General features: G+C 42.2%; 2 protein-coding genes, 1 long non-coding RNA gene and 2 pseudogenes across 12 annotated transcripts; 3 read left to right on the forward strand and 2 right to left on the reverse strand.

Annotated features, from left to right (window-relative positions):
* The first annotated feature begins 5,866 nt into the window (after nt 1-5,866).
* PAGE4 (PAGE family member 4) lies at nt 5,867-159,240 on the forward strand. Of its 10 annotated transcripts, XM_032331261.1 has the most exons (6): nt 6,056-6,123; nt 31,324-31,454; nt 155,395-155,480; nt 155,948-156,053; nt 157,754-157,885; nt 159,110-159,240. In XM_032331261.1, the coding sequence occupies exons 3-6, from the start codon at nt 155,403-155,405 to the stop codon at nt 159,124-159,126; spliced, it is 333 nt and encodes a 110-aa protein (XP_032187152.1). In that variant the 5' UTR covers nt 6,056-6,123; nt 31,324-31,454; nt 155,395-155,402; the 3' UTR covers nt 159,127-159,240. The 10 variants fall into 10 exon arrangements, with proteins under 10 accessions (XP_032187157.1, XP_032187152.1, XP_032187156.1 ...); XM_032331266.1 differs by lacking the exon at nt 31,324-31,454 and having other exon boundaries at nt 5,867-6,123; XM_032331265.1 differs by lacking the exons at nt 6,056-6,123; nt 31,324-31,454 and adding an exon at nt 112,009-112,089.
* On the reverse strand, nt 68,256-73,053 carry LOC116583227. The gene is made up of 3 exons (XR_004282658.1): nt 72,839-73,053; nt 72,218-72,315; nt 68,256-68,396 (listed from the first exon to the last, which is right to left on the reverse strand). It is a non-coding gene; the product is annotated as an uncharacterized LOC116583227 (long non-coding RNA).
* Nucleotides 125,569-127,252, forward strand: LOC116583223 (annotated as a pseudogene).
* A 45,466-nt stretch (nt 159,241-204,706) lies between the features above and the next one.
* Nucleotides 204,707-208,498, forward strand: USP27X (ubiquitin specific peptidase 27 X-linked). Its single transcript, XM_032329692.1, has 2 exons — nt 204,707-204,834; nt 205,340-208,498. The coding sequence occupies exons 1-2, from the start codon at nt 204,707-204,709 to the stop codon at nt 207,687-207,689; spliced, it is 2,478 nt and encodes an 825-aa protein (XP_032185583.1). The 3' UTR covers nt 207,690-208,498.
* Nucleotides 208,499-218,374: 9,876 nt separating this feature from the next.
* LOC116582244 lies at nt 218,375-219,303 on the reverse strand (annotated as a pseudogene).
* Between the last annotated feature and the right edge of the window lie 35,785 nt (nt 219,304-255,088).

The following is a 255,088-nucleotide window of genomic DNA, read 5'->3' on the forward strand; positions in this document are numbered from 1 at the left end:
CTAGAGAGGGAACACAAGCAGGGGGAATGGAAGAGGGAGAAGCAGACTCCCCGCTGAGCAGGGAGCCCAGTGGGGAATTCGATCCCAGGACCCCAGGATCATGACCTGAGCTGAAGGCAGATGCTTAACTAACTGAGCCACCCCAGTGCCCCACGAACTCTCTTTATTTTGTAAAACTGAAACCCTGTACCCATTAAACATTAAGCCCCCCACTTCCCTCTCTATGTCTCTTTCATTTGTAATTGGTAGTTTGTCTTCTCTTTGTGCTTTGCTTGTATTTGTGTCTTTGGTCAGTTTGGCTAGAGTTTGGACAATTTTATTGATCTTTCCAAGGAACTAGCTTTTGGCTTCATTGATTTTTTCCTATTGTTATTCTGTTTTTTAATTTTTCTTGATTTATTTTCTTATTTTTACAGTTTCCTTCCTTTGGCTTGCTTTAAGTTTGATTATATGTCTCTGATTTCATAATGTGGTAGCTTAGATCATTGATTGGTGGCCTTGAGGGGGATCAGGACATGCTACTCTAAAACACAGCACCTTGGCATACTGAATATTTTAAGGTGAAGGAGTGTGAGAAAACAGCAGAAGCAGGAAGGTCACTCCGACCTTCCCCTTGCCTTTTTCCCCTGAAACAGATCATGAGACTCTCATGTGAGAGGTGCCCCCTGCCACCCAATACTCAGAGGAAAAGAGCATCCTTATCTCTGAAGACACAAGGATGCTGAGAAGAATCTGAAAGAAGAGACCTTGTTAAGTTTCCTCCAGCTTTTTAAAAAATATTTTATTGATTTATTTGACAGAGATACAGAGAGCACAAGTAGGCACAGTGGCAGGCAGAGGGAGAGGAGGAAATAGGTTCCCCACTGAGCAGGAAGCACAATTCGGGGCTTGATCCCAGGACTCTGGGATCATGACCCGAGCCAAAGGCAGACGCCCAACTGACTGAGCCGCCCAGATGCCCTTTCCCCAGTTTTAAAATCCTTTTTAAAAGATAAGATTTTCTTTATCTGAGAGAGAGAGAGAGAGAGCACGCTTGGGGTGGGGGGCAGAGGGAGAAGCAGGCTCTCCACTAAGCAGGGAGCCCGAGGTGGGGCTCAATCCCAGGACCTTGGGATCATGACCTGAGCCGAAGGCAGACACTTAACCATCTGAGCCACCCAGGTGCCCCCCAAATATTTTCTAATTTGCTTAGCAGCTTACTTTCATGCCCGTAGGTTATGTATACGTGTCTTTAACTGTCAAACATTTGAGGAGTAGTCTGTTATTTTTCTGTCATCAATTTCTAGTTTAGCTCCATTATGGCTAGAGAACATACTATGCCTTTTTTCAGTTGTTTTAAATTTGTTAAAATTTTGTTATGACCCCAATGATGGTCATATGGACACGGACTCTCTTGCCTCCTTCTTTCACTTAAAAAGACTCTTGTGATTACACTGGGGACCCCCAAATAATCCAGGATAATTTCCCCCACTTTGATGCTTTATTTAATCCCATCTGCAAAGTCCCTTTGGCCATGTGAGATGACGTCTTCACCAGCTTTGGGGATTAGGATGTGAGCATCTTTGGGGGGGGGGTGGTTAGTATTTTGTGTACCACACCTCCTTTCCCTCTAGTAACCCTTACAGTGGCTGTCAGTGTCCCCAGATTGGTCCACAGAGGTGAAGAGATTTGGCTTGCTTCTCAGAGAGTAGCAAGGTCCATGTCTCACAAAGGAGAAAAGTGCAGCAACAGTGGAGGACCCCTAGGAATACTAGTAACACTACTAGTTGATAGTCAGTGTTGATAATTACAGTTGCCATTTACCCTGAGCTTTGTGTGGATTAGAGCTGCCCCCAGCCGCATTTTCCAACTGAGAGTCTGAAACTTAGCAAGGTTCTCGGATTTGCCCAACGGCACGCAGACAGAGAGTAGTGGAGGAGTCAGGGTTAGAAATCAGGCTTTGTCCATCCTCCGTGCATTTAATCACTGCCTCAAGTTAACGACCATGACCCCCGGAAGGATTGGGGGAGGCCTCCTTAAAGTGGATCCTTTACAGGTCTAGAACTGTAGGATGGATTTTAGGGTCCACTAGCGGCCAGACCTCTGTCAATATTGGACCTATAGAGAGGCTATTTGGCGCCATGGCTCCCTTTGTGTCTGACTCTCTCTCTCTCTCTCCTTCCCATACATGTTGGTATGCATGTGTGTGTGCACATGCGTGCACGCACGCACGCACACACACACACACACAGACAAACACAGAATGTGGTGTCTTATATTTGTGGTTTAATCTATATAACTCAGGGCTTATGTATCCACATCATTTAGGAGATTACGACCCTCGACACACATGTGGGATTCCTCACACAAAGCTCTGTAACCAGTGTAGAACCATCCACAGCCCTGTCCACCCCTCTCGCATTAAAATGGCCTCCGTTGTTGAGGGTGAGCAGGAGGCAGCCATGGAGAGTGACAGTTTCCTGTGGGCATCTGGGGTGGGGAGTGAGCAGCAGAGTGTGAATGGTAGAAATGTCTGGACCAGGATTTCTGGGCCCTTTAACGTATCTCTTCCCAAATCACCACTTGCAAGCCACCAGGCGTCCCCTTCTTCCCTTGTCCCTGGAGCCTCTTTACCCCCCTCCTCCAGCCCTAGTCACGGGGCCTCAGGTACACCCCGTGTCTGCCGGCTCCAGACTGGGAGTCCTAGGCAATGAATTCCCCAGGGCTGAGGGTAAAGGGAAGGTTTTCTGAGAGGAGGAGCTGCCGTGAGTGTCCCATCAGGAGACAGGATGACACTGTGCAGGGCTGGGGCAGTGAGCACAGAGAAGGGTTCCTGGGAGGGACTGTGGCCTCATGATCACATTAGTGTTCCTGTGGCTGTCCTTAAGGGCTTTTTAGCCTCTGGCCAGCTGTGCCCCAAGGCAGCCGGACAACCCAAGTCTGTTACCTGCTTTGTCTGGGCCCGAGTGGTCTCATGGGCGACCGGGTTTTCTGCTAAGGGGGCCTAGTGAGGATTAAATGAGCAGGCACCTATGAAGTACTTGAGATAAGCCATAAAAAGAGGGAAATCCTGCCATTTGCAATAACATGGATGGCCCCTGAGGACAATATGCTAGGTGAAGTAAGTCAGACAGAGAAAGACCAGTACTGTATGATCTCATTGATATGTGGATTCTTAAAAAAAAAAAAAAAAAGCAAACTCACAGAAACAGAGAACAAATTGGTGGTTGCCAGAGATGGGGGGCTGGGGAATGGGTAATGAAGGTCAAAATACAAACTTCCAGTTATAAATAAGCTCTGGAGGTCTAACGTACAGCATAGTGATTCTAGTTAATAATACTCTACTGTGTATTTGAAAGTTGTCAAGAGATTAGGTCTTAAAAATGTTCTCATCATAATGGGGCACCTCGGTGACTCAGTCATTAATCGTCGGCCTTCAGCTCAGGTCATAATCCCAGGGTCCTGGGGTTGAGACTCACATCAGGCACCCTGTTCAGCAGGAAGCCTGCTTCTCCCTCTCCCACTCCCCCTGCTTGTGTTCCCTCTCTCGCTGTCTCTCTGTCAACTAAGTGAAAAAATAAAATATTTAAAAAAAAGTTGTCATCATAAGAAAAAATTGTAACTATTTGAGGTGATAGATTTTAACAAATCTTACTGCAGTGATCAGGGTGCCTGGGTGGCTCAGTCAGTTAAGCATCTGCCTTCAGCTCAGGTCATGATCCTGGGATCGAGCCCCACATCAGGCTCCATGCTCAGTGGGGAGCCTGCTTCTTCCTCTCCCCTCTGCTCATGTTCTCTCTCACCAATAAATAGATAATGTCTTTTTTAAAAAAAGTTATTTGAACTTATAGAAACTTTGACCTGACTGTTAGTCCAAATGGGGTCCTGGTCCTTCAGCCTCTCTCAGGGGCCCGGAACATTCTTCCTGGGGTCAAGGTGCGCAGAGGCTCACTCCCCATGGTGCCCACACTGAAGGCACTCTGGATGTCTGCTTCAAGGTGGAAGCAGGAGGGGTTAGCCACCAAGTGAGCATCTGCTCGGGGATGCCCACACAATATCAGGTAGACCCTGACTGCTGGAAATCTGGCAGTACCACAGGCACCCACAAAACCTCAGGTGTCCCAGTCTAGCATAGAAGGCTCACACATATGTACAAGCACAACAAAGAAATGGAAAGGCGCTGCAGTATGTAGGTTTGAGAATGGAACGCTGGATCCAGATGGTCTTGGTTTGAATCCTGGCTCCATGATTTTCCAGCTGTGTGACCTCTGGAAGGTTGCTAAACCTCTCTGTTTCTCAGATGCCTCATTTGTAAAATGGAGAAAACAACACTAGCTACCTCATTAGGTTGTTGTAAGGAGTATAATAGGAGTTAATATGTATAAAGAGTTTAGAACACATCCTGACATATAATAAATGTTCAATAAATGCTTGGTAGTGAAAAAAAAATGAAGTATTGAATTAAAAGTCCAGCCCAAGGACATTTAAGAAGGGACCCAAGGGAAAGGAAGGCAAAGTTGATAATAGCACTACCCTCCAAAGTTATTTCCTTACAGCTTTTTAAAAATGATTTTACTCATTTATTTGACAGAGAGAGATCACAAGTAGGCAGAGAGGCAGGCAGAGAGAGAGATGGAGAAGCAGGCTCCCTGTGGAGCAGAGAGCCCAATGCGGGGCTTGTTCCCAGGACCCTGAGATCATAACCTGAGCCGAAGGCAGAGGCTTAACCCACTGAGCCACCCAGGCGCCCTCCTTACAGCTTTTTAAAAAAGATTATGGTCATTTATTTGCCAGAGAGAGCACAGGCAGAGGGAGAAACAGACTCCCCGCCGAGCAGGGAGCCTGATGAGGATTCTGTCTGGACCTTGGATCATGACCTGAACCAAAGGAAGATGCTTAACCGACTGAGCCACCCAGGCATCCCTCCTTCTGTCTTTCTTAAAGTGTGGTCCTATGGCTAAGTCCCCATCCTTGGGCAGGAAACCTGCCCTGTCCCAGGCCAGAGCTAGTCCTCCCCAAGGCCACTCATCTAGGAGAGCCCTGGGAGCAATGTGGAGACAGAACTGAGGCCAACAAAGCCCAGCCCCCATTCTTCCCACAGGTGTCAGACACTAGCCTCTTGGAGCTGCACACTTCTCTCCGCACGCGTGCACCCATTCTACCTGCTGTTCCCTGTTAACTGCGTGTTCTGTAAAAGGTGCTCCCCCTCATCCCTGCAGGTAAAGGGGCCCATTCATTTTGTATCCTGTCCAGGTCTGGTATAACATGAACCCCAGTCATTAATTCTACTCTGCAAATCATTAGCTATAAATAGTCATTTAGAGTGTTTTCTCCCGGTAGTTTGTTCACCCCAAACTTGGACACGCAGCTGTGTGCATACGTGTGTTTCTTTGGCACACGATCTTATAAGTAGAATTGATGAGTCAAAAGAGTCACTCATTCAACGAGCACCTAAAGAGTGCCTAGTAATTGATGGACACTGCTCTAGGTGCTGGGGAGACATCAAGGAGATAAAAGGCACACGTTCGCGCTTTGGTGGAGCTGACATTCCAGTGGAGGAAGTTTCCGGTTTTTATCTTGACAGATGTTGCCACAATGCTGTCCACAATTACCAACATCCTCAGCCCGCTCCTGGAGTGGGAGCTTTGAGGTGGGTGGTTGGATTCCCTGACCTTTGCCTCTGCAAGATCTTCAGGGTCAGGGCCGGGGCCGGTCCATCTGGGGACGTCCGTGGGCAGTGTGTATGTGTCACGGGGAGACCGGAATAGAAGGGTCCACTGCAGAGCGGGGGGGCTGGGTTGGGGGGGGTGAGGAGGCTTTTTCACGCGATATCTGCAAAGAAGCTTCCTTGATCACACCACTAGGGGGACTACAGGAGGTAGGGAGGAACAGTCCAAGTTGGAACCGTCCTCCCAGGTAATACCCCTTCAGGAGGTAGAGATGGAACAGTCAGATCTGGGAGGTACCACTGGGTAGGGGGCGTCTATTCAGGAACAAACCATTGTGTGGGCTGGAGAGGCCCTAAGGGCTGCTACCACCCCCACACAAGGGGATTGCGCACTAGCCCCCGATGGAGGCAGGAGTGGCACTTCCTTGACCGTCCGCAGCACCCGCTCATTCTCCCGGTTCCCAGCCAAGTCCCAGGTAAGCACCCGTTACACGACCGAGACCCCCACCTTTCCCAGGCTTCCGTCGCAGCTTCTTCGGCCCCGCCCTTCTTGGTTCCTTGACTTTGAATCGGTGGTTTGCGCGTGCAGGGCCTAGCGATTGGATCCCAGGAGAAGGGAGCGGGCCCCAAGGCTCGTTTTGGGATCTCATTGGTCAGCCCGAGCTTTCGCCAATCCCACGGTTCTCCGGTGCGCAGAAGGGACGTCAGCCCCACCCCGGTCGCGCGCCCAGCTCCACTGGGCGCAGGCGCGGTGGATGCTTGACAGGAGTTCGAAGCCTATGGTAGTGGGGCTTTGGTGATGGTGAGCAAGTTCGAATCCCGTCTCCGTGCATCAGTGTGTTAACTTGTCAAAGGGACTGAAGGTGGTACTCCTGAAGCCAAATTCAGAGATTACTGGCTCATAGCTATGCTCTGCCTCTTAGTGCAACGGTGTTGGGAGATGACTTCATGTGTTCCCCGCTCATCCTAAACTCAGTCACAAGCCCAACAGGTGCGCGTCCCGTCGCACTTTTTCTTGCAGAGCTTCCATTCATTCGTTCTCTCCACTGCTAAAATTGCATTCGTTGGATTTGGGATTTAGGGAAATTTCACAGAACTCACTTTATTAAGCAGAAATCCTGCCTGGTTGACTATCCAGGACCACAGAACAGGGCTCCTTAGAGGAGCCCGGGCCCTCAGCAGTTGGTGCTTTCGGGATTGGATATCCCCCCACGTGGGTTTTCCTTTTGCTGTTAATTCCAGAAATACGTTGAGGACCTGAAACCAGGTTTATCTTGAAACCACACTGCAATCCAGTATTATTTTTAAAAAAGATTTTATTTATTTATTTGTCAGAGAGAGAGGGAGAACAAGCAGGGGGAGCAGCAGACAGAGGGAGAAGCAGGCTCCCCGCTGAGCAATGAACCCAGTGGGGGACTTGATCCCAGGACCCTAGGATCATGGCTGGAGCCAAAGGCAGATGTGTAACGACTGAGCCACCCAGGCATCTCTGCAATCTAGTTTTAAAACTAAATATTAATTTTTTTTTGGTGGGCAGCAAAGTTTATTGAGCGATAATATAAAGCTCTGGAAGAAGGAGGGGACCTGAGAGAGTTGCCTACCACATTAATTTTATCTAAAGGCAACGCTTGTGTTCACAACATTATATTTCCAACATTTCCTCTTGTGATGCATAATAAAGTGGGGGAGGCTATATAGTCAGAAATAGAAGTAAAGTGAAAGTATGGGACAAAAAGGCAAACTCTAAAAGTGTACGTGAGCATATGCGAATGAACCGAACTCTTGATCAAATTGATAACTCACAGAGAGAGTATTCTTCCAGATAACTTTCTTTGGTTGTGTTAATATGGGTCATCACACAGAGGAAGGGCTCCATTTGCCCAGCCTTCAGTATACAATTTTGTTTTCTTTCTGTCAAGATTTCTGAATGCTTCCTGTTTGTTTTAATCAGGATGCTGTCGTTTACCAGAAGCTCATTTCTCTAGGACAAGGGCAGACTGGGAAGAGAGTCTGTTTACATCTGTTGTCTGAAATTGCCTAGGAATACAAGAGTCAGAACTCAAAGAACTTGGCAAGAAGTTTGTCTGGAGCTGACTCACTCTCGTCTCAGGTCCCCTCACCATTCCAGCCCTTGAAGTAGACCAGGTCAGGCTAGCTGCTGTGGGCCATGACCCCAGTGTGGTGCTGGTCATTAGCTCTTTCTTAGAATTCCACTCTGATCTCTCTCTTTCTATATCAGAATGACTGCTGAAAAGCCATTATTTATGTAACTGCCTCTACTTAACGACTGTCTTCCCTATGGACTCTAACATGGCTCTAAGACCCCCACGCTGTGGCGCTGGGTGGCTCAGTGGCTAAGCATCTGCTTTCAGCTCAGGTCATGATCTCAGGGTCCTGGAATAGAGACCTGCATTGCATTCCCTGCTCAGTGGGAAGCCTGCTTCTACCTCTCCAACTCCCTCTGCTTGTGTTCCCTGTCTTGCTGTATCTCTCTCTGTCAAATAAATAAATAAAATCTTTAAAAATAAAAAAAGTGAAATCCCCACATTCTCTTCTGGAGAAGGCATAGGAACGGGACTGTTAATAGCTGCCCAGACAAACCCCAAAGCCAAAAGCCAACACACCTGCTGGGATTTTGAGTGGATTGTGTTGAATCTATAGAGCAGTCTGGGTAGAATTAATATCTTAACAATACTGAGCTTCTGATCTATAAACATGGTATACCTGGATACTTATTTATGTCTTTCATTTTTCTCAGCAATGTTTTGTAGTTTTCTGTGTCTAAGTTTTACATATCTTTTGTCAGAGTTATACCTGAGTATTTTCTATTTTTGATGCTACTGTGAGTAGAATTGTTTTCTTAATTTCATTTTCCAATTTGCCAAAATTTTGTTTAGAATTTTTCATTTTGTTAACTTTTTTTTTATAGCTTCTATTGTATTTGCTACATGGATGGTCATATAGGTGATCGTAATAACTTTTTACTTTTTATTTTCCAATATGGATGCCTTTTATTTCTTTTTCTTACCTGACTGCAGTGGCTCCGACTTCTAGTACAGTATTGAATAGAAGTGATGAGAGTGGAAATCCCTGTCCTGTTTCTGAGGTCAGAGAGAAAGCATTCAATCTTTCACCATTAAGTATGGTGTTAGCTGTGATTTTCCACAGACGCCTGTTATCAGGCTGAGTAATGTTTCTTCTGTCCCTTGTTCGCTGAGAGGTTTTATCAGAAATCAATGCTGAAGTTTTTAAAATGCTTTCTTCTACCTCTGTTGAAGTGATCATATCATTTTTTTTTTCCTTTTTGTTTGTTAGCATGGCGAAAGAGCATAGTTTTCAGATGTTAAACCTGCCCTGCACCCCTGGATAAAACCCTAGCTCCATGGTGTGTTATCCTTTTACTATAATGTATTTGGTATGATAAAATTTTTAAATTTTGTGTCTGTGATTACAAAAACATGGGTCTGTAGTTTTCTTGTCTAATGTCTTCGTCTGATTTTTGTGTCAGGCTGTAATGCCAGCCTCATAGAATGAGTTGGGAAGTATTTTCTCCTCTTCGGTTTTAAAGAATCTACGTAGAATTGGTATTTTCCCCCTTAAGTATGTGGTAGAATTTGCCAGTGAAGCCATCTAGTTATTTCTTTTTTAAAGATTTTATTATTTTTTAAAGGATTATTTATTTATTTATTTGACACAGAGAGAGAGAGAGAGAGATCACAAGTGGGCAGAGAGGCAGGCAGAGAGAGAAGGGGAAGCAGGCTCCCCGCTGAGCAGAGAGCCCAATGCGGGGATGGATCCCAGGACCCTGGGATCATGACCTGTGCCGAAGGCAGAGGCTTAACCCACTGAGCCACCTAGGTGCCCCAAGATTTTATTATTTTTAAGTTATCTCTATACCCAAGGTGGACCTTGAACTTATGACCCCAAGATCAAGAGTCCCTTGCTCTTCCCCACTGAGCCAGCCAGCTGCCCCCTCCCCTTAAGTATTTAGTAGGATTCGCCAATGAAGCTATCTAGTTACCTATTCCTTTTTGAGTGAGCTTGGGTAATTTTTTCTTTTGATGAAATTGTCCATTTTATCTAAATTGTCAGATTTATTAGTGCAAAGTTGTTCATATTTCCTTAGTCATCCTTCTAATACCCATAGAACCAATAGTGCTATCACGTTGGTCATTCCTGACAGTGATCATTTGTGCTGTTCTATCTGGTAATTCATCATTGACCTTGGCCTCGTACCTGACTTGCCCCAAAGAAGAGGCTCCACATGCAGTCCTGCAAACTTGCCTGCGGATTAGCTCTCGAGTCACTCTGATCATCTGTCTCTCTGATCATCTTGGCCCTTCGCAGTGTGAATGGAACAGCCTACTCTTCTTATGCTTCCTAAATTCCTAAACTCCTTCATCCTTTCATTCCTGCTAGAGTTTGGGCTCTCTTAAAGCAAGAAAAAGCGTTGACACCCCCCTCTTTTTTTTGGCATCCCTCTGGGTGCAGTGCGACACAGAGCTGGGTACACAGTAGGTACACAATGCGTAAGTGAGGACTGATCATCCCCGCCTATAATAAACATTTGGGGTTTTATTTTGACATAACTTCATTAACATCCAAGCTGGAGCTTTTCCCTCCATAAAAAGCTCCCTGTTTCACAGGAGCTGCAATTATTCACAAAGACTGTTATGGAGTGTGAACTGATTTAACTGAAGTCATCACGGTTGCTGAGTGAGAACCACAGAGTTAAGGAGAATTTCAGAGATGACACTATTTCACTTTGAGGGGTGTGGATACAGGGTCCAGGACTGAGAACCAGACTGCAGCTTTACGTAAGCCCAGCTGAGGAAGTAAAATTTCAGCTTCCCTCCTGACTGTTTGAGCTGGGCATTGGACTGTGTCCCAACCTTCAGAGATCTCTGGTTTCTGAGAAGAGGAGCCTTTTTGAGGTGAGGAGAAGAGACCTCTGTGACACCTGCTCTTGGATTCCATCAGGGACCCTCTAAAGAACCCTCGGGCTGAGGGATGGGCTGCTGTTTCAGAGCCCACAGTAAAGCAGGAACTTCTGGTTCCAGTTGCTCCTTGCCAAAGCCTCAAGACACTTGAAATAGGTGGGAGGCTGGCACGCAAAAGAAAAGAGATTTTGTGTAGCTTAGAGCATAGCATTGAACGAATTGCAGAATTGGCAGCCACACAGGAAGGGGGTGCTGGTATCCCAGTGATGTCCCTAAAGCCTTGACCCACGGGCAACATGCCAGGCACCCATTTGGTATGGTTGTGGGGAGGAAAAGAGGCATCTGTCACCCTCTTCCCCCTCCAGCAGGGATAACCCATCGCAGGCCAGCACTCTGAGGTCACCGTTTGATCATTTCCACAACCAGGGCTCTGGGAGGACAGATTTGGTTGGGGCTTTTGAGCCGGTCCTTGAAATGAGTTTGCGCACAGGGTCTCAGGATGAATAACCAAGCGGTCAAGGGTGGCAGTATTGACTTCCCGGAGGAGGGGTATTGGCGGCTCCGGGAGGCGTTAGCCTAGCTAATTCACCGTGAACCATCTCCCTTTCATTCAGTTATTCTTTTTTTAAAAAGGTTTTATGTATTTATTTGATACACACACACCCACAGAGGGCACAAGCAAGGGGAGTGGCACAGGGAGTGGGAGTAGCAGGCATCCAGCTGAGCAAGGAGCCCAATGCGGGACTCTATCCCAGGACATTGGATCATGACCTGAGCCAAAGGCAGATGCCTAAGTGAGCCACCCAGGTGCCCCTAAAGTATAGGTGATTTGATGAGTTTTGGCATATACATACACCTGTGAAACCAGCTCTACAATCGAGATAGTGAACGTATGCATCTCCCCCAACAGTTTCCTTATCCTCCTTTGGAATTCCTCCCTCCCAGCCTTTGCTCCTACTGTCCTATCCCCATGAAACCACTGTCTGCTCTTTGTTTGTATTTCCTAGAATTTTATATAAATGGGATCATACTGTATATATTCTTTCTCATCTGGCTTCGTTCGCTCAGCATAATTATTTTTAGATTTATCCTTGTTGTTGCTGTGATGTGCTAATTCCATAGCCCTATCTAGCAAGTCTCAAGTTTCCAATTTTACACTCTCATTCCTTTGGCTAAAGGCTCTGATAACATTTATAACACACACACCCTTGGGCTATGTAAAATTTAGACATTATCAGCCATCCAGGTGAAGATATTGTCAGATCTTTGTTTTTGGAGAAGTGGTTGTGTTAGAAGTGTGATAGGGGTAAGGTGAAAAGAACAAGGCTTCTAGGCATATGAGAAGTGTCCCTGACGGAAACCAGTAAAACAGGGAAGGGAGGCTGACTCCTGAAAACAAACGTTTCGTTCCAGCCTCCCAATGTTGTATGTATTTGCAAAACACTGTAAAGTGCAATAGAATAAGGTGTGCCCAGAGGTACCGGGGTGGCTCAGTCGGTTAGGTGTCTGCTTTCAGCTCTGGTCATGATCTCAGGGTCCTGGGATCAAGCCCTGCCACCAGCTCCCTGCTCAGTGGGGAATCTGCTTCTGCCCTCTCTCTGCCCTTCCCCCTACTTGTGTGCTCTCTCCCTCTCTCTCTCACACAAATAAATAAATAAATAAATAAATAAATAAATAAGATCTTTAAAAAACAAACAAACAGGGGCCCCTGGGTGGCTCAGTGGTTAAGCGTCTGCGTTAGGTTCAGGTCCTGATCCCAGTATCCTGGGATCGAGCCCCCACATCAGGCTCTCTGCTCAGCGGGAAGCCTGCTTCTCCTTCTCCAGCTCCCTGCTGCTTGTGTTCCCTCTCTCGCTGTCTTTCTCTCTCTGTCAAATAAATAATTAAATAAAATCTTGAAAAACAATCAAACAAATAAAAAAACAAGGTGTGCCTGTAGAGGGCTGGCCCTGTGGCTTTCCTCAGCTTACTTTAACTTGCCTGTCACAAAATTTTTCCGTAGGCACTGGCCTTCATTTGGTGAATAACTTGCCCGGCCTTGCCACTTCCTCTAGCTTTATAATGCATCTTTTGTATGAATATATATCGCTAAATACACTTGCTGACTCATGCATGCATTTCATGTAAGGTCTCTTTTGAAAGCATAGATTTAACTTCTCTAGACTATAACATAGGGATGTTTCCTTACTTTCTAAATTAGGTACTTTAGTTAGAATGTTAAGATCTCCATTTTGTAGAACCATAACTATCTTGAAAAACTGTTGCATAACTATTTTCAAGAGCTCTGACTAATCCTGAAGAGGTTTCCAACCATTATGAGAGGGGAGAAGCTGATCACTGCTATAACATGAATTCATGCATCCTAATGGCTGCTTTACCCCTGAGAGGCCAGTTGCAAAACATGTAAGGCAACTCCTGAGCCCCGTAGGTATATGGGGGTGAGGGTCGGTAACAAATGCCATAAAAGAGCAACAACAACAAACCCTGATGAGAGTACTAAGAACAGTCATTTTAATTTAATTATATTTTTAAGGATTTTATTTATTTGAGAGCATGCGTGTGCACACACGTGCACACGTGCACAAGTGAAAGAGAGAGAGAGAGAGCACAAGTAGGGTGAAGGTCAGAGGGGGAAGCTGACTCCCTGCTGAGCAGGGAGCCCGATGTGGGACTCGATCTTGGGACTCTGGGATCCTACTCTGAGCCAAAGGCAGATGCTTAATGACCGAGACTCCCAGGTGCCCCCGTTCATTTTTATTTTAAAGCACTTTCACCCTTGATCAGGGTGTCTCAGCCAAGTCTCTATTGACATTTGGGGCCGGATATTTCCTTCTTGTGGGGCCTTGTCCTGTGCTTTGTAGGATGTTAGTAGCATCCCCGACCTCTAGCCACCAGAGTCCAGGAGCACCTCCCCAGGTTGTGAACAATCAAAACTGTCTCTAGATATTGCCGAATGGCACCTGGGGGACAAAATCATCCCCTTGCTGTCCACTGAGAACCACTGCCCTAGAGTAAGAGGTTCTAAAAATTTAAATTGGAAAATAAAAATGACAGCTTTACTAAGATGTAATGCACATACCACACAATTCACCTTTGAAAAGTGGTTTTTAAATGTATTTACAAGGTCAAGCAACTGTTACTGCAATCTAATTTTAGACCAATTTTGTCCCCCCTGAAAGAACTTAATGCCTATTAGAAGTCAGCCCTTATTCCCCACCACCCCAGGCAACCACTAATCTACTTTCTGTCTCTATGGACTTGCCCGTTCTGAACATTTCACATAAATGGGATCATACAACTTGTGATTTTTGTGACCCGTTTCTCTCATAATGCTTTCAAGGTTCACCTACTTTTTAGCATGTATCAGTACTCCATTCTTTTTAAAGGCTGAATAATATTCCCTTGCATAGATAAACCACATTTGGTTTATCCATTTATCAGTTATTGGCCATTTGGTGTGCACCTACCTTTGGGCTATTTTTTTTTTTTAATATTTTTGGATTTTATTTATATTCAAGTTAGTTAACATATAGTGTGTTATTAGTTTCAGGGGTAGAATTTAGTGATTCATCACTTGCATAGAACATCCAGCACTCATTATAACAAGTGCCCATCACCCATTTACCTCATCCCCCCACCGACCTCCCCTCCAGCAACCCAGTTTGTTCCCTAGAGTTAAGGGTCTCTTATGGTTTGCCTCTGTCTTGGTTTTTATCTTATTTTATTTCTTCCTTCCCTTCCCTTGTGTTCATCACTTTTGTTTCTTAAATTCCACATATGAATGAAATCATATGGTATTTGTCTTTCTCTGACTAACATATTTTGCTTAACATAATACACTCTAGTTTCATCTACATCACACAAATGGCAAGATTTCATTCTTTTGATGGCTGAGTAATATTCCATTGTGTGTATTTATATGTATATATATTCCATATACCACCTCTATACATATATACCATATATGTAATGGAATATAATATACACACATACACCCCCCCCCCCACATATCACATCTTCTTTATCCATTCATCAGTCAGTGGACATCTGGGCTCCGTCTATAGTTTGACTATTGTGGACATTGTGCTATAAACATTGGGGTGCTTGTGCCCCTTCAGATCACTCTGTTTGTATCCTTTGGATAAATACCTAGTAGTGTAATTGCTGACTTGTAGGGTAACTCTATTTTTAAATATAAAAAAATTTTTTTGAAAGATTTTATTTATTTGACAGACAGAGATCACAAGCAGGCAGAGAGGCAGTCAGAGAGAGAGGGGGAACAGGCTCCATGCCAAGCAGAGAGCCCTATGAGGGGCTCGATCCCAGGACTCCGGGATCATGACCCGAGCCAAAGGCAGAGGCTTCAACCCACTGAGCCACCCAGGCACCCCTATTTTTAACTTTTTGAGGAACCTCCATACTGTTTTCCAGAGTGGCTGCACCAGCTTGCATTCCCACCAACAGTGGAAGAGGGTTCCCCTTTCTCTGCATCCTGACCAACATCTGTTGCTTCCTGACTGGTTAATTTTAGCCATTCCGACTGCTCTGAGGTGGCATAGCATTGTGGTTTTGATTTGTATTTCCCTGATGATGAGTGATATGGAACATTTTTTCATGTGTCTCTTGGTCATCTGGATGTCTTCTTTGGAAAAGTGTCTCCACAGAACACTGGTGTGGGGAGAGAGGAGGTGCGGGGCAGAGTTCCTGGGGACACAGCCTGCATTTCTGTGCCTCAGAGATTTCTAAGACCTTTCAACAAATTAAAAAAAATGAATGATTATTAGCTAATCTTACAACTTTAATCAAAAAGGAGGAAAGCAGTCTCTTCCTTTGTGCTGCCTGTGGAGATGGCAGCCGTCTCCTACTTGGTATCATGGCTGCCCTCAGAACCCTTGTGAAGCCCAAGATCATTAAAAAGAGGACCAAGCATGATCTCAGGGTTCTGGGATCGAGCCCTGCATTGGGCTCTCTGCTCAATGGGGAGCCTGCTTCCCCCTCACTTCTGCCTCCCTCTCTGCCTACTTGTGATCTCTCTTTCTCTCTGTGTCAAATAAATAAATAAATAAATAAATAAATAAATAAATAAATAAAATCTATTTTTAAAAGATTTTATTTTTAAGTAATCTCTACACTCAACATGGGGCTCAAACTTAAAACAACAACAACAACAACAACAAAAAGAGGACCAAAGAGTTCATCCGGCACCAGTCAGACTGATAGATCAATATTAAGTGCAACTGGTGGAAACCCAGAGGCATTGACAATAGGGCACAGAAGAATCAAGGGCCTGACCTTGATGCCCAACATCAGTTACAGAAGCAACAAGAAAGCAGAGCACACACTGCCCAGTGGCTTCCAGAAGTTCCTAATCTATCTCAGGTGCTGCTGATGTGTAACAAATCTTACTGTGCCGAGGCTGCTCACAATGTCTCCTCCAAGAACGGCTGAGCCACTGTAGAAAGAGCAGCCCAGCTGTCTGTCCATCAGCATCACCAATTCCAACGCCATGCTGCGCAGTGAAGAAATGAATAGATAGCTCATGTGCATCTCATATTTGTGTTAATAAAACCATAAAACTACCAAAAAAATGGAGAAAAGCACGAAACAGTTTGGCAGTTGCTGTCTGCTTATTTGTGTCTAGGGCACCTCCATGTTTTGTCTCCCAAATTAAAACCTTATTCTTTCTCTCTTCCAGGCCTCATGTTTCGACTTGCATGCAATGTGTTTTAGTTTGCTATCTCCTGTCCAGGTCCAGTTCTACCATCTGGATCTCTACTTTTACCTCCTCATTCCATGATAATCACAGTCCCTTAATTGGTTCCTCTGCAGCCTCTTTCTAGTTTCTCCTTCTCTTGCCTATCTAGTCTGTCCCAGCCTGGCTAAACTTTAAAACAGCATTGCTGTGATTTGATCTCCACCTTTTGGTCAACCACAGGAGTTCAAGTTAATTCAGTTCAATTCAATTCAGCTCAATTCATTCATTCATTCATTTATCAGATATCTTTGAGGCCCGGAATTTACCGTGCTGGGAATTCTGGAGGAGTTCCAGATATGCATTAGAGTCCCTGTCTTTCATTAGGACAGATAAGACAGTTAACAAAATACATCTGAGGTACTATGTGGTAAGAGCCATTGGAATGGTACAAGCACAAAGATAGTTAGAGATGACTCACTGGTGGGTGAGACTGTGGATGTCTTTCTGAATGGGATGCACTGAAGAATTGGTACGAATTCTTTGCATGGAGATGGTGGTAGCAGGACATCTGGGGGAAAGGAGGGCATAAGCAAGGGCATGGAAATAGAAAAGCACAGGTGATATAAGAGTCAAATAATTGAAGTAGATGAGTAATGAAAGATCAAGTAGTGCAGTCATGTAGAGCAGAGAGAGCGGAAGGCTTTGAAAGCCAGGCCAAAGGGTTTGAAGTGTATGTGGTAGACATTGGAAAACAAGTGATCTGGGGTTTCTCTGTCATTACAGCATTCCTGGCTTATTGTTAGGAGATGCTATGATGCAGTTGAGAAGGTTCTAAAGAGAGGCTTTGGGAAATCCATGAGCTTCTGCCATGAACTCCCTTCATGATTTCTTCTGGCTGCTTTATCTCTTTGGACCGGGTTTTCCTTGTCAATAAATCCAAGTAGGTGGAACAAAATGATCTTCCCAGCATCTCTGCTCCTGACTGTAAGCATGGACACAGAAGCCCTCATGCTATTTGAAGAATTAGGGATGTTGTGCTAAGGGCTGTGAAAAAATGGCAAGGCTCATTTGTGGGATTTCCATGGAGAAATGAGTCATACTTGGAAACACTGGAAAATAAGAAAATATTTGTTTATAGTCAACCCAACTTTCCTCCTGCACATATTTTTTCCTTTAGTGGATTCCTTCCCAACTTTAATATAGAAGCTTATAAAATTCTTCAGAGATGAAACGTATGTGCTTTGCCTCATCTTCATATCCCTAGTGCATAGCACAGTGCCTGGCTCATAGCCTCTCAGTAAGACTCTGCTATATGAATAATTTCTTCCAATTCCCATCAAAACCTGCTTTCAGGAAGGAAAAATGTAAGCAAATTCATACTAAGGTATAAATGGCTGATAACCATTTAAATTATGACACCTAGGGGCGCCTGGGTGGCTCAGTGGGTTAAGCCGCTGCCTTCGGCTCAGGTCATGATCTCAGGGTCCTGGGATCGAGTCCCGCATCGGGCTTTCTGCTCAGCGGGGAGCCTGCTTCCTCCTCTCTCTCTCTGCCTGCCTCTCTGCCTACTTGTGATCTCTCTCTGTCAAATAAATAAATAAAAATCTTTAAAATAAAAAAAAATAAAAATAAATAAATTATGACACCTATACTAATAGAAAAATTTCTTAAAAGGAATGGAATAGCCCTTTGCTAAAAACAAAATCCAGCTTTAATAGTGGCATACATAGACCTGAGGGAGGTTTCAGGATGGTAACATGATGTTCCTAGCTGGGTTCCCAGTCACTAGTACCCCTTTTTTCCCCAAAAGGGGCCCCTCAATTTCCACCTAGAAGCTAAATCTTGCCTCATTTTCTACAAATGCTATCTGTTCTCAGTGGAAATTGCTTCTTTTCTTTTTTTAAGATTTTATTTATTTATTTGACAGAGTGAGAGAGAGCACAAGCAGGGGGAGCAGCAGGCAGAGGGAGAGGGAGAAGCAGACTCCCCGCTAAGCAGGATCCCAACCTGGGGCCAGGTCCCAGGACCCTGGGATCATGACCTGAGCCGAAGGCAGACACACAACCGACTGAGCCACACAGGCCCCTCTCTGCTTGCTTCTAAGTTGATTTCTGGGTCTTTTTAGCCCATTTCACAGAACTGGGCTTCTGTTCTGTTTCTTTAGCCTGAGTATCTGTCATGATGGTATATCCCTTCCCCTGGATTAATTCAGATTAGAGCTCTGTGCTTATTTCTTTCCAGTATGTCCTAATACCTTTCCCCAACTGACTACCATGGAATCAAGTTTTGGTTACCATAGCCAGTCCAGTACCCATAGTCTTGCCCCCTGTTGTAAGATGCCCCCAAGTCTGACTGACAACCTGCTTAGACTTCCAAGAGTCACATCCATATGTAGCCTGCTCCTTGAACTCCACAACTACACCCTGAGAACTAGGTAGAATGCTTGGCACTTCAAATTGGAGCTTTCTCTGCCACCTCACCCAACTCACCTAACTACTGACCTGGACTGCCCTCTGCCATTTGCTGCCACAACTCTTCGGCATTATATTCACCTGGCCTCCACATCTGAAGGTGAGCCAGCTCCATTGTGAGAAGGGTTTAGTGAGTCTACTTCTAGGCTCTGGCATGTCTTTTTTTTTTTCCGGATTTTATTTATTTATTTGACAGGGAGAGGCAGCGAGAGAGGGAACAAACGCAGGGGGAGTGGGAGAGGAAGAAGCAGCAGGGAGCCTCATGTGGGACTCGATCCCAGGACCCCGGGACCATGACCCAAGCTAAAGGCTGACGCTTAATCACTGAGCCACCCAGGCACCCCTTGGCCCTGGCTTGTCTTAATTGAACTTATGTTGCCATGCCCCGGAAGATGGCAAACAAGGGCCATTTATATGAAGCTCCTGATGTCAGACCCTGGAGATAATAGCTTATCCTGCCAGATTATAAAGAAAGCCACATGGCTAACATCTTCCCGTGGGAGTCACCTAGGCAACTGAGGCTGTCTTGTTGTCACAAGATAATAATCTTCCATATGGATATTTTTCTCTAGTTAAACACCTTTTACTTGATTCAGATCTGTTTTATATTTCTCTAAAATTCTCTTCCTTGACACCTGGGAAAGTTGACTTAACTTCTGACTCTGATCTTCCATCTGCTTCCTTGTGTTATGCGTTTATTGCATTCAACTTAAGCAGAAATGAATTTCATTGGCAGAGGGGCCCATTATCTGCACAGGGTAGGGAGATTTCTTTGTGGTATAATTTCAGGCATTCACAGAAAATTTCTACACTCAAACATTACATGGATGCTAACTGCACCATCATTATTTCCATCTAAGCTCTTTAATGGATGTGGCTCAATTTCTAGCCCATGTTTTCAGAGACTCAGAGTGACTTGATAGAAGGAAACAGAAACAAGGCAAAAACTGTAGTTAGTAATTATTGTGACTGCTGGCCTTTTGGATCCTCCCTATCATACACTGATGTTTTTAGAGGAATTTACTAGCTTGCACAATTGGGAAATGCAGTGTTCTATGCTTTGAGACACAGCTGGATCTAGGGGCTCAAATTGCATTATCAGGGCTCCTCATGTTTTCTTCCTCGGTTGGCAAGAAAGTTGAACTCTGACTGGCTGACTTGTATAATGTGATCTCTCTTTATCCAAATATTGTGCCTAAGAGGGAGGCTGATGCCGACTGGCCAGCTTAGGTCACAGGAAGCCCAGCCTAATGGTCAGAAGGGGCAGACTTTTGGGGAGGGGCAATAGATTTCTTAAAGGTTTTTTTTTTTATTTTGAAAGAAGTATAGACTTGCAGGAAATTACAAAAATAGGATAACCTCAGCCTCATCCAGCTTCTCCCAATGGTGACATCTTACCTAGCTATAGTATACTATCAAAACTGGGAAACTGACATTGGTATATTACTGTTAGAATATAGACCTCATTCAGTTTTTACCATTAAAAAACCCTGCATTTGTGTGTATGTGTGTGTATGTGTGTAGTTTTATGCTACTATCACAGTCAAGATCCAGAACTGGTCCATCACCACCGAAGAACCCCTTCATGTTACCTCTTTGTATTCACTCTATCACTGCCCCTTCTCCAAACTGGCTGTACCATCCTACATTCACACCAGCAATGTGTGGAGATCCAGTTTCTCTGTGTCCTCAGCAGCATTTGGTATTTATCACTATTTTGTTATTTCAACTGTTCTAATAGGTGCCTGGTGATAGCACATGTTGGTCTTTCTTTTTTTAAGATTTTATTTTATTTATTTGACAGACAAAGATCACAAGTAGGCAGAGAGGGAGGCGGAGAGAGAGGAGGAAGCAGGCTCCCCACTGAGAAGAGAGCCCGATGCGGGGCTCGATCCCAGGACCCTGAGATCATGATCTGAGCCGACGGCAGAGGTTTAACCCACTGAGCTACCCAGGCGCCCCACATGTTGGTCTTAATTTACATTTCTCTAATGGCCAGTGATGTTGAACATTTTTCCAGATACTAGCTTACCATCTATATTTCCTTTTTGGTGAAATGTATGTTCATGTCTTTTGCCATTCCTAGGTGGATTGTTTGCTTTTTATTGTTGTGCTCTGAGAGGTTTTTATATATACTAGATAGAAGGCCTTGGTCGGATATGGGGCCGGCACATATTTTCTCCCAGTCTATAACAAGTCTTTTCATCTTTTTAAAAAAAAGATTTTATTTATTTATTTATTCATGAGAGAGAGAGAGAGAGCGAGAGAGCGCACACAGGCAGAGAGAGTAGCAGGCAGAGGCAGAGGGAGAAGCAGGAGCCCGATGTGGGACTCGATCCCAGAATGCTGGGATCATGATGTGAGCTGAAGGCAGCCGCTTAACCAACTGAGCCACCCAGGCATCCCTTTTTTTTTTTTTTTTTTTAAATTATACTAGGTATTTAGGATAGTTATACTTTATTTATTTTAAAAAAGATTTTATTTATTTATTTGACAGAAAGAGACACAGCGAAAGAGGGAACACAAGCAGAAGGAGTGGGAGAAGCAGGCTTCCTGCCAAGTAGGGAGCCCGATGAGGGGCTCCATTGCAGGACCCTAGGATCATGACCTGAGCCAAAGGCAGACATTTAATGACTGAGCCACCTAGGCACCCCATCTTTCATCTTTTTAAAAAAACTTATTTATTTATTTATTTATTTGACAGAGAGAGAGAGAGATCACAAGTAGGCAGAGGGGCAGGCAGAGAGAGAAGGGGAAGCGGGCTCCCCACTGAGCAGAGAGCCCGATGTGGGACTCGATCCCAAGACCCCAGGATTATGACCTGAGCTGAAGGCAGAGGCCCTAACCCACTGAGCCCCCCAGGTGCCCCATCTTTCATCTTTTTAACAGAGTCTTTCAATGGAAACTGTCTTTAATTTTGATAAAGTCCAATCATCAATTTTTCCTTTTAAGGATTGTGCTTTTGGTGTCAAGTTTAAGAACTTTTATTGAGTCTGAGGTCCCAAAGATTTTTTCCTATGTTCTGATTCTAAAAGCTTGTTTCTAAAACAGTTTTACATTTTACATTAACTCCATGATCCATTTTCAGTTAATTGTACAAGGTTTGTGGTTCAGGTTAAGGGTTTTTTTGTTTTGTTTCGTTTTGTTTTGTTTTGCTTGTAGATATCCAGTTGCTCCAGCACCATTTGTTGAAAAGGCTATGGTTGGGGCGCCTGGGTGGTTCAGTGGATTAAGCCTCTGCCCTTGGCTCGGGTCATGATCTCAGGGTCCTGGGATCAAACCCCACATCAGACTCTCTGCTCAGTGGGGAGCCTGCTTCCCCCTCTCTCTCTGCCTGCCTCTCTGCCTCCTTGTGATCTCTCTCTGTCAAATAAATAAGTAAAATATTAAAAAAGAAAAGAAAAGGCTATGGTTCCTCCCTTGGATTGTTTTTGCATCTTTGTCAAAAAACAGTTGGGTGTTATTTGTGTGGGTCTATTTATGGGTTTTTGATTCTGTTCCATTGATTATATCTGTATCTCTGTTAATACAGTAATTACCTTGATTACTATAGCTATGTAGTAAGCACTTCATCAGGTAGAGTGATCCCTCCCAACTTATTCTTTTTAAAAAATCATTTTATTTTTAATTAAATATTTTGAAATTAGCTTAAAACTAAATTTAAATTAAAAATCAAGTATGTTTTATTTAAAATTTTATTTTAATATTGCTATCTTAAGGTTTGTGCCTTCCCATATAAATATTATTTTGTTTTATTTTACTTTTAAGATTTAATTATCTGAGAGAGGAAGAGAGAGCATGAGTAGGGGAGGGGCAAAAGGAGAAGGAGAAGCACACTCCCCACTGAGCAGGGAACCCTACACTACACGGGGCTTCATCCTGGGACCCCGGGATCAGGACCTGAACTGAAGACAGACAGTTAACTGACTTCAGGCACCCCTCCATATAAATTTTAGAATAAGCTTGTCTGTGTCTACAGAACACCTTGATAAGGAATACATTAAACCTATAGATTTGGAGAGAATTGGCAGCTTTATTATTTTGGATCTTTCAATCTATAAACATGGCATATTTCTCCATTTATCTAGGTCTTTGATTTCTTTCATCAGCATTTTGTAATTTTCAGCATACAGGTCCTGTACACACTTGTAGATCTTATAGTTATGTCTTGAACAACATGGGTTTGAACTGCATGGGTCTATTTATATCTGGATATTTTACAGTACAGTATTGTAAATGTATTTCCTTTTATGGTTTGCTTAAAAACATTTTCTTTTCTCTAGCTAACTTTGTTGTAAGAATACAGTATATGATACACATAACATAATACACAAAATATGTGTTAATTGACTGTTTATGCTATTGTAAGGCTTCTGGTCAATGGTAGGTTATTAGTAGTTACATTTTTGGGGAGTCAAAAGTTATACAGAGATTTTCAGCTGCACAGGGGTCAGCACCCCAGCCCCTGCATTGTTCAAGGGTCAACTGTATATCTAAGTATTTCATTTTCTTTGACACAAACGTAAGTGGTACTGTGTTTTAAATTTTGGTTTTCACAAGTTTGTTGTATGTATGTATATATATATAAAACATACATACATACAATTGGTTTTTGAGTGCTGACTTTGTATTCTGAAACCTTGCCAAACTCACTTATTAGTTCTGGGAGGAGGTTTTAGAAGGTTTGTTTGTTTTGTAGATTTCTTGGGATTACTTATACAGAGCTTTACAAATAGGGATACTTTTATTTCTTCATTTAAAAAAAATCTGCATAAGCTGGTGCAGCCTCTCTGGAAAACAGTATGGAGGTTCCTAAAAAAGTTGAAAATACACCTACCCTATGACCCAGCAATTACACTGTATTTACCCCAAAGATACAAATACAGTGATCCGAAGGGGCACCTGCACCCCAGTGTTTATAGTAGCAATGTCCACAATAGCCAAACTATGGGAAGAGCCCAGATGTCCATCGACAGATGAATGGATAAAAAAGATGTGGTATAAAATTAGTATAAACTGAGGCCATTCTTCTTTTTGGAAGAGTGCAGTATTTTCTCAGTAGAATCAAGGAATTTAATTTTTATTTAACTCTGGAAGTCAATTATTGAGTCCTAACATGGGGCTGGGCTCTTTTGGGAATAAGATAATTATATTAGTCCCATTCCCGACCCTCAAATAGCATCATGATCCATTGGCTCGCTCAGACTTAAGTGACAGACTGGAGGATACAAAAGGTGTTATTGGTCTGGCAATGAGAGCTATAGACATTTTTGGGGTTTATCAGTGGGAAAGACATCAGTTAGGGCTACAAGAGGTGTGTGTGTAGGGGGACTAGCAGATAATTTAAAAATTTATATATGAATGAAAATAAGGCCAGAGTTGGGGGGCAACAAGTGTATGGCCACGTAAATATAATAAAATGGCAAACGTGTACCCTAACATATCAATAATTAACTTAAATATAAATAGTTTAATTATACCAATTAAAATAGATATTAGCAGCATAGATTTAAAAAATTAATCTAATCATATACTGTCTGTAAGAAACCCACTTCAGGGACACCTGGGTGTCTCAGGTGGTTAAGCATCTGCCTTTGGCTCAGGTCATGATTCCAGGGTCCTGGGATCGAGCCCCGCATCGGGCTTCCTGCTCAGTGGGGAGCCTGCCTCTCCCTCTCCCTCTGCTGCTCTTCCTGCTTGTGCTCTCTTGCACTCTGTCAAATAAATAAATAAAGTCTTTGAAAAAATAAAAAGGAAAAGAAACCCACTTCAAATACAATCATATAGGTAGGTGAAAAGTAAAAGGATAGAAATATGAATATAATGCAAACATTAATTTTTAAAAAGCAGGAGTGACCGTATTAATATTAAAGCAGACTTCAGGGCGCCTGGGTGGCTCAGTGAGTTAAGCCTTTGCCTTCGGCTCAGGTCATGATCTCGGGGTCCTGGGATCGAGTCCCACATTGGGCTCTCTGCTTGGCAGGGAGCCTGCCTTCTCCTCTCTCTCTCTCTGCCTGTTTGTGATCTCTCTCTCTCTCTCTCTCTCTGTCAAATAAATAAATAAATAAATCTTTAAAAAAATAAAGTAGACTTCAGAGCAAAGATAATTACTAGAAACAAAGGACATCACATAATGGTAAAAGAAGCAGTTCACTAAGAAGAGATACTGAGGCAGAAAAAGCATCTACAAAATCCAGAACCCATCCATGATTGTTAAAAAAAAGAAAACTCATCAAACTAGGAATAGAGAAAAATTTCCTTGACTTGATAAAGAATACAACTGAGCCACCCAGGCGTCCCTGAAGGCAGAGGTTTTAACCCACTGAGCCACCCAGGGACCCCAGACATTGCATTTTTAAAAGCCTTAGAAAGTATCACTAGAACTTTATAGCTATATTGCTTGATAAAAATATATTTAGTAAATCTAAATTTAAAAATAATAAATTATTTTTAAATACAGTTTTCATTAACCCTGTCTGCCCCTTGGAATTGTCTAGGTGAACTTTTAAAAATACCAATTATCAGGCCCACCTTATTACCAATCAAGCTGGGTCTGGGGTTCAGGCATCAACATTCAAAACTCATTTCCCAGATTATCTGAACATGTATCTGGGGTTGAGGATGGCTGGTTTAGAACATATATTATGTTCTATATATTAGACCTTTGGTAAAATGTTAGTGGTAGGGAGAAAGATAAAACATGAAACTCGGGTGCCTGGGTGGCTCAGTGGGTTAAAACCTCTGCCTTCGGCTCCGGTCATTGTCCCAGGGTTCTTGGATTGAGCTGTCTGCTCAGCGGGGAGCCTGCTTACCCCTCTCTCTCTACCTGCCTCTCTGCCTACTTGTGATCTCTGTCTGTCAAATAAATAAATAAATAAATCTTAAAAAAAAAAAAAACCAACCATGAAGGTCTTATCTTAAAATCAAGCAACTTGGGGCGCCTGGGTGGCTCAGTGGGTTAAAGCCTCTGCCTTCAGCTCAGGTCAAGCCCCGCATCCGGCCTTCTGCTCAACAGGGAGCCTGCTTTCCTCCTTTCTCTCTGCCTGCCTCTCTGCCTACTTGTGATCTCTGTCTGCCAAATAAATAAATAGAATCTTTTTTTAAAAAAATCAAGCAACTTATTAGAGATTGGTGGATAAGTCATTTTTGGAAGGCCCTGCTTGAGAGAAATTAAAGACGGGCTAAATATTTGTAGATGGTGAAGCAGAGGGAGCAAAAGGGCATTAGAGCTGCAATTTAGGGCCTTGCAGGTCTGCCTCATGTGATTAAAAGTACAAGAGGCTGGGGAGCCTGGGTGGCTCCGTCGTTTGGCGTCTGCCTTCAGCTCGGATAATGATCACAGGGTCCTGGGATCAAGCCCCACATTGGCCTCTTTGCGGGGAGCCCGCTTCTCCCTCTCCCACTTCCCCTGCTTGTGTTCCCTCTCTCGCTGTGTCTCTCTGTGTCAAACAAATAATTTTTTTAATCTTTAATTAAAAAAAAAAACTACAAGAGGCTATGGCAGTTTATATTTTCCAAGTCCATAGAGAGATAAAAGCAGAAGGGAAAGAAAGAAGAAAACATTAACTCCTAAATCGAGAATATTCTGTGGTTCTTACAGTATCACTTAAAATATTTTATTTTACAAAGTGGCCCTTGGTACCTTCTCACATCCTCTCTTTGGGCCTCCATCAGCATTTGGTGGTCATAACTAATGGACTCATGTACCAAGATAGAAAGTAGTGGAGGTGTGTCTGAAGAAGACGACGAGACAATCAAGAGACCAAAAGAGGGTCTATACTATGCAGGTGTCCAGAAGGATATACATTCAGGAAAGCTGCAAAAGTTAGAAGACACGCCTCTCTCATCCCAAGAGGTAACTACAAAACGTGCCTCTAAAGAGAATCATAGCATTTTTAAAACTGTATAATTCAGTGTGCTTTTTAGTATATTCACAAAAATGTGCAACCATCACTAGTAACTAATTCTAGAACATTTTCATCATCTCCCAAAGAAATCCTGTACCCATAAGCAGTCATTTGGCCCATTCTTCCCTCCTCCCAGGCCCTGGTCGTTGCTAACTTCTTTTCTGTCTCTATGGATTTGCTTATGTTGACCATTTTATTTCAGTGGCATTGTACAAAATGTAGCCTTTTTTGCCTGGCTTCCTCCACTTTGCATAATGTTCTCAAGGTTGGACCATGTTATACCAAGTATTAGTGCTTTACTATGGCTGAATAATATTCTGTTGTATTGGTGCGCCACATTTTGTGTATCTGTTCATCAGCAGATGGACAGTTAGGTGATTTCCATTTTTGGTGACTGTAAATAATGCTGCTGTGAACATTTGTGTACAAATCTTTTGTGTGGACATATGTTTTCATTTCTCTCGGGTGTATACCAAAGAACAGGATGCTGGGTCATATGGCAGTTCAATGTTTAACTTTTTGGGGAACCGCTGACCTGTTTTCTACCCCAGCTGCACCATTTTATACTCCCATCAGCAATGTATGAAGGTTCCCATTTCCCTGCCTGTCAACACTTACTGTCTGTCTTTAAATTATTGCCATCCTAGTGGGTGTGAAGTGGTATCTCACTGTGGTTTTGATACGCATTTTCCCTGATTCCTAAGGACAGCTGGGCATGTCTTCATGTGCTTCGTGGTCATTTGTAGATCTTCTTTAGAGAAATGTCTATTCAGGTCCTTTGCCAGGTTACCTGCATCCTGCATGGCAGGTCAACCCACAACCTTTGTTGCAGTTTGCCCCAAACCATCAGAAATTCATCAACAGGGGCACCTGGGTGGCTCAGTGGGTTAAGCCACTGCCTTCGGCTCAGGTCATGATCTCAGGGTCCTGGGATCGAGTCCTGCATCGGGCTTTCCCCTCGGTGGGGAGCCTGCTTCCCCCCTCTCTCTCTGCCTGCCTCTCTGCCTACTTGTGATCTTTCTCTGTCAAATAAATAAATAAAATCTTAAAAAAAAAATTAAAAAAAAAAAAGAAATTCATCAACAGCTGCCAGCTTCCCTCTTGTTGGCTCCAGCTTTCAACTCAGTACTCAACAGGGAAAGCCAAATCTACTTCCCAAACCAATCACATAAGATCCGGCTTCTTAGTAGCCATGCTCCAGCTTATAAAAAAATAATTTATTTGGGGGTGGGGGAGGGGCAGAGCACGAGAGAGTCCTAAGCAGCCTCTGCACTGAACATGGAGCCCAAGGCAGGACTCTGTCTCAGGACCCTGAGATCACGACCTGAGCTGAAACCAAGAGTAAGACGCTTAACGGACTGTGCCACCCAGGCACCCCACAGCCCACTTCCAGCTTTTCCTACCAACAGCGTCCCATCAGAACCGAGAGACAGCATATACAAATGGGCAGTGATCAGACCACATATAAAAATAGAACTTGGGGACACCTGGGTGTCTCTGCCTTCGGCTCAGGTCATGATCCTAGAGTCCTGGGATTGAGTCCCACATCTGGCTCCCTACTCTGCTGGGAGCCTGCTTCTCCCTCAACCTCTCTTTCTCTCTCTGTCTCATGAATAAATAAATAAAATCTTAAAAAAAAAAAAAGAACTTGGCTCTACAACCTGCAGCAACCTGCCCAGGAAAACAGACCCTTATCAACAATAAACAATACAGGAAGCCAGCCTGCTATAAATCATACACCTTCTGTAACAACCAGCCCTAAATGGCCAGGACTTGATTAGTAACTGACAAGCTTCCTTCATTCTCCGGCTTCTAAATTCGGACCAACGGGAGAAGGCGAAGTATGTACCCCGAACTAATCATCTAGGAAGCCCTGCTTCTAGTTAATCTGCCTACAGCTTCCCCATGCCAATGGCCTCCCATCAGGGCACGCCTGAAGCCTTCTCTCTCTTTTTTACTAGAAAGCTTTACCTTCTCTGTCTGCCTTTGAGTCTCTGCTGAAAGGCAAGTGATGGTGTATGACACCCTTGCTCTCAGAAGCTCAGAATAAATGGCCTTTGCTTTTCTCATTTGGTTTGTCTTCATTTCTTTCCACAGGGCATACCTGACGTCTTTCCTTTTTTTTTTTTTTTTTTTCACTATAAAACTTTCCTAGGGACGCCTGGGTGGCTCAGTTGGTTAAGCAGCTGCCTTCGGCTTAGGTCATGATCCCAGAGTCCTAAGATCGAGTCCCACATCGGGCTCCTTGCTCAGCGAGGAGCCTGCTTCTCCCTCTGCCTCTGCTGCCACTCAGCCTGCCTGTGTGCTCTCTCTCTCTCACAAATAAATAAATAAAATCTTTAAAAAAAAAACCAAACTTTCCCACTCTGCTGCCTGCTTTGCATCTCTGCCAACCGTAATCGATGATGCCTGACTCCCTTGCTACAGCAAGTTCTAAATAAATCGCTTTTTTTTTAGTTGTTGTTCTTATTTGGGTGGTTTTCGTTGATTGTCACAGTGGGACTGCCAGATAAAATATAGGATGCCCTGTGAAATTTGAATTTCAGATAAACAACAAACAATTTTTAGTATGACTATGTCCCAAATACTGCATAATTGTGATTTGCTCAATCTAGAACCCGAAGCATATGTAAAAATGTAACTCCACACAGAATTCTCAGAGAGGAGCATCTTGACACAAGGCAGCCGAATAATTCTGCTTGGCTGAGCCCTCTGGTTTGCTAAATGCCAATTAAATGACACTTCTAGTTTCTGTTGTGTTGTGTTGTGTTTCTGTACCAGAAAAGAGCTTCTCCTCCAATCAGTTCATGTTTTGATTTGTCTCTATCAAGCTGGGAGACTTTTAAGTTACTGTCTGGGCTTTAGTCCCAGAAAATACAAGGCATTTTATTCTAGAAGTCCTTTGCTCCATGTGTGTTAGTTAGAGTGGCTTCCGTGGTCCCTGCTGCTGGTCTCCCCATGCTCTTCTGTGCGAGTCATGTCATTTCAGTTGCCCAAGTCCCTGGAGGTTCACGGATTTATTTTTGTCCCAACCAGATGGCTCCAGGTTCCTGTGACTCCATAGGAGTCTTTCGGATTATCCTGTTTATCTTTTCCAGTGCCCGGGGTAAGGGCAGATCTTCATGAAGCACGTTTGTCAGCAGGATAAGCCGTTCACCACCACTGCTACCTGGAAACCATAACCGAAGTTATTAGATTTCATATACGCGTTCATAATCTCCATAGCAAAAGCTGGAAGGGGATAGTTGGCTTGTTTTTTGATGCCCCCTGTGGAAAGGCAGCCCCTTCCGCAGAGAGGAAGGGGACTCTACAGGGGGCGCCAGACGCCCCCCCCACTGAGCCCTTCTTTGCCTTTAAGGAGGTGGGTGTGAAAAAGAGAAGCAGAATATCTTTAATGAGACTAATAAACCTGAAGGTAGGTGCGGTGTTTAAAGAAACAATAAGTCAAACCTGGCACAGGCACTATTTCACTGTGAAATTAAGGAATTGGTCCACAGGGAACACTTGGCTTTTATTAAAAAAATAATCTCCACACATTCCCACACAATGGAAGCTCTCTTACATGGGCCCAGGATAAAGCTGACTCTGCCCTGGTCAGCGCAGGTTTTGAAAACTTAAAAAACACGCTGGAAGTCACCCAGTACAAGATTCGGGGGGGGCCTTGATACTTACACAGGTGCACCTGTGCTCACTTGCCCAGCCAAACACATAAATCCAGGAGTTATGGATGACTCTTGTCAGGGGGTTCAGTCACCACAAACGTTCAAGATGCCGAAGGACTCACAATGGACACAGATTGTTAGATGACTGGTTCTCATTCCTAGGTCAGTTCCTCTTAGGGCCCTACCCACACAGTGCAGAAGCCAAGTGCACTCAGGAACGGCAGGGGGAGCTACTTGGCCTTTATCCCAGAGAAACCAAATTTCCGACTTTGGGGATCTAGCTGGACGACTCAGCGCCTTGTTCTGGCGGGCCTCAAGAAACTGAAAGGCTACTAAAGTAGTATGCTTGCCTCATAAGCCAATCAGAGGCTTCTGCCTACAAAAGCCATTAGGACATAGTGCTGTCCGCAAAGAGTACTATTATATAAAGGCAAAAACATGCTGGAAATACTGTCCTGATTTAATCTAGACCTCGGAAAGCTAAGCAAGGCAGTGACAGATGAGTTCTGCGTGTGTTTGGGGGTGGGGTGGGGAGGGAGTTAGGGTACAAACAGAGTAAACAAAAGGAGAAGCCAGGAAGAACAAGGAACTTTTATGAAAGGGGGAGCAAAGTGGGTGTTGCAAGAGGGGATGTGAGAGAATGAAGAATAGAAAGGAAATGTCTGGGGCACAGTTGGCTAAACGTCTGACTCTTGGTCTCTGCTCAGGTCGATCTCAGGGTCGTGGGATTTAGCCCCATGTCGGGCTCTGTGCTTGGTGAGGTCGGCTTGGGATTCTCTCTCTCTCCCTCCCTCTGTGCCTCCCCAACCTCTCTCTCCTCTCTCTCTAAAATAAAAATAAATAAATCTTTTAAAAAAGGCAATGTCAATGATAGGAAACTGAAATCGCAATGATAGCAGCTACTATAAATTTCCTGCTTTAAATCTGCTAAGTGCTCTTCACCAAATATCATGAGTAAAGCACACTACTCTGATGTAGGTCTGGTCATTCTTATTTTACAGGTGAGGAAAGTGAGGCCCAAAGTGCTTCTATCACTCAAGGTTTCAATCTAGGCTATTGACCTGTAACACATCATGCTGAGGAATTCGACTGGGCACCAGAAGGAGCTAAGATGCAGGTTTCCGATGACCAGGTCAGTCTGCCTCTGTTCCTCCACACCTTTAAATCTTCCTGCATTGAGCACCCCTCACCCTTCTTTGCCTTCCCACAGTTTATTCATATCGTTAAGCTCCACCATGGCCATATTCATTGTTTTTATTTTAAAAGGTTTCATTTACTTACTTGACAGAGAGAGAGGGAGAGAGCACAAGCAGGGGGAGTGGCAGAGGGAGAGGGAGAAGCAGGACTCTATCCCACGATCCTGGGATCAAGACCCGAGTGGAAGGCAGACGCTTAAGCGACCAAGCCACCCAGGTGCCCCCCATCATGGTCATATTCTTGAAGTATTGGTTCATATGTGTATTTTATCTCCACAACCCTTACTGTTTCCTTAAAGGAAGGGATCTTGTCTTTCTGTATCTTTCCCAGAGCAGTGAGCTTAACACACACAATGATTAATTGATTGATTAGGATTCCACCAAGCATTTCATGTAAGCTCCTTTCTACCTGTTACACTTTTAAAAAAAGATTTTATTTATTGGGGGGCCTGGGCGGCTGAGTGATTATGTGTCTGCCTTGGGCTCGGGTCATGATCTCAGGGTCCTGGGATTGAGCCCCATGTTGGGGGTCCCTCCTCAACAGGGAGCCTGCTTCTCCCTCTCCTGGTTACCCTGCTTGTGTTCTCTCTCTCGGTGTGTCTCTCTGACAAATAAATAAGTAAAATCTTAAGAGGAAAAAAAAAGAGTCTTAAAAAAAAAAAAGATTTTTTTTTTTAATTTGCCAGAGAGAGAGCAAGAGCACAAGCAGGGGGAGCTGTAGGCAGAGGGAGAAGCAGACTCCCCATTGAGCAGGAAGCCCAGTGCAGGGCTTGATGCCACCATCCTGGGATCATGACTTGAGCTGAGGCAGACGCTTAACCCACTGAGCCACCCAGGTGACCCTGTAACACTTCTAGAGTGCCTGATGTGAACACCATCATCATCAACTTCACCTGGGAAGGCAGCTTTTCTGGAAATGTGCAGAATGCAGTGCTGGGCACTGGCACTTTTGTGATCTTTCTTAATTTTCTCTACGTGTATAGTGTACATCCCCATTTTTCAAGATAAAGAAACTGAGGCCCATAGAGGTTAGAATAGCATGTGTCCAAGTGTTAGAGTAAGCAACCATTTTCTTAAGATTTTATTTATTTATGTATTTATTTGTTAGACTGACAGTGAAAAAAAGATCTCCAAGGTATATTGTGAAGTGACATAAGCAAGATTCAGAGTATTATGCAAACTTTATGTAAAGGTGTGTTTGTGTGTACATATCTAGAATACCTCTAGAAAGAGATACAAGACACCAGTAATCTTAGTTGCCTCTATGAAGGGAAGGGAACCAGATGGGATGGGGCATGGTATGGGAGGGGGATGGTTTGGGATAGGGAAAGACAGTGGTGTTTTGTTATAAAAGCCCCTGGTTGGGCACCTGAGTGGCTCACAGTTGGTTAAGCTGCTCACTTTGGCTCCCCTGCTGAGTGTGGGTCTGCTTGTTCCTCTCCCTCTGTTTTCCCCTCCCCACTCCCAGTCTTGTGCTCTCTCTAATTTTATTTATTTATTTATTGGGGTTGGGAGGGAGAGGGAGAAGGAGAGAATCTCAGACTTCACACTGAGCACAGAGCCAGATGCGAGGCTCGATCTCAGGACCCTGAGATCTTGACCTGACCTGAAACCAAGAGTCAGACACGCAAATAACTGAGCTAACCTGGCACCCCAGTTAGTTAGGTTTTAACAGAAAGCCTGGAGGCCAGAGAACATGGTCTTGCCTGCTCTGGGAAAGTTAGAGACCTGCCCTGGCAGCATTCCAAAAACAAAGCCATAAGGAGCTGGATCAAACCAGACAGGCCCATGACAAAGAAAGCCAGACACCCTGACCAAGTAAAGGAGGAAAGGTATGAAACAGGCTCCCAAGAAATCCCATCCCCAAGTAATAAATATTCCACCCCTCTTGAACAACTGTAAGTGAAAGATAGAGACTCAAAACCCCAGGGAGCTCAGCTTTCCCCTGGAGCTCACCTGCTCTCGCATCTTGAGAGTGTACTCTCTCTTTAATAAGCTTTTCCCACTTGTGCTGCTCAACCACCATGTCTGGTCTTTCCTGCAATAAGAAAGCCTTTGGTGACGTGCAGGGATGGGCTGGGTAGAGGCTTCAGGGCCTGGGGATCTCCCCAATCCACCTGGTAACAAAAGAAGGACCCAAAGATATATTGTTGATTATTATTGCACTGATTTGCTTGAACACAAAAAACGAGTAACAGATTGATTTTATCAAACTATGGATTTATCTAGCAGAAAGATGAGAGAGGAAAGAAGGAAAACCACAGCCATATTTGGAAATGGTGAACATTGTTTTCCTCTTGTGGGGTAAGCTGGCAACCAGCAAAAGGTCAACTGGGGGTGTTCTGCCCTTGGGCAGCAGACTGGGTCCTGGGGGGATGGGGAACCAGTGTAGATGTTTATGGATACCCAGGGGACCTTGGGAATTTAATTCCCAGCAATGTGTGATAGGCTGTGTCTGTGCTACATCTGTCACTGTCTTCTCTGTCTCAGCTCTGCTAACCAGATACCAGCAACTTTCCCAGAATTTTTCATCTACACCTCTCAGTCACTCAGCACTCAGCCGGGTTGACCATGAGGGTTGCGGGTTCCTTCTGATGCTGATCATGAGTTAACTTTGGGATCATGGCTATGCAGCAGCATTTGAGAACCTGGACATTAGGGGTGACTGGGTGGCTCAGTTGTTAAGTGTCTGCCTTTGGCTTGGGTCATCATCCCAGGGTCCTGGGATTGAGCCCCACATCGGGCTCCCTGCTTGGCTGGAAACCTGCTTCTCCCTTTCCCACTCCCCTGCTTGTGTTTCCTCTCTTGCTGTCTTTCTGTCAAATAAATAAATAAAATCTTTTTTTAAAAAAAGATTTTATTTATTTGACAGACAGAGATCACAAGTAGGCAGAGAGGCAGGGAGAGAGAGAGGTGGGAGGGAAGCAGGCTCCCTGCTGAGCAGGGAGCCCAATGCTGGGCTCGATCCCAGGACCCTGGGATCATGACCTGAGCCAAAGGCAGAGGCTTTAACCCACTGAGCCACCCAGGCACCCCTAAATAAATAAAATCTTAAAAAAAAAAAAAGAACCTGGATGTTAGGTGGCTAAGGAGAGCAAAAAGCCTAAGGATGATCATCATAACAATAAGAAATGTTGAAATCCACTGTATGTCCAATTTCTTCGTTTGCCTAAGCCCAACCTGGAGAGCAATTCATGAGGATTAATTTCATCAATATTGGTTAAGCAAGCAGCTATTTAGTTAATTGATTGTTCCACTTCTAAGGTATTCATTGAGTGCAATAAAATGTGTTGCCCATTGCCCAGACTCAACTTTGGCTGGTGAGCAAATAAAACTTCTATCTGATAAATTTATGCTCATCTATTATACTTCTAATGCTTGCGCTATTTCCTTTGCTGTTTGAGCCAGAGTCTGATATAAATTATGGATAACATGATCTAGTTCAGGAACTCCTAGCTAGAGCATAAATCCTTGCACTAATCAGTGAAATAATGTCTTGGATACTCCTGGTAAGGGAATATGTCAAAATAGTAATAAAATGAGAGCACAAGGAAGTTCAGCTTTGAATGCCTGGAAAGGCTGAATGAGTATACTCAAAAAGTATAGGCATATTTTAATATGGCAAGCATAGGAAATCCATCTGATTACACCAAAAGAACATCCCAGAGTGCACACCGAAGAGGAACAAATGTATTTTTTATGGTATCACTGACAATGCCTTTCATGTACTCATGAGTGCATACCCTGGAGGTTAAATGCAGTACGTGTAGTTAAGGGCACCTGGGTGGCTCAGTCTGTTAAGTGTCTGCTTTCGGCTCAGGTCATGACCCTGGGTCCTGGGATCAAGAAGCCCTGCTTCTCCCTCTCCCTCTGCCTGCTGCTCCCTCTGCATGTGCTCTCTCTCTCTTTCAAAGGAATAAATGAAATATTTTAAAATGCAGTATTTGCAGTTAAAAGACCTGAAAGGGTCCTTTCTGGTGTAGCTCTAAGGTGTCGTTTTACTGGTGTCTCTTCCCAACAACCCTAGTCACCCAAAGACAAATCATAAGGGTTTATCTGGGAATATTCTCTTTGAGAATGCACTTGCACCTGTTGAGCATACGATGTTGTTTTTGACAATATTTGATAAGCTGGAAGTGTTAATAAGGTGGAGCCTGATAGAGGAGGAATCATCATAATCTCATGGGTCCTTCTGGAATCATTTCATGTGAGGGCTTCTAAGCGTTTTGAGACGAAGATCACATTATCATTAGAACTAATGGCTAGATTTTATGTCAGGGGAAATTAAACTTTTGTGGAAATTGGGATGATTTTGGTTTTAAAAGATCATCAGTCCATTCAGTTCTGTCAAAATTTAATAGGTCAATATGATTAAGGAAGTTTTTATTTTAATGGATGTACCTTACACAATTTCTTAAGTATTTCACCTGTAAAGTGAGATTCCCTATCACTGGAGAGTAATGAATATACTATACAAGTGGAAAAACAAAATCTATTACTGGTTTTTGTTTGTTTGTTTTGGCAATATATATTAGCCTTTTAGTAGGGGAAAACTACAATCCAAACATAAAACTAATAAACCATTACTCAAGTGTTGCAGGGATGGAAAAACTATTCCTGTACTCTTTTATGTTCAGTGCATGGGGCTTGCAAATTAAACTGACAAAAGACAGATGAGCAAGACAAAACACTGTTTTTAAAAAAAAATTTATTTTTTAGACAGGGGGATAGGGGAGGGACAGAGGGAGAGGGAGAAGAAGACTACCTGCTGAACAGGGAGCCTGAAGAACCCCAGGACCCTGGGATCATGACCTGGGCCAAAGGCAGACACTTAACTGACTGAGCCACCTGGGTGCCCTGGAGAGAGAAAATCCAGCATGGAGCCCAACACAGGGCTCTATCTCACAACCCGGAAATCATGACCTGAGCTGAAATGAAGAGCCAGATGCTTAACCGATGGAGCCACCCACGTGCCTCAACCAGTTCTTTTTTTTTTTTTTAAACACACACAGTGTACATACATGCAGAAGTGCTCAGTGATAAGTAACTCAGAAAGGTGGTTAGAATTGGGAGGCTTATATACCTGACTTAGTAGAGAAAAGAGAAGGGGGAAAGGCTCTTATGAAAAGAACAAATAGGTTTCTTAGGAAAGACAAGTTTTAGGAGAACAAATGGGAGCTAAGAAAGTTTGTGATGTTTGTTTATGCAGGTGCAAGTGGTCTTTGCTTTTTCTTCATGGCCATGAAACTTCCCTGGAGAGGGGATTTATGGTAGATTTACTCTGGGTCTCTCTCGGGAATAAATCTGAAGCAGGAATTTATGGAAGCCTCAGTTACCAGAAGTTTCTACTTTGAGTCAGATAATGGAAGCTCTGAGAGAACTTCTTTCTACATCTGTTGATTCTCAATTGCCTTTAGCCAAAAAATAATTTTTATGCCAGAGTTGCAGATTTTGGGGTGGCATATTCTATTCTCCTTCAGTGTTGTTCAAAATTTTGTGATTTGGGCTGAAGGGTAGCAGAATATGGCACCCTAAAATATGCCTCTTTGACATGCAGATTATTTTGAGCTGATTTTTTTTAAAGATTTTATTTATTTATTTGACAGAGAGAAATCACAAGTAGGCAGAGAGGCAGGCAGAGAGAGAGAGAGGAGGAAGCAGACTCCCTGCTGAGCAGAGAGCCCGATGCGGAACTCGATCCCAGGACCCTGAGATCATGACCTGAGCCGAAGGCAGTGGCTTAACCCACTGAGCCACCCAGGCGCCCCTAGCTGATTTTTTTTTTTTTAAAGAGAAAGAAGACACAGGAGAATCTCTGAAAACAGAGCTGAAGGAACTTTTTGTAAGGGAAATCTCCATTTGTAGGGGTGTCTCCCTCTTTGTACCAGGAAGAGAAGGATGATTTATTTTCGAGAAACTCACTTCAATTGAGAATATGCCTGACTTAAATCTGCATAACAACCTTACTGTACTTTTCCTGGGAAGTTTCCATAACTGCTCCTCCCCCTCCAAAATCTTTCTTTTGTCATTAGCTGAAGATGGTATTTAAGCTGGTGGCTTGGGCCATTTGGGGGAGTTTTATTGTTTTTCTGGGTATCTCTCATGTATATGTGAGGTATACATGTTATTAAACTTCTGTTTGTTTTTCTCTTGTTAGTCTGCCTTGTATTACAGGGAGGTCTTGGCCAGGAATCTAGAAGGGTAGAGGGAAAATATTTTCCTCCCCTACAGAGCAATTGAACAAAACCCATTTGAAAATGTTCAGATGTTTTGTTTTGTTTGAAAGTAGGCTCCGCATCCAGCATGGAACCCAGTGCAGGGCTTTTATTCACAACCCTGAGATCAAGACCTGGGTTGAGACCAAGAGTCAGCCGCTTAACTGACTGAGCCACCCAGGCACCCCATTCAAATGGTTTTTGAGGCAGGGTATCTGAGCTCTGCTTTTCTTTATAGCTTTTCCTGGGTTATGATAGTGACAGGGCAAGACTTGGCCATGTTTCTGGAGTAAAATTTCCTCACCAATATTTTTATAAAGTTTGAGCCAATTTATCTTTACCATTGTGAATAATTTCACAGAGAATACATTAAACGTCTGGAGATGGTCTCTGGGGACATTAAGCAGCCATCTTGGCAACACAAATGCCCATTATTGTGATGAAGGATAGAAGCAGAAAAATGCACACTTTTAGCCTGAAAGGTTGACCTATAGTCTGCATAATTTCGATAAGGATCAAATACGTGATGGTTGCTACATTCTTAAAGGGTCTCATGACTGCTTGTAAATCTCACCAATAGTTAATATCGAACTGAATGATAAGCACCAGAGAAATCTTGCAAAAGTAGTTTCACCAGTAGAAATATGAAGAAAACATTTATGATCTAATACTCCCCGCATGTTCCTTTCCCCTTGAGTACAAAGCATACAACCACCAGCTTCATCAGCACAAGTGCAGCTCTTTATGTCCATGGGTCCTGTCCCCATGCTACTTTAATGAATTTACTAAGTTGCACCGTAAGGCATCTCAGGAATTCCTTCTTGACCTTTGAGCTCCATGATCCCACAACAATTCTACGTATGAGTTTTGAGATGGCCACTGCTTCTTCTGAGGGGAGGAGGTTATCAAATTTGAATGAGCCTTTCAGGATTCATGAAATTACATTGGTTGAGCCCCTTCCCCCCAAACTGCAACAGTTGCCTCTGTTTCATTATAATGTTAAAGTCTCTGCCCTAGGAGAATCATAAGCTTCATTAGCATAGGGTGGAGGTGTAGGCGTGTTTTCCAAGTATGCCGGCACACTCTTATGCCCACATTTACGCGCTCCTAGAGCCAGTATAAACTGGAGGTGTTTTGGGCTCCTTCTCTCAGGTAAGGAATGCGGGGTCTTGCTTACTTTTGAAACAGCATCGGCAGTTTTTACCACTGATTTATTGTCTCTGATATAGTTAGACTAGAGACTTGGGAGTTTTCGAATTCTCTTTTTTCCCTTAAAATCCTTAACTACTGAGGTTTTGCATTTCTTTGTAATTCTGACATCTCCTAGGAAGTTCTTCAAGAAGCATGCTTGGACAGATAGGGCATAGATCACGGAAAACAGCTAGGGGCCCCAAAGACTTCTCTAGTGTCACAAAAGCTGTAGCTCATCTTTCTTTTTCTGGAGATCCCTAACTCTTTTTGCTTTCAGCAGTCTTATGATGAGCCCCTGGTTTTTGAGCAGGTTTGCTTTCGTGGGAGGAGATTAGCCCGGTTAGAAATGCCTGAAGGTGAGCTTGCTGTAAGGCCTGCTCATGATGAGGGAGCAGGAGGCACTTAGGTTCTGGGACTTCATCACTCAGAGGAAGGAAAGGACTACTGTCCTATGAAGCCAAAGCCGGGGCTCTGGGACACTGGCCTTAGACAACTAACTCATCAGCAGCTGAGTTCTAGCAATAGTGCCCGGCTGCAAGATAGGTGTTCAGTAGCTGTCTGAAGACCAGTGTTCTGATCATCAGAATGAATGCAAGTAAATGGGCAGGCATTGATATCATGATAATATATACCAAACAAACATTTTGTTGTATTCTTTGTGTTTCAGTAATACTAAATCTATCTGGCATTCTTATAACAAACTATAGAAATGATCCCTAGTCTTTATCTGGCTTTCTTATAAATCGAGGAGATGCCACATATACGAACTACATCTACCAACACTATATTATACGTTGTCCTACATTTAGCGAGAATGTTATACACAGGTCCAGACTCTTTTCTATAGACATCTATTTTTTAAAACTGGCTGGCAATACAGCAGTTCATTTTATTTGATTTACTCCTTTTCAAAAATCTCTTCCCTCAGTGACACTGCAGCTGTTCCTTACCATTCTGTTATCATGCCTGTTTCTAAGAGCCCACTTTCAGGTCATTGCTTCTAATGGGCTGTAGGAAGGAACTAGACAAACAAGTGTTAGTTTGTTAGTAAGTGGTGTGTGTGGGGAGGAATTCCAAATCTGAACCAGGGCCCAGGGCAATGAAACAGTTCAGCTCTCTAGTATGGGCTGTGTTAATGGGTATCTTTGAGTTCCATTGCTTTGCTTGATGTTTCCTGCCTCCCTTTTTTTTTTTTTTTTTTTTGGAAGAGGCTGTCAGACTGACACCTCAGGACAATATCACCACAAACATTATTTCCACCAGTCTTTACAAGGGACTTGTCTGGGAATATCAAAGAAACACAGGACTCTCTGGATTCTTGGGAACTCAGTCTAATTTGGGATAGTAAATCCTCCTGAGAACAAAGTAACACATTACACATCGATCCACTATCAAGTGGTTCAACACTGAAGAAAATCATAAAGATTTCCTGGAAAAGATCTGTGTGGAATCAATTTTCTTTAGGAAAAGTGACAGATACATGTACAAGAGGAAAAATTTCACCTTATTCCTTTCTAGGTTCTTTGCCTGGACTAATAATTAAACCAACATAAGACAGATTAACAGGAAAAAAATTTCATAAGTATAAGAACCCATTAAAAATATGAAACCCAAAGGACAGCCAGGTCACTGAAGCTTATAAAACAGTTTGAGCTGAGGAAACGGGTAGGAATCTGGGATACAGAGGAGAAAAAGGCCATTCACAGAAAGGCAAGAATAGATGGCTGGAGAACAAAGGTTGCCTTGTTATGTAGACAAATTTCTTAGGTTAAAGGTATTGCTGGTAATAGCTCTCTTCCTAGTACAGGCCCACCATCCAATTGTAAATTTAGGCAGTTGAGGAGGAGGTAAAGTGCTTTTCCTGAATCTGCTGGATTTTGATTGCCTTCAACTTAAAATAATCCTTATGCCAAAAAGACATATTTTGGGGTGGCAAAATCTCTCATATGCTTTGGTGAGAGCAGGAGAAGGCTGTTGAAATATAATTTTCAGAGAAAGGTAAAATCATGACTCTCCTACAGATTCAAAAGTCAACACATGTTAAGGAATTAATTTTACTCGTATTAAAGAGAACTAGAGCCTTCCAGTAGTTCAAGCAGTAAAACAGACTTTATTCAGGAACTACTGTATTAGGGAAAAAGAGAGCTCAGTATGGAACTGTGCTCAATTCCAAATACAACAAAGGCAGCTGGGGACTTAGAGCCTAGGAGCAGAATGAGGGGATCAGTGGATGGAAAATTACTGAGAGGAGACATCAAAAGGATAGGGAGACTTACTAAATTGAGTTAATAGGATTCTTGCTAAAAGCAGGACAGGAGGATGGGCCATTAAGGGTGGGGAGATTCTTGCTGAAATTATTTAGGATGTTGGCTCCAACTGGGCTATGCAGGTACCCCCAAGGGGGTAGAGTCAACATCAAGGCCTCACTGAGAAGAGTGCTCAGGGAAACTTGACCAAAGTTCGGCCAAGGAGAGTGTCGGTCACTTCTACGATAAGAGAGAACAGGTGGATATTATAATTGGTTCAAAGGAAAAGTCAAAACGGTACAGATCTATATGAAGTAAAGGAATGTTGAGGCAAGTTGCAAAGGTCCACAAAAATGGTTTTGCCACAGAAGGAAGGAAGTTAATTAGAATTGCTACCAAACAGGACAGATCTTACATATCAGCTACCTACATCTTACAAAGATGTGCAGAGTAGCTCCAAGACAGAGAATAGGGCTAGAATCTGATAGGCTCTAGGCGATACAGAGTTCTCCATTGAAAGGCAAATATTTCTCCTTAAGGAGCTTCTGGCAAGATGAATGGAGGGTTAGGAGCAGGGAAGTTAAAAGGAGGAGTTTAGGAAGAGTAAGGAAGTCACAAAAGGTTAACCCGTTTGGTTGGATTTGAAATGTGATCAGTAGGGGATACAGTGTTTTTTTCAGGGTGAAAGAGAAGATTTAATTTCAGATTCTCTGAATCTTCTTTTTTAAAAAGATTTTATTTATTTATTTGACACAGAGAGAGATCACAGGTAGGCAGAGAGGCGGGCCAGGGGGTGCAGGGGGAACCAGGCTCCCTGCTGAGCAGAGAGCCCAATGAGGGGCTCCATCCCAGGACTCTGGGATCACGACCTGAGCTCAAGACAAAGGCTTTATTTAACCCACTGAGCCACCCAGGCGCCCCAGATTCTCTGAATCTTTAATGCATGAAGATCCCGTGTATGCATATTTGGTTCTAATGGCTTTAGGATTCCTTTCTGCTGATTCTAGCTGCTTCTAGTGCCTGTGGCCTCAGAACTTTTCACTGAGCCGGGTATTCTCTGAAGTTGTTCATTAATGAGGTTTTTGAAAACCTTTGAACAGCTTGGAGACAAAGAAGATGAGAAATTTGGCTTATTTTATTTCTATGTTGGCTTTGATTATTAAAATAACTCTGTACTCCTTGTAAAGTTTCCCCTCAGAACAGTTTTTCCTCTGCACATTCTCTTTTTCTTCATCATGTTAATGGCTGCAGCATTGCTCTGATGAGTCAAAAGGAAGGATTAGATCTTCACACACCACTTGCTGGAATAGAGGGATCAAATTATGGAGTAAGGGCCCCTGGGGGGATAGGAAGGTGAGAGGAGGAATGGGGATACAGGTACTTGTGGTGAGGGGCAGGGAGTGTAGGAGAGACATAAAAGATGAGAGCTACGAAGGGCTTATCACAGCAAATGCTTTGGCCAGGAAATGGGGGTAAAATTCCATTTCTGCTGGAACACGCCCACACTAATTTTGCTTAAAAGGTTTTTGAATGCAGCTTTAAGGGATGAAAAACTTTTCCTTGCTCCTCTTAGGTGTTATGCCCTAATAATGGGTCCGTGATTAAAGGAGTGAGACTGATACAAAGCAAAGGTCAAGCAAAGCTTTATTTCACGCCAAGCATCAAGAACCTAACCGAACATTCGGGGCCGCACCTCTTACAAGGGAGAGCGACCCTTCTCTGTTTCACAGTCTAGCTTTTAAGGGCAAAGGCCATGCAGTTGGGCCTGGCCACGCACAGGTGGCCAATGAGATTGTAACACACACAGGAAACTCCACAGGGATGCTAGGTGACCAGTTGAGTTACAATTTACCCTAGTAGAGGGTATTGAATGAGCCTATTACACCCTGATTGGGATTGGCGCCTATTACACCTTGATTGGGATTGGCGCCAAAAAGGCTCCCAGAGGGCGGGGCCCATACTCCTTGGTAACCAGGGAGACAGTATGCATCCCCTGCCACTGATCGATGTCTCCACCTGGCCTGATCCACCTTTGTATCTGGGCTTTGTTACCTGAAGCTGGTTTCTGGGACTTGTCTCCAAGTAACTTCCCTGGGGGAAGGGGAGCAGGGACAGTTTCTAAATAGGTCCTTACATTCCCCCCTTTTCTTTGGAGACTAATCAAATCTTTGACTTTTTAGCTAGTTCTATACCCTCCTTTTAACGGCGGCTAGATTGTTTTGATGACTCCAGTGTGATTTACCCCAAAACAGTATTTCTCTACTAAGGTTATGCAGAGGCCCCCTCCTCATCAGAAACAGTACGTTAAGCCCCCCCTTTTTATTCATAATTGCTTATACCTCCCGCCAATATCTTAACAGAGCCAACAATGAATTTAATGAACTCGGTTTTTTTTCTTTTTTGAGTCTTAGTTTACTCCATGATTGGCAGGGTCCATTGGCAGTGGCATCCACCTCTTGGGGGGCGTTCTCGTCCTCGGCTCGTTTAACGTGGCCCACATGAATCCAGGTCCTGATGCCGTCTACTTTTATTGCCATGGGGGTGGTCAGGATGACAGTAAATGGTCCCTTCCAGTGAGGCTCCAAGCCTCCCACTTGGCAGCAGCACATCCAAACTAAGTCCCTGGGTTGGAGAGGATGTTGCTCCACCTCCGATTCTGTCCCAGTGTGGGCAGTCCAGATCCCTGTATGGGCTCTTTTAAGACAGACTGTAATGCCTACAGTGACTGGAGTACAGACTGAGCAGCCATTTCTACTATAGCAACCTCTTTCTTTTCCCTCTTCCCATTCTAGTTCTTTCCGCATTTACCGCCTGACATTGAACACATCTATCAACCATATCTTGAGCCATACGCCCTAATTTAGAAACCTAGAACTGCTTGCCTATAAGCTCTTTAAACTTGCGTGTCCCCAAATGAGTGCCCTGATGTATTTGGCTTACTAATTTTCTTCTAGTCTTAGTCTAATCTCCGTTGTAGTCTAATTTAGTCCACTCTACCATAGTGAGTGCTCCCTTAGTCAGTTCATAGAGGTCGCACCATCTCCACCAACAGCGGTATCCACAGCCTGCAGTAGCCCAACGTCCCAAGAAACTCCCTCATGGAGACCAAAGCCTAAGTAAGTGGTGTGGCTCTTACAAAGCTGTGTTTTCATTGCTGACACCCAATACCTTTTTTCTGCAGAGTCTGTAAGAGAGCTCTCATCTCCTGCAAGCAAGACCCATAGTCCTCAGCGGCTATTTCTACTATTCCCACTAACTCAGTCAGATTCTTCCTTTCAAATTCCTCAGTTTTCTGAAGTTTCTTCCTTCTATCTGGGGCCGACTGACTGGCAAAGGCAAGATCATTTACACGAGTTATCGTCCATCTTCTCTGACGTTTACCTTAAGTTGTCTAGCTTAGGTAAACAAACATTTAATAACAATTTAATCTAGAATTTAACACCCATAAAGCCATGTTATTAAAACATAATTTTTCTCTCTAAAATAACCACTTCCAGAGATCACCAAATCAGGACTAACTCGTTTGAAAAACAAGTCCAGTTTTAACAAACTTGGCCTAATTATTTATATAAGCTTAGAAAGAACAGTAAGTAATCATATAGATCTTTTAGAATCTGCTTTGCTGGAACTTTTTATAAGGAATCTTATAGGTTGAACTTTTAGTAGCCTCTCTGGGCCAGAAGCCAAGCCACGTACTTGCCATCGGACATGCCTGCAATACCTGTCAGATTTGGGCGAACTCCTGAGGTGCCCAAAGTAATCTGAGGCTCCTCCTCCTACCAGGGAGTGACATTCTTTACTGACCTGGTGAGGCTGCTGGGAACTCTGTAAGCAAGGTATCAGGCCAACAGTTCCAAAGGGCTTTACGGCTCCAGGTTTTACAAAGTCAACCTTAGTTCCTTTAAACTGGCCATACTGAGTCTTTTCAAATATGATGTTCCAGTCAAAGCCTTGGTAAAATAACCAGTGTCCAATGCTGTCCTGTACTTCTTCCAAGGAGAACAGATTTTTATTGAACTTATGCAAATGACTAATTGCCAAGGAAGAACTTACTGAGCCCTTTTGGTTTCAGAGGGTTCAGATGGAGAGAAAAGTTGAATGCCTTGATTCGTTTACAAATGAACACATTTACATCTCTATAAGTTACAGGTAACTTAAGAAAAAGTTTCCCTAGTCTAGAGGAGCAAACATTACAGAACCAGTAATGTTTAAAACATTAAGAGGCGGGGCGCCTGGGTGGCTCAGTGGGTTGGGCCGCTGCTTTCGGCTCGGGTCATGATCTCGGGGTCCTGGGATCGAGTCCCGCATCGGGCTCTCTGCTCAGCAGGGAGCCTGCTTCCCTCTCTCTCTCTCTTCCTGCCTCTCCGTCTACTTGTGATTTCTCTCTGTCAAATAAATAAATAAAATCTTTACCAAAAAAAAAAAAAACAACACAAAACATTAAGAGGCACAACATTACAACCCTTCAGTTCATCTAGTCCCATGTTACTAATTCTGGTTTAGTCTGAATGTAGCCCTTACTTCTGTAAATCTTTACCCATTTCAGTTCCCAGGACTTTAACATATCAAAGACCTGTATTAGTCCTGAAAGTCTTCCCATATGAATCTCCTTTAAGGCAGAATTCATCTTAGAAGAGAACTAAAACAATTACAAATGAAAAAAAAACTCAGAACAGATATAGTTAAATATCAAGTGATGACCCTTATCAAGACATTAAAATTTTAGGAAATGCATAGAACCTCTAGAATAATTACAGCATTTACCCAAATGCAACCCAAGGTTTATCAGTAACTTAACATATCAAGGAAGCCTTATGAGCCAAAGAGATCTCATTTACAACTCTGGGAAGGCACGCAGAAAACCATTTACATTTCAATTAACCGAAGAAAACTCTGCCTTTTTAAACAGAGAGAAAACCAGCTTTTCTAATCCAGTGTCTTTCCTTTTTTTTAAAGTGTGCATCCTTAAGATAGGAGTTTTCTGGGTTTCCCTCCCATCATAAATGATGTCGCAGACAAAGGGAGGGGGATCTTTCAGATGCTGTCCTGCTCAGTCCCTCGCGGGAACTTAGGAGCGTCTTAGCTCAGGCCTGTCTTTATAAACCCCGGACCAGGCTACTCCATGGAGTAGATGACCATTATGCCATATGACGCCCCGCGAAACTCCGGGTGCAGCCCATTCAGACTCCGTAGCCGAAGCGGTGGAGCCACACAGACACATTCACACAGTCAGGAACTCTTCAGATTCAAACAGGTTGGACACCTCCCCCCACCAGGTCTCCCCTTCCATTCTGTAGGAATGGATCTAGCTCAAACAGTGGCCCCAGGCCTGTTTTTCTTTCTTATTCAAACAGGATCAGGCATTTGGTATTTTTCTCTCCTTTTTACCTATTTCCTACTTTTCTACAGAGTTGTTTCCCTTATTTCCATCAGTCTTAATTACACTTAGCAGAATTTTGTACCCTTAGAAATACCTTAACCTCTACTGAAGATTAAATAGAAACCACTTGTGAACTGTTAAGACAGAATTTAGATGGCAAATTTATCAATTAGTTAAGAACAAAACATGTTTACCAACAGATTTCAAAAGCACAAACTTAGTTCCAGCAACCAGCGCTCTCACATTTTATGCCATTTGGTTGAAGTTTCAGGTTAGCAAAGACTTTGAAAGCTACTTTAACAATTACCCATTGAAACTCTGAGACAGACAAACATCAGTTTAGTCATCTCTTTGCTAACAGATTTCAACAGATTTTAACACAGATTTTTCTGACCTTAAGTAAAAACTCTAAAGTTTCACATTTACTATTATTAACTCAAAAGACATGTTTATCCTAATTAACCCAACAAGCTTAACTTAGTTCCAATAATGATTAACGTTCCACCTGGGCCCACTCCACTTCGAATGTTTACCTGAGATCCGGGAGGGAAGATCCGGAGGGGGGGTGGTTAGGTCCAAGGGTGCTCTTCTTGTTTCCCGACAGTGAAGAACAGAACAAAGTGCCACCAGAAGGCAGAGAAAGGGTTTCCAGTTCTAGGGCTCATCAGCTCCAAGAGAGGAGCACACACCATGCTTTCCCGCCAGCAAGGGGGAGGAGCTAGGCAGTCTCCGTCGGGCCAGAGAGGGCAAGGAATGTCCCCGAAACAAAGTTGTTTCGGCAGCTGCTTGGGAATATTCCTTAAAGTCTCTGTCTCGAGTTAGACTAACCCCAGTTGGCTCCAGTTATAGCCATTTGGAAGTCAGACTTCCCTTACTCTGTTTGCCCCATTCCTTCAAACACAATGAACAGCACAGCAGACAACAAAAAGTCAAGACAAAGACAACTACAGGCCCAGCAGATCTTACCCAGAACCTGCCACTGGTGGGGACCTTTTGATCTTCTGACCGTCCAGGGGGACTCGAACCCCTGGTGACCACCTGGGGGACTCGAACCCCCTGACCGCCTAGGTGACTGCCTAGGGGGATTCGAACCCCCTTGACTGCCTAGGGGGACTCGAACCCCCTGGCGATCTATCAGTGGAGGGAAGGGGCATCCCCGCATCCTCTCCAGCCCTGGGGAGCATTGCCACGTCCGGCTTCACCCCAGTGGGCTATACCTGGAGCTCCACCCAGACAGACCAACCGATCTTACAGAGCACCTGGAAATCGGCAGATCCCACAGAGTAAAATCTGTGAGATCTTACCTTGAGGCTTTTCACAGAAATTCTGATGCTGGCTCAGTTCTCGTCATTTAATCCCGGACGAGCCCCCATGTGTTATGCCCTAATAATGGGTCCGTGATTAAAGGAGCGAGACTGATACAAAGCGAAGGTCAAGCAAAACTTTATTTTGCGCCAAGCATCAAGAACCTAACCAAACGTTTGGGGCCTCACCTCTTACAAGAGAGGGTGACCCTTCTCTGTTTCACAGTCTAGCTTTTAAGGGCAAAGGCCATGCAGTTGGGCCTGGCCACTCACAGGTGGCCAATGAGATTGTAACACACACAGGAAACTCCACAGGGATGCTAGGTGACCAATTGAGTTACAATTTACCCTAGTAGACATTTGAATGAGCCTATTACACCTTGATTGAGATTGGTGCCAAAAAGGCTCCCAAAGGGCGGAGCCCATACTCCTTGGTAACCAGGGAGACAGTATGCATCCCCTGCCACTGATCGATGTCTCCACCTGGCCTGATCCACCTTTGTATCTGGGCTTTGTTACCTGAAGCTGGTTTCTGGGACTTGTCTCCAAGTAAATCCCCTGGGGAAAGGGGAGCAGGGACAGTTTCTAGTATATGTGCTGCCGAAGCGAGCACACAGGGACAGTTTCTAAATAGGTCCTTACATTAGGGTCTCTGGGTAGTTCTGATAATTAACAAAAACAGATGAACAGGAGGAAAGCATACAAATCTGTTTAATATATGTTTTATGTGAAGTGAGAGCTTTTATAAGGCCTGAGTAACAGACCCGAGTATTTTTTAAAAATATTTTATTTATTTATTTGATAGACAGAGATCACTAGTAGGCAGAGAGGCAGGCAGAGAGAGGAGGAAGCAGGCTCCCTGCTGAGCAGAGAGCCTGATGAGGGACTCGATCCCAGGACCCTGAGATCATGACCTGAGCCAAAGGCAGAGGCTTAACCCACTAAGCCACCCAGGTGCCCCCCGAGTATTTTTATGCTGGGTTTGATAAGGAGTAAACAGTTGTTAGAGGAATATGATAGACAAAGGAATATGAGGTACATGTAGTAAACTGAGGGAAAATTAGCAAGGCCTGTTACTTCAGATTCTTCTCAGAATTCCTGTCTCTTCAGACATAAGGATGCTCCTTTCCTCTGGGTGTAGTTGGGGCCCCTCTCACATGAGGGCCTTATGATCTGTTTTAGGAGAGAAAGATGAGGGAAGTTGCCTCTGCTGTTTTTTTCATACTCCTTCAGATTAAAATATTCCATATGCCAAGATACCATATTTTGGGGTAGTATGTCCTGATCTCCATCACAGCCAAGAATCTTTATTCCTTTTTTTATTAAAAAAAAACATTTTTTTAATTATAAAAATGGTCTTATATTTTCTTCTATAGTAGAATTCCCACAGAAACGTTAGGTTTTATGGTATTTGAGGGAATATTTAAGAATATTCATGGAGTCATTTTTCAAATGAGATATAATGGACACAGAACATTGTATATGTTTTAATTGTATAATGTGTTGATTTGATAAATTTATATATAACAGTGTGATTACCACTGTAACATTAGCCCACACTTCTGTCATGTCACATAATTATCTTTATTTTTTGTGGTGAAAACATTTGAGATCCAGTCTCTAGGCAATTTGAAGCATATAATAAGTATTGTTGACTATAATCACTATGCTGTGTATTAGATCTCCAGAACTTATTTATCCTACATAACTGTAGCTTTGTACCCTTTGACCAACTTTTCCCCACTTCCCCCCACCCTGTCAGCTCCAGTAACCACCATTCTACTTTCTGTTCCTATGAGTTTGGCTTTTTATTTTTAATTTTAATTTTTTAAATTTATTTTTTAGTTTTTTAAAGATTCATTTGTTTATTTGAGAGAGAGAGAGAGAAAGAGTGCAAGCACACAGAGGGAGAGGGAGAAGCAGACTCCCTGCTGAGCAGGGAGCCTGAACGGGACTCCATCCCAGGACCCTGGGATCATGACCTGAGCTGAAGGCAGATGCTTAACCAGCTGAGCCACCCAGGTGCCCCGATGCCCCAGCTTTTTAAGATTCTACATATAAGTGACAAAATAGAATATAGTACTTGTTTTTCTCTGATTTATCTCACTTAGCATAATATCCTCAAAGTTCATCTGTGTTGTTGCAAATGACAGGCATTTCTTCTTTCTCATGGCTGAATGATACTCCATTGTATGTATATACCATATCTTTTTAATCCATTCATCTGTTGATGGGCACTTAGGTTGTTTCCATATATTGGTTATTATGAATAACGTTGCAGTGAACATGAAAGTTCAGATACCTTTTCAATATCCTGTTTTTATTTCCTTCAGATATATACCTAGGAGTGGGATTCCTGGATCATACAGTAATTCAATTTTTAATATTCTGAGGACACTCCGTGCTGTTTTTCAGTGTCTGTACCAATTGACATTCCCAATAACAGTGCACAAGTGTTCCCTTTCTGCTACATCCTTGCCAACACTTGTTATCTCTTGTCTTTATGATAGTTATTGTAACAGGTGTAAGGTGTGCCATGAACACACTGTGAAGGCGCACACAAGAGTTGTGTCTTTCCACAATGTCAGCTTTATTCAATAATAAAGCAAAGTTAATCACAATGATAAAGCAGGTTCAAGATTCCAAACTCAATGACATTTCATCATGTGATTCAACTTGGCTTCTTAAACAGAGCAGGATAGAAGACAAACCACACAGCCAGTAAGATAACAGGTGTAGGAAGTTTAATGAACCAAATGCAAAGTCAGTCTGTGGGCACGCAGTTGAGATAAAGAAAACCTCAGTCCCGGTCAGCTCTTGGCACTTACTGCTACTTACATTCAAGCAGTGAAGGATCTTGGTTCTGTTTGGAGATCAGTTGGTGGCACTTGCCTTTTTTCTTAAAATGGTCAGACAGAGAGGGGTCATGTCTAAAGAGTATGACAGTTTGCTGCCAAAATCCTTCCCATTTTAAGGGGATTTCATTGGTTTCGGGTCCCTGCAGACCTCCTCTGGTTCTGCTCATTATCAGTTTTGCTCTCTATTAAGGTGATAGTTCATTGTGGTTTTGATTTGCGTTTCCCTGATGACCAGATGTTGAGCCTCTTTTCATGTACCTATTGGCCATTTGGATAGCTTCCTTGGAAAAACACCTGTTCTGGGGCGCCTGGGTGGCTCAGTGGGTTAAGCTGCTGCCTTCGGCTCAGGTCATGATCTCAGGGTCCTGGGATCGAGTCCCGCATCGGGCTCTCTGCTCAGCAGGGAGCCTGCTTCCTCCTCCCCTCTCTGCCTACTTGTGATCTCTCTCTGTCAAATAAATAAATAAAATCTTAATAAAAAAACAAAAACACCTGTTCTGTTCTTCTGCCCTATTCCACATTGGATTGTTTATTTGTTTTTTGTTATCGAGTTGTATGAGTTCTTTCTATATTTTGGATATTAACCTCTTTTCAGATACATGGTTTACAAATATTTTCTCCCATATCATAGATTGCCTGGGTCATTTTTGGTTAGATGACATTTCTCCTTTCTTTTTTGTGACCAGAGCAGGGAAAGCAGCATGAACCTCAAATATAAAGCCAGAAGGCTCAAAAACCACATTTGTATCTTTGGCTCCATTTAGGCAATGGTCACAGAGTACCCTTGGTATTCAGATGACACCCAACAAAGACTATGGTATCTTCAGTTTGAGCTCACAAGTGACAAAGACTCTCTCCTTGACCAAACTTCAGTCAGGCTCCTCTGAGACCTCTTTTCAACAAGGATTTGTCCTTGGGCCTTGTCTGTCAACCTGGCTAGTCCAGTTGCAGCAAGAATCCTGCTAAGTTGATTTAGAAAGAATCCTCTCTCTCTCTCTCTCTTTTTAAGATTTTACTTATTTATTTAAAGACTTTATTTATTTGAGATAGAGAGAGTGAGAGAGAGAGACAGCATGAGTGTGGGGCAGAGCAAAGGGAGATGGAGAAGCAGGCTCCCTGCTGAGCAGGGAGCCTGACATGGGGCTCGATCCCAGGACCCTGGGACCATGACCTGAGCTGAGGCAGATGCTTAACTTTCTGAGCCACGCAGGTGCCCTTAAAGATTCTAAAGTAATCTCTACACACAATGTAGGGCTCAAACTTAAAACCCTGAGATCAGGAGTGATATGCTCTACTTACTGGGCCAGCCAGGCACCCTGAGAATCCCCACTCTTGGTATTACCCTGGTTGCCTTTGGTAAGAATCCTGCTGAATTCCCCTACCCAAGATGTTTCCTTTTAGTAATTTTCCATTTACCAACCCCTCATTCTGCTCATTGGTTGTAATCTTCCCTTGTCCTTGTTATATTTGGAGTTGAGCCCAATCTCTTCCCTCTATTGTGATAGTCTTGACCCATGAAGGGGTCCAGAATAAGCTACTATGGCATAAAAATTATTTTGAGAAAAAGGCATTTGAGTTCCTGAAATCTCTTATCTGCCTAAAAGCAGAGCCTCCCCAAAGAGCTCAAGTGTCATAAATCCCCTTCCTGGGAGCAACCAGGGATGATTGACTCTTATCACTGGAGAGGAGAAGTCTCCACATAATGCCTGAACAGACATTGTCACAAAACTACTGTATCTTCCATCTGTTCTTGTAAGGGCCTATTTATCTTTCCAACAAGTCATTTGTTTTCCTGTAGTACCCTTATCCCCTACCCCCTCCTCTATTAAGACGGTATATAAGCACCACATTTTAAATCCCTCTTCATGTTGTATATTTCTGCAGTGTACAAACAGGAGTAAAGATCTGTTTTTACTCTTGCTCATCTGCTGTAGGAGAGGAAAACAAGATCTTCTGCTCTTCCTAGGGTTATTGGCTGGGACTCTGCAAATTAGGTTGACAAAAGATTAAAAAGAGAAAAACGAGTAGTTTATTAATGTGTGCACTTTAAATACACATGGGAATAGCTCACTGATGATTAACTGAAGAGAACACATTTTTAAAGAGGTGACAAGATAAAGAAAAAGGTCTTTGGGTTTCTAAGGGTGGTAAATTATGGGAAGGTAAATATATGAAAGAACTAATGGAAGATAAGGGCTAGTTAGAAAACTTTGGTGTGTAGACTTTTCTCATGCTCTCTCTGGGCTGGTAAGTCTAGAGTTGTCTCTGGTGATTAACTTCTGTGCTTCCTGGTGGAGAGGAGAGGGGAAGCATCTTTACAAATTTATGTTCTAATGGTAGGCAAACAGAGGGAGGGCAGAGACCTTTTCTTCTCTCGGCTTCTTCTCAATTGCCTTTAGCTCAAAATAAATCCTATGCCAAAGTTGCATATTTGGGGGGTATATTCTGCTACTATATTCTGCTACTATTCACTGTACTTTGTAAATTTAATTTATCGGATCCCAAACACTGAAAGTAAGAGAGTAGAGGAAGTTTTTCCTCCCTGATGTATCTATTGAAATAGCCCTGAATAAGGTCTTCTGTACCATGTTAACAAGTGCCAGAATAATTTTTTTTAACAGAAGGAATTTTAAGAGTCTATAAGTTATTTCCTGCCTTGGTTTCTCCCTTTTCTTTAAAAATACCCTTGTGTAATCAAAGCTTATTGTCATCTCTCTGGCATTATGCTACCGAGTGCATGAGGTCAGTTATATTGGCTTGCTCATTTTACTGAATGAAATTTTGATAATTTTTTTAAACTGTCATTTTTGGTGGCCTTTTCTTACTAAGCCTTCCCAAGCCAGACACACTGAAGTGTAGAAAAAACACTTTCCACCCATTTTCCTTGCTTTTTCTTTTTTTTTTTTTTTTTTTGAGTCAGCAGCAATGGTTGTGGTACACGTGTGAGGTTCCAAACAAGTAGTATCTAGTGAGAAATTAAGTGCAGGGTTATTTCCATGCTGGCTTTGTGGGGGATTCCACTCTGTGCTCGCATTCAAAGGCTTTTTTTTTTTTAAGATTTATTTACTTATTTGAGAGGAGGGAGAGAGAGAATCTCAAGCAGACTCTCCACTGATCGCAGAGCCTGATGTGGGGCTTGATCTCTTCACCCTGAGATCATGACCTGAGCTGAAATCAAGAGTCAGACGCTTAACCAACTGAGCCCTCCACACATTGCCTCAAGGGCTATTTTTGAGCACCCATTTGCCAGTCCTTGTGTTAGGCACTGGAATTAGAATTGAGGATGAAATCAACATTGCCCTTGCCCTTCATAGTACTTACATCCTGCACTCTATTTATTTATTTCAGAGAGAGAGAGAGAGAGAGAGCAAGCAAGCATGAACGGAGGGAGGTGCAGAGGGAGAAGCAGACTCCCCGCTGAGCAGAGAACCCAGTACTGGTCTTGAACCCAGCACCGTGGGATCATGACCTGAACTAAAAGCAGACCCTTAAGCAACTGAGCCACCCAGTTGCCCCACAGTCTATAATCTAGACAGAAGCCTGGGCCTCTATTCAGGTAATTTCTCTATGAATAAACATGAATAAAGGTTCCTTATGGTCCTTCTGGAGCCTGTAGGGAAGACAGACCAAGGCCCCCAAAGAAACGATTTCATTAGGGTAAAGTATAAAGAAAAAAGGTATGGAGAGAATTTTTAGCCAAAGCTCATAAAGGAGACAACATGCAAGATTGATAGGTTAAAAAAAAACACAAAGGATATTCTATTGGGAAAGTCTTAAGTCTTGGAAGAAAGAAACAGCATGGTGTGTACAGAGAACTACAAAGAATATAGTACAACCATTAAAATAAATCACAGAGCAGGGAGTTCCTGGGGAATGGTTGTGAAAAGCAGGGAAACCAATGTCCTGGAAATTCTGTGTGCCAAACAATGTCCTAGAAATTCTGTGTGCTGGGCTTGGGCTTTTGTATGTAGCCAATAAAAGGTTTTCTGGCTATACTGTGGAGGAGAGATTTAAGGGAGCTGTGCTGGTTATCTGCTGTGTATTCCACTAGATCCACTTTCTGTACTTTTTTTCTGTTTTTCTCTATGCCCAACGGGCTGAGTCCTTAGAGACCACATTGCTTGTGCTCTCAGAGCTCTGGTTATCTGTAACTGCTTAACGAACCACCCCAAACCTAGTGACATAAAGCAAGCAAAATCATTTTACTATTATCTCTCACAATCTAGGGGTTGACTGGGATCAGGGAGGCTGTTCTAAGTTGAGGCTCTTTCAGGAAGTTTAAGTCAGACAGCTGACTGGTGCGGGATTCATCTAGAAGGCTTCCTCACTTACTTGTCTGGTGATTGTGCTGGCTTCTAGTTTGGACCTCTGCAAGGGCCTTTGCCAGAATACAGTCTGTATATGGCCTCTCTATGTGGCTTGGGGTTCCACACAACATGGCTTCATTCCAAGGGCAAGCATCCCAGGAGAGAGAGCAGGGCAGAAGCTGCATTGCCTTTTATGGCCCAGCCTTAGAAATTATGTAGCATTACTTCTACCACATTCTATTTGTTAAGAGATGAATCATTAAGGCCAGCCGTTATTTATATTTAAGTGGAAAAGAAATAGACTCCACCCCTTGATGAGGGGACTGTAAATGAATTTGAAAATGGTTTAAAATCACTTTATTGTCTAACTTCTGTTTGATTTTGGACAATGTGTGTGTGTGGCGAGGGTGGTAGTGGGAAGAAGTTTGAGCTCAATTGAAGAAGTGATAGAAATGGTATTTACCCATGACTCTTCTTGTTCAACTGGAGAGATTAGATAATTTAAGTTCCTCTCTTGGGGTGCCTGGGTGGCTCAGTGGGTTAAGCCTCTGCCTTTGGCTCAGGTCATGATCTCGGGGTCCAGGGATCGAGCCCCGCATCAGACTCTGCTCTGCAGGGAGCCTGCTTCCCCCCCCTCTCTCTTTGCCTGCCTCTCTGTGTACTTGTGATCTCTGTCTGTCATATGAATAAATAAAATTAAATTTAAAAAAAATGATCCTCTCTTTCCCACCAGTGCTTATTCTTGTGTCTCTGTTTACACATTGTCACTACTTACTGTTCTTTGCCTTTGAGGGAGGGAAAAATAACACAGTTGATCCTCCACAATCACATTTGTGTCTTTACAATTTCTAACTCTCATTCTATGGTCCATGAGAGCAATGGTAGCTAAGCAATTTCACAGTGTACTCAGGAGAAGCTACAGGTTGGTCCAAGCTGAGAAGATAATAGAGATGGATAATCCAGTTACTATCCCCAATCCCTGTATTTTTAATGATGGCAAAATACACACAAGATGTATCATCTCAACCATTTTTAAGTGTACAGTTCATTAAGGACATTCACATTGTTAAGCAACAAATCTCCATAACTGTTTCATTTTACTAAATGAAACTTTATAATCATTGAACACTAATTTCTGATTTACCCCTTCCCCAACCCCTGGAAATCACCACTCTACTTTCTATGAATTTGACTACCTCTAAGTGCCTTATATAAGTGGAATCATATAGTATTTGTCTTTTTGTGACTAGCTTATCACACTTAGCATAATGTCCTCAAGATTCATACGTGTCATAGCATATGTGACTTAACTTTTAAGGTAAATAATATTCCATTGTATGTATATACTACATTTTGTTTCTCCACTCATTCTCAATGGATGCTTTCATTGCTTCTGCCTTTTGGCTATTGTGGATAATACTGCTAGTCAGTACTTTCATGGGGTCTCTATTGCAAGGTTTGCATATTATGTATTTTTGGTCTGTATTCAGGTGTGGGGTCTCTGACATATTTGAGGGTTTGTATCCCAAGATATAACTCTGAGGTACTTAGAATCTTTTTCAGTTGGAGTGCCTGGGTTGGCTCAGTTGGTTAAGTGTCTGCCTTCGGCTCAGGTCATGATCCCAGGATCCTAGGATTGAGCCCCTTGTCAGATTCCCTGCTCAGTGGGGAGTCTGCTTGTCCTTCTCCCTACTGCCCCTAGCTTGTGTTCTCACTCTCTCTCTCTCTCAAATAAATAAGTAAAATCGTAAAAAAGGAAATAGAATCTTATTCAGGAAATGAGATTTTAAAATACTTTGATTATCTGTGTTCCAAAATTTAAGTCTGGGGTAGTTAGGTTTTGTATTCAGCATATGTGGTCACTGAAATTCCATAAATCATTCCATAATTTAGGTCTGATTTATTTGGGAGGTCTGGGGTCTTAGAACTTTTAGAGAGTCTGTCCAGATTTGGTTCTGAGGTATTTGGTGTTTGAAGCCAGAGTGTTATGTCCTTGAACTCACTGAGTATCTGTGCTCCGATGTTTGAATCTGAGGTATGTGGGGTTTGTGTTCAGGTTGTACAGTCTCTGAAATCTTTGAAGGTGTGTGTTTCAAGATAGGAGTCTGAGGCAACCAAGCGCCTGTGTTCAGGGCCTCCTCTCTCCAAACTCTTGAGGCTCTGTCTCATCGTAAGGGTTCAGGTATTTGAGCATTTGTGTTCACTGTGTGAAGTCTTTGAATAATTTGAGGGTTTGTGTCACAAGGTTTGAGTCTGAGGTGTCCATGGGTCTTTGCTCAGATTCTCTGTGTTCCAAGTGTGAGTCTTAGGTATTTGGGTCTGCTTTCAGGGAGCCATGTACCTAAACTTTTGGAGCCTCTCTTCCAAGGTTTGATCTGGTGTGTTCAGAATTCTATTTTCAGGGTGGGATGTCTCTAAAGTGTTTTAAGGTCTGTCTTCATGTTTAAGTTGAAGTACTGGGGTGTCTTTGATCAGGGTGTGAGGTCTCTAAACTCTTTGAGGGCCTGTGTCTAGTAAAGCAAGAATGAATCTAGATAGGACCCAGTCTTTACCTAAGGGCTGTCTTGTGTATCTCACATATTTTTCTTTGCTGAATTATGAAAAGCACCTACTAGAAATGGGAGAACACACCAACTGGAGTAGCACAGAGCCACATTGAAGCCCTAGCTGCCACCCGGTGGTACAGTCATAGGGTTCAGTCCATGTGAGAGGCTGCTCTGAGAACTTAAACCACCACTTAATCCTAGAGCCTCTGGCATCTAGGGAGGTTGATTCTTGGGTGGGTCCCAGATAACCAAGAACTCTGCTCTTTAGAAGATTGCGTACTAATGATTCCTAGGGGCATACCCAAACTGAACCAAGAGAAAAATCAACACACTTAATACCTAACTAAAGCCAGAGCCTAAAGTTACACAGAAATGTCTAAATGAATGCAGAGTCTGAGCCCAAGTGCTTGACATCCAGGAGGTACTCAATATATACAGGATAAATGAATGAATCCAAGGGACAGCAGAGTATGGGGGAAGAGCTTTTATTTGCCAGTGCAGTGCTCTGAACTTACAGTATAGGTCTGCCTATTACACCATGTGAGACTTTTCATAGGTTAATTCATGCCCCTGAGTTTCAGTGTCTTTTTACTTGCAAAACAGCACCCTTATACCTTTCAGATAGGTTTATTGAGAAGCTATGGAAATGGCTTACTTAGACAAATGGAGGACCTAACGACAGTGCCTGGGCCAGAGCAAAGCAGTGCCTAAGGTCACTGTTATGAATACATTATCACAACCCATGCCACTAGGCAGTGCTATGCCTTTGGAGGCCATGAATGTGTGGTGCTCACTCAGTCAGTGGTTTGCACTCCTGTGCTCCCGCACTTCCCAGGGCTGGCATTTTCTCTGTTGGCTTTCTTCTCCTGGAGCATCACACCAAACTTGACCACATAGAAACCACTCTTTTCCCAGATCAGCTATCATCATTTCTGCAGTAACTCTCACAGTCAGGACACAGCACCTATATTGTTTCTAATTTATACAATAATAAAACCAGGTAGGGATGTGAGGTCCATTTAGAGATTTGGAAAGTGAGGTGAGAGAGGCTAAGAAGTAACTTGCCCCAAGTTACATAGCCCACAAAGGGCAGCAGTTGGTAAGAGCTGCACGAAAACTTGAGCATGTCCATAGTAGGTGTCATCTCAGAAGGGACCACAAAACATGACACAGGAATAAGTTCATGTTTCAGCTAGTGTGGAGCCCCAGTTTCAGAGCTACCAAGATTGGATGAATTGAGATCAGTGAGAAATAATGCAGTGTCAAGAGAATAGAGTGCATTTATTTTTTTGCTGTTTTCAAGATTTTCTCTTTCGCTTGACTGTCAACATTTTTATTATGCTATGTCTAGGTGTGGATTTCTTTTTTTGTTTTGTTTTGTTTTCGTAAATCTATCCCAGGGCTTCTCAACCTTGGCTGCATATTAGAATGACCTGGGGATCTTTTAATTAATTTATTTATCTTTAGAGAGTGAGGGGAAGAGAGAGAGAGAGAGAGAGAGAATCTTAAGCAGACTCCACACCTAGCATGGAGCCCGATTCGGGGCTTGATCTTACAACCCTGAGATCATGACCTGAGCCAAAAGCAACAGTCAGATGCTCAACTGACTAAGCCACCCAGGTGACCCTAAGTGTGGATTTCTTGGCATTTATTTTATGTGTAGCTTCTTGAGCTTTTTAGATGTGTAGATTAATGGTTTGTAAAATATTTAGGAAATTTTTAGTAGTTATTTCTTCAAATAATTTTTCTGTTTATTTCTCCCTCTCCTCTTCTTCTGGTACTCCCATTATGTACATGTTGGTATACTTTGTTGTGTCCCACAGGTCTTTGAGGCTATGCTCACTTTTCCTCATCCTTTTATCTTTCCTGTTCCTTGGATTATATAATCTTGAATGATCTATCCTTGAGTTCACTAATTCTTTTTTTCTGCCTGCTCAAATCTACTTTGAGCCCCTCTAGTGATTTTTTGAATTTTAGTTGTTATATTTTCAACTCCAGAATTTCCTTTTTTAAAAATAATTTCTGGGGCACCTGAGTGGCTCAGTGGGTTAAAGCCTCTGCCTTCGGCTCAGGTCATGTTCTCAGGGTCCTGGGATTGACCCCCACATCAGGCTCTCTGCTCAGCAGGGAGCCTGCTTCCCCCTCTCTCTCTCTGCCTGCCTCTCTGCCTACTTGTGATCTCTGTCAGATAAATAAATAAAATCTTTAAAAAAATAATAATTTCTATCTCTGTATTGATGTTCTTTATGTGACGAATCATTGTCATAAAACTTTCCTTTAATTATTTATACACGGTTTCTTTTAATTCTGTAAACATACTTATAATAGCTACTTTGAGGTCTTTGTCTGCTAGCTCCCACATCTGGATCCCCTTAATGTAGTTTCTGCTGCCTGATTTTTAAAAACTATACAGCTCTCCTGCTTCTTTACATGTCTTATAACTTTCTGTTGAACACTCGGCATTTCGGATAACATACTGTAGCTACTATAGATTCTAATGAACTTCACACTCCCTCTGAGGCTTTTTCATGGTGCTATTTTCTTTTAGTTTATTTGTTTAATGTCTTGCCTGGACTAATTCTATAAAGTATATTTCCCTTACAGTGTGCAGTCTCTGATATCACTTTCCAGTTTTTTTCCCCTTGTTTATTTTTAAGCCTAGCTTTCTAGAAGTTACCCCAGGTCAGCATAGCTTAATATTCAATCAATGATTAGAGGCTGTGCTTATACTCCTTGAGTGAGGGATGGCACCATGGCATGTTGAATGTCACGTAAAACTTAAATAAATTTGTATGTGTTTCTCCTGTTAATTTGTCCTTGTCAGTCTAATTGTCAGATCCAGTCAGGGACTCTAAGAAAATTGAAGAAGGCTTTTTCCTCCCCTTTGCTTATGGATCTGTGAGTTTTGTGGGGGATGCTTTACATTCTGCCACATGTTCTAGGGGAGACTAGTAGCTCTCAACGGTATGCTGCCGTTGCTTTTTAATGGGTATAGCCTGTCACATGGGCACAGCCTCTTGACCTCTAGGGAGAAGTATGATCTTAACAGGGTGCTTTGGAGCTGTCTGTTTCCCTGTTCCCACTGTTAAACTTCTGGATGATTTGCTGCTTTGTCTTTTGGCTCTGGTTTCATGAAACCATAGCCTTCTCTTAATTGTCTGGCAGTAACATTACTGTTGCTTTTGACTACATCTTAAGACATGAGTTCCTTCTGTGGGGGAGGAAAATATTTTCATTCTACCCTTTTAAATTCTTGGTTAAGGTCTCTATCATGAAAGACAGATAAATAAGAGAAAAACAAACAGAAGTTTAGTAATATGTATGTATACCTCATGTAAACATAGGAGATACCCAGGGAAAAATAACTCCTGGAGATGGCTTAGATTTTAGGCCTAAATCCCATTTTTTTTCTAAATCCCATTTTTAATTAAGACAAAATAATGGTGTAGGGAGGCCAGGAAAAGCATGATAAACATGGATATAGTCTGTTGCGCAGATTTAAGTCAGTGCCTTCTCCGCTGATGGGAATCTCTCATGATTTAGAGCCATCCTCTTCCTCATACAGAGATATACCCTTAAAAGTAGAGATTTCCTTTCTAAATATAAATGTCCCTCACAAAAGGGTAATTTCTACTCTGTTTCCAGACCTTCCATGTGCCTGCTGTTTCTCAAAATAATCAGCTCAAAATATATATACCAAATATACTAAAAGGCGTATTTTGGGGTAGATTTTCTGGTCTCCTGTACTCTACTCTGTTCTAAGTAAAATCAGCCTCTTGGCAGAGCTGTGGAGTTACCGGTCCTCTAGTCTTGCCTCTCCCATTGGGCAGAACTTCTGTGCTCTTGCACTGAAAATAGGGCTGGGGACAGGGATGGTGGCCTGCTTTTCCTAGAGTGACACCTCTGTCCTGAAAGTGGGTGCAGAAAGGGACTGTATCTCCTATCTTTTTCTGATTGTCTCTCCCTGCATAGAGCCACCACCCTATGAGCAGGATCTGAGGGTGGGGTTTGCTATTGGGGCTCCAATATTGCCTTGCTTAGGATACAGCTTCCTCCACACACCATGGGTGGTGGTGGGAGGGGGAAGGGAGCCCTGGTCTTCTCTGCCATGGACTAGAGCTTCTATAATATAGAACTTGTGGGTGGGTGGTGGGAGCAGATGAGAGATGCCTACAACCCGCCCCTCTTGGGGTACAACTGCAGCCCTAATACTGGGAGCTGTGGGTAAATGGAGCCCCCATCTTCTTGGCTGGACTTTCTTGGAGGTAGAGCTTCTGTAACATGGAGCTGGGTAGGGTCAGAGTTTGAGGTAGGAAAGCAGGCTCTAGTTCAAATGCCAGACTCCTGCTGTTCTAAGTGTTTATTAGATTTTCTTGAATAAATGCTTTTCAATTTGCTGTATGATCTTAGGTTATTTGCTTTCCAGAACTTTAAATGGTTGTGTTTTATAATTTTTCCCCATTGTTTTTTTTTTTAATGGGATGAGAGTCCACTGAGCTCTAAACACTGTCCAGAAGTCCCATCTGTCTTACGACTCTTTTTGAAAGTACCACAATCCAAGTAAAAACAGATAAAATGCAGCAAATATAATAAAGGCTTGTATTCAGAAAGACTTTTTCCTATAATGTGTCCATGCCTCAGTGGAACCTGCTGACGAGGATCTCTGTCCCAGAGAGAGCATGGTGACTCATGCTCTCTTTTGTCCTTGGAGGCTTGAAAACCCCTTTTTTAAGTTTATTTATTTTTTTAGTAGTCTCTACACCCATTATGAGGCTCAGACTCACGACACTGAAATCAAGAGTCATACGCCTGCCTTTGTTTAAGGCAAGAGCAGCCTTAGAGTTCTCTTGCCTCTGTCCCTGGGTATATTCCTGCTTCTATAGCAACAGCTACTTACTTGCCCAAGGATAAAGCCATCATAAGCTGCAGTCAGTTGTCAGGGACAAAACACTCATGGCATCTGCCAGGAAGACCCCCCAGCATGCTGTTTTCATCCCTTTCCCTTGCTCATGCCACACCTCCCCTGCTTAGTCACTCAGCAAACATCTGTGGTGCATCCATGAAGGGTGGTCTTGGGGCACAGCAGGGAAACTCACAAAGTTCTCCTCATGTGGGCTGACATGATGTCTCTCTCTTCATTTTTTAAAAGATTTTATTTATTTGAGAGAGAGAGAGAGAGCAAGAGAGAGCACGGATGTGGTGAGGGGCAGAGAGAGAAGCAGACTCTCTGCTGAGCAGGGGGCCTGATGCTATACAGGGCTCCATCAGAGGACTCTGGGACCATGACCTGAGCCAAAGGCAGACGCTTAACCAACTGAGCCAACCAGGCTGACATGCCGTCTCTCTCTCTTTTTTTAAAGATTTTATTTATTTATTTGACAGAGAGAATGAGATCACAAGCAGGCAGAGAGGCAGGCAGAGAGAGAGGGGGGGAGGCAGACTCCCTGCTGAGCAGAGAGCCCGATGCGGGGCTCCATTCCAGGCCCCTGGGATCACGACCTGAGCCAAAGGCAGAGGCTTAACCCACTGAGCCACCCAGGCGCCCCTGACATGCTGTCTCTTAAAAGGAATGTTTTTTTTCTCTACTTTTTGCCTTCCCATTTATCCCTGACCTAAATCACCATTTCCCTTTCCTCTGAAATTCTGCATTTCCTAAAATGGGGACTGAGCATTCCAGCCTTCATCATTGGATGCTCCTGTGGTGAGTGAGCTTGTTTGGTCTTGCTCATTGTTCTCTGCAACTTGATGCCTGTTCTGCAATAAAGGGATCCTATCCTCGTTCTTTACCATTTCTAGAACATCTGTTTATTGTTTGGGAATTTTGTTTGACTATCACATGCGTAATTCTGTCCTAAAACAACTACTACGGGGTCTTAAGAAAATACCTTGCATTTGTATAGCACTTGTGTATAGTATTGGTGTTAACGTGTCGTCCTGATGTTTTCACTATAATTCTGTGATTTCCTGAGGGCAAGAAAGAATCAGTATTTTCCCTCCTTTTACATAATGGAGCATTGATCCTACGAAAGGTAATTTTAGGGACTCATCTAGGGTAAGAATGGATCTGAGGTCTTACTCATCTAGGGTAAGGATGGATCTGAGGTCTCCCACCTCCTAGCCTTCCACAGGACTCTAGAATTCGGAAGTACCCTCCCATCAAAGATCGATCAGTACCTTAGGTTAGAACACAATTTGGTGTGCTGAGAGTTCTCTCAATCATTTGGGATGGGATGAGAGACATTGAGCTGTCGGCTGAACTCTGCAGGTAACTTGCAGACTTCCATTTCCCTCCTGTATCCTCCTCTACAAAATCAGTAGCTAAGATGCACAAATAGAGTTTCTCTCTAATTGTTATATTTATAATTGCTGGCAGACATTCCAGCTCTACTGCCCAGCTGTATGGGTTCCCACCTTCTGGGCCAGACCAAATTTATCTCCTTTGATCTTGGTTTTCCTATATGTAAAATAGGGGCTAATACCTCTTTCTCATTTATACCTCAACAAGTCATAGGTTATAATATAGATGCCCTAGAATAAGACATGATGACCCAAAGTTAAAAGATCAGGCCAGATGGAAGAGCCCACTGTAGCCCCAGCTCTAACAAGGATTATTTTCCAGCTACCAAGGAATGGAGTAATTTTTTTTTTGAGTAATTTTTTGCCCTGCAGCCTCCTGGAGGACTGATGTCTCATCTGTGAATTTGGTGCAGAATACTTCCAACCTTATGCTGATCTCAATCTTGTTTCTCCTTCCTTATTGGATTATGCTAATATATTTGTATAGTCTGCTATTTTTAAAGTAGTGCTTTCTATATTATCGCACACAATTCCTAAAATAACTCTTGTGACTTAGGCAGGCCAAGTATTGTCATTTTCACTTCTCTCCTCTCAGCTTCTTCACCCCGTCAGCACGAGTCCCTTCCTGGAGCCTCCCTGCATTACCTCCTCCAGGAAGCTTGCCTGATTGGAATCTGGGAGAGCACAGCACTCTGTGTAGAGGTGGGGCCCAAGACATTTGAATGAATGCATGAATTCAGGACTGCCCAGTAGAGTCACTGTCACTTGACAATGGAAAACGGAGGTTCTGACCTTTTTTGGGGAGGTTATTTTATCTAAGTACAAAATGCTAAGGTTTTAAAACATGACCATCTCTGACATTTGGGGAATGGGCACCATAAAATTCTTACCATGTGATTATCTTGTTATTACATTAGCACCATTTTTTTTTTACACCAAAGTGGGGAAATGTACAACTGCAAAGCTTTTTATTTCTATATAAAGCCTAGATGCTTTTAGTGGCACTCACTACTTCCTTTAAATGTGCTGAGAGGCTGGAAAGTTTGGAGACCATCTTTCAGCTTTTCTCTGGAGGAACTGTGTGATATTGTCTGAGATTTTGTTTGTTCCCCCCTCACCAGGAGGTTAAAATAATCCTCTTCTGTTTAATGTCTATAGCCACAAAATGAAAGATGTATTTTGTGAAACTTGGGGGCAAAGGTAATTATTCAGATGATTCAGGCCAAAATCCATCATGCCATGAAGGGGGAAAACAAAGTATACAGTTGGAGCTGAGCTATCCAGCTTGCGTGTTGGCATCTCTCAAGTTTATGGAATAAATTATTCCTTTGCTTGTGTTAGTAGAGAATTTGGGGGGGAGATCTATTAGTTTATTAAGACTGATAACTGAATGTTTTCAGGCTACTGACCTTACAACTGAAGGATAACAGAGACCCAGGGAACCTCTAAATCCTGGGAAAATACTAGGATTCTAAAGTTCTTCTACCTTCCAAGGGCACCCCTAAATTACATTCAGAGTGAGGCAGGAGAAAAGGAGTGCTCACTTGGTTGAGTACCCAGTGTGTGCTGGACATTGCACTGGGTGTTTAATATAACTTCTTTCCCCCTTTAAATACTCATGACAACACACTGCGATCAGAATTTATAGATGAGAAAATCAAGGTTCAAAGAAATTCAAGTGCCTCAAACAGCTGGCCAACCTAGGATGAGAACCTCTAAAACTTCGCTAGTTCCTCAAATTCTTGAATCATTTATGACAATTACACCTGCTTCTGGAACATTCTAGGTGTAATTCAAGTTAGTTCATTATCAGTTAGATTCATTATTGAGCACCTACAGTGTGTGGGCATAACGCTGGGAGCTGAACACCCTAAGATGAATAAGTCAAGGCCCAAGCTGTTAAGGAATCTGATACGACACCAGGTGAGTCTGATACACATCTTCGTGACAGTAGTACAATGTGAGCAAACTGCTGTGGGATTGCAAAGGAGGTGTGGCTCAGCAGTCTCCTAGGAAAGTCCTTAAGGGCCACCACAGGAGGGAGAGGTCTAAAACTCCAGGGTCACCTGGATGCAGGATCTGTTCTCCTGCACTAAGCCATGTGGTTAAATGGAGAACCCCATGAAAGTTAGTTCACAGCAGGAAGCAATGGTCATGATCTCGGTGTCCTGGGATCGAGCCCCGCATCGGGCCCTCTGCTCAGCAGGGAGCCTGCTTCCCCCTCTGTCTCTGCCTGCCTCTCTGCCTACTTGTGATCTCTCTCTCTGTCAAATAAAATAAATAAAATCTTAAAAAAAAAAAGAAGCAATGGTACAGATCAAAAAGAGTCTGGCATTTGAGCAGAGGGGTTCTGGGCTCAGATCCCAGCTCTGTCATTTACAATGTGTGTCATGTGGTGTAAGTTATTTAACCTGAGTCTTAGGGCTTGCTTTTCTAAAAATATTAGGATAAAAATGCCAGTTTTGTGGGATTGTTGTGAAGCAGAATCTCAAGATCCTTTACATTTTGGTTCTACTCTGTCTTCACCAATGTGGAAATATATGTAAATTTTTATCTCTTGTCCTCCAGACAGACAGCCCTTTGAGGACACAGTGAGAAGCCAGAGCCAGTACACTCTACAATCTCAGGTGAAAAAAGACCAGACCCAGGAGGAAAGCAGTCAGGCAGGCACCATGAAGTAAGCCAGAAAAAGATCAGCCCCAGGGTCTGGCCAGGACACTCAGATGTAACATCTCAATGATCTGTTGGAAAACAAACCAAACAGGAATTATATTTACCAGTGATATTATCTGGGTGATGACGAAGAGGGGAAAACCATAAATGTTAAGAAGCCAGGGCTGTGGGTGCCTGGGTGGCTCAGTCAGTTAAGCATCTGCCTTCTGCTCAGGTCATGATCCCAGTGTCCTGGGATGGAGCCCCACATTGGGCTCCCTGCTCAGCAGGGAGTCTGCTTCTCCCTCTCCCACTCTCCCCTGCTCTCTCTCTCAAATAAGTAAATAAAAATCCTAAAAAAAAAAAAAGTAGCCAGGGCTGGGAAGACAGGCAGAAAGGATTTAATAGCCAGTCTAGTGAAGAAGAAGGCCAACTCTGGAATGAGGCATGCTCCCCAAAAATCCTGGGCTGTGCTCTAGAAGTTAATGAGACAGATTGTCACTAGGCTGTGCTGCAGCTGGGAAAGGAGCTAATGAGACTGCAGATCACCTGTCCTCAGGCCAACAGTAGCCATGTGTCACCAAGTAGGGAGGCCAGTAACCCTCTTAGAACCATTCATCTGAAACTGTAGGTATGATGCATGTTTGCTTCTCAGCTTCTTATTAGTGACATTGTTTCCCTATCTTGGCCAGGCTGCAATGGGAGACAGTTACCTGATTACCTAGCTACATAGAGATGCCTCTTGGGAAGGCTCAAGAGGGGTTCATGGATAGAAAAGGGAGACATGGGCACATGGGGCACAGTGAGAAGACAGATACTCTCTTGGCTTTGCTGTGTGAACCTTGGGTAACAGGTACATCCTAGATTACTGGATTTGGATGGATGGTGGAGGCAGGAGTGTATGAATACCTGAATTCCTTTAGATGGGGGAATGGGGCAAAGGGAGAGAGAAAATCTTATGTAGCACAAGCCCGATGTAGGGCTCAATCTCATGACCCTAAGATCATAACCTGAGCCAAATTCGAGAGCTGGATGCTTAACCGACTGAGCCACCCAGGTGCCCCTGAATATCTGAATGTTTAACAAGCAAACAAAAGTCTGGCTTTATAAGTGACCTTGGCCATAATCACAGTTGTATTTGGGAATCGGGAAGACCACTCTTAGGTTCAGTGAAGGAATCACAGAACTCAGCAAAGCTATTATGCTCATGGTTATGGATTATTCTAGTGAAAAGATACAGATTAAAATCAGCAATGGAAAAAGGCTCATAGGACAGAGTCTAGAAAAAAGACTAGGTGTGAGCTTCCAGTTGTTTTCTCCCAGTGGAGTCATATGGACAGTGATTAATTGTCTTCAGTAATGACATGTGACAACATATGTGAGGTATTAGTATTATCAACTAGGGAAGCTCACCAGAACCTTGGTGCAGGGTTTTTATAGGGTGCCAATCATGTAGCTGTGGGCGCCCATGTAATTAACCTTAGCTGCTCAGTCTCCAGCTTCCCAGAGGTCAAGCTGATACCATATAATCCAAGGCCCCCACCATAAACCACACTGGTGTCATAAACCATTTGGTGTGACCTCAGATAAACAAAGATACTCTTAACAAGCAGGAAATTCCAAGGGCTTAGTGGCTTTCTCTAAGGAGCTGGGCATGGGTCAAACCTTTCTTTGGGGTTTTCAAGGTTTGCACAACCCAGATCTGCTGAGTTATCCTTTACTGCACAACGGCAGAAACACAGGAGTGCTAGTCCCCTTCGTTCCAGGAGAGCAGCATTGCTTTGGAATGTGGCTCGATGGTCTAAAATATGTGTATGACTCTTCTCTGCCCAGCTGAAATCTGATATGGATGCTGTGTTTGGCGGAGCTTGGTGGTAATGTTCTGAAGAGGGAAATGCACTCGATCAGGAGGAGGAAATATCGGTCAGCATCGGAGCTCTGTGCTAATTGACTATGAAGCCACAGAGAAGTCCCTCAACCTACTTGGTTCTAGCATCATCCCCTATCAGACAAGACTGATCTTACTTAATCTACCTCTTGTAGGTAACAACAACTCTTGCTGGGAGGATCAGATTACACAGTAAATGCAAAGTCAACTTGAAAATCTAACACAATACACAAATGAGATATCTGTGATTAAAAGTGCTTTGCTGTTCAATAGATTTTCAAGTGAAAAAACACAATTCCTGATCCAGAATATTGGTTGGGGCCAGTAGTAATTTAAATAAAAAATTTTTTAGACCTTTTTAAAAAAGATTTTATTTATTTCTTTGAGAGAGAGAGAGAGAGAGAGAGAGAGACAGAGAGACTGAGAATACTAGTGCAGTGAAGGGCAGAGGGCGAAGCAGACTCCCCGCTGAGCAGAGAGCCTGATGCAGGGCTCCATCCTGGGACTCTAGGATCACGACCTGAGCTGAAGGCTGAACCACCCAGGTGCCCTAAGACCTTCTTTTCTTTTTTTAAGATTTTATTTATTTGACAGAGAGAGATCACAAGTAGGCAGAGAGGCAAGCAGAGAGAGAGAGAGAGAGAGAGAGAGAGAGAGAGAGGAGGAAACAGGCTCCCTGCTGAGCAGAGAGCCCGATGTGGGACTCGATCCCAGGACCCTGAGATCATGACCAGAGCTGAAGGCAGAGGCTTAACCCACTGAGCCACCAAGGCGCCCCAAGACCTTATTTTCTTAAAAATATGTTTTATCATTTAACTGAGAGAGAGAGAAAGCAGGAGCAGGGGGAGGGGGAGAGGGAGAAGCAGACTCCTCGCGGAGCAGGGAGCCTGATGCAATACTCTATCCAGGAACCCTGGGATCATGACCTGAGCCCAAGGCAGGTGCTTAACTAAGCCACCCAGGTGACCTCGACCTTATGTTTTGAACAGTTTTAGTCACAGCAAAGTTGAACAGAAGGTACAGAGAGTTCCCATATATTCCCTACTTCTATACATGCACAGCCTCTCTCACTATCAAAATCTGCCACTAGAGTGGCAGAAACTTACATTTGCTATATTGAGGAACCTACATTTACATATTATCACTCAAAGTCCACAGTTCACATTAAGGTTTACTGTTGGTGTTGTACATTCTATGGGTTTGCACAAATGTATCATGACTTGTAGCCACCATTATAGTATCATAAAGAGTAGTGTTGGCAATGGTAGATTTTACTTTGTTTACAACTTTAGGGGGCACTATTCACAAAGACTGCAGCATAATCATACTCTTTTTGGAATTGTGCACTGCAGAAACCATGATCCTGGGAAGGATCTATAAGAATCTGTTTGGAAGTTTTTAGACCCATGTTTAACCAGGCTGTGCTAAAATCACATTCTTGTAGGTAAGGCCATTTTTAGATTCCCCTAAGTATAAAGAGTGTGAAAAGCAGTTTACTACAAATTATTTGCTGTAGATAAGAATTATTGGGGTGCCTGGGTGGCTCAGTCATTGGGCGTTTGTCTTCGGCTCAGGTCATGATCCCAGCATCCTGGGATCAAGCCCCGAATTTGGCTCCTTGCTCAGCGGGGAGCCTGATTCCTCCTCTCCCACTCCCACTCCTTGTGTTCCCTTTCTCACTATCTCTTTCAAATAAATAAAATCTTAAAAAAGATTATTGATCATTTTCCTGTGGAACTGCTTTTTTTTTTTTTTTTAACCAATAGTCTTTCTGACACAGAAGGATGGAAAAACTTTGACTCTTGATGTTTAGGAACTCAAACACTGGCTCAGTTGAGAGATGCATTTGAGTGGGGGGCTCTTGGACCCAAATCATATTATCACAAGTGGCTCCCTATTCCTCCTCCCAGGGTTCTCCTCTCACAGAGTTGACTTAGGGTAAAAAGGCCAAGTCTTTCAGTTTTCAGTTATGAATTCACCTTAGGCTGCATGGGAAGGTTTCATTTTCATGATTCTTCTATCTTGTCGCCAACGGTAGCTGAGAGTTGATGACATTGAACGTATTATGCTACCAAATTTAAAGGACAGTGACATTCATTGTGTCATTAATTAAATTGTACTCATTTAATTGATTAGACAAAATGCAAATGTGAAAAAAATGCTTTTCAATATTTTTTTCCTTCTTATTTATATCAGCCAGTAGAGATTCTTAATTAGGACTTTCACAGAAAGTATTCCATAAGCTGAGTTTTTCCTTCCTCTTGACCACTCACTATGTTAAATATCCTTTCCATTCAAAAGTTAGGGAAGGATAGTTGATTTCAGTCTTACCTGGCCTACACAATCTACATTTCTTAGATCATTGCCATTGCTTTCTCTCTGCTTTATACACAGCTTTTGCCATACTGCTCCTTTCACTAGATGAGGGCTACAGAGACTAACAAAAGTGGTGGCTTTTATTTTCTCCCTCAAGAGGGCATTGTAAAAGAATATTTTTTCACATAATTTGTAAAAAATAAAATATGGCAATTGACTTCATTTGCATTACTTAAAGAACTAATAAGATTTTTAGAATGTTTGGTCATGCATGTAAGTAAAGAAGTTTGATCCCTTGGGGCGCCTGGGTGGCTCAGTCGGTTAAGCATCTGCCTTTTGCTCAGGTCAGGATCCCAGGGTCCTGGGATTGAGTCCCATTGAGTCCCTCTTCAGGGTCCCTGCTTGGCAGGGGAGTCTGCTTCTCCCTCTCCCTCTGTCCCTCGTCCTTGTTCGTGCACTCTCTCCCTCTTGCAAATAAATAAATAAAATCTTTTTAAAAAAAGAAAAAAATGATCCTTTAATTTTGTTTGCGTATTTTGAGTATTTTTTTCATTACTGATTCCTACAAATATCCCTTCCTCATGCTCTTGCTGCTGTTTTTGAAATCACTCCTGCCCCTCTTGCTGGATGTCTTCTTCTTCCCAGTACTGACCTTGCTAATTTCTAAGAGCCTAGAGTTTTCAATGCAGGACTGAAGAGGGCATAAGAGACCACTGAGGGTAGGATCAATTAGCATACCAGTTGGCATGTCTCTTAGAGGGGGTGTTCAGACAGCTGTTCTGGACTCTTGATGATCTTACCTCTACATACATGCCTTTATTTTTCCTTTTAATTAATTAATTATTAAAGACTTTTTTTTATTGATTTTTAGAGAGTGAAAGAGTGAGAGAGGGCATGTGTGAGCATGAAGCAAGCAAGGCAAAGGGGCAGAGGAAGAGACAGAATCCCAAGCAGACTCCATGCTGAGTACAGAACCCAACACAGAGCTTGATCCCACGACCCTGAGATGACCTAAGCCAAAAACAACAGTTGGAAACCTAACCAACTCAACCACCCAGGTACCCCTGTTTTCCCTTTTTAAAAGCATTGCTTGTCTTCTGCCCACCTCCACTGAGCTCTCTCACATTCCTAACAACATCAACTATTTGTTTTTAAATATAAATGTTCACCTTCCCATGGATCAAGAAGAGCCAGGAAAAGCCAAACAGAAGGGGAAGATGCCTGGAAAGGCACTGTAGCCCTAAGGGAGATACTTTTTTTTTTTTTTTCCTTTGGGAGAACTGACCTTCCAGAGAAAACAAATTATCACCCTCATCTTTGTGCTGTGATATCATTAAAGTGACATTATGTACTGATACCCCTCACTTTGTGTTCATGACCTTAAAGCCAAATTAATCTATTGTCACATGGAGTTAGCAAGTTTGTTAATGGCGACTGATCAAAAGCCTGAATTGTTCAAGAAAAGTAGCTTTGGACACACAAACAACAGGAAAAATTACCTGGTGGTGATGGAACATTCCTGCTTGCAAAGGAATGACATTCCCATTGTCTATTTTTGGGAACTTCTGCTCTGCTGTCTGAAGTGACGTTTAAGTGTCTAGAGAGAAGAAAATCCCCAATTAATATGGAGCATGTCCTACACGGTCTCACCAGTGTATTCATTTAGCTAGTGAGCATTCATTAAGTTCTGATTCTGAGTCCAAGCCCTTACCATACATTTTTCCATTCATAGAAATAATATATGACTTGTGAGTATCTGCTGAGGAGTCATTTATGAAGAGTTTGTGATCACTGCCTTTGAATAGCTTTTAGTCATGTCACAGAGAAAACGAATCAATAGCCATGTGTGTGACACAGTGTGACCACATGGGGTACTATTATAGAGAAGGAATCCCAAATGTATCCTTGGGCGATTGAGGAGGGTGAGAAGGTGGCATCTAAGCTGAACTCTGGAGGACTGGACACAAGATATAGGGCTTAGCTTGGTAAAGAAGGTGGTCATTGCCATTCCAAGTGGAGGGAACAGCAGTGCACAGGCCTGGAAAAGCATTACAAGTATAGATGCAATGCAAAGCCATTGAAAAGTTGTAGTTCGGAAGAGTGGATCTGATCATATTCACCTTTTAGAAAGCTGTCTCTAGTTTCAGCATGGAAAGTTGACCATGGAAAGGCAAACATAGAGGCGGAGAAATGAAGTTGATGGTCTTTATTTCTCCTGTGAAGGATGGTGGTAGCTGGCCGGAAGGTAGCGAAGTCAAAGATGGAGAGAAGTGAACATCTTCAATATATGCAGGTGACCCTTAAACAACACAGGGGTTAGGAGTGGCAATCTCTACCCTCCAGCAGTTAAAAATTTACATACAACTTTTGACTCCCCCCAAACTTACCTACTCATGGCTATGAGTGTAGGTTCCAGTGTTGACTGGATGCCTTATCGATAGCATAAACAGTTGATCAACGCATATTTTGTATGTTACATGTATTATATACTGTATTCTTACGATAAAGCAAGCTAGAGAAAGGAAAATGTTAAGAAAATTGTAAGGAGGAGAAAAATACCTTTACAGCACTGTACTGTATTTATCGAACCCGCACAGCTCAAACCTGTGTTTAGGAGGCAGAAGAGTCAACCAGATTGGCTGGATGATTAGATGTGGTGGAGGGCCTGATACTGGAAAGACAGAAGTCAAATGCAGAGCTTCTGGCCTCCAGAAGCTTACAGAATGTTTGAAGGACATAACCTGTAAACGGAAACCTTGACCTACCTGTTTGGTGTAGTGCAAAGAGCCTGGGCTTTGAAATCAGCCAAATTTGCCTTGAATTTCTGTCATACCATCGATTAGCCACATGAACGAGATAGACCGCTTGAACACACTGCATCTCAGTGTCCTTATTACCTTACAAGTGGTTATGAGGTTTCGTATGTGAAAAGCTTGTGTTACCTAAGAAATATTCTATAAATATTAGTAAATATTTCTATAAAATTATAATTGTAATTATTACTCCACACCAGGAAGATAATACCAGTCATTATTATGCAAAAACAGTTTAAAACTTTTATGGGTTAATGTACATATTTTGGGGGGTCAATATATATATATATTAAAGGGTATTTTTGCTCTTAAAGGATTTTGAGGAAGAGAAAACTCATTCTAGTGTGCAATTAGGAAAATAAATATAAATATGTATAACGTTTCTGAATATCTCAGGGCAATGGGTTCCACACCTCCCCTCAATCAACGTTTTATCCCTATAATGGGCAGGAAATCCTTCCACATATCTGACTTCAGTCCCTCTTGCTTTATTTTTAGTCTGTCTGCTTTTGCCTGATTCTATTATGTTTCTTCTTGCCATTCCAAGTGTGGTTATTCTCTTGTCAGGGGGTGGGAGTGGCTTATTAATCTCGTCTCAGACATTATTGTGCTGGGGCTTTAACTGTGTTGTTCTGATTTCTTAGCTCTTCCTGAAGAATATATTGTTTTATTTTCCTGGAATTGATGTTGCCTTCTCTATACAGCTTGCTCACCAATTTTCTATGTAAAAGAAATATTTACAGATTCTTTTTTTGCCCCCTAAATGTTCCCTTCTCTGATGGAAATGTTTTAGAATTAGATAGTAGCAATGGCTGCACAGCATAGTAAATATACCAAATTGTGTACTTTAAAATAGCGAATTTTATGTTTTGTGAATTATATCTCAGTAAAATAAAATAGAAAATAAAATATTTTGGTTGTAAAATAAAATTGTGCTCTTCTTCTGCCATCTTTTGGTGGCTGTCTTTTTGAATGGCTTGGCAAAACATTGCCTAAGCCAGCATCATTGCAGTTCCAAAGAAGCCTTTTTTTTTTTAAAGATTTTTTTTATTCATTTATTTGACAGAGAGAGACCACAAGTAGGCAGAGAGGCAGGCAGAGAGAGAGGGGGAAGCAGGCTCCTTGCCGAGCAGAGATCCCGATGTGGGGCTCAATCCCAGGACCCTGGGATCATGGCCTGAGCCGAAAGGAGAGGCTTAACCCACTGAGCCACCCAGGCGCCCCCAAAGAAGCCATTTTAGATCCTTGATAATGCAGAAATGTTTATCCCCGCTTTATTTTATTTTAAAAAGAGTTTATTTATTTATTTATTTGAGAAAGAGCGAGAGAGAGAGCACAAGCAGGAGGAAGGGCAGAGGGAGAGGAAGAAGTAGACTCCCAGTGGAGGAGGGAGCCCTACGCAGGGCTCGATCCCAGGACCCCAGGATCATGACCTGAGCTGAAGGCAGACACTTAATGTACTAAGCCACCCAGGTGCTGTCATCCCCACTTTATAGATGGGAACCTGAGGCAAAGAAAGGCACCTGACTGACCCAGAGTCACCCAGCTGCTAGACACCTGCAAAGAATGGATCAGACAGCACAATTGGGGGCTCCAGGAAAAGTGGACTTCGTGATTTCTGCTTTTAGAGTTTCCCCGAACCCCTTCTTCAAGGGTACCCACAGTCAGCTCTTGCTCTCTTCTGGTTTTCCTTCTTCTGATCAAATTTGCTTCTGAAAAGGATCTGGCCTACTTTCAGTGTATTTCAGAGCAGGTGCTACCATTCTCTAGGAGATTTTCCCTTAAATCCTTATCTGTATTTAGTAACCAGAAGGTATGGTTCCCTATAGGGAAAAGCAGGCATTAACAAGCTGGTAGGCAGCTCAGGGAGGGAATGTTCTGGGTTCTCCCCAGAGTTCTTCCAGTGCTGCCACATCACTCCATCTATTTTGTCTCTACCTAAAGCCAACTGTTTATCTGAGTAATGACTCTGTTCTTCCCCTCTGCTGTCCATGGTATTGGCTCTGAGGCTTCACTGTATGTGAGGCTGTATGGGGCAGACAGACCCAGTGTCTGACCCAAGCCTGGCCACAGACAGCTGGTAGACCCTGGTTGGGTTATTTGGAGCCTCAGTATCCTTATCTACAGTCTGGCCACAACAATCCTTATTTTATAGGATTGAATGGAAGCAAGTGTAGAGTTTCCAGGCCAGCATAGTGCTCGGATTGCTGAGCCTGGTAATTTCTCCTTTCTAGCTGCTTCTAAGTCAAAACCCCTGAGCTTGGCCCATGTTTTCATTGCAGTTTCTATCTTCGGTGCGAGTCCCTGAGGCATAAAAAAAGAAAAAGGAAGTGCTCTTGGGATGGCTGCAATTTGTAATGAGTCAGCATGCCATAAGAAATCTTGTATATGCTGCCTGTACTGGGTTGAATTGTGTCCCTGCAAAAGATATATCCAAGATCTAGCCCCCCACCCCTGCCTAGTACCTGTGAGGGTGAACTTACGTGGACCTAGGCTGTGAAAAATAATAAAAGGAAATCTTGTTTAGAATGGAGTCTGGCGGGGGGTGCTCCTGGGTGGGTCAGTGGGTTGAGTCTCTGCCTTCGGCTCAGGCCGTGATCTCGGGGTCCTGGGATCGAGCCCCGCATCAGGCTCTCTGCTCAGCGGGGAGCCTGCTTCCTCCCTCTCTCTCTGCCTGCCTCTCTGCCTACTTGTGATCTCTTTCTCTGTCAAGTGAATAAATAAAATCTTGAGAAAAAAAAAAAAAGGAAAAAAAAGAATGGAGTCCAGGAGGTCAGCAGGGGGAGCTCTAACGTCCTGCTACTTGTCAAGTGCAGACCCGACAGGTAGACATGAACCTTGCATGTTACTCCAGCCGAAGGAAGATAGGCTCTCCTCCTCCCTTGCCAACAGCCCAGCAAGTGAGAGACTGTCACAACGTGGCCCGTGAAAGGCCACTACACTTTGAACTCCCAGTTCATTTCAATGACATTTTTGTTTATAACAGCCTATCCAAGTTCCCCCTTTCCTCTATGAAAGAGTGTTCCTCTACTTTGTTCTGCAGACTTGCCTATGGTTTTGCCGTAGCCTGCTTGTTGCAGATGGCAAGTCTGTGCTATTCCTGAATAAACCCATCTTTTTAAAAAAAAAAAAAAACTATTTTGTTTATTTATTTGACAGAGATCACAAGTAGGCAAAGAGGCAGGCAGAGATAGAGAGGGGGAAGCAGGCTCCCTACTGAGCAGAGAGCCGGATGCAGGGCTTGATCTCAAGACCCTGGGATCATGACCTGAGCCGAAGACAGAGGCTTAACCCACTGAGCCACCCAGGCACCCCATGAATAAACCCATCTTTGCTGGTAAGATAACTGGTGGTTTTAACTTTAAGGCTAACAGGGACCTCTCGGAGTTTATTAAAGTGAGATAATCCTGGCTTTAGGGAGAGCCCTAAATCCAATGACTGATGTCCCTTATAAAAGAAAGGAGAAGAAGGTTTGAGACACTGAGACACAGAGGAGAAAGCCTCGTGAATATGGAGGTAGAGACTGGAGTTATGTTGCTACAATCAAAGGAAGCTGGGAGAGGCAAGGAAGGATTCTCCCCTACAGACTTCAGAGGGCGCTTGACCCTGATGACACCTTGATTTCAGACTTCTGGCCTCCAGAATAAATTTCTGTTGTTTCAAGTCACCAAATAACAATTTGTTAATTGGTGACAGCAGCCATAGGAAACTAATACACTGCCTGAAGGAAGGACAATTATTCATTAATGGATATGTCCGGAGAAACTAACATGCATGTTTGCTAGTGCTTTCCCATCTGGGTGCATTTAGGGCATCAGGAGAGGCAGGAAGCCTCCCAGTAGCCATCTGTTCTCTCTCCGCATCTCCGGGCAAAGCTGCCACCTGCACAAGGATGGTCCCAGATTGTGCGTGGTGGGGTTACTAACTGTGATGCATTACATGGGAGGCCCCTGTAGACCTCTTTACATGGAGGCAGAATAAACGCACAGCTCTATAAATATTCTCCCAGAAAGGTCTGGCCTGAAGCATGATTGCAATGGTGGTAATTACATCTCTCCGGGAACGCAAATTGCCAGTAACCATGGTGCTAAGCAGTAGCTGATAATTTTCTTCTTTGACCAAAAATGTCTTGAAATTGCCTTTGATGAAATAGGGTCAACATTATTTTCCTTTTGATGCATTGCATCTATCCATTGAAATGGAAGGAATAAATCCATTACCAGCTTTCCTAGATAGATAGATAGATAGATAGGTGATCTTTATGTTGATCCCTCCGGACTCACAGAAGCCAATGGAAAGGAAAAGTTGTAATACTAAGTTCATATACTTTAAGGGGATGGCAATTAAGAGCAAAGCCCTGTTAGCTTGCAGGGACAGCTTTGTGTCTCTGCCTGTAGGTCTGTGGGTATATGTGTGTGTGGGCCAGAGAGAAGCTGAGGTGGCCAGTCCTTCTCAACTTCTGTCCGATAGACAGCTGCTTACCCCACTCCTCGCCACTGGAATAAAATCTTTTGACATACATAGCATCCAAAAGTGATAAAATGCACAGTAGACCCAAGACATGATTTATGATTATGAGGAATCACAGCTAAAATCAACAAAGAAAGAGCTGGGTGGCTGTTAGTGTCAGCAGAGGTTCATTGTCTAACACACCAAAGACAATGCTACAGATGCAGGGGTTATTCAAGCCCTCTCATTTGCTGGAAGCCACTTTGGTACCTCCTCCCTCACCTCTGAAGATTCTTTGGAGGGAAGAGGGAGTGGAATGTGTGCAAGTTTTGACAATGAATTCAACCTTCTCTCCTTAGCAGAGCTTAAGGGCCTACTTCCCAGAATGATCCCATCTGATATTTACATAACACTGGATTCAGTCCATCCCTCTCAGAGGAATTTACCAGTCAGGTCTCTGTCCAGGAGAGGACAACTGCAGAACAGCTAGCTTGTTTTCTCACACAGGACTCTGAGCACTACTCAGCCTGGACATGCTCCCATTCAACACCTTTTAGTGGAACAAGTTCATGCTAGGTAATAAGCAGTAAATATATCTATTATCCAGTGCCATCTTCCACCAATCCCTGGATGAGTTTTCAAAATCGAACTAAAACGTTTGAATAAGAATTGGGGAGAAGGAACTCAGGATTCTCGTTGAATTCCTACTGGGTAGAATCAAGAAAACCTGAATGCCTTTGGAATTTTAACTTTGTCCGTGAAATATAGGACAATTCAGGGTGTGTGGTGTGTGTGTGTACGCATGTGCACCTATACTGGAGGATACAGTGAGCATTTGAGTATTTATGTCTTGCAGTTGCTGATGCAAGATGACTTGAAGACTTGAAAATTTTCAGCCATGCAAGTAATGGATTTGTTCAAGTTGGACAAAATAGGGACAAGAGCCATTCGAATGATTGGGAGAATGACGTGAAGTTTGAAGAAGTTCGTGTGTGTAGCTCTGGGAAATTGATGCTGAGGAGAGCTGGGAATGTGCCTTTGCTTCAGAGCTGTAAATCACCAAAGAGGAATAAGAGGGCACTAACAGAGAGGGAAATAGGCAGAAAGGAGCTGAGGTGTGTATTAGTCAGCTCAGGTTGGCATCACAAAATACTACCCAGTCTGTGGTATTTTCTTTTCTGTTTTCTGGAGCCTGAGAAGTCCAAGATCAAGGTGTCTGCAGCTTTGGCTTCTGGTGAGACCTCTCCTCCTGGCTTGCAGACAGCCACCTTCCTGCTGTGGGCTCATGTGGTGTCTTCTTTGTGAGTGCAGAGAGAGAGGGAGAGTGCACTCTCTTGTGTCTCTTCTATTTTTTTTTAAATTTAATTTCAGATTTTAAAATTTTCAATCCAATATAGTTAACATATAGTGTTATATTAATTTCAGGTGTACAGTATAGTGATTCAGCAATTCTATATGTTACTCAGTGCTCATCAAGATAAGTGAACTCCTTAATCACATCACCTATTTCATTCATCCTACCCCCCAACCTCCACCCCACTGCCACCTTCCCTGGAGTATCAGTTTGTTTTCAGTTAAGACTCTGTTCTTTGGTTTGTCTTTTTTTTCCCTGTTGTTTATATTGTTTTTTTAGATCCCACATATAAGTGAAATCATATGGTATTTTTCTTTCTCTGACTGACTTATTCTGCTTAACATTATACTGTCTCCATCCATGTTGTTGCACATGGCAAGATTTCATACCTTTTACGGTTGAATAATATTCCATTGTGTATATATACCACTTCTTCATTATCCATTCATCAATCAGTGATCACTTGGGCTGCTTCCATAACTTGGCTATTGTAAATAATGCTTCAGTAAACATAGGGGTGCATATATCTTTTCAAATTAGTGTGTTAGTATTTGTTGGGTAAATACCAGTAGTGTAATTACTGGATCATATAGTAGTTCTATTTTTAATTTTCTGAGGAAACTCCCTACTGTTTTGCAGAGTGGCTGTACCAGTTTGCATTCCCACCAACAGTGCATGAGAGTTCCTTTTTCTCTACATCCTGACAGCACTTGTTTCTTGTATTTTGGATTAGTGTCTCTCCTTTGAAGTGCACTAATCCTATTGGATCAGGGCCCTGTCCTTATGACCTTATTTAACCTTAATGACCTCCTTGAAGGCCTTATCTCCAAATACTCTCACACTGGGGGTTAGGGCTTCAATATATGAGTTTGGGTGGGGCATAGATGGGGGGAGACATGATTCAGTCCATAGCAGAGAGGAAACTATAGGCAGTGGAACAACTTCCCCGAGATAATGTGGGTATGTTGACTCCCTTCCCAGGGGAAATAAAAGCTCATTAGGCTGGTCCAGTTGCATAACATGCTGTAGGGAGAATCAATTTCTGGCCATTTGGTGATGTGAGAAAGGGAAGGGCAGACTAAAAGCTCAGGTTGCTTGGGAAATAACATCATTTGGTGAATGCTTTAATCTGGTAACCTCTCTCTGTTTCATGATGGAATACTAGTGGATTTTTACTGGACAGATAGTACTAGGTTAGGAAGGAAGGAAGGAACAAATGAATGAATGAATGAACAAAGAAGTTAGAGCCAGTAGAACTGTAGAATTGCAGCTATAATCCCCTGTGGGAGGGGATGGTGAATGAGAGGTAGTGCTTTCTCTTGCTCATGAAAGCAGTTACTGGCAATTTGTCCTGGCTAGCGAAACATCTGATATCATGACTCCAGGTGACTGTATAATAACCAATCGAGGAATAGAAATGGAACCATTATTTTTTCTGCCTGAAGAAATTTTTTTTCTGTCCTTTGATGTAAAGGCCAAAGGCTATTCACCATGCCACTGAGAATTATAAAATCTTTATGAAATATTTATCAAAGTTTTGAACTGAATGTGCGCTAGACAGGAAAGCTGGGCTAATTTAAATCCCCACTAGAGCAGTCTTCATGAGGTAAAATGAGATATAAAAATTAGGACTCCTGTGGAAGTCACCACATCCAATGCTGTGAGCTCATAGACAGCCACGGATTTTCATCTCCCTGGTGGCCAAATGAAAATCAGGCAGTGGCCAAAGGGAATGCAAAGAAACGCTCCTCTCTTACTATGATTGTGTAGATCTCATGCGCTCTTTAAAATGGCATGTGGGTCAGTGTTTACTGGAGCCTGGACTAGCACATGTTCTTTCTGGCATCTTAAGAGAAATAATCTCCAGGCTTGATAGAAACCCTTGATCTTGCTTTGAAAACTTGGAGGTCAACGAATATTCACATTCGCATCTCATTTTCACCCTGATTTGTTAACCTGATCCTTGCCAAACCAGGCCCAAAAGAAAGCAGTTAGAACCTTGACCTTCTAATTTTAGATAAATACCAATCTCTACATTAAATACAATACAAATATTTGTGAATTTATCATTGGGACATAGAATTGGTCCAGGTGATCCTCTTCTCTCAGCATTTGTATTTATATATTTATATATAAAGTTTAAAATATTTATAAGGGTGTCTATATCTGTATTGATCAGTTGCTGTAATGGACAGAAGGAGGGAAAAAGAGACAAACTTACAGGCTATGTCATATCATGGTAGAACACAAGGCTCGAACATAGGTTCATCCTTACTGAAACCCAACTGGTCTGACCTTCGGAAGGGCTTCCTCTCATTGAGCCTCAGGGCCTCCATCTGCAAATGCAGAGAATGAATTCATCTTTACTAAAGGCCCATCCAATCTTTTGAATCTATAATCGGAAGTGTGGTGGTCAGATGCTCTTCTATACTCCACCACCTGGAGAGTGCATTCTGCTTTTATTTGCCGTTTTGGTGATGGGGAATTTGAAGCCGGGCAAAGCTATGAGAGGCGCAGAGCAACTGGAGCTCCTCTCCAACTCAAGGCTCTGGCTTCTGGCTGGCTCTCCACTGTATTAACTGCCCTGTAGGTGTGTGTTGACATCATAGCGGCCTATTCAGAATGCCATCCTGAATGACACCACTGACTGGACCAAAATGTTACATTATTAAAACATTGTGCAGAGTCTTCTTAATGAGATTTATCCTCCTAGAAACAGACATAACAGCAAACATATAAAACACATATAGTATCTTTAGTTCCTGACTATTACCAAAAAAGTTTGAAGAAATTTACACTAAGAACAGGAATAACAATCTTAAAAACCCAGGAGGAAAATTCGGGCAGAGAAGGCTCTGAGAAGCATCCCCAAATTAAGGGCTAGGGAAAATAGCCCCCCCTTTTTCTCTCTTCTTTCTTTTTTCCTTCTCTTTCCCCTCTTGACTTGTATTAAGTTTTCTGTATTATGTTTCTCTTTTCTGTTCTTTTCTTCTTTCCCATCTATCTTGTTTAAGGTAAATTGAGTCAGGTTTCTGAAACTTAAAGCCTCCTAGTAGACACATTTAATTCTCGTGGGAGCTCATTAGGTATGAACTATTATTACCCTCATTTTACAAATGAAGAAACTTGGGCACAGAAAGGTTAAAAATTGCCTGAAGTCACACAACTGATAAATATGTGGAGCTGGGATTTTAATCAATAAAGTCTGAATGGTGGGGCACCTGGGTGGCTCAGTTGTTAAGCAGCTGCCTTCAGCTGAGGTCATGATCCCGGGGTCCTGGGATGGAGCCCCGCATTGCGCTCCCTGCTCAGCAGGAAGCCTGCTTCTCCCCCACTCCCCCTGCTTGTGTTTCTTCTCTCGCTGTCACTGTCAAATAAATAAATAAAATCTTTTAAAAATGATTTTAAAAATAATTAAAAAGAAAGTCTGACACAATTAACCATTAATTTATGTGCTCCTAAGTGTGAAGGCAGATTTTAAACCAGGTCTGCTTGATTCAAACCCCAATGATTTGGACTTCCAGACTCTGCTACCTGTGATAAAAATGATGATAAATATCACAACAAGTGCCCTCTTTAATCCCCATCACCCATCTAGCCCAGACCCCCCACCTCCCTACCGCAAGCCTCAGTTTGTATGATAAGAGTCACTTACGGCTTGTTTCCCTCTCTCCTTTTATTGTGATGAGCCCTGGGTGTTGTAGGTAAGCGATGAATCACTGAATTCTACTCTAGAAACCGATATTGCACTGTATGTTAACTAACAAAATTTAAATAAGAAATAAATTTAAAAAACGATGATGAGCATGATAATGACAATAACAGTAATGATTACTGTAGCAGACATTTATTTTTTATTTTATTTATTTTTAAAGATTTTATTTATTTATTTGACAGAGAGAGAGAGAGCATAAGCAGGAGGAGTGGCAGAGAGAGAGGGACAGGGAGAGGGAGAAGCAGGCTCCCCGCTGAGCAGGGAGCCCCATGTGAGGCTCAATCCCACTGACATCATGACCTCAGCTAAAGGCAGATGCTTACCGGACTGAGCCACCCAGGCGCCCCTGCAGGTCACACTTACTGAACTTTTATAGCACATCTGCATTAGTCTAAATATGTCAAATAAATTAACTCATTTAATCCTCACAAAAACCCTGTGGGGTTAGAAATACTATGAGGTGTTTAGAAATACTCAGTTCTAGTCATATTCATATACTGAGAAACAGAAAATTTATTTCTAAAAACTTTTAATTAAGATATAATTCATATACCATAAAATTTACCCTTTTAATGTGTAAAATTTAGTGATTTTTAGTATATTCATTATGTTGCATGACCATCGCCACTGTATAATTGTGGAACATTTTCATCACCCCAAAACGAAGGCCGGTATGAGTTAGCACTCTCTATCCGCCCCTCTCCCGGCTGCCCCATCCCCCGGCCCCTAGCAACCACTCATCTACTTTCTGTCTCTATGGATTTGTCCATTCTGGACATTTCATATAAATGGAATCATACAATATGTGGCCTTTTCTGTCTGGTTTCTTTCACTTGGAATAGAGGAAAAACAGCTACCATTGATTGGTTGCCATGACTACGGTGTCCTAAACACTGTTATCAGGAGCTTTGTGTGCATTATCTCTAATCCTCCCAATAACCTTGTGGCAGAGTAAAACTATTATCTTCATTTTAATGAGAAGACTGAGTCACAGTGCTGCTCAGTAACCTGAATAGAGTGCAACAGCTCATAAATGGCAGAGTTAAAATGCAAACCTAGGTCTCTCTGTATCCAAATCCCACACCCTTGGCACTCCATCCCTCTGCCTCAAGGCCACATGAAAATGTGGGATAGTAATGTGGTGGTCTTGAAGCTAGGGCAAAGGAGTCAAGTCAGCCTGATGGTGGTGAAAAGTACAGTCCCAAGCTCTCCCAGACTGGTGCCTGTCAGTAGGTGGGGAGAGGGAGCATGCCCTCCTGAGCCTGTGCTATAGACCTCAGCAAACCTGTCTGCTGTGGTCCTGCTCGACCTCTTCTCTCTGGAGCTCCCTTGAGGCCCCAGGTATACCCTTTGGTTTTACTCAGTTTGGATGTGTAGGTTGAAGAGCTTGTGTGGTGGAATTTTAGTATTTCTTCATCTGACTTTGGGGTACAGATGGAATCATGATGAAGCAAGTCAACATTTTATGGAGGGAAGAAAAAGAATCGATGAAATTTCTTCAAGCATTCTCCAAAGTATGCAGCTCAAGTACACTTCCTTCTGGGGCTCACTGAATGGGCACCAGCTCCCCTTCTCTGAATGGGCACCCAAGGCTGACAGCTCATATGTGTTTCCATGTGAGGAGGTCTTGGAGTTGCCCATTGGTTTGGTGCACAGAAAGCCATTTATACTGTTGATCTATACAGACACTTTCTCCCAGTGTAAAATTCTTCAAGCTGTGCTCTGGTGGGATCTGGGGTAATGCATTTTGAATAGAGAAGATCATGTCCTATTGATAAAGCTGAGATGTACACCATGCCATGGTGATAAATTATTCTTTTGTTGGCTTTGGAGGACTTCACATAAAAGAAAAAGTGATATTTCACTGAGCAGAATCCTAGAATGTTAGAGCTGGAAGTGACCCCCAAGACTGAGTGTTTAGCCTTTCTTGTTAGAGACAAATAAATATACTAAGTCTCAGAAAGGAGTGTGGCACAGAGCCCAGTTATGTGTGGTATCTGTGGGTACCAATGAAATAGCCCACAGGGATCATGGTGCTCTGGCTGCTTAACTCAATGAGACCTTAATTCAGTGATCCCCAAATTTTAGTGACACACAAACATATCCAATAGTAGCTTGTATCATAGACTTGTATCATAGGTTCTTCTGGTTCTTGGTGCTGCCATTATCACTGGCTTTCTTTTGTTAAAAGGTGCTCTCTGTGGGGTGGACCCTGGTTACTACCCAGAGCACTGATGATGACTATGATGACAATGACAACATCATCTCAGAAAATCCTAAGAGTTGCGGAAATGACTCGTGTTCTAGAGGTTTTCAAGGATGCCTCGGGGTACCAGACCCCCCAGCTGCCACCTCTCATCAAAGTCATTCATCTAATGTGCCCCCTTCTTCTCCTGAAGAACCACTGAGTCAATCTGATGGGTGAGGAAACAGAGCAGGTCAGTCAAGCAGAACAAAAATACCCAACACTACAATTAGCTCTCCCCATGTACCAGCCCCTAGAGTCCTTTAATTTACATACTGCACACAAGCAGATGTTTATACTATTGTTTATGGACAATGAAGAATTCAGTGAAGTTTTCCGTTATACGAAGACACAGAAATGGATACTACCTTTCTAGAAATAGTGCTTTCCAGAAGAGTTTGTTTCAATGATTTGGAAAATAGAGGTCCAAATAGCTCATTTCTTCAGATTGCTGAGCTGATTTGCTGTTGCTGCAACGAGAGGCCTTTAAGAGTCACTGCTGAGTTCTCAGATGAAGTGGGAAGCTGCCAGGAAAGAGGGTGTCTGGAGGGAAATTTTTGTCTTTTTGACATTGAGGACAGTGTGTCTCAGGCTCCCCTTTTTAAGTTTTTATCTTGAGATAATTTTAGACTTACAAAAGGACTTTGAAAATGGTACAGAGTAGTTCCCACGTGCCCTTCACCCAGCTTCCCCTTATGTTAACATCTTATATAATCGTAGAATATTTATCAAAAGGCATTAACCTTGATACAATACTCTTAACTATAGAATTTATTCAGATCTCATCGGTTTTTCCACTGAAGTCTTTCTTCTGTTCCAGAATTCCACATTGCCTTTGTTGCCTTATTCATGTCATGTCTCCTTAGTCTCCTCCTTAGTCTGGGACAGTTCCTCAGTCTTTCCCTGTTGTTCATAACCTTGACATTTGTGAAGATTAGTGGTCAGGTATTTTGTAGAACACCCCCCAACTTGGGTTTGTCTGATGTTTTTCTCCTGATTAGAATAGAAATTTCTCATGATTAGATAGAAATATATTTAAGTTAGGGGAGCATTTTGGGGTTAAATTTAAGAAAGAGAATTACTTTTCTCTGGCTTCCTTCACCCTCCCTCGATGTCCTCTGTCTCCATCTCCAGTCCTCCTCTCTCTATCCTCAGTAGCCAAGACTTTAAAAGTACTTGCTCCGTGTCCAACCTAATGGTAGAGGCATGAGGCATGGCAGAATAAAGGTGCCCCCCCCCACTTTTCTTTCTTTTAAACAAGTGCCCTCAATCTCCAAGAAGGAATTCCAGTCCCTTACATCAAGACTGCAAGGAGGTGGCACAGTGCTCCTTTTGAAATGGTTTGAGAAGAGGGGCAATCCCTTTTGCAGCTGGGATTCATCATTACTTATTGTGTGAAAAACAATGATGTCCCATTAGCAAAATATTAAGTCTGCAGTATTTTCTACTGAAGTCTGAGGGAGCTTCCTGAGCTCTCCACCTGGGTGATGAGATGTTTAATTTCAGAGGTTCTGATATTTCTTTTTTTGGTGGAGGGAGAAACACTAACTCTTAGTTTTCTAGAATTTCTAGAAAGATGAGAAGTGTTATGAAATCATCAACATTGTAGCTCAGAACATGTTTGTTCCAATTTATGCCAATGGCCAAAATTATCTTTTTCTGATCAAAGTTTAGGCCTCTTTTAAAATTTTTATTTTTTATTTAAGTATAATTAACATACAGTATTATATTAGCTCCACATATACAATATAGTGATTTAACAATTATTTCTTTAAAAAGATTTATTTATTTATTTGACAGAGAGAGAGAGAGAGCAGGGGGAGGGGCAGAGGAAGAGAGAGAGAGAGGGGGAATCTCAAGCAGACTCCCTGCTGAGCAGGGAACCCAAGGTGGGTGCCATCTCACAATGTTGAGATCATGACCTGAGCGAAAATCAAGAGTTAAATGCTTAACTGACTGAGCCAGCCAGGCACCCTGGTGATTCAACAATTCTATACATTATTCAATGCTCATCAATTTAAGTTTAGTCTTAATCCCTTCACCTCCCCTTCACCCATCCCTGCGCCTCCCCTCTAGCAGCCACCAGTTTGTTCTCTATATTTAAGAGTCTTTTTTTCTGTTCATTTGTTTTGTTTCTTAAATTCCACATACAAGTGAAATCAGTGGACACTTGGTCTGCTTCCTTATCTTGGCTATTGTAAACAATGCTGCAATAAATATAGGGGTGTATGTATCTATTCAAATTGGTGTTTTCATTTTCTTTGGGTAAATAGCCAGTACTGGAATTACTGGATCATATGGTAATTCTATTTTTAATTTTTTGAGGAGCCTTTATACTGTTTTCCACAGTGGCTGCATCAGATTGCATTCCCACCAATAGCAACAGTATACAAGGGTTCCTTTTCTCCACATCCTCTCCAACACTTATTTCTTGTATTTTTGATTTTAGCTATTCTGACAGGTGTGAGGTGATAGCTCATTGTGGTTTCGATTTGCATTTCCTTGGTGATTAGTGATGTTGAATATCTTTTCATGTTTCTGTTGGCCATCTGTATGCTTTCTTTGGAAAAGTGTTAATTTCCTCTGCCCATTTTTATTTATTTTTTAAAAGATTTTTAAAATTTATTTGACAGATAGAGGTCACAGAGAGAGGAGGACGGAGGCTCCCTGCTGAGCAGAGAGCCCAGTGCGGGGCTCGATCCCAGAACCCTGGGATCATGACCTGAGCCAAAGGCAGAGGCTTAACCCACTGAGCCATCCAGGCGCCCCTCCTCTGCCCATTTTTAAATTGGATTATTTGTTTTTTGGGTGTTGAGTTGTGTAAGTTCTTTGTTTATTTTGGACATTAATCCTTCTCAGATATATCATTTGCATATATCTTCTCCCATTCAGAGGGCTGTCTTTTTGTTTTGTTGATGGTTTCCTTCACTGTCCAAACCCTTTTTATTTTGGTATAACCCCAGTAGTTTAATTTTGCTTTTGTTTCTCTTGCAAAAGGAGACATATCTAGAAAAATATTTCTACAGCTCATATTAAAGAAATTACTGCCTATGTTTTCTTCTAGCAGTTTTATGGTTTCAGTTCTCACATTTAAGTAAAAGTTTAGGGCTTTTTAAAAATGCTCTATTGAAGGGGTGCCTGGGTGGCTCAGTCCATTGAGCATCTGCCTTCAGCTTAGGTCATGATCGCAGGGTGCAGGATAGAGCCCTATGTTGAGCTCCATGCTCAGCAGGGAGTCTGCTTCTCCTTCTCCCTCTGCTCCACTTGTGCTCTCTCTTTCTCAAGTAAGTAAATAAAAACCTTAAAAAACTAAAATGCTCTATTGAGCATTAAAGTTAGACAAGATGTTGTTCACAGTGCTGCTATTTTACAGATGATATCGTTGAGGCCAGAGAGGGGAAAACAACCAATCACTGGACCAATGAATGCTATATTTCCCATTTTCTAGGTGCTCAGTTCTTTACTGGTTAGCATAAGGGCATATAGATTTATAAGACATGGTCCCTATCCTTAAGAAGTTTAAAAATCTAGAATGGGAGTGATTACTATTCTGTTTAGAGTGACAATGATGGGGTGCCTGGGTAGCTCAGTCCGTTAAGCATCTATCTTTGGCTTAGGTCGTGATCCCAGGGTCCTGGGATTAAGCCCCTCATTGGGCAACCTGCTCAGTGGGGGTCTGTTTCTTCTCTCTCTCTCTCTCTTTCTTGTAAATAAAATCTTCTAAAAAAATAAAGTGACAATGACAAAACAGTGTGTTATGATATTGATGCTAAGTGTCATCATAGTTCACAGATAAGTCCAATAAAAGCTCAAAAAAGCTTTAAAAAGGAAGTAAAAACTGAGTTGGATCTTTAACAACTTCTAGAATTTGGTGAGATAAAAAACCAGATCGTAGAAGGCCTGGAATAAAAGGTTGGAGGATTGAGGGCACATGAGTGACATGGGGATAGTAGTGTTTATAGCACTTTAATTAGCCTGAGCTATGCAGTGCCATCAATTGTTGAAGGCTGGAGAGTCATTCATTGCCAGGCAAGAGTGATATTTATTCTGGGCCTTCTGGAGGTAGCACCAAAGCACTGTGGTTCATTGGTGAGACCAGGAATCAGATAGGAAAGGACAATTGCTGTCTGGATCACATGGGAGATCCTCTCTGGAGCAAATGTATCCCTGTGTGTTTCTTAAATTAATTTAAAAAGTATATTGATTAACATTTTAAAAGTGCTTATTATATACTAGCCATTGGTTTATGTGCAGTACTTCATGTAATCTCTCTTCTACAGAGTTGGAAACTGAAGCTTGGAAAATAAATAACTTCTTTCAAAATCACAGAGCCAGCAAATAGCACAGTAAAGTTTTCCAAATAGACCTGATTTCAGAGTCCCTATCTGTCTTGATGCCCAATACGTGGCTGCAATATATCTTCTATGTTAGAGTTGGAGGAACCTTTGAATTCTAGTCCAAGGTCTTGTCTTTTTTTGTTTTTTAAAGATTTTTATTTATTTTATTTATTTGACAGAGAGAGATCACAAGCAGACAGAGAGGCAGGCAGAGAGAGAGAGAGAGAGAGAGAGAGAGAGAGAGAAGCAGGCTCCCTGCTGAGCAGAGAGCCCGATGCAGGACTCAATACCAGCACCCTGAGATCATGACCCAAGCCAAAGGCAGAGGCTCAACCCACTGAGCTACCCAGGCGTCCCCCAAGGTCTTGTCTTAATGGAGAGCCAGCCAAAGCCCAAAATAGGGAGAGTGGTGCACCTAATCCCTGATCAATGAGCTCTTCTACAAAATCTTGGTGCGTCTGATACCAGGTATCCTGGCACTAGGGATGGGAGTGTCTGATCCTGAGTGCTTTGTGACTTGTGGGGGACAATCCCTCTCTAAAGGAACTCAGACTTCAGATTTTGCTGATTAAAATCAGGGTCCCTACATCCTTCAGTGACTCCTCCCTCTCCAGTTGTGACTAGAGATCTGGTTTAGGAAGAAGCTTAAAGGAGGGCTTTCTGGGCAGGAGCCCACATACCCAGGGCTGGGAAGTCAATGGTGGGGATGGTGGACATAGACCTCATCACACCTCTGTATTTTGATTCCCATGATTCTGAAGGCTTTTCTGTTTAGACAAGTGCTTTTTCGAACATGGCCACTGTGTGTCCTTGGGCAAAATCCTTACCCTTTTTGAATGTCAGCATTTCATTTGTAAAGTGAATATACTGATCATTCTTGCTTTTTTAGGGTTGTGGGTATCAGAATGAAATAGCTTTGTGTTAGTGCCGAGAGTAGGTCCTCAATGAACATTAATTCCCTGAAATACCTTGGTAGGATAAGCAGCAGGTGGTAAAGTGGCAAAATCACTTAATCTGGAGCCAGATAACAGTGATGATGCATTTAGGATCTAATTTGGGTATGGTCCTGAGTGAAGGAAATAGGCTCTGGCTATAGTCTCTCACCTGAAAACAAAGGAGTTCATTGTAAATGGAGCGTGTGGTAGTTGTTATGAAGGTACATAGGATGCAAAATCTGTGGAAAACAATAAGCCAATAAAAAAGGGAAGGGAGGGGCACCTGTGTGGCTCAGTGGGTTAAGCCTCTGCCTTTGGCTCAGGTCATGATCTCAGGGTTCTGGGATCGAGCCCCGTGTCGGGCTCTCTGCTCAGCAGGGAGCCTGCTTCCTCCTCTCTCTCTGCCTGCCTCTCTACCTACTTGTGATCTCTATCTGTCAAATAAACAAATAAAATTAAAAAAAAAAAACTAAAAAAAAAAAAAAAAAGGAAGGGAGAAGGGAGCTGTCCAGGAATCTACTTTTTTGCATCTCACGTATTTTCCCAATCTCTTTGTTTTCATGGAGAATGCAAGTGCAATGCAAATCTAGTTGCAAATTACAGGTAGTTTTTAGAGAAATTTAATCATAATAATGGTAATATGCAACATATGTTGAGGGATGCTATGACCAAGAACCGAGCTGGATACTTTATGCAGAGTATGTTAATTTTCCATAAGAATTGTGCAAGGTAAGAATTACTAAACACAGTTTCCCAGTGAGGAAACTGAGTTTCTGATTTATTGAGCTAATATTCCAGGTTCTGCAGCTAGGTCGCAGTGGTGATGGGATTCTAACTAGGGTTTTTTGTAATTCAAATGGCTTATTCTTTGCTAGGCCAGGATATTTCTTATTTTCACTCTGAGCTGGCCTTTCAAGTTGGTCTAATTAAGAGGCTAGATTTATTTTAAAAAACTGTATCCAGACCATTTAGTGTTTCTGGTGTTCCTGTTTTAGAGTTGGTCTTCAGAAATACACAAAGAAATCAATCAGTCATCCCTTCTCCTTTTACAGCCTGTTTAGGGTCCAGTGGTATTTCACCTTTGGATTCCCTACCTTTTTTTTTTTTAAAGATTTTATCTATTTGTCAGAGAGAGAGAGAGCGTGTGCACACAAGCATGGGGAATGGCAGGCAGAGCAAGAAGCAGGGCAAGAAGCCCAATGCAAGGCTTGATGCCAGGACCCCAGGATCATGATCTGAGCTGAAGGTTAGACGCTTAACTGACTGAGCCACCCATCTGACACCACCGACACTACCAATCCGGTGTCCCGGATTCCCCACCTTTTTGACCAGATGTGATCCTAAACATCATCCGAACAGCTCCCCAGATGAAAGTTCATACTCAAAAGATACATTTTCCATAATGTTATAAATATTTGAAATACCTGTGCTTTGGGATTTGAAGGTGGTTTCAAAAAGAGGTGTTCCAGAAATGACAAAACTCATGTGTCAAATGAGTGGGGTGTAAATTGGTATGTGTGTTGGGGGAGGGGTCCTCCAATGTAGTGGACAAAAGGAGACTGAGAGAGAGATGTGCAGTTTTCTCCGAGTCTTCTACTCCCTCAGTCTCTTGGCCTAAAACGATACCAAAGGTTTTTAACCCTTATTGTTTGTTCTGTGAACTCCAATAACCCTCAGCTGCTGTTCTGGTTGATGTGGAAAGGCAAGTGGAGGGGAAGTAGGGCCCCCACGCACACAGGCTCTAGCTGTGGGAAATTGGTCCAGGGGCACCTGAAGGGCCCTCAGAAGCCTTTTGTAGGATGGAGTTTTAAAACAATTGCTGAGGGGCGCCTGGGTGGCTCAGAGGGTTAAGCCTCTGCCTTCGGCTCAGGTCAAGATCTCAGGGTCCTGGTGACAGAGCCCCGCCTCAGGCTCTCTGTTCAGCAGGGAAGCCTGCTTCCTCCCCCCCACCCCGCCTGCCTCTCTGCCTACTTGTGATCTCTCTCTCTCTCTGTCAAATAAAAAAAAAAACAAAAATAAACAAAACCAAAAAACAATTGCTGAGATAATTCATGAGGTTTCTTAGTGGTTTTTTTCTCCGTGAAGGATTCCTTGTATACCAATTCCTACCCTGTTGGACTTCAGTTTCCTCACCAAAAAGTGAAGAATCTCTAAGGTCCCTTCAAATTCTAATAATTTGTATTTCTAGTGTCCTCTGATGACCAGGACTTGGCAGTGAGAGTAAGAAACCATTGCTGACAGACCCTCCCATACAGGTCTTCAACTCATTCCTGGTCGGGGCAGAGGGGACATGATGTGGAACCAAAATGCCCCAGTTTTCATTCTGGGTCCACTCCTCCCTGCTGCTTCCTATGGTAACAAAGCAGATGCCACTATGCACAGGTTCCTTCAGCAAGTCCTCTGCCATGTTTTATTGCTTTGGAATTGCTCAACTGATGTGCACGTTGCTTCTTGCCTTCCCTCATTTCACTCATTCACAACAAAGATGGCAATCCTGCCAGGTCAACAGAACACAGTTTTTACATTGCAAATCATGCAACACATTCAACGAGTGTTTGCCTACCACATATTATATATTCAGAAGGCAATGGCCCCAAGAGGAGTTGAAAAACAAAAGTTCTGCCTGCATCATTGAGACAGAGCTGGGACTGGACTTGGATCCCCTCAACCCTAACCATCAAATCCAACATTCCAGGATAGCTAAAACTCTATACCCTTGAGTAGCATATCTTGCAGAAGTGCAGAGACAGGATGCTTATTGAAAGAGGGACTTGGGACACTTGGGTGGCTCAGTCCCTTAAGCGTCTTCCTTTGCCTCAGGTCATGATCCCCAAGTCTTGGAATTGAGCCCTGCATCGGGATCCCTGCTCAGCGGGGAGCCTGCATCTCCCTCTGCCCCTCACCCTGCTCGCATGGTCTTTTTCTCTCTCAAATAAATGAAATCTTTTAAAAAATAAAAACTAAAAATAAAAACTTTTAAATCGTGATATTCAATGCTACATTATTAAAAACAAAACAAATGCACCTGTGAAAACAGAAGAGGTACAGCTCAAATCTTTTGGAGTCTGCCCAGAATAACTTTCTGATGCATTTCATATTTTTCTCATCCTATTACTCTTTCTTCCTGGGAATTTATTTTTATGTTACCTAAACCTATCTTCAGCAATACTGTCCCGGTCTAAAACCTTCCATAATTCTCCATGGCCATAAGGTAATGTTCAAACATCCTCAGTTGTCCTTTGAGGCCATTCGAAATGTGGCCACAACCTGCCTTTCAGTCCAATTCTCCACCCCTCTTCAGGAACAGAGCTCTGCCTGTTGCTTTTTCTAAGACACATCTTTGTATATACTTCTGTGTTTAATGCAATTGAGAGATCAAGGGAATTTTAGAGCCAGGACTTTGAGGCTCATCCAACTTGGACGTTTTAAAAAGAAATTGGAGGGCACCTGGGTGGCTCAATTGGTTGGATGACTACCTTCAGCTCGGGTCATGATCCAGGAGTCCCGGAATCGAGTCCTGTGTCAGGCTCCCTGCTCGGTGGGGAGTCTGCTTCTGCTGCTGACCTCTCTCCTCTCATGCTCTCTCTCTCAAATAAATAAATAAAATCTTTTTAAAAAAAATAATAAATTGGACATTTTGAGGAAGAAACAGGTGCCAGACAGTATAACATGCTCCAGGTCATAGAGCATGTTAGAGGTCATCATGTTACCAAACTAGACCCTTGGGCTCACTAAAAAATAAAAATGGACAAAAGGCCAAATGGGAGTTTCAGGCAAGGCTTTATTGGGGCTTATGCTGGAGCACAAGGGAAATAGCACAAAGGAAACAATCCTCAGGCTGACTCCCCAGGGAGAGGTCAGGGAGAGTTTTTCAAAGAAACTTAGGTGGGAAAAGGGTGGTCTAAGCATGTAGAGGCTGTGATTTATTTGCACCTGTGTACTTAAAAGATTATGCTTCTTCACACATCACATGTTTAATTAACATGTTAAATCTTCCCCCTGGGGTGTGGTTTTTAGTATAATAATGAGGGGAAAAGTTGGTGAAAGTTTAGCACTGGGGTCCATCTTGGCACAGACTGGTTTGGTCTGGTCTTTGCCAGTCTTTGTACTCAAGTCGCTCCTTTCTTTCTTTTCTTTTTTTTTCAGATTTTATTTATCAGAGAGAGAGAAAGAGACAGCACAAGCACAGAGCAGGCCGAGGGAGAGGCAGACTCCCTGCTGAGCAAGGAGCAGGCTGTGGGACTTGATCCCAGGACTATGGGATCATGACCTGAGCTAAAGGCAGAGCCACCCAGGCACCCCACAATTTACAAGTTTTTAGTTGAAAAAAAAGTACTGATAGAGATGAAGAATTCTATTCCTACTTATTACACTTTGGGGGGATAAATGATGTATTTTTTTAAAAGATTTTATTTATTTGACAGAGATCACAAGTAGGCAGAGAGGCAGGCAGAGAGAGGAGGAAGCAGGCTCCCTGCTGAGCAGAGAGCCCGATGTGGGGCTTAATCCCATGACCCTGGGATCATGACCTGAGCTGAAGGCAGAGGCTTTAACCCACTGAGCCACACAGGTGCCCCTAAATGATGTATTTTACTTATTTATTTTTTTTATATTTAAAGATTCTATTTATTTATTTGTTAGAGAGAGGGAGAGCACAAGCAGAGGAAGCTGTGGGCAGAGCAGGCAGAGGGCTTAGAAGCAAGCAGGGAGCCGCGGTAGGGCTGGACCCCAGGACCTGGGATCATGACCCAAGCCAAGGACAGACACTTAACTGACTGCACCACCCAGTCATCCCTAAATGACGTATTGTAAATGTCTTCCCAGAGAAGAGGATCCATTCAGTACAACACAGCATTGCTATCCCCAAGGAGTAGGGACTCTGGAGATGAATGCTCTAGCTCCTTTATGGGAATCAATTACATTTGAGGGATGAAATAAAGTGAACTGTTTAACATTTATTTAATAGAAATAAGGTTTATTTACTTATTTTTAAGATTTTATTTATTTATTTGACAGAGAGATACACAGCGAGAGAGGGAACACAAGCAGGGGAAGTGGGAGAGGGAGAATCAGACTACCCGCTGAGCAGGGAGCCTGATGTGGGCTTCAATCCCAGGACCTTGGTATCATGACCTGAGCCCAAGGCAGATGGTTAAGGACTGAGCCACCTAGACATGCCAGAAATAAGGTTTACTGACAACCTCTAAAACAAAGTCTGGTTCAACTCCTTGCCAAACTATTCACCTTTTCTATGCTTAATTTTCTTGTCTGCTGGGCTGAGCTAATCACATTATATACCTCAGGGTTACAAGGATCCAACAATGTAATTTTTAAAAAGATTTTATTTATTCATTTGACAGAGAGAAAGAGAGATCACAAGTAGGCAGAGAAGCAGGCAGAGCAGGAGGGGGAAGCAGGTTCCCCGCTGAGCAGAGAGCCTGATGAGGGGCTTGGCTTGGTCCCAGGACCCTGGGATCATGACCTGAGCTGAAGGCAGAGGCTTTAACCCACTGAGCTACCCAGGCACTCCCAACAATGTAATTTTTTAAGGTGAGAGTCTTCATTATTCCATTAATGCTGATAGGAAAACAGTTTCACAGTTTAGAAAAACCGATAATAAATGCAAACTTTCAGGATTATATTCCATGCCTTATACCAGAATACATCCCAGATTAATTAAAAATTAGCATATTTTAAAAAGTTACTTAATATAGATAAAGCATCTTCACCAACAGAGAAGAAAAAGAATAGGAAAATGGGCTAAAGACAAAAATGACAGTTCACCAAGTATAGTTGTTATGTGAAGTACACAGCACTCTGTCTTGGAAGTGTCATTTCTAAGTATATGGAGACGTGTGAGGATGTAGCCATAGGATTTCCTTCTAAAGTATTAACAGTATACATTGTGGAATTATGGAGGAGTTTGTTTATTGATCTGTATCTTCTTTTTTTATAAAATAATAAATTTGTATTACTTGTATAATTATGTTTTTTTTTTTTTAAGAAAAGTGGTCCTGCAAACCATAAGAGACTCTTAATGTCACAAAACAAACTGAGGGTGACCGGGGGGAGGGGGGTAGTGAGAGGGAGGTAGGGTTATGGGCATTGGGGAGGGTATATGCTATGGTGAGTGCTGTGAAGTGTGTAAACCTGGCGACTCACAGACCTGTACCCCTGGGGCTAATAATACATTATATGTTTAAAAAGAAAGAAAAGTGTTCCTGGACGACATGGTGAAAACAAGTTTTCCTTCACTTTGTGAAATCTATTTCCTTTTCTACAGCACTCCATCCCTCCTTCCAATCTAATTCCCCATGTGACTTCAAAGATTCAGTCCTAATTCTTACAAACACCTGGTTCTCAGCCCAAGTCACACAGTTTCACTACCTCTCAGCCACTATGGGACCTCTGAACTTTACTGACTGCTCCCACTACTTACTCATTGCTATTGGCAATGGAGTAGTGAATATAGTTCTACAAAGCAATATCCATTAGTCTAGAGATAAGTTAGAACACAATTTCTGCTGATGAGGGAAAGGGAACCAGTGTTTTCATCTTTGCATGAGAAAATTGGCACTGTGCATTATGATTAAGTGATTCCCATGTCCCGAGTAAAATGGCATGCTGCCAGAGGGATGCACAGTGGGAAATCCCCAGCATTCTTGCCAGCAGCCTCCCTGGCTATTCCCTTGGAGGACATGACAAGTCTATTACAGCAGTCTTTCCAGCTGAGTCCTGGCACAGCCTCAGAATCCCGACCCAGGGCTCCTGAGCACAGTGCTATATCCTAGCTCCTCAAAGCATGGCCTCAAAGATGCAGATGGGCCCCACTCCAAATGTACTGAATCAGGATCTCGGTCTCATTATCAGGGATGCTTACATGGTATACAGCTGTGGCAGAGAATTACCTAAATAGAACCCAATCATCCTATTTCACTGAGTATGGTTTGAAGTCACCTAGGATATTTTAGAAAAGGGTTTTACATACATTATCTCATTCTTCACAACAGTCCTACTAGGGCAATACCATTATCTTCTTCATTTGACAACAAAGGGAATTGAAACATGGGGAGGGATCAAATATTCTGAAAGTCACTAAGCCTAGACTCAAATACTCCAGGTACCATATGGACTTGTAAGGAAAATGATGTATGAGACAAGATCTTGAAATAAAGCTTTTTATAATCTTGAAGAATGCTCACAAATAACTTAGATGAAGAAGTATCTAGAACTTCCAAGGGGGTACAAGAGAATGTCATAAACTTTTGAAGGAAAAAGAGGTCACCTTCAAGTTCAAAGATCAGAACAGCTTTCATGAAACAGGTACATGTATTTATTTTTATTTTAGAGAGAGAGCAAGAAGAGGGGCAGAGGGAGAGAAACTCAAGCAGACTCCCTCCTAAGCAAGGCGCCTGACTCGAGGCTTGATCTCAAGACCCTGAAATCATGGGGCACCTGGGTGGCTCAGTGGGTTAAGCCGCTGCCTTCGGCTCAGGTCATGATCTCAGGGTCCTGGGATCGAGCCCCACATTGGGCTCTCTGCTCAGCAGGGAGCCTGCTTCCTCCTCTCTGCCTGCTTGTGATCTCTGTCTGTCAAATAAATAAATAAAATCTTTAAAAAAAAAAAGACCCTGAAATCATAACCTGAGCTGAAGTCAAGAGTTGGATGCTTAACCTGCTGATTCACCCAGGTGCCCTTCATGAAGGTGCTTTTTTTTTTTTTAAGATTTTATTTGTTTATTTGACAGAGACCACAAGTAGGCAGAGAGGCAGGCAGAGAGAGGAGGAAGCAGGCTCCCTGCTGAGCAGAGAGCCCGATGTGGGGCTCCATCCCAGGACCCTGGGATCATGACCTGAGCCGAAGGCAGCGGCTTAACCCACTGAGCCACCCAGGTGCCCCATGAAGGTGCTTTTTTAAATGTAGCCTTGAAGGATGTAAATAAGGGTGCCGATAGGAAGAGACTGAATGAATTACACTCTTAAACAGGATCTTACATAGAGGAAATGCTCAGTGAATATCAGCTATTGCAATTTATCTCCACTGTGTTATATTAGTTTCAGGTATACAATATGGTGACTCAACAATTCCATACATCTTCCAGTGCTCATCATGACATTCGCCCTCCTTAATCTCCACCACTTATTTTACCTGTCCCCCTATTCCCCACTCTGGTAACCTTCAGTTTGTTCTCAAGAGTTTGTTTCCTGATTTCTCTTTCTCTCTTTTTTCCTTTTGCTTATTTGTTTTGTTTCTTAAGTTGTATGGCAACTAACTGGAATTAAAATAAAAACTTAAATAAAATAAAAAGAAAGTTGTTAAAAGTATAAATTTTCATGACATAATTAATGAATTTGTAAAACTGAGCCAGAAAATAGTTCAATTTAGATATAAGTTTGTTAAAATGGTTATGCATTGCATTATATAAAGAAAAAATATTTGTAATGTGTAAATTTATGCTGTTGCTCATCTGTTTTTTCACTCTCATTATGTTTTATAAGTTATAAAATATTTTAAAGGAAAAAATGTATCTCTACTGTATCCACCTGTGTGTGTGTGTGTGTGTGTATGTGTGTGTGTGCTGTAACAGTTTATAATGTATATGGTGAGGGTCTCTATAGAAGCCAAATGGTGGGTACAAATCCACCAAGCTTACCTAAGCCAGATTTCAAATGTCTCTCCAGGAGGTCATTCTGAGAAATCTAAGACCACATCCCATATATGAATGCCCTCCTCCTGCTAGTCTGGTCACTGTCCAAAAAACCCACGAGAGGTATGTGTGATGTGACTTTTTGTAAACTCATCCACATCTTTCTGCTTAGCCCATGTAGGTGACTACATGGATGTAGAGGGTGACTACTTCCTTCAGTCCATTCCCTGGGATTGAGGGGGTCACACCCACTGTCTAGGGGGAGTCACAATTTAGTCCCCTGAACTGCTTTGTGGAGATCTCATTGCAGGGGATTTCTTCTGTGTCTTCTGACATCAGATATGGAATGGGTACCGTCTTGTAGTGGATGGACACATTTTGTCCTCAGATGTTGGGGCCATCTCACCTCAAGCCTGACACCCAAATATCCAGAACTTGTGGGTTTTGGAAACTGGAAGACTTCATTTCAAAGCCTGTAGCCCTCAAGTCCTGGTTGTGTGACCTTAAGCAAATTACCAATCCTCTCTGTGTCTCAGGAAAATGCCCACCTTGGAGGATATCTGTGTGTTTTAGAAATGTGCGCCAAGTGCCTGGCTTCTAGCCACCTTCAAAAAATTTTCTGAGCACCTGTCATAGACGTGAGTACTGTTCTAGGTGCTGAGGACACAAGAGAGAACAAAACCAACACCCGATTTTATAGATTAGGTCAGTAAATACATATATCAGAGAATGGCAAGTGCTGCATAGAACGATAAGGCCAAGCTGGAGGAAAGGGCATGTTGGGGTATACTGGGAGTGGAGGGATTATATTTAGCGTGGGTGGGAAGGCCTCACTCATAAGGGTCATTAGAGCAAGAGACCAGAGGGAAGTGATGCTAGAGAGAGAGAGAGAGAGACTGGACTTCAAGGTTTTTATCCTCGTGGTTCTCTTCACCTGGGACAGTACCCCCAGATAATCCCATGGCTGATTCCCTTACCCCCTTCAGGTCTCTCTTCTTCTTATTTCCTTCCTGGTGAGGCCTTCTCAGACACATCCTTTGGAAAATAGCTAGAAACCACAGTCAGTCTCTACCTCCTCACCCTATTTAATTTCCATAGCACTCATCACCACCTGAAATACATCTATTATGTATTGGCTTAATGCCAATACATCGCCAATGCCAATGTCTCTATTTTTTAAATATTTTATTTATTTATTGGAGAGAGAGAACAAGCAGGCAGAGCAGCATTGGGGGAGGGAGAAGCAGGCTCCCTGCTGATCAGGGAGCCCAATGCTGGGCTTGATCCCAGGATCCTGGCAGATGCTTAACCACTTAACAGACTGAGCCACCCAGGCACCCTCCTTTTATCCTTTTACAAGCTGTCCCTTTTTAAAAAATTTAAATTCAATTAATTAACATATAACATATTATTTGTTTCAGGGGTATAGATCTGTGATTTGCCTAACTTTAGAAGAGAGAGGTTGGCAAACTATTGCCCAGGGGCCAAAACTTACCCACTATCTGTTTTTGGAGATAAAATTTTATAACAATACAGCCACGCCCATCCCTTTACATATTGTCTATGGCTGCTTTTGCATTTCAATAGCAGAGTTAAGTAGTCGTGAAAGAGATCAGATGACTCTCTTACTTTAAACTATTTGCTATTTGGTCCTATACAAGAAAAAGTTTGCTGACCTCTGTTCCAGCAAGGAACCCCTGCAGAAGCAAGAATTTTGTTTTGTTTATAGCTGTATTCCCAGGCCCCAGGGATGAGGAAGTAGAAGTCTAGCTGGAGACAAAGCACAAGTTGATTGATACACTGAAACCTCCCTCCAGCAAGGAACCCCTGTAGAAGCAAGAATTTTGTTTTGTTTATAGCTGTATTCCCAGGCCCCAGTGATGAGGAAGCAGAAGTCTAGCTGGAGACAAAGCACAAGCTGATTGATACCCTAAAACCTTCGTCCACCCCATTCCTGGGTGATTATATATATATATATATATATATATACACACACACACATACATACATACATACATACATACATACATACCTGATCAGCGGGGAGCCAGCTTCTCCCTCAACCTATGCTGCTCCGCCTGCGCATATATATATATATATACATATATATGTGTATATATATATATGACATTCTTCCAGGAAGCTCCAGACTATCTTAATGTTAATGCCTGGCTAGAGGGAAAAACAACCTTAACCTGACAATGGCAAGGCCTACATATCCTTTGGTCCTCTTTAGCATATGAAAGTTCTTTTGAAAACCTTCCTTTTCCTTACCTTCCCCAACTCCCAAGTATATAAGCAGTCACCCCTCACAACCCTCCTACAGCAGCTCTTCTGCCCACAGGTCCTACCCCCATGCTTTAATAAACCACCATTTTGTGCCAAAGACATTCCAAGAATTCTTTCTTGGTCCTGGGCGCTGGACTCCACCCCACTGAACCTCGCCTACGTTCTAAAACCACATCATAGCACAGTACTTGGCTATATTTGACATATAGCAGGGCCTGAAGAAATGTTAGTTTATTGAATTAATGAATGAATGTAGGAGAAGAGTGATTGGAATAACCAGAAACGTAGTCCAGGCTTAAGTTGGATCATGAGTTATGCTAAAAGGCTTGGCTGTTGTTCTCTAATGATGGTGGGGGTGTCCTGTGAGGGTGAGGGGGAGGGAAACTCGACATTCTGTCAGTGAAGAGGTTAAATGGCTGTTTCTACTATGAGATCACTATTATTCATGGCAACATGATGTTAGAGACGTCCTATAACTGTTACAGAACCTGGACTGGGTCCTGATGGAAGAACCAAGTGGTACTCAGAGACTTTGGAGGATTGGAGGTTTATTTAACACCAGCGGGCTCAGAGGAGAGTGTCCTCCAAAGGTCTGAGCCCAGAGTACAAGCAGGGATGGTAATTTATACCCTTCTACTTCCACATACTTGATACTTTTGACACCCACAGGAAATGGGGTGGGGAGGAAGAACGAGAAGTCCCTTAGAACAATGGGCGGGACCTTTTAGTCAGCTCGGTCAGCCATCTTGGGTACAAATTTTCCCTTATAACAAGTATGGTCATGCAAGTACCATTTGTGGACATCTGGTAATATTGCTCAAGGTAGAAAAGAAGTTTAAGGGAGGACACGTAAGGCCACAAAATGCGGGATGTGAACCCTGCTTCTCCCATAGACTGACTGTGGAGCCTGGAGGGTTGAATAAACTTATCTATACCTTAGTAGTCCTCATCTCCAAAATGGAACATTAAGAGGCCCATCCTCATTGGTTTGCTTGTAAATTTAAGTGGGTTAATTACATAAAATGTTGGGATTAGTGTCTGTTGATGGGGTTTTGTAATACAGATAAGGTTTGGTAGGGTAAGGTCTGGAGCCAATGACCAAGAAAGAATTCTTGAGACATCTGTGGTGCAAAATGCTACATTTAGTAAAGCACTGGCCCAGGGCCTGTGGTCAGAAAGAGCTGCAGCACCAGGGGCTTAAGGAGCAGTGATTATATACTTGGGAGTTAGGGGAAGTAAAGAAAAGGGAGGTTTCAAAAGAACTTTCATATGCTAAAGAGGACCAACCTACAAGATACTTATAAGATATCAGACACCATGCCATTGTCAAATTAAGGTTGTTTTCCCCTCTAGCAAGGTATTAGTATTGAGATAGTTGGGAGATTCTTGAAAGAATGTCGCACATGTCCCACCCGGGAGTTTGCAGGGTGTCAGCTTTTGCTTTGTCTTCAGCTAATCTTATGCTCCCTTGTCATCTGTCACTTAATAAATTCTTAATGAATATTAGCTGATATTAGTGGCTTTCCATTATTTTTTCCTTTTTTTTCTTTCTTTGTTTTTTTCTTAATTAACATATAATGTATTATGTGCCCCAGAGGTACAGGTCTGTGACTCATCAGTCTTACACATTTTGCAGCACTCACCATAGCACATACCCTCCCCAGTGTCCATCACCCAGCCACCCCATCCCTACCCCTACCCCCCTCCCCGCTCCCCAGCAGCCCTTAGTTTGTTTCATGAGATTAAAAGTGTTGTACCACAGTTTTCACATCCGAGAGATCACTAAGGAGCCAACACCGATGCAATCACACGAGGGTTTATTTAACAAGCTTAAGCTTGGGCCCAAGTATACCCGACACAGCGAAGTAGGGACTTGGACCCCGAGCTTAGTTAAGGCAGGGGTATTTATGGGTTCCTGTTACTAAAGCAGGGTGGGGGGCTCTTGGAACTAAAGCAGGGTGGGGGGTTCTAAGAACTAAAGTAAAGTAGAGGAGAGTTCAGCCTTAGGGCACAGGGGTCTGAGATGGCTGCCCGAGCTAAGATGGGTGTACTTATGCTAAGGCTAAACTTGAAGTGGGATGGCCTTAATTTTTCTTGGCCTCCACATTTCCCTCTCTCAGAGAAAACTAAGGAAGGACCCAATTATGGGTCCAGGCTGGTCTCAGCAACAAGGTCTCAGCAATAAGTCTGGAGAAGGCCCTCGATAGCGTGAGTGGTAGTCAAGATGAGATTTTGACCCAAAGTCAATTTACTTGCATCCTTGACCAGGAAGGCCGTGGCAGCAATTATGCGGAGGCAAAGGGGACCTCAGCTGCTACTGGATCTAGTTTCTTGCTAAGATAGGCTACTGGCCTTTGCCAAGACCCCAGAGTCTGAGTCACAACTCCTTTGGCCACCCCTGCCTCTTTATCCACATACAAGTGGGAGGGCTTGGTAATATCTGGGATGGCCAATGCTTTGGCACTCAGTAAGGCTGCTTGTAATTCCCGAAATGCTCCTTATATCTGGGGCTGACTGACTGGCAAAAGCAAGATCGTTTAAACGAGCTATCGTGCAACTTCTCTGAAGTTTACCTCAAGTTGTCTAGTTGAGGTAAACAAGCATTTAAAAACAATTAAATCTAGAATTTAACATCCATAAAGGTGTGTTATTAAAACACAATTTTTCTCTCTAGAATAACCCTCATTTCCAGAGATAGTCAAATCAGGTCTAATTTATTTGAAAAACAAGTCCAGTTTTAACAAACTTGGCCTAATTATTTACATAAGCTCAGCAAGAACAGTGAATAATTATATAGATCTTTTAGAATCTGCTCTGCTGGAACTTCTTATAAGGAATCTCTAGGTTGAACTTATAGTAGCCTCTCCAGGCCAGAAGTCAAGCCAGATACTTGCCATCAGACATGCCTGCAATACCTGACGATTTGGGCGAATTCCTCTTCCTGAGGTTTCCAAAGTATCCTGCCAGGAAGTGACATTCTTTACTCACCTGGTGAGGCTGCTGGGAACTCTGTAAGCAAGGTATCAGGCCAACAGTTCCAAAGGGCTTGACGTGGGATGGCTTAATTTTTCTTGGCCTCCAAAAAAGTCTTTTATGGTTTGTCTCCTTCCAAATCCCATCTTGTTTCATTTTTTCCTTCCAATAGACACAGAAAATGCATTTGACAAAGTACTTCTATTCATGGTTAAAAACCTCCAACAAAGAAAGTTGAAAGGGAACATACTCAACAGCTAATATCATCCTCAATGGGGAAAAACTGAGAATTTTTCTACAGTCAGGAATAAGATGGGGATGTCCACTCTTACTACTTTTCTTCAACATAGTATTGGAAGTCCTAGCCACAGCAATCAGAAAACACAATGAAATAAAAAGGCATCCAAATAGGTGAGGAAGAAGTAAAACTTTCACTATATGTTGATGCCATGATACTATAGATAGAAAACCTAAATCCTCCATGAAAAAACAGCTAAAACTCATGAATGAATTCTCTAAAATTGCAGGATACGGGGTAACTGGGTGGCTCAGTGGGTTAAAGCCTCTGCTTTTGGCTCTGGTCACGATCCCAGGGTCGTGGGATCAAGCCCCATATGGGGTTCTCTGCTCAGCAGGGAGCCTGCTCCTCTCGTGCCACTCCCCCACCGCCTCTCTGCCTACTTGTGATCTCTGTCTGTCAAATAAATAAACAAATAAATCTTTAAAATAATAGAATAATAAAATAAAATTGCAGGATACAAAATTAATGAACAGAAATCTTTTGCATTTCTATAAACCAATAATGAAGCAGCAGAAAGAGAAATTAAGGAAACAATCCTATTTAAAATTGCACCAAAAATATTAAGATACCTAGGAATAACCCTGACCAAAGAGGTGAAAAACCTGTACTCTGAAAATTACAAAACATTGATGAAAGAAATTGAAGACAACACAAAGAAATGACATCCCATGTGGAGAGCCATGCAGCAGGAGCAAGGAGTCATGTACTAAGCAAGGCATGAGAGGCCAAGGCTGTAGATAGTTTGCCTAAGGAATGCGAGCAGATGCAGGGAGTCACGCACTAAGCAAGGCCAGAAGAGTGGGAGGAGTGAGAGATTAACCCAAGGACTGTGAGTGCATTCGCGGGTGACGTTTGATAGATACCAGGAGTCAAGGGAAAGGCGCATGATCTGTAGAACAAAGAAAACCTATGGAGTCACATACGTGCTCACGAGCACGATGCGTGCACATAGATAGTCCTTCTGATTGGTAGTTTTGTTAGTCGTGGTATACTCTGATTGGATATAGTTCGCACTTGGTGGAGATATACTTGGGGGTCTTAGACTGGGGGGGGTCCCCGGCTGAAGATTGTGAATAAAGAAGTTTGCCACTCACCTCGCCTACGGGTCGTTCTTGCGGGTCGAGAGCGACAACTGGTGCCGAAACCCGGGAACCGAGACGCCGGACGTGGAGCGAGGATTGGGGTAAGAGCAACGATAAGGAAAGTGTGCACCCATTTCTGTCTTTGGACAGGGAAGGTTCTCTGGGGACGATCATAGACAAAGCTATTTAGGCTCCTCAGGGACTATAGTAACAAAAGATTTCCGGAATGGGAAACGAACTTGCTAGATATAGGATAGAGGGCCCCTTAAGAGACATCCTTAAGGCAAACGGCACTCCTATGAAGTCAAAGACAGCTCGTGACTTCTTAAAAGAGGTAGGGGAGATTGCCCCCTGGTTTATAGAAGAAGGACTTTTGAATGTCCCTCAGTGGGAACATCTGGGGGAGGATTTAAGACAAAGCTCCACTGTCACTGCCGGAACCCTTGCCCTGTGGTCCCCGGTGAAAGTATGTTTGCAATCCCCCCGAGAGCCCCTGCAGCGAGCAGTACTACAGGGAGGGGAAGTTTTTTTGCAAGTGAAAGAAGAATCCCGTAAGGGCTCCTCCCGAGACTCTGACTCCGAAAGCGAAAGCTCAGAAGGGATGTCAGAAAGCGAGTTGCAGGAGCTAGGAAAGATAGAGGCAAACAACAAGAAGGAGGAATCTCCCGGTCTCCAGACAGACTTGGAAGCCATGAGGCAACGACTTGAGGATAAAGAGGCGGAATTGCAAAAGGTATTAGGAGAGTTAAGAGTGCAGGGAGAAGTAATGGCGCAGCTGAGAGCAGGGGCGGAAGCCGCAGTTGTAGCGCAATCGAAATTAAAAACAGAAGTTGCGCCGCTTTCACATTCCAGCCCCACGGCGCCACCCCATGAGTGGCCCCCGCCTTATAAGCCCAGCTGCACCAAGACGTGCTATTGTTCGGGCTGCGCCGCGGAGAATTGGAGAGAGGTCTTTGGCCCGGGAAAAGGTTTTTTTCCAGTGTTAGAAGATCAGAATCAGCAGAGGTACCACCAGCCACTAGATTTTAAGTTGGTAAAGCAGCTGAAGGAGGCAGTTACCGGCTATGCGCCCCAGGCAGCCTTTACGGTCTCCCTTGTGGAGTCGCTGGGAGCACTCTACCTCGCTCCCGAGGATTGGGCCAACTTGACCAGGGCGATATTAAGTGGAGGACAATATCTAGAATGGAAAATCCAAAATCAGGACAATTGTCTGGACACAGCACGGAGAAATGCAGCCGCGGGTAACCCGCAATGGAATTTGGAAATGCTGACAGGCACGGGGCCATATCTCGGGGCCCAAGTGCAGAGTACATACCCCCCTGCGGTGTATTAACAGATAGCCACGGCGGCCCTCAGGGCTTAAAAGACTCTGAGAGGGGCAGGAGACTTGCAAGGCCAATTATCCAAACCCAACCCGGTGCTTGGGTGGCACCGAGGTTCCCTTTGTGTTTTTCCACAGGATGCGTCTGCTCCACTTTGGGTGCCGGAACGCCTCACTAGGCTGGTGGCTGTGGAACCTGTGAAGGATGCTGCTAATGATGATGACAGCAACGACGACCGTCCTGCAACCTGTCCCCGTGAAGGCGGAGTCAATTCAACTGTGGCCGAGACAAGAGACTGCCCAGCTTCAAGCCCTTCTTCAAATGGCTCAGCATAGAGTGCAATCTTCTCACCCTAACTCATGTTTGTTACTGACGCTTATTTTAATGCAAGCTTGCTAATAGCTTTATGAGCCCTCTTCCTGTCTCATTTCCCCTCTCTGACACATGCATGGTATGTTATAGGATCTATTATAGGTGTGCTAGTAGTGGTTGTTATTTTTATGTGCCTTTTACCGTGTGCGGCTAAAATTATACTTGTAGAAGTTTACAAGTTGAGAGCCATCATGCGTAAACAACAGCAGGTCCATCGTGGGAAGCTCAAACAGCGACCTTAATCGCCACATAGGTGCCCTCTGACCCTGGTATTATAGAAAGTGTTTGACATTATTCCTCCTCAGGCTGGAAAAACAAACAAGCCTAATGAGAGTGACTCTGATGCTCTTAAAGCTGTTGCTGCTAAAACACATGGCAGACTTGGCCATGGTGGCTCCAGAGACTAGCCATTCCCCCTCAAAATTATAGCTGGCAATGCTGGGTCGGTAGCCAAAGACGGGTAAGACTGATCCCTCACCATAGCAACCTAAGACAGGGGCTCCTCGGCTAGGGGGAGTACCCGATGACGGGTAAGCATGTGTGCAGAGGATTGGCGACCTAAGACAGGCACGATCCCTGCCATATAAAAATACAAAAAGGGGGAGCGAGGTGAGTGGATCCCATGCTCATATATTGGAAGAACACATATTGTTAAAGTGTATACTCCTCAAAGCAATCTACACATTCAATGCAACCCCTACCAAAATAGCAACAGCGTTTTTCAGAGAACTAGAACAAACAATCCTAAAATTTGTGGGGAACCACAGGGGACTCCAAAACAATCTTGAAGACGAAAAAGCAAAGCTGGAGTCATCACAATTCTGGACTTCAAGTTATATTCCAAAGCGGTAGTAACCAAAAGAGTATGATACTGGCACAAAAATAGATACCGAGATCAATAGAACAGAGAAGAAACCCCAGAAATAAACCCCCAACTATATGGTTAATGAATCTTTGAAAAAGCAGGAAAGAATATCCAATGGGAAAAAGATAGTCTCTTCAACAGATGTTGTTGGGAAAGCTGGACAGCAACATGCAAAAGAATGAGACTGGTTCACTTTCTAACACCATACACATAAACAAGTTAAAAATGTATTAAGTACCTAAATATGAGATCTGAAAGCATAAAAATCCTAGAAGAGAGCACAGGCATTAACTTCTCAGACATCAGCCACAGCAACTTTCTTCTAGATATGTCTCCTGAGGCAAGGGAAAGAAAAGCAAAAATAAACTATTTGGACTTCTTCAAAATAAAAACCTTCTGCAGAGTGAAGGAAACAATCCATGAAACTAAAAGGCAACCTATAGAATGGGAGAAGATATTTACATATGACTTATCTGGTAAAGGGTTAGTATCCAAAATATATAAAGAACTTATAAAACTGAACACCCCCAAAATAAGTAATATGATGAAAAATGGGCAGAAGGGATGAACAGATATTTCTCTGAAGAAGACATCCAGATGGCCAAAAGACACATGAAAAGAATCTCAACATCGTTTATCATCAGGGAAATGCAAATCAAAACTATAATGCAGGGGCGCCTGGGTGGCTCAGTGGGTTAAAGCCTCTGCCTTCAGCTCAAGTCATGATCCCAGGGTCCTGGGATCGAGCCCCGCATCGGGCTCTCTGCTCAGTGGAGAGCCTGCTTCTGCCTCTCTCTCTCTCTCTCTACCTGCCTCTCAGCCTACTTGTGCTCTCTGTCAAATAAATAAATAAAATCTTAAAAAAAAAACTATAATGCAATATCACCTCACATCTATCAAAATGGCTTAAGTCAACAACACAAGAAACAATAGCTGTTGGTGAAGATGTGGAGAAAAAGGGACCCTCTTGAAGTTGGTGGGAATGCAAATTTGTGCAGCCACTGTGGAAACAGTATGGAGGTTTCCAAAAAATTAAAAATAGAAATACTAGAAGATCCAGCAATTCCACTACTGGGTATTTACCCAAAGGAATACTAAAACACTAATTTGAAAAAATATATGGAAACTTTTATTATTGTAAAGTAATTTATAATAGCCAAAGTATGGAAGCAGCCCAAGTATCTTCAGTAGATGAATGGATAAAGAAGATGTGATAGCTATAGCTATAGCTATAGCTATAGCTATAGATATCTGCAATCGAATATTACTCAGCCATAAAAAAGAATGAAATCTTGGCATTCGTGACAACATGGGTGGAGCTAGATAGTATTATGCTAGAGTCAGAGAAAAACAAATACCATATAATTTCACTTGGAATCTAAAAAACAAAATGCATGAACAAACAAACAAAAAATGAAATGGACTCTTAAGGACAAAGAACAAACTTGTGGTTGCCAGAGTGTAGGTGGATAAAGGGATGGGCAAATTGATAAAGGGGATTAAGAGGTACAAACTTCAGTTTTAAAATAAATATGTCACAGAAATGAAAAGTATAAGAAATATCATCAATAATATTGTGATAACATTATATGGTGACAGATAGTGACTATACTTACTATGGTGAGCACCAAGTAATATTTAGAATTTTTTTTAATTTTTTAAAAATTTTTATATTTAGAATTTTTGAATCAATATGTTGTACACCTGAAACTAATACAACATTATATGTCAATTATACTTCAATAAAAAAAAATTAAGCATAATGTCTCTGAACATTTTAAAAATCAGTGTCCCAGGCTTTGAGTTTTCTAAATTGTGTCCCAGGGTGTTAGGAGATTCTTCACCTGGGTTATGAGGGCTTTGTCCTGCTTATGGGACTATGTGTCCATATGCAAGATGCGAGGTCTTTTAGTTTTGGAGTTCGTTGTTCAGAGCATGAAGTATCTAGCATTTTGAAGGCCTCTGAACAACATGGAGGTGTGTGCACAGGGTGTAAAGTCCATGATTTCTGTAGTCTATATCCCAGAGGATGTTGTTTTGGGACTATTTCAGAGGCCCATGACCACAGTGGGAGTTGTCTAAGCACTTTGAAGAAGTGGCCCCAGGTATGAGGTTCCTGGTTAATTGTGGGCCTGTTTCCCATCATTTACAGTCTTTCACCTCTTTGGGGAATCTATATTCAGGCTCAGAAATCTGCAAATCTATTTTTGGGTCTTTGTACAGGATATTATATCTCTAAACTCTTTGCCTTTTTCCTGATGTGAGGTCTTTCAGCTTTTTGGAGGTTTGTGTTCAGGGTGTGATGTCTCTGAATTCTTTGGGGATCTATGTCCTCAGTTTTGAATTTTCTGAGGTTTTCTGGATCTGCATTCTTGGTGTGAAGTCTCAGAACTCTATAGGAATCCTTGTTCCAGGGTGTAAGGATGCTGAGTTGTTTGGGAGTGTTTGGGGGTATGATTCCTAGGGTGTGAGTTCTGTGGCTTTTAGGAGGTCTGGGTTTAGGGTGTGGCTTCTCTGGGCTCTTTTTGGGAAGGGGAAGAGGTCTGTGTAAAGATTTTTTAAGACTCCAAGCTGTACAGGTGCACTGTGAGATTTCTGAATTATTTGATGTTCTATTTTCAAGTATATGTTTTCTGTGGCTATTTGGGGGTCTGTGCCCCAGAGTATGAGGTATCTGAATTTCTGGTGAGTCTATTAAGCATGTATGGTTTGTATAATTTCTGGAGGTCCATTTCAAGCCTGTTGGGTCCCTGAGTTCTTTGGTGTTCTGTGCCCAGGGTATGAGCTTTCTGAGCTGTTCATGTGTCTGTGTCCAGAGTGAGTTGTGGAGTTGCCTGGATGGACTGGTGCTTGGATAGCTCTCTGAGGTCCTTGGGGGTCTGTGCCCAGGATTTTAGGTCTCTCACCTATTTAGAGGTCTTTGTCTAGGCTCAGAGGTACATGGAGTTTATGTATTATACTGAACTCTTTGGGGATCTATTTTTTAGGTTGTGAGGTCTAGATATTTAGAGGTCTATGTATCCTCAGTATGAAATGGCTCCACTCCCAAGGGGGCTGTTGCCCCAGATGTCAGGTCTCTGAGCTGTTTGTGTATATGTGACCCAATGCATATTAGTGGCTTTTTGAGGGTCTGTGCCAGGGTGTGAAGACTCTTTACTGTTTGGGACTTTCTGTTCTGGGTGTGAAGCCTGTGAGCTGCTTGGGCGGGGGGCGGTCTGTGTTCAGTCCCAGGTGTGTGGTCTCTGTGTTATCTGTGGATCTGTATCCACAGTCTGGCATCTCTGGGGGTCTTCTTCCATACTGTGAAGTCTTTAAGCTGCTTCAGGCTCTTTATCACAAGGTATGAGTTTTAGGAACTGTTTGTGGGTCTGAATCAACTCTGAAGCCTGGGACAGCAAGATGATGGGAGCACATCAGAAAGGTGAGGGAGGCTCTTTGCACTTGGCTGAATACCAGACTGGTCAGGGCAGGGAGAAAAAGCTTTCTGAGGGCTCTGAAGGTGGAGGTGCTTATGCTGTGTTCTTCAGAAGGTGGGATAAGGGAGAAGACCCCAGTAACCAGGACTCCCCCATTCCTGCAGACATTGTTCCTGACCTCTAGATGTGGAAACCCCTGGGCTTGGGACCTCTCTCACCTTGAGTGACACGACCTTACTACTCTCAGAGAAACAGGTGAGGACTCAGGTAAACTAGGATGCCCTTGCTATGCAGACCCCAGGAGATGGCTCTGTGGAGAGGGTCACTCTGTGAGTAAAGCTATGCCACAGGGAACATGCTGATCAGAGAGGGTTTATGTGGGTGTCCACATCTGTCCACACCCTTGGCCATGCCTCCTTTTTTATCCATCTGCCTTGGCCTGAATAAACCTCCAGGTCTAAAGCTCCAGAGTGGCAGTACTCTGAGCCTTTTCTCACAGTCTCCATCCCCAAAGGCTTTAAAAGACCCAGTGTTGCTTTTGGACTGTTGGACTGTGTGCCTGCTAGGGGAGGGAGAGGAGCCCAAGATCCCAATGATGATAACAGAGCTGAATATTCACACTGCTCCAGGGTCTTGAGAGTGGGTGGAGGGGATGTTCCACCTGGGAGGGTCTAACTTTTCACCCACAATGTCCTCCACAGGTGCCCATGGGCCCCCTTCACCTCTTTATAGTGCCTCCTACTATGTAGCAGTCCCCCAAATGGGGCAGGGGTGGGACTGGGGTGAGATCTCACTCCCCACCCACCTTTCCTGGATATTGGGGCCCACATCCTCTGGGCCTCGTTACTCCCATATCTTTAATGGGCAAAAAGGCACTTATGTGTCTCATGCATGTCTGTCCTCCTTCCCCACTCAGGCCTAGGCCCTGGACTTCTGGGTTAATCCCTAAACCCAAGTAATTTCCAATATGATTCACATTCTTGTTGGTAAAAGGCCAGACAAATCCTCCTCTACTGGGCTATTCTGTGGGAATCCAACCTTCCTCAGTTGGCCCCCAAACACCTGGTCCTTACTCCAGGGCTAAGGGTAGAATGGACAGGGGTAAACAAAACATGCTTAAGGGGATAGCAAGGGATAATGTGGGGTATTATACATTTTATTTGGGGTAATATTGAAAAAACTCTCAAATGAGGTGATGTGAACAGAGCCTTAAAAATGAGCCAAGTGCTGGGCTGTGTAATGGGTGGACTAGACATGGCTAGCCAGTGTAAAGGCTCTGAAACCTGACTCCCCTGGGGCAGGAACACTCTGTTCGATTTTTGGACCCCAGGCTTAAGTCCCATGGAAGCGGCTCTGAACCATATGCCATGATGAAGTTTTGGGGCCAGCAACTGGAAACTGAGACTTTGCTTCCTACAAAATATTCAGGGATTGTAGTAATCCATTTCTGGATGTTGGGATGGGTAAATAGGAAGGGACAGTCTAGAGTGCATGAGACTTGATGTGGATAGAAGACTCCTTTGAGTGACTGGGAAAGGAGCTTTGGATGGAGCATTTCACTAATATGACATAGCGGTGGGGGGGGGCGGGATACAAGGATGGAATGGTCTATTGTTGGGCGAGGCTGTGCTAGACCCATGAACTATAGTGCAGGGAGGAGGGGAATCAACACCACTCCTGGTGGAGGCAAGGTTCCGACAATCCTATCCTCCTGGATTTTTTTAAAAATTATGTTATGTTAGTCACCATACAGTACATCATTATCCTGCTGGCTTCTACTTGGGCTCTAAGCAGACACCCACTTTCCCGTTTTGACATTCACCTGTTCTGTGACCTCTATCATTGTTCTTAGTCTACCTCTTCATCTTCTTGTCCACTTTGAATTGGCCTTAAGAGTGAATATCCAGGGGCACCTGAGTGGCTCAGTGGGTTAAAGCCTCTGCTTTTGGTTCGGGTCATGACCGAGCCCGGAATCAGGCTCTCTGCTCAGCAGGGAGCCTGCTTCCTCCTTTCTCTCTGCCTGCCTCTCCACCTACTTGTGATCTCTGTCTGTCAAATAAATAAATAACATCTTTAAAAAAAAAAAGAGTGAATATCCAGGGCAGACACTGGCTCTGGAATGAGGGGAACAGAAATCAAGGATGTTTCTGGGCTCTGATTGGTCCTAGAGAATTTTCATGCCCCAGTTCTGCCTAGTTACATAAGATTTCCAGAAATGCTCATAAGTCTTGCTTCCTCCCTCAGATGCTGTGCTGTTATTGGGTACTGTTCTTCACAGGCACCTCAGTAGCTGGGCTGGTCTTCATGACTTTAGAGGCAGGGATTTGGTGCTGGAGTGTGCATACATTTTGGAGTTTCTCTGACTCCTCCAGACCCCTTACCCCTGGAAGGATCAGCCAACTCACTCAACTGTAGACATGCCCTAGTGATTGGGGCTGACCTCGTGTGAGCTTCTATAGTCATATGTTCCCCCATTCACCCCTAAACTCAGTCACAAGACCAGAAGCATTTCTTCCTTCAGTTAGTCATCCCTGAAGTACATCGAGGCACTCAACCATTGTCTTTACTTGAAACAAAAATTGGATTTGGATTTTAGGTGAACTTCATAGAGGTTATTTCATTAAACAGGAATCTTTCCCTGGTGGAAGAAGCAGAACAGGTGGTGCAGGGTTCCTAACCTCAGGGCACAGAGCCAGGAGGGCTCAGCTTGCAACAGCTGGGTGGGATGAGTGAGAGATGTGAGAATGTGAGGGAGAGGGCAAGAGGGATGAGAAGGTGAGAGGGAGGGAGGAAGAAACAATAAAAGCAAAAAGGAGAAGTCAAGAGACATCAGAATAAAAGTTCACACTTACGGGTGCTTAATATGGGCCAGACATTGCTTTCAGTAATGCATAGCAAAACTCTAGAAGGAAATGAAGAGGATCAGAGTAAGCCACCTCCAAATATGTAGCTATGGCCAAAGAATTTCTTTGAGCTGAAATACTTGGAATTCCTGAAATCTTTTATCTGCTTAAAAGCAGAGCCTTTCTAAAGGACTCAAAAGAACTAAATTATTATAAATATTCTCCCTGGAAGAAACTTTTATCTTCTCTTCTGAAGATAAGTAGGTACTACATCCAAACAGACATTGTCCTAAAGACTCTTATGTGAAAATGAATAAAGGAATCTTAATTCAAAATGGAGTTGGGAAGCAATTAAGGGAAGGTCCCACTCAAGTATGACTTGTTGTAGCTTATTTTATGTATCCCAGCAGGAAGAAGGAAGATTTTTTCCTTGCCCAGCAACAACCCAGCCAATGAGAAAATACCACAACTCAGCCAGTGAGAAGCTGCCACTACCTCAAACTCTCACTCTCCTCCAATGAACTTGCATTCAAAACAACCTTTCCCAACTCCCTCCTTTCTTCCATAAAAAAGCAAGCTCCTTTCCTTCATTCTTGGACCTGCCTATGGTTCATCATGCTTTGCATGCCCTGAATTGCAATTTCCCTGCTATTCCTGAAAAAAAGTCATTTTTGCTAGTTAAATCATTTTTTTTAAGGCTTACAACTAAATCTCCCATATATTCAACCAAGCGCCCATTTAACTTTCCAAAAAGGCATTTGCTTTTCCCTAAGTACCCTTTCTCCACTTCCTTTTCCCTTACTAGATTAAGTATATAGACTCCAAATTCTAGCCATCTCTTTGAGTTACTCATCACTGAAAGCTCCCAAGTATATAGGATGCATGTGTTAAAACTTCTGTTTGTTTTTCTCTTGTTATTCTGCCTTTTATCAGTCTGATTTGCAGGAATCATGGCAAAGAATCTAAAAGGGTAGAGAGAGAAAATTTTTCTTCCTCTTACAGAAACTGTATGATACATTAGGTGGTATTCTTGAGTGTGACATTCTGGGTAATTTTCCACTAAGTAATTTTTCCTTGCTTTATTATTTACTTGCATTTTCCTAGTTTACATTAATCATTTTTTTAAAAGATTTTTATTTATTTATTTGACAGAGAAAGATCACAAGTAGGCAGAGAGGTAGGCAGAGAGAGAGGGGGAAGCAGGCTCTCTACTGAGCAGAGAGCCCAATGCGGAGCTCGATCCCAGGACCCTGAGATAATGACCTGATCCGAAGACAGAGGCTTGACCCACTAAGCCACTCAGGTGGCCCTCATTTTTTTTTTTATTATAATTTTATTTATTTTTAATTTTTGTACATAGCATAGTTATACTGAGTTTAGCGTAAGTCTATTCCCACAGGCTTCCACACATAAGTTTACAAACACTTATATCTTAATGAATGAAGATGTAACTTGAAATATGCATTATACACAGGGTAATTTCAAGGCTTCAACACAGGACTATCCACATATGCTTCCACACTACCCTTTACAAACACTTATCTAAAAGAAGGAAGATGCTTCTTGACTTTTTAGACATAGTGTAATTTCAATGAATTAAGCATATGGCTAATCCCATATGCTTCTACCATTTTGTTTACAATTAAAAAATGATTTTTCTAGGGGCGCCTGGGTGGCTCAGTGGGTTAAGCCGCTGCCTTCGGCTCAGGTCATGATCTCAGGGTCCTGGGATCGAGTCCCACATCGGGCTCTCTGCTCAGCAGGGGGCCTGCTTCCCTTCCTCTCTCTCTGTGATCTCTTCCCTTCCTCTCTCCTACTGTGATCTCTCTCTGTCAAATAAATAAATAAAATCTTTTAAAAAAATGATTTTTCTAAAGGATCCTTTTCCTAGCTCTCTAACTATTCTAGGGTAGTAAATGTTTTGATATCTTTGCCAGGTTAGAGATCAGTCAGTAAGCAGGAGTAGTATTTATAGCAAAAGGAAGATCTGAGCTGCAGTACAATTGCTGGTATGGGGAAGGACTGCAGAGGGGATAGAAGGTCAGCAAGAGTCTTTAAGTGTTCTGGAAAATGCCAAGGCAATACAGGCAAAACACAGGTCCCTAAGAAGAGACCGTGCATTGTCAAGATAAGTTTCTTTATTAAGGCTTCCTAAACAGTCACCCAGTTTTGGTTCTGGTGGCTTGTTTGATTAGGTCACAGTATGCACAGAGAGTACTATTTGTGAGCAACGCCAAGATCATGGGTGTAAGTTTCATCTACAGCACTTTTTACTTTCTGAGCAATTCTGAGGATGGGATCACTTGGATCACTTTTCTTGCTTTCTGGAAGGTTGTAGATAGACAAAGGAAAAAAAATTGGAAATCAATACATAGTGAAATAATTAGATGCAAATTCTCCCCCAACAATATCTGTAAAGCCATAAGTAGAAAGTGAAGAATATACCATTTGTTGTTGCAGTGAGTTCTGAATTACAGGTTTCAGTTTGATCACTCTAAAAAGAAACATGGAAGTGAAAGCAAATTATTAAGGGGAAAATATACTAGAAGAGAGTTAGAAGACTAGAGTTACTATTCTGTTACTAGAGTCACTGAACTATTTTTGTTAGTTACTAGAGTTACTAGACTAATTTGCCAACAGGAGACATGGTTTGGACTAATTGGATATAATAAACATGGAAGGAATTGGGCACATTAGGCAGGTATTTGGGAAGTAAAATGGACTGCACTCAGCAAGAATTTGGACTTGGGGTGAAGATGAGGAAAGTGTAAAATGTTGAAAGCAGGTTTCTGTGTTGGGAAATAAAATGGGTGTTTGTGCTATTGACTGATAGGGATAATATGAGAAGAGGACTATTTTGTAAGGAATTACAAAATAGAAATTTTTCTCAAAAGGCTCATGGTCTAAATAGAAGTTAAGATAAGGGATTTTTCTCATGATCTATAGCTACATGTCCGTATGAGTTTGAGACCCTATTCCTCTAAGCTCCTTGTATCCCTAATCTCATACACCTCTGTAGTGCCAGTATTGTTTTCAGTATATGTCTTTCCTTTAGAAATATGTACACAGAAAATACATGAATATAGTCTAGTGAAGAAGCTTCAAATGATATCTAAATATATGGACTACATTAGGCTATAATCATCTACCCTATTCTTCCCCACCTCACAGGTGACAAGTGGGATCAGTTAAAGGTGTTTTATTCCAGACATTTTTCTCTGCACTCACACATCACACACACACACACACACACACATATAAGGTCCCACTATGAGCATTACCCACTTACACTGCATTAATAATATGTCATGGAGAAATCCTGGCCAGTACAGATCAATCCCCCTCATTCTGTTCTGCAGCTCACCTGTGTTCCATGGTATAACATGAACACTCATCACTCATTTATCTTCCTATGTATGCTGCTGACTATCAATAGACATTTAATGTTTTTACCAGTTGTTTTCTCCTTCTGTCTTGTGCACATAGCTCTCTCTCACTCTCTCTCTCTCTCTCTCTGTGTGTGTGTGTGTGTGTCTGTCTGTCTGTCTGTCTGATTATATATTCTTACAAGAAGGATTGCTTGGTCAAAGAGTTTGGTCATTCAGCAAATCCTTATTAAGCACCCACTATGTGGCTAGGAATTATTCTAGGAGTTAGGGAAACTTTAGTGAACAACACAGACAAATACCTCTAAGGGTGGAGTGACCATTTTTAAACATTTTGATGAATCCTCTAACACTGTTGTCTCTCACGGGGAAGTTAATACCCCGTTTACTGCTATCCTAAATACTATTCCTGGTTTGGGGTTTCACAGCTGACGAAAAATACTCAAATAATCTAAGAGAAGGCAGGAAAGAGGGAAGAGAAAAGATAAACAAGGGGAAAAAACCCAAATAAAACAAAAACCAGAGGGGACAAACAGAACAACCTCTCTTCCCAATAAGCTGATATCCCTGAACACAATCCTGTCACACTTATTACACTAAATGTTAATGATATAAACAATGAAAAATAGAGATGCACAGAGTAGATAAAAAGCAAGGCCCTACTAAATGCTACACACAAGAAACATATACTTTAAATATAAAGATATGAAGGGTTTGAAGTAAATGAATGCATAAAGTTATATTATACACACCAAAAAACATAATAAGGATGGAGTGGATATTATAAACCAGATAAAGCATTCTTGAAGCCAGTAAAAGGAAAATGTCACAATGATGAAGGGTCAGTTCCTTAGAAAGATATAACAACTATAAATACGTACATAACCTAATAATAGAACCTCAATACATGAAGCAGAAGTTGACAGAATCATAGCAGGAAATTTGAACACCCTCTTACGTGGGGATATCAACAGAGACCCTATAGACATTAAAATGGCAATAAGAAAACAAAATGAATAACTTCCTGCCAACAAATTTGACAGTGAAGCCAGGGTGGGTGGAGGGAGAAGCCTGTGATACAGGCCTAAATACAAGCCATGGCTGACCCCTTGGGAAACTCTTTATTTCTTTTTTAAATTTATTTGTTTGGCACAGAGAGACATAGTGAGAGAGGGAACACAAGCAGGGGGAGTGGTAGAGGGAGCAACAAGGAGTCCGATGCAGGGCTGGATCACAAGACCCTGGGATCATGACCTGAGCTTAAGGCAGACACTTAATGACTAAGCCACCCAGATCCCCCCCACCTCCCGCCTTGGGAAACTCTTGAATGTCCTATCAGAATTATACCAGATTAGGGCTAGATGGTCATGCCTTTATATTCCCCTATTGACCAGTCATTAAATATAGGCCACCAAGGAAGGAGTGTGACCTTTATGGAGGCAGCTCTTTGCACCTGAGACAATCCCTGAAGGGGCTCACAGCTGTCTGATGATAGCAGCCCTAGCACATGAAGGACTAGGTGATTCTTGAAGGGGGATCTGGGTGGTGCATCACATGTCCCTTTATGAAAGCTTCTTTTCAAAACCAGATCAACACTGTACATAACATGACAGAATGGATTCAGGTGAAGAGAATTAAAGGCATAAAGATTTATTAGAATAATGGATGAATAAATAACAGCATTAATATCTACCACCCACTGTGGGTCAGGCACTGTGGAAAGAACCAAAAAATACTGAAAGAAGATATAGTCTCCGTCCCTGCTCTCAGTGGAAGGAGGCACAGCAGACAGCGTGAAATGAAATCTCACATAAAATATGTGTTATTATAATGCCACAGGAGTGAAGAAGGGTGAACCATCTACTGTGCCTTTGGCAGGGGTGGGAGGTATGTGTGTGAATGGGCTGGATTTCCAGAAAGGTTTTAGGTAACATTTTAGCATCTATAAGACCAAGAAAGTTTTGCACAGGATGTGGTATTTGAGGCGTACTTTAAACATAGTCCTGATATTTTAATGTGGACTTAGAGTACAATTTGGTTTAGAAAAATATAATATACACAAAGAGTTCTTCTTCTAAAACAACAGCTAATGGAAGACTGTGTTACTATAAACAATATATTTTTCCTGGAAATGTTTTTCCTGCCAATGATGTGCTGCATTTTAAAAACAACCATTATATTTTCAGGACATTTTTCCCCTCAGAAAATATAATGGAAATCTATAACAAGCAAGATTTATTTAGGACATTTGAATTTACAGACACTATTTTGGAAATGTGCTTATGATGTTAAAAAATAATTTCCTACCACCCTTTGGCTATGTATATATAGGAGCTCTCAATAGGAAATGGTACTTTGTTCAGTTACCTCAGATTCCAATTTTGGAGCACAGGTCCCAAAGAATTCAAGACCTCACACCCTGAACATAGACCCCCCCCCAACCTCACACTCATAGGACCATAAAGATTTCAGAGACTTCACACCCCGAAGATCAATAACCAAATACAACATACAACTCTTGGAGCACTGACCCTCTCAAGTTCAGAGACCTCACACCCTGCGCTTAGATGCCAAAAAACAGAACCAAACCAAAAAACGTGGAAGCAAACTTGGGAAACAAGCCCTCAGAAAGGTCAAACTCCTCCATCCTTGAAAAGAGACCCCAAACACTTCAGACTCCAGCTTTGGAATACATGCCATGAGAATATTCTATGTCATAACAATCCAAACACACCTCTGAATATTGGTGATTCAATATCTGGTACTCAGACCTTCAATGAAGGCATAGACCTCATAGCCAGTACAAATCTTACAAGTACCTGATACTTCAACCTTGACGGAAACCTTCAACAAGCTCAATAAACTTACTCCTTTTTAAAAAAAAAAATCCATATAAGTTATATAAGCATTAGAATAAGGCCCTATGGGGCGCCTGGGTGGCTCAGTGGGTTAAGGCCTCTGCCTTCGGCTCAGGTCATGATCCCAGGGTCCTGGGATTGAGCCCCACATTGGGCTCTCGGCTCCGCAGAGAGCCTGCTTCCTCCTCTCTCTCCCTGCCTGCCTCTCTTGCCTACTTGTAATCTCTGTCTGTCAAATAAATAAATAAAATCTTTAAAAAAAAATAAAAGAATAAGGCCCTATAAGACTTGTGAATATTAGGCCCAGAAAACAGACATAAAAGTCCTCACATCTTGGAACAGAGGCCTTAAAGATTTCACAGAACTAAAACTCTAAACACCGATATGCAAATACATCAAATTCATTATCATAGACCCTCAAAGACTTCAAACCCTTACTCTCAAAATATAGATGCACAAATACCTCAAAATCAATCCTAAAAAAAAAAATCTTCAAAGAGTCAGATGTTTCAGGCCCCACCTGGACATGCACCACCAAACACTTAAGACCTTGACCTGCCAACACAGACCTTCAAAGGTCAGAACCCTCACATGCTGAATATAGACTCCAAAAGCTCAGATTCAAAATTCATATAGAAGACTCAGCAATTTCAGAGTCCTCATACTCCAACCACAAATCCCTGCACTCACAAACGCAGATACCCTGCAACATCAGATGGAAACCTGGGAACTCAGTTCATCAAAATGTTTCAGAACCCAGACCTCACAGCCCCGTAGAACACAATCAAAACTTTTGCACCAACATTCTTATAGCGTGGAGCGACCTCACTCTCAGATCACAGACCCAAAATACTTCAGATCAAACTCTGGAGCACAGACAATTAATAAGTTTGGATACTTCTTATGCCTTGATCACAGACTCCCAGAGCCCCTGATCCAAACCTTGGCACAGACGCTCAAAAACTTCAGAGTCCTTATTCCATGAACATAGACCTTCAAATACCTCAGATTTAAACCTCTGAACATAGGTTCTTTTTTTCTTAAGGTTTTTATTTATTTATTTGACAGAGAGAGACACAGCAGGAGAGGGAACACAAGCAGGGGGAGCTGCAGAGAGAGAGGGAGAAGAAGGCTTCCCGAGCAGGTAGCACAATGCAGGGTTTGATCCCAGGACCCTGGGATCATGACCCAAGCTGAAGGCAGATGCTTAACAACTGAGCTACCCAGACGCCCCTGAGCATAGATTCTTAAAGAGTTCAGAGACTTCACTTCCTGAACAGGGATTCTAAACAACTCAGACAAAAAACTTGGAACCTAGAACTTGAAACATTTCAAGAACCTTATTCTTTGAACACAGGGCAAAATACCTCTGAAACTTGGGATCCAAGCTTAAGGTTTCAAATACTTTTTTTTTTAAAGATTTTATTTACTTATTTATTTATTTGACAGAGAGAGAGAGAGAGAGCACAAGCAGGCAGAGAGGCAGGCAGAGGCAGAGAAAGAAGCAGGCTTCCCACTGAGGAAGGAGCCTGATAGGGCTCGATCCCATGACCTGAGCTGAAGGCAGTGGCTTAACCCACTGAGCCACCCAGGTGCCCCGAGGTTTCAAAGACTTTACAGCTTGATCACAAACCCCCAATTACCTCAGGTTTAAACCTTACACTGCAGACCCTGGACAATTTCAGAAGGCCTCATACCCTGAGCACAAACCAGCAGTTACTTCAGATGCAAACCTTTGGACTGACCTGAAAATTTTCAGAGAACATGAGGACACACCTCTAAATATCTGACTCAAATCATGCAATATATGCCCTTAGAGAGATTAGAGACTTCATACCCTAAATGCAGACTTCTAAACACCTGAGGCAAAAAAACTTTGAACAAAAACCTTCAAAGAACTCATGGGCCTCACTTCCTGAACACAGACCCCCAAATACCTCAGACAGAAATGTTGGACTTAGACATTCTAAAAGTTTAAAGACCATACAACCTGAAGGAAAACAAGTCTCTTAATTCCTAAGACTAAACCCTCAGAACAGAAGCTGGAAATCTCAGAGGCTTCAAACTCTGAATACAGACCTATAAAATAACTCAGGCTGAATCTTTGGGACACAGATCCTTGGAAAGTAGAGAGACCTCATGCTATGAATGCAAACCTCCAGACACATGAAACTTAAGCTTTTGGAAACGGACCCCCATTGGTTTTAGAGACCTCTCACCCTGACCAGAGACTTCCCAAACACCTCAGACTCAAACATTAAAAGATAACAAAAGGAATGAGAGGCCTCACACTCTGATCACAGATCCACAATGACCTTAGGTTCAAACCTTACAACACAAATTTTCAAAGACTTCAGAGACCTCACACTATGACCACAGACCACCAAATACTTTACAGTCAAAACCTTGAGCTATAGACCTTAAAGAATTTAGAGAAGTCATATTCTGAATACAGACTTCCAAACCCCTCAGAATCAAACTTTACCACAGAGACTCTTAAAATTTCAGAGACTTTATACACTGACTACGTGCCCCCCTCCAAACAACTCCAGCCAAATCCTTGGGACACAGCGCCTCTAAAATTTCAGACTTCACACTCTGAAAACAGACCCCAAATACCTCATATTCAAAACTTGAGAAAGAGATCCTCTAAAAGTTCAACACATGCTGAACACAGACCTCTGAATACACACATACCTCCCACCTCCAGCCAACTTTGAGGCACAGTCCGAAAAACAGTTAAAGGACCTCGCTCCTAGTACACAGACTTCTAGTTACTTCACATTTAAATGTTGAAACAGACCCTGAAGGAATCCAGTAAATGAGAGCAGAATCCTATGTCAGGCTCAAACTTTCAAACATATACCCTCAAGAGGTAAGAACTTTCAAACACATAGCTTACAACTTAAATTCAGGCATTTAAATAACTCAGACAAAATTTTTGAAAGCATACCCTCAGAGAATTTAAGGATTTCACTCCTTGAACTAAGACTTCAAATACCGGGGCGCCTGGGTGGCTCAGTGGGTTAAAGCCTTTGCCTTCGGCTCAGGTCATGATCCCAGGGTCCTGGGATCCCGCCCTGCATCAGGCTCTCTGCTCAGCAGGGAGCCTGCTTCCTCTCCCTCTGCCTGCCTCTCTGCCTACTTGTGATCTCTGTCAAATAAATAAATAAAATCTTTAAGAAAAAAAAAAAAAGACTTCAAATACCTTAGACCCAAACTTGGGACACAGGCTCTCTAAAATTTCAGACTTCATGCCTTGAATACAGACCCTCAAGGTACTCACAGAACTTACACCCTGAACACTCACTCTGTATTAATCAGATTGAACCTTGGGACACACCTCAAAGACTTCAGAGATCTTGCACTGCAAACACAGACACCCAAATCTCTCCGACTCAGACTTTGAGCCACAGACTCTCAAAGAGTTCAGAAACCTGAAACTCTGGGGGGCACCTGAGTGTCTCAGTTGGCTAAGTGTCTACTTTCAGCTCAGGTCATGATCCCAGGGTCTTGGGATTCAGCCCAGTGCTGGGCTCCCTGCTCTGTGAAGAGCCTGCTTCTCCCTTTCCCTTTGCCTGCCACTCCCCCTGCTTGTGTTTTTTTTTTTTTTTCTCTCTCTCTCTGTTGAATAAACAAAATCTTAAAAAAAAAATCCTAGACTCTGACTGTAGTCCCACAATTACGTCAGACTCAAACCTTGGGGCAGACCTTTAAAGACTTCAGAGAATTCAGCCTTGAGCATAGACCCCCTAAATATCACAGATTTAAATTGTGGAACCTGGCCCCTCAAAGATTTCAGAGACATTACTCTTGAAAAAAGACTTCCAAATACTTCAGATAAAAAACTGGGAAACAAACTCTCAAAAATTCCAAGGCCCCACTTCTTGCTTACAGACTCAGATGCAAATTTGGAACAGAGATCCTCTAAAATTTTAGAGAACTCACACCTTGATCAAAAAGCCCAAGTACCTCAGATTTAACTTACAACACAAATCTTCAGAATTTTAGAGATGTCATACACTGAACTCTGATCCACATAATTCAGATCAAACCTTGGGATACAGTGGGATACAGACTTCAAAGAGTTCAGAGATCTTATACCCTGAACATGAACTCCAAACACCTTACACAAAAATCTTGGAGCATAGCCACTCAAAGTGTTCAAGGACCATACTCAAAGATTTGAGAGACCTCATACCCCACGCAGATAAAGTATTCAGAAGGCTCCCACTCTCCACACCAATACCACATAACTCAGATTCAAACCTTGGGACCCAGAAATGGTAAATATCTGGGTAAATATAATAGATGTTTCTTTTCCTCCTTGGTTCTTTTAAAAAAATAAAGTATTTATTTTTGAGAGAGAGAGCGAGAGCACAAGTGGAGGGAGGAGCAGAGGGAGAAGCAGATTCCTGGCTGAGCAGGGAACCCAATGCAGGACTCGATCCTAAGACGCTGAGATCATCACCTGAGTCGAAAGCGGAGGCTTAACCAACTGAGCCATCCAAGTGCCCTCTCCTCGGTTCTTTAAAGTATGTTTGAGACTTAAAAGTAAAATTTATAACCTTGTTTGGCTTTTTTTTCACAATGGGTTTGCCACCAAAACATAGTTGTCATGAAAACCCTTACTAAATCTAAACCAAAATGGGAAAGGAAAAGACTTGTATCAGCTTCATTGTTATTGGACACATAGATTCGGGCAAGTCTACCACAAATGGCCATCTGATCTACAGATGTGGTGGGATCAACAAAAGAACTATCAAAAAATTGGAGAAGGAGGCTGCTGAGATGGGAAAGGGCTCCTTCAAGTAAGCCTGGGTCTTCGATAAACTGAGAGTTGAACATGAACATGATATCACCGTTGAGATCTACTGGTGGAAATTCGAAACCAGCAAGTATTATGTGACTATCATTGATGCCTCAGGACACAGAGACTTTATAAAAAACAAGATCACAGGCATATCTCAGGATGACTGTGCTGTCCTGATAGTTGTTGCTGGTGTTGGTGAATTTGAAGCAGGCATCTCCAAGAGTGAGCAGACTCGTGAGCATGCCCTTCTGGCTTACACACTGGGTGTGAAACAACTCATTATTGGTATTAACAAAAGGTATTCCACTGAGCCACCTTAGAGCTAGAAGAGATATGAGGAAATCATTAAGCAAGTCACCACCTACATTAAGAAAGTTGGCTACAACCCCAACACAGTAGCGTTTGTGCCAATTTCTGGTTGGAATGGTGACAACATGCTGAAGCCCAGTGCTAACATGCCTTGGTTTAAGGGATTGAAAGTCACCTGTAAAGATGGGAATGCAAGTAGAACCACATTGCTTGAGGCTCTGGATTATATTCTACCACCAACTTGTCCAACTGACAAGCCCTTGTGTCTGCTTCTTGAGGATGTCTACAAAATTAGTGGTATTGGTGCTGTCCCTGTGGGTGGAGTGGAGACTGGTGTTCTTAAACCTGGCATGATGGTCACCTTTGCTCCAGTCAATGTTACAACTGAATTAAAGTTTGTTGAGATGCACCACGAAGCTTTGAGTGGGACAATGTGGACATCAATGTCATGAATGTATCTGTCAACAATGTTCATTGTGGCAATGTGGTTGGTGACAGCAAAAATGACCCACCAATGGAAGCAGCTGGCTTTATGGCTCGGGTGATTATCCTGAATCATCCTGGCTGAATCATTGCTGGATATGCACCTGTGCTGGACTGTCACACAACTCACATTGCTTGCAAGTTTGCTGAGCTGAAGGAGAGGATAGATCATCATTCTGGAAAAAAGCTGGAAGATGGTCCCAAGTTCTTCAAATCTATTGATCTTGTCTTCATTGATATGTTCTTGGCAAGCCTATGTGTGTTGAGAGCTTCTCTGACTATCCTCCTCTGGATCATTTTGCTGTTCATGACATGAGACTGATGGTTGCCATAGGTGTCATCAAAGCAGTGGACAAGAAGGCAGTTGGAGATGGCAAGGTCACCAACTCTGCCCAGAAAGCTCAGAAGCCTAAATGAATATTATCCCCAATACCTGCCACCCCAGTCTTAATCAGTGGTGGAAGAATGGTGTCAGAACTTTTTGTGTTAATTGGCCACTTAAGTTTAATAGTAAGACTGGTTAATTATAACAATGCATTGTGAAATATTCAGAACGAAAGGAGAATGTTTTGTAGACCATCTGGGTTTTTTGTTTTTTGTGTGTGTGTCTGTGTGTATGGCATTTAAGTCATTAGTTTTTAAACTCAGTACTTTTTAATGGAGACAGCTTGACCAAAAACCTGTCACAGAATTTTGAGACCCATTAAAACAAAAGTTTAATGAGAAGAAAATTATAACATTGTCTGTAGTTTTCAACATATATAAATGTAACCAATCAGACAACTATAGCCTAAGGAGGAAATGATAAAATGGCCTATAAGGTGGCAACGTTTCTTCATTTGAACTGAAATGAGAAAATATTGATTCTAAGTGAAATATGAACAGTTAAATATGTACTTTGTAATTCCTACTATAAAACTGTATACAAAGATATAGTCAAACTTACAACAGATATATTGAAATGGAATACTGAAAAGTTTTAAATAACCCAAAACAAGGCAGTAAAGGTAAAACAGGAAGGAAAAACAGAAGGGAAAAACAGAAAACAATAACATGGTAGTTCTAAATCCAAACATCAATAATCCATGAAATTTAAATGGCCTAACTACATCAATTAAAGGACAAAGACTATCAAAATGAAAAACCGTGACCTAACTATTTATAAATGTAATGATACAGGTTGTATGAAAACAAAAGGATGGCTGGTTTCTGTGTAGAGATATAAAGAATTGAAAAGAGCATCACTTCCATCCTCACAAGAAAAAAGCTGTACAAACTGCAGCTTAAATACTTTTCTTGAAACCATCATAGAAATGAGTTTTCTGGGGGAAACAACTAACTTAAAATCTAAAAAGACAGGCACCTATAGGAAGACATAGCACGTAGACATTTGATTATCTGGGACAGATGCCTTCAAATGTCATATAAACCAGTAAGAAAATTCTTATCAAATTGCTAAAGGCTGAGTGTATACTGGTGTGAGAGTGTGAAGGGTCCTAGGGGTTGCAGACCTGGAAGTTTCACACCTGCTTGCACCCTTTTCCTCTAGAACACCACCAGGCGCTGGCAGGGATGTTGAGGAGAATCCTGAAAAGACTGAGGAAATGGGACAGGAGGCACTACCGAAAGTATACAAACCAATCCTGTCAATCTCCCACACAAAACACAAACTTTAATCTGTACGCTGAAAGAAAACTATCAAAATATGTTGCATAAGATCACTGGTAAAAATCCCACTTCAGTTGGGAGAAAAATATGGAAACGGCCACTGAAACTCTTGCCTACCCATTCTCGCTATCTTTCCTAGGTAGCAAAAGCCTTCATCTGTGTGCAGAAGGACATCAAAGCTGGAACCTAAGTGCAGAGGTGGAAACCTACTGCATCTGGGAGAAGGGAAGGCTAGGAGTGGGAGTGGGGAGTGAGGAGTAATCTCTATCCCGGGAGTAATAAGTGCTAGGCTCAGCACTCCATCTGCCAGAGTGGCAGAAACTCTTGTGAAGGCCACATAACCCTGAGACCCAAGTCCACAGTGCCTGCCCAATACTGAGACTTAGTAAGAATATCAGGAAACCTACTCCCTCACTTCCCACCCACCAACAAGCCTCAGAGAAAAAATAAGCATGAAATACAGCTAAGAAAGCTCTAACAGACAAACCTTTTCTAGGGAACAACACAATGGGAAGACCCAAATCCAAGTGTGGAGATCAAAACAAGGCACGAGTGGAAGGACTTTAAGGCTCTTGGTGCACTGAGGGTAACAATAAACTTACTACAACTCCTTGCTAAGTTAATACTATCCTAGCAGAAATACCCCTACTAAAATCCTAGGAGGAGTAACTGTATGCTCTTCTCCTAACATACACAATATTTACTTTAGTATCTAACTGTCCTATACAACATGTCAGATTTTCAACATAAAATTCTTTTGCATACAAAAAGTAGGAAACACACAGTCTGGAGGCAAAGCCAAACTTGGATATGACACAGATGATGAAAGTATCAGAGAATTTAAAGTAATTGTGGTTAATATGTTAAAGCTTCTGATGGAAATGGGAATAAGAGAGAAAGTCTTCTCTGGTGTCTCAATTAAGCCTTATTCTTAGGCAAGCACTGTGGGCATGTGTCTTGGGGGAGTGCCTTCACAATATTCCTGTCCCTTCCTCTGTGGGTAGAGTTTGTTTCCCTTGTTCACTTCTCCCAGCAGCATGAGTATACCCACCTCCCACTTTGATGCCCCAGCTCCTGAAGATGGAAGTTTTTGTTACTTAGGGAAGATAGGAAAGTAGGTCTGGCCAAGTTTCCTTGATGACCTCCATTGCCTTCCCCTAGTTGTAGTGCAGTTTTACCAGTGCCTGCAGATTAAGCGTTTTCATTCTGTAAGGGAGATCAGGGAAATGGGTCTGGGAGGATTTGGGTCATGGCTGTTCTCTTCTTGCTAGCACCATGGGAAACCTTTCTGGATTCTCTGTTTGAGTGTAGTGGTATTCCTGGAGGAAAAGCCTGCAAGAGAGTGGGAACCCGACATGGCTGAGTCCCTTGAGAGCTTCGAGTTCCCAGGCTAGGTCCCCAGGAATTCATCACAATTTTTTGTTTAATGTTCATAATGGCTTCTGCCCCTGGTAAGCAAATGTTCCAGTCCTGTGTCTTCCTGCAGGCACCTGGCTCCCTCCAGATTTTGGGAAGACATTTACTCTATGACCTCAGTTCTTTAATGAGTCCACGAAAACTCATTAATTTGTAATTCGTCCAATTTTTCCTTTGATGGGATAGGCAACATCTTTCCAGCTCTCCATCTCTGAACTGAACTTCCAGGTCATATGGTACGTGTATATTTAACTTTATGGGAACCTGCCAAACCATTTTCTAAGAGTGGCTATACAATTTTGTATTTGTGCCAATAACATATGAGAGATCCAGTTGTTCCACATCCTTGTCAGTACTTAGTATTGTCAGTACTTTATCTTTTTTTTTAATTTTTTATAAACATATATTTTTATCCCCAGGGGTACAGGTCTGTGAATCGCCAGGTTTACACACTTCACAGCACTCACCAAAGCACATACCCTCTCCAATGTCCATAACCCCACCCCCCTTCTTCCATCCCTCCTCCGCCCAGCAACCCTCAGTTTGTTTTGTGAGATTAAGAGTCACTTATGGTTTGTCTCCCTCCCAATCCCATCTTGTTTCATTGATTCTTCTCCTACCCACTTAAGCCCCCATGTTGCATCACCACTTCCTCATATCAGGGAGATCATATGATAGTTGTCTTTCTCTGCTTGACTTACTTCGCTAAGCATGATACGCTCTAGTTCCATCCATGTTGTCGCAAATGGCAAGATTTCATTTATTTTGATGGCTCCAGAGTATTCCATTGTGTATATATACCACATCTTCTTGATCCATTCATCTGTTGATGGACATCTAGGTTCTTTCCATAGTTTGGCTATTGTGGACATTGCTGCTATAAACATTCGGGTGCACGTGCCCCTTTGGATCACTACGTTTGTATCTTTAGGGTAAATACCCAGTAGTGCAATTGCTGGGTCATAGGGCAGTTCTATTTTCAACATTTTGAGGAACCTCCATGCTGTTTTCCAGAGTGGCTGCACCAGCTTGCATTCCCACCAACAGTGTAGGAGGGTTCCCCTTTCTCCGCATCCTCGCCAGCCTCTGTCATTTCCTGACTTGTTGATTTTAGCCATTCTGACTGGTGTGAGGTGATATCTCATTGTGGTTTTGATTTGTATTTCCCTGATGCCGAGTGATATGGAGCACTTTTTCATGTGTCTGTTGGCCATCTGGATGTCTTCTTTGCAGAAATGTCTGTTCATGTCCTCTGCCTATTTCTTGATTGGATTATTTGTTCTTTGGGTGTTGAGTTTGCTAAGTTCTTTATAGATGTGGGGCACTAGTCCAAATTGCAGCCTAATCTTTCCTACTCTTGTATAGTCCCAAGCCAGCCACCTTATCTTGGGCACTTTTAAGATACCTTGAACAAAAAACCAAGTGCTTTGCAGCTCTAAGTTCAGAATATTAGGCTGCAATATGTTTGACCTTGTAAAGAGGAGATTATATGGGTTCAAATTAATTATCTTCTATGATAGAGAGAGAGGCCTTAAAGATAAACTAATAGGTCTTCAATTATTCAGGCCTGAGCTAGGCTTCTATTTCTGTCCTTTAGTCTTATTAATGATTAGTTCTGTGGTTTAGGAATCATACTCCAAGGAATCCGAGAGTTCTATAGAGGATCCCCAGAGGCTGTCTAAGAGATCAGCAAGGCACGGACAGAGATGATGAGCTTCTGGGAGACTCTCCTCTCTGGCTTCAAGCAGAGTAGCTGTTTTTTTATTATTAAGTTTGGCTATATTTTTGTTAATAAACATTTATATTTTGAAATGATTTTAGTTTTACAGAACAGTTGCAAAGATAATATGAAGAGTTCCTATGTACTCTTCAGTCAGATTCACCTAATGTTAATATCTAATATAAACATGTCATAACTAAAAAATTAACATTGGTACTGTGCTTGGAGTACTGCTAACCAAACCACAGACTTTATTTAGATTTTGTTAATTTCTCCAGTAAGATTCTTTTTTTTTTAAACATTTTATTTTTAGGGAATCTCTACATGCAACATGGAACTCGAACCCACCACCCTGAGATCAAGAGTGACATGCTCCAATGACTGAGCCAGCCAGGTGCCCCTCCACTAATATTCTTTAAGTGTTCCAGAATCCAATCCAGGAAATCTCATTGCATTAGGGAAGATTTTCTTTTCATTCTTTTGACAGTGTCTTTAACAAAGCAAAAGGGTTTTTTTCCCCCCTAAAGAGTTTATTTATTTATTTGACAGAGAGAGACACAGAGAGAGGGAATACAAGCAGGGGGAGCAGGAGAGGGAGAAGCAGGCTCCCACTGAGCAGGGAGCCAGATGTGGGCCTTGATCCCAGGACCCTGGGATCATGACCTGAGCCAAAGGCAGCCATCCAATGACTATGCCACCCACACACCCCACAAAGCAAAAGTTTTAAATTATGATGAAGATTGACTTAACATTTTTTTTCTGATACATATTGTGCTTTTTGTGTCATGTCAAAGAATCTGTGGACAAACTCAAGGTCTCCTAAGTTTTTTTCTTTAACTTTTATAGTTTTCTATTTTACATTTGGATACACGCTCCATTTGGTATTAATTTTTGAATATGATGTCACATTTAAGTAGAGATTTATTTTTGTTATATATGACTGTCCAATTGTCCCCATACCATTTATAATAAAAATATAGATTTTCCTTGCCTTACAATGGGATTATGTCCCCCCAAAACCCATCAAAAGTTGGAAATATTTTAAATTAAAAATACATTTAATAAACCTAACTTATCAAACATCATAGCTTAGCCTAGCCTTAAGCAGGCTCAGAACACTTACATTAGCCTGCAGTTGGGCAAAATCATCTAACACAAAGCCCATTTTATTTCATTATTTTTTTGAAGATTTTATTTATTTATCTGACAGAGAGCATGCACAAGCAGATGGAGCGGCAGGTGGAGGGAGAGGGAGATGTAGGCTCTGCACTGAGCAAAGAGCCCAATGTGGGGCTCAATCCCAGGCCCCGGGGATCATGATCTGAGCTGAAGGCAGATGCTTAACTGACTGAGCCCCTTAGGTGTCTCACAAAGCCTATTTTATAATAAAGTGTAGAATAGCTCATGTAATATATTGAATGCTATACTGAAAGTAAAAAACAGAATGGTTGTATGGGTGTAGAATGGTTGTAAGTGTACTGGCTGACTTAACTGCATGGTTGACTGGGAGCTGTGGCTTGCTGCTGCCCAGCATCACGAGTAAGTATTATACTCATATAGTTAGCCTGGGAAAAGATAAAAATTCAACATTCAAGGTACCATTTCTACTGAAAGTGTATTGCTTTTACACCACTGTAAACTTGAAAAATTGTAAGTCAAACCACTCTAAGCCATTGTACTACCCTGTAACTCATTTGTACTACTCTTTCTCTATTGAATTGGTTTTGCACCTTTGTCAAAAATACAATTGGCCATATTTGTGTGCGCCAATTTCTGGACTCTTTTCCATCCCCATTCATCTATGCATCATGATTACTGTCACTTTATAATAATTCTTAAAATCAGGTAGTTTAGTGCCCAGATCTAAGTTTTTAAATACCATTTCTCAATAATAGGAATCAGGAATCCTAAAGAAATGGCTGATTCTAGGGCAGAAGATGAACCTGTATAATTTTGTATTGCCAGAAAGTAAAGAGAAGCTAAAAAACAAAAACAAAACAAAACAACAAAGAACAGGAAGACCATGTCATAAGCACACAGGAGCCAGTGTGGAAGAGGTAGGTCTCAATGGTGGAACTGCAACAGTTGGAGCCACAGAACAAAACAATTGTATTGGAATAGAACCTAAGAGATTAAAAAAAAAATCCAAGTATACATATGTTCCTTACAGAAGAATTCCAGATAATAAATGTAGAAGGAATGAATGAAACAGAAAATCACTAAAACCACGATTAAACAGCAGAGCAATAGTTTTTCTCGGCAAGTTCCCTGGATTCATACTAAAATCAAAGGCCTAAACTTTGAGGAGAAAAAAATATATTTGTATGGCCTCAATGTATTTTTCTCCAAATATTTGCTAGTTACCATAGCGATTTTAACATATATCTGTAAAATCTTTTATATTTGTTTTTCCAGGAGGTGAAGCTTAACTCTCTTCTTCTTGGGTGTGGGCTGGACTTAGTAATGCACTTCTAATGAAGACTATGAAAAGGGAAAAACAGTAATTTTATAGTGGAGAAATCTGATGGATACCACCGAAACCATGTGATCAAGGTTAATATCAACAGTAACACATCATATTTATATAACATACTCACAGATATGATGTAACAAGAAGGGCATGTCACCTGAATGGTATTCTTCCCCCAAAGCCATTATCTTAGTTGAATCACAAGAAAATATCAAGCCCAGGGGCGCCTGGGTGGCTCAGTGGGTTAAAGCCTCTGCCTTCAGCTCAGATCATGATCCCAGGGTCCTGGGATAGAGCCCCGCATCTGGCTCTCTGCTCAGCAGAGAGCCTGCTTCCCTTCCTCTCTCACTTCCTGCCTCTCTGTCTACTTGTGATCTCTGTCAGATAAATAAATAATATCTTAAAAAAAAAGAAAAGAAAATATCAAGCCCAAATTGAGGGAGTCTAAAAATGACAAGTACTCTTCAAAAGGAGGTAGTGTGGATTTCTTCAGCTTTCTTCTTTTTCAAAATTGTTTTCACTATTCCAATTATTTTGCCTTTTATAAAAGGATTTTGTTTATTTGATAGGAAGAGAGAGCACAAGCACAGGGAGCAGGAGAGGGAGAAGCAGGGCCACCGCTAAGCAGGAAACCTGATGAGCGACTTGATCTCAGAGCCCTGGGATCATGACCTCAGCTGAAGGCAGATGGCAAAGCACCTTTTTAAAATAAATTTTAAAACCAGCTTCTCTATATGCTTAGAACATTCTTGCTAGGATTTTGATCAGTATTGTGTTAAATCTATATTTCAATATGGAGATGATTGATATCTTGACTATGTCGGGTTTTCAAATTTATGAACATAGTGTGTATTTCCATTTATTTAGGTCTCTCTTTTTTTTTGGCTTGAAACAAATGTTTATTTGCTTATAGTTTCTGAGGGTCAGAAATTCAGGAACAGTTTTAATTGTGTGGTTCTGGATAAGGGTCTCTCCTGAGATGGCAGTCAAGCTATCAGCTGGGCTGCACCTCCTGAAGTCTTTTTTTTTTTAAATTTTTGTTTTTTAATTACTTTTCAGTGTACTAGAATTCATTATTTATGCACCATACCCAGTGTTTCATGCAATACATGCCCTCCACAACACCCACCACCAGGCTGGCCCAACTTCCCACCCCCACCCCTTCAAAACCCTCAGATTGTTTTTCAGAGTCCATAGTCTCTCATGGTTGATCTCCCCCTCCAATTTCCTTCAACTCCCTTGTCCTCTCCATCTCCCCATGTCCTCTGTGTTATTTCTTATGCTCCAAAACAAGTGAAAGCATATGATAATTGACTCTCTTTGTTTGCCTTATTTCACTCAGCATAATCTCTTCCAGTCCCGTACATGTTGTTACAAAAATTGGGTATTCATCCTTTCTGATGGAGGCATAATACTCCATAGTGTATATGGACCACATCTTCCTTATCCTTTCGTCTGTTTTGGTTCTTTCCACAGTTTGGCGACTGTGGCCATTGCTGCTATGAACATTGGGGTACAGATGGCCCTTCTTTTCACTACATCTGTATCTTTGGGGTGAATACCCAGTAGTACAATGGCAGGGTCATAGGGAAGCTCTATTTTTAATTTCTTAAGGAATCTCCACACTGTTCTCCAAAGTGGCTGCACCAACTTGCATTCCCACCAACAGTGTAAGAGGGTTCCCCTTTCTCCACATCCTCTCCAACACACGTTGTTTCCTGTCTTGTTAATTTTGGCCATTCTAACTGGTGTAAGGTGATATATCGATGTGGTTTTGATTTTTTTTTTTAATCTGACAGACAGAGATCACAAGCAGGCAGAGAGGCAGGCAGAGACAGAGAGAGGAGGAAGCAGGCTCTCCGCAGAGCAGACAGCCCGATGCGGGGCTCGATCCCAGGACCCTGGGATCATGACCTGAGCCGAAGGCACAGGCCTTAACCCACTGAGCCACCCAGGCGCCCCGATGTGGTTTTGATTTGAATCTCCCTGATGGCTAGTGATGATGAACATTTTTTCATGTGTCTGATAGCCATTTGTATGTCTTCATTGGAGAAGTGTCTGTTAATGTCTTCTGCCCACTTTTTGACATGATTATTTGTTTTGTATGTGTTGAGTTTGAGAAGTTCTTTATAGATCCTGGATATCAGCCTTTTGTCTGTACTGTCATTTGCAAATATCTTCTCCCATTCCATGGGTTGCCTCTTTGTTTTGTTGACTGTTTCCTTTGCTGTGCAGAAACTTTTGATTTTGATGAAGTCCCACAAGTTCTTTTTCGCTTTTATTTCCTTTGCCTTTGGAGACATACCTTGAAAGAAGTTGCTGTGGCTGGTATCAAAGAGGTTACTGCCTATGTTCTCCTCTATGATTCTGATGGATTCCTGTCTCACATTGAGGTCTTTTATCCATTTCGAGTTTATCTTTGTGTATGGTGTAAGAGAGTGGTCGAGTTTCATTCTTCTACATATAGCTGTCCAATTTTCCCAGCACTGTTTATTGAAGAGGCTGTCTTTTTTCTACTGTATATTTTTTCCTGCTTTGTCGAAGATTATTTGACCATAGAGTTGAGGGTCCATATCTGGGCTCTCTACTCTGTTCCACTGGTCTATGTGTCTGTTTTTAGGCTAGTCATTTAGGCCTTTTTTGATTGGTTTATTCAGTATCTTACAGTTTTCAATATACAGATCTTGTTTTTTTTTAAGATTATTTATTTATTTATTTGACAGAGAGAGATCACAAGTAGGCAGAGAGTCAGGCAGAGAGAGAGAGAGAGGAGGAAGCAGGCTCCCTAGGGGGCAGAGAGCCCGATGCGGGACTCGATCCCAGGACCCTGAGATCATGACCTGAGCCAAAGGCAGCGGCTTAACCCACTGAGCCATCCAGGCGCCCCAGATCTTGTTTTTTTTTAATTTAAATTCTATTAGCCAACATATAGTACATCATTAGTTCCAGATGTAGTGTTCAATCATTCATCAGTTGTATATAACACCTAGTGCTCATCACATCACTTGCTCTCCTTAACGCCCACTACCCAGTTGCCCCATTCCCCCCAACGTCTCCCCTTCTACAACCTTTAGTTTGTTTCCCAGAGCCAAAAGTCTCTCATGATTTGTCTCCCTCTCTAATTTCCCCCCATTCGGTTTTTACCTCCAACATAGAGATCTAGTATGTATTTTGTGAGATTCAGATCTAAATGTGTTAATATTCTGAATGATTGTAAATATTTAAAAAATAATTAGGTTTCCAATTTACATTGCTCATGTATAAAAATTCAACTGCTTTTTGTATGTTATTCTTGTATATTGTGGCCTAGCTAAACTCACTTCTACTTTTTTTTTTAAACTTACTTATTCTAAGAAGTTTGTTTTGTTTTTGTTTTTTCTTTTTCCCGGATTCCTTGGGATTCCTTTATAGACAATCATGTTGTCTGCAAATAGGGTGATTTTTATTTTTATTTTATTTTACATACAGGTGTAATATTAGTTTTAGATGTATAATACAGTGATTCAACACTTCCATACAACACCCTGTACTCATCATAAGTGAACTCCTAAATCCCTATCACCTGGATCATCTTTGAAGAAATGTCTGTTCATGTCTTCCGTCCATTTTTAATTGGATTATTTGTTTTGGGGATGTTCAGTTTAATAAGTTCCTTATAAATTTTAGGTGTTAAAAATAGATCTACCCTATGACCCAGCAATTGCACTACTAGGTATTTTTGAAAAGAGGGGGCACATGCACCCTAATGTTCATAGCAACCATGTCCACAATAGCCGAACTGTGGAAGGAACTGAGACGTCCTTCAACAGATGAATAGATAAAGAAGATATGAGGTGTGTGTGTATCTATAAACACACACACACATACATACATACATACATACAATGGAATATTACTCAGCTATCAGAAAAGGTGAATATCCACCATTTACATTGACATGGATGGAACTGGAGGTAATCATGCTAAGTGAAGTAAGTCAAGAAGAGAAAGAAAATTATCATATGGTTTCACTTATATGTGGAACATAAGGAATAGCACAGAGGACTTTAAGGGAAGAGAGGGAAATCTGAAGGGGGAGAAATCAGAGGGATAGACAAACCAGGAGAGACTATGGACCTTGGGAAACAAACTGAGGGTTTCAGAGGTGAGGGGGATGAGGGGAGGTGGTAACAGTGTGCTGGGTATTAAGGAGGCATATGTTGTGACAAGCACGGTGTGTTATAAATAACTAATGAATCACTGAACCCTACATCAAAAACTAATGATGTACTATACAGTGGCTAACTGATCATAATAAAAAAGTATCTTCCATATTTTAATGTATTTCTTAACAATATATTTGTTCATAATACATTGCTAGTGTTATTTTTATGTGTTCTTTAAAAATTTTAGTATTCTTAATGATTTAATAAAGTAGCCAGTGATATTCTTCAAGTTGCATCATAGTTGATAAATTTGAAACTTCTTTAAATTTCTCAATATACTATCCTATTTTTAACAAAGAAAATGCTTACTTTACAGGCATCATGTATGTTTGTATGTATGTATATACACACATATACAAATGTCTGTGTTATGTCTAAATCACCTTCAGTTGCAAATAAATTTCCATTTCATTTGTTTCTTTTTTTTTTAATTTTTTAATTTTTATAAACATTTATTTTTATCCCCAGGGGTACAGGTCTGTGAATCACCAGGTTTACACACTTCACAGCACTCACCAAAGCACATATCCTCCCCAATGTCCATAATCCCACCCCCTTCTCCCAAACCCCCTCCCCCCAGCAACCCTCAGTTTGTTTTGTGAGATTAAGAGTCACTTATGGTTTGTCTCCCTCCCAATCCCATCTTGTTTCATTTATTCTTCTTCTACCCACTTAAGCCCCCATGTTGCATCACCACTTCCTCATATCAGGGAGATCATATGATAGTTGTCTTTCTCTGCTTGACTTACTTCGCTAAGCATGATACGCTCTAGTTCCATCCATGTTGTCGCAAATGGCAAGATTTCATTTATTTTGATGGCTCCAGAGTATTCCATTGTGTATATATACCACATCTTCTTGATCCATTCATCTGTTGATGGACATCTAGGTTCTTTCCATAGTTTGGCTATTGTGGACATTGCTGCTATAAACATTTGGGTGCATGTGCCCCTTTGGATCACTACGTTTGTATCTTTAGGGTAAATACCCAGTAGTGCAATTGCTGGGTCATAGGGCAGTTCTATTTTCAACATTTTGAGGAACCTCCATGCTGTTTTCCAGAGTGGCTGCACCAGCTTGCATTCCCACCAACAGTGTAGGAGGGTTCCCCTTTCTCCGCATCCTCGCCAGCCTCTGTCATTTCCTGACTTGTTGATTTTAGCCATTCTGACTGGTGTGAGGTGATATCTCATTGTGGTTTTGATTTGTATTTCCCTGATGCCGAGTGATATGGAGCACTTTTTCATGTGTCTGTTGGCCATCTGGATGTCTTCTTTGCAGAAATATCTGTTCATGTCCTCTGCCTATTTCTTGATTGGATTATTTGTTCTTTGGGTGTTGAGTTTGCTAAGTTCTTTATAGATTCTGGACACTAGTCTTTTATCTGATATGTCGTTTGCAAATATCTTCTCCCATTCTGTCAGTTGTCTTTTGATTTTGTTAACTGTTTCCTTTGCTGTGCAAAAGCTTTTGATCTTGATGAAATCCCAATAGTTCATTTTTGCCCTTTCTTCCCTTGCCTTTGGCGTTGTTCCTAGGAAGATGTTGCTGCGGCTGAGGTCGAAGAGTTGCTGCCTGTGTTCTCCTCAAGGATTTTGATGGATTCCTTTCGCACATTGAGGTCCTTCATCCATTTGGAGTCTATTTTTGTGTGTGGTGTAAGGAAATGGTCCAATTTCATTTTTCTGCATGTGGCTGTCCAATTTTCCCAGCACCATTTATTGAAGAGGCTGTCTTTTTTCCATTGGACATTCTTTCCTGCTTTGTCGAAGATTAGTTGACCGTAGAGTTGAGGGTCTATTTCTGGGCTCTCTATTCTGTTCCATTGATCTATGTGTCTGTTTTTGTGCCAGTACCATGCTGTCTTGATGATGACAGCTTTGTAATAGAGCTTGAAGTCCGGAATTGTGATGCCACCAACGTTGGCTTTCTTTTTCAATATCCCTTTGGCTATTTGAGGTCTTTTCTGGTTCCATATAAATTTTAGAATTATTTGTTCCATTTCTTTGAAAAAGATGGATGGTACTTTGATAAGAATTGCATTAAATGTGTAGATTGCTTTAGGTAGCATAGACATTTTCACAATATTTATTCTTCCAATCCAGGAGCATGGAACATTTTTCCATTTCTTTGTGTCTTCCTCAATTTCTTTCATGAGTACTTTATAGTTTTCTGAGTATAGATTCTGTGCCCCTTTGGTTAGGTTTATTCCTAGGTATCTTATGGTTTTGGGTGCAATTGTAAATGGGATTGACTCCTTAATTTCTCTTTCTTCTGTCTTGCTGTTGGTGTAGAGAAATGCAACTGATTTCTGTGCATTGATTTTATATCCTGACACTTTACTGAATTCCTGTATAAGTTCTAGCAGTTTTGGAGTGGAGTCTTTTGGGTTTTCCACATATAGTATCATATCATCTGCGAAGAGTGATAATTTGACTTCTTCTTTGCCGATTTGGATGCCTTTAATTTCCTTTTGTTGTCTGATTGCTGAGGCTAGGACCTCTAGTACTATGTTGAATAGCAGTGGTGATAATGGACATCCCTGCCGTGTTCCTGACCTTAGCGGAAAAGCTTTCAGTTTTTCTCCATTGAGAATGATATTTGCGGTGGGTTTTTCATAGATGGCTTTGATGATATTGAGGTATGTGCCCTCTATCCCTACACTTTGAAGAGTTTTGATCAGGAAGGGATGCTGTACTTTGTCAAATGCTTTTTCAGCATCTATTGAGAGTATCATATGGTTCTTGTTCTTTCTTTTATTGATGTGTTGTATCACATTGACTGATTTGCGGATGTTGAACCAACCTTGCAGCCCTGGAATAAATCCCACTTGGTCGTGGTGAATAATGCTTTTAATGTACTGTTGAATCCTATTGGCTAGTATTTTGTTGAGTATTTTCGCATCTGTGTTCATCAAGGATATTGGTCTATAGCTCTCTTTTTTGATGGGATCCTTGTCTGGTTTTGGGATCAAGGTGATGCTGGCCTCATAAAATGCGTTTGGAAGTTTTCCTCCCATTTCTATTTTTTGGAACAGTTTCAGGAGAATAGGAATTGGTTCTTCTTTAAATGTTTGGTAGAATTCCCCCGGGAAGCCGTCTGGCCCTGGGCTTTTGTTTGTTTGGAGATTTTTAATGACTGTTTCAATCTCCTTACTGGTTATGGGTCTGTTCAGGCTTTCTATTTCTTCCTGGTTCAGTTGTGGTAGTTTATATGTTTCTAGGAATGCATCCATTTCTTCCAGATTGTCAAATTTATTGGCGTAGAGTTGCTCATAGTATTTTCTTATAATAGTTTGTATTTCTTTGGTGTTAGTTGTGATCTCTCCTCTTTCGTTCATGATTTTATTTATTTGGGTCCTTTCTCTTTTCTTTTTGATAAGTCGGGCCAGGGGTTTATCAATTTTATTAATTCTTTCAAAGAACCAGCTCCTAGTTTCGTTGATTTGTTCTATTGTTTTTTTTGGTTTCTATTTCATTGATTTCTGCTCTGATCTTTATGATTTCTCTTTTCCTGCTGGGCTTAGGGTTTCTTTCTTGTTCTTTCTCCAGCTCCTTTAGGTGTAGGGTTAGGTTGTGTACCTGAGACCTTTCTTGTTTCTTGAGAAAGGCTTGTACCGCTATATATTTTCCTCTCAGGACTGCCTTTGTTGTGTCCCACAGATTTTGAACCGTTGTATTTTCATTATCATTTGTTTCCATGATTTTTTTCAATTCTTCTTTAATTTCCCAGTTGAGCCATTCATTCTTTAGAAGGATGCTGTTTAGTCTCCATGTATTTGGGTTCTTTTCAAACTTCCTTTTGTGGTTGAGTTCTAGCTTTAGAGCATTGTGGTCTGAAAATATGCAGGGAATGATCTCAATCTTTTGATACCGGTTGAGTCCTGATTTAGGACCGAGGATGTGATCTATTCTGGAGAATGTTCCATGTGCACTAGAGAAGAATGTGTATTCTGTTGCTTTGGGATGAAATGTTCTGAATATATCTATGATGTCCATCTAGTCCAGTGTGTCGTTTAAAGCCTTTATTTCCTTGCTGATCTTTTGCTTGGATGATCTGTCCATTTCAGTGAGGGGAGTGTTAAAGTCCCCTACTATTATTGTATTATTGTTGATGTGTTTCTTTGATTTTGTTATTAATTGGTTTATATAGTTGGCTGCTCCGACATTGGGGGCATAGATATTTAAAATTGTTAGATCTTCTTGTTGGACAGACCCTTTGAGTATGATATAGTGTCCTTCCTCATCTCTTATTATAGTCTTTGGCTTAAAATCTAATTGATCTGATATAAGGATTGCCACTCCTGCTTTCTTCTGATGTCCATTAGCATGGTAAATTCTTTTCCACCCCCTCACTTTAAATCTGGAGGTGTCTTCGGACTTAAAATGAGTTTCTTGGAGGCAACATATAGATGGGTTTTGTTTTTTTATCCATTCTGATACCCTGTGTCTTTTGACAGGGGCATTTAGCCCATTAACATTCAGGGTAACTATTGAGAGATATGAATTTAGTGCCATTGTATTGCCTGTAAGGTGATTGTTACTGTATATGGTCTCTGTTCCTGTCTGATCTACCACTTGTAGGCTCTCTCTTTGCTTAGAGGACCCCTTTCAATATTTCCTGTAGAGCTGGTTTGGTGTTTGCAAATTCTTTCAGTTTTTGTTTGTCCTGGAAGCTTTTAATCTCTCCTTCTATTTTTAATGATAGCCTAGCTGGATATAGTATTCTTGGCTGCATGTTTTTCTCGTTTAGTGCTCTGAAAATATCATGCCAGCTCTTTCTGGCCTGCCAGGTCTCTGTGGATAAGTCATCTGCCAATCTAATATTTTTACCATTGTATGTTACAGACTTCTTTTCCCAGGCTGCTTTCAGGATTTTCTCTTTGTCACTGAGACTTGTAAATTTTACTATTAGGTGACGGGGTGTGGGCCTATTCTTATTGATTTTGAGGGGTGTTCTCTGAACCTCCTGAATTTTGATGCTCGTTCCCTTTGCCATATTGGGGAAATTCTCCCCAATAATTCTCTCCAGTATACCTTCTGCTCCCCTCTCTCTTTCTTCTTCTTCTGGAATCCCAATTATTCTAATGTTGTTTCGTCTTATGGTGTCACTTATCTCTCGAATTCTCCCCTCGTGGTCCAGTAGCTGTTTGTCCCTCTTTTGCTCAGCTTCTTTATTCTCTGTCATTTGGTCTTCTATATCACTAATTCTTTCTTCTGCCTCATTTATCCTAGCAGTGAGAGCCTCCATTCTTTATTGCACCTCATTAATAGCTTTTTTGATTTCAACTTGGTTAGATTTTAGTTCTTTTATTTCTCCAGAAAGGGCTTTTATATCTCTCGAGAGGGTTTCTCTAATATCTTCCATGCCTTTTTCGAGCCCGGCTAGAACCTTGAGAATTGTCATTCTGAACTCTAGATCTGACATATTACCAATGTCTGTATTGATTAGGTCCCTAGCCTTCGGTACTGCCTCTTGTTTTTTTTGTGTTGAATTTTTCCTTCTTGTCATTTTGTCCAGATAGGAGTATATGAAGGAGCAAGGAAAATACTAAAAGGGTGGCAACAACCCCAGGAAAATATGCTTTAACCAAATTAGAAGAAATCCCAAATCGTAAGGGGGGAGAAAGGGATAAAAAGAGTTTCAAAAAGGAAGAAAGAAAAAAAAGAAAAAAGAAAAGAATTAAAAAAAAAAGAAAACAAATACGAAAAATATAAAAAAGAAAAAAATATATATATTAGATAAACTGGTTAAAAAACGTTAAAAAAGAAAAAGGTAAAAGTTAAAAAAAAAATTTTACCAGAAGGCGAGAAAAAGAAACAAAAAAACAAAAAAGAAAAAAATTAAATTAACTGCAAGACTAAAAAAAATCACAGGGAAAAAGCCATGAGTTCCGTGCTTTGCTTTCTCCTCCTCTGGAATTCTGCTGCTCTCCTTGGTATTGAAACCGCACTCCTTGGTAGGTGAACTGGTATCGGCTGGATTTCTTGTTGATCTTCTGGGGGAGGGGCCTGTTGTAGTGATTCTCAAGTGTCTTTGCCCCAGTCGGAATTGCACCGCCCTTACCCGGGGCCGGGGTGAGTAATCCGCTCGGGTTTGCTTTCAGGAGCTTTTGTTCCCTGAGCGCTTTCTGTAGAGTTCCGGAGGACGGGAATACAAATGGCGGCCTCCTGGTCTCCGGCCTGGAGGAGCTGAGAGCCCAGGGCCCCACTCCTCAGCGTGCCCTCAGAGAACAGCGCCCAGTTACTCCCGTCTGCCTGACCTCCGGCCGCGCTCCGAGCTCACCGAGCCTGCGACCGGTTCAAGGTAACACCGAGCTGTGAGCTTACTGTCGGCTCTGTCTCTGTAGCCGGCTTTCCCGTTCCAATACCCGCAAGCTCTGCGACACTCAGACACCCCCGATCCTTCTGTGACCCTGCGGGACCTGAGGCCACGCTGACCCCACGTGGGCTTCGCTCCAGTTTAGCCTCTGGAGCGATGTCCGTCGGCGGAACAGACTTTTAAAAGTCCTGATTTTGTGCGCCGCTGCTCCGCCGCTTGCCGGGAGCCGGCCCCTCCCCCCAGGGTCTATCTTCCCGTCGCTTTGGATTCACTTCTCCGCTGGTCCTACCTTTCAGAAAGTGGTTGTTTTTCTGTTTCCAGAATTGCTGTTCTTCTCTTCGATCTGCCAATGGATTTTCAGGTGTTTGCAATCTTTAGATAAGCTATCTAGCTGATCTCCGGCTAGCTGAAGTAGTCTCAGCCTGCTACTTCTCCGCCATCTTGACTCCTCCCATTTGTTTCTTTAAAAAATTAAAAATAGGGGCGCCTGGGTGGCTCAGTGGTAAGCCTCTGCCTTCAGCACAGGTCATGATCTCAGGGTCCTGGGATCAGCCAGCATTGGGCTCTCTGCTCAACAGGGAGCCTGCATCCCACTCTCTCTGTGCCTGCTGCTCTGCCTACTTGTGGTCTCTCTCTCTGTCAAATAAATAAATAAAATCTTTTTAAAAAGATTAAAAAATAAAAAAGATAAATTGTGAATTCTAACCTCTTATCAGATATGTCATTTGCAAATATCTTCTCCCATTCAGTAAGTTGTCTTTTTGTTTTGTTGACTGTCTCCTTTGGTATGAAGAAGCTTTTTTATTTTAATGTAGTCCCAATAGTTTATTTTTGCTTCTATTTCCTTTCCATATCTAGACAAATGTTGCTACAGCCAAAATCAGAGAAATTACTGCCTATGCTCTCTTCTAGGATTTTTATGCTTTCAGGTCTCACATTTAGGTACTTAATTCATTTTGAATTTATTTTTGTATGTGATGTAAGAAAGTGGTCAGAGAAATCCATAGTTATAGTAAGATTTCAATATCTCTTTTTTAAAAAGATTTTATTTATTTATTTGAGAGAGAGAGATCACAAATAGGCAGAGAGGCAGGCAGAGAGAGAGAGAGAGGAGGAAGCAGACTCCCTGCTGAGCAGAGAGCCTGACACGGAACTCGATCCCAGGACCCTGAGATCATGACCTGAGCCGAAGGCAGTGGCTTAACCCACTGAGCCACCCAGGCGCCCTCAATATCTCTTTTTAAAAAATATTTTATTTATCCATTTGACACAGAGACAGAGAGAGAGAGAGTACACAAGCAGGGGGAGCAGCAGAGGGAGAGGGAGAAGCATACTCCTCATTGAGCAGGGAGCCCACTATGGGGCTCAATCCCAGGACCCTGGGATCAAGACCTGAGCTGAAGGCAGATAACCAACTGAGCCACCAAGGTGTCTCAATATCTTTTTCTTAATAATTGACAGAATATATAGGCAGAAAATCAGCAAGGATACAATAGACAATTTGAAAGATGCAGAACACCAAGACTCACTTAGGAAGAAATAGACAACCTGAATAATCCTTCATATATTAAGGCAATTGCAATTTTAGTGAAAAAATGTTCCCACAAAGAAAACTCCAAGCCCAAATGACATCACTGGAGAAGTATAACAAATATTTGAGAAATAAATAATAGTAATTCTATACAAGCTCTTCCAAAATATTGAAGAGGAAAGAATACTTTTCTGCTCATTCTTTGAGGCCGGAATTTCCTTGATACCAAAACTGGATAAAGATAATAGAAAACTACATATCAATATGCCTCATAAATATAGATACAAAAATTCTATGCAAGATTTTAATATATTAAAATCAACAATATGGTGAAAAGATAATACATGAATGGAATTTATCTCAATAATACAGGGCTGGTTTAGTATTTGAAAATCGATCAATGAAATTCACCATAGTAATAAACCAAAAGAGAAAAGCCCATATGATTGTTTTAACAGATGCAGAATATTGAACGCTTTTGCCCTAATATCAGGAACAAGACAAAGATGTCTACTCTCACCACCTGTATTCAATATTGTACTCAACGTTCTAGGTAGTATAACCAGGTAAAATAAGGAAATAAAATGCATACAGATTGGAAATGAATAAGTAAAATTGTCTATTCACAGATGACATGATCATTTTCATTAAAAATATGATGGAATCTATTTTAACAGTTTATTTTTTTAATTAAAAAATGTTATGATTTATTTGTCAGAGAGAAAGAGAGAGACAGAGTGCCAGCCAGAGGGAGAAACAGGCTCCCCGCTGAGGAGGGAGACTGATGCGGGACTTGATCCCAGGACCTTGGGATCATGATCTGAGCCGAAGGCAGATGCTTAACTGACTGAGTCACCCAGGCACCCAGAAAATATGATAGAATCTAATTAAAAGCTACTAAAATCAACAAGTGAGTCTAACAAAGTTGCAGGATTCGAGGTCAATGGAAAGAAATCAGTTTTATTTCCATATACTAACAAGAATAAAAACTGAAATAAAATCCAATACAATTTACAACGCCATAAAACATATGAAATACATAGGGATAAATATGACAAAAAAAGTGATAGATATGTACACTGAAAAGTACAAAACACCACTGACAGAAATCAAAACTTAAGTATATAGAGAGGTATATCTTGTTCATGGGTCTGAAGACTCCAAATGATTAAGGTGTCAATTCTCCCCAAATTAATCTATGAATTTAACACATTCTCAATCAAAATCCGAGCAGTACTTTTTGTAGAAATTAACAAGCTGATTCTGAAATTCATATGGAAAAGCAAAGGACCTATATTAACTAGAATAAGATTTCAAGAATTATCATAAAACTATATCACAATAGTATGGTACTGACATAAAGGTAGATAAATGGAACAAAGCAGAGAGTTCAGAAATAAATCCATGCACATATGACAACTGATTTTTGGCAAAGGCATATACAGGCATAAGAGCCAGTAAAGGCCAGCATGACGAAGGTAACTTCACCAGTTGTCTAACTACCAAGAAATATGTACATAAGTAGAAACTCAACCAAGAGAGAAAAGTCCACAGCTGGATGAGCACAGGTGAGAAGCCTGAATACCATCAATGAAGACTGAAAGCGCAATTATAAATTGGGGATTGGTTGGCACAGAAAGGGAACTCAGGAAGCTTCTGTATAAGGAGGAGAGAAGAAGGGGGCATTTTCTCCAGGTGATGGAGCTGCCAAGAGGGATAAAACCTTCCTAGGATCCTCTCCATTGCTTCCAGTGAACCACCCCAAAATGCCAACACTAAGTAATAGCTATCTGAATACATGTGAATGTGTGTGTGACAACTAAATGTGCATGAGTAATATCTGGAATTTATAGATTGTTGGAGTCAAAGTTTAAAATGACATGCTTTGTCAATCAGATTATAGGAACTCTCCTTTGCAATCAGGAAAACTTCTTTCATGATTAGCATGCAGTTGATTTAAAAAAATTACCCACAGGCTATTTATATTCTCAATCTATTCATGCCCGTACTGTACTCTACTGTTGGTCAAGGACACAAAAGAAAAGATCCCTCTCTCACCCATAGCCCGGATCTCTAGGCAGTGGTCTCTGCAGTTTTCAAGCATATTATGACCTACCAGCATCTATGACTTAGCTCATGATGTTCCTCGTGCCAGTGCTGCTTCCAGCGCATATGGTACTTAACACCACATCACCTCTTGTGGATGATGGTCATGGGGTTGCTAAACTCCTTGAGCTAAAGGGTTCAAGGGAACTTGATCCACCAGGCAACACAATGTAAAGAAACAACCAAATGCAGTGGGATCAGACAGGTTTAATTCCTGGAATACCTTGTCAGAGGATGTGATGTCAGGCAAGTTGTAAATACTCTTAAGCTGCTATTTCTTCATGTAGAATTTTTTTTCAAATCATTAAAGAAGTAGGCAGGCAATGATTCATGAGGATGTTTGCTGCAGCATGGATGATAATCTAGAATGAATGTGTAAGACATATATATATATAGATAGAGCTATCTATCTTTCTATCTATACACATACATACATACATATATATGGAAATATATGCATTAAAATGACAAAGAGAAGAGAGCATTTTTTTTTAATGAGGAGGAGAAGAGGGGAAAAGGTGGAGGGAAAGGGAGAGACAATCTTAAGCAGGCTCCACGCCCAGTGTGGAGCTGACATGGGGCTTGATCTCACAATCTTGAGTTCACAACCTGAGCCAAAATTAAGAGTCGGATACTTGGGCACCTGGGTGGCTCAGTGGGTTAAGTTGCTGCCTTCGGCTTGGGTCAGGATCTCAAGGTCCTGGGATAGAGTCCCGCATCGGGCTCTCTGCTCAGTGGGGAGCCTGCTTCCCTCTCTCTCTCTCTGCCTGCCTCTCCGTCTACTTGTGATTTCTCTCTGTCAAATAAATAAATAAAATCTTTAAAAAAAAAAAAAAGAGTCAGATACTTAACTGACTGAGCCACCCAGACGCCGCAGAAGAAAGGTTTTTAAGGAATGCTGGAATCCCAGGGTTGTTTCTCAATTCTCCCCTTTCTGACTTCATATATTTTTTTACTATGAGCATGAATTACTTGAGAAATAATGTTCACCTTTATTATTTATCAAGAGTGCAAATTCAGATACTAGCATGGGACCATTTTTTCCCATCAAAATAGCAGAAAAAGAACTAATGTTATACCCAACAATTGCAAGGGTGGAAGATTTTTATTTATTTATTCGACAGAGAGAGAGAGAGAGAGAGAGAGATCACAAGTAGGCAGAGAGAGAGGGAAAGCAGGCTCCCTGCCGAGCAGAGAGCCTGATGTGGGGCTCGATCACAGGACCCTGAGATCATGACATGAGCCGAAGGCAGAGGCTGAGCCGGCTGAGCCACCCAGGTGCCCCATAAATAAAATCTTTAAAAATAAAAGAAAACGGGTCTTTTTATACACAAGCTGGAGTGTGAAATGGTTTCTCCTATCTTTGAGTCATCTAGCAAGACAAATTAAAAGCATTTAAAGCCCCCACTTTCCTTTCATTCAGCAATTCAGTTTCCAGGAATACATTCTAATATGAGAAAAGCATGCTACAGCAGAAGAATGTGATGTTCATTCTAATTTTTCTTATAATAGCAAAAAGATGAGGAATAATCAACATAAAACACACACATAGATGCACATGTATCTGTTTAAAATAAACAATATTGGGGCGCCTGGGTGGCTCAGTGGGTTAAGCCACTGCCTTCGGCTCAGGTCATGATCTCAGGGTCCTGGGATCGAGTCCCGCATCGGGCTCTCTGCTCAGCAGGGAGCCTGCTTCCCTCTCTCTCTCTCTGCCTGCCTCTCCATCTACTTGTGGTTTCTCTCTGTCAAATAAATAAATAAAATCTTTAAAAAAATAAAATAAAATAAAATAAAATAAACAATATTATACTATAGTGCTCTATGCCTTTTTGGTATTATTTAACCTTATTTAATGGACATCAGTATATACCGATATGTGTTAATTTATCTAATTCTTCAATGGCTGCAAAATTTCCATTGTCTAGTTTTCCTGCAACTCCTATGAGCAAATACATTACTGAACACACAGGCAGTTTTTGCATTCTTAGAATTGTTGTGTATATACCGCAGTCTACTTGGATGGATATACCTTTAGAATGAATCCCAAAAGGGAGATGGCTGGGAAAGAATGCTTAGTGCATTACTAATTGAGAGATAATGAGAGTGTCAGGAGTTTCTCATGAACCTCTAAACCTGCTTCCTCTCCTTCATGTAAAGGATTGGGGATTGGTTATACGAGCTGTTGGGGCTCAACACAGACACAACCCGTAACACCTCAACACAGACACAACCCATAATACCCTCTATTGCTCTCTCTCCAAGGCTAGCTGTTGGGATTTCTCCCAAATACACATGAAAGTGGTGGTTATGAGCAGTAACTCCCAGGTCTGGTCTATACGCAGACCCACAGGGGCAGTACCTAGGCCAAAAGAACCTGAGACAGGGAAGAACAGAGCACTCCCCACCTCCATCATTTCCTGAAGCACACACTTTTAGTATGTGACCCTACTCTTTCCCTCCTCCGGGTATTGGAAACAGGTTGGGTCATTACCCGCTCACAGTATAGTCACAGCTGCCACCTCACCATGGCTGCGGCATGGCCTTGTGTCTATACATCCTTCTCATAACTGACCCAGGTACATATATCACATTTCTCCCGCTGGTTTTTTGGACAGTCTGAAAAGAGCTTACCTTTGGCCCATGTACCACCTGGGCCTTGGCCTAGGGTTGGACCTTGATACGTGTTCCACTTCAGACTGGGCACAGTCACTAGTCCCTATTCTTGATTATCACCTCCAACAATAGTAAATGGGTGGACAAAAAGTCTGTTTTCCTTCTGCTATGGTGAGGAAGGGGAGGGACAGGAATGGCAGAAAGGGATGCCTTTTGGCTCCCCTCAATGGTCCTAACAACAACACTATTACTTCCAGGTGTTAATTTTGCCCAGAATGAGATGACCTCATGCTGGGATTTAAATAATAATGACATGAGAGTGGAACTGAGCAATTCTCAGTGAATGAATTATTTGTGAGGGGCAGATTTTACTTGTGCCATAAAACAAATAAAATGGAATGCTATCTACCATCTTCACAATGATACAAACAAGGTCTTGGGAGTACCTGAGTGTCCTTGGTCAGAGTGGTTGCTCTGCCCTGAAGTTGTCCGAGTATGAGGTTACTTGGAAGGCTTGAAGCACAGGGCAAATTGGATTTTTTTTTTCTTCAGTTTAGACTCCAAGCTCTCACACAGACTGGACCCCATCTTCCCAGTGTCCTGAAGAAACTTGATCCTACCCAGAGAGCGCAGCTGCTGCCAACAGACAAAGCACCAAGGTCAGGGAGACAGCTGGGCAGCAGATAGTCTTTCCAAGAGATAACAGGAAATGACTAAGAGCCAGTAAAACAGCTCACCCAAGGAGAAACATGAGACTGAGGCCCGATCCCACAGTTTATGCTGATTAAAGAGTATGAGACCTCAATCCTTCCCAGTAAATCTTTATTTCATACACAAGAAGATCTGAATTGTAGGAACAGCTCCTGATTAGATATTAAAAGTGGTTATCCCTAATTAGTGAAATTAAGGAAAAATTATATATTCTTTACCCTTGGCTCTAAATTGACTCTAGATCTCATCTGTATGAGACGGGGAGGGTGAGAGGAAGGCAGAGAGGGAGGGATGTGGCAATCCTACTTCTGCCACAGGGGATCTTTCTAACTCTCAAAGAATGTGTGCTTCTCTAAAGGCGACCTGCAGAGTTTGGGAATGAAAGAAAGAAAGGGTTTTGGGTTGGGGGTGGAGATAGGCAAGGGCAGGGCAAATTCCTTTCTGTCCACCTACCTTTGCCAAAAGCAGCAACAGTGGGCTGCCTGTTCTTCTCCCCTCCCCTCCCCTCCCTCTTTCCTCGACAGTGGAGGACCAGACCACCTAGGTCATGGTGAAGCCTTTGGAGGTTTACCAGATGCAGGAGACCTACAATCCTGAGGACTGCATTTTACCTCCTGTGTTACCTGTGGAGTACCATGTGTCTTTGGAGCCCTGGAACATGCTGGCTTCAGGAAAACAAATTATATTTATTGTCTGAGAGGAGTAGGAAGTAAACTTTACCAAATCCTCTCCTTTTGGGATCATGCGGCACATACACAATGCTACATAACCAGCTGTTTCAAGTTAATAACTCAATGTAAGCAGCACCAATATGACAGCAGACATTAGTCAGTATTGCTTTTGATGGGTGGCCACATTCCATTTTCAAATGTGCCAGTTTAGTTATATAGCAAATCCATGACCATTATTCTATAAATTAAGCTCCTTTGGAAAACCCATGTATCTAAATCTTTATTCACATCCAAGACAGTTTCCTTAACATAAAATTTTATTATTTTTAAAAGATTGTTTTCATTTACTTGAAAGAGACACAGAGTGAAAAAGATAGATCATGGGCAAGGGGGAGTGGGTAGAGAGAGAAAGAGACTCTCCACTGAGCCAGGAGCCCAATGTGGGACTTGATCCCAGGACCTGAGTGGAAGACAGATGCGTAACCAACTGAACCACCCAGATGCCCTAACACAAAGTTTTAGAAGTAGAAGTGCTGGGTTACAGGATATGTACAAGTTTTAAAGCTCATATATTCGAATTTAGCAATACTTTTCTTTACATTTTCTGGATTCCTCTTATGCTTAAAATGGCTTTGCACACTTCCAGAGCCTAAAAGCTTTCACACATCTCTGGGGGAGCCTAAGATTCTCTTGAGGGCCCTGGGACAGTTGCACTGAGGAGAAAATTTGGAGGGCCAATTGGCAGGTGAAATGCAGGACTGGGAACAGTCCTAGACGCACTGGCATATTTTGGGGGTGGAGAAGGGAAGGACAAGTATTCCAGGATTCAGAAACAATGCCTTGTTCCAGGCAGGGCAGAGTCTGCTTGGTTGGGGAAGGCTGGATCCACAGCCTATGTGACACACACATCACTGCCTATACCCACAGGTGTTATTACACGTACCCCCAAAGCTTGGGATTGGCTGGTGAAGTTGACTCCTCAGGGGCTGTGTTTAGGTGGCGACGGAAGATAGATGCCATTTTTCTTTCCCTTTCTAATTCTCCCACAGGCTCTCTGCTGTCTCTTCGCAAGTGTTAAAGCGAATAGGATGAATGCATGAGTGTGATGGGGAGCCAGCAAGACTCAGATGGGTCGGGGCAGAGAGATCTGTAATCTCTGAGAAGGAAGTTCCTCCGAGTCGTCATCTTTCTCCTCAAAGGTCCTCTGGCTGCCATGGCCCATGTTACGGCGGGGCCAGGACAAGGGAGGATGGTGGGCTGCAAAGGGGTCAGATGAAGTTAGCGGGAGTCTTGGGGGATGTTATTTGAGGCGTCTGGGTGCCAGAGGTATCACATACTGCCGACAAAGGGCAGATGCAGGAATCCTCGGTGGGTTCCCGGATGAAGGGTTGAGGAAAGCCCCGCCCATGCAGCACATGCGGGATGCAGTGCGCATGCCCAGTGCCCAGCACTTTCCCATCAGCCACTAGTGTGAGGACGTGTGCAAAGCGGTCCCGGTGAAGTTCCGTGCAGGTCGCATCGTACTGTCTGACTTCTTTCTCACTGTCTTCAAGACTCAATAGGTAGGTCTCTAGATCAGTCTGTGTAGAAGTTTAAATGCGACTGTGAGGAGGGAGCCAGTGGGCTTTGGCTGGGTCAGGACCATGTAGTTCTGGTCTCTGAGGCGGAAAGCCTTGGAGGTCTTTATTCTTCTCATAGGCGTTGCAGCTACCATGGCTTTTGTCACGGTGGAGAACAAGTGGAGGGGAGGGGGCCATATGAAGATGGGGCAGAGTTTGGGGCATCATTTGATATATCTGGGTCTTGAAGAAACCAGGAGCTGAAAGAGGGCAGATTTGGGAATTTTCGGTGCAGCCCTGGGTGGGGGGATGGGGAAAGCCATACCGCGTGGCATATGCTGTAGCAGTGCGCATGCCCAGTGCTGCACGCCTTCCCATCAGCCACTGGTGTGGGACGTGTGCAAAAAGCCCTGTGTGCAGAGCTGTGCCAGTCGCGTCTTTCTGTCTGGATTCTTTCTCTCAGAGACTCGATCGTTTTCCCAGGAGCGTAAGTGTGAGTGAGTGAGGAAAGAACGAGCGGACTAAAGGCAGGTCGGGGTGGTATAGTTTTTTTGTCTCAGAGGAGGGAGGTTCCTGAGGTAATCACGTTTCTCTTCGTGGGTCTTGCAGTTGCCATGGGTTTTGTCTTTGTTGGGGGGCTCTGAGGCGGGGGAGGATGGTGGGTGGGTGAGGAAGGGGGTATCAGATAAAGATGCGGCAAATCTTGGTGATGTTATTTGAGATATCTGGGTCTTGGCAGCACCGGGAACTGCCAATAGAGAGCAGATTCGGGAGTTTTTCGTGAGGCCTCCGTGAGGGGGGCAGGGAAGCCCTTCCCCTAAAGCACTTGCAGTGCACATGCGCAGTGCCTAGCTGTGGTGAGGCCCTGGGTGGGGGGCAGGGAAAGCCTTACCACGTGGCATGTGCTATAGCAGTGCGCATGCCCAGTGCTACAGGCCTTCCCATCAGCCACTGGTGTGGGACGTGTGCAAAAAGCTTTTTGTGGAGAGCTGCGCCGGTCGCGTCTTTCGGTCTGGGTTCTTTGTCCTGGAGACTCAATCATTCTCCCAGGAGTGTAAGTGTGAGTGAGTTGTGGTGGTTGATGAGGGGGCATGTGCAAAGCCTTCTGGGTGCTCAGCCTAGCGGGTCCAGTCTTAACGTGTGGATTTTTTCTCACTGAGACTCAATCAGTAGGTCCGCAGATTAGTCCAACCAGGAGTTCAAGTTTGAGTGTGAGGAGGGTACTGGCTTTCGGTGGGTGGGGGCAGTGTGGTTCCTGGTCTCTGGGGAGCAAGTTCTTTGAGGTTGTTATCCTCCTCACAGGTATGGCCACCATGACCCCTGTGGTGGTGGGCCTGGGAAAGGGGAGATGATGGGCTGTGGAGGGGAGGGTGCCAGATGAAGATGGGGAGTCTTAGGGGTGCTATTGGAGGCATCTGAGTTCTGGAGGCACCTGAAACTGCTGACAGAGCACAGAATTGGGAACGGTAGTGGAGAAGTGGACAGGGCTATATATAACAAAATCTCTCATAGTCGGGAGTCCAATTGTGAAACTAAATCTTTTTGGGAAAGTCGTATGTCTTTTTTCAGGTACTTGAAGGTCCCTTGTCTGCCAAATTCCTGTGAAACAGAGGTTTTGTAGACAGCCTAATTTGATGCGATTGGAAAATAAGCAGTGGTTATTAATTCAAGATTAATAAAAATTATTAATTTTTTAAAGAGTAATAAAATATTTTTATAAGATTAGTATATTATTAAATTAATGAAAACTAATCTTTTTTGTTTTGGAAATCCCTACAAATGTAAAGAATTTATAAGCAGCAGTTGGCTGTGAAGATAGTCCAGTATAATTATTGTTTTATTACAATCTTCAGTTAATGATTTTCTACTTTCAGTGAGAAATATGAGTGCTCGAGTAAGATCAAAATCTAGAGGAAAGGGAGATGGAAAAAAATCTTCTAAGCTGGATGAACCTGGAGTTGTGAGTGCTTTAACATCTTCCTTCCATTGCCAGAAATAATTTTTTATGAAAAGCCATTGAAAAAGTTGTTGAACCAATATAGATCTGTTGTTTAAAGGACTTCCTTGTTGAAAATGGGTGAAAAATTAATCCCATGAGAGAGACTGAGCAAAAAGACTTATTTTCTGTTGTTGCTTGGATATGTAAATTGGGCTGGAAATTATCTCTATGGCTTTCTTATTGTACTTTTTAATAAACAAATACCGCATCTCAGAAAAGATTAGAAAGGTTTCCCGAAATACTGGTCCTTGCAGATAATTCCTTTCTCAGAATATTTTCTATATAGAAAGAATAATTTTACTGAATACTTAGAAGAGCATAAGAAAGATTCATATTTATAATTATTTCCATGTAGTATGTATATTTGTGTCTTCTCTTATGATAGTATTAATGTCAATACTCTTTATTTGCACCTACCCTCCCCCAAGGCTAAGCAACCAGGTAAAAAAACACCTCAAAAAAAGGAACCACCTACTGAGGATCCAGATATTGAGCCTGGACAAGAGAGAGAAGAAGGAGCATGTGGGGTTCAAGGTGATGAGAGGATGGAGAAACATGTTGTATTTCATCTACTAGGCTCTATTAGTAATAGAAATAGATAAAAGGTTCCCTGAAAATTGGCTGGAAACCTGTTTGGGAAGGGAAAGGTATAGTTGCAGCTGACTATAGCCCCTCTCTGATAAGTTTTCCTTCTTTGAGCACTTTACCATCCCAAATTTTAAATTATTTGGCATGCTTGGGGAATGGAATTCTTGCCAAGGCTCTAAATTAACAAACTAAGGGAAATGACTTTAAATTTAGATAGAATTTATACTATATCACTAGTTAAATTTGGCTTTTTTAGAATGCTGTTTTCTGGGTTTAAGTCATTGCATCAAACATTTAAGCAAACCTAGATATATTTTGATTAGCTCTTAGATTGTAATTTTTGAAATAATAGAGAAACAAAAATGTGAAATCCTTTCCTAGTTGCTGTTGAAGTCTTCAATATTTTTGTTTTCCTGAACCATAATCTAGTTGTCACATACATTTTTTTAAGATTGATTTACTTTAGAGAGAGAGGGGTGCATGTGTGAGTGGGAAGAGGGGCAGAAGGGGAAAAGAGAGAATCTCAAGCAGACTCCCTGCTGAGTGCAGAGCATGATGTGGGGCTTGATCCCAAAGTCCTGAGATCATGACCCAACCTGAAACCAGGAGTTGGACGCTCAATTGATTGAGCCACCCAGGTGCCCCTAGTTGTCACATACTCGTTTTTTTTTTTAAACTTTTTACTTTAAAAATAATTAAAACTTACAGAAAAGTTGTAAGAAAGTACAGTGTATTCTTGTATCTTCTATGTCAATTCACTAATTGCTAACCTGTGCCACATACCACCTTTTCATTCGATAATAATACACATTATTATTGCTAAACCATCTGAGAGTAAATTACAAATATAAGCTATCTGAGCAGAAGTTTCAAATATAACCCTTTATTCTCAAGGTAATTCAGTATCTGTTTCCTAAAAAAGGGGGATATTCTTTTACATAACCCCAGTACAATGATCAAATTTAGGAACTTCAGCATTAAGAAAACCTTATCTAATATGTAGTCTGTTAGCCTAGTAATAACCCAGTTTTGTCAGTTGGCTTAATAATATCTTTTATACCATTATTTTTTCCTGATCCAGGATCCAACCCAAAACCACCCATTGTATTTAGTTGTCATCTCTCTTTTTCTTAGAAGAGTACTTCAGTCTTTCTTTTGTCTTTCATGACTGACATTTTTTGGAGTCAAAAACAAATGTTTTGTAAAACGTTTTTCAGCTTGGGTTTGTCTAATCTTACTATTGGTAATGACTTTTTCAGTCATTTTTGGGGGCCTGCTTGGTGGCAGGTAATGTACTAGCTGCTGAAGATAAAAATATAAACGAGAGAATGATTTCTGTTTTGAGCTCACCATCTTGCCAAAAATTCATGTAAACAAATGGCTGATCTAGTAAGTATAATAATATAAATGTATATAGGTTGCAAAGGTGACAGCTAAGTTGTCTTAAAACAGTTTTAGAAAAGGAAACGCTTCATAGAGGAGATAATGTATGAGAAAGGCAACTCCACTTTCTAGCAGAAAACTTTTTAATGCTCAATGTATTTTTATACATCACATTTTTTACAGTACTAACCTACAGAGCTGTATTTAGTAAGATTAATTTATGGTTTACTGCTTACATTAATAATTCTGTTTATTTATGTAAGAACCTGAACTGGAAGCTGAAAGCCAGGAAAAGGAAAAGGGTCTGGAAAAGACTGGAGGTGAGAGTGGAGATGGCCCTGATGTGAAAGGGAAGACTACACCTGATCTAGCATTTGCTAAAGTTCAAGAAGCAGGTAAGTTATCCATTAAGAATACAAGTCATGGGGTTGGTTTTTCCTGCAGTATTATCATACTTTTGTAATAAATCACAAATACAAAGTTTATTTGAAAGGTAGTACAGACATCAAATGTTTGATTCAAAGATGGTGTCAGAGCAAAAAATATGTATCAAAGCCATGTTGTTGAATTATAAAATATGGAAGTGTTACTTTGGAATAGAAGTTCTTTGAAACCCAATGCAAGTGGTCACATACTTTTTATTTTTTATTTTTATTGTTTTTGTCAAATACTTTTTAAAGTATAGAAATTGTTTAACATAGCCAAGTGCCAATTGGATATCTAAACAACACAGTATTATTGATTTTCTTTTTATTTGCCTAAGCTACTTCTAAAAAATAACTATTTTTTATTTCTTTTAGACACCAAAAAAATAATATGGCTCTCTTTGTTTTGGCTTTTATAGGTTAGTTTGTTGATTTTTTTTAACTGTGAGCTCTACCAGTGAGAAATTATAATATTTTCCTTCACATTTTAATGTCATCTATGATGGTAGTGTTGTATAATTAGTGTGATCTGTAATTTTTTTTTTTGGTGACTATGTAATTATCATCATCTAAACCAGGCCACTCTTGAGAGTTAAAGGGAGTACTGTTGACTGCTTACACCAGGACAATAGATGCAAATGAACAAGATGGCCACCATACTATAAATAGACCATATAAAGATTGAGCTAGATCAACGAAATAATTTTGCACAAAAGAGACAAACCAAATGGAATAATGTCCTTTGTCCTCTGTAGTTAAAACAATTCCAAGTATGACATTATTATTTTAGCTGAAATGGATGATTAGGAGATTATTTCAAGTGAATGAATTTGAATGACACTGGGTTTACTTGTTTTGTTTTGCTCTTGGAGTTTCTACTTGGTTGATTTTCTTTTAACTGAAATCACTGGCATATTTTGCTTACTACTTAAAATTATCTTTAAATAAGCTCTTGGAATTTAATCTGTTCTGGGTTTGAGAAATCTTTTCTTAATGCCACCAAAAGGAGTGATGCATTTAAAAAGTTAGTGCTTATATGCTGAAAGTGTACATTTGCATAGAAATCTATCTGCTGGTTAGGGTTCTGGTTTTAGTTCCATCTTATAAAACCAATGCTGTAGTGTCCTCCGTGTACTTTTATTATTGTCTAAGTTCTGCTAAGTGATGTACCCAACTGTTACGTTTATGTTTTAGGTGATGGACAGTCGTAAGTTAAAAAGAAGAGAAGATGAAGCCACACATACAGTTTGTTATATTGATAATTTGGCTTAAATTCTCTCAATAAAGATTTAAAGTTTGCTCTGAAGTTGTCATGCGTATCTTCTGTTAAATCTGTTCCTAGGAACCTGATATTATTATAAATGGTATCTTTAAAAAACTCTTTGTGTTCTGCTTACAGCTGCTCTATGAAGTCTATTTATTTTTGTGTCATGATTTTGTCTGGCAACTTGGCTAAGTTTATTCTAATAGTGTATCTCTTTGTCCTTTTGGATTTTCTATATACATAATCGTACTATATGCAGATAATAACAGTATTCTTTCCTCCTTTTGAATCTTTCTACCTTGTAGTTCTTGTCCTTTACAACACTGGCCACATCCTTTTGAGTACAATGTTGGATAAAAGCAAAGATAGTAGACATCCTTGTATATTCCTGATTTCTCTTTCAACATTTTCACTATAATGTATACTATAAATTTTAAAAAATTAGATATCTTCTATTAGATTAAGGAAGTTCCTTTTTATTCCTAGTTTGCTAAGGGTATTTACCATGAATATTTGTTGAATGTTACCATATACTTATGCCCATGGACTGAGATGATCTTAAGAGTTTTTTTCATTAATCTGTTAATGTGGATTCCTAGATAAACCCAATTTAAGTCATGATATAGTGTCCTTTCTATGTATTATTGGATTCCCCTCTCTAATGTTTTGTTCAGGATATTTATGTCTTTGTTCATGAGTGAGATTGGCCCATACTTTATGTACTCCATCTTGGGCTTTGATCTCAAGGTTATTCTGGCTTCAGAAATACAGGGATGTATGTATCTTCTTTTTCTGTTTTCTGGTAGAGTTCATCTAACTTTGGGATTATTTCTTAAGTGTTTGAAAGAATTAATTGGTGAAGCCATCTGGACCTGGTTTTTAGGAAAGTTTGAAATTAATGATTTAATATTTTCTATTCTTTGGTTAGTTTGGCTTTTATTTTTATAGGGCTTTGTCCGTGTTGTCCAAATTTTCATTACAGAGTTTTCCATAATATCCTCTCATTATTTTCTTAATGTCTGCAGGATCTGTAGTGATACTGCCATTTTAATTCTTAGCACTGATAATTTGTGCCTTCTCAATTGTGTTCTTAACCAGTCTCACCAGAGGCTTACCAGCATTACTAGGTTTTTCAAAATAAGCCATCCTTTGGCTGTGCTGATCCTTTTCTATTTTTGTTCTTTATTTTATTAACTTTGTCTCTCACACTTACTATTTTTGTTCTTTCTCTGTTTAATTTGCTGTTCTTCTTATTCCTTGAAAAAATGTTCAGCTTACAGATTTTCAGCCTTTATAATGTACACTTTTAAATTACAGCATTCTTGGGGCACCTGGGTGGCTCAGTTGTTAAGTGTCTGCCTTTGGCTCAGGTCATGATCCTAGGGTTCTGGAATCGAGCCCCGCATCAGGCTCCCTGCTCTGCTCTGCTCTGCTTCTCCCTCTCCCACTCCCTCTGCTGTGTTCCCTCTCTCCCTGTGTCTCTCTCTTACAAATAAAGTCGTTGAAAAATACTAAATTAAAACATTTTTCCTAAATAGAGCTTTAGCTTCATCTTACGAGTTTTGGTATATAGTATACTTGTTCTTTAACTCAGAATATTTTCTAATTCTCATTCTGATTTCTTTGAACTATGGACTACTTCTCATTGTATTCCTTAACTTTTAAACATTTGAGGGGCGGTTGGGTGGCTCAGTGGGTTAAACCTCTGCCTTCGGCTCAGGTCATGATTTCAGGGTCCTGGGATCCAGCCCCGCATTGGGCTCTTTGCTCAGCAGGGAGCCTGCTTCCCCCTCTCTCTCTGCCTGCCTTTGCCCAACTTGTGAGCTCTCGCTCTGTCAAATAAATAAGTAAAATCTTTAGAAAAAAAAAAGAGAGACACGGCTAAAACATAAGAATTCAGAAAATTTGAAAGTAAAAAGACGGGCAGAAGATAATCTGCACAAAATAGCTAAAATAAGCTTTCAGATAAATAAGCATTACTAGAGAATAAAGGATATTTCATGTAGAAAAATTCAATTTGTCAGGAATATTTAACAATTTTAAATATGAACCTAATGTGGCTTCAAAACATAATGGAAAAAATGGCAGAACACAAGGAGAAAACAGTAAGCAGACAAAAATCAGTGAGGAAGGATGTATAAGATTTGCACATTGTGATTAATAAATGGAATAAATAAATAATAAATAATGGAAGTAGAGCTGTGTATTCACCAACTAAATACATAATCTTTTCAGTGTAATTATTCTGTCAGAGGACCTATGCTGTATATTTCAATTGTCTGAAATTTTTTTGTATTTTTATGGCCCAGCATATGGTCAATTTTTATAAAAATTCCATATGTGTTTGAAAAGAATGTGTATTCCCTTGTTGAATGTAGGTTACCTACGCTGCCTAACTTAGTGTTCCTACCCTGTACTTAATTTTAATGCTGTGGTCCCTTTGCCCTGACAAGGCAAGGACCCTTGGACAGTGGCTCAATTCCTGTGACGTTTCTCAGCATCCACTTGACCTTTAGGAAACGAGTTCATTCTTGCCATGTCAGAAAGTGATAATAGAGCAAGTTCCTGTGTTGCGGTTACTTTTCTCCCAGCTGTCCTAGGTTGCTGCTCTACAAGCCTTTCTCTTTGAAATTTCTCCATGCAAAAACCACGCATCTGTCTCCAGGGGATACACTTTACGCTCTATAAAAACTTGGTCATCACACTCCATTCTCACTGCAGCACTAGAATGGGTTTCTGATTTTCTATAGCACAGAGCATGTGGCCGGTGAAATGCCAGTCTTCCTTTCTTAACATGTTTTAGGTGTCTTTTAGTGGCTCTCTCAGATCTCCATTCAATTGATTTTAATTGAGGTGGGTAACATAACTTCCTGTTCAACTCAGGGTAGGGACGATTTCTTTCACACCAGCCTCCACTAAGTTGATAACCCACAACTTAGGTATTGTATTTTCCGTAGACTCTTCTTTAAGGGGTTTTCCAACTTCTAACCGTCTTTATGTAGACTGCTTAGGCTAGCAGAATCAGGAAATGTGTTTTCCTATCTCTGTCAAACGTGAGGTTACTTACTGCCTATTCTGCTGTCAGCATTTGGATATAATGAATTTAGGAGAGAGGTATAAATTTGAAATTCATTAGAAATGTAGAAAGCATTAGAAGTCCTAGTGGATCGACAGGAGCTCACCTAGGGAGAGATCATATAGAGAAGAGAGCCACAGGCAGAGTCCTGGAGCCCTCTACATAGGAAGAATTTAGGATTGAGAAAAAGGACTACCAAAAAGTAGGAAGAAACTAGGTGAATGTGTTACCAGGAAAATCTAAAGGAAATAAATTGTTGAAAGAAGTAATAAGTGGTCAACAATTTAAAATGGTGAGAGGTCATGCAAAAAGGGTATAGGAAACTGTTAATCTGGTAAGATGGATGTCAGCAGAGACCTTCATAAGAGCTACTTTCGGGGGAGGAGGAAAGCCTGACTGAAGAGGATTAAGTTGAAATGGGAGATGAGTAAATTGATATAGTGATTATAGAAAATGTATTTTGGTGAGGCACCTGGGTGGCTCATTGGGTTAAAGCCTCTGCCTTCGGCTCAGGTCATGATCTCAGGGTCCTGGGATCGAGCCCTGCATCCGGCTCTCTGCTCAGTGGGGAGCCTGCTTCCTCCTCTCTCTCTCTGCCTGCCTCTCTGCCTGCTTGTGATCTCTGTCTGCCAAATAAATAAAAATATTTAAAAAATGTATTTTGAGTTTTGATGTGAGGAAGAAGGAAGTGGAAATTGAGCTAGGAGGCTGACATGAGGCAAGGAGGGGGAATTATTCTTCGCCTGAGTGATAATTAAGGCATGTTTGTGTGCTGGTGAGAATGGTACAGGAGAGGATGGAAGACCTTGATAAGGCCATAGGGATGGGATCCAGGCACAAATGGAGGAGGTGGCCTTGGATAGGACTAGGGATACCTTTCCACAGTAATGTGGGAAGGCTAATATTGGAGGACCGAAGGAGGAATTTCTGTCTAAGTAGAAGAAAGATTAGAAAGCAGCCTGGGGACTTATACTTTTCCTTTTATACCTTTCTATGATTTTTGAATTTTTAAAAAAGATTTTATTTATTTATTAGCACAAGCAATGGGGAGGGGCAGAGGGAGAAGGAGAAGCAGACTCACCACTGAGCAGGGAGCCTGATGTGGGAATGGATCCCAGGACTCCAGGATCATGATCTGAGCTGAAGACAGTTGCTTAACTGACTGAGCCTACCCAGGGACCCCAGTTTTTTTGAATTTTGATGGTGACTGTATCTGTTTTTCTAAAATGATAAAGATCTGCTATTAGATTGGAAGAGTATTTTTGTTTTATTTTATTTTTCTTTAAGTAGGCCCCCATGCCCAGCGTGGAGCTCATTGCAGGGCTTGCACTCAAGACCTGAGCTGAGATCAAGAGTTGGACAGTTAATTGACTGAGCCACCCAGGTGCCCCAGAAAAGTATTTTTATTTTTTTATTTTTTTGATTTTATTTATTTGAGAGGAAAAATGAGAGAAGAGGAGAAAGAGAGCATGGGGCGGGGGAGGGTCAGAGGGAGAAGCAGACTCCCTGCTGAGAAGGGAGCCCAATGTGGGACTGGATCCTGGGAGTCCAAGATCATGACCTGATCTGAAGGCTGTCGCCTAACCAATTGAGCCACTCAGGCGCCCCGAGAAGTATTTTTAAAGATAAGCTTATAGTCATTTACTTTGGAGCCATCTTGTGCTCCAAAGTGTACACACGAACCCCTAATGGGAAAAACCACAACTCTTATCGGCTTCCTTTCCTTGGCCAAGGTTCGGCCAGGCCTGATGAGCAGATAACGGGGTCACATTAAGATCCTTAGAGGCTCTGAGCCTTGAAAAGATATTGGAATGCCCTCCTTCCCATTTACCATATGTATTTCATGATAAAATATTGATGGTAGGGACACCGGGGTGGCTCAGTCGGTTAAGCATCTGCCTTCAGCTCAGGTCATGATCCTAGGGTTCTGGGATTGAGTCCGGCATTGGGCTCCTTGCTCTGCGGGGAGCCTTCTTCTCCCTCTGCCTACCACTCCCCCTGCTTGCGTGTGTGCTCTCTCCCTCCTCTTTCTCTCAGGCAAGTAAATAATCTTTAAAAAAAAAATTGATGGTACAATGGGGCGCTTGGGTGGTGCAGTTGGTTAAGCATCCGACTGTTGATTTTGGCTCAGGTTGTGTGTTGTGAGTTGTGGGATCGAGCCCAGGGCCACACTCTGTGCTCAGCAAAGAGTCTGCTCTAGGACTCTTTCTCTCCCTTTGCCCCTCCTCTGTGTGTGTGCTCTCTTTCTCCGTCTCTCCTTCTCTACCCCTCTCTTCCTTCTCCCTGCTTAAATAAATATTGATGGTAAAATTTCTGTATTTTTCCATGATGTTGATTTTGCTCTTTCCTTGAATAGCAAATTCACTTATCAAAATGTTCCTAATGATCTCTTCCTCCTTGCCAGAGGTCCCTTATTTGGCCATCAGGGTGACCTAGCACTGACTCCAGTCCTTCCTTCAGACATTTATCCTTCCCGGTCAATCACCTGGTCCTGGATTTTTATAGATGCAAGGAAATCTAGTACAACCTGGACAGTATACTCCATTTTCATGTCTGTCATGTTGAGCACAGGAGAGAAGTGCCAGCTGGGTGGGAAAGGTGTCCTAAACTAAGTACCTCATGACCACAGGAAACCAATTTGAGGGTTTAATTGCAGACCTAAAGGGCAGGGATTTACGGCAAGGATGCTGGGATGCTTCAGGGAATTGAAGCAAGAGTTGGCTTAGGAAGGTGAGGCAGCAGGGCAGCTCTGGGGTCCTTAGCTTGAGTCATTCTGCCCCTCCTACCATCATCTGTGGTGTGTAGCACAAAACCCCAGAGCATGGAGCATATGGCACCCCCTGTCTGTCTACTTTATCTGAGGGGGTTTAACTCTCTCTGTACCCTGGCAGAACCAACACAGAGGCAACCTGATGGCAAGCAGGTGTCCTATCCTCCTTCAGGGCTCCTGATTATTTTTTTTTAAAGATTTTACTTATTTATTTGACAGAGACACAATGAGAGAGGGAACACAAGCAGGGGGAGAGAGAGAGGGAGAAGCAGGCTCCCCGTGGAGCAGGGACCCTGATGTGGGGTTTGATCCCAGGACCCTGGGATCATGACCTGAGCCGAAGGCAGACGCTTAACTGATTGAGCCACCCAGGAGCCCAGGGCTCCTAATTCTTGACAACCAACCCCTGACACTAACCCTAGGCCCAGGCACCATCTCCTCCCTTTTATGAAGGGGCCAGGCTGCAGGGCCATGTCCAGTGCTAAGCAAGCAGAAGTCCACTAGGGTATACTCACTCAGCTAGCACAGCCCCACGAGCCAGGCCTTGTGTACCGGGCCAAGGCCAGCCATCCCAGTACTCAGGGAACGGACTCTTCCTAGAACACCCTCTTCTGGATCTTTGAACACTGGCTATCTCCTTTCCAGCTCTGTCCTGACTCCCTGGGACCAGCACCTGTGGCCACTTTGGCCAAGTGCCAGCAGCTCTGCGGGCAGGAGCTCTCCGAGGCCCCCAGACCCAGGCCCACCCCCTCCCCCTGCCAGCAGCTCCACTACCGCCCCCGCCCCTCCCCAACTCCCACCTGCAGCCCACCCGCCCTGCCCCGGGGCTCTGCCAGCCTCAAGGGGCCTGGGGCGGTGTCTTCCCCTTTCTCAGCTGTAGGGGAGGTGCGGCAGTAGGCATGGCCTCGTGGCGCCTTGTCCCTCCCGCTGCCCCCGGGCTGCTCAGCGTTCCCTGGGCCAGAAGGCCGACTGCCAAATCCTCCTCATGCCCGCCCCCGCCCCCCGCCCCCCGCCCGCGGCCTTGGGAGCCCGAGGAGGAGGTGAGGGGCAGGCACAGATTCCGCAGAGCACCGATAAGATGGGCAAAGGGACGTGCCTCCTCGGACCCAGCGGCCTTGGGAGCTCGGCCCCTCGGGATCTGGGGTCCAGGCCTGTCCCCAGATTGGCCCTGGGGCTTCGTCCTTCTCGGGAGGGGCAGAACCCGGGGTGGGAGGGGAGCCTGGCACGGGGCTGGGGGCAGGCTCAGCTGTGGAGATGATGGCCTATCACGGTCTCTGACTGCTCCTCAGGACCTGGCTTCTGAGGGGCCATTTCGCAGCCCCAGAGACGTTTCTGGACTTGGCGATTCCTCAGTCCCTGGCCCCGCAGTGCTGGGGGAAGCTGCATGGAGGAGGGGAAGGATGGGGGAGGAAGATCAGGGTTGTACAAGGGGATGCAAAGCCTGTTCTCCAGGAATAGTGTTGGTGTACAAGGTAATCTCTCCCCAGCAGCCTTTGCTGAAGTGCAGTGTGGACAGTGCTCTGGAAGAGAATCAAAGAACAGATTTGGGGGACGCCTGGGTGGCTCAGTTGGTTAAGCGGCTGCCTTTTGCTCAGGTCATGATCCCAGCGTCCTGGGATCGAGTCCCACATCGGGCTCCTTGCTCCGCAGGGAGCCTGCTTCTCCCTCTGCCATTCTGTCTGCCTGTGCTCTCTCTCCCCCTCTCTCTGACAAATAATTAAATAAAATCTTAAAAAAAAAAAAAAACAGATTTGGGCCTTGGTTCTACTTCTTAAAACCATGGGTCTACCTTTGAAATGTAGATGCTCCTGTTTGAGTCTCAGCCTTTTTGCTTGTAAAATGGAGAGAATTCCTACCTTAAACAGGGATTCCACACCGACTAAGTGAGATCTAAAAAAAATGCAATGTGCGGGGCACCTGGGTGGCTCAGTGGGTTAAAGCCTCTGCCTTCGGCTCAGGTCATGATCCCAGGGTCCTGGGATCGAGCCCCACATCGGGTTCTCTGCCCGGCGGGGAGCCTGCTTCCCCCTCTCTCTCTGCCTGCCTCTCTGCCTACATGTGATCTCTATCTGTCCAATAAATAAATAAAATCTTAAAAAAAATGCAATGTGCAAAGGCTAGAACTAGGCCTGTTGTTCCAAAGACCCTGTGAGTGTTGGCTGTATCCAAGTCTGAATTTTCTCGAGGACCAGGGCTAGAGGCCAAGATCCACCAGAGGTATGGGCCAACCTGCCTGAGAACCACCCACGGGCTTCCCTCACCCTGGGTCACATGTCCCCATTCCCTGCAGCTGATAAACAGCCTTTCTCCCCAGAGCTCACTGTCACCTGGGGCTCCAGTGTGGCCCACTTGCTCTTTCGTGCACATGGGATGCAGCCACTGCCGCATCCAGGGTGCATAAATGAGCTCCTCAGCTCAAAGCAGCCCTGGCCTGCATCTGGAAGGCCAAGATGAAATGCTAAGCAAAGATTCATGCTGTAGAACACTGTGTGGGATATGATGCTGTGTGTGTGTGTGTGCGTGTGTCTAGAATATATGTATAAAATATGCTTGCATATTCATTTTCTATCAATATCAAGAGTAGTCAATTTTCATATCTATGAGAATTTACGGGTGGGTACCCAAGAAACTAACAGTCGTTATGCCCAGGCAGTGGAACTAGGATCATGGGCAGGGAGGAGAGAGGACTTTAAAATTCTTTGCCAGTCATTACCATTTTTACCATGTACTTGTATTACTTTTATAATGAAGAAAACTTGAACTTGAAAGATAGAGATGAGGGGCACCTGGCTGGCTCAGATAGTGGACTGTGTGACTCTTGATCTCGGGGTTAGGAGTTTGAGCCTCCCGTTGAGCACAGGGCCTACTTGAAAAGAAAATCTTATAAAAACAAGGTCTAGATGATAAATTGATATTTAGATACAGATGATAGAAAATGGTATATTGGATAGAAAATGCTATCTTGGACGGTATAATGGAGAAACGATATGTCAATATGAGCCAGAGACAGGTGAGCAGATCCCTCCGTGTCTCCGTTTCCTCACATATGAAGTGGTACCCATTTCATAGGATTATTGTGATGATTAAGTGATAACCCATTAGAGCCCTTGGAACAGTTCCTGACATACAGTAGGTGCTCAATAAATGTTCTCTTCAGTGTAAAAATGGTGTGGAGGGTGACAGGTTGGCTTGATGTGATAATCTCTTTCGCCATCTTGTGGTCAGTGTATGACATGCAGGAGTATGCATACCGGTAAGGCCTGTCCTCAAGGGTCTCTGTAGGTGAGTAAGTGAGTTCAGGCCCCAGTGGGGTGGTGAACCTATGACTTTTATCATTTTTTTATTTTTGGGGGGAGCAGGGAACCTATGGCTTTTAAAATAGAAAAAGAGTTTATGTGAATAAATAACTGTATAAACAGGCAGGTGAGACTTTATAAATAGCTAGATGAGTCTTACAGTCCTCTACTCTGCTCATCTTTGCTCTCAGATCCAGATCCCCAGCCGTGACAGTGTCAAGGAGAAATGGTACATCGACTGCTTCTTGTTTGTTTTGGGACCTCTCTTTATCCATCAGACTTCTTAGTTGCAAACAAGAGAAACTGTTCTAGCTTCTTCAAGCAGAAAAGGGATTTTGGGGGGTGCCTGGTGGCTCCGTTGGTTGAGTGTCTGCCTTTGGTCCGTGTCCTGATCCCGGAGTCCCAGAATTGAGCCCCGTGTTCCTGCGCTCCCTCTACCCTTCACTCCGCTTGTGCATGCACGTGCACACTCTCGCTCTCTCTCAAATAAATAAGTAAATTTTTTTTTTAGAAGAAAAGGGATTTTTGTTAATGGCTATTGGGTAGAGCTCCAGAAAATCTCCATCAGGGGACAGCATCTGGCTTGGGGGCTAGACAGCTAGAGCTCGATGCGATCCCACCTTACTCTAAGGATAGGCACTGCTGAAATGAACCCCAGGACTGTGCCCTTAGGACATCTACTGTAACTGCCTATGAGAACTCGGGGTCTCCAGTCATACTCTACGATTTTCACCAGGTGTGGATTCCATTGGAAAATCATCTCCTCACTTGTCTCTTTCCTGACTCGAAGTCTTGATGGGGAACATCTGCTGGGCGGAGCCTAGGTGTGAGCTAGGCTGAGTTCTGCTTCCCACCTTAGGTAGGCAGCACTCTTGATGCAGGGGTTCCAGAAGTTTAGAAAGCCTACTCAGAAGAGGCCGAATAGGGCAAAGGGCACAGTTCTGTGGCTAGGGAGAGGATATTAAGTATGTGTGCTTCAAAATCCCATGTCCCCTCCTGTCTAGCAATAGGTTGTAGATATGGTCCAGGCACTGCTGACGATCTAGGTCTGTCTAACTCTGTTAAAGTCCATGTTTATTAACCAGTAATGCCAGATGGGAGGATTCTTTTAGGCTGGACAGTTCATAGAGGCAGGGACCATGTCTGTCTGGTTTATCACTGTATGCCCCAGCAGCTAGCTTGGTGCCTCAAGCCACGAATAAAGGGACAAGTTAAGCTGGCTACTTTCCCTATGTAGTTGTAAATTTTCATGGAGGCTTAGGGGCCTGCTCTCGGGGAAGCCAAGGGATACAGTTTGGGGGATGTCTTGTTAAGTAAGAGAGATCATAAGAGAGGTAGCATTCCTTGTCCCAAACTACAGCTTCATGTGGAGTTTCTGCCTCTCCTCCAGGAGGGTTCTGCAGGAATAGATGCAGTCAGTGTCAAGGACAACCGAGCGGGGGCCACCAGATTTTACTGTTCAGACAGATGCTTTCTGGAAAAACTTCTGTGCTCAGGACATATTTCGAAGAGGAGTGTATGCACTATTCCGACAGTGGCATTGCTCAAGATCGCCTGGTCTGAAGGCCTATCAGAATTGAACCTCTACATCTAGCAGGAGGCACTGCCAGCAACTTCAAAGGGGATCTGCTCTACTCATCACTGAATGGCACGTCCTGGTCTCTGGCTCCAACTGTTGAAAGGCACCGGCCACCAGAGGGAGCAGGTGTGCCTCCACGGTGGTGGATCAGGGCCCCTGCCATTTGAATCCCCCTCCTTCTCTGCTCTGGAAAACACCACTGCGGCTCAGCAACAGAGAAGCCAGCTGTGTGAGGTCCCAGCCGCCAGTCACCAACCCAGAGTGAGATGGGAATGTAAAGGCCTGCCTTCAGATCATATCCGCTATAGCACTTTGGAACTTACTGGTCACTCAAAACCTGGCCTGCCATCTCTCATCATTTCTGGGGTTCCCAAGACCCTCTACACGTCCACCAAATTCGATGGAAGGACTCCAGGGACTCAGCATCTAACTGTAGTCATAGCTAAGGTTTAGTGCAGCAGCTGGATAAACAAGAAGAGCAACAAGAGCAGTAACAACAAAGATACAGGTGAGGCTGCTGTGAGGGTGGTTACCAAGCGAGCTCTTCCTCCCGAGTGGAAAGGCACAATATGGAGGGGATGTTTTTGCCCAAGGACGCTCACTCAGTGTTCAAGATTGTGTGTGTGTGTGTGTGTGTGTGTGTGTGTGTTTAACTGGGAAAATGGTCACTAGGCACCCTCTACCTAGCACGTACCCAAATTCCAGAGTCTCAGAAGGAAAGCAGGTGTTCAGCATAAATTACATTTATGCAAACAGGTGAGGGACAGTGGACCACTCTTATCAATTAGGGAACAGGTCAAGTGCCATATGTATTTTCCACTGCTGCTGTGACAAATCATCCCAAACGCAGAGGCTTAAAGTATACAAACTCTTATCTTGGCGCCCCAGAGGTCAGAAGTCCAGCCCAGCCTGACCGGGCTGAAACCTGGGTGTCGGCAAGGCCACATTCCTTTCTGGAGGCTCTATGGTAGGCTCCGGTTCCCGCTCACTCAGGCGGCTGGCAGAATTCAGTTCAGAGGTCCCTGTTTGGTTGCCGGCCACAAATGGAAGGCCGTTCCCAGCTCTCCAGGCCACCGCATTCCTTGGCTTTCGAGCCCTTTCTCCAACTTCAAAGCCAGATCAGTGAGTGGCATTCATCTCGAGTCGCATCTTTCTGGGCCCACTCCTGCCATTGCGTCTGTCTTGGCCCCAGCTGGGAAAAGTTCGCCATTTTTTTAAGGACTCCTGTGATTAGATTAGGCTCACCCAGATAATCCAGGATCATCTCCCCATCTCCAAGCCCTTAAACTTAATCACATCTGCAAAATACCCTCTATCATGTAATGTGACATATTGATAAGTTCTCGGGATTAGGATGTGGGCATCTTCAGGCAGCCAGTATTCCGCCTCTAAGGGCCAAGTTCTAAGACGGCAGCTGAGAGAAAAAAAAAAGGCAGCCGAGAGCCGACCTTGAAAACAAGACTTTTTTTAAAGCCAGTGGTCTCTGCTGTATTTTTTTTTAAAAGATTTTATTTATTTATTTGACAGAGCGATCACAAATAGGCAGAGAGGCGGGCAGAGAGAGGGGGGAAGCAGGCTCCCTGCTGAGCAGAGAGTCCGCCCAGGATCCTGAGATCATGACCAGAGTTGAAGACAGAGGCTTACCCCACTGAGCCACCCAGGTGCCCCAGTCTCTGCTGTATTAACTATTTCCTGCACACCTGTGCGTATCATTAGGGATATCATTAGTGATAGCTGACACCAACTAATAGTGTGTGGCCTCTCTCGTTCTTTTAACGGTTTGGACTTCATGGACAGCTGGACCCGGGCCCAGCTCACAAAGACGCCATCCTACTCCAGACACCCTCAACCTTGCGGCTGGGCAGGGCGGTCCCTTTCCCACCCTTCGACCCCGTTAGGAACCAAGGGCAAAGGAACTGTTAGGCCAAGGTGATTGTTAGCCCTGGGCTTGGCAGAAAATGGGTTCCAGTTTAAATTTTTAGCTGTGGATGAAGAGTATGTTCCCTGTTTTCTCTGATTCTCATTTCCTTATCTGTGTCTAAGTATCCTACGGTCTTACAGATTTAAATGAGAGAAGGCGCATTCCCAGATCCTAATGGCTAGTGTGTAGGAGCTGGAATGTCCAAAGGGAGCTGAAACTCGATTGAAACCTCTTACTTCCACATGGAGCGTCCTCTTGGGAGAGAAGGAAGAAAAGGCAGAGGCTCACTTTTAGGATCTAGCGTGGTCTTTTCCCCCTCTTGAACACGTCTCTTTATTGACAAATTTATTTCTCCTTCTTTCTGTGCAAAGTGTGACGTTGTGAATTATTAACCTTTGTTAATAGGTTTGTTTGTTTTGACCCCTAGCTGTAGCTTGCCCTTGTACTCCTGGCCCAGCCTCATTCACAGCAGGTCCAAGGCTCTGCCCCGGGGGAGAGTTATTTTAGCAGAAATGCAAATAGAATCAAAGAGCCCAAGATCAGCTTTTGAGTTTCAGGAGAGACTTCAGGAAATTTGCACAGAGAAAAATAGGACTGAAAGAAAGGCCCTTTTTTTTGAGTTGTAGGATCTTAGGTCTTTGAATTCTGAGAGATAAGGACCTGGTTATCTGCAGGCCTAATAATATGTAGTCGGTCCCAAGGACTACCCTCTCTCTCAGGCTAGATAATGATCCCGAAGACTGAAGGGAGGGCTGAGAGGGAGGCAGAGAGATACTGATGACATTCAAGGCCCAGGGGACTCCAGGCCCCATTTAAGACTCCATTGAAGCCTTAAGGAGAAAGAGTCTCCTCTCTCTCTCTCTCTCTCTCTCAGTTCTCCTCCCTCTCCCCCCCTTGCTTCCCTCCTCCTCCCCTTCCTCCTTCTCCCCACTTCCTCCTCCTCTTCCCCCATTCCCTCCACCCCCCTCTCTTTCTGTCTCTCTCCCTCTCTTCGCACTGGATTTGGGTTCCCTCTCATCTCTAAATATCACAGTGGTATAACCTGGAGGACCAAAGGGCCACTCGATTAGCTTCTAGTCTGGGCTTTAGGACTCAGAGAGGAAATGAGACTGTGGTGTTATCGAAGGTCTATCACCAGCTCTTAGGGTGGGAGGGATGTGCAGCCAAGGGCCTGTATTATTAAAGACTTGGAGTTTACCCGGTGTGGGACCCTCAGCAAACCACTTCGGGTTCTGTGAGCAAACAGACACTGCTTTACTGGCTTGGTAGTCACTCTCAGACACCATTTCCTTCCGTTCCTAGAATACCTGTGAGGTTTCCTGACAGCAAGGTGACAATGTCCAGGCCACAACAGGTGACTAAAACACACCCAGACAAAGACCAAGCCCACTTGTTCTGGCATCTGTCGTTCACGGAGAGATGTCAGGTTTCCCCGTTTGTGTCTGGATGCGTGCCTGACCAAGGCAGCAAGCAAGGAAGTATCAGGACGGCATTTTGAGGGACCCACATTGGGGTAGACAGAAATTATTAACAACTCAGCGACGTCCAATCCCTTCTGCCTGCAAATTACCAACATTCCATGGCTTCTTGCTTAACAGTCCTCTGAATTTGGGAGAGCCTTCATGTAACCTCTGAAGAAAAGGAAAATGCCCCAAGAGCACTGTGTATCATGGTGAAAAATATATGAAGGTTGTTCCTCCAGCTGGGCTGCCTGGATGTACGTCAGGAGCAACTGTGAGTCCCAGTGAATTCCAGGCAAACTAGAGTGCACAAGTTGATTTCTGTGCGTTTTTTCAAGGGGGAGGGGCTGGAGAGGTGATCAGAGTCTCACAGGGGTCCAGGATTGACGACATTTTTGCAGGAGGGCCTCCTGGATATGTACTTTATTAGCTGCGCGCCCGGTGAAAACTCATTTGCAATCCCCACGTAATGCTTTTCCTGCCCGTAGAGTGGGAAAAACAATACCAAGCACACAGAGTTATTGTGAGGAATTAATTAAGGTGCTTTGTATGTAAATGGATTTTAAATGAGGGGTATTCCTGTGCTAGCCCTCCTGACCACCCCAAAACGATCCACGTTATTGAAGGGCGATCGGTTGGGATTTGAGATATCAGAGATAACACATTTTTGCAAAATGTATGTGTATATAGTTTGTCCGTGACGTACCGATTTGTTTAATTGTCTTTTTTTCAAGGAATCGCTTTCATAGATTATTTGGTCTTGTGTGCTTTAAAAATAATGATGATGGTGATCATGATAATTCCTTGTACTTGCGTTGTCAGGACCTTACCATTTATCTCATCAGTTGTTGACAAAGCCCTCCTCTTACTCTTGTAAATGAAATGAGGCTATTGCTGGGTCCGCAGTGTTTGGTTGCCATGGTTTGAGTTCGTTTCATAAGCTGTTGCTTGGCAATCCCACGCGTCAGCTGGCTCTTTTTCCTCTGCACTCGCACCACACGTTGTCTTGAAGGATAATGAGACAGGCTGGGCAAAGGAGGATGGCGGTCCCCAAGCACTTTCTATCTACCCCCACAGTGCTGATGCCTGATAAATGTGTCGAGAACATGGCAATGAAGTGGTTATGAACATGGAATTTAGAGTTATACAGACCTGCATTCAAACTCTGCTTTGGCGCCTGGCTCGATGTGACCTTTAGCTCTTCTCTTAGAAGCCTGTCTCAGTGTCCTCCTGTGCAGAGGGGGATGATAATTCCCAGCTCCTAGAGTGGTTGCAAGGATCAAGGGAGAAGATCCGTAACTTTCCTGGTTCTGCAGTAAAATGCTCTGATGGAGCAGTCAGTTTGGATTTAATTTGTACAGTGACGTCCCATTTTCCTTTATACATAGAACGAGTGGGCTCGCTACAAATCCATGGAGTAAAACAGGAATTTATAAATAATCAGGACCAAGGAAAAGAACGGGGGGGTGTGATTACCAAAGGGAAGACGAATAGAGATGAGCAGATACAAAATACCCGAAGAGGATGTCCACTCCGGGCAGTGGGTAGGAAGGCACCGGGCACCCAAAGGGCTTGCATGGGGGAAAGCCTGTCTCCTTCCTGGATAAACACATATGGATGGGTGTCAGTGTGCTGGTAAAGCCCCTCTCAGGGGGAGAAAAACCCTGTTTGGTAGCATCTGACAATTTCCATGGTGTAAATACTCCTACTATGGCTGATTTCAAGCTACCAACCTGATGTCTTTGAAAGGAATGTGAAGTTGGAAAGCGATGCCCCCCATCTGCTCTCAGGAGCCCAGTGAAACCTGCCCTAGTACAAAACGAATTCCTTCCCTAGGGGAAGCTTTATTGTTGTTGTTTTCTCCTTGAAGGACATTACCAACAAGCTCCTGTCTGTTTTTAGTTTAGGGAGGTCTGTTCTCAAGACAGCTCTTCTGGCCTTCAATTTTCCTAGACTGGAAGCACGTAGTTGAGGAAATCCCTGTTGTTCAGTGCCAATGCACACCTTTGTAGGGCTGGCTTCTGTGTCCTTTCTGCCCCAGGACCAGGGCTCCATGATTTTTGCAAGATCCAGAGGAGACTCAGGGGTTGGGTATCATCTAGGTTAATGTCCTATTTGAGTCAGTGTCTTCTTTCAAGATGATTTTCTCTTGTCTCTCTCTCTCTCTCTTTTTTTTTTTACATAACCCAACTCAAACATGCCCCCTTGTCATTGTCCTTTATATTCCTAGTTCTATGATGTACATGACCTTAGTATTTTTATATTAGTCACCAACCCATTTTGGAATTGATCACTTTTAAATGAATCTGTGTCACTATACGACTTCTCATCTAAGAGAACTTCAGTGTGGTGGTCTGGTTCTGAGAACTGAGGGGAGGGTTTGAACCCCCCAATGGACTGACTGGTTTCAAGTGTCGGTGATTTTCATTCATAAGAGTAAGGCACATTGACCAGCTTCTGGTGAAACTATGTTGTATGTGTTTTACAGTTTACATGTGTTCAATTTGTATTTCCTCCTCATTTAATATCTGACAGTGTGCTGCTGAATGGTTTCTGCAGTCACAGTGCCCCCAAACATAGTGTTTCCCCTAAAAATCAACTGAGAACTACCAGTATGTTTATGTTTTACAGAGAGCAAAAGAGAAAGTAAGGTATCCCACCCTACAACTTTCTAAGGAGGGTAGGCCTCATTAATGGAAGAATTGGGGGGGGGGGGTCTAGGTACAAAGTTATGAACCTCCATATAATTAATGGCTTGTCACAAATCTGTGGGGGGGTTTTCAGTAGTGGGTGGAGTGTGCGAGTTTGGAGGGAGAAGCTAGAAGAGACTTCAGTTTCCCTGAAACAGTAAGACGAGTGATCAGGATCTGGGCAAGATCTGTGAGGGAAAAAAGAAAGCCAGGGCCAAGGGTGGGCTGTTTGGGCGATGGTGCAGGTGGCAGGGAGGAGATAGGTCTGATTTAGGAGAAGAAATATTGTCTAAGGGGACTTTCAAGTTAAATTCTGTGGGGACAACCCTCCTAACACATCTTCCTCTGGGAAATACTCATTTAATGGTATAATGCTCACTGTTTGATGGGAATGGATTCTCTATGGTAACTGTGAACAAAATCTGGTTTCAAGAGTTAGAGATGGAGAAGAACAGAGCCTGTGGGTCAGGGAAGCAGACATAGCTTACATACAATCTTGTGTAAATGAAAGGATATATTTGCTTGAAAAGACCTAGTGTTTACCACTCACTGGTTAGGCTAGGATGGGGGGTATTTACTGTTCTTGGCTGGAGGATCATAGGCTAGGGTGGCATGGGGAGGACTCGGATGGAGTCCCATCAAATGTGAGCCTGCAGGCTCCTGGAACTTTTCTTGGAACTGCCACCTGGGCTAGGCTTCAACTTCTCTAGAGATACTGCCTTAGAGGGACAGACCCTTTCTGGGGATAGTCTTGCCAGATCTGGAAGAGTAGATTCTCAGCAGGAGAAAAAAAAGTCACTAAGATCAACAATTATTTCATACCAATGCTTTTAAACATTTGTATACCAAGAAGGAGCTTGCGTAGGGGTGGGACGTTTATTCCTAATCATTTGTACCCTTCAGCCTTTGTGTTCAATTATTTAAATGTTGCTGGAGAGTGAGGGTGCTATTTTCTATGCACCATGAAAAAGTCTTAAAAACTTCAAGTCCACTTTTACATTTTGGGCCAATTTTCAGATACTAAGAGGGTTTATTTCTCATTTATTTTCAGGAAATTGTGCCTCGCTGCCTTTTTACAAAATTAAAGATTTTATCTCTAGCTGTGATTTATTTAGAAGCTAACTGAAAAGGAATACAGAGGATGTGGCTGAGATGGTTTGGCATGCCAAGTCAGGGATTACAGTTCTCAGAACCCCCACCCCACCCCCAATTCCATCCAGGTAACTCATACTTGCTAGTGGAATATGAGGGTTACTACATGGCCAAATAAGGGGTCGTGCCTTCTCCATGGTCTTTTTTTCCATTTGCCAGCTAAATGGAGGCAACGTTGGGGCCCTAGACATGAGTGAGGTCATAAGATAGGAGGCCACCACCAGGCAAGAACATCATCACTGGGTTTATGGAGCAAGAATGAAACTTCTATCATAGATGAGTGGATAAAGAAGATGTGGTACACCCCCCTCCCAACACACATACACGCTCAGAGGAATATTATGCAGCCACAAAACTGATGAGATCTGGCCCTTTGCAACAACATGGAAGGACCTAGAGACTATTATGCTAAGTGAAATAAATCAGAGAAAGACAAATACCATTTGGTTTCACGTATATGCAGAATCTAAACAAACGAATTAACAAAAAGCAGAATCAGACCTGAAAATACAGAGAACAAACTGATGGTTGTCAGAGGTGAAGGGAGTAGGGAGATAGGCAACATGGGTATTGGGGAGCAGAAGAGACAGGCCTCCAGTTATGAAATGAATAGGCCATGGAAATAAAAGACACAGCACAGGGAATACAGTCAATGATATTGTAATAGATGGTGACAGATGGTGGCTCTCCCGGTGGTGAGCAACATGTCACATGCAGAGTTGTTGAGTCACTGTGTTGTACACCTGAAACTAGTGTAACATCTTGTATCAACTATACTCAAAAAAAGAAACCTAAAACAAACTTCTATTATGTTTAGCAGCTGATACCGTGTCACGGTTTATCTGTTGTAATAGCTACTGTTACTTTAAGCAACAGAGAGGGGTTTTGGGGATTTCTCCAGTCATCAGTTCTGCAGAGCATGACCTTGGAAAATGCTCTGCCTTTCCAAATTCTCCAACTTTGAAATACATTTCAGAAAACAAGATAAAAATAGTGCCTGGGGCGATGGTAGCCCTGGGCTTGCGGAAGCCCGCAGTCTGAGCTGGGTCAGGTTCTATCAGGGTTGCCTCACAGGAAAGAGTGCACAGGCAAAAAGACTGAGGTCTGGGCCCCCAAGGGGGTATTTAGGAGTTTATCAGCTAGAAGACACAATGCTAACAGGAAGGTGGTTCATAGGAAATGCAGCCAAAAGGTAGAAAGTAGTGTAGATGAAACAGGGGACTCAGCCTCCACAAGTGAGTCTTCAAAAGCAGAACGATGATGGGGTGCCTGTGGAGCTCAGTGGGCTAAGTGTCTGCCTTCGGCTCAGGCCCTGATACCAGGGTCCTGGGATCAAGCTCTGCTTCAGGCTTTCTGCTCAGCAGGGAATCTGCTTCTCCTTTTCCCTCTGCTTCTCCCTCTCCCTCTGCTGCTCCCCCTGCTTGTGCTTTCTCTTTCTCTCTCTCTCTCTCTGTGTCAAATAAATAAATAAAATGTTTAGAAAAGCACTGCTGTAAGTAACAAAACAGCTGGGAATGATATGAATGCAGAGGTGGGGAGGGGCTCCTTTGGTGCAACTACCACTTGTATAGTTTGCATGGCCTACTGCCTTCTGTGTATTTCCCCTTGGGCTGCCCAGGGCCCTCCAATCCACCAGTCCTTTAGCTAATACCTGGAAGAACTGCATATACAAGCATTCTACAATAGGAGTGTGCCTTCCTCATTCTCTGACTGGTGGGACACACTCTGGGGGTGGGGGTGTGAGGATGCAGGGAAAATGGGGAACAGGGCTGGTGAGCAGGCTGCCTCAGGTACCCCAAAGGGGCTCAACAGGTTGACTCTTGGAGCTTGGTGCTGTTCCACGTGGCTCCAGGGAGATGGGCAGAGCCCGCATGCCTAGTTCCCACATCTGGAATGCTTGAAGCTTGTAATCCGTGCTCTTTTTCTTTTGATGTCCCGCTCAAGATGATCTGTATATCCTCCTCTCTTCTCCTCAGCTTTTCCCTTTTGGACCTAAGCCTCTGGTGTCCGGGGCCTGGGCAAAACACAGTGAGACATTTCCCTATTAAGTCAATTTATTCTGAGAGGGGAGATGCAGAAACTGAAAGTAAATTCCACTGAGGATAAGGGCTTCTAATTACCTAGGAGAATGAGTTCCTGCCCCAACATATGAGAGACTCCCTTCATCTGGTCACTAGTCTGTGATCTGTGAGGAAAGAGGCTCTATACCTGATAGGCCTTAATGGGGGCTTCTAAAAATGAGAACGGGTTGCTGGGAGGCATTGTCTGACGGAACACTGGTTTTAATATCCCTAGTAGAGAGTGTTCTCATAAGAAGAACTTTATTGTGATCGGCATGTTGATTAGTCAAGGTCCAGTTGTCCATGGAAGCCATTACTCCAGTTACTTGAACAGGATATGGATTTAATGTGGGGGAACAAGGCACTCACGAAATCTTCAGAAGGGCTGGCAGAGCAACTTCTAGGCTCAGCTGCTGGGAATGACTAAGTAGAACAAGCAAATGAACTGGCCCACCAGGAAGACTGCCACCTCACTCAGAAGCTGGAGAGTCAGGAAGTTTCTTTCCCAGCAGCTAGACTCAGGATCACACCACCTTAGCCACAACACTGGGACCCAGAATCAGCCACTAGATCTGGTGTCTCTGCTACCCTAGCCATGCTCCTGAGATCAGGAAGTTGTCATGATCTCTGTTTTTCCCCCGAGCCACACCAGGCCTGCTAGATTCATTCACGGCTGCATAATGGAGGCCAGTCAGAAGGCCACCTTTCTCCCCATTTAATGAAATTTTCAAAGTGAATTCTCATATGAGTACACCAGATTAACAGAACCTAAATTACATTCATTTCCTTGTTTCGGAGGAGTAAGAAAAGAGAGCTTTTCACTTTCCAGCCTCTGTCATAAAGGAGGGCACACTAGAAAGGGGTCAGCAGAGCTATCTGGCAAGCCAGTCTGTAGAGTTCATTACTCATCATTCTCTGCCCAGAGAAACAGCCCTCACCCCTGCCCCTGACAGTCTGAGATGGGCCTTTCGTGATATGAAACAGGCCCAGTTAGATAAAGGCATCAATTCTGCAAGCAAAACAAATAGTAGCAATATACTGTCACTGGGCTGAGGAACATTGTGCTGAGTGCGACCTGCATTGACGTAAATGATAGAGATAATCAAAAATATAACAAGGCTAGATCTATGAAGTGAATATTACTGTCTGGAAAAGAAATGAAAGCTTGGAAATGATTTTTGAGAAGCAACGCCTTAAAAAGTTGTGAGATCGGGCAACACTACATATATTTTTAAGGACACAAACGTATCCAAGACGATTTCCCCACGTGCCCCCTCCCCTAGTTTTATTGTGAAATACTTGACATACATCACTGGAAAACTTTAAATATACAGCATGGTGATTTGATTTACATACCTTTTGAAATGATATCATCATAGGTTTAGTCAAGATAAATTTTAAATATATTCAGAGTGCTTGTCTGTGATGAAGAAAGGGGAATGAAAGTAAAGATGTGAGGTAAAGGTGAAAAAAATAAAATAAAGTTAAAAAAATAGAATAGAGGGGTGCCTGGGTGGCTCGGTTGGTTGAGCATCTGACTCTTGATTTTGGCTCAGGTCATGATCTCAGTGTCGTGGGATCAAGCCCTGTGTCAGGCTTCCAGCTAAGTGCAGAGCCTCCCCTGCCACCCCTCAAATAAATAGATCTTTAAAAAAATTAAAAAGAGAAGAGCCTGTACTGATTGATGATAAAAATGTGCCAAAATCTGTGGGGCATGAATAGTTCAACTTCTGGTTTTGTAACATTGAAATAGGGTATGTAAAAATGACCAAAAATGCTAACTACTGGTAGCAGGTATGTATTTCAAAAGAATTTGCAGCTGAGATGTTTGCCAAATAGAGTAGGAATAATTGACTTAAACTATATTTAAAATATAAAAATTGTAACCTATTGGACAGGAGAAAATATTTGAAAACTATGTATCAGATAAAGGTTTGGTATCCAAAATATGTAAATAAATCCTACAACTCAATAACAAGAGAAAAAGCAATCAATTAAAAAATGGGCAGAGGAACTAAATAGGAATTTTTCCCAAACATCCAAATGTCCAACAGGTACGTGAAAAGATGGTCAACATCTAATCATCAAGGAAATGAAAGTCAAAACCACAATGAGATGTCACCTCACATGAGTCAGAATGGCTAGAATCAAAAACACAAGAAAAAACAAGTGTTGGTGAAGATGTGGAGAAAAAAAGAACCCTTGTGCGCAGCTGGGAATGTAAATTGATGTAGCCACTATGGAAAACAGTATGGGGGTTCCTCAGAAATTAAAGCTACCAGGGACGCCTGGGTGGCTCAGTTCGTTAAGCATCTGCCTTGGGCTAAGGTCTTGTTCCCAGGGTCCTAGGATTGAGTTCTGACTCAGACGCTTACTCAGTGGGGTGCCTGCTTCCCCCTCTGCCTGCCACTTCCCCTGCTTGTGCTTTCTTTCTCTCTCTCTCCCTCTCTGACCAATAAATAAAATCTAAAAAAAAAAAAAAAACCCAAACTCACACTATTTAGTAAAATAGAGAGAGAGAGAGTGAGCTATGACACAGTCCAGCAACCCTACTTCTGGGTTTTATCCAAAGGAAATGAAAAACAGGATATCAAAGAGATATTTGCACTCTTGTGGTTTTTTTTAAAGATTTATTTATTTATTTTTAAGAAAGAAAGCAAAAAAGTGAGCGAGCATGGGGGGAGGGGCAGAGAGAGAGAGGGGAGAGAGAATCCCAAGAAGACTCCCCACTGAGGGTCCTGTGGGGCCCTCTAGGAACCCACCAGGGGGTATGATCTCCCGACCCTGAGATCATGACCTGAGCCAAAACTCAGAGTCAGAGGCTTAACCAACCGAGCCACCCAGGCGCCCCTGCATTCTCGTGTTTCCTGCATTATTTACAGTAACCAAGAGATGGAAACAACCCAAGTGTTCATCAGTGGATGTGGGGTGTGTATGTATGGAATGGAATATTATTCTGCCATGAATGAAGGAAATTCTTCCATCTGTGACAACATGGATGGACCATGAAGGCATTATGCTAAAGTGAAATAAGTCAGACACAGAAAGATAAGTACTCGCTTATATGTGGAATTTCAAAAAGCTAAACTTGTAAAAAGAGAGTAGAGTGGCTGTTATCAGAGGCTGGAGGGTGGGGGAATAGGAGAGATGTGTAACTTGCAACTAGTAAATAAGTAAGGCCTAGAGATATAATGCACAGTATCATGATTATAGAAAATAATAGTGTAGGGGAGCCTGGGTGGCTCAGTGGTTTAAAGCCTCTGCCTTTGGCTCAGGTCATGACCCCAGGGTCCTTGGGATTGAGCCCCGCAACGGGCTCTCTGCTTAGCAAAGAGCCTGCTTCCTCCTCCTCCTCTCTCTCTCTCTGCCTACTTATGATCTCTGTCAAATAAATAAAAAATCTTAAAAAAAAAGAAAATAATAGTTTATTACTATTATCAAATTACTAAGAGACTAGATCTTAAATATCCACACACACGCAAACACAAAACTATAATTATGAGACATGGTAGAGGTGTTAGCTAATATGCTGTTGTGGTAATCTTTTTGCAGTATGTAAATGTATCAAATCAACATGTTGTACACCTTAAACTCCCACAGTGTTACTCGCCAGTTATATCTCAATAAAAAATAAAGTAAAAATTAAATATCAAGATTAAAAGAAAGATAAATAACTCCCCAAATCCTGAAAGACAAGCAAATACAGAATTTTTAGAAAGTTTGGAAAATGTCATACTGGGTTTAAAAATTAATTAAGTGTTCAAATGAAAAGCCTAGGAATGTTCATATCCTCAATTGTGATAGAAAAGTGCATGGTGGCAAAATAATATCAGACTGATAAAAATTGTGCAAATAGAAAACTTACTGCATATGAAAGAAATACACAATGCAAAAATGAAACATTTTAAGTTAGTTTCTAAGAATTCATGGGGCACCTGATTGGCTCTGTCAGGCATCTGACTTGGCCTCAAGTTATGATTTCTGGGTCCTGGGATTGAGCCCTTCTTCTTCTGGCTCTGGACTTTGCAGGGAGTCTGTTTCTCCCTCTCCCTCTGCCCCTCCCCCTACTGAAGCACATGTGTGCATGCACGTGTGCACGCGCTCTCTCTCTCTCAAATAAATAAATAAAATCTTAAAAAAAAGAATTCACAAATTGGAAAAGCACTGTGATGCCAGAACAGTAACATAAAATAACTTTCAAATGAACACAATCAATAGTTACAAAAGCATAAAGTGCTGTTGGGAAATAACTCATTTTCAGACCATTTGCAAACTTAAAAGGTTTACGAAAACATTAAGAACAGAACAGAGAGAATAAAATTAGTTACCTTAAAATGAAATATAAAGAAGACCATCAGAAGAGCCACAACAAGGAAACAACTCAGTAAGAACCTCAAACAAGTCTACTTGACTCAAAACCATTAAAAACTAAACCCAAAGTCATTCAGCTTTACTGAAAGGTCCTAGTTATTGATTAGAAACATTTTGTCTAAGACCAATTTAAAATTTTACACTTGTGGGGCGCCTGGGGGCTCAGTGGGTTAAAGCCTCTGCCTTTGGCTCAGGTCATGATCCCAGGGTCCTGGGATCGAGCCCCACATCAGGCTCTCTGCTCAGCAGGGAGCCTGCTTCCCCTTCTCTCTCTGCCTGCCTCTCTGCCTACTTGTGACCTCTATCTGTCAAATAAATAAATAAAATCTTTTAGAAGGTGGTGGGATTATGGACATTGGGGAGGGTATGTGCTTTGGTGAGTGCTGTGAAGTGTGTAAACCTGGTGATTCACAGACCTGTACCCCTGGGGATAAAAATATATGTTTATAAAAAATAAAAAATTTAAAAAATAAATAAATAAAATCTTTAAAAAAAATTTACACTTGTACTTTGAGTCCAAAGCAAGGGAGATATGTACAAGTAGCTGAAACTCTGTCATGTTACTGAGTTTCACAAGCCAAGCAAGAAAGCTCATGTCAAAACTTGTAGCTTGGAAGCAGTTTGGAAGAAAATCCCTTGGACAATAAGTCAGTCACTCTTTCAAGAAATTCTTTTCTTTTTTTAAGATTTTATTTATTTATTTGACAGAGATAGATCACAAGTAGGCAGAGAGGTGGGCAGAGAGAGAGAGATAGAGAGAGAGAGAGAGAAGCAGGCTCCCTGCTGAGCAGAGAGCCAGATGCGGGACCTGAGCAGAAGGCAGCGGCTTAACCCACTGAGCCACCCAGGTGCCCTCTTTCAAGAAATTCTGCATTACTGACAATCTTGGAGGCACAGAGGACAATACTGTGTATAGAGAACATGGACAATTTCGACTCAGCTGAAAAGTGATTCAGGGTAGTCAGGTTATAGCTGTGAAGAAATGTCAGAAATACTTTTAGCACAACGCTGGGAGTTATATGCAAGTAATGAATCATTGAACACTACATCAAAAACTAATGATATACTGTATGCTGGCTAACTGAACATAATTTTAAAAAAAGGAAATACTTTAAGCGATGTATATTGCTTATGTTTTTTTGTACTCATAAGAATGACATATGAAAAGATGCTATATGCCTACATAAGCCTAAAATAATTTTTTCAATAAGTAAAAAAGTATAAGTGCAAAGAAAACGTTATGGTAGGTTTAGTTGGCAGACTTTTTACTTTTTATTGTAGCATTGCATAAAATAATGGTACATCTGACATCTGGGTCTCCATGATCCCCAGGGACATTAATGAGACCCACTTTGTTGCCACCCTACATACCCTCAGCCCTAACCAGTGGGTGAGAGCCACCACTGAGGCTCTGATGGCTTTGGTGAATAGTGAGTTTTCTGGGTTCCCCATGGAACTCAATCTTCTGACCTTGTGTTATATCCATTTCAACATGTCCAGTTCCTTCTGCCTCTGTAATTCTTTCTACCATCTTCCAGTCAACTCAAGCATTTCTGCTGCATCCAGCATACACTTCTGCCTACTCCAGGCTTCTAAGAACCACCCTAGCAAGAAACATGCCCCACTCCTGGGGTATTCTGCTAGGGTGTTAAGTCCACCTCTCGAGAGAGCACCCTCCAATGGATAAATTCTTGCCTTTTCAATGTTATGCTCTAGCTGCCTCGATCAAGTACCTCAAAATTCAATCCTAGGGCTACTCACCTGGCTCAGGCCATTATGTCCTAGCTAATTCTGCTCTTCTTACAATACACGATCTCTTTCCTTCCTTATCAGGCCCAGCATATCTTCAGTTGGATTACACTGGGATTCAATACAAGCTCTTAGCCTGAAAGCCAGGAGAAAAGATTGGGGCAGCTGTTGAACAGGAAACTGCTTGTTGCATGGGGCCAAGCCTCACTGGCATCTTCCAGCATGAGACAAGTACAAACTCTTTCTAGGGAAGAATGGGCTATCACTTCAATTTCAGGGAATTTCAGAGTTCAGGGAGATTTACAGAGCCAACCTCTCAGGAGTATCTCTGCAGATGTCTCCGTCCTATTTTTCGGGACCCAGGTTTTTTGTTGGTGTTATTGTTTTGTTTTTGTTTTCCAGCCAGGGCTCTGACTTGAGCATGACTGATTTGTCTGGGATGAGCATTTAATCATCTGGAGGCTCTTACTCTCAAGGCCTGAGTCTGTTCCTCTGATGTATCTGCTCTTCTACTGAAGGAGAAAAGGGCATCTTTATAAGCTATCAGCGAGGTCCTCTGGCTCTTCTACTTTGCCATTAATTGCTTGCCAACAGCCCTCAATTCCATTATCCCTTTGTCGGGCATCAATACAAATTAGTAATAACTGGCCAACTTCACTGACCTATCTTTCAGATGCCAGAATCCGTGTACGTGCAAGGGCATTCCCTTCCTGAAGACAGTCCCCTGGTCACTACTGGTGAAATCTTTTGTATTTGGGTTATCACCTTGTGGAGACACTTGGGAAGCTCTGCATTAAGGAAAAATCAAGAAGAACAATCCTGACTTTCCAGTTGCAAATGATCCAGTAGGAAATTATTCCTAGGAATTCAATTTCCTCCTGTTTTTATTCATAATTCTTTTTTCTTTTTTCCTTTTTTAAAAAAAGATTTTATTTATTTTAGAGAGAGAGAGGGATCACAAGTAGGCAGAGAGGCAGGCAGAGAGAGAAGGGGAAGCAGGCTCTCTGCTCAGCAGGGAGCCTGATGCGGGACTTGATCTCAGGACCCTGAGATCGTGACCAGAGCTGAAGGCAGAGGCTTAACCAATGAGCCGTCCAGGTGCCCCTCGTAATTCCTTTTTCAAAACAATTTGTTTTAGGGGTGCCTGGGTGGCTCAGTGGGTTAAGCCTCTGCCTTCGGCTCAGGTCATGATCTCAGGGTCCTGGGATCGAGTCCCGCATCGGGCTCTCTGCTCAGCAGGGAGCCTGCTTCCTCCTCTCTCTCTCTCTCTGCCTACTTGTGATCTCTCTCTGTCAAATAAATAAATAAAATCTTTAAAAAAAAACCAATTTGTTTTGTTTTGTTTTGTTGGTAAACTTAACCCAGCTTCCCTCAATACTTAACATGTTATGCAAAAAGAAGCTGGCTTTGGTGCAATGTGTGTGCCTAGTTCTACGTCATTCATTCACATGTAGATTGGTATAACTACAGCCACAATCAAGATGCAGAATTATTCTATCTCTGAAAAGATCTTCCTGCTACCTCCCATCGTTATCCCCATTTCCTTCCTACCCACCATTCCAAACCTCTGGCAACCACTGATCTGTTCACTCTCTCTTAATTTAGTCACTTCAAGAATGTTACATTAAGTGGAATCCTTCAGTGTGTGACCTTTTCAGACTGACTTTTCTTCACTCAGTATGATGCCCTTGAGATCCATCCAAATTCTTGCATGTATAGTTCATCTTTTTATTGTTGAGTAGTACTCTGTGGTATGAATATACCATAATAGTATTCCATGAATGGATATACCACTCACCTACAAAAGGACATTCTGGTTGTTCCCAAATTTAGCTATTACAAGTATAGCTGCTATGAACATTCAAGTACACATTCTTGTGTGGATGTAAGTTTTCATTTTCTTTCATTTCATTTGATAAGTTTCTCTGCATCTTTCCCAGTGCTGGTGTTGTGACAATTTTTTGTTTTAGCTGTTCTAATAGGTGTGTGGTGCTATGTCATTATGATCTTAATTTACGTTTCTCTAATGGATAGTGATATTGAATATCTTTCCATGTGCTTATTTGTCATCTGTTTATCCTCTTCAGGGAGCTATCTCAAGTCTTTTGTCTGTTTACTAATTGGATTTGTTTTTATTGTTGAGTTTTGAGAGTTCTTTGTGTTATGAGTTATGTGTTATGAGTTTCTTTGTGTCATGAGTTATGAGTCCTTTGTCAGGTATGTGGTTTACAAATATTTTTTCCTGGTCTGTAAGTTATCTTTCACTTTTTAGAAGAGCCATTCCCAAAAGTTCATTTTTAATTTTGATGAAATACAATTTGCTGATTTTTATTTTATGGGTTATGATTTGGGTGTTATGTCTAAGAATTCTTCACCAAGACCTAGGGCCTAAAGATTTTCTCCTATGTTTTCTTCTAAGAGTTTTATAGTTTTACATTTAAATGTGAGATTTATCTTGAGTTAGTTTTTGTATAAAATTTGAGATCTGAGTAGAGGTTAATTTTTTTTTTGGCCTATGGATATTCAATTGCTCCAGCACCATTTGTTGAAAAGACTGTCCTTCTTCTGTAGAATTGCTTTTGCATTTTTGTCAAAGATCAGTTGGCCATACTTGTGTGAGTCTGTTTCTAGGTTAATTCTGTTCCACTGATCATGGATTCTCTGTCATTGATCTCTAAACTTTTCCATTAATATGTCTCTCCACCAATACCACGGAGTCTTGATTCCTATAGCTATAAAGGAAGTCTCAAAATTGGTCAGTGTGATTCCTTCAACTGTATTCTTCTGTTTCAATATTGTTTTAGCTATTATAGTTTTTTATTGCCTTTTTAAAAAAAGATTTTATTTATTTATTTGACGGAGCGATTGAGAGAGAGCACAAGCAGGCAGAGCAGAAGGCAGAGGGAGAGGGAGAAACAGTCCCTCTGCTGAGCAGGGAGCCAGATGTGGGGCTTGATCCCAGGATCCTGGGATCATGACCTGAGCCGAAGGCAGCCGCTTAACTGACTTAGCCACCCAGGTGCCCCTTTTATTGCCTTTTTATGTAAATGTTAGAACAGCCTTGACTATATCTATTAAAAAAAACCCTGCTGGAATTTTTATGGGAATTGTATTAAAGCTACATATAAATTTGGGAAGAATTGACATCTTTATGTGGTGAGTCTTCCAACCCACGAACACAGTATGTGTCTCCATTTATTTAGATCTTCTATGATATCTTTTATCAGAACTTTGAAATTATCAACATATGCATCCTGTGTGTGTTTTGTTAGATACATGCCTTGAGATTTCATTTTGGGGGATAACAGCAAAAGATATTGTGCTTTTAATTTTGGTTTCCACATTATTTGTTGGTAATATGTAGAAATGTGATTGACATTTTTGCATTGATCTTGTATCCTTCAAACTTGCCAAACTTGCTTATTAGTTGCAGGAGCTTTAGGGTTTTTGGTAGATTCCTTGGGATTTTTTATGTAAATAATCATATCATCTGAACATAGAGGCGGTTTTAATGATTCTTTCTGATCTCTGCTCCTTTTTTGGTTTGTTTCTTGTATTACTGCACTGGTTAGAACTTCCTGTACTATGTTAAATAACAGTGGTTAGAATGAACATCCTTGCCTTGTTCCCAAACTTAGAGGGAAAATATTCAGTGCATCCTATTAAGTATGACACCTATAGATTTTTTTTTGTCAGTGTTCTTTACCAAATTTGGGAAGTTCCTCTATGTTCCTAATTTTTAAAGGACTTTTATTGTAAATAGTGTTGATTTTGTCAAATACTTCTCTGGATCAATTGATATGACCATATGATTTTTCTTCTTTAGTCTGTTGATATGGTGGGTTACACTGACTTTCAAATTTTCAAGCAGCCCCTCATTGCTGAAACAAAGTCTACTTGATCATGGTGTATAATTTTTGTATATATTGTTGAATTTTTTGGCTAACATTTTGTTAAGGATTTCTGTGTCTGTATTCATGAGTGGTATGGATCTATAATTTCCCTTTTGGACTGTCTGTGGCTGATTTTGTTATCAGGGTAACAGTGGCCTCATAGAATGAATTGGAAAGTATTCTTCCTCATCTATTTTCTTTAAGAGATTATATAAAATTGTTATTAATTTTTCCTTAAATGCTTGGTAAGATTGTCCAGTGAGACCATCTAGGCCTGGAGACTTCTGATTGGGTAGTTTTCATAGTTACGCATTCTTTCCTTAATAGTTATAGGGCTATCCGAAGTATCTATTTTATATTGGGTGTGTTGTGGTAGTTCATATTTTTTGGAGGAATTGGTCCATTTCATTAAAATTTTCATATTTATGTGTGTAGAGTGTTAACAGCTTTCCCTTATTACTATTATTTTCTGATTTCTTCAGGGTCTACAGTGGTATTTTTTTGCTTCATTGTTGATACTGGTAATTTGCATTTCCTTTTTTTGTCAGTCTTACTAGAGTTTTGTCAATTTTATTAATCTTTTCAAATGATCAGCTTTTTGTTTCATTACTTTTACTTTTGTTTCATTAATATTCTCTATTGTTTTCCCATTTTAAGCTCTTCCTTTGCTTGATAGTTTTTCATTTTTTGAAGCAGCTTAGATTACCGATTTGAGACTTGTTCTCTTTTCTACTTTAAGTAATTAGTGCTATGAATTCCTTTCTCAGCACTGCTTTAACTGTGTCCTGCAAATTTTGATATGTTATGTTTTTTTAAAGATTTTTAAATTTTATTTATTTATTTGACAGACAGATCACAAGTAGACAGAGAGGCAGGCAGAGAGAGAGAGGAGGAAGCAGGCTCCCTGCTGAGCAGAGAGCCCGATGTGGGACTCGATCCCAGGACCCTGAGATCATGACCTGAGCCGAAGGCAGAGGTTTTAACCCACTGAGCCACCCAGGCGCCCTGATATGTTATTTTCATCAGTTATATGCATTTATAAAAAATTTTATTCTTCTTTGATCCATGTTATTCAGAAATGTGTTCTTGAGTTTCCAAGTATTTGTAAATTTTCCTATTGCCTTTCTGTTATTGATTTCTAGTTTGTTTTTGTTGTGATCAGAGAACACAGTCTGTATGATATTAATTCTTTTAAGTTTGTTATGGTTTTTTAGTGGTTCAGGATATGGTCTATCTTGATTACTGTGAATGCTTATGAGGAATGTATGTTCTGCTGTTGTAGGGTGGAATATTGCATAAATGCCAACTGGATTCTATTGTTTGATAGTGTTTCTGAATTCTCCCTATGTCCTTGCCAATTTTCTGTATAGTTTTTCTATCAGTTGTTCAGAATGATATGTTGAAATCTTTAACTTTAATTATGAATTTATTTCTCATTTTATTAGTTTTCTCTTCCTGAATTTTGCAGCTGTGCTCTTCGGTTTATACACATTTCTGAGTGTTGTGTCTTCTTGGCATATTAACCCTTTTATGATTATGTAATAGCTTCAATAATTTTTTTATTAATAGACTTAATTTTTTAGAGTAGTTTTAGATTTAAAAAATATATCAAATAGTACAAAGTCCCCATGTATCCCTTGCACGCAATTTCCTCTATTATTAACGCATGACATTAGTATGGTACATTTGTTGCACTCAATGTACCCATATTGATACATCATTATTAACTGGAGTCCGTACTTTATTCACATTTCCTTAGTTTTCCCCTAATGTCCTTTTTCTGCCCCAGCATCAGATCCTGGATAACAGTTACGTTTAGTTATTGTGTCTCCTTAACAAAATGGACAGCTTCTCAGATTTTCCTTGTTTTTGGTAACCTTCACAGTTTTGTAGAGGTTAAACATATTGTAGAGTGCTTCTCTATTGGAATTTGTCTCGTGTTTTTCTCATGATTAATGTGAGATTAATATGGGTTTTAGAAGGGAAGATCTCAGTGGTAAAGTGCCATTCTCATGACATCATATCAAGATTATAACCATCTATGTGATGTCGACTTTGATCACCTGGCCGAAGTAGTGTTTGTCAGGTTTCTCCACTGCTTTACTTGTTTACTCTTTCCAAACTATACCCTTTGGAAGGAAGTCACTATGCGCAACCCATAGTTGAAGAGGGAGCGCTCAACCCCCTTGAGAGCAGAGTATCTACAAAAATTATTTGGATTTCTTCTGCAAGGCATATGTGTTTCTTTTCCCCATTCATTAATTTATTCAAACATTTATTTATAACAATATGGACTCATGGATGTTTAGTCTCTGGTAATTTTCTTTGCTCCAAAGCCCAATTTCTCTGATACTAGTACAGCCAGTCTTGCTTTCTCTTAATTAATATTTGCATGACATGTATTTTTACTTTCTTTTACTTTCAAACTACCTACATTGTTATATTTGAAGTGGGTTTCTTATAGACAACATATAGTTGGGGAATGTTTTTTTCCTTTAATCTCCTGCTACTTTCAACTAATGGCATTTTGACCATTTTGATCATTACATTACACTTTAATGTAATTATTGATAAGTTGGAGCTTATGCCTGATATTTTGTTTCATTTTGTTTGATTTCTTTGTTTTTGTTTCTCTGTATTCTTTTTTCTCCCTTCCTGTGGGTTGCTTGAACTTTTTTTAAGAATTGAATTTTTACTTACCTGTAGTGCTTTTGAAGTGTCTCTCTTTGTATTGCTTTTTGAATTTTTGCTTTTTGGATGACTTTTAAAATTTTTATATGACATTATATGTACATGGAACATTATATATATGTTGTTTGTAAATATGTGTGTGTGTGTGTGTGTGTGTGTAGACGCACACACACAGAGAACACAGAATTTCTCTCTAGGTATTACATTTTTTACACATACATACTTGTCACAGCCTACTGGTGTCAACATTTTACCAGTTTGGGTGAAATGTAGAAGCCTTACTTCTTTTTAATCTACTTCATTTATAATATAATTGTCTTACATATATTCTCTGCATACACTGAGAACTATGTCAAATAATGTTGTAGTTTTTTTTGCTTCAACCATCAGACATAATTTAGAAAACTCAAGAGGAAAAGGAAGATCTATTGTGTTTACCCATATTTTTACTCTTTCTGTTATACTTTTTCTTCTTCCTGGTATCATAATTCCTTCTTTTTAAATTTCCTTTCTGTTTGGAGAACTTTTTTAGCCATTCACTCAGGGTAGGTTTGCTGGTGGCAAATTCTTAGTTTTCCTTTATCTGAGAATGTTCTGATTTCCCCTTCATCCTGAGGGATATTTTTGCTGGACAAAGAATTTTGGATTAACAGTTCTTTCCTTCAGCACTTGAAAAATGTTGTGCCAATACTTTCTGGCCTCACTGCCCTTTTGTTTTGTCCTTTGTATTCAGAAGTTTGAGTATCGTGTGTCTTGGCATGGATTTCTTTATGTTTATACAGTTAAGGATTTATTCATTTCTTGAATGTGTGCATTTATGTCTTTGGGAAAAGTTTAAGCCATTATTTCTTTACTTTTTTTGAAGGTTTTATTTATTTGTCAGAGAGAGAGAGAGCACAAGCAGGGAGAGCATCAGGCAGAGGGAGAAGCAGGTTCACGTTCAGCAAGGACCCCAGTGCAGGACTCGATCCCAGGATCCTGGGATTAAGACCTGAGCTAAAGGCAGATGCTTAATCGACTGAGCCACCCAGGCATCCAAGACATTATTTCTTTAAATACTTTTTCAGCTCCACCTTTTTTCTCCTTTCCTTTCCTAACTTTGATAACACAGATGTTCAATATTTTGTTATAGTCTCACATGATTCTTAGAATCTATTCATTTTCCCCCCTCACACTGAATTGAATTGTTCACACTGAACAATTTCTGTTGTTCTATTTTTGAGTTCACTGATTCTTTCCCCTGTCTCTTCCATTCTGCTGTTGAGCCCATCTATTATAATTTTTAAAACTCCAGTTATGATATTTTTTGGTTTTAAATTTTTCATTTAGTTCTTTTTTATGTCTTCTATTTCTTTGATGAGGCTTTCTATGTTCTTTTATTTGTTTCTATTTTGTTTGTAATTGCTTGGGAAAGTATCTTTGTTGTTGTTGTTGTTTTAAAAGACTTTTTTTATTTATTTGACAGAGATTGAGAGAGAGAGAGAGAGAGAGAGCACAAGTAGGGGGAGTGGCAGGCAGAGGGTGAGGGAGAAGCAGGCTCCCCACAGAACAGGGAAAGCCTGATATGGGACTCAATCCCAGGACTCTGGGATCATGACCTGAGCTGAAGGCAGTCACTTAACCAACTAAGCCACCCAGGTATCCTTGGGGAAGCATCTGTATGAACATTTATGTCATGTTGTTGTTGGGGTCTTTTGGTTGTCTTTTCTTTTTCAAGTGGAGATTTTCCTGACTTTTGATATAATAAGTGACTTTTTAAAAAATTGAAACCTGGACATTTGGGGTTTTATGTATAAGACTCTGGATCTTGCTTAAATCTTCTGTTTTTTTTTTTTTTTCTTTCTTTCTTCTTCTTCTTCTTTTTTTTTTAAAATCATGCTTCTTCTAACACTGCTCTGGCATGGGAAAGGGAATACCACTTCATTGCCGTCAGGTGGAATGAAAGTTGAGGTTCCTCAGTCAGCCTTCATCGGCACCTGTGGGGAGGGTTTTCTAATTTCTGCTTGGCAAGGTGGGGGTTCGGGTTCTCTGCTGTGCTTCTGCTATTACTACTCTGGCTGAAAGGAGCAGGGATGCCTTGTTGTAGTTCCTCTTCTAACCTCTGCTTACAGCACAGTGTGGAGGGATTCTTGTAACTGCTGGATGGTGGTGAAAACACAGATTGTCCACTGGGACTCCTCAGACACTTACCCCAGTGGGGAAAAGAGGAGAGGTCCCTTGTTATCACCAGGTGGTCAGACAGTCCAGGCTTCCCATGTGGAGTCCACAGATACTGTGTCAGACAGAGGAGGCTTGTTACCACCCAGAAGGAATGAAAGTTCTGCTTCCCAGCTTGCCCTACTCTGGAAGGGTAGAAGTCTAATTTCTGCACTTGGCCTTTGTTACCATGGGTGGTGCTGCAATTTATTTTTTCTGTGGGGCTTGTCTGGAGTAGAGTGGTTGTTATCGAAAACTTTTCTATCTGGCAAGGTTGCTCTATTCCTGGTCCTTTGCCTGAGAGAGCAGGCTTTTCAGGAGGGTTTTGTTTTTTTTTTTAAACCTGTGCTGTTGATATCTCCAGGTTTTCTGCTTCTGCAGTCCTCAGTCTAGAATATATGAAGCGAAACAAAACCAAACCTCAGAGAACTCACTGCTGTGTCAAGTCCTCAGTGTCTGATGTCTAGAGCCAGTCTGCCCTTTTCTGTCTACTTTCCAGTCTTCTTATGTTCATCTTATATACAATGTTCAGGGTTTTTAACTGTATTTAGCAGAGGGAATAGGGAAAAATACACCAACTACATCATTCCTAAAGCAGATATTGTACTTGCTTTATTTTCAAATTTCATCTTAAGATGAAAATATTTAAACATAGTCAGAAGTAGAGAGATTAGTGGAGCGAATACCCTTTACTCAGCTTCAACAATTTTCAACATTTTGCCCATCTTGTTTCCTTTATTCTCCCCACTGTGACGTTTGTTGGAGTCTTTTAACTCAAATCCTGGAAATAATATTATCTCACTCAATGTGAGTGTGCATCTCTAATAGAAAAATGCTTTTAAAAAGATAATCACAATGCCATTATCACATTTCACTAATTAACAATAAATCCTTGATGGACTTAAATACAAAAATACAAATTCATATTCAAATCTCCCCAATTGTTTCAAGAAGTGTTTTTAAAATTGGTTTTCTCAAAATAGGATCCAAACCACATGTAACATTGTATTTGGTTGTTACCTCTCTTAAGTCTCTTTCAAAAACCTATTAAATTTCCTAGGCCAGCCACAGAAAAACAAATACTGCATGACATCACTTACATGTGGAATCTAAAAAAGTCCAACTCACAGATGCACAGAGTAGAATGGTGTTTTTCAGGGACCAGAAGTTGGGGGGAACGGGGACATGTTGGTCAAAGAGTAGTACAAAGTTTCAGTTATGCAGGATGAGTAAGTTCTGGGGATCTAACGCACATCATGGTGACTATAATTAATAACACTGTAGCGTGTACTTGAAATTTGCTGAGAGAGTAGATCTTAACTGTTCTCAACATAAGAAAGGTAACTATGTGAGCTGATGAAAACACTAATTAATTTGGTTGTGGTAATCATTTCACAATGTATACGTATATCAAAACATCATGTTGTACACCTTAAATACATAAAATATTTACTTGTCAGACCTCAATAAAGCTAAAAAAGAATCTGTAAGTTTCCCATATTTTTCTCATACTGTTTTAAATCCCATTTACCATTGAAGAAAATAGGTCATTTTTTTCAAAAAATATTCCATATTCTGGGTTTGCCTGATGGTTTTTTAGTGGTGACAATGAACTTTTTCTTCTATCTCCTATATTTACTGTAAACTGGGAGTTAGAGGTAGACACTCGACTAGATCTGGGTTCAAATTAAAAAAAAATTTTTGGCATCAATATATCATAGGTGGTGCTTACATCAGGAGGCACATAATACCTAACTATCTCACTCTTAGTGATGCTGTAATTGATCAGTGGTTTCAGGTGATAATCAGTTTGATCCCTCCATTGTAAAATTCTTTATCGTCATTTGCCTGAACATTTTTCATCAATTCATGGTCATTGCCCTAGATTAGTGGTTTTCAACCAGAGATAATGGTCCTCCATAGGATATTTGACACTGTCTGAAGACATTTTTGATGACCGCAACTTGGACAGCCCCCAAATAAAGACTTATCTGTCTGTAAGTACCAATAGTGCTAGGGTTGAGGAACCATGGCCTAGATTCGTTATTAGGGATTGTAAATGGTGATATACTAATTCTATTATTCCTTTTGTGTTTGCTATCTGGAATTGTTGCATAAAGAAGAATATCACTATTTGGTTACACTGAAATACTGTTCATAAAGGAAAGGCAAGATAAGTTCTTGATTTTTCCCTTTATTAATTTTTACAATAATAAATTGGTGCCCTTGTATCAGCCAGGGGCAACCAATTTTTTTTTTAAGATTTTATGTATTTATTTGACGGAGAGAGACATCACAAGTAAGCAGAGAGGCAGGCAGAGAGAGAGGAGGAAGCAGGCTCCCCGCTGAGCAGAGAGCCCGATGCGGGGCTCGATCCCAGGACCCTGGGATCATGACCTGAGCTGAAGGCAGAGGCTTTAACCCACTAAGCCACCCAGGTGCCCACAACCAATGTTTTTTAATGTCACTCTGAAATTATGTATTTCATACATCTGATGCTTGATTAATGGTAGATTTTTTTGATGCGCTTATTGTCCCAATATAGGCAAGTGGGGATTCCCCTCCATCTTGGGTCCTGTGTTCCTTTGACAAGACTACATTAGTCTTTGATATGGCTCTTGCTTTTTGGCAAAAACAAGATGTTCTAGGCTCATTTTGTATATTTCTTGTGACAGACAGATGAACAACTAATTATTTCTTGAAGGAGGATTGACTTCTTTTGGTGGGAAATGATATTTAGAGACCACAATCTGGGCTTAGATATACTCATTGCTACTAGGTTGTCATTGCTACTATGTCTTTTCAGTGGACAGAGCTAGGAAACATTTATTTTTCCAGAAAGAGAAAAATAGATAAGTTCATAAACTTCTGTAAGTATTTTTATTTCCCCAACTTTCTTACACAAAAGTTGGCATCTGTATACAATATTCTATACTTTGCTTTTTCAGGTTAGCAATATATCCCAGATATCATTCCCATAGAGATGTCTGATTTCATAGTATTCTACATTTTAATTTACTAAAATTTTTTTCCCAGTTTTCACTGTAATTTATTCAACTGGTCCCCTAGTGATTGACATTTGTTGGTTTTTTTCCCAGTCTTTTGTTCTTATAGTGTTGCAATATAATGTTAATGTAGTGTTGCAATGAATGGCTTTGAGCATATGTCACCCTGTCCTTTAGCTGGTTTATCTTTGGGTTAGATTCCTGGAAGTGGAATTACAGAGTCAAACAGTGAATACACATGTGATTTCTCTAGACATTGCTAAATTTCTATTAATTCCAAGTTTTAATATAATTTTGTTTGTATTGCTTTTAGTAGTTTTAAAAGGAACCAGATTTACTTGCAACCAGTAGTAAATAAGCCGTAGAGATCTAATGCACAGTATAGTGAATACAAGCAACAACTTTATATTATAATCATCAAACTTGCTAAGAGACTAAATCTTAACTATTCCACCACAAAAAGAAATGATAATTATATGATGTGATAGAAGTGCTATCACTACAATGGCAATCATAGTACAACAGAGAAATGTATCAAATCAACATGTTGGGCACTTTATATTTATATGATTTTATATGTCAGACACATTTCACTAAAAATAAACCAAATAAATAAAAACTTTTTAAAAAATCAAAAAAATTAAAAAGGAATAAAATTTTGAAAAAGAACACAAAGTGTGATCGGGATTTTTAACTACCAGTTTTGGTAACAAGATGTACCCTTCCCACGCTTCAAACTTGAAAGAGACATTTAGGACAAACACAAGAAGTCAGATTCTACACTTCAGTGAGTAAAATTGGAGAATGTGTTGTTGATTGTGCTTCTGTCAAAGCTCAGGCCCAAGGCCCTGCTGCATCCCGCAGGGCTGACCTCTAGCACCAGACCCAGATTTGGGGATTCCCGAGTTTCCTTAGAGGACAGGGATACAAGGGTTGGTTGCTTGGCCAGATGCTGTGCTGGAACACAGGAGGCCATTCAGAGGCCGGAGTATGAAGCCGATAAATAAGGAATCAGAAGTGTAAGTCACATGGGGCAGAAGTCTGAAGGATGATAGAGTTGCTAAAGGCCCAGGGAAGCTGAGGCACAGACTACCTCAGGCAGCAAAAGCTGCGGGAATGGCTGGTTAGAATAGGATACAGTGTAACCTACATCATTGCGGTTGATGTACATCCCTCACAACCATGACCTTGCGGTCTTGGTGAGCCTCCTTTTTTTTCGGCCAGAGAAGGGCCCCAGCCACTGGAATCACAGATATATAGGTTACCTGGGGCTAGATGTGTACTTAAAGGAGACCTTGAATTCTTCCATTTTGTGTCCCTTGCACACCGCTCAGCCTGCTGCTTCCTTCTGTAGGGCTGGCACCACCTGGAAACGATGAGCCCTTTCCTCATTCTCCTGGTTGTTGGTGTGGCTCTGGGGATGCAGGGCGTGAAGCCTTGTCCTGCTGCAATGGCAAGTAGGAGCCTCTAGCTGGATCCCTGGACATCATGGATGGGCTGGGAGGGGGGCTACTTCTGAGCTTAGTGAAGTGGTCTAGGTGAGATGGGAAGAGCCCTCCTCACCAGCTCCTAGACCCAAGGGCTCTGGTGCTGAGTGTACTTGCCATTTCCCCTTGTCTTTAGTCTAGTGAAAACTTGCAGACCATGAACGGGATATCAGGGGCCTGGATAAAGTAGGTGTCAGACCTCTCATAGTTGATGGTAGGTATCTTCTGAATGGGAACAGGTATAGAAGCAGAGAGTAAGCACAAGGAAAGTCAAGCTACTTAAGGATTTTGTGCTGCATTTGTACAGTGAGAATAGTATCAGTACCTACCTCATCAGGGTGTTAGGAAGTTTATGTAACTTAGTAAAATACTCCTAAAAGTGCGTGGCATATAATAAATCATCAATAAACGTTAATTATTTGATTATAATTATTGTGTGTAAATCAGGAATCATATCATGCCAATCCCTTGCTACTCCCCAGCCAAATGATTCCTACTGCTAGTGGGAGAATATTAAAAATCTTATACAATGGTCTGCAAGGCTGCAGGTGATCTGGTCCCTGCTTGTGTCTCTATCCTCATCTTATATCACTCTCCTCCTTCTTGATCACCAAACTCAAGCCATTCTGGCCTTATTTTCATTTCTTAAAATTATGAAGCTCCTTTTGGCCTCAGGACCTTTGCACTTGCTCTATGCTTTTGTAATCAGGAAAAAAAAGTTAAAAAAAATGAGACACTAAAATCCAGAATCAAGAGAAGTTTGAGAATATTGACTACATAATAATCTTAAACATCATAAGGTTAAAAAATGAAATAAAATACAACAGTCAAATGACAAATGGGAAAAATATACTTGAGTATGACCGACGAAGGGTTAATAGCCTAATGGTAAAGAATCCAAACTCTAGATTCTGACCACTGGGTTTGAATCCCAGGTCCATCATTTATTGGCTGTGTGACCTTGAGCATCACTCAATCTCTCTGTGTCTCATTTTCCTCACCTCTAAAATGAGGATGATAACAACACCGACTTCCTAAAATTGGAGTAAAGGTTAAACCTATTTAAGAGAACAACTCTTGGCATATTTCAGGTGCCATATAAGTGTCATGTATTATTGTTAATAAGAAGCCAAAAAATAGGCAAATGATGTGAACAGGTAGTTCACATGAGCAGTAATACGAAATAGCCAATAAACAATTGAAACTATGGTCATCTTCACCCATAATGAAAAGCATGCATTCATTTATTTCACAAATAGTTAAATATGCATTAAGTGCCAAAGAGGCGCTGGGAATAGTGAACATTTTACTCTCATGGAGTTTATAGTCATTTTTTATATGTGTGTGTAATATTTAACACATCATGTGGTGATAGTGTTTTGAAGGAAAAGCAGATATGGGGTGTTATTTTATATAGAGATCAAGGAAAGACTCTGGTATTTAAGCAGCAATCTGAAGTGAGGGAGAAAACATGAGGATTTCTAGGAGAAGAGCTTTCCAAGCAGAAATAACAGTAAAGGCACAGGCTTGGAAGCAGGAGCCACCTTAGCTTTTTGAAGGAACAGCAATAAATCCAGTTTGTTTGGGGAAAGGCTGAGTTGAGAGGAAGTGAGGTCTAAGAGGCTGTGGTCAGACTCTATAGGCTTTAAAGGCTAGGAAAGGACTTGGGACATGACTAGGAGTGAACTAGAAAGCTTGCTATCATTTAGAACTGTAATCACTTATACATGACTGTGATCCAAATAACAAAGGCTCAAACAGGATGATGTTTCTTTTTTTTTTTAAGATTTTATTTATTTATTTGACAGACAGAGATCACAAGTAGGCAGAGAGGCAGGCAGAGAGAGAGAGGGAAGCAGGCTCCCTGCTGAGCAGAGAGCCCGATGCGGGACTCGATCCCAGGACCCTGAGATCATGACCTGAGCCGAAGGCAGCGGCTTAACCCACTGAGCCACCCAGGCGCCCCAGGATGATGTTTCAAATGTGTTATTGATTCTGACACTGTCGACAGCAAGACACCCCATTACTGTATGTACCACCAAGAAAGGAAAAAAAATGCCACCAAATATAATCATAAACTGTCAAAGATTTCAGAGATGCTGAAACAAGAAAGAGGTGTACCTCTTATCTTAGAGTTGGTAAAATATGGCTTTTTTTTCCCTCCCATAAGAATAGGTCCAGAGGTAATCTGTTTTCTGGTAGCAGGATGGCTACTCAGCTATAATCATTATATCCTCATTTTCAGGAGGAAGAAGGAGAAACTAGGAAGGGGGAAGATGCCTTTTTTTCTTCTGTATTGATTTTGTGAAAGTCTCTCCCTTAAAACCCACTGGAATTTTTATTGGCATTGCAATGGCTGTGTAGATCCACTTGGAGAATACGGCCTGATGCCCAATATAGAGTGCTACATTGTAGCTCAATATGTATGTTACAGTCTCATTTATATTTCATAAAAGGTTAAATGTATAAGAATAAAGGCATAAGGATAAATGGATAAATGTATAAGATAAATACCTAAGATAAATGTATAAGAGAAAAGGATAAATGTATATAACACGCACTCCCCCTGCTTGTATTTGCATTGAAAAGTTCACAAAGCATACATAAGAAACTGTTAACAAGTAGTCATTTCAGGGGAATAGATTGGGTGTGATTGGCAGAAACATGAGAGGCTTTAACCTTTTGTGTTATGCTTCCTTCTAAACCCTTTTTAAAAACCACAGATTTTGGGGGCACCTGGGTGTTGCAGTCAGTTAAGCCTCCGGTTCGGGTCCTGATCTTAGGGTCATGAGATTCAGCCCCAAGACTGGGGCTGCCCGTGAAGTCTGCTTCAGATTCTCTGCCTCTGCCCCTCCCCAAAGTGCTCGCTCGCTCTGTCTCAAATAGTCTTTTTTAAAAAAAGATTTTATTTATTTATTTGGCAGAGAGAGACACAGCGACAGAGGGAATGTAAGTAGGGGGAGTGGGAGAGGGAGAAGTAGGCTCCCCGTGGAACAGGGAGCCTGATGTGGGGCTTCATCCCAGGACCCCTAGATCATGACCTGAGCCATGATCAGACGCTTAATGACTGAGCCACCTAGGCGCCCCTCAAATAAAGTCTTTTTTAAAAAGCCCCACAAATATTGTATATATTAGTGTTATGATAATAAATATAAACAAGCAAACTTAAAAGTGGATTGTGTATTACCCGGGGATAGAGGTATTCTTTATGGGGTAAATTAGCAGAGTTTTAAGAGAATCAACTTCTACTATCCTCAAATTTCATATTTCCTATTTCCTAAAATCAATCTGCCAGAGAACACACATGTGGTGGCAGAATCAAGCTGGTTCTCTCTTCCATCTCCTCTTTCGCAATGGTCCTTTTTGCATTTTACAAAACAAAGCATACCTTTCACCTATCCTGATTCTTACTTGGGTGCACTGCCCCAAGGTATAAAATCCACAGGGCTCCAGAGACAGTGCTGAACACTATTGTCAAGGGTGAAGAAAATAAAAATCGCTCTAACAAATGAATGGGGATCAAATCCTTTTGCAATTCAGATGGCTTCGCATAAAACTGAAGGAAAACCCCATGGAGCTGTCAGCTGATAAACCAGGAAAAATAATTTTGAAGACAAATCATTGTGTAATCCTCCCCCCTGCCCCACAGATCTCCAAAGGAATTCAGAGACTTGAGTAACATTGCTAAAACAAATGTCCATTCCCTTTTAGTTATTTATATAACCAAGGTTCCTGTGTGCTAACGTTTAACCAAACACAAAATAGAAAAAGAACTGATGCTGAATCCTGTCTCATTCTAGTGATAAGCAATATTTATCCATAGAGACACCCATTAACTTTTTTCCAAAAAAAGACCTCTATCTTTAATATATTTTAATTTTTACATTTAATAATTACCTATCAGAATTTTAATATACTTACAATTTTTTGCTCCATCACATTCTAATACTAATTGTCATAATAACTCAAGCAAGAGTAAATTTTGACACAACACTTAGAGCTTTAGGTTCACAAGAACATTAAAAAAGCATTTAAATAGAAAAATATATTTACATATTTTGCTGCAGGGAAAGATGATAAGATTATCAATAAAGAAATTTTGAGTGCAAAAATATATATTATGTGGGTAAAATTCTATTAGAATAGAATGAAGAACTTAGGGAGAAAAGGAAAAATGTATAGCTCCCAACCATCAAGAACTCGTCTGTGAATTTTTAAGATGGATGATGGTGGCTCTCAAATCATTAAGGTAATTAGGTTCCACTAATTTCATGTAAAATTGTAACATGACAATTTTGTTTGTGAATGTTAGTATTTGTCAGGATTCACATTATTTGCAGCTGACATTTTTGATGCAAAATTTTAGATGTCAACACAAAAAGATGTGTAAAGGAGCCCAAGGTTAAAAAATATTTTTAGAGTGTATTTGGATATAAACCAATAGTTTTAGAGAAACGTACAAAGCATGTTCAAGGAAGTGTCATATACTCTTTTGCCACCTTGTGGTCAGAACCGTGTTCAACCCCAGTCATCTCAACTATAATGAGGAGGGGTCTCTCCTAAGTCAGCCCCTTCTGCTAGCCTTCAGTCAGATCTTTGTGAGGTAGACGCAGTGACATTTGCCAGGACTGAATGGAGACACATGGAAGCAGGCTGACGCACCCCCCCACACACACACCCCGCACGTGATTCACAGCAAAAGCAAAATGCAATCAGGAAAAAAACGTTAAGGAAGTACAACAAAATTTTGACTTTTCTCATGAAGACTACTTTAAAAAAACCAAATGTCAAACTGTTTCCGATATTTTTTTTTTCTTGATTCTTTTGTTTTTGGTGCCTTTTCTCTGCTGGTGACCCAGACACTTCCTTAGTCTGCCTTTTGGGGAACCCAGCCCTGATTGCGGCCCTGGAGCCAGCTTGTATGGTTTTGCGCTGTCCACAGCTCCCAGTACAACACCCAGATCCGGGCTGGAGCTGAATACCCCTTCGCTGGGTGAATGATGGCAGAGTCTCGGGACTTCCAGAACCTGCTGGACATGTGGGCTTCTGCGGGAGCTTGATTGGGAAGGCAGTCAGGTTGCCATGGTTAGTCGTCATGGGTGGAGGGAAGACAGTCTTAGGCACATGGAGATCTTTCGATCTTTTTGATGTCTGTCACTTTGCGGAGGTGGGATGACCGTACCCTCTCCAGCCTCACTCTGCTCCATGACCTCAGTCATTTTCAGCAGCCGCAGCAGCGTGGGGCGGTGGGGAGCAGGAGGATTCCTTCAGTGGGTGTGCTAGTTGCAGTTCCTCCAATTGCAGGCCACAAAGGGCAGGCATTTATTGCAAGGATGCTGGGGTGCTTCAAGGAATTGAAGCAAGACTTGACTTAGGAAGGGCACCAGGGCAGCTCCTGGGGACTTTAGCTGTATGGGAACCAAGCATCCTATCCTCCTTCAGGGCTCCTAATTCGTGACAACCAACTCCTGACACTAACCCCGGGAGGCCTAGATACCACCTCCTCCTTTCAGGAAGGGGCCAGGCTGCGGGGCCATGTCCAGTGCTAAGCAAGCAGAAGTCCCCTAGGGTACACTCAGCTAGCACGGCCCCATGAGCCAGGCCGTGTGTACCGGGCCAAGGCCAGCCATCCCAGGACTCAGGGAACGGACTCCTCCTAGAACACCCTCTTCTCGATCTTTGAACACTGGCTATCTCCTTTCCAGCTTTGTCCTGACTCCCTGGGACCAGCACCTGTGGCCACTTTGGCCAAGTGCCAGCAGCTCTGCGGGCAGGAGCTCTCCGAGGCCCCCAGACCCAGGCCCACCCCTCCCCCTGCCAGCAGCTCCACTACCGCCCCCGCCCCTCCCCAACTCCCACCTGCAGCCCACCCGCCCTGCCCCGGGGCTCTGCCAGCCTCAAGGGGCTTGGGGCGGTGTCTTCCCCTTTCTCAGCTGTAGGGGAGGTGCGGGCAGTAGGCATGGCCTCGTGGTGCCTTGTCCCTCCCGCTGCCCCCGGGCTGCTCAGCGTTCCCTGGGCCAGAAGGCCGACTGCCAAATCCTCCTCATGCCCGCCCCCGCCCCCCGCCCGCGGCCTTGGGAGCCCGAGGAGGAGGTGAGGGGCAGGCACAGATTCCGCAGAGCACCGATAAGATGGGCAAAGGGACGTGCCTCCTCGGACCCAGCGGCCTTGGGAGCTCGGCCCCTCGGGATCTGGGGTCCAGGCCTGTCCCCAGATTGGCCCTGGGGCTTCGTCCTTCTCGGGAGGGGCAGAACCCGGGGTGGGAGGGGAGCCTGGCACGGGGCTGGGGGCAGGCTCAGCTGTGGAGATGATGGCCTATCACGGTCTCTGACTGCTCCTCAGGACCTGGCTTCTGAGGGGCCATTTCGCAGCCCCAGAGACGTTTCTGGACTTGGCGATTCCTCAGTCCCTGGCCCCGCAGTGCTGGGGGAAGCTGCATGGACGAGGGGAAGGACGACGAGAGGGGAGGAGACGATGAAGGGGGTCAGAGCTGCGATTGGAGCCGAGAACTGGAAGCGCCTTAAAGAGACTGCGCGGTCCCCGCCCCCCTTCCCGCCAGCCTCAATGAATTAGAGCTGTGTTTCCCAAACTTGCCTGATCATAAGAATCCTCTCGGGCCCCAGTTAAAGATACAGGTTCCGGAGCGCCTCCCTTCGCGATTCTGATTCAGTAGGTCTGCGGGTGGAGCCGAGGAATCTGTAATTTTAACACGCTCCCCACGTGATTCTCGTGAACAAGCAAGTTTGGGAAATACTGAATTAAAGGAAACGGGGCCTGGCTGCCGGAGCGGCCTCCGCTAGGGGGCTACGGCGGGAGGATTCCCGGGGGGCGTCGCCTGCTTCCGCCGCCGCCTCCTTCAGTGAAAGTCCCTTTTGGGTCCAGCTGTCACAGCCGCCGCGCTCCCTCAGGCCGGGCGGGGGACACCCCAGGTCTGCGTGGCCCCCGCGCCGCCACGCCCAGTGGCCGCCCGAGCCCTGCGAGCAGGGGGAGGAGCCGCCGCCAGTGGAGGCGGAGGAGGTAGAGGAGGCGGAGACGGCGGAGACGGCGGAGAAGGCGGAGAGGAAGGTGGAGGCGGAGGCGAAGGTGGAGGGGAAGGTGGAGGCGGCGGGGAAGGTGGAGGCGGCGGGGAAGGTGGACGCCGCCGGGAAGGTGGAGACCGCGGAGGGTCCGGGCCGCCGGCTTGAGCTCAAGCTGGAGCCCGAACCCGAGCCGGTACTGGAGGCGGAGCAGGAGCCGAAGCGGGAGCCGAAGCAGGAGCTGGAGGATGAGAACCCAGCGCGGAGCGGCGGTGGCGGCAGCAGCGACGAGGTTCCTCCCCCCACCCTTCCCTCCGACCCCCCACGGGCCCCCGATCCCTCTCCGCGGCGCAGTCGTGCCCCCCGCCGCCGACCCCGGCCACGACCACAGACCCGGCTCCGTACCCCGCCGCAGCCTAGGCCACGGCCCCCGCCCCGGCCCCGGCCCCGGCGCGGCCCTGGGGGCGGATGCCTGGATGTGGATTTCGCTGTGGGTCCACCAGGCTGTTCCCACGTGAACAGCTTTAAGGTGGGAGAGAACTGGAGGCAGGAACTGCGGGTGATCTACCAGTGCTTCGTGTGGTGTGGAACCCCAGAGACCAGGAAAAGCAAGGCAAAGTCGTGCATCTGCCATGTGTGTGGCACCCATTTGAACAGACTTCACTCTTGCCTTTCCTGTGTCTTCTTTGGCTGCTTCACAGAGAAACACATTCACGAGCACGCTGAGACGAAGCAGCACAACTTAGCCGTAGACCTTTATTATGGAGGTATATACTGCTTTATGTGTAAGGACTATGTATATGACAAAGACATTGAGCAAATTGCCAAAGAAGAGCAAGGAGAGGCTTTGAAATTACAAGCCTCCACCTCAACTGAGGTTTCTCACCAGCAGTGTTCAGTGCCGGGACTCGGGGAGAAGTACCCGACCTGGGAGACAACCAAACCCGAGTTAGAACTGCTGGGACACAACCCAAGGAGGAGAAGAATCACATCGAGCTTCACCATCGGCTTAAGAGGACTGATCAATCTCGGCAACACGTGCTTTATGAACTGCATCGTCCAGGCCCTCACCCACACGCCCATCCTGAGAGATTTCTTCCTCTCTGACCGGCACAGATGTGAAATGCCAAGCCCTGAGTTGTGTCTGGTCTGTGAGATGTCGTCGCTTTTTCGGGAGCTGTACTCTGGAAACCCGTCTCCTCACGTTCCTTACAAGTTGCTGCACCTGGTATGGATACACGCCCGTCACTTAGCAGGATACAGGCAACAGGATGCCCACGAGTTCCTCATTGCGGCCTTAGATGTCCTGCACAGGCACTGCAAAGGGGATGATGCTGGGAAGGCCGCCAACAATCCCAACCACTGTAACTGCATCATAGACCAAATCTTCACAGGTGGCCTGCAGTCCGATGTCACCTGTCAAGCCTGCCATGGCGTCTCCACCACCATAGACCCATGCTGGGACATCAGTTTGGACTTGCCTGGCTCTTGCACCTCCTTCTGGCCCATGAGCCCAGGGAGGGAGAGCAGTGTGAACGGGGAAAGCCACCTGCCAGGAATCACCACCCTCACGGACTGCCTGCGAAGGTTTACGAGGCCAGAGCACTTGGGAAGTAGTGCCAAAATCAAGTGTGGTAGTTGCCAAAGCTACCAGGAATCTACCAAACAGCTCACCATGAATAAGTTACCTGTTGTTGCCTGTTTTCATTTCAAACGGTTTGAACACTCAGCCAAGCAGAGGCGCAAGATCACTACCTACATATCCTTCCCTCTGGAGCTGGATATGACACCATTCATGGCCTCGAGTAAAGAGAGCAGGATGAATGGACAGTTGCAGCTGCCAACCAATAGTGCAAACGATGAGAATAAGTATTCCTTGTTTGCTGTGGTTAATCACCAAGGAACCTTGGAGAGTGGCCACTACACCAGCTTCATCCGGCACCACAAGGACCAGTGGTTCAAGTGTGATGATGCCGTCATCACCAAGGCCAGTATCAAGGACGTTCTGGACAGTGAAGGGTATTTACTGTTCTATCACAAACAGGTCCTGGAACATGAGTCAGAAAAAGTGAAAGAAATGAGTACACAAGCCTACTGAAGCGATACGCAGACCTACCCGTCATGGGAGATGGCAACACCCGTCCGACAACTGGCATCGAGATTTAAAGGACCTACTTGTGTGGCCCATGGGCCCGACAGAGTAAGAATTGAACAGTACCCAGTGTCTGAGAGGTCCTGGTTGGAAGAGAAATAGACGGGGCGGGAGAAGAGGCTCTAGTCTAAGCAGTCCCTTGAAGGAAAATTCAAGAGCAGGAATGCTCTAGGCAGGGAAGGCAGGAGCAGGGAAATCCCGACACTGGTACATATCCTATATTCCTCCAAAAGATTGTGTGGGAAAGTGTGGGGTGGGAGGGGGGTGGTGTGGGGGGGGTGTGTGCCCTTGTAACCGTAAAACATCTTTCTCCATGGGTGTTTCAGCTTCAACTGACCAATCACATAACAGTTATATGTTCGGCAATGGGGGTGTGGGTGGAAAGAAAAGTATACAAATGCAGCCCATGACATGTATGGGTATGAAAGCGGAAAAGTGGAGGAGGCAAGGATATCTCATTGACAAACACCTTTGCCAGTTTCTTTGTATTCGTGATTTTTTGTGCTATTAAATGCAGTATTAAAAAAAAAAAAAAGAAAAGCCCGTGGGGCTAGTGAAAGAAGAAGAAAGAAGGGGGCTTGTATAAGGGGAGCGATTGCTCCAAAAGTAGAGAAGACAAAAAAAAAAAAATCCTGTAAGATAAGCGACCAGCACAGACAGGCCTCAGCTAAGAGTATAGTGTGTGAGTGTTAAAAAAAAAAAAAGCTGTATGATATACTTGAGCAAATCAATGAACCTCTTTGCGATTGTTTTCTCATCTGTACAATGCAGATAATTCCTACCTTAAAGGGTTATTGTTAAAGATTAAATGATATAAAATGTGTCAAAGTATAAAGTAAAAGGCTTGGAACTTTGTAGGGGCTCAGTAAACGTTTGTTGGATCTGAAACTTCTTTGGACCAGGACCAGAATGCATCAGAGGTGAGGATCAGTCCTCCCCGAGACCGTGGATGGAACGGACATGCATCGTGTCACGTGCAGTCTTTCTCTCTCTCTCTCTCTCTCTCTCACACACACACACACATACACTTATAACCCTCCAACCCTGTCTACCTGGACCCCTAAGGCAATGGAGTCAACTATGGTCCCCATATAAGCGCATTACAACCAGTGCCACGCCAGGGGTGGGGGGAGGGGGAGGAGTGCCCCAACTGTCTCCCAAAGTCATTCCGTCCATTTAGAAGACCATCGTGTTTTCATGACTCAGCACCCTTGTGATGGGACTCTCAGGGCCAGTATGCTGCCAGGCCTCCCCATGAGTGTGTTTGCTGGCCCTTGCCTTCCCTGAGCATTATGCCTGTGGCTATAAGATTCACCTGCAGGCATAGATCCGTAGGACTATTTTCCAAAGCTCGCCGGTCTGCCAGCCCAGGGATATCGATGGAGTGGCACCTTGGTCTCTAAGCCAGAACAGATAAGACAGATGAGATGTGCCCAGGAGGGGGTGAGCACTGGCGCTTCCTTATTTTCTCTAGTGCCAGGTACAAAGGGACCTATAACCTAGAAAATCTTGGGGGGAGGGAAACTGGATCAGACCCATGGGGCTTGGATCCACTGGTAAAAGGCTGGCCCCCCACCCTCACCCCTGGGGCTTCCCAAATCTACTTTCTGGTCCACTCCTTTGAGAATACAGATTTATTTCTGTGGTTGTGGGTGCATCCCCAGTGGGATCACAGATTTTTCTTTAGGACAGGGGTTGTGGCTCTTCTCATACCTGGGGCTGCATACTAGGCCCTGGCCCAGAGTAAGAGATAGTCAAAATACTTAACTGGGTGACTCAATGAAGCAATATACCTTCCTTTCATAACCGAATTTTTGCCAACACCCAGGGCCCATGATGCTTCAGGAGAATATGTCAAAAGTGTTATTTTTGGTATCTTGTAGGATGGGGGAGATCAAACAATGAGAGGCCTCAGGTGTCGCTTGGCAACTTAATGCAGGGTATCTGACCACCTCTTGGGAAGACAGCCATGTCCTCACTCCTCATCTCTGTCACAGGAAGAGCTCAGGAAGCCATGTGCCACCAACCCCTGCTTGCAGAAACTCTCTTTTGCATTTTTCAGCTTGTTTAGTTGGAAATGGTTTAAACCCAGGGCTAAGTGGCAAAAGTAAAAATAGTATAGCAAACATCTGTATACCCTTTACCAGATTCACTGATTGCTAACACGTATGCACACTCCTAAGTAAGTGTGTGTGTGTGTGTGTGTGTGTGTGTGTGTCTGGACCATATGATGGTAAGTTACATGCATCGTAGCCCTTTGTGCCTAATGTACCTCAGCATGCATTGCCTACCAATGGGCATGTTCTCTACATCACGGTATATAGTTAAGAGCATCAGTAAATTTAACATTGATCTGGGGGCGCCTGGGTGGCTCAGTTTGTTGAGCGACTGCCTTCGGCTCAGGTCATTATCCCGGGGGCCTGGGATCGAGTCCCCACATCGGGCTCCCTGCTCAGTGGAGAGTCTGCTTCTCCCTCTGCCTCTGTGATCTCTCTTGCTTTCGTTCTCTCTCAGATAAATAATAAAATTTTAAAAAAATTAACACTGGTCCAATACTATTATCTGATCTCCTGTCTGTACTTCAGTTTTGTCTGTTGGCCCAAAGACATCCTTAACAGCGCTCCCCTCTCCATCATAGGATCCGGTCTAGAGTGAGGTATTGCTTTTAGTTGTCATGTCTCTTTAGCCTCCTTCAGTCTGGAACACTTCCACAAACTTACTTTGTCTTGTATGGCATTAGCATTTTTAATAGACCTTTCCTCATTTTGGGTTTGTCTGACACAGAAAGTGTCTTAAGTACCATGCACTCAGGAATAGTCCTAGGAGCTAGGAATGGCGCGAACAGGCTGGGGCTGACCCACCTGTCTCCGCTGGTGCAAAGCACGACCACCAGAGGGAGCAGCTGTGCCTGGCACTTCCTAATGGAAGCACACACCTCTAGGAAACACCATTGTCCCTCAGCAACAGTGGAGCCATTCAAGCCCAGCCCTTCACCCCTACCTGTCACCAACCCCCAAACTGAGCCACTGAATGTAATAGCATCAGCCAGGGCTCGCTTGCGGATCACACCACTGTGGGACCCGGGGCACCAGTGTATTAGGCAGGCATGTGTTACCTTGATTTCCAGTGGAGAGTCAAGCATGTCTGGCCCCTTGGGTGGGTACCGCTGTGGTGGGGTCTTCTTGGCAGAGGGTGGGGGGGAGACCAGAACGGAATGCCCTTGACGCCTTTAGCCTTTATCAATGTTCCCTGCCCCCCCCCCCCGCCCCGCTCCCGTGGTGGGCACAGCAGCAGTGGGGAGGGGGGCAGGGAAGGGGTGAGTTCTTAAACAGCTTCGGGGGCAGCGGGCAGGAAGCTGGGGCCCAGACTAAGTAAGGAAAAACATGGATTAGGTCAACAACAGATGGGGTTGTGACTTATGGGTGACTTTCAGACACATCTGGGCTATTTTACGTGACGGCTGGGATTCCGGTGTGAAACTCAAGCTAATGTTTAACTCCGACTCCATCTACTTCCACAAGCTGGGAAGGCCAGGGGAACTTGGTTCACATATAGATTTATGATCTGGGCCCCGAAGGGCACAGACGGCAGATGAGTGCTCACGAGGGGGGTTCTTATCCACTCAGAGAGCTCAGAATGAGGGACCAAACAATGCGGCCCTTCCCTTTCACCCCTTGTACATGCCTCCCACAGTTTTTTGGCCTAACCTGGTTGAAAATTCAGGACCCCACCAACTTCCAATTTCCTGGAGTAGCCAAATGCTGAGACTTACTCTGGCCCACAGTTCACATATGCAACTGCCTCACTTCTTCCCCATCCACGGGGAATCCTGATCAGGGATGCCATCAACCAAGAGGTCTTTTCCAATCAAGAAAAAACAGAGTGGCCCGCATTACAACTCGTGTTCTCATAATGCAGTAGAGTGGAAGCCAGACACCTGTATTTTCGCCAAATGTATATTCACACCCGGAAGTGAAGGCCCATGTCCTCTGAGACTATGAAGGTCAGGGCCCACAGCTGTATGTCATTACACACTGACCTTTCCAGGCAGGTGATCTGATACCATTTTAAAACTCTTGTATTAAAATGTATCAATTATATAGGAGAATGCATGTATCACAAGGGTACAATTCAATGCATTTCTAGGAACATAAGGGTACAATTAAATGCATTTCTAGGAAATGAACAGATCCCTGCAAACAACATCAAGGTCAAGAAACAGAACATTGCCATAGTGAAGCCCCACTTCTGCTTCCTTCTAGTCAGTAATAACCCCAAAGAGGAATCCCTATCCTGACTTCTTCCACTGTAGATGTAGTATCCGAGAGTTGCTTTTTTTTTTTTTAAATATGCCTTCTATAAATGGAATTGTTCAGTTTGTATACTTTTGTGTCTGGCTTCTTTTACTCAACATTTTAGGGGCTTCAGATCTGAAGTCCTTTTGTCAAGAAAAATTCTGGGGAGTGTCACTCTTTCTGTCTAATGAGCTAAAAGTGAGAATCCATACTCCTCCTAGTTTATTGCTGATATACTGAATCCATTCAAAGGGACCTAGGCCATTGCAAAGTTGGACCTTGAGAGTGTGTCTAATCTTAGGTATAAGAAGATGGTGGACAGAAAACAGCCTTCCAGAGAATCTTGGGATAATTTGCCCCAGAAATGTTGCTCTTGGGCCCTGTTCTGTTTAATAATCTTGGACCCCAACCCCAGTCCAATAGCTCCTGGATGGGATGCCTATTCTGGTAAATCCTCAAATTTATATGGGCAGCAGAGTCACCTGGAGGGCTTAATACATAGATTATTGGGTCCTGCCTCCAAAATTTATGATTTCAGTGGATCTGAGAGGTGGGACTCTAGAATTTGTATTTCTTTTTTTAATATTTTATTTATCTATTTGACACACAGAGAGAGAAAGACAGCAAGAGAGGGAATACAAGCAGGGGGAGTGGGAGAGGGGGAAGCAGGCTTCCTGCCAAGCAGGGAGCCCGATGCAGGGTTCGATCCCAGGGCCCTGGGATCATGGCCCGAGCCAGGGGCAGACGCTTAACGACTGAGCCACCCAGGCACCCCAAGAATTTGTATTTTTAACACATTGCCTGGTGATGCCTCTGGTTCTGGGATGGAGCTTTGAGAACCAGTCATCTGTTCAGTTCGCTTTCACACTGAGGTCCTTGGAGCCCAAGGACTCTGTGAAGATGCTTCAGTGTGCACCTTGGAGAGCACCCAAAGAACAAGGAGGAGGGTACATTGGTGAAAATCGGGAACTCTTAACCCCGCTTTTGACCAGAGCAGCTCCCCTGTTATTTATTTTAGATCTTGGGGCTCCAAGTAATACTTGAAGAAAAAGTTCTGCCCCTAAAATTTGTAAAAGCTGAAAATCGCAGCGCTAAGGAGCTGAATACCCTGAGGGAATGATATATTTTAAACTACATGGGTGGTGTATCTGGGAAATAATCCACTGTGCTCTGGAGACCTGGCCTCCTGCGTGCCCTTAAACTAGATGGTCCTGGGCAGGGGGGGACTTGGTTTCCTTGGAACTTAAAGAGGTGCAGATTTATGAGGATGGAAGTGATAAGGGAAAACAATTATAAATAAGGTGCCAAGTCATATGAATAAAGAATTTTTTTTTTCTGGCAAGAGAGCACACTAAGATGACATGAACGGTGTAAGGGCCTATTTAGCTAGAGCAGCTCCATCCTGGCCCTGCCCCTCCCCCTTCAGGGAACTTACTTGAAAACAAGTCCTGGAAACCAGTCCCAGGTAATAAAGCCCAAATACAAAGATGGGTCAGGCCAAGTGGAGGCATTCAGTCAGTGGGGGCGCATACTGTCTCCTAGCTACCAAGGAGTACGGGCCCCGCCCTTTGGGTGACTTTTGGGCGCCCATTCTGACCAAGGTAATAGGCTAATTCAAATATCTACTATAGAGTAAATTGTAATTCAATTGGTCACTTACGTGTGACCTAGCAGGACTGTGCAGCTTTCTCTGAGTTACAATTTCATTGGTCACCTGTGCGTGGCCAGGCCCAACCACATGGCCTTTGCTCTATAAAAGCTAGTCTATAAGGCAGAGGGTGGTCGCCTCTTTGCAAGAGACGTCCCTGGCCGGTCAGTTTGATTCTTGATGCTTGGTGCGAAATAAAGCTTTGCTTGACCTTCGCTTTGTATCAGTCTCGCTCCTTTGACCATGGAGCCAACAAACAGCATTCACCAACTCTGAACATATAGTAACACGAGATACATCATAACAAAAGTTTGCATTTATAGCTGACCGTGAAAAAAAAAGTAAAATCTGCAGAGAAACAATAAGGAAAAATTAAAACCAGGCTAGTTATTGAAAGCAGACATTGTAGTCGCCCATCCTGGTGTTGGTCCCTAGGGGCGGGGGCTTAGAGATGAGAAGCTAAAGCCCACGTGGGTACTGGCAACTCCACCTCAAATCCACCAGAGAAGCTGTGACTCAAACCTCACAATAAAGCCTGTGGCAGCTCTGTCTATCACAACGTGTTTGGAAAGTGAGCAATGAAAAGACATACGCTTTCTCCAAAGCCACCATGAGAAATCAAAATCCTAGGCTTACATTGTATGTGGATGTGGGGGTCTAAGCGCACCCTGTTGTGTGTTATGGAAACCATGTGCTGGAAGATTAAAATAAAAACGGGAGCAGAAGCATTCAAACCTCTAGAACCCCAGCAAGAGCCAAATATTGTACCTCTTTACAGCCCAGGGCAGGTGGAACCTCACGGAAAAAGACCAGAGCTGCGGGATAGGGGTTCAGAAACAGACAAGAGAAATCTTGTACTTAGAAAGAAATGGCGCCGCGGTAAAGGAGAGTCACCAGTTGCCACAAGGAGTAGAATGAGCATTCCCAAGAAATCCTGATGGGGACGCCTGGTGACTCAGTCGTTAAGCAGCTGCCTTACGTGATCCCAGCGACCTGGGATGAAGCTACGCATGGGGTTCCCTGCTTGGTGGGGAATCTGCTTCTCCCTCTCCCACTCCCCCTGCTTTTGTTCCCCGTCTCGCTGTCAAATAAATAAATAAAATCTTCTAAAAAATTGGAGAGAAATCCTGATGGGAACGATTTCTCTCTTTCTCTCTCTCTCTCTCTCTCTGAGAGGGAAATAAAGAGATTAAAAAAAAAAACCAACTAACCAACCAACCTAAACAAGTTTAGCAATAATAGGCTGTCATTAAATAACCATTGAAAGAAGGACACCCGGGTGGCTCAGTTGGTTGAGCAACAGATCAAGTCCTATCCTGCAATGGGCTCCCAGCTCCATGTGGAATCTGCTTCTCCCTTTGACCTTCTTTTTTTTTAAATTTTATTTATTTATTTGACAGACAGAGATCACAAGTAGGCAGAGAGGCAGGCAGAGAGAGAGAGAGGAAGGGAAGCAGGCTCCCTGCTGAGCAGAGGGCCCGATAAATACTCAATCCCAGGACCCTGGGATCATGACCTGAGCTGAAGGCAGAAGCTTAACCCACTGAGCCATCCAGGCGCCCCTCCCTCTTACCTTCTTCCTTCTCATGCTCTCTATCACTCACTCTCTCTCTCTCTCAAATAAATAAATAAAATCTTTAAAAAAAGAGAGAACTTATTTTAAAAATAACTATTGAAAGATATACTTCAGGAAGAAGGAAATTGAAATCAGGTAGAAGGGGTGAATAGGTGGCAAGGAATAGTGAACAAAAATTGGTAAATATGTGGAAATCTGAGTAAGCCTTAGGTGTATGAAATAGTAATAATGTCGAATGAGCTGGAGATACAAAAACAAGCTGTCACCAAAAACATTGGAGCAAAAAACATCTAAGACAGCAGGAGGCTATTAATATTTAAAGCATTTTAAAGCTCTCGCATTGTTTGTGAAAAAGGTATGGGCATTGCCTGAATTCAGACCTTTTTAAGTCAAGTATAAACGTTTAAACATTTAAGGATATGGGCTTCTAATTTCTGGCAATGGCAGGCTTGGTTCTTTGGTTCGACTTGCCTGTTGAAGTAATGGAATATGCTGCATAAAATCTTTCAAAACCAATTTAAAGGCCCTGATGAGCTGATAGGACAGAGGGAAACTTCTAGGCTAAATTGAGATGAAAGCTTGTAACCACACAAGTAAGCAGAATATGCCCCCCCCCCAAAGCCAATTTGCTCTGAGGGTGTTTGCCTCCATTGCTCACCTGAGCTTTGATTCAGTGGCCACACAGAGCTAGACAGGGAGAGAGGACTTAAGGCTTAGGGCCAGCCCAGGGTTGGAGTTTAACAAGAGAATCTCTCCACAATGAGCTGATACCTCCAAAGGCCTACATCAGCCACATAAGGGCAAACCAGAATGCAACAGCCCCCTGGCCCGACAATCCTAGAGAAATTGTACAAAAGACTGCCTTGGCACCAAGCAGAAGTCTCTTGCTTAAAAGTAAGGGGAAAACAAGAGGAGGGGATGCATATGTCTTTTTGAATTGGTGTTTTCGTTTTTTTTGGGTAGATACCCAGTAGTGGGATTATAGGTTCATGTGGTATTTTTATTTTTAAGATTTTTATTTATTTATTTGACATGCAGAGATCACAAGTAGGCAGAGAGGCAGGCAGAGAGAGAGGCGGGGGAAAGCAGGCTCCCTGCTGAGCAGAGAGCCTGATGCAGGGCTCCATCCCAAGACCCTGGGATCATGACCTGAGCCCAAGGCAGAGGCTTTAACCCACTGAGCCACCCAGGCACCCCCGGTATTTTTATTTTTATTTTTAATTTTTTTGAGGAACCTCCATACTATTTTCCCCAATGACTGCACCAATTTACATTCCCACCAAGAGAGCACGAGGGTTTCTTTTTCTCTACATCCTCGCGGGCACTTGTTTCTTATGTTTTCGATTCTAGCCATTCTGACAGGTGTAAGGTGATATCTTGTTGCAATTTTGATTTGCCTTTCCATGGTGATTAATGATGTTGGGCATCTTTTCATGTGTCTGTTAGTCATCCGGATGTCTTCTTTGGAAAAAATGTTTATTCAGGTCCTCTGCCCATTTGAAATTATTAATTTATTATTTTTTAAAAAGATTCTCCAGTAAGTTTATTTTGCAAACTATTTGTATTTTGAGTTTTATTGGCTTACATTGTTATATAGAGAAAAAATGTATGTAATTTTGAACACTGAGCTATTTATAATTTTAATATGATTTCACATATATTTTGTTTATTTCTAATTGAGCTTCAGCTCTTAAGTTTATTATAAGTATTCTTGCCACCCCACTCCACCCTGTCAACTGAGTCAAAGAGTTCAAGATACATGCACAAAACACACACGTAAACAGACACAAACAAGCCTTTTGTAAAGTAAATAAATATTTTGTGATGTAAATAACTGTTCCTTTTTGGAACTTTCTATACCCAGTTGAAGTCTCTTTTGACATTGGGATATTCACACTTATTAGACACAACCTTTATAAAGCAAGGTGTTTATCTTCTTTTTTTTAAAAGATCTTTTTTATTTTTTTATTTGTGAGAGAGGGAGAGAGAGAGCGTGCACAAGCAGGGGGAAGGGTGGAGGGAGAGGGAGAAGCAGACTCCACACTGAGTAGGGAGCCCTAGGTGGGGCTCAATCCTGGGACCCTGGGATCATGACCTGAGCTGAAGGCAAATATTTAATGGACAGAGCCACCCAGGTGCCCCAAGTGTTTATTGCTTTGAAACTCAAATTCTTCTTCTTCTTCTCCTTCTCCTTCTCCTTCTCCTTCTTCTTCTTCTTCTTCTTCTTCTTCTTCTTCTTCTTCTTCTTCTTCTTCTTCTTTTAAAGATTTTATTTATTTATTTGAGAAAGAGAAAGGGCACAAGTGGGGGGCGGGGAGGGGGCAGAGGGAGATGGAGAAGCAGACTCCCTGCTGAGCAGGAAGCCCCATGTGGGACTCAATCCCAGGACCCTAAGATCATGACCTGAGCGGCAGGCAGATGCTTAACCAATTGAGCCACCCAGATGCCCCTCAAATAATTCTTGAGAGGAATATTTTTCTTATTGTTCTAAAAAGAATGGTATGTGGAAGGCCAAAGAGGAAAAATCACTTCAAATGGTCAAAACAGAAGAAGACTGAAAAATAATATATTTACTAGCATAGGGAGACAGGTTTTTTTTAAAGATTTTATTTATTTAAGAGGGAGAGAATGAGAGAGAGAGAGCGCGCACGCTCACAAGAGGGGTAAGGTCAGAGGGAGAAGCAGACTCCCTGCCAAGCAGGGAGTCCAATACGGGACTTGATCCCAGGACTCTGGGATCATGACCTGAGCTGAAGTCAGTCTATTAACCAACTGAGCCACCCAGGCGCCCCATAGGGAGAAAAATTTTAAGTATAGATTCTATTGATAATACTGATATTCAAAGGAATAGCTTTGGATTCATTGTCAAAACTCAGATTTTTCTCTGTCAGTTAAGGCCAAGAGTGTTGGTTTTATTTAGGAAGATACATTAAGTCTTAGAAGTAAGAATGATTGGGTTGTACAACTTAGTTTCTATGTAAGTGACAGAATATACAAGGTATCAAATATAAACAATAGTGTAGCAAGAAAATAAACTAGCAGAAACAGTTACTCAACCAATAGCAATAATTAAGACCACCATTTGAAAGACATCCTCTACACAAAGAATAAAAACATACTGTTAAAAGATTTTACAGCACACAACTGGATTCAATCCTAATTCAGAACTGTTGCACTTCTTTCTTCTTCAGTATGAGAAGTCCCATGTTGTCTTCTGTCAATTCCTTGTGTTGATTACGTGAACCATCACAGGCAGGAAAGTCTTTGAACACTAAAACCCACAATAAGCTGTTTTAGTAAGACACAAATCTTTGGGGCACCTGGATGACTCATTCGGTTTAGTATCTGCCTTCAGCTCAGGTCACGATCTCAGGATCCTGGGATCGAGTTCTGCCTGTGGGTCTATGCTCACTGGAGAGTCTGCTTCTCCCTCTCCCTCTGTACTCTCTCTCTCACTCTCAATAAAAAAAAAATCTTAGAAAAAAAAGACACAAGTCTTCATCATTTTGGGACTTTCCTTTTGTATATTAAGATGAATCAAGCTATCCTTCTGTCATTTTTGATTCTGGAGGAATGGACAAATTGCAAGATAGCCAAGTAGTGCAAATACACCAACGAAAGGCAATAATCGAAGCCATTCTAAAACTCTGAGCTGGGTGAACCTGGTAATGCTCTCGGGATGGGAGCTGTTTTAAAGATTTTTTTTAAAGATTTATTTAAGAGAGGGAGAGAGAAAGAGAGAGCACACAGAGGGGTGGAAGGAGAGAAGCAGACTCCCCGCTGAGTGTGACCTGAGATTGTGTCCCCCATGAGATTGTGACCTGAGCCAAAATCAAGAGTGGGAGGCTTAACTGGCTGAGCCACCCAGACGCCCCTGGGGAGCTGCTTTAGCTACACAGGGAGCAGCACCTTCATGATAGGGGCCATGCTTTCCAGTACTGTCCTTGCCAGCAACATCTACTCCTCTCCAGCCACCTGCCCCCCACTCTCCAGTGCAGCTGCCGGGTCTGCAGGGGGAGAACAGAAGTGGCAGGCATGCATCCTGGTCAGGGCTCTGGAGCAGGCAGATCTCTGCCCATTTTTAATCAGATTATTTGGGTTTTTTGGTGTGAAGTTCTGTAGGGTCTTTATATATTGTAGCTATAAACCCCTTATCAGCTCTATCGTCTGCAAATATCTTTTCCCATTCAGTAGGTTGTTTTTGTGTTTTGTTGGATAGTTTCCTTCTCTGTGCAGAAGCTTTTTACTATATGCATCACAGCACTATTTATAATAGTCAAGATATGGAAGCAGCCCAAGTGTCCATTGATAAATGAATGGAAAAAGAAGAAGGCATATATATATGAAATGGAATATCATATATATATGAGATGGAATATCATGCAGCCATAAAAGGATGAAATCTTGCCATTTGCAGCAATATGGATGGAGCTAGAGGGCGTTGTGCCAAATGAAATAAATCAGGCAGAGAAAGACAAATACCATATGACCTCACTTGTATGTGGCATCTAAAAAATAAAACAAATGAATGAACAAACAGAATCAGATCTATAAACACAGGGAACAAACTGATGGTTGTCAGAAGAGAGGAGCATGGGGGATGGGCAAAAATAGATGAAAGAGAGTGGGAGATACAGGCTTCCAGTTAGAGGGTGAATAATTCATGGGATAAAAGATACAGCAAAGGGAATAAGGTTAATGATATTTTACACACACCATATATATTTCCTAGCACCCAAGTATTAATACATGCATTTTTTTTTCAAGCGTAGTTGGAATACTAACCACATTCTAGGCTAGAAAACAAGTCTCAATACATACATGGCATTAGTTTCATTCAGAGTACCTTCCCTGATTACGAAGAAATTAAGTTAGAACTAAAAAGCAACCATAACAGCAAAAACTTGTAAAAAGTTCTTTGGAATGTTTAAAAAACACTTTTGTATATAACTCATGGATTAAAGGCAATTCATAATCTGAATTAAGAAGTATTTACAACTGAATGGGGCACCTGGGTGGCTCAGTTGGTTAAACGTCTGCCTTTGGCTCCTGTCGTGATCCTGGAGTCCCAGGATAGAGCCCTGCATATACGGCTCCCTGCTCAGTGTCGAGCCTACTTCTCCCTCTCCCACTACCCTTGCTTGTATTCCCTCTCTCGCTCTCTATTTCTCTGTCAAATAAGTATATAAAATCTTTGTAAAACACCAAAAACAACTTTCTACCAATAAATATAAAATTATAGATGAACAATTTTCTAGAAAATATAACTTCGCAAAACTTATTTAAGAAGAAATAGAAAGTCTAAAAGATATGGACAAATACAAGTCTTCTGCTGAGGTGGGAGACTGGCTGATGATGGGGGAGAGGAGGCAGATTCTGGGTCTAATTGCTGCTTCTTTTCTGGGGAAGGAACTGATCCTTTAATTTATTGAGGGCTTATGACAATGTCAAGAATTGTGCTAAACCCTATACATGCATTATCTTTCTCTCTTTTTTTTCTTAAAAGATTTTATTTATTTATTTGACAGAGATCACAAGTAGGCAGAGAGGCAGGCAGAGAGAGAGAGGAGAGGAAGTAGGCTCCCTGCTGAGCGGAGAGCCTAAAGGCGGGCCTCCATCGCAGGACTCTGGGACCATGACCTGAGCCAAAGGCAGAGGCTTTAACCCACTGAACCACCCTGGCGCCCCGCATTATCTTTTGAATTTTAACAACTCTTTGAGATTCTATTATTATAATCTACATTTTAATTTACTATTTTTTTTTATTATGTTATGTTATAATCTACATTTTTAAATTGAGACAGAATGTACATCTTATAACCCTCCCTTTTAAAGTGTACACTTTGGTGGATTTTAGTTTAATCACAGGATTACACAACGATCAGCATTATCTAATCCCAGAACATTTTTATCATCCCCAAAGGAGACCCTGTCCATTAGCAGTCACTCCATTCCCCTTTCCCCTCAACTCCATGCAACCATTAATCTAAAACCTGGCTCTATGGATTTGCCCATTATGGACCTCTCTTCTGCATAGCATCATACAGTATGTGGCATTTTGCGTCTCGCTTCTTTCACTTTGCATGTTTTCAAGATTCATCTATGTTCTAGCGTGTATCAATACTTCATTCCTTCTGTAGCTGAATAATGTTCCAGTGCATGTATTCGCCACATTTTGTGTTTCCATCCATCAGTTTAGGGTCATCCCCTTCAAGTGGAAAGCAGTCAACTTGACAAAAACTTTCTACCACAGTTGTAGAGGAACCCAAATATGGGCCAAGTGGTATGGGACAGGGCATTAACATCACCTCATTCAAGAGAGTTTGCAACAGACTAGCAGAACTAATAATAGAGAGTGCAACTGTGTTGCTAGAGACAAGATCAGTAAACAAAAATTAAGCATGCTTACTTACGAGCTACCACCTATTAGAAATTTTTTTTAAACTTTAAGCAACAAAATGCATAAGGTTTCGAAGGGATATCTAACAAAAGATGCAAAATGTATATGGAAGATGTTAAAATTTTCCTTGTAGGGATGTGTGGGTAGCTCAGTTGGTTGGTTAAGTGTCCAAATCTTGGTTTTGGCTCAGGTCATTATGGTTGTGAGATTGAGCCCCACATCGGGCACTGTGATCAGCATGGAATCTGCTTCAGATTCTCTCTCCCTCTCCAGTCCTCCCTCTCTCTCTCATAAACAAATAAAATCTTAAAACAAAATTTTTATTGTAACATGTAAATATTATCTTAAAAATGGAGAAATATGGCATGTTCATGGATTTTTAAAATCTCACTAATGTAAAATTCAAAGTTAATCAATAAACATCCCCAAAGGTTTTTTCATCTAACTAGAAAAACAAACTTTAGGATTCATATGAAAAAACAAAGGTCCATAGGCAGCCAGAATAATTCTGAAGGAGAAGAAGGTACAGGACATAGATAAATAGATCAATGGAGCAGAATAAATAATCCAGAAAAGAAAATCCACATATATATGGAAACTTGGTACTCAAAAGGGGTAGCATTACAAATTTGTGGGTAAATATAGGTCATTTAATAGATCTTCTGGGGCAACCCACATGGAAAAATTTAATTCAGCCAGTAATTGTCATCATAACCCCCCCCACACACAAAATTTCAGATAAAAACCTGTATGTAAAGAAAACAGGATGTTTAAACTTTCAAAAGAAAATATAGGAGGGGGTGCCTGGGTGGCTCTGTCTGCCTTCAGCTCAGGTCATGATGCCAGGGTCGTGGGATCAAGCTCTAAGTCGGACTCCCTGCTCAGTGGGGAGCCTGTTTTTCCCTCCCCTCAACCCGCCCCGCTCATGCTCTACCTCTAACTCTCTCTCTCTCTCTCTCAATAAATAAATAAAATCTTTTAAAAAAGGAAATATAGGAGAATATTATAACCTCAGGTTCTCCTAAACAGAAGACAGCAAGCAAAAAATGCAGCACAAAATATTTTTGATATAACTCGAAGCCAACAAAATCTTATTTGCTTTGTATAGAAATTCTATGCAAATTCATCTTTCTATTTATATATAAGTTCTATCAGTTCTTTGAAGAATAAAGTTTTATTTATTATTGCAAGAGCAAATTCTGTTAATTTCATACAAGCTGTTAATTTTACGTCAAAAACCAATTAAGAAATTTCAAATAGTTAAATAGGTACTTAGGTTGGTCTTTAACGTCAATATTAAGAGAACATATTAGCTAGACAATTTAGGAAAGCCATATGCATTTTGAGCTAACTGATGTCTATGTTATTTTACATAATAGTCCATGGCACAATAACAGATATTTGATTATATAATAATTTTATTATACAAAGATAAGAATTGTTTGCCTACAGAGCGTTCATATTAAAATAATTTTTAAGATTATATTTAATTTTTAGCTGCTGAATTCCATTTAGACTATAAATCTTTTAAGAAAAAGCCTTATTTGAGAATTTCTCATATCTTGTGAAGATGGAATAAAAGCAAACTGTCATCTTTTCCATTGTCAAAATTTCACGTGATGGAAAAATCCCAAAACCTTGTGCAATATTCACCGTAAATCTTCAGTTCATCCTTAATAAAGATTATAAAGAGTTCAAATAAAGGGAAATAAGTTAGAGAAAAATGAGGATTCCCTCAAATAGCTCATTCTTTCATTGATCTCAGTTGAAAGTGAGTATTTAGTACTGAACATATGCGCTCTAGTCAGCATAGAAGGAGTCCAGCTGCTGACAGTGTTGAGAAACTCGTATTCTTGCACTATGTCCAAGTGTTAAAAGTCCATTAATAAAATTGTAATAGTAAAATGCTTACTGATAACATTGCGGAAGTATGGGACACCTGGGTGGCTCTGTCAGTTAAATATCTGCCTTTGGCTCAGGTCATGATCTTGGGGTCCTGGGATGGAGCCCTGCTTCAGGCCCTGCACTCAGTGGGGAGTCCGCTCCAGAATTCTCTCTCTTACTCTGTCCCTCCCCCGCTCATCCTCTCACTTGTTCTCTCTCTCTCTTTCAAATAAATACATCTTTTTTAAAAATTAGAAGTATTCTTGTATTCCAGAAGTTTATTCTATGATAATGATACTTGGCTTTGGCTTTAACTTTGACTGAGCGTCATTCATATATGTTCTGTGTACCTCTATTATCCAGGATATAAAAATCTCTTTTATAAAGCAGTAAGAAGGATGCACAAGCCCATGGAAAAAATGAGCAACAGATGAATAGGCAATTTGTGGAAGAGGAAACCCAGCTGGACAATATTCAGTTATACTAGCAATTAGGAAATGCCAATTAAACAATACCAATTAACCATTCTCATACTCATCAGATTGGAAAATTTTAAGCCTGAAAATACCGAGTTGGCATTGGCAAGGATGTTAGAGTAATTGGGATTTTCATATACTGCTTGTTGGAATATATATTGGTACCCCTTTAGAGTACCAATATATATTTTTGGAGGGGGTTTTTCATTTTGTTTTTTTTTCTCTCACAGGTTTTGAGAGGGACATGGTACCAGCCAGCTACTGAGCTTCTAGGCATAAACCCTAGAGAACTCTTGCATTCAGACTGTTGCTTTTTATAGTAAAATTTCCACCAGTGAGGGAAGGGATGAACAACTGTTGGTATCTTAACACAATTGAATGCTTTATTGAAATGAAAATCAATTAACTTGATCTATATGTACCACCTGGATAAACCCTACAGACATAATATTGAGGGGGGGGGGAAACAAGTTTGGAGTTGATACGTAGAGTTTGATGTTGTTTATGTAGACGTAAAAATTATACCAAACAGTACAGTTTTTATGGATGCATAGTGGAAGTATAGAAACATTGACAGGAAGAATAAAAACTAATTTCAGAATCATGGTTACCTTGGGGGAGGGGAGAGGGGAAGGTATCTGAAAGGAGTACAAAGGGGGCCTCATCTGTTTCTGGAACATTTTATTTCGTTTTTTAAAAAAAAGATTTTATTTATTTATTTATTTGTCGGAGAAAGAGAGAGCACAAGCAGGCAGAGTGGCAGGCAGAGGCAGAGAGAGAAGCAGGCTCCCTCCTGTGCAAGGAGCCTGATGTGGAACTCAATCCCAGGACCCTTGGATCATGACCTGAGCTGAAGGCGGCGGCTCAACTGACTGAGCCTCCCAGGAATCCCATGGAACATTTTATTTCTTTAAAAAGAAAAACAATTTCTGTAAAAATGACCCAAATAACAAAATTTAAGGTACATAGGTATTTGTTACTGTGTTCTGTGCACTTATCTGTATGTTTGAAATATTTTATTACAGAAGTATGATTTATTGGTCTAACCCACATAAGTAATGCCAAAAGACTGATAACAAACTGTGAAAAATAGTTACAACTCATATCACACAGGGCTTATTTTTCTGAAATACTAAGAACTCCTATGAATCTACACGAAAAAGAGCACAATAAAAATGGCGGGCAAAGAATATTGACAGTTCACAGAGAAAGAAAAAAATTCGCTCTTACACATAAATGATTCTCAGCCCCAGTCATAATGGGAGAGATGCAAATGAAGGCCAAGTTGAGATGTCATATAAAGTGGTGAGGATGTGGACAGACAAGACAGAGGGATATCATTTGTAGCCATTAAACTGGTACAGCTTCTGTGTAGAGCCATTAGTCATCTATCAAAATTACACATTCACATACCAGGCAATTCCAGTGCATATACTTTTCCCTGCTGATATACTTGCACACATGCAAAATGATGTATAAAGTTATTTATTGCAACACTGGGGACAACCTAAGTGTCTATCAACAGAAGTCTGGTTAAATAAATTATGGTACCTCCATCCAATGGACTGAAATGCAGCTGTTATAAAACAAGTAAACTCTTGGGATGCCTGGGTGTCCTGGTCAGTTAAGCGTCTGACTCTTGGTTTCCGCTCAGGTCTGAGTTCAAGGTTGTGAGATGGAGCCCTGCGTCAGGCTCTGCGCTTAGCGGGGAGTCTGCTTGACTTTCTCTTTCTTTTTCCCTCTGCTCCTTGCCCCTGCATGCTCTCTCTCAAAGAAATAAAGAAGTCTTTAAAGAAACCCAAACTCTTTATGTATTCATATGGAGTAACTGGCAAGACGTATTACATGAAAAAAAGCAGAGTGCAGAATAGTAAGCATGAAATGCCACCATCACCTGCGAATATATTATCTATCCCAGAGATCCGGTTTTAATTATGTAAGCTGTATATGGGTACCCAGCATTAATCTCTGTCTACAAACTTGTGTGAAATAAAGATAACTAGGTTTTCAATAATTCAGTCTAATTTCTGTCCCTGAGCCCTCACTTCCCCAATGATCCTATTTCAGACCTATCCCCATCTACCACCCAAGCCCAGATATTTTTAGATAGTGCCAGAATATTGGAGATTGGCAGCTAGTCCTCAGTCATTTGTCCACATAGTTTGCCGCTGAGTAAATCTTGGCCCTCACAGTTCCAAGAATTCTCGTGGCTATCTGATGAATCTGCCATGTTTGGGACATGTAACTTTCTTTTTTAAAAAACGATTTTATTTATTTATTTGACAGAGACAGAGAGAGCACAAGCAGGGGGAAGCGGCACACAGAGGCAGAGGAAGAAGCAGGCTTCCCGCCGAGCAGGGAGCCTGATGTGGGACTCCCTGGGATCATGACCTGAGCTGAAGGCAGATGCTTAACCAACTGAGCCATTCAGGTGCCCTAGGACATGTAACTTCCATAATGTTCCTATCATACCATCTGCTGAGATGCACCACAGGGCAATATAGAAAAAAGTATGATCATGGCTCATTAGAGAGGTAGATGAATAGATAGATAGATAGATAGGTAACTACTGTGTACCAGACACTATACTGAACACTGGGTATATAGCAGTGAACAAAACACGTGAAAATTCCCGATTAAAGAGACTGTGTTCTAGAGGAAAATGAGAAACCTGACTCCACAGTACTTTTATGAGGAAGCTGGAGTGGAGGCTGAAGCCTGTCTTTCCGGTGGAGTCCCAGACAGGATTTGGAGGTTGGTAGGAATGAAAAGTGAGATTGAAAATAGGGGAATGAATTATAGCTGAGCCTGTTTCCCGGCCCCGACCACGCCGGCTGCCCCTGGTTGCAAATAACACACAAGCAACCCAGCAAAAACTGGGAGGCTCTTTTATAAAGATATTGTGTCGTCAAGGGCTTGGGCGCGGGCAGGGAAGAGGTGGGGGAAGGGCAAAGGGAGCATTGGTTGGGGAGGAGTATTTTATCACTGATACTATTTAATTGCTGATGCTTGGGGATAAAAAGCAGACTGACTTTTAGTTGTTTATTATTATTATTTTTAAATTATCTAAGGACAATACACGCCTTTATTACCTCACCGTCCTGTGCTGAAAGCTGTTCCCACCACCTTTGCCCTTGGTAAGGAATGACAAAGATAGAGGAGAAATGTTCTCCTAGAACAAATAAGCTGATATAATTTGAGATAGACTATTTGGTACAATAAATCTATGTCAAGGATGTGGGGTGCTTTACAGTATCTTCAACAGACAGCCCATCAAAATAGGAACAGTAATCCAAAAGGAACCCGTTGAAGACTGTGTAGAAACTGGTGGAGAAGTGAGGAAAAGAGCAAGGAACATAAGAAACAGGCAAACAGGGGTGCCTGGATGCCTCAGTCCATTAAGTGTCTGCCTTTAGCTCAGGTCATGATCTCAGGGTCCTGGGATATAGCCCAGCATTAGACTCCCTGTTCAGCGGGGAGTCTGCTTCTCCCTCTCCCCTGCTGGATCCCCCACGCATGTGCTCTCTCTGTCTCAAATAAATAAAATCTTAAAACAAACAAACAAAAAGAAACAGGCAAAAAAAAAAAAAGAAACAGGCAAGTGAACAGTATACATGATTAGAAGGTTTACCAAGGAAACATTAGAAGTATTACAGATATCATGATTGTATATAGCTATTATAAATATAATAATGATATGTAGTTATTATAGGTATCACATTCAAGGGGCACCTGGGTTGCTCAGTCTGTTAAGCATTTGCCTTTGGCTCAAGTCATGATCCCAGGGTCCTGGGATCGAGCCCTGCCCTGTATGGGGAGAGGGAGCCTGCTTCTATCTCTCCGCCTGTCTGTTACTCCCCCGCTTGTGCTCGCTCTCTCTCTCTTTCTGTCAAATATATATATATATATATATGTATATATATATATATATGTATATATATATATACATATATATATATATATATGTATTTTTTAAATAAAATATTTTAAAAAGGGGGGGACATAGTCAAGAAATACAAGGGTTCAAAGAAGACACGTCAGACAGGAGGGGATTAAGAAAACAAGTTTATCTAAATCTCGAAACAAAATAGAAAAGAAAAATAAATTACAAAGCCACATGAGAAGCAAGCAAGTGATCAAACCCCACAACTGAAAAGATAGAAACGTTGTGAAAGGCTTAAGGAAGTGACACTGAACAAAATTGAAAATATCAGTAGCTCCATGATGATAAAACTAAAGCTAATAATAATCAGGTAGAAGGCACTGATGTGCGAAATTCTTCATCCCATCTTAGATACATAATGGCTGGACACATGGAAATAAAATATATATACCCATGTTCAGAATTAAGAAAGGGAAATCTCCAAGTACCAGAGACAAAAAGGGAAGGCAAAGTTAGATCAGCGACCTTGAGCTGAATCGGAAAATGGCTTAAGAGGGCATTAGATTTTGGCATACTCAAGCAGTAATAATGAAAGGGAAGTCTGGCGACCCCTGGGGATCTCCAAAATCCTTTCCAGGGCCCATAGAGTCAAAACTATTTTCACAATAATATTGAGACTGTATTTGAATTTATTACTCTCAAGTATACAGCAGAGGTTTCCTGAAGCTACTCGACCTATGATATTAATAACAGATTGAAGGGAGATTGACTCCAGCTGTCTTCTATTAAGGCAGACATGATAGAGATTTGCAAAAATGTAGAACAATGAGATTACGTGTTTTGCGCGTTTTGAGATATAAAGTTTATTTTTTATTACAAGTATGCTACTTATTTAACAGGTTTTCAGCATTGTTTTTAAACAAATTGACAAATTAATATTAACAAAATTTTTAATCACTTTTAACTTCCACTGAGACAAAAACTGATATGGTTATATTTATTTTATATTTATATTATTATAAAAATTATGTGGGATGTGTAAGAATTTTTTATTTTTATTTTAAAATTGACATATAATAAAATTGGCTTTGCTGACACACCATTTGGTGAATTTTAACACTCGTGTATGTTCATGTAAACATCACCGCAACCATAATTTAAAAAACCAGTTTTTTTACCCCCAAAACTCCCTTGTGCTAAAAAAAAAAAAAACCAGACCCTTAACTATAGAGAGCAAGCTGATGGTTAGCAGAGGGGAGGTAAGTAAGGGATGGGTGAAATGGGTGGTGGGGATCTCCCTCTGTCCCTCCCCCGCCTCTCTAAAAGTATAAAATAGGATAAAATAAAAACAAATGAGCCTATTAAAAAAAAAAAAAAAAAACACTTTCCGTGTGTTATCCCTTTGTCATACTCCCCGCCCCACGGGCTGACTCTGAAGCCCTGACAACTACTTACCCCTTTTTGAAATAGAATCATATAATACGTAACCCTGTGAGGCTTGATTCTTTCAGCATAATGCCTTTGAGATTCATTCAAATTGAGATCCATCAAAAGTTCATTCTTTTTTATTGCCAAGTAGTACTGCAGTTTGTTTATCCCTTTACCTGCTGGAGAACATTTGGGTTATTCCTACCTTGGGGCTATTACAAATCAAGCTGCTATGAACATTCATGTACAGGTTTCATGTGAATATTTCTCTAAGGTAAATACCCAGGAATGAGAGGGCAGGATCATATGATGAGTATATGTTTAACTTTAGGAGGAAAAAAACCCCTTTCAACTGTTTTCCCAAGTGGCTGTAGAACATTTTACCATGCTGAAGAGCAATATAGAAAAGTTCTGGTTGCTCTGGATTCTTGCTGGCAGTTGGTTTTGCCAGTATTTTTTATTTTATTTTTTATATTTTTTATTTTTAAAAAAGATTTTATTTATTTATTTGACAGAGAAAGATCACAAGTAGGCAGAGAGGCAGGCAGAGAGAGGGAAGCAGGCTCCCCGCTGAGCAGAGAGTCCAATGTGGGGCTGGATTCCAAGACCCTGAGACCATGACCTGAGCCGAAGGCAGAGGCTTAACCCAGTCAGTTACCCAGGCGCCCTATTTTACTTTTTTAAAAAATTATTTCCTCTCTTTTTAAAAAATTTATTTTATTTTATTTTTTTGTGTTATTATTATTATTATTATTATTATTATTATTTTAGAGAGAGACCATGAATGAACATGAGCAGGGGTGGGGCAGAAGGAGAGGGTGAGAGAGAATCTTAAGCAGGCTCCATGTCTGGAGCTCCGCCAGGGGCTCAATCTCAGGACGCTGAGGTCATGACCTGGGTTGAAACCAACAATGTGTTGCTGAATGACTGAGCCACCCAGGCACCTGCAGTATTTTTTATTTTAGCCATTCTAATAAATGTGTAGTTGCAGCTCATCATGGTTTTAATATGTATTTTTCTAATGGCTAATGATGTTGAAAATCTTTTTATGTGCTTATTTCTATTCATATATCCTCTTTGCTGATGAACTTGTTTAAGTCTTTTGGGCATTTTCTAATGGACTTTTAATTTTCTTACTGAGTTTTGAGAGTTCTTTATATATGCTGGATACAAGTCCTTTGTCAGGTCTGGGAATTGCAAATATTTCCTCTTGTCTGGAGCTCCTCTTATCATTCTTTTAACAGAATAGAACAAAATATTGTGATTTTTAAAAAAGATTTTATTTATTTGTCAGAGAGAGAGAGCATAAGCAGGGGGAATGGCAGGCAGAGGGAAAAAGAAGCAGGCTCCCTGTTGAGCAAGGATCCCAGTGCTCCATCCCAGGACCCTGGGATCATGGCCTGAGCCGAAGGCAGATGGTTAACCGACTGAGCCACCCAGGCATCCCAAAACTGTGATTTTCATGAAGTCTAATCTGACCTTTTTTCCCCTTTTATGGATCATCCTTTTGGTGTCATGTGAAAAAAACTGCCTAACTCCAGGTCATGAAGCTATTTCTACTATATTTTCAGTTAGAAGTTTCATGTTTTATTTTTTATATTTACATCAATTTTTTATTTTTAGTTAATTTTTATGTCAGATGGGAGGTTAAGGTTGAGGTTCATTTTTTTTTTCAGTACATGGAAATTCAGTTTTTCCAATGTCATTTGTTGAAAAGACTTTGCTTTCTCAGGGCACTTGTTGAGATGAGCTTCGGGTGTGTTTTGGAAGGGATGGATCACTACATTTGACACCTGAAACGAATATTGCACTGTATGTTAACTAATAGGAATTTTAATAAAAACCTGGTGAGAATGAAAACTCTATCCTTTTTCAATTGAATTGTCTTAACACCTTTGTCAACAATTGATTGGTCATACCGGTGTGGTTCTATGTCTGGATGCTGTCCTGCATTGATCTGTGCATGTGTCCCCTCACCAGTACTGCACTGTCTTGATTTCTGCAACTTCATAGTAAGTTCATGAGGCCATGAGGCAGGAACTGATTTCCATCCATTAAGCCATGAGCCACCCTTTCACACAAAGGGAACTAGTAAAATGTCACACAGAAGACCAGAAATATGGCAAGGAAATTCACCATTTATTCAGAAAGATAAGTGGAAAATAGTCACCTCTGAAAAAAAGGGCGGTGCTTATAATGAACAACTTCAAAATCATCAGAGAAATAGACAGGGATTTTTTTTTAAGTGATTGATCCAAAAGGAGGGAGGGATGAAGCAGGGAAAAGAAGAAAATATGGTTGAAAAAAAAAAAAAAAACACAGGGACTCGTTTTTTTTTCTGATCACAGTGGAGTAAAAGGAGCTGGGTTTAGCTTTTTGTCTTAAACAACTAAAAATAATAGATAAATTATAGAAAACAATGGTTTTCAGGCATTGGACATCAGGCAGCAAAGGACACTGGCCCTTGAGAGAAAGGAAACAAACAAAGTGAACCCTATGATTACTTCTGCTTACTGTTTGGAGAGTTTTCAGGTCATAGCACAGGCAGGGAGATTCTAGAGAGAACCTGGCAGTCTCCCTGAATCAAGAACACAGAATGGAAAATTCAAGGAGCACAAGGTTATTAGATTTGCAGCACAGAGTAGAATGAGTGTGTGTGTGTGTGTGTGTGTGTGTGTGTGTGTGTAAAAGAGAAAGAATGCCACAAGCTCAAGCACTTTGGAAATACTCAGGAGGTTCTCCTTGGGTCTTCAGCTAGTACTGAGCAGCACATGTGTATAGGGAAACTACCTGAGGCTGGGGAATGCATCGCAAGAAATGAGCATGGAGAAAACATCCTGGAGCTCAAACAGGGCTGGGAGGGGTTCATCTCCCCCATATCCAGAGTAGAGAAACCTTGTAATACATGGGGTTTTGGGTACAGTGCTCGGAAGAGTACTGCCTCTGTAGAGAACACTATTATCCATAAATGACTGCTATGATCTACTGGGAAAAATTAAAAATAAAAAAAAAATTTCCTGCCAGTCCAGGAAATCCTCTGCTTGAATATAGAAAAGATAGAAAACAGGTTTATTACTGAATAAGCATTAAACCAGACTGTAATACATTACAGACAATCTGCTAATGAGATTGTAAAGCCAGAAATAAATCCCATTCTTATGGATGTAATTTATTCATTACATACATGTTCTTAAAATAAATGGTAAATTGTCCTTATGTAAGAGGACCTGAAAGCAGTGTTTGCTATACACTCTTCCATAGTTCATCCGAAGTTCACCTGGTAATTGGAGTAGCCATCTGTGCTGGTTAATTGCCTTTATCTAAAGGAAAAAGAAAACTTCTCTTATTTCTACCATACGCTTAGGCTAAAATCCCAGGATGACAGAGAGAAATATGGGGACGCTATCTTCCTTGATGTGTACGTTTCAAAGAGATGGCTCCCAGTCCCTTAAGAAAAACAGTTCTGGGTTCCAAGGCTGGCAAGAGGCTTACTCCGTCCTCAAAAAGATTTACATGCATATCAAAGGGACAGGAAGGATTCACAAACGCCACATTTCTCAGGAAATACTCTAAGAAAAAGTAGGGAGTAAAGTGCTCTTTCCTTTTTGGCAACAGGGTAAGTTCCATGTTATTTTTATTTACCCTTCCAGATTTTACCTTACAAAGGTTAAAAGCAAGACTCGGAAGGGTCAGACTCTTGCCAAATAACTTGCCTGCCTCCCAGAAAAAACTAAAAATTATTCAAAGAAATACAGAAAAGTTCAGTACCAAACAACATGAAACTCACAATTTTGGCACCCAATAAAAATTTACCAGGTATACAAAGAAGCAGGAAAATATGACTTATAATAAGAAAACTATAATCAACAGTAATAGACCCCAAAATGACACAGATGATAAAATTAGTAGACAAAGCCATTAAAATAAATGTTAAAACATATTTCATATATGGAAAGCCTATAGGAAAACCTGAGTACATTAAGTGGAGAAATGGAAGATATAAGTAAAAGTCCACATTGAATTTGCAGAGATGAAAATATATGTTTATAATATGAAAGCAACAATGTGACTCAAAAAGAAACACACAGGGCGCCTGGGTGGCTCAGTGCGTTAAGCCACTGCCTTCGGCTCAGGTCATGATCTTGGGGTCCTGGGACTGAGTATTTATCGGGCCCTCTGCTCAGCAGGGAGCCTGCTTCCCTTCCTCTCTCTCTCTCTGCCTGCCTCTCTGCCTACTTGTGATCTCTCTCTGTCAAGTAAATAAATAAATAATCTTTAAAAAAAAAAAGAAAGAAACACGCAGAAGAAAAATCTGAAAGTAAACGAACAGGACATTAGTGACCATGGGACAACTGCAAGCAACCGTAATACAGTTACGATTCTCAGGAGAGGAGAGAGAGAAGGGCAAAGAAAAACTATTAGGAGAAATCATGGCTAAAATGATCCCAAATATGATAAATCCTTAAGCTCACAAATCCAAGAAACAACAGACTCCAAGCACAAGAAAACTATAGTAAGGCACACCAACGTCAAGTTGCTCAAAAAAATACCGGTAAAGAAAAAAAAAATCCTAAAAGGAACCAGAAAAAAGACACATTATGTGCAGAGGAACAAAAATAAAAATGATTCATATTTTTCACCAGAAACCAGATAAAGGCAGAAAACAGTGATGCAACATTTTTAAAGAGCTGAAAAACAAACAAACAAGCAAACCCTTCAACCTAGAGTTGTATGCCTACCCAGCAGTAATATTTTCAAAAAGAAGGACAGATGAAGACCTTTGCAGACACACAGAAGTGGAAATAATCCTTCACCAGCAGCAGTACTACAAAAAAAATGCTAAAGGATGTTTTTCAGGGCCGCCTGGGTGGCTCAGTCATTAAGTGCATGCCTTCGGCTCAGGTCATGATCCCAGGGTCCTGGGATGGAGCCCACATCGGGCTCTGTGCTCCTCAGGAAACCTGCTTTTCCCTTTCTCACTCCCCCTGCTTGTGTTCCCTCTCTCGCTGTCTCTCTCTCTGTCAAATGAATAGATAAAATCTTAAAAAAATAAAAAATAAAAATAAATAAAAGGATGTCTTTCAGGAAGAAAGAAAATACCAGGTGAAACCTGGATCTGCTAAAAAGAAATTAAGAGGTTGAGGGGAACCTGGGTGGTTCAGTCAGTTAAGCGTCTGCCTTCAGGTCTGGTCATGATCCCACGGTCCTGAGATTGAGTCCCTCATTGGGCTCCCTGCTCAGTGAGGAGCCTGCTGCTCCCTCTGCCTGCTGCTCCCCCAGCTTGTGCTCTCTCTGACAAAGGAATAAATAAAATCTTAAAAGAAAATAAAAAAAGAAAGGTCTCAAGTAAATAACCTAAGCTTCCATTTTAGGAAACTAGAAAAAGAGAAGCAAATCAAATACATTAAACAGAAGAATAGAAATAATAAATATTAGGGAGGAAATCCCTTATTATAAAATTTAAAAAATAAGAAAAAAAATCAATGAAACCAAAAGCAGGTTCTTTCAAAAACATTAGTATAATTAATAAGCCTCCATTCAGGGGCTCCTGGGTGGCTCAGTCGGTTAAGCATCTGCCTTCAGCTCAGGTATGACCCCAGGGTCCTGGGGTCAAGCCTTGCATCGGGCTCCCTGCTTAGTGGGGAGACTGCCTTTTCCTCTACCTGCCACACCCCATGCTTGTGCTCTCTCTGTCTCTGACAAATGAATAAATAAAAAATCTTAAAAAAATGATAATGAGGAAATATTATGAACAACTTGATGCCAATAAATCCAGCCACATAGATAAAATGGACAAATAATATGAAAGATACAAACTACCAAAGTCCCTACTAGAAGAAATAGTCTAAACTGACCCATAACTAATAAAGAAACCAAAGTTTTTTTTTAAATTTATTTTTATTTTGACAAAGATCACAAGTAGGCAGAGAGGCAGGCAGAGAGAGAGGAGGAAGCAGGCTCCCTGCCGAGCAGAGAGCCTGATGCGGGGCTTGATCCCAGGACCCTGAGATCATGACCTGAGCTGAAGGCAGAGGCTTTAACCCACTGAGCCACCCAGATGCCCCCTGAAATTTTTTTAAAAGATTTTATTTATTTATTTGACAGACAGAGATCACCAGGAGGCAGAGAGGTAGGCAGAGAGAGAGGAAGGGAAGCATTCTCCCCGCTGAGCAGAGAGCTCCATGCAGGGTTTGATCCCAGGACTCTGGGATAATGACCTGAGCCGAAGGTAGAGGCTTTAACCCACTGAGCCACCCAGGTGCCCCGAAACTGAATTTTTGTTGACAAAGTTCTCTACAAAGTAATCTCTTGCACAGATGGTGATAAATTCATTGATAAATTCTACCAAACATTTATGGGGAAAATAATACAAATTCTAAACAAACTCTTCTAGAATACAGAAGAGGGATACTCTCTAACTAATTATATATGACCAACTTTACTCTAATGCCCAAATGAGGCAAAACAAAAACAAAAACAAACTATAGACCAATATCCCTTCTGAGAATAGATACAAAAAAAATCAAATATATCATGAACAAGTAATTCATTTCAAGAATACCAGGAGGGTTCACTTTTTGAAAACCAATCAATATAATTCACAATATTTAAAGATGAATAAAATAACAAACCATATGATCATAGATTCAGAAAGAGTATTTTACAAAATCCAACATCCCTTCATGATAAAAATTCTCAGCAAACAAGCAAAAGAAAGGCACCTTCTCAACCTATTAAAGAATATCCACAGAAACCCTACATGTAACATTATACTTATGATGAAGAACGCAGTACTTTGACCCCAAGACTAGGAACAAGAGAAGAATGTCTGCTCTCCACTTAGATTCATTACTCTATTTGGGGTCCTAGCTGATGCAAGAAAGCAAGACAAAGAAATAAAAGGTATACAGAGGAGAAGCAAAGACTCAAAGCTCTCTTTTTAAGTCAGATGACATGAGAGTCTACAAAGCCAATGCAAAGGAATTCACAAGAGGCTATTAGGACTAGCGAGTTTAGCAATGTTTAGATGAATATACAAAATAGATCAATATACAAAAATCACTTGCATTTCTAATTATTATCTACAATATCAATACCAACATCAATCAGGAATTGAATTTAAAAATCTATACTATTAACTGTGGCACAAAATACTTAGAAATCTTACAAAGTATGGACCAGTTCTGTGCATTGAGAACGAGAAAACATCAGTGAAAGAAATTACAAAATACCCGAATAAATTGAAAGGTATATCGTGATCATGGATATGAAGTCTCAATATTGTTAATTGTCCATTGTCTCCAAATGGAACTAGTGATTCAATGTAATCTCAACCAAAATTCTATCAGAATCTTTTTAGAAACCGACAAGCTGATTCTAAAACTCACATTAATTTCCAGAACTCCAAATAGTCAAATACTTTTTTTTAAAAAAGGAAAATGCAATTGATTGATTGTACAGTGAGAGAGGGAACACAAGCAGGGGGAGAGGGAGAGGGAGAAGCAGGCTTCCCGTGGAGCAGGGAGTCTGATGTGGGGCTGGATCCCAGGACCCTGGGATCATAACCTGAGCTGAAGGCAGATGCTTAATGACTGAGCTACCCACGTGCCCCATCGACAGAGAATTTTTTTTTTAAAGATTTATTTATTTGACAGATAGAGGTCACAAGTAGCCAGAGAGGCAGGCAGAGAGAGAAGGGGAAGCAGGCTCCCCGCTGAGCAGAGAGCCCGATGTGGGGCTCGATTCCTGGACCCCGGGATCATGACCTGAGCTGAAGCCAGAGGCTTTAGCCCACTGAGCCACCCAGGTGCCCCTCAACAGAGACTTTTTACATTAATTCTGATTTTTAAAAATACTTTATTAAACTATTATTTTATTATTGAGGTTTTGGTTTCTGTATAAATCTTCTAAATCTTTTTCCAGCTTGATTGAAATATAATTGATATATAACACTGTGAAAGTTTAAGGTTTACAAGGTAATGATTTGATGCACACAATTTTGGAAAAGGAAAATGAAGTTAGAATATTTATGATGAGTGACTTTAAGACTTATTATAAAGATACAGTAATCAAGACGGTATGGTATTGGCATGAATATAGGTAAATAGATCAATGGAACAGTTTAGAGTCCAAAAATAGGCAGACAGAAATGATTTCTGACAAAAATGGAAAGGTAATTCATTAGAGAAAGGACAGTATTTTCAATAAATAGTGTTCAAATAATTAGATCTCCAAATGCAAAAAAAAAAAAGCTTTGATGCTTGCCTCTTTCCATTTACTCAAAATCTCCAGATGGTCATACACCTAAATGAAAAACCTAAAGCTTTAGTAAAACCTAAAAAAACCCAGAAGATATAAAACTTCTTTAAGAAAACATTGTAGAAAAAATGTTCTAACCTTGAGTTTGGCACATATTTCTCATATATAACACTGAAAGCATGGTTCACAGAGAAATAAATTGCACTCCATTAAATTTAAAGCTGTTCTTCAAATTTAGGAAATTTAAAGGAAATTTAAATTAGGACATTTAGGAAAGTGAAGTGTTAGGAAAGTGAGCAGACAAACCTCAGACGGGAATAAAATATTTGCAAGTCCACACTTAACAAAGGACTTGTAACCAAAATATATAGAGAACTTTCAAAGCTGAATAGACCAATAACCATTAAATAAATCATATTGATAGTTAAAAAAAAACAAAAACAAAAAACACAGCTCCCCTTAGAGAAAGTCACAAGACCAAAATGACTTTACCATAGTTTTTTTTTTTTTTTTTTAAACTAGCCTTCAAAAATATAACTTCAACTCTGGTGGTGAATAAGAAAAACGTATCTATTTTTTGAGCCTAGAATAATTCCTTTTTAAAGAGATTTGAGAGTGTGAGCAAGTGAGAGAGAATCTGTAGTAGGCTCCAGGCCCAGCTCAGAGCCCACCTGGGGCTCCACATGGGGCTCAGTCTAAGGACCCTGAGATCATGACCTGAGCTGAAATCAAGAGTTGGATGTTTAACAGACTGAGACATCCAGGTGTCCCATGAGCCTAGAATAATCTTGATAGCCAAACGTGACCATGACAGTGCATAAAAAATTTTTTATAGGCTAATTTTGATTGCAAGCATAAATAAAAACTCCTAGGTAAAATACAAATGGTTTTATTTCCTTACATACATTAAAAAAATATGAGCAAGTAGGGGTGCTTGGGTGGCTCAGTTGGCAAGCATCTGCCTTTGGCTCAGGTCATGATCCCAGGGTTCTAGGAACAAGCCTTGGGCTCCCTGCTAGACGAGAAGTCTGTTTCTCCCTCTTCTACTCCTCCTGCTTGTGTTCCCTCTCTCACTGTGTCTCTCTCTGTCAAATAAATAAATAAAATCTTAAAAAATATACAAGCAAGTAGGGTTTATCCCATTATTTCAAGAGTAAGCTTAATTAAAGAATCTGTATTGACAGATTCACCACATGAATAGATAAAAAGGAGAAAAACCGTATGATCATCTTAGTTGTAGGAAAAGAAATCAGTACAATTAAACACCCATTCATAATTTAAAAACAAACAACAAAATGCAATGATACAGAGGTGAAAAAGGGTACCTACCTTAAATTTACAAAAGTAGGCATTACCTAATGTCATTGTCACCCAACATTATACTGCAGGTTCTAACAAATGCACTAAGATGATAAAAAGAAAGAAAACAGGAAGATTGGAAACGGAGGTAAAAGTAATTCACAGACGACACGGCTGTCTATGTAAAAAATCTACAAGAATCTGGGGCACCTGGGTGGCTCAGTGGGTTAAAGCCTCTGCCTTTGGCTCAGGTCGTGATCGAGCCCTGCATCAGGCTCTCTGCTCAGCAGTGAGCCTGCTTCCCCCCCCCCTTTCTGTCGCTCTTTCTGTCTGCCTCTCTGCCTACTTGTGATCTCTGTCTGTCAAATAAATGAATAAAATCTTAAAAAAAACCTACAAGAATCTATAAATGAACTATTAGAATAAGAAGTCAACAAGGTTGCTATGTACAAGAGTTTCCTGCAAATGTCAATAGCAACTAGCAGTTAAAATATAATTGTAGGGGTGCATGGGTGGCTCAGTAGGTTGAGCCACTGCCTTAGGCTCAGCTCATGATGCCAGGGTCCTGGGACTGAGCCCCACATTGAGCTCCTTGCTCAGCAGGAGGGTCTGCTTCTCCCCCTCCGTCTGCTGCTCCCCCTGTTTGTGTTCTCTCTCTCTCTCTCTCTGTCAAATAAATAAACAAAATCTTCTTAAAAAATGCAATTGTAAAGGAAGATCTCATTAGCAATGGAAAAAACCTTTAGGAATAAATCCCAAACCGTTATTTTACTTAAAGTAATATATATGATTTCAAATTTATTTCTATCTAATTATCTATACTTTTATGTCCACTTAATCAAAATTTTTAGTATCTACTATGTGCCAGGCACTGTTTTTAGGACCAGAGATGTAGACGTGAATGTAGAGGTTTTGTAGCTTCCATGAAACTTACATCCTAGCAGGAGTGAGTGATAATAAATAAGGTGAGTAAACTTTATAGCCTTGGAAAAAGTGCTTGAAGAAAAATAAATCAAGTTAAAGGAATCAATGACAAAGGCGGTGGTATTTTTTTTAGGAGTGGTAGAAGGGAAGGAGAAGACATGAGCAGGGACCCAGGTGAAGTGGGAAGCTTGCCAAGGCACTGGGAGGGCGTGTGAGGAGGGGTGAGTAGGGAAGGGAGAACTTTCCAGCAGAGGGAGTGGCAAGTGCAAAGGCCCCAAGCTGGGAACAGCATGGCAGTTCTAAAAGTGCAACACAGGGGTGCCTGGGTAGCTCAGTCACTGGGCGTCTGCCTTCTGCTCAGGTCATGACCCCAGGGTTTTGGGATGGAGCCCCGCATTGGGCTCCTGGCTCCGTGGAGAGCATGCTTCTCCCTCTGCCTGCTGCTCCCCCTGCTTGTACTTGTTCACTCTCTCTTCTCTCTGCCAAATATATAAATAAAATCTTTTAAAAAATAAAAGATCAACACAAATTGAGTGTGTTTAGAGAAGAATTACGGAAGGAATAGGTCATAGAGCCTTTCTTTTTAAAAGTTATTTTAAAAATTCAAGTATAATTATCATATATGTTATATTAGTTTCAGGTGTACAGTAATGATTCGACGCTTCTATACAGGACTCAGTGCTCATCAAGGTAAGTTCACTCTTCATCTCCATCCCCTATTTCACCCATCCCCCACCCACCTCCCCTTTGGTAGCCACATTTGTTTTCTGCAGTTAAAAGACTGGTTTTGTTTGCTTGTCTCTTTTTCCTTTGTTCATTTGTTTTGTTTCTTAGCTTGCACCTATAAGTGAAATCATATGCTTTTGACTTTCCATAGAGCTTTTCTTGTAAGCCATGGTAAGGAGTACACATTTTTGTTTGAGCAAGAGGGGTAAGCCATTAAATAGTTTGGAACACAGCAGTAGCTCAATTTGGTTTGTGTTATGAAAGGATCCCTTTGACTTCTGTGTTGTGAATAGCATATAAGGTGGCAAGGGTAGAATCAGAGAGGCTAGTATGGAGAATATTACGGTAATCTTAGTTGGAAATCATGGTGTTTAAGAACAGCAAGGTAGTGGTGGAGGAGATGAGAAGGGGGTAGGATTCTGGGTATATTTTGGAAAGCAAGCCAAAAGGATTTGCTCATAGATTGGATGTGGGGTGTGAGAATAACAAATGAACAAAAGAGAATCAGGGATAGAATTAGGGTTACAGTTATGGCCAAAGTATTTTGGCTTGAGTAACTGGAAGGGAGTTTCCCATCAACCGAGATGGGGCATGTTGGGGATAGAACAAATGTTCTAGGAAAATTCCTTGAAAAATCAGGGGTACAGTGTTGAACATCCTAAGATTGAGACATCTGCTAGACATCTGAGTCGAGATGTCAAGAGGGCAGTTAGATGCATGATCTGGAATTTAGGTGAGATACTAGGTTTAGGGAGAAAAGTTTGGAAGTCAAGGTCTATTAATGCTGAAACCATGAGGCTGAATCAACTCACCTGGGGAACGAACGCGGAAAAGAGGAATAAGAACCCTTAGGTAGTTGAGCACCCTCTTAACCATTTTGTTCTAGCACAGGTAGGTTTTGAGATCTAAGTGGTGGACTCTACATTTTTTCCCCATTCATTTTGGGATTTTCTGTTTGTCAGTGTCAACATGTTTCCCTACTTGTGTTGGAAATGCCACTGTGTCCCTTCTGTCTGCCATCTTCAGCCTCTCTTTGCTAGATCAATTAATTTCCTTACCTGCAGTCAGTCGTCAACCTAGTCCCAGTTCCTGACACATTTCATACTGGAAGCCCAAAGGGCTCCAGAAATATCAAGATCTTAAAAAAAAATTGCAAGATCTTCCTCAGTGGGCCTTAGGACTGAGGGACTTCCCTGTTGGCTGGGAATAAAATGCCTTTCTCTGGGATGCTACATCTCCATTAGTAGGAGTGAAGGCCAAGGCCTGAATGCTTACCCATTTCTCCCTCTGAACACTTACACATCGGCCACCACTTGCTGTCTTAATAATACCAGAACCTAGTTATTTATGCCCTTCGACCTTGTTTATGTCAGTCATCACAAGACCCTAGGACTCCTGGGTAACCCTCTGCTCATCTCATGTCCTAATCCCATACAACTTTGTGTATTTACCTAACATATTCCCACCTCTTAGCCCCCTCCAGATCCTGAAATCCCCTACTGTGCCTTCTGGAACCATAGTCCTGCTTTGCTCAGGACCATTCCTTTATCCATGGTATACCCTTTAACATGTGGCATTCTCAAATGTCCCAGATCAGATAATAAATTATACAGTCAAAATAGTTAGCAAAGTTCCCTCTAGTCTTTCCCTGTTTACCAAATGCTTCCCTCACCTTCTTGATCTGACTGAAATCTGGATCTACCCAAGGACCTTATAGCCCAATGCCACAGCTTGTGGTCCCTCACGGCCACTTCCAAAATCATTCTCCCTTTCTTCTAATTGAAAATCCCCATCTTTGAATTCCCTGTCACAGAATATATTATTTATATGATATAACATGTAATATATATGACTATATTTTTGTATCCTACCTTGGGGTAGTTCCCTATAGACCCTTAGGTGCCACTCCAATTTCTCAAAGATTTTTGCTTTTGTCTCACTGTCACTTTCTCCAGTGAATCCTGTTCTAAATCTTTGTGATTTCAATATCTCAAAAACTGATCCTCCCAACAGCCCAGGCTCCAATTTCTTGAAATCCACTCTTCCAGTTTTGTCTTCTACCTAATCATAGTCATTTGCCTCCATCATGTTATTACCAATAATTTCTACTCCTCTCCTCTGTCCCCAGAGCTGAACATGGTTGGAGAAAAACACAAAATGACATTTTCTCTTTAAATTCAAGACCACGAACCTGAAGTGGGCACTTAATGTTGCCAGGAAATCACATAATATTATCCTGGTCCATTTGCTCTCCCGGTTTCCTAGACAACTATTTCATATCTTCTCGTCTCCCTTCAAACCTCTAACACCTCCACACCCGTCCTCACTCTCAGCTTCTGACCTTGCTTCTGATTTCACTGAGCAAGCAGAGACAATTAGAAAACAAAGCCCACAAATTTCCACTGCTGCATCTACCCACCTGCCTAAATCTATGGGTATATTCTATCCTTTTCTCCTGCGACTGTGGATGAACAGTTCTGCTCCCAGCTGAGTCACCCCTCCACATTTTGCTTGACCCCCTACTCTTCTGACACCCACTCTCCTCTGTTCCCCCCCACATGTTCTTTTCCATCAGCTTCACCATGCTATTAGTACTCCCACTAAAAGATTTAAAATGTCTTCTTTTGAGCCACTTTCCCTTGCTCACAATTGACCCTATGTCTCTCTTCTCCTTTATAGCAAGCTCCTCACTAGAATTATCTGTACTTGATGTCTACAGTTCCTCTCCTGCCTCTTTATTTTATTTTAAATATTTTAGTTCTTTATTTGAGACAGAGGAGAGAGCACAAGTAGGGCAAACAGTAGGCAGAGGGAGAAGGAGAAGCAGGTTACCCACTGAGCAGAGAGCCCAGTGCCGGCCTCGATCCCAGGATTCTGGGATTATGACCTGAACCGAAGGCAGCCCCTTAACCAACTCAGGCATCCAGGCTCCCCTCCCCTCTCTTTATTTTAAAGATTTTATTTATTCATTTCAGAGAGAGAGAGAGAGAGAGAGAAACACAAGTGGGGAAGAGGGGCAGAGGGAGAGAGAGAAACAGAATCCCCACTGAGCAGAGAGCCTGAGGCGGGGCTCCATCCCAGGACCTTGAGATCATGACCTTAGCCAAAGGCAGACAACTAGCTGAGCCACTCAGGTGCCCCTCCCCTTCTTTTAAAGTATTTTTTTAAAGATTTTATTTATTTATTTGACAGACAGAGATCACAAGCAGGTAGAGAGGCAGGCAGAGAGAGAGAGAGAGAGGAGGAAGCAGCTCCCCGCTAAGCAGGGAGCCCGATGCGGGACTCGATCCCAGGACCCTGAGATCATGACCTGAGCCGAAAGCAGAGGCTTAACCCTCTGAGCCACCCCAGCGCCCTTTTTAAAGTATTTTTATTTTGAAATTATTATAGATTCACAGGAAGTTGTAAAATACTAGAGAGGTCCTTTGTAAACTTCGCCCAGATTCCCCCCCCCGAGTCATATCTTACAAACCACAGTAGAATATCGAATCCAGGAAACTGACATTTGGACAAAGCATGTGAATAGTTCTATGACATTTTATCACATGTGTAGATTTGTGCAACCACGCAACCAGGATACAGAATGGTTCCATCACCATGAAGATCTCTCTGCTACCACTGCTTTGTTGTCACACCCACTCTCCTCCCTCCACCATCCTTAGGTCCTGGCGACCAGTAATCTGTTCCCCATATCTATATTAAATTTTTTACATTCATCATAATGTCCTTGAGATCCATTTAAGTTATTGCATGTACAATCTATTTTCCTCCTTCTCTCCTCTTTCCCTGTGTGTTACACAAAAAGGGGGTGGAGGGGCGCCTGGTGGCTCAGTAGGTTAAGCGTCTGCATTCGGCTCAGGTCATGATCCCAGAGTGCTGGGATCAAGTCCCCTGTGGGATCCTCCAGAACCGGGACCCTGCCGCCTTGGAATTCTGCCCTGTGCAGCAGGCACATGCCCCCAAACTGTCCTTGGCTTCCGACAGATATATGTACACCATGAAGTTACTGTCTCAAGCAGACACGCTGAAGCCCAGCTGGGTGTTGTCCACCAGGAAGTCCACGCTGATCACCTCCAGAGGCCTGGGGTCCCGGGACTGGAGGCTCGCCATCTTGCTGTCTTCTCGGTAGTGTAGCTGGGAGGTGCTCTGCATGAACCCAAGCGGGGTGAAGAGCTTCACGCTGATGCTCTGGTGGAAGGATCTCGGGATTTCAATGAATCCAGTGTCCCTCAGCTCTCCGGCTTCCAGGCTCCCCCAGGAAACTCTCCTGGCCAAGGACGCACACCAGGGGCCAGCGACAATGACACTGAGCGATGGGGCCCCGTCTGTTCCTTCTCATACAGGACCTTGAACTCGTTCTAGGTCACATGGTAAGCGTATGTTTATTTTTTTCAGAAACTGCTAAACTATTTTCCACAGCAGCCGGACCATTTTGCTTCCCGCCAGAAATGTCTGAAACAGGGCTTCTGCATATCCTTGCCAGCATTTAGTATTATTGCTGTTTACTTAGTCTGGCAGTCCCAGTAGGTATGCAGCGATCCTTCATCTAAGTCCTAATATGCATTTCCCTGAGGGCTGGTGTAGTCGACCATCTTTTCATTTGTTTATTTACCCTCTGCATATCCTTTTCAGTCAAATGCTTCTTCCTGTCTTTTGCTCCTTTTCTAATTGGGTTGTTTGTTTTCTTTTACTGTTCAATTTTGAGTGTTCTTTATATATTCCATTCTTTTAGCCCTCGAAAAGTGCTGTGCCACTTTCTTCAGGCCTCCACGGTTTGTGCTGAGAAATATGCCAATGGTTTTGTCAGCCTAAGTAAGGTGTCATTTCTCACTTGGTGCTTTCAAGATTTTTACTTTGTCTTTACTTTTCAAAAGTTTGATTACCATGTGTCTTGGCATGGATTTGTTTGGGTTTATTTTGTTTGTGATTTGCTCTGCTACTGAACCTGTAGGTTGATGTCTTTCCCCAAATTTGGGAAATTTTCAGTTATTGTAGCTTTCTGTCCTTAAATTTCCATTTGGTTCTCCTTAATGTCATCTGTTTTTTTGTTGAGACTTCCTACTTTTTCATTGATTTCAAATCTGTTCTGGAACCACTCTGAAGCATTTTTATGTCGAATGCTTTAGAAATGCTTGTAATATAATTCCAACATCAGCATCACATAGATCTTGGTGTCTGTTTACTGATTTTTATTAGTAAGATTTTCCTGTTTCTTGTTATGACAAGTGATTTTTATTTGTATCCTGGAAGTTTTGGTTGTTACGTTATGAGACTTTTGATCTTTTATTTAAAAAGGTTTTATTTATATATTTGAGAGCGAGAGTGAGAGAGAAAGTGCAGGCGCGCTTGCACACGTGCAAGCAAGACAGGGCAGGGCAGAGGGAGAAGAGAATTCCTCGGTGAGCCGGGAGCTCAACCTGGGGCTTGATCCCAGGACCTCAAGATCATGACCTGAGCTGAAGCCAGATACTTAACCCACTGAACCACCCAGGTGCCCTGAGACTTTTGATCTTATTTAAATCTTCTGTTTAGCTGATCTCCCCTGATACCCTGTCAGGAAGGGAGTGCCACATTGCTACAGCTAGTTGGATGTAGAAGACATTATTTCCTACCTTATTTTCACCATGGTCAGGAGAGGCACCTGGTTACTATTGGGAATAGGTGAGAATTGAAGCTCCCCACTAGGCCTCCATTGACACCACTCAAGCACTGTGTCATTCATCAGGCTCCAAGGTCCCTAGTCAGTTTTCTTTCTGTTTCTCTTTCAAAACATTTTTCACTTTGTTTTATATATACCATCCAGGGGTTTTACTTAGTTAGAGGAGGAGGGTTAGGTGTGTTTGCTTCATCTTATGAACTGAAATGTTTCCTTTTCCATTTTCTCTTAAACCCATTCTTACCCAACTTCTATCTTTCATGGCACTACCAAAATTGGTCTTGTCAAAGTCACCAGTAATTTTCACATTGCCAAATCCAATGTTGTATTTTTACTTGACCCATCAGCTACATTAAACTTGGTTGATCGCTCTTTTTTTGAAAGATTTTATTTATTTATTTGAGAGAGAGAGAGAGAGAGAGCACAGGCAGGGGGATCAGCAGAGGGAGAAGGAGAAGTAGACTCCCCGCTGAGCAGGGAGCCCATGGAGGGGCTCCATCCCAGGCCCCTGGGACCATGACCCCAGCCAAAGGCAGACGCTTAACTGACTGAGCCACCCAGGCTCCCCTAAACTTGGTTGATCTTTCTTCCTAAAACACTTTTTTCACTGGTGCCTGGATGGTTCTGTTGGTTAAGCAGCCCACGCTTGATTTCAACTCAGGTCAAGGTCTCAGAGTCCTGGGATCGTGTCCTGCATCTGGTACCCCTGCTCAGTGGAGCGTCTGCTCCCTCTCCTCCTTCAGCCCCCTCTCTCTGTATCAAATAAATAAAGAAATCTTAAAAAAACACACTTTCTTCACTTGTTTCCAGGACACCAAACCACTCAGGATTTCTTCTATCGCATGGCTTTTCTTTCTTAGTTTTCTTTTTAGTTCCTTCTTGGCTTCCTGATTACTTCCTGTAGACGTATTCCAGGGTTCTGTCTCGTCCTAGTCTCTCCTGTCTTTTTCTCCGTTGGTCATCTGATCCGATTTCATGGCTTTAAACGCCATCTACTGTCAGCCTTCAAATTTGTATCTTTGGTGCAAAACTTGGCCCTAAACTACTATATCCACTTGCCTATTTAATATCTCCACTTGGGCATATAACACATAATTCAAAATGTAAAATGTAAAAAACAAAACTTCTGATCTCCACCTTCCCCAGAGCTGCTTGTCCTTCATTATTCCTCATCGCTCAGGCCACAAACCTTGGGCTCCTTCTTGACATCCCTCTTTCTCTAACACCTCACATCTAATCCATCAGCAAATCCTGATGGTGCCACCTTGAAAGTAAATACACAGTCTGACCAATTCTGATCATCCTCACTGCTATGTCTTTGGTCCAAGCTACCATTATCTCTTCTCTGGATTGCTGAAAGAACCTCTTAACTTGTGCTTCTCCCTCTCACTGAACACAGAAACCATGGCAACCCTTTTAAGAGAGAAGTCAATCAAATCACCCCTTTTTTTGAACCCTTCCCATGACTCCCAAGCCGAGGCTCAAGCAAGAGTAAAATCAAAGTCCTGTGCCAGCCTCTATGATCCATCCCACCGTGAGTTCTCTGACCTCATCACCAACCAATCTCTCTCTCCCATCACACTAGCCTCCTTACTATTCCCAGTCACACCAGGCATGCTCCCTTCTAAGAGCCTTCACACTTGCTTTCTCTCTGCCTGCAGTACTCTTTCTCTATGTTCCCACATGAACTATTCTCATGCTTGCTAAAGGTTCTTTTTCAAGTGTCAACTTCTCTCAAAGCCTTCTCTGACTCCTCTATTTTAAATTGTAACCCGCTCTCCAGATCTCTCCATACCTCTTTGCAGATTCTTTTTTTTTTTTTTACCTTACCTCCGACATATACTATATAATATTCTTATTTATCTTGTTCATCCTCTGTCTTCACTGCCCTCCAAAGAGTATAAGCTCAGTGAGGGCATGGACTTCGTTGTTGTTGTTCACTGCTGCATTTTCTGTATCTGGAACAGTACGGCACGTGGTAAGTCCCAGTGTATAGCAAATGAATATGTAGTCTGACTTTGGTTGCAGTGTCCCAGTTCTTTTTTTTTAATTTTTAAAGATTTTATTTATTTATTTGCAGGGAGAGGGAGAGAGATAGAACACAAGCAGGAAGGCATGGCAGGCAGAGGGAGAAACAGGCAGGGCGCCTGATGTAGGACTCAATCCCAGGACCCTGGGATCATGACCTGAGCCAAAGATAGATGTTTAACTGACTGAGCCACCCAAGCATCCCTGTAGTGTCCCAGTTCTAACTGGTAATGGCTGCTTCATTTTTCACGGACTTGGAATCTTATAGTTTTATTTTATTATTATTATTTTACCTCCGTGACATCTTAGAGTCAACTTACCTATTTTGCGACTGTTGTTAGATTCTGAAGGTTGTCAGAATAATAGACCAGTAGTAACAAAAAGTAGAATGCGTTCTTGTCGTATTTGTATCTACTTTAATAAATAACCATTCTGCATAGGCTAAAGCACAGTGAGATAAAGACAAATACCATATAATTTCACTCAAAAGTGGAAGTTAAGAAAAACAACAACAACAACAAATGAACAAATGGAAAAAAGAGAGAAACAAACCCCAAAACAGACTCTTAACTACAGAGAACAAAGAGGTGGTTCCCGGGGGTGGGGGCGGGGTGGGGAGATGGATGAAATAGTGAAGATCGAGAGTACATTTACCTTGATGAGCACTGAGTAATAAATGGAATTTTCGAATCACTATACTGTACATCTGAAACTAATATAACACCGTGTTAACTATACTGGAACTAACATAAACAAATGAAATGACTGACAAAAATATATTAAAAATGAGATAATCAAGCGAAGGGATAATACAGATAGGAAAAATAGAACGTAACTCAAGGTGAGGTTAATACGAAACGCAATCTGTAAGCTTCCATTCAATTTTTTTAGGATTTTATTTATTTATTTGACAGAGAGAGGGCCATAGAACACAAGTGGGGGGAACAGTACAAGGAGAGGGAGAAGCATGTTTCCCACCGAGCAAGGAGCCCAATGCGGGGCCTGTTCCCAGGACCCTGGGATCATGACCTGAGCCGAAGGCAGCCGTTTAATCGACTGAGCCACTCAGGCCCCACTTCCGTTCACTTTTGGCTCTGAGCTCTCTAGTAGCCAAGGGAAAAAGGGAAAGAGAAAAACAGGCAAGCAGGATTCACTGATCCTATTCCTGAGAGCAACGCCCTCCTCCAGGGAGCCATATTCTTTAACCGACCAGTAGATGGCGGACATTTCACATAGATCACAGAGCCAGCCCTTTCATGCAAGCCTGCTATACCGAGCCTGATGTCAGTAACAACATCCTTTCTCTGAATTACGGGCCTGGTTAATTTAGAGCATTTACTTCTTAGTGCAGTTCCGGGGAGAAGCTATTATTATCCCCACTTTAGAGATATGGAGACTGGCTCAGAGATAAAATCTCTTGCTCAAGCCTGGATTCCACACTGGCTCTTGTTCCGGATTCTGCTTTTTCTATTGCCACGCTGTCAATCTGCTGTCATTTGGAAAGCTAAGGCAGGTTTCCTTTTTTTCTGATTGGTGGAGCTCTTGGGAAGCTGTCTTTGACCCAAGGTCTTTGTTCGTGCCGAAATTCAAGCTCTGACCCTAAGTAGCTGTTGCAGACTAGGCAAATCACTTCATCTGCTTGCCTTGGCTTCCTCCTCTGACAAATGGGAGTGCTAACATCTGGTCCATGGAATTCTGAAGGTGGTGTGAAGATAGAAGGGGGAAAGAGAGGTGAAAACACTCTGCAAAATAGAAAACACTGTAAGAATGATGAAATGAGCATTTATTTTACTTATTTAAAGACTTTATTTATTTGAAAGAGAGGGAAAAGGAGAGAGAGGGAGAGAGAGAGAGAGAACACATGGGTGAGATGAAAGGCAGAGGGAGAAGCAGACTCTCCACTGAGCAGGGAGCCGGACATGGGGCTCGATCCCAGGACTTAGGGATCATGACCTGGCTGAAGGCAGATGCTCAACGGACTATGGCACCCCTAAACCCAGCATTTATCAAGTGCCAACTATGAGCTGGGCACGGTGGCAGTGGTGGAAGGCAATACTACTCAAACTGTGGTCTGTAGCCCAGTACCAGTCCACAAACTGTTTATTAGTGGTCTGTGACAAGAAATTGAGAATAAGTGTTTCAAAACCATAATGATTCGACAGAGTAATTCTATGCTGAATATAATCATGAAAACACTGGGCTTGAATTTTGTATGTGTGTGTTTTGATTTGATATTGCTAGTATTTGATTTCTATTGTATTTCATCAAAGTATTGGTACACGATGGGTTCAGGAGGAAAATGGTCCTTCCTCACAAATGGTTTGAAAAGTAGTGCTTCGATGAATAGAAAGGAAATCGAGGATGTGGGCTGTGTCCTCAGGGAGCACTCATGCTCGTGGGTGAACAGGTATCACAGTGGTTCTGAGACCCCATTGCTGCCATTCCACCTGCTTCGACTCCTTCATGGAACAGTAGGCTACACAGAGCTAGATGTGCCAACAGATTAGAGAACTGCGAGTCCTCAGATCAAACAAACTCTCCTATTTGCCATCCCAGAATACCAGCAGCTTGAATCTAGATAGAATTGGACTTCTCTCAAATAGAGAGCAATCTGATACATGATTTTAAAAAAAATTTATTTTATTTGTTTACGTGTGTGTGTGTATGTGTGTGTGTGTGTGTATGAGAGAGAGAGAGAGAGAGAGAGCGAGCAAACCCAAGTGGGGGAGCAGCAGGCAAAGGGAGAAGCAGGCTCCCTGCTGAGCCAGGAGCCCCATACGGGGCTCGATGCCAGGATCCTGGGATCATGACCTGAGCCGAAGGCAGACACTTAACTGAGCCATCCAGGTGTCCCTGACACACGATTTTTTAAGAGTAAAATTTCTCATGGAAACCATCTGTGAAAAATTATGCTGGGCCCAATTAGAGAACTGTAAAGACTGGGTTTTTGTATATCATAGACTTTCCAGTATGTGCTCACAGGCTAACGGCATCTTTCTGTAGCTGGTACTAAAGCAATAAGCTAACCAACGGTCCTTCAGTCTAAACACTATTGTTGACGGGCTATTCAAATGTTTTTCCACATTACTTTTCAGATATATAATTGAATAGGTAATACGCTTCCGTGGCACAAAATTGAGAAAGTACTCGGCTCCACATCTTGCTTTTTCATAGATCTTTATGTATGAGTACATAAAGAGTTTTCTCATTGGGTAGACATACCAGTATTTATTTGGTCAGTCCTCTCTTGATGGATCTGGTTGCTTCTCATTTTTTGTTATTTTTTAAAAGATTTTATTTATTTATTCGAGAGAGAGGGAGAGAGCAAGAGAGCACAAGCAGGGGAGAGAGGCAGGCAGAGGGAGAAGCAGGCTTCTCGCCCAGCATGACTCCATCCAGTACCCTGAGATCATGACCTGAGCCAAAGGTTATGATCCCAGGACCCTGATCATGACCTGAGCCGAAGGTCACTTATCCGAGTGAGCCACCCAAGCCCCCATCATTTTTTGTTATTATACACACGCTACAGTGAATAACCAGCCTTGCACACATAACAGTTTATACCAATGCAAACATAACTGGAGGAGAAATTCCTAGAAATAGAATTTTGGGATGAAAGTCTCATGTATTTGTACTTCTTATAGTTACCGCAAAAATTGCCCTCAATTGACTAATTGCCCTCCCATCAGCAATTTATGAGAGGACTTCCCCATCCCAGCTTTGTCAACACAGTGCATTGCCAATGTTTTTATACTTTACCAATGGTATCTCACTGTAATTCTCATTAGTGTTTCTCCAGTCATGGGGTTAGTTACCATTATTGACATACAAACCCTTTGTTAATTTTGATGCTCAGCTATCCAGATACAGAGCAATTACAAATGATCCCAGATCACTCTGTTTTCGGAATTTTCTAACCTACTGCTTCGATGGAGCCCCCAAACTAGAGGACGTTGTTCATTTCCTTTCATTCGGCCCCATTTTTCCAGAACTATCTAAGGCATTTCTGGGGGCACCCCAGATATTTTATTTTAAAACCAGTATCCATATGGGCTAACATGGTGCCTGGCACAACAGGAAGGGTTCAAACAAACTGTGGAACAAATAAATTAAGAATAACACCAGAAACATTCACTCACTACTTCCTATGGCTATATACTTATGTAACTTTCAGTCTGTGTTTGCAACGACGATTTCAAAACTAAAGATAGGGCTGCTTTAGACAGGACATTTGATATGCGGCAGTGAGATATTGTTCTGGGGCTTTTGCTTTTGCAAAATTCACTTTCAAAGGCTGCCTTTTATTTTACAGAGAAGTTTACTGTTTTATTCTTTCTTTATAATTAACTTTTAAGAGTATGTTGTGTTTACTTTTTGCTTTATAAGACCTGACATGGCTTTTGACCCAATCTGTTGACCACTATGGGGGGGGGGCATTCTTCTTTTTTAAAAAAAATTTTAAATTTTGTATAATTTATGATATATCTTTTTTTTTTACTTTTTTAAAATTAAATTTATTTTTTTAAATAAACATATAATGTATTTTTATCCCCAGGGGTACAGGTCTGTGAATCGTCAGGTTTACTCATTTCACAGCACTCATCATAGCACATACCCTCCTCAATGTCCATATCCCCACCACCTTCTCCTGTCCTCCCTCCCCCCAGCAACCCTCAGTCTATTTTTTGAGATTGAGTCTTTTATGGTTTCTCTCCCTCCCAATCCCACCTTCTTTCATTTTTTCTTTTCCTACTCCCCAACCCCCCCACATTGCATCTCCACTTCTTCATATCAGGGAGATCATATGAAAGTTGTCTTTCTCCGATTGACTTATTTCACTAAGCAAAATACCCTCCAGTTCCATCCACATCATCGCAAATGGCAAGATTTCATTTCTTTTGATGGCTGCATAGTATTCCATTGTGTATATATACCACATCTTCTTTATCCATTCATCTGTTGATGGACATCTAGGTTCTTTCCATAGTTTGGCTATTGTGGACATTGCTGCTATAAACATTCAGGTGCACGTGCCCCTTCAGAGCACCACGTTTGTATCTTTAAGATATATACCCAGTAGTGCAATTGCTGGGTCATAGGGTAGCTCTATTTTCAGTTTTTTGAGGAACCTCCACACGGTTTTCCAGAGTGGTTGCACCAGCTTGCATTCGGGTGGGAACATTCTTAAAAATTCCTTCCACAGAGGTGGGAGGAAAGCAGAGAACTCATTTATGTTGATTTAGCTACACTCTTTTGGCCAGATTCCTTTGTGACCACGTACGCTCACTTGTGGGACACCTAGCCAAGGATCTCAGGGGGAAGAGAACACAGAGTGAACAGAATCTATAACTCTTGATTAAATTATTAACTTTGCTTCATTAGCACTACATTCTAACTACTTCACTTGGCAAGGTATTGTTGTATAGGTATTTATTACTCGCCACAGAATTAGCTCCTGCAAGTCTTGTGGAGCCAAAGGCTGAAAGAATTCATCATTATCATTATCATCATTAATAATAATATGAACTGACATTTATTGAGTGTTAATCTTTTTCTATTTTATATCTATTAGTATCTTGTATCCTATTATCTCATTTTACAAATAAAAACCCTGCAACAGAATGGAATTAGGTAACTTGAACAAGGTGACACAACTATTAAGTGTCTGAGTCTATTTGGTTCTGAGCCCAGGCAGTCTGGGTCCAGAGCCCATTCTCATAACCATTTTCTTTTGCAATTCACAAAAGGTGAAATAACCTTTTCCTCCAACCTGTCAGCAGTCAGTGGCGACACCACGTGGTAATATTTGCGTACTGCAGCCCTCTCCCACTTGACAATCACTCTTGCCCAAGCTCTCCCAAATAAATTTATATCTGCTCACTCTGCAGAGGTAGCTTCATGACAAGTCTGCTTCCAACCAGATTGCTGTCCTTCAACCTCTCTTCTTCTTCTCTCAGAGGAAAAGGCATCTTTTCCAAGATTAGCTTCTGTTTTGCATCACATTTCTATCTCCACGTATTTTACTCCATTATTTTATTTTATTTTACTCCATTATTTATCCCTCCCTTTTCTTGCCACTGTTTCACCAGTGGCTCTTCCTGCTCAACCTACAAATAAGCTCTGGATTTTCCTATCTTGCAATGAGAAAACCAAACAAATGAACCTCTCTTTGAACAATCACCCCAGACTCACTTTAAAAAAAGAAAGATTTTATTTATTTATTTATTTAAGAGAGAGCGAGAGAGAGAGAGAGAGAAAGCATGAGGGGGGGGAGGTCAAAGGGAGAAGCAGACTCCCAGCTGAATAGGGTGCCCAACTCGGGACTCAGAACTTGGGACTCGATCCTGCAACTCCAGGATCATGACCTGAGCGAAAGGCAGATGCTCAACTGTCTGAGCCACCCAGGTTTACCCCCCCCGCCCCGCCGCCAGATTAACTTTTTTTTTTAAAGATTTTATTTATTTATTTGACAGAGAAATCACAAGTAGGCAGAGAGGCAGACAGAGAGAGAAGGGGAAGCAGGCTCGCCGCTGAGCAGAGAGCCCGATGAGGGGCTTGATCCCACAACCCTGGGATCATGACATGAGCCAAAGGCAGCCGCTTAACCGACTGAGCCACCCAGGCATCCCCAGATTCAGTTTTTTAAAGTAGAGTTCCAATAATGGGATTCTCTTGCTCAAAAACCTTAATTCTTTCTCAATCACTTTCTGAATTAAGTACAAATCTCAGTCTGACATTCAGGATCCTCCAAAATTTGGCCTGAATTTCTGGCTGTTTCTCCCTGACACTTCCCTACCCTAAGCTTCAATCATACAGGATACTTACACGTCCTCATAGGTGATTTCCTTTGCACAAGTTACTAT

The sequence above is a fragment of the Mustela erminea genome, chromosome X (genome assembly GCF_009829155.1).
Source record: "Mustela erminea isolate mMusErm1 chromosome X, mMusErm1.Pri, whole genome shotgun sequence".
Lineage (NCBI taxonomy): Eukaryota > Metazoa > Chordata > Mammalia > Carnivora > Mustelidae > Mustela > Mustela erminea.

What these genes read in the sequence shown, in the direction of transcription:
- PAGE4 (XM_032331259.1), top strand. An exon ending in AGCTGGATGAACCTGGAGTT is followed by an intron (nt 155,481 to 155,947) that starts GTGAGTGCTTTA and finishes CCCTCCCCCAAG; the next exon opens with GCTAAGCAACCAGGTAAAAA. An exon ending in AGGAGCATGTGGGGTTCAAG is followed by an intron (nt 156,054 to 157,753) that starts GTGATGAGAGGA and finishes TATTTATGTAAG; the next exon opens with AACCTGAACTGGAAGCTGAA.
- USP27X (XM_032329692.1), top strand. Translation starts at nt 204,707, where the DNA reads ATGGGCAAAGGGACGTGCCTCCTCGGACCCAGCGGCCTTGGGAGCTCG. An exon ending in CGGGAGGGGCAGAACCCGGG is followed by an intron (nt 204,835 to 205,339) that starts GTGGGAGGGGAG and finishes ACTGAATTAAAG; the next exon opens with GAAACGGGGCCTGGCTGCCG.